This window comes from Salvelinus namaycush, chromosome 13, assembly GCF_016432855.1.
Source record: "Salvelinus namaycush isolate Seneca chromosome 13, SaNama_1.0, whole genome shotgun sequence".
Lineage (NCBI taxonomy): Eukaryota > Metazoa > Chordata > Actinopteri > Salmoniformes > Salmonidae > Salvelinus > Salvelinus namaycush.
In genome coordinates, this window is record NC_052319.1 from 8976410 (window position 1) to 9250846 (window position 274437).

Below are 274437 nucleotides of genomic sequence, written 5' to 3' on the forward strand. Positions count from 1 at the left end.
AGAAGTGCAGCTATAGTGAGGGGAAATTTACCGATTGGTCAGGGCCAGCGTGAGGGATAAAGTTAATCCTGTGTCGAGTGTAGTTATTACGTTAAGTTTGAGCATCTCAGCAATACAATGTTTTCTATACTGCTGTCAACATTCTACAAGGAAAGAGACTTAATCAATTACATAATCATTAACAAGATCACCCCGGATACCATACTTCGATGAGTGATATCTCAGTTCTAGAATGTTGTCATTGATGAGAATTAATCAAAAAATCCATTGACATTCAAAATCGACTTTGTTTAGACATCCAGCCTGTATTGTAGTTTTATAACCAGAGACAAATCTTCAAAGGCACAATATGTATTTATTCAGAGTGGTACATGCATTCACACAGACTTAAAGGATCCTTCCCACTATAAGATTGATATGTCAAGTGATAAAATCCCAAGTTATCAATTAAATGTTCATGGAAAAAGTGAACTTGTCCTCATGTAAAAATGACAGTTTATTAAATATTGTACAGCTGTAATGTCATCAATCAAATCAAACTTCATTTATATAGCACATATCTTACAATGAATGCATTTCAAGGTGTTCAGTGTCGTTGGTTGTGTCTGTAAGTAGGGCACAGATAACGAAGAGGAGGACATTAAGGCATTCAAAATGGCTACAGGGATGAATGTGCAGGAGGCAGGGCTTTGGGTCACAGGGTCTTGGATCCTGGGAGCCTCACCGGATGGTCTGGTGGGCACCACAGCAGTGGTGCAGGTCAAGTGTCATTATGGTGCAAGGGACCTGACCATTCAAGAGGCAATGAAGTCGAAGATTTCTATATCAAGGAGGGAGTGTCTTACAGCCTCCGTAAAGACCATCCTTACTGGCACCAGGTCCAAGGTCAACTCCACATCACTGGAAGGGACACCTGCTTCTTCGTTGTGTGGACCACCAAAGCCATCTTCACCATCTCCATCCAATGTGACGACCTCTGGCAGAGAATACAACCAAGGGAGGGTCTGAAAGGACATTACTGATACTGTCATCGGGTCTTAGAATGTGCCAATGTTTGAGAAGGATTCCCTTAATTATAATTATTTTTACCCCTTTTTCTCCCCAATTTCGTGGTATCCAATTGGTAGTTACAGTCTTGTCTCATCGCTGCAACTCCCGTACAGACTCGGGAGAGGCGAAGGTCAAGAGCTGTGCGTCATCCGAAACACAACCCAACCAAGCCGCACTGCTTCTTGACACAATGCCCGCTTAACCCTGAAGCCAGCCACACCAGTGTTTCGGAGAAAACACCGTACACCTGGCGTCCGTATCAGCGTGCATGCACCCGGCCTGCCACAGGAGTAGCATGAGCGTGATGGGACAAGGATATACCTGCCGGCCAAACCCTCCCCTAACCCAGACGACGCTGGGCCAATTGTGCGCCGCCCCAAGGATCCCCCTGGTCGCAGCCGAATGCGACAGAGCCTGGACTCGAGCCAGGATCTCTAGTGGCACAGCTAGCACTGCAAATTCTGGGCACCTTGAATAGCGCGTAGTAAGAACGCATGACTGCTTCTTTTTGCGAGACTGTCCTTGAAAGAGATCATGTCTCAATTTGTTTTGGATTTTCTCAATGGCAATATCAATCTGACTATTTTTGTAACCCCTCTCATTGAATTTCCTTTGCATCTCAGTACGCAATCCATGAATTTGCATCCCCTTCTTGTCTTAGCTAGCCACTGACTACACTTTAGCTAGCAGAGTAGTAGATCAAAACATAATTTTGTTACAGAAACATCTCAGGCATGTTTCTGTCAAAATCTGATTGTTTTTTGCAAATTCTTTTGATTCGACAGAATTGGCTGTAGGGCAAACTGTTTTTCAAGGGAAGCGGGTGACAGCTCTCAGCCCTCAACAAACTGTTATGATCAGTAGGTTTCCTATAAAGATCAGTGTATAGAACATTATCCTCACACAAAATCAAAAGATCAAGGAAACTGATTTGACGTGTGTCAAATTACATAGATGCTCAGAACTCAGATGCTCAGAACAAGAGTTAAGAAAAGCATGGAACGTTTTGCATCGCCTCTCAATAAAACAAAAATATCATCAATGTACCGTTTCCAAATAATAATGTCAGGCAAAAAAACTTTTTTGAGAGGATTAAGAATTAAAGTTTCTCCATGTTACCCACATACAATTATCATAGTTCAGTAGTACTACACAATTCACATTGCATTTTATCATGGGAACAGTGAGAATTTATATCTGCGATGTCTAAATGATGTCTTACCACCAGAGTGCGAGAGAGAGTACATCACTTCCAGAAGATCTCCTTGCTACAGGTGGCGTTGATTATGCACTGCTTCTCGTGGGGTGAGCCTGATGTTCCGCATGTCACGCATCATGTCTAAAACATGGGGAAAAGGGGACATAAAGGCAAAAGGCAGGTTGAGGACAGGCAGAGGTTCATAACCAGGTCAGAGTCTGACAGGTACAGGACGGCAGACAGGCTCAGGGTCAGGGCAGGCAGAAGTTCATAAACCAGGTCAGAATCAGGCAGGTACAGAACGGCAGGAAGCTCCTGGAAACAGGAGACAAAGGGCTGTGAGACAGAGGTTTGACCCTTGACACATGAAAAGTGGGATGTATACGGAGGGTGCGGGGCAACAGAAGACGGACAGCAGAGGAGCTAAGAATCTTAGAGATGGGGAAAGTTTACGGGACTCCACCCTCTGCCTGAGACAATAGCGGGGAGCAGGGGTCCGGTGGTGGTCTACCTGTCGCCGATACCTGGAGGTGGTCTTGAGAAGAGCGGACCGGGCTCTCTTCCAGGAATGGTGACAGAGTCGGACGAATATCTGGGCCGAGGATATGCTGACCTCTTCCTCTTGCTCAGAGAAGAGTAGGGGCTGATATCCCATGGAACACTCGAAAGGCGAGAGACCAGTGGCCGAGCAGGGAAGGGTATTGCAGGCGTATTCCACCCATACGAGTTGCTGGCTCCAGGTGGTGGGGTTGGCAGAGACGAGGCAACGAAGAGCCGTCTCCAGGTCCTGATTGGCTCGCTCTGCTGGCCGTTGGACTGGGGGGGGGGGGGGGGGGGGGGGACGACCCAATGAGGTTGCAGAACTTCCAGGACTGGGACAAGAACTGAGGACCGGAATCGGAGACCATGTCCACCGGAAGTCTATGGATCCGGAAGACGTGCTGCACCATGAACTGGACCGTCTCCTTGGCTGAGAGTAACTTGGGAAGGGGAATGAAATGGGCGGCTTTGGAAAACCTATCTACCACCATAAGGGTAGTGGTATTGCCATCTGATGGAGGGAGACCAGTGACAAATTCTAGAGATATATGAGACCGTGAGGAACAGGGAGTGGTTGAAGGAGGCCAGCCTGTATGGATTTTCATAGCAGGGCGTCTATCAAAGGGGTTATTTCTGGGGTGTCGCAATAAATTAAGGCAGAGGATATTACTGAAGACATAGATGGAGTGTAGGGATGTATTTTTGGGTGGACTGTGATTGAAGTGAGATGGGTTTTCTAATTTGACGTGTTTCATTTTGTATTTTGTATGTCGTCGTTTTCCCCCTTTCCCGCAATGTTTTGTTTGTTTATTATTCAATACCCCGTCCAGCTGGTGGCGTTAATGCACCATTAACATTGGATGCCAACCGCCGTTAAACCCCATTGAAGAAGATTCCTTCAATTATTCCACTTTTCACCTAAGTGTGAACCGGAACAATTCACGCTACTAAAACAAACAACGGGAACATGAGACTGTCTTACATTGCGCCAACTAAACTGTCTCTTAGTGGTAGAGCGTACTCTCCTCCTGGACGTTGTGTGCTGAAGTTTGTATGGTTCTCATACATTTCCTAATCGCAAATAATGAGATATTCCTCAAATTGCTTGGGCTGGTTATAACAATAAGTAAGATGGCTAATGCGACCAAAACAACGAAGGGTAACAAGCCGTTCATGGTTAGAAGGGATACAGCTTTTGTCAAATTAACGTCAAACGTTCGTAGCAGGTTAGGAGAATTTCCACAGCATGTTAGTTTATTAACGTAGCAGGTTAGGCAAATTAGGTTAAGGTTAGGAAAAGGGCTAGGGTTAGCTAAAATGCAAAACATTTAAACTTTTTACATTAATTTGACAAAGATGGATACCTTCTAGCATGACCTAACAAGCTGGGTTCGGGTTCGCGACCATGCCCAATTAATGAAAAGATACTCACGGTGCATGCTCAGGCTGCCCTTGCTCGAATTAGTTTGTGTGCGAGACTAGGGGATGGCTAGCACTATTCCCCTAATAGTCCGCGGCGCAGGTTCTCTTGACATTTGTGTAACATTCTTTAGGGGGCTTGGTGTTTCTGGCCAGGTTAGCCAACTCGTCGAGACAAGCTATTCCTGCCTCCCCACGGTGGAGTTGCATGGGTAGCTCTCTTGTTTAGTATACGTAGCGTTAAGTCGTTTGGTTATTCTAAACAGACCATGCTGTGGTCAGAGGCTAGCTAGCCTAGCTTAGACTAATGAGCCTCCTGGCTAACGACGGCTGACACGCATAACTTCCGATGAATGAAGCTTACTAACGTGCCCCCAGGGCTATGACAACCCCAATTCCTATTTTAAATTGAGGGAGTAGAGAGAGCGGGGCTTGCATGCTTCTGCGATGAGGAAGTAGCCCCCCGTGTAGCTGCGCCACTCCACAAAAAATATTGCTGGGACGCCAGTACCCCCACTTTTTGTTACAAACGGGGTACTTAGTCCGCCATTGCCAGAGCCCTCTGTGCCCATAAGGGGGCCAGGCTTCATGCAGGCTATACAGTCTCATGGAAGCACAACGTGTGTTGGAAGCCTATCCATGTTTAATGCCCCTCTAGTACCCTGCAACAATTGGCTCTTTGCGTTGTGGAACGCTGCCTCGCACACCTGTATCCATTTCCAGGGAACCTCCTTTTTTTAGCAGGACATGTAAGGGTTGTAACAGGGTAGACAGATTTTCCAAGAACCAAAGTTCGGTGACGTGTGGGACTTGGGGCAACGGCTGTCACTTTCTCATCAGTGGGGTGCAGCCCTTCTCTGTCAATCAGATGTCCTAAGTACTCCACTTTGTCTCTCATGAACTTGCACTTGGCCCGTTTCACCCTAATACCATCTTTTTCAAGATGACTCAGGACTTCATCCAGTCTGTTTAGGTGTTCCACTCTCGAACATGCCATTACAATGATCTCGTCTAGAAAGCATGTCACATGGTCAAAGCATGTCGCTGGGGCTCTCATCAAACACAGCTTTGTTGCTGTAACATGGCCTCCACATCAGCATCAATAGCATCTCCTAAAGTTCGGACTGCAACATTTTTTGATTTTATTCAACCAGTTATGGCTGGTCGATCGCCCTTCACTATTACGAGGGGTAGCTTGGCTCTCTGCTCTTCGATTTCGCATCAACAGTCACTTGCCCTAGTAAGGGTATATTCGCACCATAGAAGGTAGAGAGCTGCATATTGCTTTTCTCAAGGGGTAGATGAGAGTGATTCACTGTACACCTTTTCAGACACCAGTGTCACTGCAGGTCTTGTATCTAACTTCATTTCTACTCTCTTGCCCTCTAAATGTACATTTACCTCAATGCCATTATTTCCATTTGAAGCTGTGTATACTGTATAAACTCCTATTTTTCTTCTACATACTGGGTCAGAGCTTCTGTTTTTCTATTCCTAAACATGCATGCGATATGTCTGACAAATGTCTGACATTTGAATTTGCGTACCTGGGCTGAGTGTTAGCGTCCACCACATCTTTAACAGGGCTCGTGCTGCTTATAATCTTTGTATTTCTGTTGCACTTTGTTTTCCCACTCCCTTAGTACGAATGTTTTTTCCGGTCCCCTTTCTTTTTCTCAGAAAGCACTTTGTTTACTGTTCCTGCCTCCTTCACTTTCCCTGCAAATTCAAGAGTATTCCTGGATGCCAGCTCCATTGAAAAGCAGTATAACACGCGCCCTTAAACCCACAAAAACGGTCACACAGGGTTTCATTCAAATTTTGGCCCTGGTCACAGTAAGTAGAAAGTTGCTTCAGAGCTACAATGTAGTCACTGACTCACCGTCTTGCTGGTTCCTCTTTTGGAAACAGAATCTTTCTGAAACTATGAGTGGTTAAGGCTTGTAATGGTCAGATAGCATTTTACTAAGCTGCCGTAGCTGAGCTCGCTAGGCTTATCTGGCATGGAGAGATTCTTCAGGAGTCTATAGGTGTCAGGTCCTATGACTGATAGGAATAAACTGACCTCATCTTTAACATTGTTTGCCAACATCCACTGTTCCAGGCAAGACTCTTCTTGTCTATCTTTACATTCAGATATGTTGCCTATTAATGCCATGTTTGCTAGCTTAGCCAGTCTCTCATTATTGTTCATTAGCTAAATTCTGAGAGCCTCAAAATACACTTTTCTATTAACCTGGCTAGCTACGGGTTGGTATCTCGTCTACGGGAAACCTAATTGTTTTTGGCATCCCATCCTCGTCGCTACTGTAATATATTTGGTAATATTAAATAGAAGAGAGTGAGATTGAAAGTAAGCTGGATGCTGCCATGCTGGTCAGTTTAATGTCAACATCCTTCTTCAATTAGTTTTAACGGCAGTTGGCATCCAATAAATGTTGCATTACCGCCACCTATTATAACTTATATATCCTAACCTCACTTTGTCGGGCAAAGACTCCACATCGAAACTCAAAAGAACAAACAACTACTCTTCTGTTTTACCACTCACGCCACCAAACGCATCACAAACACCGGGAATCTTCCCCTTCAGTTGGTCAACTTTCACATTTACTGCTACCCCAGATATCACTCCTTTCAATTGTGCCCTTTTCTTGAGTCCAAAAAATTCACATATCTTGTCCCCATTCATTTAACGTGGAGCACCTGCTCCCTCTGACCAGCAGAAACACAAACAGTTATCACCAGATCACTTCTGGTTACCTTCACCGATTCCACAGCACCCAACTCTGTTTTCACCCACCCTGAAACCACAAATGAATCAGCAAACAGGCAAGGGTCCACTTTTTCCAAAAATGTCACTCCTACCGTCAGAGACTCATCTTTATCCTGACCCTCAGTGCAAGCCTCGGGCTCTGAGAACTTCACCACACCTACCCCCTCCAATACTTCCCCCTGACTCACTTCCATTTCTGCTCCTGTCTTCAATCTGGAGTACAGCTCCCTCTAATTACACTTTTTACCATTCTTCTTTAACAAACCATCTCCCTTTTTTCCACCGTTTTTAACCGATTCAAGCTCACCCTCTTCCTCCCCCTCTTTCTTCAACATCCTCTGCCTCTCTGTTTACCTCCATTCCTCCTCCGTATTCCAAGTATATGTCTCCTTATGATAATATTGCACTTCTCCTAACATACATCTTATTCTTGCCCTCTGAAAGGATGCCATTTTCCTTATCTCTAGCAGGTCCAGTCCAGACACACCAATGCCTCCCACAGAGATCAAATGTCAAGAGCAAATTCCGTGCACTGCATACAAGGAATATCTGGTCACAAATGACACTACACAGTGGTACCACAAGGTGGTGTCAATTAACCAGATAATCTGCCAATCTACTACACTTTCCTTCAGCATCTTGAGAGAGAAAACCTCCGTGGTCTTTATGGTTGAATCTGTGTTTGAAATTCACTGCTCAACTGAGGGACCATACAGATAATTGTATGTATGGGGTAAAGAGATTAGGTAGTCATTAAAAAATAATTTTAAACACTATTATTGGACGCAGAGTGAGTCCATGCAACTTATTATGTGACTTGTTAAGCTAATTTTTACTCCTGAACTTATTAGGCTTGCCATAACGAAGGGGTTGAATACTTATTGACTGAAGACAGTTGAGCGTTCATTGTTTTATACATTTTTAAAAGAAATTGAAAAACGTAATTCCACTTTGACATTATGGGGTATTGTGTGTAGGCCAGTGACCAAAACATGTAATACATTTTAAATTCAGACTATAACAAAATGTGGAAAAAGTAAAGGGATGTAAATACTTTCTGAAGGCACTGTATTTCAACCGCATAAAATATTCATCCAACCCGGACTGAAACCTGAAAGCATGTTGGGTCACTTTCACAGCATTCTATTTCCTTACAATTTTTACATTTGCACAGAAAATAGTTCCCGTTTTTTTTTTGTTATTGCATTTTCTCCCTGGTCCCTAAACGTCTTTCCCACACGAAAAAACCCCAGAGATGACAGAAAAAACTTTACCTACATCAACTAGATTGAAGCCTTCATTCTATCGATTTATAGCATTATCCTGGTTAGCAGGGGTTTATTTAGTCTTCTAGGGCAACATATGATGATAGAAGAGAAGCTGCATGTATCTAATTAGACAAGTTGACTAACAAATAGAATACCAAAATGTAGAAAATTATAAGCAGAGACATCTAAATCGGGGGAAAAATCCTGCACCCCTTGTCAAAAAAAAATTGTTCCGTCATCACTAACTGTAGCCTTAAGCCATTTTCTATATTAGTTGGTTAGGTACGGGCCTCAGATTTTCATTTAATCACATATAGTCAGGCTGTTGTGGATAGGTCATTAGGGGTTATTAGCAATTGCGGGCAGGTGCGGGTGAACAAACTGTTGACCCGTGCACCACTAATGCACACACACCCTTTAAATCCCCTAGGCTCCTTGAGACCCCTCTTTCAAAATCACTGAGATCTCCTCTTTTAGTCATGGTAGCCAAAATAATGGGCAACTGGGCATTTTTAATAAATGACCCTAAGCATGATGGGATATTAATTAACTCAGGAACTACACCTGTGTTGAAGCAGCTGCTTTTGATATACTTTGTATCCCTCATTTACTCAAGTGTTTCCTTTATTTTCACAGTTGTAGATCTCACTAGACATATATTACTAATGTAAATGGCCCCTTAGTTCAAAGTCAACTCATGCGCAAACAGCAATAGGTGGTCTGCTTTTTCTGTGCTGCTTACTCAAAAATGGCTGATTGTGAATGTTTTCTCTGTCATTACTTACAGACAAATGATAATTTTGATCCACATGTAAAAGCATGAGAGGCCAGGCAAGCAACCAGGGGTGGACTGGGACCAAAAATCGGCCCTTGCATTTCTAATACACCAGCCCATTATTTTCTTTGAGGCCCCCATACCGGCCCATTTTGTTCCTCGATGCCCCCACACTGGCAATTTTTTTTCCTCGAGGCCCCCATTATTAGCCAGATAATTTGGTGCAAAAAAACAAATACAATTTAGATAGGCCCACTGGGCTAAAAATGTAACAGCACATCTGGCATTTGCCATTCCGCCCCTGCACACAACCCACACTCAGCTGCCAGTAATGTGACAGACAAACAGTTTTGCTTCACGTGTCTGCTGAACTCTGATATTTTTGTATGTTTTTGTATTTCCTTGGATATATCCTTTATTGGAGGTTAGGATGACTTGTCTGTTTAACTCCAAGTGCTGTCTGATCACTCAACCAACATAAATGGTGGAATAGGTGTGTAAAGATGTAACTTCAACAACTCAAAAAGGAGGGAAGTATTAGAATTATAGAATTATACAGCGAGGGCTGCAATGAGTAAGACATGCAGTACCCAGGTCACCAACTACAAACATTCAGACATGAAGAGAGGAAGGGAAAATTGAATAAATTGTGCAAACATGTTTCAAATATAAGGGACGACACTTACTTGTCACAATAACCTGCTCTGAGTCGATTGTGAAGTGTGAAGCAGAACGATTGAAGACACTCACAAGTCATAGTTTCTTTGTGTTCCTACCAGGGGTGTGAATTTAGATGTAAACAGAGATGTTGTTCCACTGTTAGCCTGGGAGAAGATCTCAGTGAGGCGTACCTCCAAGTCATACGACCACAAAATGACACAGCAAAAGCCTGACCACTGATCACATACACCTCAGCCAGCTGACAATAACAGCCCACTAATAAGGATAGGTCAGATGTTTTTACCGCTTCAATAGGGCCAGGTAAAATCTCTCCCCCCTCTGACTTAACCATGAATAGATCAATCTATGTGAGGGATTCCTTCTGTGACCGCACAGCACAAAAGTAATTGCTTGTAAACACAGTGTGAGGTTGGAGTCCTATATACCCCACACAATGAGACTGAGTAGCGTACTTGTTACTGGTGGTTGAAGATGTAACCAAGTGTTTGACCATAAATACCTTACATTGAAAACTTGAAGCTTTCTGAAAAAACAATGTTATGTTACTCATGCTACTAATTTTGATAAAACCAAGTATGTTATTGTACACAGTATGGCAAGAGAGATAGGGAGGCCATCATTTTAAGGAAAGTTGAAAGGAAGATATCACTGATAAACTGACTCTCTAATGTTTTGATTCGTTGTATACTGTAACTACTGAAGACAATAAGAGGACTGAACTGCCTTAATAGTTTAATCAGATCAGCATTTGCATAGAATCTAGGTCTAGGCCCTCAACCAAAATGTCTCCCATTGGAGCAATGACAGGCTGAGTTTCGACATCATGATTTTATTCATTACAAAGAATACTATTAGAGTTACACAATAAAACATCATGGAGAATTGGGCTGTTTTCAGAAAGTAGGTCGCTGATTAGAAACATTTGCACAGAGAAATATGCTGATTTATGGCAGGAATACTAAGAGGATAAACAATGTCAAGCGCAAACAAGAGCATAGTCCTTGATTCCTTTGACTACTTCAACTCCTCCTATAAAAACTCCACAGCAAATTTTCCACTCAGGTCTTTTTCATTGACAATATATCGGGATCTTATTAGGGACAATAAAACAGCAGCCATTTTTCCAAATACCTTTGTGGTAATACATTGTCACACAAAAACAGCAATACAAATCAAATCAAATCAAATGGTATTGGTCACATACATATGAGGGTGTAGCGAAATGCTTGTGTTTCTAGCTCCATCAATGCAGTAATATATAACAATTCACAACAATACACACAAACCTAAAAGTAAAAGAATGTAATTAAGGAATATATAAATGTTACGATGAGCAATGTCGGAGTGGCATAGACTAAATACAGTAGACTAGAATACAGTATATACATATTAGATGAGTACAGCAAAAATATGTAAACATTATTAAAGTGACTAGTGTTCCATTATTAAAGTAGCGAGTGATTTAAAGTCTATGTACATAGGGCAGCAGCCTCTAAGGTGCATGGTTACGTAACCGGGTGGAAGCCGCCTAGTGATGGCTATTGAACAGTCTGATGGCCTTGAGATAGAAATTGTTTTCCAGTTTCTTTGTCACAGCTTTGATGCACCTGTACTGACCTCGCCTTCTGGATGATAATGGGGTGAACAGGTGATGGCTCGGGTGGTTGTTGTCCTTGATTATCTTTTTGGCCTTCCTGTGACATCGGGTGCTTTAGGTGTCCTGGAGGGCAGGTGGTTTGTCCCCGGTGATGTGTTGGGCAGACAGCACCACCCTCTGGAGAGCCTTGTGATGGCAGGCGGTACAGTTGCCGTACCAGGTGGTGATACAGCCCAACAGGATGCTCTCAATTGTGCATCTGTAAAAGTTTGTGAGGGTTTTAGGTGCCAAGCCAAATGTATTCAGCCTCCTGAGGTTGAAGAGGTGCTGTTGCACCTTCTTCACCACACTGTCTGTGTGGGTGGGCCATTTCAGATTGTCAGTGATGTGTATGCTGAGGAACTTAGCTTTCCACCTGCTCCACTGCGGTCTTGTCGATGTGGATAGGGGCGTGCTCACTCTGATTTCCTGAAGTCCACGATCAGCTCCTTTGTTTTGTCGACATTGAGTGAGAGGTTATTTTCCTGGCACCACACTCCCAGGGCCCTCACCTCCTCCATGTAGGCTGTCTCGTCATTGTTGGTAATCAGGCCTACTACTGTTGTGTCGTCTGCAAACTTGATGATTGAGTTGGAGGCGTGCGTGGCCACACAGTCATGGGTGAACAGGGAGTACAGGAGGGTGCTGAGCACGCACCCTTGTGGGGCCCCAGTGTTGAGGATCAGCAAAGTGGAGGTGTTGTTTCCTACCTTCACCACCTGGGGGTGGCCTGTCAGGAGGTCCAGGACCCAGTTGCACAGGGCGGGGTTCAGACCCAGGGCCCCAAGATGAATGATGTGCTTGGAGGGTACTATGGTGTTGAATGTTGAACTATAGTCAATGAACAGCATTCTTACATAGGTATTCCTCTTGTCCAGATGGGATAGGGCAGTGCGATGGCGATTGCATCGTCTGTGGATCTATTGGTGTCAGTTAAGGTAGAGGTGATATAATCCTTAAATAGCCTCTTAAAGCACTTCATGATGACAGAAGTGAGTGCTATGGGGCGATAGTCATTTAGTTCAGTTATCTTTGCTTTCTTGGGTACAGGAACAATGGTGGATATCTTGAAGCAAATAGGGGCAGCAGACTGGGATAGGGAAAGATTGAATATGTCTGTAAACACTCCAGCCAGCTGGACTGCACAAGCTTTGAGGACGTGGCTAGGGATGCTGTCTGGGCCGGCAGCCTTGCGAGGGTTAACACGCTTAAACGTCTTACTCACGTCGGCCACGGAGAAGGAGAGCTCACAGTATTTGGTAGTGGGCCACGTCGGTGGCACTGATTTATCCCCAAAGTGGGTGAAGAAGGTGTTTAGCTTGTCTAGACACCGACGTCTTGACCAAACTATAGGATTATTCAGAACTTTTGGAGATTGTATGTCGGTGATATTACAATATGGCTTTTGTCAACTCCGTTGTTGCTGTCTTGCCAAAGAGATTGGCAAATTAAGAGTGAAGTGTTGTTGAATGCCGAAACAGTCCACCCAATCATGCAGAAATGTGCCACAAATTACTTTGTATTTCTATGCAGGCACGACAACATAAAAACCCATACATTCAAATGATGTAGGGTGATCCAAAAAGATTTTGTGGAAAATTTATGAACAAAGCATATGGACTTTTGGACCGTATACAATGAAGTTCACATCATACTTATAGCCAGTGTTGCAAAAGGTACAGAGTATTGGATGACAGCCACACTTTGTTTCTTATGGTTTGGCACAGTCTGGCTGTCACAAATGCACAGTACTTGACTTGGTGCCGGTACTCATTTTGGATGCCGGTACTGTTTGTATTTGAGTGCAGGAGCTCCAAAATACATTTGAGCTAATATTCTATAAGAGTGCCGGTACTCAACTCCGGTGAGCTACTGCCCAGGTCGAGGTAAAATAGATTTTTTTAAAGGTTACAAAAAGAGATACAGTACAAGGACCTATTGTCACAGAAAAAGCCTGAGTAAGTATATGTTTATGCATACTGAGTATGTATATACTGACCAGCCTCAACATTTTCTACAACTCAAAACTCAACTTCTTGAAGTATTTTCACATACAATAGTACATCATAATTTACAGTACGTATAATACATGTTTATTTTTTTCAATTCATCTAGACTATAATGGGACCCTGTCATCTTTGGGAAGAGTTTAGAAATACTCTGAGTGGCAGATCTGGCGTCCCACAGTCTTCTGTTTTATGATTGATTTCCTACTTGGAAAGAAGTGGAGGGCTCTCAACCAACGTGTCGAGGTACAACCCAAAGCATTTTTATTTCAATGATTTCCTATTTGGAAAAGGATTCAGCTCTGGGTGGCTTATCTCCACCTTAAGACTGAATCCCAGGAACCCGGAATCCCTGTTCCTTCCTGGGTTATCGGAGGAGGTTAAGGACCAACTCGCAGCCCGGGAGCTGCCTACGGATCTCGACTTGCTCATCACCTTGACCATCCGGATCGATGGGCGGCTATGGGAATGTAGGAGGGAGAGGAGGTCTGATTCCGGTCCTAATCTCTCACCAAAGGATCCCACCTTGCCTCAGAGGAACCCCTGAAGTCCCTGGCGTCTACGTCCCAAGAGAATCCGAGCTCACCCGAGTTCCCCCAATAGTCTCCGAGGTCTGCCGACTCACATTTTCCGGAGCTGATACAACTCGGCAGAGCTAGGCTGTCTCCAGCTGAACGCTTACGCAGACTTAACACTCAGAGTTGTCTGTATTGCAGAACTGCCGGTCATTATGTGTCTACCTGTCCATTAAAATACCAGGCTCATCAGTAGGTACACGTACTCAGGTGGGCCAAATCTCTCCGGCTTCTCATTGACTCTGGGGCTGACGCGAGTTTCATGGTTGCCACCCTGGTGTCTGAGCTGGGCATCCCCACTCAGCCCCTTTCCATTCCCATGGACGTTAGAGAACTGGATGGGCACTCTATAGACAGGATCACCCACAATACTACTCCTATCCACCTGTGTGTGTCCTGGAACCACAGTGAGTCTATACAGCTTATGCTCATCAAGTCTCCTCAGGTTCCCGTGGTATTGGGGTTCCCGTGGTATTTTCTTGGCTCCAGCGCCACAATCCCCTTATCAACTGGACCATCATGGGCTGGAGCCCGTTCTGCCACGCCCATTGCCTGAAGTTGGCGCGGCCTGCCCTGGGACGTCTTCCTGTGGGCTCGGAAGAAGCCTCGAACCTCTCCGCCATTCCCGCTGAGTATCCGGACCTCCGGGAGGTTTTCAGCAAGGCCCGGACCACTTCGCTTCCTCCGCATCGACCCTATGACTGCGGGATCGACCTTCGGGTCCGGAGACCAAGGCTATGGAGACGCATATCGAGGACTCCCTGGCTGCAGGGGGTATCCGTCCTTCTGCCTCCCCCGCCGGCGCAGGGTCCTTCTTTGTGGAGAAAAAGGACAAAACCCTGCATCGATTACCGGAAGCCTCAATGGTATCACGGTTAAGAACCGCTACCCTCTACCACTCATCGCCTCGGCTTTCGAGCCGCTCCATGGGGCCACTATCTTCTCTAAATTGGACCTGAGGAAGGCCTACCACCTGGTTCGGATACGGGAAGGTGGTGAGTGGAAGTCAGCCTTCAACACTGCTAGCGGACACTATGAATACCTGGTGATGCCATTCAGTCTGACCAATGCTCCTGCTGTGTTCCAGGCCTTGGTTGACATTCTCTACAACATGTTGAACCGGTTCATGTTCGTCTACCTCGACGACATCCTCGTCTTTTCCCGCTCGGCACAAGAACACGGTCTCCACTTCCGACAGGTCCTCCAGCATCTCCTGGAGAACCATCTTTTTGTCAAAGGCGAAAAATGCGAATTCCATCGCTCCACCATCTCCTCCCCAGCATCGCTGCTGGGAATGTGCAGATGGATCCCGGAAAGGTGAGAGCGGTGGTGAATTGGCCCCAAACCACGTCCAGAGTGCAGCTGCAACGCTTCTTAGGATTTGCCCATTTCTATCGCCGTTTTATCCGGGGTTACAGCACCTTGGCTTCCCCCCCAGTCAGCACTCACCTCTCCCAAGTTCCCGTTCACGTGGTCCCTAGCTGCTGACTGAGCGTTCCTGGACCTTAAGCACCGCTTCACCACAGCTCCCATATTGATCCATCCGGATCCATCCCGTCAGTCCGTTGTGGAGGTAGATGCGTCGGATGTCAGAATGGGGGCCATCCTGTTCCAGCGTTCTGTCCTGGACCTTAAGCTGCATCCTCGCGCCTTCTTCTCCCATTGTCTTAATGCCACGGAGAGGAATTATGATGTGGGGAATCGGGAACCACTCGCAGTGAAGATGTCATTGGAGGAGTGGAGACACTGGCTAGAGGGGTTGGAACTTCCATTCATAGTGTGGACGGACCACAAGAACCTGGAATATCTTCACACCGCCAAGCGTCTCAACTCCAGGCAAGTTCAATGGGCCCTGTTGTTCAACTTCACCATCTCCTACCGCCCGGGGTCTAAGAATGTTAAGCCGGATGCGCTTTCATGCCATTTTAGCCCCGCCTCTACACCCTCATACCCTGAGACCATCCATCCTACCTCGTGCCTGGCTGCCCGCTCCCCGGTCCTGGAATGTGATCTCCAGGCTTACCTGCCACCCTGGCTCCCATCGGACTTTGGCCATTGTGCAACAACACTTTTGGTGCCCCACCGTGGTCCCTGATGCATTCATCGCCACCTGGACTGTCAGTAGTCAGAACAAGAATGCTCTGCAAGCTCTGGCTGGCCTCATTCAACCTCTTCCTGTCCCTCACCATCCCTGGTCACATATATCCTTGGACTTCATCACTGGTCTCCCTTCGTCTGATGGCAACACCACTATCCTCAAGGTGGTGGCCAGGGTTTCCAAACCGCCCATTTCAATCCCCTCCCCAAACTACCTTCTGCCAAGGAGACGTCCCAACTGATGGTGCAGCACGTCTTCTGGATCCATGGACTTCTGATGGACATGGTCTCCGATCGTGGTCCTCAGTTCTCGTCCCGGTTCTGGAAGGCGTTCTGCACACTTATTGGGTCATCGGCCAGCCTGTCCTCTGGGTTTCATCCTCAACCCAACGGCCAGTCGGAGCGTGCCAATCAGGACCTGGAGACGATTCTTTGGTGCTTCGCGTCAGCCAACCCCACCACCTGGAGCCAGCAACTCATGTGGGTGAAGTACGCCAGAATCACCATTCCCTGCTTGGCCACTGGGCTCTCGCCCTTCGAGTGCTCCGTGAGTTATCAGCCTCCGCTCTTCCCAGAGGAAGAGGTCAACATACCCTCGGCCCAGATGTTCGTCCGCCGCTGTCAGCGTACCTGGAAGAGAGCTCGGTCCGCTCTTCTCAAGAGCACCTCCAGGTATCCTCGACAAGCAGACCGCTACCGGACCCCGGCTCCCCACTTTCGTCTTGGGCAGAGGGTGTGGCTGTCCACTCGGGATCTGCTCCTCTGGGTAGAGTCCCGCAAACTTTCCCGCTGTTTTATTGGCACTTTCCCCATTTCCATTATCCTTAGCCCCTCTGCTGTTCGTCTTCTGTTGCCCTGCACCCTCCGCATAAGTCCCACGTTTCATGTATCAATAATTAAACCTCTGTCTCACAGCCCTCTGTCTCCTCTTTCCTGCCCTGATCCTGAGCCTGGCTGCCGTTTTGTACCTTAAAGACTCTGCCCTGGATTACTGACCTCTGCCTGCCCTTGACCTGTCATTTGCCTGCCCCCTGTTTTTGTAATAAACTTTAGTTATGTCGAACTGTCTGATAGGGGTAGTCCACATCAGTAACACTTGCCCCTGCAATAAATTAAAAAAACATTACATACAGTACCAGTCAAAGGTTTGGACACTTATTCAAGGGTTTTTCTTAATTTTTTACTATTTTCTACATTGTAGAATAAAAGTGAAAAAATCACAACTTTGAAATAACACACATGGAATCATGTAGTAACCAAAAATGTTTTAAACAAAGAAACGAATAATAATCATATTTGAGATTCTTCAAAGTAGCCACCCTTTGCCTTGATGACAGCTTTGCACACTCTTGGCATTCTCTCAACCAGCTTCATGAGGTAATGTAATGCATTTAAATTAACAGGTGTGCCTTGTTAAAAGTTAATTTGTGGAATTTATTTCCTTCTTAATGCGTTTGAGCCAATCAATTGTATTGGGACAAGGTAGGGGTGGTATAAAGAAGATTTGGTAAAAGACCAGGTCCATATTATGGCAAGAACTGCTCAAATAAGAGAAACGACAGTCCATCATTACTTTAAGATATGAAGGTCAGTCAATTTGGAAAATTTTAAGTGCAGTTGCAACAATCATAAAGCGCTATGATGAAACTGGCTCTCATGAGTACTGCCACAAGAAAGCAAGACCCAGAGTTACCTCTGCTGCAGAGGACAAGGTCATTAGAGTTAACTGCACCTCAGATTGCAGCCTAAATAAATGCTTCACAGAGTTCAAGTAACAGACACAACCAAACATCAACGGTTCAGAGGAGACTGCATGAATCAGGCCTTCATGGTCGAATTGCTACAAAGAAACCACTACTAAATGACACCAATAAGAAGAAGAGACTTGCCAGTGGAAATCTGTCCTTTCGTGTGATGAGTCCAAATTTGAGATTTTTAGTTCCAACTGCCGTGTCTTTGTGAGATGCAGAGTAGGTGAACAGATGATCTCCGCATGTGTGGTTCCCACCGTGAAGCATGGCGGAGGAGGTGTGATGGTATTTAGAATTCAAGGCACACTTAACCAGTATGGCTACCACAGCATCCTGCAGCGATACACCATCCCATCTGGTTTGCGTTTAGTGGGATTATTATTTGTTTTTCAACAGGACAATGACCCAAAACACACCTCCAGGCTGTGTAAGGGCTATTTGACCAAGAAGGAGAGTGATGGTGCTGCATCAGATGACCTGGCCTCCACAATCACCTGACCTCAACCCAATTGAGATGGTTTAGGATGATTTGGAACGCAGAGTGAAGGAAAAGCAGCCAACAAGTGCTCAGCATATGTGGGAACTCCTTCAAGACTGTTGGAAAAGCATTTCTCGTGAAGCTGGTTGAGAGATTACCAAGAGTGTGCAAAGCTATCATCAAGACAATGTGGGGCTACTTTGAAATATATTTTGATTTGTTCATCACTTTTTTGGTTACTACATGATTCCATATGTGTTATTTCATAGTTGTAATGTCTTCACTATTATTCTACAATGTAGAAAATAGTACAAATAAAGAAAAACCCTTAATTAAATAAGTAGCTGTGTCCAAACTTTTGACTGGTACTGTGTATGTATATATATATATTTATCAGTGGAGGCTGCTGGGTGGAGGACGTCTCATAATTATGGCTGGAATTGAGTAAATGGAATGGCATCAAACTCATGGAAACCATGTGTTTGATGTATTTGCTAAACTTCCACGTATCCACTCCAGCCATTACCACGAGTCAGTCCTCCCCAATAAAGGTGCCACCAACCTCCTGTAGTATATATATATATATATATATATATATATATATATATATATATATATATATATATATATATATATATGAGTAGGTGTGTCCATACTTTTTACTGGTACTGAACATAGTTACTAACTAACCCCCCCCCCCCCCCCCCCCATCCCCCCTCCCTCCCGATATAAGCAGTTATTATAGAATGAATAACATTCTAACAACCACCAAACCATGGATAATGTCAGATCTATTGCAACAATGCATCGTAAATAATAGTTCGCCACAAGGGCTTTGTTTTGTTTGTTTTGAATGCATCTGTATAGGCTGTGAGGCTCGAGTCATGTGACTGTGACGTTTCCTCGGGCTACTGTATATTGACCAGTGACATAAACGCTGTTGGCAGTGCAGAAAAGACGAGAGAAGGTTGCTGGAGCTGTTCGGGAGATTTTATTGTTTTGCATTTGAACTAAAAGGGCTTTGCGGCTAAGATATCTGTTTCCAACTTCAGCTACAGTGATAGCTAAGTTTGGAAAGGAGAAAGGGGAGCTTTGGCGTGCGTTTGCCGAAAATTTAATGCACAGAGTGTCTCCCATCGATAGCCTTGCTTTACGAAGATAAATTAATATTGGGCAAACGTTAATTATTTCCGGCAAAGTATTACAATGGATAACGCTGGATCTAAGAAACCTTGCTGTGGTAGGTCAATTTTATGGTTTCAGTTATTTTACAAGGACTCATTTAAATGGCATATTTGATCAATAAATTATGGCTGCCGATCTATTGACCACACAGGTGGCCATATGATATCAATAACAACGAATCGTAAACATCATTTTCCTTGCAGAATCTGTCCAAGAGTTCTTCACATCACCAAAGTTCCTTATTTACCTGGGACATGGACTCTCGACATGGGTAAGTGAAACGAAGCCAAGATAAACCATTTAAAGTAAAATAAGGAGTAGGTAGGCCATCACCTTATTGCTCATGGTGGATGGCCATTTGACAAAATGTTTTAGCCTATTTATGTTTAAGAATAGGTACACAATTGAAGGAGCTATAGGCAATTTCCCATCCAGTGGGGCGCATCTTGCGCGCGCTTAGTCTGGCTTGACAAAAATTGTTGCTAAAAAAATGGTTGATCGGTGGACCCATGTATGGTTCGATATAGCGTGTAATAGTCTATGTATACAATAGTTGTTCTGTTACGGTATTTGTAAATCAGGTGCATGCGTTTGTTTAGGTAATGTTTATTTTGTGTAACAGTCCTTGGCAGTAGACCGTTATTAATTTATATAGTGTATGATCACTTTAGGCTCAGTAGCAAGGTCGGCATTATGGGCGAGTTTAGGGGGCCCTACCGTACCTCCTTGCCCATCATGATAAAATATTTAAATATTCATAATTTATTTGAGGAGATGCGCGCCGACACAAAGACGCATCTGAGCGAGCGAAACAGGGCTCATCTGCCTCAGTATGTCCAGCCCCAGCCTGGTCTGATAGACTAGACACAACATAGTACATGTAAATACATCCCATACGAAACGTAACATATCATACTAAATGGAGTGTCTTGGATTTACGTACAAAATAATACGAAATGCTCTGAGAACAGCTTGGTATCTGATGCTGTCTGACCAAAAAGAGTATGGCATGTCATACAGAGGGGAGCTGTTTCACTCGCTCAGATGCTTTCTCCGGTGACAGTTTCAGCCACTTGCGAATTGAACAGGGATGTAATGCTGCCTTAGCGCGGGGAGCAGGGCAGCCGGTGTTCCCTCACTTTTTATCAATTTGAAAATACACGGAGCTGGTGAAAATATTTCTGGAGAATTAATTCAGATACATTCTAAATAAATTACATTTACACTGAACAAAAATATAAACACAACAATTAAAATGATGTTACTGAGTTACAGTTCATATAATGAAATCAGTCAATTGAAATAAATTCATTAGGCCCTATTCTATGGATTTCATATGACTCGGGAGCCAGGCCCAGCCATTCAGAATGAGTTTTTTCCCCCACAAAAGGGCTTTATTACAGACAGAAATACTCCTCTGTTTCATCGGGTGTCCAGGTGGTTGATCTCAAACGATCCCGCAGGTGAAGAAGCCAGATGTGGAGGTCCTAAGCTGGCGTGGTTACACGTGGTTTGTGGTTGAGGCCGGTTGGACGTACTACTAAATTCTCTAAAATGGCGTTGGAGGCGGCATATGGTAGAGAAATTAACATTCATTTCTCTGGCAGTAGCTCTGGTGGACATTCCTGCAGTCAGCATACCAAATGTACGCTCCCTCAACTTGAGACATCTGTGGCATTGTGTTGTGTAACAAAACTGCACATTTTAGTGGCCTTTTAAGGTGAACCAGTGTAATGATCATGCTGTTTAATCAGTTTCTTGATGTGCCACACCTGTCTGGTGGATGGATTATCTTGGCAAATGAGAAATGTTCACTAACAGGGATGTAAAGAAATTTGTGCACAACATTTGAGAGAAAAAATAATAATAATTGCATATGGAAAATGATGGGATCTTTTATTTCAACTCATGAAACATGGGACCAACACTTTACATGTTTTGTTCAGTATAATTACCACAATAATTCCATGAAAACTTGACCACTTCGAGTTGTGACAAAAACAGCCACAGACAAAAAAACTACCAGGAGTTGCTAAACCGGCTGTCCTCAAAACAGTTTGGGCTCATGTATGACACACACAGGCAGTTAACCCACTGTTCCTAGGCCGTCATTGAAAATAAGAATTTGTTCTTAACTGACTTGCCTAGTTAAATAAAGGTAAAATAAAAAATAAAATAAAAACTTGAACTCGCCCTGATGTCTGTGTGCTTAGTTTACAGAAACGTACCACCTCTAATGCATATGCAGACAAACTGATCCACTGACGAAATCTAGGATCCAAATTCACCGCGTCTGCCTTGATGTTCATAAAACTCCACGGACCCACTCTTGCACAGTGGGACCCAAAACGATATGGGACCACTTGGTTATGGTGCTGTCCTTTTAGCACCATGATTTGATGCATGCTTAAATTGCTTAAAATAATTAGTAGTCCAACTCATCACTTATTATTATTATTATTACAAATTGAAGATTTTTACTTCTCACATTGGTGTGTGTTTAGTAAAGCTAGATCAAAGCTGAGTCAATGTCTCGCAAGATCACATGATGAATTAGTATTTTACATAACAGAACTAAATATAATAGCATATACTGTAACATAGTAGGCCTATATGTTACACCAAAAACACATCCTTCGTCATTTCTTATCCGAAGCTGAGTACATTTTTTCCCCCTCATTCGGCCAAAACTCAACAGCGTGCTTCACTAGGCATTAAATATATGCTTTGATAGAAACAAAATAATCGTACATTTGACATTTTAGTCATTTAGCAGACCCTCTTATCCAGAACGACTTAGAGTTAGTGCATTGATCTTAAGATAGCTAGGTGGAACAACCAAATATCTCAGTCAAAGTAAGTACATTTTTCCTCAATAAAGTAACTATCAACAAATTCAGTGCTAGTAGGGGGGAAAGAGTCAAGTGCACGTGATAGTTCACGAAAGGGGGTGGGGGGTGTGAGGTGGGGGTGCTGTGGGATTATTTAATGTACTCTTTGAAGAGGTAGGGTTTCAGATGGGTTCCGAAGCTACTGTCGCTTTAGGGGGAAGCTGGTTCCACCATTGGGGTGCCAGGACAGAGAATAGCTTTGACTGGGCTGAGCAGGAGCTTCCCTCCTGTAGGGGTGGGAGGGCCAAGAGACCTGAAGTGGCAGAACTGAGTACTCAGGTTGGGGTGTAGGGTTTGAGCATAGCAGTTGCTCTTGCTGCTCGGTAGACAAGTACCATGGTCTTGTAGTGGATGCGAGCTTCGACTGGAAGCCATTGAAGTGTGCGGAGGAGCGGGTGACATGGGAGAACTTGGGAAGGTTGAACACCAGGCGGGCTGCAGCGTTCTGATAAATTGCAGGTGTTTGATGGCACAAGCGGGGGGAGCCCAGCCAACAGCGAGTTGCACTAGTCCAGACGGGAGATGACACGTGTCTGGATTAGGATCTGTGCCTCTTTCTGTGTGAGGTAGGGTCGTACTCTACTGATGTTGTAGACAATGTGAGGATATGATGGAGCCGAGTGACTTGGTGTATAGGAGAAGAGGAGAGGGCCTAGAACCGAGCCCAGGGGGACACCAGTAGTGAGACCACGTGATGCAGACTAGGGTTGGGCGGTATCTAGATTTTCATATTGTCATACCGTCCTTCTCTCATACCGGGATATAGGGTATTACCGGCTTAGTACACAATGGGGCGCCAAAAAAAAGCCCATTGGGCGTCTATTGCCAGAATGCTAACAAAATTAGCACAAGTAAGAGCACATTTCCATGGAGGCTTCTAGCGAAATATTCTAACAAGCACAAACAAAAATAAACAAATTGCAGAGACAGGCAATCTAGCTCATAAAGTTATACATTTATACAGCCAAATGTCATTTTTGGTGAGTTTGGACATTTCCAAGCAAATGCGAATGATAGACATTGTGCAAATGAACAACGTTTTGACACATGCTTGTCTGAAGGAAGAACAGTACTGGCTCGGGAGCAGCATGTGTAGGCTACACGCTGTGTCTGTGTGGAGCTGGAGTCACTAGGGCAATGGCCTGCCTGCTCTGCTTGGAGAACAGGGAGGAGGTTGAGAACAGAGAGGAGAAAAAACCCAAGGAAATCAAGATAGTGGCAGCTGTACAAATAACTAATCCAAAGGGCTTTGACTTTTTAAACACGGCAGAAAGATAACACAACATGATGCCCTGTGAACTTATTAATTCAGACACTTACTTAGATTAACTAGGAAGTTAAATTTACGAATCGGGTTAACGAAGAATTCTACATTTTTCAAGGAGGAAAAAAGACAAAACACATAAGAAATATCTTGCTGCGTTTTGTAAATGCAGATGTTAAACGCTTTCTATTGTAATCTTGGCATCTGACTAATTTTGTGCTTCAGTTGCACTTCTCCACTTGGATGAGAATTAACGAACAAGCATTCTTTTCTCAGTGTAGCCAGCCAACTTTTCTCCAATAAAATGCCAGATTACCTTTAAGCAAAACATTAGGAGGTGTAGCTGGCTACATTCTTTCTATGATGAACATTAGAAATATGATGGCCATGCATCATTTTTTGCAAAAAAATACCTTTCTTATTCTTTGTAAACTAATTTACTACTACATCCAAATAGCGTTGCACTTCTGAAAATGAAGCTATTTTCTGCCGAATGTTTTGCACCAATGTATTTTCTGTGAAGGAAATCTATAGTTGCACGTCCTTGCACGTCACTCTATTGAAGGACAAATAACACTGTTGACTTTCCTTATAAAACGCAACCCCTGTCAATACACAGCTGGACTCACCTGCTGCCTTCTTTCTCCCGCTGTACAAACAAACACGTGACTGGCTCAACTGTTCAGGGGAACTACAGTAAGCTTCATAATGTAAAATAATGTGACAGGTGAAATGAAGAATGCGATCGGCAGGTATTGAAAAACCATCCCGTGGCTATTTACAAATACTCCACTATAGAGCATACTACCCAAGCCCAGTACAGAAACAGATCGTCTCCACGTCACCTGGTAGGACTGGCCTGCCAAGTAGGATGCAATCCAAGAGTGTGCAGAGCCTGGGACGCCCAGCTCTGAGAGAGTGGAGAGGAGGAACTAATGGTTCACAGTGTCGAAGGAAGCGGGTAAATCTAGGAGGATGAGAACAGAGGAGTGAGAGTCAGCTTTGGCAGTGTGGAGAGCCTCCGTGACACAGAGGAGAGCGGTCTCGGCTGAGTGACCCGTCTTGAAGCCTGACTGGTTGGGGTCAAGAAGATTGTTCTGAGAGAGAGATAGCGAGAGAGTTGATCAGAGACAGCACACTCAAGTGGTTTGGAAAGAAAAGAAAGAAGGGATACCAGTCTATAGTTTTTTAAGCGGTCAAGGCGTGGGATAGTTCTGTGTCAGTAGGACCAGTGGACACAATAGGCTGAGTGAGTGAGGACTGGATGTCGTCAACCTACTGTTCAAAATGGTTGACAAAGTTGTCCGCAGAGAGGAAGGAAGGAGGGTGAGGGGGTGGGGGATTAAGGAGGGAGGAGAAGGTGGAAAAGAGTTTCCTAGGGTTAGCGGTAGAAGCTTGAAATTTAGTGATAGAAAGTGACTTTAGCAGCGGATACAGAGGAAGGCCTACAAGAAAGGCTAACATTTTGTTAACACCATCTGCTTTAATTCGCTCACAAAACAGTAATTCAAGAAGATCTAAATGCATATTCCCATGAAACTGATTGAGATCAAATGATTGGCATGCAGTTTGGACATTTCACCGGTAAAACGTGAAGAATTATCCTTCGCAATTGACAGTGATGACTGATGATGGCCTATTTTAAAATTAGGAAGGCTATGCCTAACTTGGTGTTTGAGGGTATTAAAAATATAAACATTTTCTTGAGATAATATGTGTGGGCATAGGCAGACGTTGCAATTGGACGACGCATTTTATGCATAGGCCTATTCTACAATGATATTCAATAGGCTACATCTGTCGATACAAACTCTGATTGTGAAATTATGAAGTCATTTAAAAAAAAAAAGTGTTCTTGCCACATTTAAAAAGTAATATATTTTTACAGTTAAATTACATGTATTTACTATAAATACCCTTTTTTTTTTTTTTTTTTTTTTTAAATGTGCCCCCTACTGAAATCAAATGCCCATCCAACTGATTCGTTCTGGCGCCGGCCCTGCTTAGTAGTAGACAAGGATCATGTTTCTCCAAGCATCATTCATCGGCTATAGCCTAGTGTGCAGTGCATTTTAACAGCTGGCTGAAACAACAAAAGTTAACATGCATGTCTTTGTAGGGCGATCGTATGTGGAACTTCGCTGTAGCCGTATTTCTGGTGGAGCTGTATGGCAACAGCCTCCTGCTCACGGCTGTGTACGGACTGGTGGTGGCGGGGTCAGTGCTGCTCCTTGGAGCCATTATCGGTGACTGGGTTGACAAAAACCCAAGACTCAAAGGTATGCAGCCATAATTAGGCCTACTCTAAAGTCAGTGTTTCTGAACAGAACTGAATACACTGACCAGGAATGAACAATATACATAGTCAAAACATTACTTGATCATTCATTTTAATTGTTTGGGATTAGAATTTTTGGGGAATGGGTTCATTTAGATGGAAATTGGCATAATTCTCTATTCGAGACCATTCAAAGAACCCATTGTGTCTTGAGGGAAGTCTCCAATTAAGTGATTTACTCAGACATAAATAAACAGTTTGTGACCACCAATCCTTTGTCTCTAATGCTTATCCTCTCATTTATAGTGGCCCAGACTTCGCTGGTTGTCCAGAACTTTGCTGTCATACTATGTGGGATCCTCTTGATGGTGGTTTTCCAGTTCAAAGAACAGATTGCAGAGTTATACAATGGATGGATTCTGGTAAGATTGCATTTCCTAGACTTTTCATACTGTCATGATCATTAAGTGGTCATTTGCAGCGAAAGCATTTACCCATTTGACAAGTACAATGTCCAAACCTAAGTCTACTATGATGTGAAATCCAAGTGTGTCATTTCAACAACCCTTACATATCAGTTCAGCTTCTGGACAGTAGCCTAGCCTACACATTGAACAAGGCAACAGGGCAAATTAGTCATATTATTCAAATTTACGTTACGTGGATTAATGCGGAAGGCAAAAAAACATTGTCAACATCAGACTGGCTGTGTTTCTGTATAAGTTATATCTCTTGAAAACTTGATTGCTAACATGCAAAACATTTTGGGACTCTATCAACAATGGACTAATGAAACAAATACCAAAATAGTTTTCCTTTAATTGTCAACTGTATCTGTATGGAATTACAGTGCCTATATATATAGTCTACACACCCTTTAAAAATGTTCACCTTTTGTGAATGGGCAGAGCTTAAAGAGCCTTCTGGGAGACTTGTTTCTCAAGAGGAGATGCATGTATGTACAAATTGTTTTCTTCTATAGAAACTGACAGTCCTTTTATCCTTTTTTTTTTTTTTACATTCTGCCAACAGAGTAAATAGACCAGTAGCTTATATAAAATATTTGAGAGTTTAGGTAGGCTACAGTGTTGGTGTGCAGTAGGAGCGCTACATCATTGTACTATTTAATCTCAGAGCCTACACCAAGGCAGAACAAAGAAACCCACTAATCTATTGATAAATTGAAAAGATGTAACAACAATTTGTCTTTTGCATAGAAGTGTGGGCCGTAGCATTCATTCGCACACCGTTTTACGACCTGTCTGATTTATAACGGGAAACATCCGAATGTATGTCATGCGGCAAATTTGTAAATCTCAATTTAAAAAAATACGTACACAGACTTTTCAGAAGTGGCGCACGCAGAAATGTAGTGGGAAATTTACGCAACTGTTATAAATGAGGCCCCAGGAGATATGCTTGTTCAAAGTTTGGTGGGGGACAAAAAGTCTCCATTGCGGGAAATGCGGGAAATGTAATGGGCTCAGCGTATAGGTCCTAATGGGAAATGTAATGGGCTCAGCGTATAGGTCCTAATGGGAAATGTAATGGGCTCAGCGTATAGGTCCTAATGGGAAATGTAATGGGCTCAGCGTATAGGTCCTAATGGGAAATGTAATGGGCTCAGCGTATAGGTCCTAATGTGAAATGTGTTGCTCATGAGGAGATGCATATATGCACAGAATGTCATGACTGTAGCTCAAACGGGACAGGAGATATGCTTGTTCAAAGTTAGGAATATCCATTGATTACTATAGCGCCCCCCCCCCCCCCCCCCCCCCCCTCATGGGCCAATCGTTGTCACTTGTAAATGCCGGATCTCTATGGCAAGATGCATCATTCATCTAAGTTCAGTAAAAATCTGGCCTGTGGTGTCTGAACGTACAAACGGACGGAGACAGATCCATAGTCCACCCCCCCCCCCCCCCCCCCCCACAGGCAGGCTAGTGTCCTGCCCGAGTTGCTAAATCAAATCAAGGGAAAATCTTTTGATTATTAAGATTACGCAAGGATTTGCCGGGAAACGTGTTTGGCTTCTTGAAGAGGCTCTTTCTTTTGGTGAAATATGTAGACCCAAATGAGCGGATTTCGTTTACGTTCTACAGCAAGACTTTGTCCCACGGAAGAAAAACTGTGCCTTGTTTTTATGGTTGATAGAAGAAGACTGTTGCAATAGCGAACGTTACAATCTGCTGGCTGCTACACTATCAGGATCATGAACAAAGTGTCTCTCACGTGGTGTAGTCAGTGTATTGTGGGACAAATCGTGCATTTGTGAAGGGGCCTTTGGATTTTAGGGGGGGGGGGGGGGGGGGGGGGGGGGGGGGGGGCTGTGAGTTTTCTGAAGGTGGTGGTGAAACAGGAGATTGAGTGTCTTGTTCATGACTGTGTAGTCAGCAGGTTCTTCTAGGGCCCGTCATGTGAGGGAGAGAAATGCTGCCTGGCCAGTTGAGCCAGTCCATCTCTATTCCCCTGGTCAGAACAGCTGCAATTATAATGTACACAAAAAAAACAGCAGGCCTTCAATCTCACGCTGGATTATGGTTGTAAGCGGTTTCTAGATTAAATTATATGCTTTGCTCATTGTTGTTGTTATGTGTCGAGGCCAACATTTTCATTGTAGAAAGTACATTTGTACACGTTAAAAATGTAAAGCAAACAAAAATGTATAGTTTTCTTTGTTTTCAGACATGCTGCTATATCCTGGTCATCTCCATAGCCAACATTGCTAATTTGGCCAGTACTGCCATGTCCATTACCATCCAGAGAGACTGGGTGGTGGTTGTGGCTGGACAGGACAGCAGCAAGCTGGCAGGTCAGTCGCCATGGGAAACCAGCCCAAATCAATAGGGCTCATGTGAACGGACCTTTATCGCCTTGCAGTGGCGTGACCTTTGAACCCAATCACAGCTAAATCCCAAATGTTTCTTTTAGAACTGTCCGTTTCACCTGTAAAAAATTACAGTAAAAATGCAACACTTCCGCACAGATAATCTCAAAGGAATGTGGCCATACACGCCATAAAGACTAACAGTTCATGAATGACCAGAGCAGTGTGCTATATGTTGCTTGTCTGCACCAGTGAAGTCAATTAACCTGAAGTGTATTGCACTGTATAACCTTCAGGAAACCTATAAAAATCCCTGACATGAATTAGTGGAAAAACCATCAAATAAGACTTTGGCTGTGTCCTATCATGTCACAGTCACTTAAAGCAGCTTCTCTACTTAAATCTGTCAATCAAGTCCTTTCAGATAAGGCCATAAGGAAAGCAGATACAAATTAGAAGCCATGTTTGACTTCTTGAACTTCTTCTGTCAGCAAATATTGTAATTCAGGGGAACGTGTAACTTAAGACAGGGTTAGGGTTGGGCGGTATCCAGATACTGTTCCTGCACCATACCTTTAGGATTCCCCAAACCCCCAAGATGTAATGATTATTTTTCACAGTATTGAAAATCATACCGTTGGTATTTCAAAATGCCCTGGTATACGGTATACCACCCAAGCTTAGACAGGGTAAAGTAAAATATGAATGTACGTTTCCTGTGCCACAATGGACAGTAATGTAATTATGCTCTTCTTTAATAGACATGAACGCCACAGTGCGGATCATCGACCAGCTGACCAACATCCTAGCGCCCATGTTGGTGGGCCAGATCATGTCTTTCGGCTCAAACTTCATTGGCTGCGGCTTTATTGCGGGCTGGAACCTGTGCTCTATGTGCCTTGAGTACGGTCTGCTATGGAAGGTCTACCAGAAAACCCCGGCACTGGCCTTGAAGGCTGGCAAAAAAGAAGATGACCAGGAACTGAAACAACTTAACTTCCCGAAAGGTATGTTCTGACCCTCAATGAACATCACTGACAGACATGTCTTAATGTCAATGAACATAAGTGTTGTCAAATATACATATGTTGTTGAGGTGGTTAGTTGGGCTGGCCCTCCCTTAGAGAAATACTAAATTATGAGATCTATCTGTGTACGGTCTTGTGGTCCCAAACAGTCACTCATGTATGTCTGTTCTTCCTCCTGTGGTCTGTAGAGCTAGAAAACGGCAAGGGCACAGTAGAGGGCTCCCAGCTCATGAACGAGATGGCTGTCGTCAAGGCCGACTCTCCCAAGAAGACAAGCTGCTGCTACCAGATAACAGAGCCCCTGCGCACCATCCGCGACGGCTGGGTGGCCTACTACAACCAGTCCATCTTTTTCGCAGGCATGTCGCTGTCCTTCCTCTACATGACGGTGCTGGGATTTGACTGCATCACCACGGGCTACGCCTACACCCAGGGCCTCAACGGCTCTGTGCTCAGCCTGCTGATGGGTGCCTCAGCCGTGTCAGGCATCTGTGGCACGGTGGCCTTCACCTGGGTTCGCAAGAAGTGTGGCCTAATCCGCACAGGCTTCATCTCGGGTGTGGTGCAACTCTCCTGCCTAATTCTGTGCGTGGCGTCCGTCTTTGCACCGGGCAGCCCCTTCGACCTCAGCGTTTCGCCCTTCCAGGACATCTACAGCCACTTGACCGGAGACAGCGGCAACTTACCAGAGGCCGACCATCCGGCTAGCATGCCAAACATCGATGGTCTGCTGGTCAACGGTTCGACCGCACTGCCTGCTGAAGAACTGCCGCCTCTGCAGTCCTACCTGTCAGTCAGCCTGCTGTTTGCAGGGGTTATTGCTGCTAGAATTGGTGAGTAACTCAAAAGTCCACACTGGGAAAAGTGCTTGATGAGTGCTGCTATGTCATGTGTTAACAGTTAGCGTATGAACTTTGTTGTAAAAGGCAGGCACCAGCCACCACTTGGAGGGAAGTCGGCTCCAGATCCGGTGTTAATGTCTCCACAGAGCAATATTGTCAACCTTTGATTCCAATATCAGCTGATAATTACAGTCATAGCGGTGATTGCCTGTTCCTATATCATTTTTATGTGGTCGTAAAAATGCCATTCTAAATGACTGCTGTGCTGCTGTTTTCCCCTCTGCAGGTCTATGGTCCTTTGACTTAACCGTGACCCAGCTCATCCAAGAGAATGTGATCGAGTCGGAGAGGGGGGTGATTAATGGTGTCCAGAACTCCATGAACTACCTCCTGGACCTGTTGCACTTTATCATGGTGATTATGGCGCCCAACCCTGAGGCCTTCGGCCTTCTCGTCATCCTCTCCGTCTCCTTCGTGGCCATGGGCCACATCATGTACTTCAGGTTTGCCTTCAAGAGCCTCGGGCGGCGCCTCTTCCTCTGCTGCTCGCCAGAGCAGAAGGCCCAGGCCCTCCCGGACTCTCCCTCCTCGCTTCCCACCACCGTGTAGCCCATTAAAGAGACGCTGTCCCTGCTAATAGCTCTACCTGCAGCCTGCAGTGCACACTATTGTCTACTCCTCCTCCTGCCCGCTAGCTATCAACCTAAACATGCTTGCGTCTAGCTGCCACAGCGCTAATGTATCTACTTTTGCGCCTAACCCTAGCATGTGCTGTCCTTTGCCATTGTGATTTTGCGGAAGGGGGAAGAGTAGTGCAGCCACAGACACAGAGAAGCAGCCCCTCACAGACAAAAAGCTCAGCTTGAATGAGGCCTTATAGAGAGGTGTCAATATTTCAATCTAGCTGTCTTGTTATTCAAGGAGCTGCAGCTAGAGCTACAGTAAATAAGGGAGGAAAAATGCAGGTATTGCTTGCAGTTACTACGGTTACAGCTGCATACTACTTAAGTATGTTCTGTGGTTCTAGTGGTGTTTGCATCTCATTACAGCTCTGCATCAGCTGCGGGATTTTCATTTCCACATTTGTTTCTCAGTAGTTCACTGTTACTATAGCCATTCATGTTAGCATTTCAAACGTCTCAGTTACTTAAGCTTTAGTAATTGACAATGATTTAGATTACCGGTTTTACCAGTGAGAAACAGGTTCTTACTTATTTTGCTTAACGAGCCTGGGATAAAGTCTCTTTAATACATGGTTATAAGGGTTATGCAAATTATTTATTCAAGCAGTGCAGATACTGATAGATAGATAGACTGAACAAAAATATAAACGCAACATGTAAAGTGTTGGTCCCATGTTTCATGAGCTGAAAAAAAATATCTCAGACATTTTCCATATGCACAAAAATGCACAAATTTGTTTTTATCCCTGTTAGTGAGCATTTCTCTTTTGCCAAGACAATCCATCCACCTGACAGTTGTGGCATATCAAGTAGCTGATTTAACAGTATGATCATTACACAGGTGCACCTTGTGCTTGGGACAATACAATTCCACTCTAAAATGTGCAGTTTTGTCACAACACAATGCCACAGATGTCTCAAGTTTGGAGGGAGTGTGCAATTGCCATGCTGACTGCAGGAATGTCCACCAGAGCTGTTGTCAGATAATTTAATGTTAATTTCTCTACCATAAGCCGCCTTCAACGTTGTTTTAGAGATTATGGCAGTACGCCACAACCGCAGACCACGTGTAACCACGCCAGCCCAGGACCTCCACATCCGGCTTCTTCACTTGCGGGATCGTCAGAGGGGGGAGGTGGGATGAGTATGTCTGTCTGTAATAAAGCCCTTTTGTGGAAAAACTAATTCTGATTGGCTGGCTCCCCAGTAGGTTGGCCTGGCTCCCAAGTGGGTGGGCCTATGCGGGCCTATGCCCACTCATGGCTGTGCCCCTGCTCAGTTATGTGAAATAAATAGATCAGGGCCTAATCATTTTTTTAATTGACTGATATTCTTATATGAACCGTAACTCTTTGAAAAAGTCTTTGAAATTGTTGCATGTTGCATTTATATTTTTGTTCTGTATACACACACACAGAGTACCAGTCAAAAGTTTTGACACAGCTACTCATTTAAGGGTTTTTCTTGATTTTTACTATTTTCTACATTGTAGAATAATAGTGATGACATCAAAGCTATGAAATGTAGTAACCAAAAAAGTGTTAAACAAATCAAAATATATTTTAGATTTTAAATTCTTCAAAGTAGCCACCCTCACCTTGTAGACAGCTTCGCACACTCTTGGCATTCTCTCAACCAGCTTCACCTGGAATGCATTTCCAACAGACTTGAAGGAGTTCCCACATATGCTGAGCACTTCCTTCACTCATCCCAAACCATCTCAATTGGGTTGAGGTCAGGTGATTGTGGGGGCCAAGTCATCTGATGCGGCACTCCATCACTCTCCTTCTTGGTCAAATAGCCCTTACACAGCCTGGAGGTGTGTTCTGGGTCAATGATAGTCCCAGTAAGCGCAAACCAGATGGCATGGCGTATCGCTACAGAATGCTGTGGTAGCCATGCAGGTTAAGTGTGCCTTGAATTCTAAATAAATCACAGACACTGTCACCAGCTAAGCACCATCACACCTTCTCCTCCATGCTTCACGGTGGGAACCACACATACAGAGATCATCCATTCACCTACTCTGCGTCTCACAAAGACATGGCGGTTGGAACCAAAAATCTAAAATTTGGACTCATCAGACCAGAGGACAGATTTCCACTGGTCTAATGTCCATTGCTCGTGTTTCTTGGCCCAAGCAAGTCTTATTGGTGTCCTTTAGTAGTGGTTTCTTTGCAGGAATTCAACCATGAAGGCCCGATTCATGTAGTCTCCTCTGAACAGTTGATGTTGAGATGTGTCTGTTACTTGAACTCTGTGAAGCATTTATTTGGTCTCCAATCTGAGGTGCAGTTAACTCTAATGAACTTATCCTCTGCAGCAGAGGTAACTCTGGGTCTTCCTTTCCTGTGGCGGTCCTCATGAGAGACAGTTTCATCAAAGCGCTTGATGGTGTTTGCGACTGCTCTTGAAGAAACTTGAAAAGTTCTTGAAATTTTCCAGATTGACTGACCTTCATGGCTCAAAGTAATGATGGACAGTTATTTATTTTTGCTTATTTGAGCTGTTCTTGCCATAATATAGACTTGGTTCTTTACCAAAAAGGGCTATCTTCTGTATACCACCCCTACCTTGTCACAACACAGCTGATTGGCTATAATACATTAAGAAGGAAAGAAATTCCACTAATTAACTTTTAACAAGGCGCACCTGTTAATTGATGACCTGGCCTCCACAATCACCCGACCTCGACCCAATTTAGATGGTTTGGGATGAGTTGGACCGCAGAGTGTAACCAAAAGCAGACAACAATTGCTCAGCAGTTGTGGGAACTCCTTCAAGACAGTTGGAAAAGCATTCCTCATGAAGCTGGTTGAGAGAATGCCAAGTGTGCAAAGCTGTCATCAAGGCAAAGGGTGGCTACTTTGAAGAATCTCAAATATAAAATATATTTTGATTTGTTTGACACTTTTTTGGTTACTACATGATTCCATATGTGTTATTTCATAGTTTAGATGTCTTCACTATTATTCTACAATGTAGAGCATGGTAAAAATAAAGAAACCCTTGAATGTGTAGGTGTGTCAAAACCTTTGACTGGTACTGTATATATATACTATTCTCAATGTATCATCAGTATTGTCTCTCAGCCATGGTGGTGCTGATATGCTAGTTATAGCGAACAACTAGAAAACTATGCATTCACATTAACAACGCTCTCAATGACCAAAGTGGACATTCTTATACAGCTTAAAAGGAAGTGAGGGAAAACCTGTTTTCTCTATGTGAGCATTCCAATAATTGTTTTGATGTGAAGTGAAAATGAAACTCGTATAGGCTCATTAACGCTTTTGTAGACACCTCGTGTACAGATCTCTAACCCCCTTGCAATTGTTATACTGTAGTTGTTTGTCATCATTGATTTATGTCTTCAAAGGTGATTTTTAACCGTGATTGTTACACAGGCACTTTAACTGATTCTACTATGTCCATAACAACGAAAACACCTTCAGGCATTGCTACTGCATTTTGCACAAGGCTGAGCTGAAGGACTTTGCATTTACTGGCAGGCCCATGATAAAGAGCCATCATTATGCTAATCTTTGCCACAAATGCGCACACAGCACAATCCTAAACCCAGACACCAGGTGTGAGCATGGAAAACCATACCACCCTTTTTCCTGTGGGCGGCTTTCAAAATCCTGCCAAGTTTACCTCATATTTCCTTCTTCCCCCCTAAATCCAGCAGACCTCCCCACCAGTGTTCCTTTGCCACAGTAGAAAGTCATCATGTTCAGGTTGTCTTAGCTGGCCACTAACTGCAATTACACCAACCGTGCTGTAGCCAGGCAAAACTGTAGGTTTGTAGCTCTTGGAGCTCTCCAACACCACTGTGAAGGTTTGCAGAAGCTTCATTTTTTAAAACATGCTTTGACTCGATGTAATACGCACAGACTTCATGGTTATTACCTCTGTCCATGAAAACCATTGCTGACCTACGCCACGGAGGTGATTTGGTAATGAAAATATTATGGTTGGAGAGAATAGACACGGCACTTGAAGAGAACAGTGAGGCCTTTCTTTAGCCCTGGGCGGTTGTACTAAAGGCTCCTGTAGGCTGATGTGGAGTCAGACAGGTCTGCAGGTTTGTGGAACTGCAGATGGTGTTCTATAGAGAAATGCCAGGAACTGAGCTCAATATTAATGTTTGGCATGGATTACCCCCAAAATGTAAAGTAAGCACATTCTTCAGAACAGAGCATTTGTTCAGAACATTTATTGAGGAATATTTCATACTAGGCCATATCTTTTTCATACAAGTAACAATGGCCTTCAATCAATACATACACTGTACTGGATGTAAAATAATTTGTTTATGACATTATCAGATTATGTTGTCTTTAAATGTTGTAAGTCTTTTTTTACAACTTTAATTTTTTTTTATATACTAGTGTTAACAATTGTTGCTAATTGAGAAGTTTTCTGAACAATTTGCTTGTGAAATTGTTCTCTGCCTCGTGTGTAGAAATCAATGCTCTCATGCATAAACCAAGAAAATCATGAGTACAACATGCCAATGGACCATACTGTCCATAATCTCCCATCATTGTAAAAATACATTAAAACCATTGTTTGATATAATCTTTGTTTAAATGTAATATGCAAGAATCACTTCACACTCCATTATAGTGGAGGACGTTTATACAGCTTGTTTTGCATGAGCTCGGAATTAAAAAGAAAATGTTTATAAATTCTGTCTCGTGAGTGTTTTTTTTATGTAGTCACAGGAACCCAAGTCATTGTACTGTACAAGAAGACGGCAGCCATTTTGAGAGCCCCCCCAGTTGCTAGTCACCTGTTCTCTAGCCAGGCAACCACTGTTAAGGGTCACATTCCATAGAGGGGTTAGTCACAATTGTTTTGCCCCAGAAGACTGACTGAGCTGTATGATCTGGACCTGTGTGCTCAGGGGCAAAAGACAAAAAGTGACCTGGTTTCACACAACATGAGTGATAGACTGTGGCCAGTAGGTGTTGGCTGGCTTTCGTAGATTTGTGTCAGTGCTGCATTTCCCCAAATGCTCACAAGCTCTCCAAGAAGCCTGGTTCATTGTAGTGACACTCTCTCCCCAACAGATACAAAAGCTCCTCTTATTTTCTTTATATTTCCTGCTAACTGAACACTTGTCATTTTTGTGACCTGTTATACACTGAGTATACCAAACATTAAGAACACTTGCCTAATATTGACACGCTTTGCCTTATTGAACTGGAGGAACAGAAAAAATGTTACCTCTTTCGGTGCCTAGTCAAGGCTTTTAGCTCATTCTTCCTCTTGAAGAACTGACCTAGGAACTGCAGTGCTTTCGAGAAAGTATTCACACCCTCTTGACTTTTCCCACATTTTGTTGTGTTACAGCCTGAATTTAAAATGGATTAAATTGGGATTGTTGGTCACTGGCATACACACAACACCCCATAATGTCAAACTGGAATTATGTTTTTAGAATTATTTACTAATTAATGAAAAATGAACATCTGAAATGTCTTGAGTCGATAAGTATTCAACCCCTTCGTTGTGTCAAGCCGAAATAAGTTCACATAAGTTGCATGGACTCACTATGTGTGTAATAATATTGTTTAACATGATTTTTGAATGACAACCTCATCTCTGTACCCCGCACATATAATTATCTATAAGGTCCCATCTGTTGAGCAGTGAACTTCAAACACAGATTCAACCACAAAGACCAGAGGTTTTTCAAAACCTTGCAAAGAAGTGAACCTATTGGTAGATGGGTAATAAATAAATAATACATGAAATATCCCTTTCAGCATGGTGAAGTTATTAATTACACTTTGGATGGCGTATCAATACACCCAGTCACTACAAAAATACAGGCGTCCTTCCTAACTCAGTTGCCGGAGAGGAAGCAAACAATCAGGTATTTCACCATGAGGCCAATGGTGACTTTAAAACAGTTACATGGCTGTGATAGGAAACTGAGGACGGATCAACAACATTGTAGTTACTCCACACTACTAAACTAATTGACAGAGTGAAAAAGAAGCCTGTACAGAATTTAAAAAAATATTTCTAAACATGCATTTTGTTTGCAACAAGGCTCTATAGAAATACTGCAAATCATTTGGCAAAGCAATTACACTTTTTTGTGCTTCATACAAATGATGTTTGGGGCAAATCCAATAAAGCACATTGAGTACCACTCTACATATTTTCAAGGATAGTGGTGGCATCATGTTATTGGTATGTTTGTAATCGTTAAGGACTGGGGTGTTTTTCAAGATAAAAAATTAACTAAACGGAGCTAAGCAGTCAAAATTATTGAGAAAAACCTGGTTTAGTCTGTTTTCCACCAGACAAATGTACCTTTCAGCAGAACAATAACCTAAAACACAAGGCCAAATATACACTGTAGTTGCTTACCAAGATGACAGTGAATGTTCCTGAGTGGCCGAGTTACTGCAGGTTTGAAGCAAGACTTGAAAATGGTTGTCTAACGACGATCAACAACCAATTTGACAGAGCCTGAAGAATTTTGAAAATAATAAATGGGCAAATATTGTACAATCCAGGTGTGCAAAGCTCTCAGAGACTTACCCAGAAAGTCTCACATCTGTAATCGCTGCCAAAGGTTATTCTAACATGTATTGACTCAGGGTGTGAATACTTACAGTGCATTTGGAAAGTATTCAGACCTCTTGACTTTTTCCACATTTTATTACGTTACAGCCTTATTCTAAAATGTATTACAATTGTTGTTTTCCTAAATCAATCTACACAAAATACCACATAATGACAAAGCAAAAACTGTTTCTTAGATTTTTTTTGCAAATGCATAAAAAAACGGAAATATCACATTTACATACATATTTGGACCCTTTAATCAGTACTTTGTTGAAGCACCTTTAGCAGCGATTACAGCCTAGAGTCTTCTTGGGTAGGATGCTAAAAGCTTGGCACACCTGTATTTGGGGAATGTCTGCCATTCTTCTCTGCAGATCCTCTCAAGCTGTCAGGATGGATGGGGAGCCTCGCTGCGCAGCTATTTTCAGGTCTCTCCAGAGATGTATGATCGGGTTCTGGCTGGGCCACTCATGGACATTCAGAGACTTGTCCCGAAGCAACTCCTGCGTTGTCTTGGCTGTGTGCTTAGGGTCTTTGTCCTGTTAGGTGAACCTTCACCCCAGTAGTCAAGTGTGGAGTAGGTTTTCATCAAGGATCTCTCTGTACTTTGCTCCATTCATCTTTCCCTCGAACCTGACTAGTCTCCCAGTCCCTGCCGCTGAAAAACATCCCCACAAAATGATGCTGCCACCACCACACTTCACTGTAGAGATGGTGCCAGGTTTCCTCCAGACGTGATGCCTGGCATTTCTCATGGTCTGAGTCCTTTAGGTGCCTTAAGGCAAACTCCAGGAGGGCTGCCATGTGCCTTTTACTGAGGAGTGGCTTCCGTCTGGTCACTCTACCATAAAGGCCCGATTGGTAGAGTTCTGCGAGATGGTTGTCCTTCTGGAAGGTTCTCCCATCTCCAGAGGAACTCTGGAGCTCATTCAGAGTGACCATCGGGTTCTTGGTCACCTCCCTGACCAAGGCCCTTCTCCCCCGATTGCTCAGTGTGGCCGGGCAGCCAGCTCTAGGAAGAGTCTTGGTGGTTCCAAACTTCTTTCATTTAAGAATGATGGAGGCCATTGTGTTCTTGATGACCTTTTTTTTTATTGGTACCTTTCCATAGACGTGTGCTTCGACAAAATCCTGTCTCGGAGCTCTACAGACAATTCCTTCGACCTTATGGATTGGGTTTTGCTCTGACTTGCACTGTCAACTGTGGGACCTAATATAGACAGCTGTGTGCCTTACCAAATCATGTCCAATCCATTGAATTTAGGTGGACTCCAATCCAGTTGTATAAACATCAAGGATGATCAATAGAAACAAAATGCACCCGAGCACAATTGAGTCTCATAGCAAAGGGTCTGAATAATTATGTAAATAAGGTATGTTTATTTTTAATACATTTGCAATCATTTCTAAAAACCTGTTTTTGCTTGTCATTATGGGGTGTTGTGTGTAGTTTGATTATATATATATACAGTATATCACAAAAGTGAGTACACCCGTGAGTGAAAATGTCCAAATTGGGCCCAAAGTGTCAATATTTTGTGGCCACCATCATTTTCCAGCACTGCCTTAACCCTCTTGGGCATGGAGCTCACCAGAGCTTCACAGGTTGCCACTGGAGTCCTCTTCCACTCCTCCATGACAACATCACGGAGCTGGTGGATGTTAGAAACCTTGCACTCCTCCACCTTCCGTTTGAGGATGCCCCACAGATGCTCAATAGGGTTTAGGTCTGGAGTCATGCTTGGCCAGTCCATCACCTTTACCCTCAGCTTCTTTAGCAAGGCAGTGGTCGTCTTGGAGGTGTGTTTGGGGTCGTTATCATGTTGGAATACTGCCATGCGGCCCAGTCACCGAAGAGAGGGGATCATGCTCTGCTTCAGTATGTCACAGTACATGTTGACATTCATGGTTCCCTCAATGAACTGTAGCTCCCCAGTGCCGGCAGCACTCATGCAACCCCAGAACATGACACTCCCACCACCATGCTTGACTGTAGGCAAGACACTTGTCTTTGTACTCCTCACCTGGTTGCCGCCACACACGCTTGACACCATCTGAACCAAATAAGTTTATCTTGGTCTCATCAGACCACAGGACATGGTTCCAGTAATCCATGAACTTAGTCTGCTTGTCTTCAGCAAACTGTTTGTGGGCTTTCTTGTGCATCATCTTTAGAAGAGGCTTCCTTCTGGGACGACTGCCATGCAGACCAATTTGATGCAGTGTACGGCATATGGGCTGAGCACTGACAGGCTGACCCCCCACCCCTTCAACCTCTGCAGCAATTCTGGCAGCACTCATACATCTATTTCCCAAAGACAACCTCTGGATATGAAGCTGAGCACGTGCACTCAACTTCTTTGGTCGACCATGGCGAGGCCTGTTCTGAGTGGAACCTGTCCAGTTAAACTGCTGTATGGTCTTGGCCACCGTGCTGCAGCTCAGTTTCAGGGTCTTGCCAATCTTCTTATAGCCCAGGCCATCTTTATGTAGAGCAACAATTCTTTTTTTCAGATCCTCAGAGAGTTCTTTGCCATGAGGTGCCATGTTGAACTTCCAGTGACCAGTCAGTATGAGGGAGTGTGAGAGCGATGATACCAAATTTAACACACCTGCTCCCCATTCACACCTGAGACCTTGTAACACTAACGAATCACATGACACCGGGGAGGGAAAATGGCTAATTGGGCCCAATTTGGACATTTTCACTTAGGGGTGTACTCACTTTTGTTGCCAGCGGTTTAGACATTAATGGCTGTGTGTTGAGTTATTTTGAGGGGACAGCAAATTTACACTGTTATACAAGCTGTACACTCACTACTTTACATTGTAGCAAAGTGTCATTTCTTCAGTGTTGTCACATGAAAATATATACTCAAATATTTACAAAAATGTGAGGGGTGTACTCGTGATATACTGTGTATATATATAGATATACACACATTTTAGAATAAGGCTGTAATGTAACAAAATGTGGAAAAAGTCACAGGGTCTGAATACTTTCCGAATGCACTAATTAGATATTTCTGGATTTATTTTAATACATTTGCAAAAAAATTAAACGTTTTCACTGTCATTATGGGGTATTGTGTGTAGATGGGCGAGAAAATCAATTTAATCCATTTTGAATTCAGGCTGTAAATGTAGAATAAGTCAAGGGGTATGAATACTTTCTGAAGTCACCGTACATTTACAGTCATTTAGCAGGCACTTATCGGAGAAATTTGGGTTTAGTGCCTTGCTCTAGGGCACAGACTTTTCAGTCGGCTCGGGGATTGGAACTAGCAACCGTTCTGCTCTTAACTGCTAGGCTACCAGACCCCATGACATGTACATCCACCCATGAAGGGTACATCCATGAATGCACTGTACAGGCAAACTGGAAAATGTATATGGCAGCAACCTTGACACAAAGTATGAATACAATTGATTGCACTAGATGGGCTTTGATAAGTGAATCACTCTGCAAAACAAACTAATGTACGGAGCTAGACATAATACAAAGTGATATTTTTTTACTTTAAAATTGTTTTGTTTTAATCCAGCAAAACTGAAACATTCTTGGGGCAATGCCAGAAACAAGCATGATACGGCACATTTGAAAACAGAAATATATTTTATTACATGAAAATACACCCTTTGGAAAAGTGTGTGTGTTTGGGCTTGGTCACGCTTAACAGTCCAGGAGGCTGCTGAGCCAGCTGTGGTCAAATGTTTTAACTTTCCTCAGTTCCCTCTCCTGGGCTTTGGTGAGAGCTGGTGCCCCAAACTCCTCGGGTGGGCCGCATGCTGCCGATTCCCCCAGACGGGGGTCTGCTTCCCCTTCGGAGTCCTCTTCCTCTTTCTCTCTCTCCATTTCCTCTTCTTCATGTTCTTTTTCCTCTCTTCAGCAATTTACAAAAAAAAACACGTGTAAGTGGGGTGAGAGCCCTCAGCGCAGGGCTTGTGACCAAACATGACCAAGCAAGTATTCCAAAATATTAAAACAGTCAACATAAAATGTGATTTTCCTTAGTACTATCTAGCATATGGGGGGAATTTTCTGACCCAAAGCGTATATCAGCCGCTTTCTCACGGAAGTGAGATGTAGCATTTGTTACTGTACACCTACAGTGCCTTCGGGAAGTATTAAGACCCCTCGACTTCTCCACATTAAGACTAACGTAACATTCTAAAAATATATATTAAATCCTCAGCAATCTACACACAATACCCCATGATGACAAAGCAAAAAACAGGTTTTTAGAATTGTTCAAATTTATAAAAAATAAAACAGATACCTTATTTACATAAGTATTCAAAGCCTTTGCTACGAGACTCAATTTAGCTCAAGGTGCATCCTGTTTCCAGTGATCATCCTTGAGATGTTTCTAGTCCACCTGTGGTAAATTCAATTGGAGATAATTCGAAAAAGCACAAACCTGTCTATGTAAAGGTCCCACAGTTGACAGTGCATGTCAGAGCAAAAAACAAGACATGAGGTTGAAGGAATTGTCCGTAGAGCTCCGAGACAGGATTGTGTCGAGGCACAGATCTGGGGAAGGGTACCAAAACAGTTCTGTAGCACTGAAGGTCCCTAAGGACACAGTCGCCTCCATCATTCTTAAATAGAAGTTTGGACCCACCAAAACACTTCCTAGAGCTGGCTGCCCGGCCAAACTGAGCAATAAATAGGGGGGAGAAGGGCCTTGGTCAGGGAAGTGACAAAGAACCCGATGGTCACCCTGATAGAGCTCTAGAGTTACTCTGTGGAGATGGGAGAACCTACCAGAAGGACAACCATCTCTGCAGCACTCCACCAATCAGGCCTTTATGGTAGAGTGGCCAGACGGAAGCCACTCCTCAGTAAAACTCACATGACAGATCTCAGATCATGAGAAACAAGATTATCTGGTCTGATGAAACCAAGATTGAACTATTTTACCTGAATGCCAAGCATAATGTCTGGAAGAAACCTGGCACCATCCCTACGGTGAAGCATGGTGATGGCAGCATCATGCTGTGGGGATGTTTTAAAGCAGCATGGACTGGGAGACTAGTCAGGATCGAAGGAAAGATGAACGGAGCAAAGTACAGAGAGATCCTTGATGAAAACCTGCTCCAGAGCGCTCAGGACCTCAGACTGGGGCGAAGATTCACCTTGCAACAGGACAACAACCCTAAGCACACAGCCAAGAAAACGCAGGATTGGCTTCGGGACAAGTCTCTGAATGTCCTTGAGTGGTGCAGCCAGAGCCCGGACTTGAACCTGATCGAACATCTCTGGAGAGACCTGAAAATAGCTGTGCAGCAACGCTCCCCCTCTAACCTGACAGAGCTTGAGAGGATCTGCAGAAACTCCCCAAATACAGGTGTGCCAAGCTTGTAGCGTCATACCCAAGAAGAATCAAGGCTGTATTCGCTGCCAAAGGTTCTACAACAAAGTACTGAGTAAAGGGTCTGAAATCTCACACGTTTTTTTCCATTTTTAATAAAAATGTTTTGCTTTGTCATTATGGGGTATTGTGTGTAGATTGTAGATCAATTTTAGAACAAGGCTGTAACGTAACAAAATGTAGAAAAAGTCAAGGGGTCTGAATACTTTCCAAACGCACTGTATATAACCTTTTAGGTTTAAGATTATATTGACAGAACAAATTCTTACTTAAAAACAATGACCCGGGGGAGTCCACAAACAGAACTCTACCCACACACTCATACTTACATCCTGACACACACACACTGATAAAGTGTGTACTGTTGGGGCTACTCGAAGACTAGGGATGGAAAACACTGTGCTAGGGTGTAAGGTCATCGTCACCATACTACTTTGACCTCTCCATTGTTTTCAGGGGAATGTAGATTAACCTACTCATTGTGATTCTATGTCAACATATTCATTTTTTTCCCTTCTTTTTTTTACTGTATGCCACAAAACATGATCTTGTCTGGAACAATAAACAAACTACTAGTTACTGGACTCACCCGGCAGAGGAGCTGGAGATGAGCAGGGAGCGGACAAACATGGTGCAGAGGAACGAGGCTGAAGGCAGGACGTGGGCTGGGGTGTGCAGCAGCTGAGGGAGAGAGAGCGAGAGAGGAGTGAGTTATGCAGAGGTCCTGATGCGTATTGCTCACTGACTATGCCCTTCAGGGCAATGCTCAATAACCTGGTCTAAAAAGTTAAGCTGGGTTCTTGAGAGAATCAAGTAAGTGTTCCCTGTTTACCTTTACAATTATTAGCCAATAAAACATTTATTGACTAACTTTCTGATACACTCTGGGAATGTTTGCAGACCAATTCGTCTCACCTAGCATCTAAAGTGAGCTCAGTATATTCAGTAGTTCACTGCTTGGAAGTATACAAATACTTGGCACATGCATTTTTTAAGCATTCTAGCAAAGCTAAACATGAACTTTGAGGACCAACACTGCAGAATGTAGAAACACAAGGCTTATTTACAGGTCAGCAAATTAACAGCCAGTGAACATTGCATGCACACACACACACACACACCTCCTTGATGGCAATGGAACCCTGTGGGAGCTGAGTCCTTTCTGCCATGGGATTGGTCAGCGCTTCCTGCTTCTCCAGTTGCTGCCGTCTGTGTTTCCCTAACAACAGGTAGAACGGCGTCACGGCGTCACGGCAACACATGAGCTGAAAAACACCCCGAAAACAAAGAGTCAGAACTGACGCAGAGAATGCTATACATTGTCACAGAAAAAAAAGAAGACTAAAATGAATGACAATACGTTTTCGCAACCGTTTTGGAACAAAGTGGGATTGTACCTGTTTACTGGATGCCAACAGTCTGTCCTCTTCAGTCTTGGTGCTAAAAGTCAACAAATCCTACAAACGGATGTCAAACAGAACCTCTGTGGTTAGTTACCTGCCAGTGGAATAAGAAGTCAAACTCAAGCATGCTCCTACACCCCAGATGAACAGTTTCCTTACTTTCAATGTAATTTAGTAGTTTGGAGGAACTTCAAACATGTGGTGTGTCCAGTCCTTTCATTTACTAGCGGTGACAAAGGAAAGGAGACGAGGAGAGGACACCATGAGTCTGGAGACCGTGTGTATTATATGTATATATATATTCACCATGTGTTGGGTGAAGAAGTAGAGCTGGGATCTGTTGAGCCACTGGGTACGCTCCTCGCAGCTCTCCAGCATCTGGTCGCGCGGCGCGAAGACTGCATGCTGCACCTTGCCCGTGCACAAAGCCTTCTGGGAGTAGAGGGGCCGTGGCTCACTGGGCTTGAACACAAACACTGGTGGGAGCAGAGGGCATATTGAGGAGTGAAGCCCATTTAACCTATTTAGACTTGGTTGGGTCTACCGTACGACAAGGCTACAGCACATATTATACAATACCTAAGGGGACCCTGCCATGTGCAATTAGCTACGCTTTGGGCCCTTGGAGTGGGTGTGGCAAACGTAAGCTAAACCAAATGAGGCAAAATAGTTATGTTGGTACTGGCAGCTAGAACCAGAAACTAGGTAGCACTCACAGTCAGAGCTGCCAGATTGACTGCAGAAGGCAGCGATGTTCTCAGACAGCGGGTCAGTCTGGAGCAGGCTTACGTCCATGGGAGTACTCCACTCCACTGAGAGAAGGAAAGAGAGAAACAGATGTAGAAAGAGAAACGTTTACGGATTGAACAGATTTGTTTTATTTTTTAGTCATGGATGTGTTGCTTATAGGACAGATGCACACGAGCACACACGTCAGAGGGCCACTGTCTTACGTGAGCAGGTGAGGAGGTTCCAGCAGCAGAGTTGGTTCTTGGTGCTGGTCCCCAACAGGTACTTGGAACAGCTTAACCGTCCAAAACAAAGGTCCCTGTTGGATCAAAAGAGTCTGTTAACCTTCAAACCATGTCACCCGTCTCTTACCGTACTGTCAAAGTCCACCTGACCATACCACCACCCACCCTAAAAACATATTTCACAGGATTAGTGGCAAGAAGCTTTTCCACACCAGAGCTCCAACTACAAATGCAGTCACCTGAAATCATTTCAGCTCAGACCACATGTAAACACCAAACAGAAAAATCCATAGGTGGTTACACAACAGACTATGAGCAGCTGGAATAACAGTGCAGAGTCCCAGTGCTTGACTTCCACAGCCATCTGTACCAGCAATTGCCTACATCTCTCTGAGCACATACGAGGCAGAGATATCCCTATTCAGTGTTGTGAGAAAGTACTTGCCCCCTTTCTAATTCTCTACTTTTGCATTCTGAATGTTATCGGATAAATTTTGGCCCACTCTTCCATGCAGAACTTTTTTAACTCAGCGACATTTGTGGGTTTTCAAGCATAAACTGCTTGTTTCAAGTCCTGCCACATCTCAATTGGGATTAGGTCTTGACTGAATAGGCCATTCCAAAACTTCAAAATTGTGTTTTAGCCATTTTCAAATCATGTAGATGATTTGGATGGAAAACACACAAGTCTACATGATTTGAAAATCAGCTTCAGCTTCAGCTCACAGACGGAAGGCCTGACATTCTCCTGTAGAGTTCTCTGATACAGAGCAGAATTCAGGGTTCCTTCTAAGGCAAGTCGTCCAAGTCCCGAGGAAGCAAAGCATCCCCAAAACATCACACTACCACCACAATGCAGAGCTGCCACAAGCATTTTGCTACACCTACAATAACATCTGCTAAACATGTGTATGTGACCAACAACTTTATTTGGTGCTTGACTGTTGCTATGAGGTTCGTACTGTAGAATGCTGTGTTTGGTTTTCGCCAGGCATAATGGGACCCATGTCATCCAAAAAGTTATACTTTTGACTCATCTGTCCATAGAACATTCTTCCAAGAGTCTTGATGATCAGCCAGTTGCTTTTTGGCAAACTTGAGTAAACTTTTTTGGAAGAGATGGGTCCCATTATGTCTGGCGAAAACCAAACACAGCATTCTACAGTACGAACCTCATAGCAACGGTCAAGCATGGTGGTGGAAGTGTGATGTTTTGGGGATGCTTTGCTACCTCCGGACTTGGACGACTTGCCTTAATAGAAGAAACCATGAGTTCCGCTCTGTATCAGAGAATTCCACAGGAGAATGTCAGGCCATCCAACAGTGAGCTGAAGCACAGCTGGGTAATGCAGCAAGACAATGATCCAAAACACACAATCAAGTAATGGTTAAAAGGCAACAAATTTAAAGTTTTGGAATGGCCTAGTCAAAGTCCAGACCTAATCCCAATTGAGATCTAGTGGCAGGACTTGAAATTAACAGTTCAGGCTTGAAAAACCACAAATGTCACAGAGTTAAAGAAGTTCTGTAAGCAAGAGTGGGCCAAAATTCCTCCACAGCAATGTGAGAGACTGATCAACAACAGGAAGCATTTGGTTGCAGTCATTGCAGCAAAAGGTTGCACAACCACTTATTGAGTGTAAGGGGGAAATTACTTTCACACAGTGGAATTGGGTGTTGCATAACTTATTTTAATAAATAAACACACTGAACAAAAATATAAGCGAGGCCTCCCGGGTGGCGCAGTGGTCTAGGGCACTGCATCGCAGCGCTAGCTGCGCCACCAGAGTCTCTGGGTTCGCGCCCAGGCTCTGTCGCAGCCGGCCGCGACCGGGAGGTCCGTGGGGCGACGCACAATTGGCCTAGCGTCGTCCGGGTTAGGGAGGGTTTGGCCGGTAGGGATATCCTTGTCTCATCGTGCTCCAGCGACTCCTGTGGCGGGCCGGGCGCAGTGCGCGCTAACCAAGGGGGCCAGGTGCACGGTGTTTCCTCCGACGTGCGGCTGGCTTCCGGGTTGGAGGCGCGCTGTGTTAAGAAGCAGTGCGGCTTGGTTGAGTTGTGCTTCGGAGGACGCATGGCTTTCGACCTTCGTCTCTCCCGAGCCCGTACGGGAGTTGTAGCGATGAGACAAGATAATAATTACTAGCGATTGGATACCACGAAAATTGGGGAGAAAAGGGGGTAAAAAAATATATATATATATATTTATATATATATATATAAAACGCAACATGTAAAGTGTTGGTCCCATGTTTCATGAGCTGAAAAAGATCCCAGAATTTTTCCATATGCACAAAAAGCTTCTCAATGTTGGTTGCACAACTGTGTTTATATCCCTGTTAGTGAACATTTCTCCTTTGCCAAGATAATACATCCACCTGACAGGTGTGGCATAACAAGAAGCTGATTAAACAGCACGATCATTACACAGATGCACCTTGTGCTGGGGACAATAAAAGGCCACTAAAATGTGCAGTTGTCACAACACAATGCCACAGACGTCTCAAGTTGAGGGAGCGAGCAATTGGTATGCTGACTGCAGGAATGTCCATCAGAGCTGTTGCCAGAGAATGTTATATTCATTTCTCTACCCTAAGCCGCCTCCAATGTCATTTTAGAGAATTTGGCAATATGTCCAACCGGCCTCACAACCAGGTGTGCCCATGCCAGCCCAGGACCTCCACATATGGCTTCTTCACCTGCGGGATTGTCAAACTTATTCTGATTGGCTGGGCCTGGCTCCCAAGTTTGTGGGCCCATGCCCTCCCAGGCCCACCGGTGACTACGTTCCTGCCCAGTCGTGTGAAATCCATAGATTAGGGCCTAATGAATTTAATTGACCGATTTCCTTATATGAACCGTAACTCAGTAAAATCATTGCAATTGTTGCATGTTGCATTTATATTTTTGTTCAGTATAAAATAAGTATCAATTTTGATTTGTTATTTGTAAACTCAGGTTCCCTTTATCTAATATTAGGTTTTGGTTGAAGAGCTGATAATTCAGTATCAAAATTATGCAAAAAGAGAAAATCAGAAAGGGAGCAAATTACATCCTCATTTTAGGTAAAAGATGTAAAATAATTGAGAGTGATGTATAGTTGACTATCACTGTATGCTGAATACCAGCACCAAGACCAGTTTGTAGTCATTTGCAGGCTGCAGCTAAGAAGCTTTGGCATGCAATTGAATAAGACAACACCAAATACAAATTGTCTGCACTCACTGACCTAAGGAGGGGGGGGGGGGGCTGACTTGGCAAGATATTGTAGTAGAGGCCGACACTTAATGTTGCGCAGCAGGCTCTGTCTCCCAAGTTGACATGGCTGGCTAATATGACTTGTTTTTTTGTAAGTTCCCGATCTGTTGCCATGAAGTGCACTCGTTTTGTACAAATATTACAGACGTACAGTTCCTCCAGAAAGTATTCAGACCCCTCGACTTATTCCACATTGTTGTTACAGCCTGAATTCAAAATGGATTCAATCTTTTTTTCTTTCTTTCACCCATCTACACTCAATGGCCCATATTGACAAAGTGAAAATATGTTTAGAAATCTTTGCACATTTATTGAAAATGAAATACAGAAATCTCATTTACATAAGTATTCACACCCGAGTCAATACATGTTACAAACACCATTGGCAGCGATTACAGCTGTGTGTGTCTTTCTGGCTAAGTCTAAGAGCTTTACACACCTGGATTGTACAATATTTGCACATTCTTTTCAAAATTCTTCAAGCTCTGTCAAGTTGGTTGTTAAACATTGCTAGACAGCCATTTTCAGCTAAGTCTTGCCATAGATTTTCTAGCCAATTTAAGTCAAAACTGTAACTAGGCCACTCAGGGACATTCAATGTCATCTTGGTAAGCAATTCATGTATATTTACTCTTGTGTTCTAGGTTATTGTCCTGCTAAAAGGGGAATGTCTCCCAGCGTTTGTTGTAAAGCAGACCATTTTTTTACTAGAAAACTCAAGAGTCCTTGCTGATGAAAAGCATACCCATTACACGATGCAGCCACCATGCTTGAAAATATGAAGAGTGAAACTCAGTGATGTGTTTTGTTAGATTTGCCCCAAACATAACACTTTTTATTCAGCACATAAAGTTCATTGCTTTGCCAATTTTTTTGCAGTTTTACTTTAGTGCCTTGTTGCAAACAGGATGCATGTTCTGGAATATTAATATTCTAGACTTGCTTCCTTCTTTTCACTCTGTCAATTAGGTTAGTATTGTAGAGTAACTACAGCCGTGGCCAAAAGTTGAAAATGACACAAATATTAATTTTCACAAAGTCTGCTGCCTCAGTTTGTATGATGGCAATTTGCATATACTCCAGAATGTTATGAAGAGTGATCAGAATGTTATGAAGTGATCAGATGAATTGCAAAGTCCCTCTTTGCCATGCAAATTAACTGAATCCCCAAAAAACATTTCCACTGCATTTCAGCCCTGCCACAAAAGGACCAGCTGACATCATGTCAGTGATTCTCTCGTTAACACAGGTGTGAGTGTTGACGAGGACAAGTCTGGAGATCACTCTGTCATGCTGCATGAGTTCGAATAACAGACTGGAAGCTTCAAAAGGAGGGTGGTGCTCGGAATCATTGTTTTTCCTCTGTCAACCATGGTTACCTGCAAGGAAACATGTGCCGTCATCATTGCTTTGCACAAAAAGGGCTTCACAGGCAAGGATATTGCTGCCAGTAAGATTTCACCTAAATCAACCATTTATCAGATCATCAAGAACTTCAATGAGAGCAGTTCAATTATTGTGAAGAAGGCTTCAGGGCGCCCAAGAAAGTCCAGCAAGCGCCAGAACCGTCTCCTAAAGTTCATTCAGCTGCGGGATCGGGGCACCAGAAGTACAGAGTTTGCTCAGGAATGGCAACAGGCGGGTGTGAGTGCATCTGCACGCACAGTGAGGCAAAGACTTTTGGAGGGTGGCCTGGTGTCAAGAAGGGCAGCAAAGAAGCCAATTCTCTCCAGGAAAAACATCAGGGACAGACGGATATTCTGCATAAGGTACATGGATTGGACTGGTGAGGACAGGGGTAAAGTCATTTTCTCTGATGAATTCCCTTTCCGATTGTTTGGGGCATCCGGAAAAAAGCTTGTCCGGAGAAGACAAGGTGAGCGCTACCATCAGTCCTGTGTCATGCCAACAGTAAAGCATCCTGAGACCATTCATGTGTGGGGCTGCTTCTCAGCCAAGGGAGTGGGCTCACTCACAATTTTGCCTAAGAACACAGTCACGAATAAAGAATGGTACCAACACATCCTCCGAGAGCTACTTCTCCCAACCGTCCAGGAACAGTTTGGTGACGAACAATGCCTTTTCCAGCATGATAGAGCACCTTGCCATAAGGCAAAAGTGATAACTAAGTGGCTCGGGGAACAAAACATCGATATTTTGGGTCCATGGCCAGGAAACTCCGCAGACCTTAATCTCACTGAGAACTTGTGGTCAATCCTCAAGAGGCGGGTGGACAAACAAAAACCCACAAATTCTGACAAACTCCAAGCATTGATTATGCAAGAATGGGTTACCATCAGTCAGGATGTGGCCCAGAAGTTAATTGACAGCATGCCAGGGCGGATTGCAGAGGTCTCGAAAAATAATGGTCAACACTGCAAATATTGACCCTTTGCATCAACTTCATGTAATTGTCAATAAAAGCCTTTGACACTTATGAAATGCTTGTAATTATACTTCAATATTCCATAGTAACATCTGACAAATATCTAAAGACACTGAAGCAGCAACCTTTGTGGAAATTAATATTTGTGTCATTCTCAAAACTTTTGGCCACGACTGTACAATGTTGATCCATCCTCAGTTTTTTCCCCATCGCCGCTATTAAACTCTAACTAAAGTCATCATTGGCAACATGGTGAAATCCCTGAGCGGTTTCCTTTCTCTCTGGCAACTGAGTTAGGAAGGACGCCTGTATCTTTGTAGTGACTGGGTGTATTGATATACCATCCAAAGTGTAATTAATAACTTCATCATGTTCAAAAGGATATTCAATATCTGTTTTTCCCCCCTCTTTATTTTACCAATAGGTGCCCTTATTTGCGAGGCATTGGAAAACATCTCTGGTCTTTGTGGTTGAATCTGTGTTTGAAATTCACTGCTCGACAGAGGGACCTTAATTGTATGTGTGGTGTAGAGATGAGGTAGTCATTCAAAAATCTTGTTGCATACTATTATTGCACACAGTGAGTCCATGCAACTTATTTGAGTTAAGCAAATGTGTACTCCTGAACTTTAGGCTGCCATAAAGGAATTAAATGCTTTGACTCAAGACATTGAACTTTGTCATTTGATTAATTTGTAAAAACACAATTACACATTATGGGCTATTGTGTGTAGGCCAGTGACACAAAATCGCAATTGAATCAATTTTAAATTCAGCCTGTAGCACAAAATGTGGAAATGGTAAAGGGGTATGAATACTTTCTGAAGGAACTGTAAGTACCACAGAGGGTGTTACACAAGTAAACAACGGGAATGTGAACCTAAGTTCATATCACGAGTCATAACTGTTGGTTTAACACTAGGAGAGTCAAGAGTTTAATTGACTCAAAATGGACTAACTTTTTTAATAACGCAGCCATTTTTTAAAGTCATGTCCTCCTGTCCTAAGTCTATATAACACACAGTCGTTGTTAGAATTGTAATATCACGAACAGAATGTGTTATAAGCAGTTTTAAGAGGACATGTGATTTACAGCCAGTTATTTCACTGGTAGTCAGCCTGTCCAGCTGATGGCCCGTTGACACTAAACCGAAACTAAATTTCACAGAGTTAGCCTACAGACAAGATTAAATTGACAATAGTCTAATGGGAAAGAATATATTCAACTGTATATGAAGAATCTGATTAACAGCACAGCTTGGAATAGACATGAATTGCAGCAGCAAAAAGGGACATGATTTATAAGAGTCAAAAGCAGGTAAGACTATACTGTATCAGAAAGAGCAGGTTCTGCCATTTCTGAAATCACCTCTCCTTGCCAAACAACTCTTACATATGACCCCTTGAGCTCTATTTCAAAATCTAACTTTTTGGCAGAATTACCACCATTTCATGCGCTCCCGGTGTGCACTGGAACACTCCAAAGCATAGTAATATATTTGGACTCAGACACATTATGCCAATTTGTCCTTTTGAAATGCATACTGTTCCTTAAGACTTGCCCTTAACGAATGAATAATGAGTGAACTTTGTTATGGTGTTTATTTAATAGTTTTTAACACTTGAATTGTGGCGTGTGTGTTTTTTTGTATGTACATAAACTAATAAAAATGCTAGTGGTCCAACGAGGCCTAGGCTTTCCTAGGGTTAGGCCATCTTGTTTGTTGACAGACTGCTATATCTGCTAAACATTCGTTTTTTTGTCAGGAAAGTTGTTGAAACGTCTGCTCGTTTCAATGGTCGTGTGTGTTTGTGTATACTTGTATCAGTGTGTGAATGTTTGTAAGTGTGTGTTCTGACCTGATGGCGCCTGGGGGCTGGGACAGAGTGGTGAGTAGCTCCCAGGAAGCGGGGCTCCACACTGTCACCACCTCCTGGAAGCCCACGGCCAAAAGGGAGCCGTCAGCCGAGAAGGAGCAGCAACCGGGCTTCAGGAGATGATACCCACCCACAAAGTCACATGCCCAGAAGCCCTCTGCTGGTCGTCATACGCATACAGAGAAAGGAAAAGCCAGGGAGAACGTTAGAGCACCAGTTTGATTTGGCTCATCGGTACCTTGATTGGGCAAATCATGTGTCGGTGAATAATAGCTAGCAGGTCTCAAGGACCTATTATATAGGAAGACTTGCCAAATCCTGGCCATCAGGCTCAAACCAAAAATCAAAACCCATAGAAAGAACCACCTCGGGACTACTTACCCTTGGTGTCTGAGTGGTCTGCCAGCAGCCAGGCTTTGAAGTGGCCGTCGAGGCTAGTGGTCACCAGCATGGTGGTCTCTGGGGAGGGGCTGAAGTACATGGCTGTAATCCGGTCCTCGTGGGGAGCTGTCACTGTGGTGTTCAGCACAAAACTACAGAGGGGGACGAGGTAGGGTGGAGAGTGGGTGAAAGATGGAAACCACATACTTAAATATATCACAAATGTAGCAGCGTTACAGCCAAATGTGTGAACAGCAATAACTAAGGGGCCTGTTATTGACGAGCATGAAAACAATGCCACAACATGTTGATATGAAGACATGTACAACATGCAACCAGGCTTATAAATAAATAGTACCTCTGAGTTAGCTTGTCGTACGCCCACAGCTTCAAATTGATCTCCAGCTCAGCGCCTTTTTTTCTCCTCTCCTCCACGGTAGCAAGCCAGTCGCCGCGGGCGTCGAATGCCGCTTTGACCACCTCAAACTGGTCCAGACCCTCCTCGTGGATGTACTCCTGCTGTACTATGTCCAACTGAAGGTAGAAGAGAAATATAAAAAATAATTTTCATTAACTTGATTGGTCAATAAGAGTTCATTCATTATCAAATAGTTACATTTTTTGTTCATGAAAAATGAGCGAAGTCAGACCGTCAAGACTCAGGCCATAGAAATAAAATGACTTGAATATCCATTCTAGTCATTCCATTTCTACAAGTCATGTGACAAAGTTCAAGAACATTCCGAGGTAGCTGCCTTGCCCAATTTTACAAGGACAGTGTATGGTGGTTTTAAATTGACAGCTCCTGTAGATAAAAAGGCGTGCATACGTTGTAGAGTTGCTTGTCGCGGTGGAGAGAGTAGAACTGCAGGTGCCCTGGTTTCCCGTTAAGCACCAAAGCTTTACTGCGCGGGTCGATGATTAGGTTTGTCCACACACCATCGCCTTTAACCAGCCCCTGGATGATGGCCGACACTTTGACACAACTCTGAATGATTGTGATCTCTTGAGGGGGGCCGAGAAAAAAAGGGAGGAGAAAAAAAAAACATAAAGAAAGAGAATGGTTAGGTCTACAGATTGAATATTCCTAAAATCTTTCTAGCAGTTGACAAAAGGAACGTACATAGAATGAATACATATGGCCACTGTCCCTCGTAAATGTGAGACTTAGGACCCCTGACCAGATTTAAGCATCCTTCCTTGAAGAATCACTAATCTAACATGATTGGATAGGTGCAAGCATGGATTCGGCACACGGCAATCACCAATCCAGTCATGTCAGATCAGTGATTATTTCAAGGGAGGGAGGAGAGATGAACCGTGAAATTCTTGTAACGGGCTGTTATAGTCCTTACTGTTGTCAGAGTGCGAGGTGCAGAACAAGGAACCGTCAGGTGACACGGCGATGTGTGTGATGGCGGCGCCCAGGCGCGGTAAGAAGTCTCTCTGGTTCTCCTGTGTGTAATGCCATTGGACCAGCACGGACTCTATGCCCCCACTCAGAAGATTAGTGCCTACAGAAAAAGAAGCAAAGAGAGTCACGCCACTGGTAAAAATCCTTCCACCATGAAAACAGTTGGCATAGAGCAGTGGTCCCCAACTACATTCAGACGCGGGAAGATTTTTTTCTTTAGTGGATGGTCGAGGGCCCGGAACGTCATGAATAATGTGTACACTCCAAATTTGATCGCAATTATGACAAAAACAAATCATTTCAAACCTTGATTACATAGGGATACGAACACATATAATAATTTGCATAGCGCTTTTCATTAGTTCTCAAAATATAAACATACATTTAGAATCAAGGCAGGTAAAATAGCCCTAGTGGGCTAGGCACTAAATACATTTTAGATTGGGACTAGGACTATGAAAGAGTATATAGAAGTGGGTTAAGGCCATTAAAAACATTCAGAGTGATCAAGCGGCTCTGATGGTCAGGGAGAGCATTTCATAGGAGAGGCACAAGGGAGCAGAAGCCTCGGTCCCCCACAGTTCAGAGACGTGTCTTGGGGCCTTGAAGCAGTAGGGAGTGGCTAGAATGACTCCATTATGTGTCAGAATACTTGGGAACAGATTTCCTAAATTAAAATCACTTTCAGCTCATTTCCTGCTGATTTTACAGTCTTATGTCCATCAACGAAATATGTATATATGTATGCATGTATGTATGTATTCAAAACCCTTCCCCTTTCCATAATGTTGTTAGCCTTATTCTAAAATGTATGAAATTACATTTTTTCATCCATCTACACACACTACCCCATTAATGACAAAGCAAAAACAGGCTAAGAAATCTGCAAATTCAGACCCTTTGCTATGAGACACGAAATTGCGCTCAGGAGCATCCTGTTTCCATTGACCATCCTTGAGATGTTTCTACAACTTGAATACTAATGCAATTGTAATTGAATACACCACAGGTAGACTCCAAGTTGTAGAAACAGCTCAAGGATGATCAATGGAAACAGGAAGCACCAGAGCTCAATTTTGATTCTCATAGCAAAGGGTCTGAATACTTATTTACATAAGGTATGTTTTTATTATTAAAACATTTGCAAACATTTCTAAAAACCTGTTTTTGCTTTGTCATTATGGGGTATTGTGTGTAGCTTGAGGGGGGGAAATTATGTAATCCATTTTAGAATACAGCTATAATGTAACAAAATGTGGAAAAAGGGAATGGTCTGAATACTTTCCAAATGCACTGTGTGCGCACACACACAGTACCAGTCAAAAGTTTGGACACCTACTCATTCAAGGATTTCTTTATTTTTACTCTTTTCTACATTGTAGAATAGTGAAGACATCAAAACTATGAAATAACACATATGAAATCATGTAGTAACCAAAAGTGTTAAATCAAAATATTTTATATTTGAGATTCTTCAAATTAGCCACCATTTGCCTTGATGACAGCTTTGCACACTTGGCATTCTCTCAACCAGTTTCATGAGGTAGTCACCTGGAATGCATTTCAATTAACAGGTGTGCCTTGTTAAAATTACATTTGTGGAATTTCTTTACTTCTTAATGCGTTTGAGCCAATCAGTAGTGTTGTGACAAGGTAGGGGTGGCATACAGAAGATAGCCCTATTTGGTAAAGAACCAAGTCCATATAATGGCAAGAATAGCTCAAATAAGCAAAAAGAAACGACAGTCCATCATTACTTAAAGACATGAAGGTCAGTCAATCCAGAAAATGTCAAGAATGTTCAAGAGTGCAGTCGCAAAAACCATCAGTGCTATGATGAAACTGTCTCTCATGAGGACCACCACAGGAAAGGCGGAGACCCGGAGTTACCTCTGCTGCAGAGGATAAGTTCATTAGAGTTAACTGCGCCTCAGATTGGAGCCCAAATAAATGCTTCAGAGTTCAAGTAACAGTCACATCTCAACATCAACTGTTCAGAGGAGAACGTGAAATCAGGCCTTCATGGTCGAATTATAGTGATGCACCGATATGACATTTTTGGCCGATACCGATACCCAATATTTTCCGTGCTCCCCAAAAAACGATATCGACAACCGATATTTAACATTTTAGTACTGTTAAAACCTTTCTGGACTACCCATCCCGGATCCGGGATCATCCTCATCAAAAAAGCTGACTAGCATAGCCTAGCCTAGCGCCACAGGGATATCATATAATATAATTTCATGAAATCACAAGTCTAATACAGAAAATGAAAGATAAACATCTTGTGAATCCAGCCATCATTTCTGATTTTTTAAATGTTTTACAGCGAAAACACAATATATATTTATATTAGCTCACCACAATAACCAAACACACAACGCCATTTATTCACCGCCAACATAGCTTTCACAAAACCCACAAATAGAGATAAAATTAATCACTAACCTTTGAACAACTTCATCAGATGACAGTCTTATAACATCATGTTATACAATACATTTATGTTTTGTTCGAAAATGTGCATATTTAGAGCTACAAATCGTGGTTTAACATTGTGAATACGTAGCCATAATGCACCAAATTGTCCAGAGAAATTTTGGACAGTCACGTAATCTAACCAAAAAACTAATCATAAACTTTACTAAAAAATACATGTTGTACAGCAAATGAAAGATACACTGGTTCTTAATGCAACCGCTGTGTTAGATTTAAAAAAATAACTTTAGTACAAAGTACAGCATGCAATATTGTGAGACAGCGCCCACCAATTCTCCGCCTTGTTGGAGCCAACATAAACCACAAAAATACGAAATATCATAAATATTCTCTTACCTTTGATGATCTTCCACCAGAATGTAGTGCAAGGAGTCCTAGTTCCACAATAAATCGTTGTTTTGTTTTAGAATGTCCATTTCTTCAGTCGAATTAGCAACTTTGGCTAGCATTGTGGAGCACACATGTCCAAGAACTCTTGGCGCATGGAATGAAAAATTCCAAAATTCACACTAAACGTCGAATAAACTGGTCAAATTCGGTTGAAAATCCATCTTTATGACGTTATCATATGTATCCAATAAAGTCCGAGCCGGAGCATTTCGTCGTGTATACCTAACGCATTTCAAGCTAGACACGCTATTCAACATTCTACTGCCTGTTGACATCTAGTGGAAGGCGTATGAAGTGCATACAGATCCATAAATATAAGGCAATTGAATAGGCAGGCCCTGACACAGAGCCCCATTTTCAGAATTTTCACTTCCTGTTTGGAAGTTTGCTGCCAAATGAGTTCTGTTTTACTCACAGATATAATTCAAACAGTTTTAGAAACTTCAGAGTGTTTTCTATCCAATAGTAAAAAATAATATGCATATTGTATGATCTAGAACAGAGTACGAGGCCGTTCAATTTGGGCACGATTTTTTCCCCAAAGTGAAAACTGCGCCCCCTATTTCCAAGAGGTTTAACTTGGGTCAAACGTTTTGGGTAGCCTTCCACAAGCTTCCCACAATAAGTTGGGTGAATTTTGGCCCATTCCTCCTGACAGAGCTGTTGTAACGGAGTCAGGTTTGTAGGCCTCCTTGCTCGCACACGCTTTTACCGTTCTGCCCACAAATTTTCAATAGGATTGAGGTCAGCGATTTGTGATGGCCACTCCAATACCGTGACTTTGTTGTCCTTAAGTCATTTTGCCACACCTTTGGAAGTATGCTTGGGGTCGTTGTCAATTTGGAAGACCCATTTGCGACCAAGCTTTAACTTCCTGACGGATGTCTTGAGATGTTGCTTCAATATATCCACATAATTTTCCTCCCTCATGATGCCACCTATTTTGTGAAGTGCACCAGGCCCTCCTGCATCAAAGCACCCCCACAACATGATGCTGCCACCCCCGTGCTTCACGGTTGGGATGCTGTTCTTCGGCTTGCAAGCTTCCCCCCTTTTCCCGCCAAACATAATGGTCATTCTGGCCAAAGAGTTCTATTTTTGTTTCATCAGACCAGAGGACATTTCTCCAAAAAGTACAATCTTTGTCCCCATGTGCAGTTGCAAACCGTAGTCTGGCTTTTTATGGCGGTTTTGGAGCAATGGCTTCTTTCTTGCTGAGCAGCCTTTCAGGTTATGTCGATATAGGACTCGTTTTACTGTGGATATAGATACTTTTGTACCAGTTTCCTCCAGCATCTTCACAAGGTCCTTTGCTGTTGTTCTGGGATTGATATGCACTTTTTGCACCAAAGAACGTTCATCTCTAAGAGACAGAACGCGTCTCCTTCCTGAGCGGTATGACGGCTGCGTGGTCCCATGGTGTTTATACTTGCGTAACATTGTTTGTACAGATGAACGTGGTACCTTCAGGCGTTTGGAAATTGCTCCCAAGGATGAACCAGACTTGGAAGTTTACAATTTTTTTAATGAGGTCTTGGCAGATTTCTTTTGATTTTCCCATGATGTCAAGCATAGAGGCACTGAGTTGGAAGATAGGCCTTAAAATACATCCACAGGGACACCTCCAATTGACTAAAATTATGTCAATTAGCCTATCAGAAGCTTCTAAATGTAACGGATGTGAAATGGCTAGCTAGTTAGCGGGTACGCGCTAGTAGCGTTTCAATCAGTTACGTCACTTGCTCTGAAACCTATTAGTAGTGTTGCCCCTTGCTCTGCAGAGGCCGTGGCTTTTGTGGAGCGATGGGTAACGACGCTTCGTGGGTGTCAGTTGTTGATGTGTGCAGAGGGTCCCTGGTTCGCGCCCGTGTCGGGGCGAGGGGACGACGTAAAGTTATACTGTTACATAAAGCCATGACATAATTTTCTGGAATTTTCCAAACTGTTTAAAGGCAGTCAACTTAGTGTATGTAAATTTCTGACCCACTGGAATTGTGAAATAATCTTTCTAAACAATTGTTGGAAAAATGACTTGTGTCATGCACAAAGTAGATGTCCTAACCGACTTGCCAAAACTATAATTTGTTAACAAGAAATTTGTGGAGTGGTTGAAAAATTAGTTTTAATGACCCCAACCTAAGTGTTGTAAACTTCCGACTTCAACTGTATGTAATATTATATATATATATATATATATATATATATATATATATATAATTTTTTTGCTCATTAGACTTGAGGGGGCAAATAAAATCACCCGCCACCTATTGGGGAACCCTGGCATAGAGTGATCAGAGATGATATGTCTAAGTATAATTCAACAGTTATGGGGTCAGTGGTTATATTACCTTCTGGGGTGAAGCACAGTGTGTTGACAGCACCGTGGTGCCAGTGCAAGGTGGAGTATGTGTACTCCTTCTTCTGGTTGAAGTTTCTCCTATGAAAACAGGGAAAGAACATTGACTGTGTTTCCCCTTAGATTTGGTCTTTGGTGAGGCCATGGTCTCTAAGTTCTTCGAGCATCACTCACCACATGCGAATCTTGCCATCTGCGTGACCTGTGGCAACACAGTCCTCTTTAGGGTGGCACGAAACACAGGTGAAGGCATTCTTGGCCCCTTTCTTCGTCCCTGACTTCAGGGAAAACCTGTGGGGCACAGAAACAAACAATACAATTGAATGAGTACTATGACAAAGTCATGAGCACTGTTATTTGGGCAATGTCAAATATGGACAATGTCAAAAATACTGTAATGTAATGAATCCTTATGATGCTTATTAGTTCCCTTTTACAGATAAGGGGTAGCTCAAAACAATGGAGAGGGCTGGCTGAACTCCCACTCCTGACTACAGACAAGCAGAAAGGCCACTCATCCAACAGATAAGCTGCCGTTCAGCGTGGTTGGACTTGTGTTGCTCAACACTAGCCAGAGAGACAAAACCACACATTACCATTCATGCCTACTGTCATTGAAGGGGACAGCCTCCTGATGTGCGAGAATGGTGTTTACCTGTACGACTTCTGCTTTTTGAAGAAAAATACCTCGAGCTGTAAACCTTTGACAGCAGCTATGTATTCACCCTGTGAGAAAGAGTGGAGGAAGAAACAAGAGGTGCATTATATTCATTAGTGCACATTGTTGTAAATGGTGTTCGGGGGGTCCCTCCCCGTTTCAGCCTGTTTGTTTCCAAGGAGTACACCCAAGGTTTCAAGTAAAAACCTGGCCTCAATATCGAAGGCGATAATAAAACATGTAATGCCTTTTGCTAAAATCAACAATGTGCAAACTATGACAAGAGTGTGCATAAAGATTGTTGTAATGTCTCCTGCAAAAGCAATCATTATGGTTTAAGTGTTACCCTTGGCTAAGTCGTTTGCTGCCAGAGACTTGTTTGCTACTAGAGTACCTGGTACATGAAGTATAGGCCTACTACACGTACCTCTCTGCCAAAGGAGGCAGCCCCAGGGTGGGGGCTGACATCACAGAGCACGGCCGACAGCTCTCGCGCTTCCACTTCCTGGTCCCCACTGCGGGGCAGATTAACAGCCACCAGCTGGAACAGCTCTGAAGACACACCACATATGGGTCAGAGGTCACCCTCTTCAACATTCTGCACCATTTTGTTGAGCAATTACATAGAAATCACCTTTGACTTAAAAGAACACTGCCATCTTGTCTACTTCAGATTTTCTCATTGAGCGAGGTGAGTGTCAACATGACATTTGGCACTTTGGGGTGGACACCCAGCTGTCTCAATCAATGAGAGACGATATGAAACAGACAAGATAGCAGCGTACACATTGTTGGATTACTTAATGGATTTCAAATGTAATAACGGCTCATTTTCTAAATTCTAACAAACCCCTTGCAACTAGACATGGAAGTTTAGAAGACGTGTTGTCTTCCAAGTCGGGATTTGAGGAAGTATCGCCAAGGTTGGTCGAAAATTCTCTGTGCTGTGCTTTACATTACCTACTGTGTAACGGCTGTACGGAAGCGTTCACATAGCCTTTTCAAAGTGTAACTATACTTACCAGAGCTTTTGTAATTTGCCATGGGAACGACGACAAAAACAACTCCTCCATGTTTTTCCGAGACGTAAATGGAGTAGATTGGGTACCCGATAATGAAGGTCTGAAAAGTATCATAGTAAGTCATTTAAGCACATGAAGCAAACAGGAAGCAGTGATTAAAACTGACTTTGGTAAAGAATGCTGCTGTGGCAGTACCTTGATGAGGATGCCATCCGTGAAGTCCCACAATCGGACAGTGCCATCTGCTGAACACGAGTATACCTGCAAGAGGGTGCGACAATGTCACGTCTACACTCAAAACATCCAATGTGCAAACACTCCTCAGACACCCAACCATAGGAGCGACAACAAACCATGTTTCTTTAGACATAAACATGTTGCTGATCAGACAAAGTTCGCAGACACGTATATGTAGCAACTGTATTGACAAACCTGCAGATGGTTTGAAGGGTTGAGGACAACGCCTGTCACCAGGTCAGTGTGTCCCTGCAAATCATGGACGTATTCCTCTGTGCTGGTACTGTACACGTTCACGGACTCCCCCGCGGCACACAAAAGGAACCTGCCGAAAACGACCGGATTGAAATCAGTTTACAGACTACGGTTATTCCAGATTCAATGTAACGTTAGCTAGATTGGGGCGGCAGGTAGCCTAGTGGTTAGAGCGTTGGGCCAGTAACAGAAAGGTTGCTAGATCGAATCCCGAGGTAAAATCTGTCGTTATGCCCCTGAACAAGGCAGTTAACCCACTGTTCCTAGGCCGTCATTGTAAATAAGAACTTGTTCTTAACTGACTTCCCTTGTTAAATAAAGGTGGGGAAAAAAGATGCCTGAAAGTTTATCGTAATAAACAAACTAGCAAGCTAGTTAAATAGCATATACAGGTTTAGCTATTTTAGCTAACGTAAATATTCCGGTAAAGTAAGCTAACGTTACATGTTAATTCATAGTACAGTAGCCAGATAGCTAACGTTACCTTAGTTGAATCCGTGGCTTTCTAGAATTCTGTTTCTCTGACGTTTAGAATACTGCTATGTATACTGTTAGAATATTAGCTATGTTAGCTAGCTCACGTTAGTTGTACAGTAACAAGTTAGCTAGCCACAGTAGCTAACCATAACTACACTTTGCGTCCATACTTGTGACATATATTTAGTTCAGGTTTAGCTAATGTCTGCTGCAATCAATACATACGTACCTGGAATCATTTGTAATAACTGGATCCCTAAAGTTTATTTTGCTGCCACCACGGTGAACCATGCGGATTTCTGCGTGCTCCACCATCTTTCCGAATTTCAACTATGAACCTTCACATCTGAACCACACGTGGCTATCTTCTGTTCTTGTTTATTCAGAACTGGTGCCTAGTCGCCCTCAAGCGTTCTACTTAAATTACTGCATATGTATATGTATATACAGTAGCAGTCAAAAGTTTGGACATCCTTCGTTCAAGGTTTTTTCTTAATTTTTTACTATTTTCTACATTGTAGAATAATAGTGAAGACATCAAAACTATGAAATAACACATATGTAATCATGTAGTAACCAAAAAAGTGTTAAACAAATAAAAATATATTTGAGATTTGAGATTCTTCAAGGTAGCCACACTTTGCCTTGATGACAGCTTTGCACACTCTTGGCATTCTCTCAACCAGGTGTGTTGGGCCATTGTCCTGTTGAAAAACAAACTATAGTCACACTAAGCGCAAACCAGATGGCATATCCCTGCAGAATGTTGTGGTAGCCATGCTGGTTAAGTGTGCATTGAACTCTAAATAAATCACTAAATGTCACCAGCAAAGCACCCCCACACCATCACACCTCCTCCTCCATGCTTCATGGTGGGAACCACACATGCGGATATCATCCGTTCACTTACTATGCATCTGACAAAGACACAGTGGCTGGAACAAAAAATCTCAAATTTGGACTCATTAGACCAAAGGACAGATTTTCACCTGTCTAATGTCCATTACTCGTGTTTCTTAGAACTGACTGAAAGGGTGTGTTTACCCTAGAACTGACTGAAAGGGTGTGTTTACCCTAGAACTGACTGAAAAGGTGTGAGGTTAGTGGAGGAGTGACAGAGGGAGTGTTGTGCGTATTTTGTCGAGGGCAGAAACGCAGCCCACTTCCCCTGCTGGTCCTGACAGTAACTACAAAGGTACCTACCCAGTTCCTGATTTACCCGTTCCACCTGCCCATTTGATTGGGAACAGTTCCCGGAGGTGAGGCTGACCGTGACCCTCAGTCGTTCTATGAAGGCCTTCCAGACACGGGAGGTAAACTGAGGACCACGGTCAGACACGGTGTCCTCTGGGATCCCGTAGTGCCGGATGATGTGAGAGAAGAGAGCCTCCGCGGTCTGCAAGGCCATAGGGAGACCAGGCAGAGGAATCAAAGGATAGGCTTTGGAAAACCGGTCCACAACAACCAGGATGGTGGTGTGCCCCTCCAATGGGGGAAGGTCTGTGACAAAGTCCATGGAGAGATGGGACCAGGGAACCGGCAGCGGGTGGAGTTCGCCATAGGGGAGGTGTCTAGGTGTCTTGCTCTGTGCGCAGGAAGAGACATAAACCCGGATGTCCCAGGCCAAGGTGGGCCACCAGTACTTGGCGGAGAGACAGTCTATAATACGGGCCATATCCGGATGCCCCCCGACACAGGTGATGTGTGTACCCAGGCGAGGAGATAGTCCCACACAGAGGGCACATAGATACGCCCCCCGGGACAGTGGGCAGGTGAGGGCTGTGCATGGGGCATAAGGCTGTAACGTAACAAAATGTGGAAAAAGTCAAGAGGTCTGAATAATTCCCGAATGCACTATATCTTGAAAACTTGATTGCTGTGACGCAAAACATTTTGGAACTATGTCAAAGATTTTGGGATTCAGTTTTTCTTTAATTCTGCTTTGCACACAGGTCCCTTCACATATGTGGAATTCACTGGGATGGAAGCTCAGGGGATATCTCACCAGTGGCAATGTTATGAAAAGATCCAGAGTGAGTGTCTCAAAGGCCTGTCAGACCAGGGCTCTTGACATGCTTTCAACCCGATTATCATCCAGTGTCTGAAAGAAAATTACTGAGGAGTATGTCCAAACTTCTGTTGTAGTATTAGTATGCAATGTCATGTGAAGGATTTTTTAAATGTTATGTGTGTTGATGTGCTTTCTTGTGGTAAAAAAAAATATGCAATGTAGACAGTTAAGAGTTGGCAGGATGGACCCTGTAAGTCCCTTAATCTCTAAAATTAAGCCTTTATTATTTGATAAAATATTGAATTTGACCTTTACTACTATAGCCAATAGAAAAGCATTGAATAATACATTCATCAATGGCAAAAAAGACAGTCCAAATATAAATCATAAGGTATAAGGTGTTGAAGTGTCTGTCCTATATCTAGGAGATACTGTATATATATTTCACCCCTTCTTTTTGTTGGCACAAAACTACCTCCATACGTCCATTCATACAGTATGTATGGTTTCCTTCAGATGAATCCCGTGACACTTGTCGGGGTCGTTAGTTTGTAGGCCAAACCGTTTCGGACACTACAGATGTCTTCATGAGAAGACCGATTTTCAGGATGTCTCCTGGTCTGACAAAGAGCGCTGTAGCTCTGCCACTTTCCACCACAGATGCGGAAGGCCGACATAGGCGAATGAGGTGGATTGAGACGCAGCCCATGCAAAAACAGTTATCTAGCTTTAACTGATGGAATAATATATATTTTTTTTTTTACTTTTACCCCTTTTTCTCCCCAATTTCGTGGTGTCCAATTGGTAGTTACAGTCTTGTCTATATACTCTTAAAACTGCAATATGTAACTTTTTGTGCAACCTGACCAAATCCACATAGAAATGTGTGTAATAGATCTGCCATTCTCATTGAAAGCAAGTCTAAGAAGTGGTAGATATGTTCTATGTGCGCTATTTCTATGCCCCCCGTTGATAAGTTTTGATTTTCCATGTTTTCATTTTGGTTTTGGACACCAGCTCAAACAGCTCAATATATAATATTTTTGGTTAAGGAAAATATATTTCACAGCGGTTTAGATGGTACAATGACTCCCTCCACTCTACTTGCTTGTTTTGTCACATAAACTGAAATTAGGCAAACTATTACAATTTTAGCAACCTGGAAATTACAGAGTGATTTTCTGCATAGTACCTCTTTAAGGATGAGTATCTCTTTGAGGAGCTTGGTTGCAGAGTAATCTACCTACATTGATTCTGTCCCACATGTGATAAAGGCACTGCTTGCAGAAATGTGCATGGAGATTGTACGGTTTATATCCGAGGCCATCCTGGAGGTCATAATATATTCATATATTTCATATATTTTGTACGGATATCTCCAGTATCCGTTAAGTCTCTGAAAGGAGATCATCTAGCACAAGCATGAAGGTCTGCAAAAGGGGCAGCTGTCATACGCTGCGCTTCATGAGACTCACCTGGACTCCATCACCTTCCTGATTACCTCGCATATATCTGTCACTACCTTTGGTTCTTTCCCCAGGCATTATTGACTCTGTGTTTCATGTCTCTACGCTACACTTGTTTTCGGCTATGTGCTGATATTTATCAAATTCACTCCCTGTACTTGCTTCCTGTTTCTTAGTGTACACGTTACAGCAGCGGCAAGTCCATCTCAAGGTCTCTTATGCCCACATTAAGCTCCTCTCCTAATGGGTATGTTCATTAGTTCTGTAACCTAATGGGAACTATGTTTCACCTAATTATTCAGATGCCAATTTTGGGAAAATGTTTTATCTGTATTGGATTTTTCTCATAATGACCAATATTATTGAATGATGTATTAATGTGACTAGTGTCTATTGAAGATGTCATGCTGTATTTGTATTCTCAAAGGTTTCAGAAAGTGTTGCCAAGGACTCTGGGAGATAATTGTTCAGTAAATCATCTGAGTCACTCAGTGACTTTTTGGGGGATCACTGAGGACAATTTCCTCAGTAGTGTTGAGGATTCATTCAAAGTCACTGAATAATGTCCTTGGCATCCAAAGAGAAGGCCAGGTAGACACTCAACTCTATCCTGGGTTATTGTTGACGTGTCAAAGGTGAACGCCATAATCTCTGTGGCCATAATTTTTGCCAGTGGTGGTTTCTCCAGCACCAAGGTGGTTGAGGAGATGGTGTCTTGTCTTCTTGACCTTTCAGATGCTCACTAATGAACAGTGCATGGAGCAGAGTGTTGTTTTCAGAGAGGATGATGTTAAAGTGGATATTACATATTTAACATGTCATGACAGCCCTCAGTGACACTTTGATCTGCAGCGATAAGGAGGAAACTGATCCTGAGAAGAGGGAACTGCTTTGTGGTGGTGCTGACAATATGAAGATCTTAGCATCTCGTAAAAGTTTTGAGATGATAAAACAGAGTGCAACCTCAATATCAAAGGTGCCAAATCTAGCATTCGTCTGTCAACAAAGTATGGACACTACTCACTGAGGAATTTCAGACCAAGGCCATTGAAACAATCAAGGAGACTGTCAAAAGATTCAGGGGTTGTACATGTTCTGGCTCTGTCATCTAGTCCAACTCCTAGTATAGGAGAGATTGGCAACCTTATGGAAAGCGGGTCTGCTGTAATTGACCTTGAGGCCTCTGAGTTGGTAAGTGTCCACGTTGGAAACAAAACGTAATCCTACCCAGTCCATATGAACATCCTGCTCTCCAGCACAGAGTGAGCAGATATTTATTGAAAACCATCAGAAAGATCTGGTCTAGCACTAATGGTTGTAACGACCGCATGAAGAAACCACTTGATCATTTCATAACCCCCAGCGTGTCCTCATCCATGAATGAACAAAAAGGACAATGTGAGCTCAACCTCTCTCAGCTCTCAAAGTATTGACAAGACCAAGTTCTACTTGACACCACAAAAGAGCTAAAGCCAGGTTCTGCTTTTGTATAATAGAGGTGACGGAGGAATACTCATCTTCTGTTGAAGGGAGTGATTCTGAAGTGTCTCTGTAGGCCATTATTTTTCTGGATGACACATCTGACTTGAATGATTTCACCAGTTCTTGTTCCCCCTTAACATTACCATCTTAGTAGTTTGACAGTGAGCAATGTCCCTCTGAACTCCTTTGCTTGGTCTGCAGGACAGCACAGCCAACAGCTCAGTCTGTGAATCTACTCAGTCTTCCAATTATAAATATTAAAGAAACTGCCCGGCCTGTGGTTCCAGACAAAGGCTAGAATGGCAGTAAGTGAAGACCTGAGATCTGTCAACCACTCTACAAAAAGCTTACTGGGAGACTCTGAAGCTTCTAAATTACTGGACATATTTGTGACAGATGTGGTGACTACTGTCAGTCATGTGCCTGCAGGACCTGAACAATCTCAGAATTTCAAAAGTGAGCACCCTTTCTGCTGCTCATATTATATATCATAGATTTTGAGAAATGCTGAGGCGGTTTCTCACTCCCTGCCAACAGTCTGTAAAGATGATGAGACTCCTGTCACGTTCCTGACCTGTTTTCTGTTAGTTTTTGTATGTGTTAGTTGGTCAGGACGTGAGTTTGGGTGGGCAGTCTATGTTTTCTGTTTCTATGTTGGTTAATGGGTACCTAATATGGCTCTCAATTAGAGGCAGGTGTTTTTCATTTCCTCTGATTGAGAGTCATATTAAGGTAGGTGTTTTCACACTGTTTGTGGTGGGTGGATGTTTCCTGTGTCAGTGTTTGTTGCACCATACGGGACTGTTTCGTTCGTTCATCGTTTTATGTAGTCATTTTTCCTGTTGTGCGTTCTTCGTGTTTTATGTAAGTTCGTATGTTCAGGTTTGTCTACATTCGTTTTGTTATTTTGTTAGTTAATTCAAGTATAGTTCGTTTTTCTGTCTTCGTTGTTTTGTCGTGTCTTAAATAAATCATGTCATTTCACAACGCTGCGCCTTGGTTCAATCCATGCTCCTCCTCTTCGGATGAAGAGGAGGAGGACTACCGTTACAGAACCACCCACCGATCCAGAACCAAGCGGCGTGAATTCGAGCAGTGGCCTGCTACACAGGAATCCTGGACATAGGATGTTTTGGACGGTAAAGGTTGCTACACATGGGAGGAGATCCTGGCTGGAAGGGATCGCCTCCCATGGGAACAGCTGGAGGCACTGAGGAGAGCAGAGGCAACCGGAGAAGGGAACCAGCGTTATGAGGGGACGCGTCTAGCACGGAAGCCCGAAAAGCCCGTGAGTACTACCCAAAAATTTCTTGGGGGGGGGCTAAGAGGTAGTGGGCCAAGGGCAGGTAGGAGACCTGCGCCCACTTCCCAGGCTAACCGTGGAGAGCGGGAGTACGGGCAGACACCGTGTTACGCAGTAGAGCGCACGGTGTCTCCTGTACGTGTGCATAGCCCAGTGCGGGTTATTCCACCTCCCCGCACTGGTAGGGCTAGATTGGGCATTGAGCCAGGTGCCATGATGCCGGCTCAACGCGTCTGGTCTCCAGTGCGTCTCCTCGGGCCGGCATATATGGCACCAGCCTTACGCATGGTGTCCCCGGTTCGCCTACATAGCCCGGTGCGGGTTATTCCACCTCCCCGCACTGGTCGGGTGACGGGGAGTATTCAACCAGGTAAGGTTGGGCAGGCTCAGTGCTCAAGGGAGCCAGTACGCTTGCACGGTCCGGTATTTCCGGTGCTACCTCCCCGCCCCAGCCCAGTACCACCAGTGCCTACACCACGCACCAGGCTTCCAGTGCGTTTCCAGAGCCCTGTTCCTCCTCCACGCACTCTCCCTATGGTGCGTGTCTCCAGCCCAGTGCCTCCAGTTCCGGCACCACGCACTAAGCCACCTGTGCGTCTCCAGAGCCCTGTACACACTGTTCCTTCTCCCCATACTCGTCCTGATGTGCGTGCACTCAGCCCGGTGCCACCAGTGCCGGTACCACGCACCAGGCAAATAGTACGCTTTGAGAGTCCAGTGTGCCCTGTCCCTGCTCCCCGCACTAGGCTTGAAGTGCGTGTCTCCAGTCCGGTGCCTCCAGTTCCGGCACCACGCACCAGGCCTACAGTGCGTCTCAGCCGGCCAGAGTCTGCCGTCTGCCCAACGGCGCCTGAACTGTCCGTCTGCCAAGAGCCGCATGAACTGCCCGTCTGTATTGAGCCTTCAAAGCCGCCCGTCTGCCATGAGCCTGCAAAGCCGCCCGTCTGCCATGAGCCTACAGAGCCTTCCGCCAGACAGGAGCCGCTAGAGCCTTCCGCCAGACAGGAGCCGCTAGAGCCTTCCGCCAGACAGGAGCAGCCAAAGCCTTCCGCCAGACAGGATCAGTCTGAGCCATCCGTCTCCGCAGCGCCATCTGAGCCATCCGTCTCCGCAGCGCCATCTGAGCCATCCGTCTCCGCAGCGCCATCTGAGCCATCCGTCTCCGCAGCGCCATCTGAGCCATCCGTCTCCCCAGCGCCGTCTGAGCCGCCCGTCTGTCCCGAGCCGTCAGAGCCGTTAGTCAGTCAGGAGCCGCTAGAGCCATTCGTCAGTCAGGATCTGCCAGAGCCGCCAACCAGACAGGATCTGCCAGGGCCGCCAACCAGACAGGATCTGCCAGGGCCGCCAACCAGACAGGATCTGCCAGAGCCGCCAACCAGACAGGATCTGCCAGAGCCGCCAACCAGACAGGATCTGCCAGAGCCGCCAGTGAGCCATGAGCGTCCAGAGCCGCCAGTGAGCCATGAGCGTCCAGAGCCGCCAGCCAGCCATGAGCGTCCAGAGCCGCCAGCCAGCCATGAGCGTCCAGAGCCGTCAGCCAGCCATGAGCGTCCAGAGCCGTCAGCCAGCCATGAGCGTCCAGAGCCGTCAGCCAGCCATGAGCGTCCAGAGCCGTCAGCCAGCCATGAGCGTCCAGAGCCGTCAGCCAGCCCGGAGTTGCCAGTAATCCAGAACTGCCCCTCAGTCCAGAGCTGTCTCTCTGTCCGGAGCTGCCTTTCAGTCCGGAGTTGCCCCTCTATCCTGAGCTATCTCTCTCTCCTGAGCTACCTCTCTATCCTGAGCTACCTCTCTATCTCGACCTACCTCACTGTCCTGAGCTACCTTGTCTTGGTGTTGCCCCTTATATTAGGTGGGTGGAGAAAGAGGGTGGTCATTCTAAGGGGGAGATGTAAGCTGGGATTGACTATGGTGGGGTGGGGACCTCGCCCAGAGCCTGAGCCACCACCGTGGTCAGATGCCCACCCAGACCCTCCCCTAAACTTTGTGCTGGTGCGCCCGGAGTTCGCACCTTAAGGGGGGGGTTATGTCACGTTCCTGACCTGTTTTCTGTTAGTTTTTGTATGTGTTAGTTGGTCAGGACGTGAGTTTGGGTGGGCAGTCTATGTTTTCTGTTTCTATGTTGGTTAATGGGTACCTAATATGGCTCTCAATTAGAGGCAGGTGTTTTTCATTTCCTCTGATTGAGAGTCATATTAAGGTAGGTGTTTTCACACTGTTTGTGGTGGGTGGATGTTTCCTGTGTCAGTGTTTGTTGCACCATACGGGACTGTTTCGTTCGTTCATCGTTTTATGTAGTCATTTTTCCTGTTGTGCGTTCTTCGTGTTTTATGTAAGTTCGTATGTTCAGGTTTGTCTACATTCGTTTTGTTATTTTGTTAGTTAATTCAAGTATAGTTCGTTTTTCTGTCTTCGTTGTTTTGTCGTGTCTTAAATAAATCATGTCATTTCACAACGCTGCGCCTTGGTTCAATCCATGCTCCTCCTCTTCGGATGAAGAGGAGGAGGACTACCGTTACAACTCCCAAATAGGCTCCCAGTGAGTTTAGATTCTCAGGTGTCTTGTAGCAGTGACTCTCTGGAAACCAGACCTTCAAACCTGCCCCAAGGAGCTCATTAGTCAGATCCTCCCTCTGTATCCGCTGAGGAATCCATGGAGGAATGTCTAAAAGGCGATACAAAAGACCTAAGCTTTTGGATGACGTTGTTTCTTGGATTCACGTCCTTGCTGCATCCAGATCATATTCACCTTTTGATGGTTGCGCTGTCAATACACAGGCCTCTTTGTATGGTGAGATCAACAATAATGAAGGGAAAGTATCCACAGCCTTTGACAAACTCTTCACTGAGGCATTTCGAACTAAAGCTTCATGTGGTGGGTGGGATCCTTCAATCAGGGTTGATAGACATTCTAAATATGAGCCTTCATGGTAGAAGTGCAGGGATTTGTGCAGAGTCCAATAATAATGGTGATGCTATAGATGTCAATCTTTAAAAAGACCTGTAACGCCATCTTCATCCACCTCTTCACACCAGTTCTGCAGCCTCCAACATTGTCATAACCCTTGCTAAAGACCTTGCGCTTCACCCAGATGACTAAATTGTCTGTTGTAGTGTCTGGCCAGTTAGAGACCCCTGTCAGCTTCAAGCCTTCCTGTCAATGTTCACAACAGGGCCAATGTGAGAGGAAAGAAAATTTGGCCAGGCACTGTTAACCTTTTCAACTGTTCACCAAGGTCAAGGAATTTATTTTCCCAGCAACAACTGTTCCTCCTAGACAATGTGTCTGAGGCCCCCAAACATGCTGAATCTGTATGCAAAACTCCTACACAACTAAGTGGCAGTGAATATGAAGGCAGCCAGACCAGCATGGCAACTCATTCCAAACCCTTAGTAGGTCAGACTCTAATGGCAATCCAGAGGAGAGTGTCCAAGTCAGAGGTAGGTCTATTGACTTGTTCCATCGTGGGCTCCATGTTGGAGGATGTTGACATGGTGAGTACAGACAGTAAGCATGACCTGGGGACACATCACACGTCATCCACAAAGACCTCCCTGTCCATCCCCTCTGCCAAAGCCAGAGGTTCCCAGAAGGATTTTATGAATTCTCGGCCAGGCACTACAGTCCCCAGTGAGTGGCCTGTTGAAAGTTATTGTCCTATCATTAGCAGTTCTGCCAGCTCCATTATATCCTCATAGGTTTACTGTGACACAGAGAGCTTGTTCACCAATATAATGGTCAATCAGGTCATGGATACCTGGTCTGTAGCGTCTGATTCATCAGAGGAATTAGCAGAGTTGATGAACAGAATCAATGGGTCTTCCCCAACTGATGCTGGAACACCTGACTCTGGAAGTCAGGCTCACATGACCACTAGGCGTTGGTCTAGTGACAAATCATTGCCTAGGCCCTCTGTCTGGCAGTAGCAGACCCAATTGTGGAACTTTGGATATTGATGTTTTAGGAGAAGTGGAATCCAAGATTGATGACAAAGCTGTGGAGATGTCTAGTCTCTGTGCAACCATGGACTCTGCCACAAATATGACTTCAAGCAACCGAGACAATGCCAATGATACGTCTTCCCCAAATCTGCCATTTGACGCCACAAGCAATGACTACTCCTCTTTGATCCTTTTACTGATTGTTAGATTGTTGTCAAAGATTAGTCCGGTCACATTACTGGAATCCTTTGACATTGGTGAAACATCAAGAGTTCTAACAAATAGGATTCTGTCAGTTCTGTGGCACCCCAGGCCTTGAACCAACTCAAGCCTACCCCCAGAATCTCTGGAAAATCTACGTTTTTCAAGACTGTCTCCAAAGGCTTCTTCAAGAATTTGGGTCAGAAGATGCTCCAGATTGCAATGAAGTCAACGGATTCTGCATTATGACGCCCAGGTCAAGTCATTAATTAGGGAACTACTAACCAAATGCAATGAGGCTAGCTCTTCACCTCCCTCCATGACTCTGTTGTCCTGAGACAATGCACTTGGCATTTAGGTAGGTCATTCTAGGCCTCCAACGACTGGTGAAAAGGGAGCAAGATCCAACTTTCTCTGTGGACTCTACCCAAAGGTACATGAGTCATAAAAATATATAGATAGTATGATGGTAAACACTAGTGCTATGCTTTTTGTGTGCGATTTCTCCCACTGTACAAATGACTGAAAGCTGGGTAACAAACAAAGGTTTGGCCCAGCAACCTTTTGGTTACTGGCCCAATGCTCTAACCACTAGGCTACCTGCCGCCCCATGTGCCAAATACAACCGGTGTAGACCTTACCGTGAAATGCTTACTTACAAGCCCTTAATCAACAATGCAGTAAACACATTTTTCTTAAAATATTTACAAAATAAAAGGGCAACAATAATGAGGCTATATACAGGGGGTGGGGGTACAGGTTAGTTGAGGTAATATGTACATGTAGGTAGGGGTAAAGTGACTATGCATATAATAAAGAATGAGTAGCAGCAGGGTTGAAGGGAGGGGGGGGTTAATGTAAATATTCCGAGTAGCCATTTGATTAGCTGTTCAGCAGTCTTATGGCTTGGGAGTGGAAGCTGTTAAGAAGCCTTTTGTTTGGACCTAGACTTGGCGCTCTGGTACCGCTTGCCGTGCGGTAGCAGAGACTCAGAGAGAACAGTCTATGACTAGGGTGGCTGGAGTCTTTGGTAATTTTTAGGGCCTTCCTCAGACACTGCCTGATATAGAGGTCCTGGATGACAGGAAGCTTGGCCCCAGTGATGTACTGGGCCGTACGCACTACCCTCTGTAGTGCCTTGTGGTCGGAGGCCGAGCAGTTGCCATACCAGCCGGTGATGCAACCAGTCAGGATGCTCTCGATGGTGCAGTTGTAGAACCTTTTGAGGATCTGAGGACCCATGCCAAATCTTTTCAGTCTCCTGATGGGGAATAGGTGTGGTCGTACCCTCTTCACTACTGTCTTGGTGTGTTTGGACCATGATAGTTTGTTGGTGATGTGATGACCAAGGAACTTGAAGCTCTAACCCTGGTCCACTACAGCTCCATTGAGAATGGGGGTGTGCTCAGCCCTCCTTTTCCTGTAGTCCACGATCATCTCCTTTGTCTTGATCACGTTGAGGGAGCGGTTGTCCCGTCACCACACTGCCAGGTCTCTGACCTCCTCCCTATAGGCTGTCTCATCGTTGTCTGTGATCAGGCCTACCACCGTTTTCATCTGCAAACTTAATGATGGTGGTGGAGTTGTGCTTGGCCACACAGTCATGGGTGAACAGGGAGTACAGGAGGCCTCTTTATTTCTCACACAGCACTTTAAGGCAACTTCCGCATTCAACAACCCGGTCGCATTCCGCTTCGCTCCACAGGTAGTATCACATTTCATTTCATTTCATTACAGTACAACGGTTTGATTTGTTTGATCTTAGCTAGCTACATAGCCGTCTTTGTATCAAAGATAATTGTGTAGTTTAGAGCGATTTTCTAGGTTAGCTAGCCAGCTATTTTCGTCCTTTTAACGTAACGTAACGTAATCAACACTGCTAGCTAGCCAGCTAGCCACCGAATAGCAGCACTGTAGAAACTATTACATTCAACGGAACAACGGAACGACTTGATTAGTGTAGTGTTAGCTAGCTACATAGTTGTCTTTGCTGTCTTTGTATCTAAGATAACTGTGGAGTCTAGAGTAATTATCGGTTAGCTAGCCAGCTATTTTCGTCCGCCGCGCTGCCGTTCTCCTACCTAGTCAATACTGCTAGTCAACACTGCTAACACTGCTAACACTGCTAGCTAGCCAACTTCTACCGAATAGCAGCACTGTAGAAACTATTACATTACAACGGAACGATTTGATTAGTGTAGTGTTAGCTAGCTAGTATTAGCTAGCTACATAGTTGTCTTTGCTGTCCTTGTATCTAAGACAATTGTGTAGTTTAGACTAATTATCTGGCCAGTTACCGAGGTTACCTAGCCAGCTATCGAGGTTACCTAGCCAGCTACACTTTCAAACAAAGTCAACAACGCAGCCACTGCTAGCTAGCCTACTTCAGCAGTACTGTATCATTTTAATCATTTTAGTCAATAAGATTTTTGCAACGTAAGCTTAACTTTCTGAACATTCGAGACGTGTAGTCCACTTGTCATTCCAATCTCCTTTGCATTAGCGTAGCCTCTTCTGTAGCCTGTCAACTATGTGTCTGTCTATCCCTGTTCTCTCCTCTCTGCACAGACCATACAAACGCTTCACACCGCGTGGCCGCGGCCACCCTAACCTGGTGGTCCCAGCGCGCACGACCCACGTGGAGTTCCAGGTCTCCGGTAGCCTCTGGAACTGCCGATCTGCGGCCAACAAGGCAGAGTTCATCTCAGCCTATGCTTCCCTCCAGTCCCTCGACTTCTTGGCACTGACGGAAACATGGATCACCACAGATAACACTGCTACTCCTACTGCTCTCTCTTCGTCTGCCCACGTGTTCTCGCACACCCCGAGAGCTTCTGGTCAGCGGGGTGGTGGCACCGGGATCCTCATCTCTCCCAAGTGGTCATTCTCTCTTTCTCCCCTTACCCATCTGTCTATCGCCTCCTTTGAATTCCATGCTGTCACAGTTACCAGCCCTTTCAAGCTTAACATCCTTATCATTTATCGCCCTCCAGGTTCCCTCGGAGAGTTCATCAATGAGCTTGATGCCTTGATAAGCTCCTTTCCTGAGGACGGCTCACCTCTCACAGTTCTGGGTGACGTTAACCTCCCCACGTCTACCTTTGACTCATTCCTCTCTGCCTCCTTCTTTCCACTCCTCTCCTCTTTTGACCTCACCCTCTCACCTTCCCCCCCTACTCACAAGGCAGGCAATACGCTTGACCTCATCTTTACTAGATGCTGTTCTTCCACTAACCTCATTGCAACTCCCCTCCAAGTCTCCGACCACTACCTTGTATCCTTTTCCCTCTCGCTCTCATCCAACACTTCCCACACTGCCCCTACTCGGATGGTATCGCGCCGTCCCAACCTTCGCTCTCTCTCCCCCGCTACTCTCTCCTCTTCCATCCTATCATCTCTTCCCTCTGCTCAAACCTTCTCCAACCTATCTCCTGATTCTGCCTCCTCAACCCTCCTCTCCTCCCTTTCTGCATCCTTTGACTCTCTATGTCCCCTATCCTCCAGGCCGGCTCGGTCCTCCCCTCCCGCTCCGTGGCTCGACGACTCATTGCGAGCTCACAGAACAGGGCTCCGGGCAGCCGAGCGGAAATGGAGGAAAACTCGCCTCCCTGCGGACCTGGCATCCTTTCACTCCCTCCTCTCTACATTTTCCTCTTCTGTCTCTGCTGCTAAAGCCACTTTCTACCACTCTAAATTCCAAGCATCTGCCTCTAACCCTAGGAAGCTCTTTGCCACCTTCTCCTCCCTCCTGAATCCTCCTCCCCCTCCCCCCCCCTCCTCCCTCTCTGCAGATGACTTCGTCAACCATTTTGAAAAGAAGGTCGACGACATCCGATCCTCGTTTGCTAAGTCAAACGACACCGCTGGTTCTGCTCACACTGCCCTACCCTGTGCTCTGACCTCTTTCTCCCCTCTCTCTCCAGATGAAATCTCGCGTCTTGTGACGGCCGGCCGCCCAACAACCTGCCCGCTTGACCCTATCCCCTCCTCTCTTCTCCAGACCATTTCCGGAGACCTTCTCCCTTACCTCACCTCGCTCATCAACTCATCCTTGACCGCTGGCTACGTCCCTTCCGTCTTCAAGAGAGCGAGAGTTGCACCCCTTCTGAAAAAACCTACACTCGATCCCTCCGATGTCAACAACTACAGACCAGTATCCCTTCTTTCTTTTCTCTCAAACTCTTGAACGTGCCGTCCTTGGCCAGCTCTCCTGCTATCTCTCTCAGAATGACCTTCTTGATCCAAATCAGTCAGGTTTCAAGACTAGTCATTCAACTGAGACTGCTCTTCTCTGTATCACGGAGGCGCTCCGCACTGCTAAAGCTAACTCTCTCTCCTCTGCTCTCATCCTTCTAGACCTATCGGCTGCCTTCGATACTGTGAACCATCAGATCCTCCTCTCCACCCTCTCCGAGTTGGGCATCTCCGGCGCGGCCCACGCTTGGATTGCGTCCTACCTGACAGGTCGCTCCTACCAGGTGGCGTGGCGAGAATCTGTCTCCTCACCACGTGCTCTCACCACTGGTGTCCCCCAGGGCTCTGTTCTAGGCCCTCTCCTATTCTCGCTATACACCAAGTCACTTGGCTCTGTCATAACCTCACATGGTCTCTCCTATCATTGCTATGCAGACGACACACAATTAATCTTCTCCTTTCCCCCTTCTGATGACCAGGTGGCGAATCGCATCTCTGCATGTCTGGCAGACATATCAGTGTGGATGACGGATCACCACCTCAAGCTGAACCTCGGCAAGACGGAGCTGCTCTTCCTCCCGGGGAAGGACTGCCCGTTCCATGATCTCGCCATCACGGTTGACAACTCCATTGTGTCCTCCTCCCAGAGCGCTAAGAACCTTGGCGTGATCCTGGACAACACCCTGTCGTTCTCAACTAACATCAAGGCGGTGGCCCGTTCCTGTAGGTTCATGCTCTACAACATCCGTAGAGTACGACCCTGCCTCACACAGGAAGCGGCGCAGGTCCTAATCCAGGCACTTGTCATCTCCCGTCTGGATTACTGCAACTCGCTGTTGGCTGGGCTCCCTGCCTGTGCCATTAAACCCCTACAACTCATCCAGAACGCCGCAGCCCGTCTGGTGTTCAACCTTCCCAAGTTCTCTCACGTCACCCCGCTCCTCCGCTCTCTCCACTGGCTTCCAGTTGAAGCTCGCATCCGCTACAAGACCATGGTGCTTGCCTACGGAGCTGTGAGGGGAACGGCACCTCAGTACCTTCAGGCTCTGATCAGGCCCTACACCCAAACAAGGGCACTGCGTTCATCCACCTCTGGCCTGCTCGCCTCCCTACCAGAGGAAGTACAGTTCCCGCTCAGCCCAGTCAAAACTGTTCGCTGCTCTGGCACCCCAATGGTGGAACAAACTCCCTCACGACGCCAGGACAGCGGAGTCAATCACCACCTTCCGGAGACACCTGAAACCCCACCTCTTTAAGGAATACCTAGGATAGGATAAAGTAATCCTTCTGACCCCCCCCCCCCCCCCTTAAAAGATTTAGATGCACTATTGTAAAGTGGCTGTTCCACTGGATGTCATAAGGTGAATGCACCAATTTGTAAGTCGCTCTGGATAAGAGCGTCTGCTAAATGACTTAAATGTAAAATGTAAATGTTTAACAGTGAGCCAACAAGACTGTATTGTACATTCTTAAGATGTTTTGGTGCTGACAGAGTATTGTCCAATTTAAAATGTCAGGATGGGAACTGACACTATTTGACTAGCTGAGGGGGAGAGTGTAGTAGTGGTAGTATAGTTGCTACAAAAACCATTGTGGCATTATATTTATTTAAATACGCAAGTCCGTTAAGAACAAATTCTTATTTACAATGACGGCCTACCAAAAGGCCTCCTACGGGGGCTGGGATTAAAAATAAATATAGGACAAAACACATCACGACAAGACAACACTACATGAAGAGAGACCTAAGACAACATAGCAAGGCAGCAACACATGACCACACAGCATGGTAGCAACACAACATGGTAGCAGCACAAAACATGGTACAAATATTATTTGGCACAGACAACAGCACAAAGGGCAAGACGGTAGATACAACAATACAGCACATAAAGCAGCCACAACTGTCAGTAAGAGTGTCCATGATTGAGTCTTTGAATGAAGAGATTTAAAAAAATGTGCAGCTCATTCCAATCGCTAGCTGCAGCGAACTGAAAAGAGGAGCGACCCAGGGATGTGTGTGCTTTGGCGACCTTTAACAGAATGTGACTGGCAGAATGGGTATTGTATGTGGAGAATGAGGGCTGCAGTAGATATCTCAGATATGGGGGAGTGAAGCCTAAGAGCGTCTTATGAATAAGCATCAACCAGTGGGTCTTGCGATGGGTATACCGAGATGACCAGTTTATAGACTGCAGTGATGTGTCCTATAAGGAGCATTGGTGTCAAATCTGATGGCCGAATGGTAAAGAACACCTAGCCGCTTGAGAGCACCCTTACCTGCCGATCTATAAATTACATTGCCGTAATCTAGCATGGGTAGGATGGTCATCTGAATCAGGGTTATAACAGTGTGCTTATAGATATATGCACATTTCCCTGTGAGATGGCAGTGCAAGACCATTACAATATCTACATTTAAAGTAATTGCAGTACCTATTCTAAAAGAGAGGGGGCACCCTTTTGTCTCTAATCACATACATACCAGTTAGGGGCACCCTCGGAAAGAATTTAATGGCGAAGGAGTGAGGTATTTCGAGAAAAGGAACGGATGTGACGCATGCCTCAGATCTCTGTAACCGCAGAAGCAAAAGAGCTCATGGTGTCAGTGTGAGAGTACTCTTTCAAAAGGAAACCCCATTACATTGTCTCCCTTACTCTCTCCATTGACAGAAATGAGTTAGTTGATCGTAGGTTTTACAAGGTAGTAAAATATACACCCTTATGATGGTGAATAATGGTTCATGCAGTGTTCCAGCCCCCATAGTATGAGACTCTAACCCAGTGATGAGTTGGCACTGTGAGAACTTAACTCCAACACTAACTTTCACTATATCAGCTGATCAACTGATAGTAGCTAGACAGGAAGTGCACTTTATTGCACACTGAAGAGAGAGACAGAATGAGTGAGAAAGGTGTGTGGTGGGGGGAGAGAATACAGTAACACCTTTTTTGAAAGTAAAGTGCTTCTCCTTCTTGCCATCCTTCCCCTTTTCTCTTCTACAGCCATCGGTGATAAGAGGCGTTGCCCTAAAACGGTCTGCAATCCAATTTCCTAATTTGGGCACCTCATCTGCATGTAGCGTTTTCCAGTGGCGCTGCCTGGCCATCACAGCAAGAGGCAAAGCTATATAATACATCAGCAGGAATGTGATCCAGTGGGAATGATCCAGCCAATGTCACGTAATTGAGAGAATGTGTGATGTATAGGATGGTCATCAAGGTCATACTGTTCATTATTCAGTCAAGTTTTGTCACGTGCACAAGTACAGTGAAATGCCAGTCAACCTTTCCTTCTATGAGAGGGCTGACTGAACAATATAGAAGCCTCTTCTCTGTTTCTCACACAGCACTTTAACAGTGAGCCAACAAGACTGTACAATAAATTCCTAAGGTATTTTGGTGCTGACAGAGTATTGTCCAATTTAAAATGTCAATCTAAGTATACCACATTCCAAGTTTGAGTATGGGAACTGACACTGTATTTGTCCAGCTTGGGGAGAGAGAGCCTGCATCAATCTCTCTCCCAGCAGACAAAGGTTTGTTGTCACAACTCATTAATTTGATTAGAATGATTTGCTACTACTCCATGTCTGAATGATAATAGCTGAGCTTTTATGTTTTACTCCTGAGCTTAGGCTTACATTATTAAGGTATCATAACAGATAATGTACATTTGTTTCCATTCATCATCTATGTTTTATTGAAAGTCTTTCAAGATATCCATAGTCCCCGCGATATGCAACTGTTCAGGGAAGTCAGGAACCAATACACGCAGTCAGTCAGGAAAGCAAAGGCAAGCTTTTTCAAGCAGAAATTTGCATCCTGTAGCTCTAACTCCAAAAAGTTCTGGGATACTGTAAAGTCCATGGAGAACAAGAGCACCTCCTCCCAGCTGCCCACTGCACTGAGGCTAGGTAACACGGTCACCACCGATAAATCCGTGATAATCGAAGACTTCAACAAGCATTTCTCAACGGCTGGCCATGCCTTCCTCCTGGCTACTCCAACCTTGGCCAACAGCTCAATTCTCGGGCCGACTCTTTTCTCTGTATATATCAATGATGTTGCTCTTGCTGCGGGCGATTCCCTGATCCACCTCTACGCAGACGACACCATTCTGTATACTTCTGGCCCTTCCTTGGACACTGTGCTATCTAACCTCCAAACGAGCTTCAATGCCATACAACACTCCTTCCGTGACCTCCAACTGCTCTTAAACGCTAGTAAAACCAAATGCATGCTTTTCAACTGGTCGCTGCCTGCACCCGCACGCCCGACTAGCATCACCACCCTGGATGGTTCCGACCTGGAATATGTGGACATCTATAAGTACCTAGGTTTCTGGCTAGACTGCAAACTCTCCTTCCAGACTCATATCAAACATCTCCAATCCAAAATCAAATCTAGAGTCGGCTTTCTATTTCGCAACAAAGCCTCCTTCACTCACGCCCCCAAATTTACCCTAGTAAAACTGACTATCCTACCGATCCTCGACTTCGGCGATGTCAAAATAGCTTCCAATACTCTACTCAGCAAACTGGATGCAGTTTATCACAGTGTCATCCGTTTTGTTACTAAAGCACCTTATACCACCCACCACTGCGACCTGTATGCTCTAGTCGGCTGGCCCTCGCTACATGTTCGTCGTCAGACCCACTGGCTCCAGGTCATCTACAAGGCTATGCTAGGTAAAGCGCCGCCTTATCTCAGTTCACTGGTCACGATGGCAACACCCACCCGTAGCACGCGCTCCAGCAGGTGTATCTCACTGATCATCCCTAAAGCCAAAACCTCATTTGGCCGCCTTTCCTTCCAGTTCTCTGCTGCCTGCGACTGGAACGAATTGCAAAAATCTCTGAAGTTGGAGACTTTTATCTCCCTCAACAACTTTAAACATCTGCTATCTGAGCAGCTAACCGATCGCTGCAGCTGTACATAGTCCATCGGTATTTAGCCCACCCAATTTACCTACCTCATCCCCATACTGTTTTAATTTATTTACTTTTCTGCTCTTTTGCACACCAGTATCTCTATTTGCACATGATCATCCGATGATTTATCACCCCAGTGTTAATTCTGCTAAATTGTAATTATTCGCTCCTATGGCCTATTTATTGCCTACCTCCTCATGCCTTTTGCACACATTGTATATAGATTCTCTTTTTTCCCCCTACTATGTTATTGACTTGTTTATTGTTTACTCCATGTGTAACTCTGTGTTGTTGTCTGTTCACACTGCTATGCTTTATCTTGGCCAGGTCGCAGTTGCAAATGAGAACTTGTTCTCAACTAGCCTACCTGGTTAAATAAAGGTGAAAAAAATAAAAAAAAATAAGTTCAAATTAAAAGAGCAACTAAAGCTACGCTAGACCTAGCTACTGTAACAGTTTCTATACAAACTGAATGACCGCCACATGGGACGTCATTCTTGTTTTGAACAGTGTTTTATGAATTGTGTGATTAAAGTTTCACATACATTCTGGAAAATAAATCGGTATTCGGCACGCGCAATAACTTTCATCCATGCCCTTCAATAATTAAAATATTCCCCGCCGCTAGAGAACCGCAAGTCGTCAGAGGAAATGATGCGGGACAAAATTATGATAGAAACCAAGACCAGCCAATCAGCCATAAAGACACTTCCACCAATAGGATATTTTGGGGGCGTAAGATAAGGGATTTTATTCATTTTACAACGCCAGTACGTTACAGTACTAGTCATTGCCCACGCTGAATGTTAACGTGGTACAGTGACTTTGCCCATCTTTCAATTTCGGGTTTTAGGATTTTTCAGGCAGAAATTCTCCACAACTTGCTCGAAAGGATTGAAATGTTACAGTTTAGGTTTTCGGCAGTGCTGAAGGAGTTGTTTCAATCCAACCTAAAGCGCCCTTTGACAGGTATTACAAGAAATAAAACGTCGTTACCAATCCACTACTGCTCCAGCAACGCCTCTCTTGATGTCCAAGTTAGCTTCAAATTGAAGCTTCTCCATGCCGGTGTCCACCGCCCTTTGCTTTGCGCCGCACCTGGGACCCGGACCTACTGCACGAAGACCGAAGGTGCTGCTATACCTGTGACCGAAAGTGCTATACCGGTGACCGACCAGGAGAAGAAAGATGAGACTGCCACAGAAGCAGCGACGGAGAAGTAAGTTGAAGGCATTTGGGTGGGCTCCACATTATCCACAAATTGTAGAATTTGTCATAGTCTAAACTAGCCTATGCATATTTGCCTGTAGCCTGCTATTTTTTAGAACAAGGCGCGCCTATTAGTGGTTTTCTATTCCATTTGATTACAAAGCGTAGGCTAATTATACTATTAGCTAGCCAGTCACGTTCCTGGGATAAGCCACTCTAATCAAATAACGTTACATTATTGGTCGCATACAAATATTTTGCCGATGTTTTTGCGGGTGTAACTAAATGCTTGTAAAAAAAATTATATTTTATTAAAGGGTCCGCCATAGTAGTACGGTGTCCCTGGAGCAAATTAGGGTTAAGTGCATTGCTCAAGGGTATATCGACAGATTTATTTTCACCTTGTAGGTTCAACTATTCGAATCAGCGACCTTTTGGTTACTGGTCCAATGTTATAACCGCTAGGCTACCTGCCGCCATACTGTCCTTATAAACATGTAATACACTTTGGTGGTAAAATAACCGAACGTTCTCGAACGTGTATCCACTTTTTCTGTTCTTACAGTGTAGCGTGCTTAATTTGATAAGGTCTCTGTAAGCGCGCGCACGTTTGTTTCCCTCGTGGAAGTGTACATTTTAACCTTTATTTAAAAAGGTTAAGTATTAGGTGAAAAGTGTAGTGGAGAGAACAGCAGATTGACGCCAGTGTTGCGGTAGCCTACAACGCATTCTTTAGTAGTGAGTCATGCTGGAAAAGGCGTTGCATAGGGATCCATGGGGGAGGCATCTCCAAAGATGAGCTAAGTCTGTCGGCTAATACTCGAAAGCCACTTTCCGCTATGACTCCCATTCTACATGTCGAAGTATGTGTATTTCCACTCTTTTTGAAAGCTTCAGATTTCAAATGTACCTTTATCAGGAGTAGGCCTTGCCTATCATGTCACTTGTTTGCAATCAGGTGTCACGGAAAAACACAATTTAGCTGTTTTGGCAGTAAGATAAAAAAAAACTTTTTCTTTCTATGGGCTGTGTTTATGGAAAGGGAATGACAATTGACATTCCTAAGGTGCCATGTTCACAAAGTCAACGCCAATCTTGGACTGGAGCCATTTGATAACAGCTATGTAGCTATGTTGTAGTCTTGGGTCTCTCTTTATGTAGTGTTGTCTCTCTTGTTGTGATGCGTGTTTTGTCCTATATTTTTATTTCATGTGTTTTTATTTTTAATCCCAGCCCCCATCCCCGCAGGAGGCCTTTTGCCGTTTGGTAGGCCGTCATTGTAAATAAGAATTTGTTCTTAACTGTCTTGCCTAATTAAATGACTCACCAACAACTTGTGAAACAACAGTTGCTTATATGAAAGATTACTTGGCACCATAGTTTATCTATAGCCAAAGAGGAAGTGTAACGTACTTATCTCGAAGTAGACACTCCATTTGAAGTTTCGATTGGGGGGAGAGGGCACACGGTGTTCTTGACTGACCATTTGTATAGTGGTTATAAATAAGTTAATGCCTAATCTTAAGAAAAAATGTTTTTTCTTAATGCCTGTAAGCCAGTGTGTGTGATGAGTTTAATCAGTGGCCTCATTTCTTCTTGTGTGTTGAGAGGGCAGACACACAAGGTGTGTGTTTGATAAGCATGTTGGTGGTGGGCTGGGATGGGCTGCTGGTGGCGTAAGAACAGTATAAACGCTTGATCTATTGAGTGCCAGTGTCAGGTGACACACACACTAGCATAGCAGTGTTGTAAATATGGGCATTGCCTGGCCTAAATACAGACACACACACACACACACACACACACACACACACACACACACACACACACACACACACACACACACACACACACTCGCCTACTGTTGATGCTGCTGTAACACAGTGAGAGGATGTTCCCATTGAGGGGTCCGTTCCACCTCAGGCCGGGAACCCTACCCGTGGCCTAGGTCATGTTACCAGGCTCATCCCCAGGAAATCAATGCACACAGTCCTTGTTTAGTTAGACTATGGACTGCATAGAGGCCCAGGGGAGAGAGAGAGTGAGTGGTGTGTGTTGTTAAAAGTGGGATGTATGTTTTCATGGTATTACTACTAGCGGGGGGGGGGGGGCATGAGGGATATGATGTGAGAAAGGTATGACATTAGTGCTATGTGGATGTTTTATAGTGAACTTATATGAGCATGCTCCTCACTGCTCCAACTGTTCACAGCTGCAGTACATAGAGCAAGCTTCACATGTACAGTTGGGTCCTACGGAGGTGACCTCATGAGACAAGGATGTTGTTGAAATCTGGAAAGAAAAGGAGGAACTAAAGCAAATGCCGTGCTACGACTTATACAGTAAAGAGGGTGCAGTCAAGATGTTAGCCTCTACAGGATCGGTGTCCCCTTGCGGGACGGTTGAGCTAACGTAGGCTAATGTGATTAGCATGAGGTTGTAAGTAACAAGAACATTTCCCAGGACATAGACATATCTGATACGGGCAGAAAGCTTAAATTCTTCTTAATCTAACTGCACTGTCCAATGTACAGTAGCTATTACAGTGAAAGAATACCATGCTATTGTTTGAAAAAAAGGGTCCGATCCTTTAAGCAAGAGAGGAATGTGTTGGTCTAGCGATGTTTCTGCATTTAGGCCTGCTGCTTTGCAGCACTTGTCATGGCAGAGTTAGCAAAACAATGGCCACCCAATTGATACAAATAATCTATATATTCCTGTCAGGTAAGCCTACTTTGCAGTTAACATTTAATTGAGAAGATTTTGGGGTAAAGTGTTTGTCTGTCTACAAGACGGTTATCATTACAGTCGCTAACTGGCTACATCCGGAGTAATAGACAGATGTGTGCACCAAACAGATAGACAGGCAATACTTCAAGAAATTAATTGCCAGATATTGTGTCAAGTTTGGCTTTTTAAGCCAATAGTGGCTAACCTGAAGTGGAATAATGTCAGTGGCTTTGATTTAATATTTATTTTATTTAACTAGACAAGTCAGTTAAGAACAAATTCTTATTTACATTAACGGCCTAGGAACAGTGGGTTAACTGCCTTGTTCAGTGGCAGAACGACAGATTTTTACCTTGTCAACTCCGGGATTTGATCTAGCAACCTTTCGGTTACTGGCCCAACACTCTAACCACTAGGCTACCTGCCTAGTAGCCAGGAGCTTTATGTTTGACAGTTTGCGATGGAACACATGAAAAAAAATGCATTTACTTTCAAAATTGCTTGGTGAGCTACTCATAGGTGGGTTCTTGGGGCATGTTCAACCCCAGAGAGAAAACTTACATTTGCCATATACCACAGTTTAATTCAATACCAATGAGATTCCAATAGAGTAACAACAAAGTAACTAGACTAGCCTATATGACTAATGCCAAACAGTTACCTTAATTGACATGTGTAAAACAATTCAAGCACTGTAACGTGCTACTTGACTGTGTGCAACAAACAGTCACTTATTAATGCACAATTAAAGGGGACTTAAACCAAAAAAATCGGTGTTTTTTTTTAGACCTCAAAGTTGGTCTTCTGATGTGATTTAAGCATTGACATGATGCAGAACATCAGTTTTTGTTGTTTATATTGAGAGTAAATAATAAAATGGCAGGACAAATAAAACAAAGAACTGCTGATTTTATGGGGCCCCCTTAGAGTTGTTTATTAACCATTATGTTACCAGGTATATTGACAGAAAACGCATATCTTGTACCCTAAGGACCAGAGGAAGAGTTTCAGGGTAGAGGAGAAGAATGTGCTTATTTTTTAGCTTGTGACATATCACTTTTTTTTTTAAGTAGCTCTCATGCTAGAAAAGGTTGGAGACCCCTGAACTAGGGCCATAAAAATACTGTAACTGTTACAAATATAACATCGGTTCAGACCTCAGACTAACAATTTTTCAAGCTCTACCCCCAAAAGGATCTGTAATATGAGCTCTGTTGATGGGGTTGAGTAGCTGGTTTGTGGTGCATGATACTGAAGTTGCAGAGTTTTGTCTCTGTCACTCTGAAAGAGAAAATGGGAAAGGGAAAGTGGGATACCTAGTCAGTTGTACAAAGGAATGCCTTCAACTGAAGTGTGTCTTCCGCATTTAACCCAACCCCTCTGAATCAGGAGTGCAATGAGTCAGTGATGCAATGAGTCAGTGATGCTCACTAGTCCTTTTAAAGGGGGATTGCTTGCTCCACAGACAGACATCTCTCTCACAGCCTCAACATGTGCGTCACATGTGGCTTACAAGGACAGTACTTCATTTTCTATTGAAGGCAGAAAACCAAAGGCCTCAATGGTGGCATTTTACCCCAATGCCAACGCTTTATTAATTTTTATCATAGCCGCAGCAACTTCCTATAAATGTAGTTCATGGATTTGACTAAAATCCACTGCGTCACAGGCAATACATGTAAATGCAGATTCACAAACACCCTAGACTCGGCACATTGCATTTATGTAACAAAAATGGGTTACTAAGATGCGAAAGAAAGAGCAGATGAGAAGAGTTTGTGTGGTGCGTGTTGCAGGCGGATGGGGTGATTAGCTGTCAGCAACAGCAGCATCTGGGTAAAGATGGTGCGCAGATCTCATGTTAGGATTTAGCTCATAGAAGGCAAGACTAGACACTTGGCAGGTTAAACTATTTGTACAGTACAGTGGCTTGGCAAAGTATTCACCCCCTTGGCATTTTTCCTATTTTGTTGCCTTACAACCTGGAATTAAAATAGATTTTTTGGGGGTTTGTATCATTTGATTTAAACAACATGCCTACCACTTTAAAGATGCAAAATATTTCTCATTTTGAAAAAGACAAGAAATAAGACAAAAAAACGGAAAACTTGAGCGTGCATGACTATTCACCCCCCCAAAGTCCGTAAAGCCCAGCTCTGTGGAGTGTACGGCTTAAAGTGGTCCTATGGACAGATACTCCAATCTCCGCTGTGGAGCTTTGCAGCACCTTCAAGGTTTTATTTGGTCTCTTTGTTGCCTCTGATTTAATGTCCTCCTTGCCAGGTCCGTGAGTTTTGGTGGGCGGCCCTCTCTTGGCAGGTTTGTTGTGGTGCCATATTCTTTCCATTTAAAAAAATAATGGATTTAATGGTGCTTCGTGGGATGTTCAAAGTTTCGGATATTTTTTATAACCCAACCCGACTTCTCTACAACTTTGTCCCTGACCTGTTTGGAGAGCTCCTTGGTCTTCGTGGTGCCCCTTGTTTAGTGACTCTGGTGCCTTTCAGAACAGGTGTGTGGGTATATATACTGAGATCATGTGACAGATCATGTGACACTTAGATTACACACAGGTGGACTTTATTTAACTAATTATGTGACTTCTGAAGGTGATTGGTTGCACCAGATCTTATTTAGGGGCTTCATAGCAAAGGGGGTGAATACATATGCACGTACCACTTTTCCGTTTTGACATTTTTTTAGTTATTTTTTTTCACTTCACCAATTTGGACTATTTTGTGTATGTTCATTACATGAATCCAAATAAAAATCAATTTAAATTACAGGTTGTAATGCAACAAAATAGGAAAAATGCCAAGGAGGGTGAATATTATTGCAAGGCACTGTACATTCGGGAAGTATTCAGACCCCTTCCCCTTTTAGACATTTTGTTACGTTACAGCCTTATTTTAAAATGGATTAAATAAAAGCAACACTTGTTGGTTACAATTTGCTATGCTTATCTAATGGTTTCATTCTCCTATCAGTGTAATGGCTATTTTATATGAGCAGACAAACATCCAACATTTGTATTTCTCCCAGTACTGTTTGTAGCACCAGAAATATCAGTGTAATTTCTCCTTATCAGCCTGGCTAAGTATTTGTCCACTACAGAGCATTGATACAGGTTAAGAGCCTTGGAGCAGAATGGCAGTCTTACTGGGGCTATCTGCACTATGCACACTTATGTGGAAAACACATTTGTGTAGGCGTTCATAATTTGCCGTATACACTCTTGTACTATACAAACTTGTGCCGTACCCACAGACTTATGTCATATCTGTGCAGTATACACACTTGTGCAGTATACATACTTGTAGAGGATACACTTATGCCGGCATATACACGCTAGTTGGGTGAGTAGTTTAGGTCACTAACTTCCCGGGGGCTCAAATAAGTAAACCTGAATATTGGTGGAACATGCCTAAGTAAGTTTTAAATAGAACAAACCTCATCCAGGTAGGTTCCTCTATGTGCTCTCTCAAAGAGATCCACAAAAACTACTCGGAATGACTGGGCCTACAGGAGATTCTTCAGACTATTGAATCAAGTCGAGTAATCCTCTTCAGCAGTGAACATTTTTTTGTTCCAAAAATGTACTCTGGTGGAGATTGCTTGACTGAGCTGTACGGTTCTGTGTGGTGCCGTGTAAAGGGCTTTAGCGTAGTATCAGTTCTCCCAGGATGCTGTAGACTAGCCGGGTCGGGGGGGTGGTTTGACTGGTGGACTGCTGCTCTTTTGCCTAATGAGAGGAGTGTGTATGACAGCGGGCCTACACACACACTGCTCATTGTGTGAGAGGCCACTGAGTGTGAAGACTAGACTGGCCTTTGTTGGCATCCCCAGAGGCTCCCTCCTTTCTTTTCTTTCTCTTTTTTTCTCCCCCCCTCTTTTTTTCCACCAACAGACTCAGTGGATAGCTACGCAGTTAGAGGCCAGCTAGCCTGGTTGCCATCTAGCCTACAACTCATGTAGTGCTTAATATGTGTGTGTGTGTTTGTGTTTACGTTTGCTTCCCTTGGTTCTTTCCGCCATGATGTGACCCGTATTCCATTTATAGTAGGGGATTAGGCTAGGTAGGAAGCTAGATTTATGCTACAGGACCGGAAGCTATTACAGTACTAAAGATGAGGGGATAAAGCCGTTAGCCCTGCATGCCCTCTACTGGAAGTAATAAACCAGTTAAGTTGGCATAGTGTAAAATCACATACAACACATAAAAACACAGACAAAACATTTGCACAGACCCATTCTGTACATCCATTAAAACATGCAAGCATCCGAACACGTGCCTACTACACAGAATGCACACTTATTTCTTTCCCAACATAGAAACTATCTATTCTCAGCTACAGCCCAAATTGGGAAACATCTCAGAGAGCAATTTGTCATTATAAACTCACAACACAATAGTGGGGAAGTCAGAGGCTTAGACTGGAAATGAAACCAGTCATTATAGCATTAAGTGAGGTGTGGCAGGCTGGGTCAAGTGAGCAGAGTTATTTACAGTGGAGTGTGGCGGTGGTGAGCGCTGTCTTACCCAGCCGCTTCTGAGTCCTAGCTTTTGGAACCCGATCTCCGCAGGGGCCCGGGGACCCGCGTCAGTGAAAGAGGGAAGGAAGAGGTGAAAGCCCCAGAGAACAGGAGTGAGAATAGAGGATTGTGGCATTAATGGGGAAGCCATAATGGAGGGAAATGATGCGAGGAAGGAGTGTTGGCAGAGTGGCCATTGGTGCACGTTTTGTTCTGTATTGCTCATAGTGGATTTGCGCAAATGCAATGTAATAATGCCCAAAGTCTTCCATTGGAGAAATGACGTGTTCCATAATAACAACGTGTGTTTTAGGACACATGGTGGCTATTTAGGGTTTGTTGAAATTGTTTGCCCCAATTGGCCTTTGCCTGGGCCAGCTCAAAGGAAAAGTAATATTGGCCACAGAAGTATGGAAAGTATGATATGCAGTAATATAGGGCCAGGACGATACCAGTATCGCAATCTTTTTTTCCATGGGAAAAATTAAAACACAAAGCAGACCGACCACTTTGGTCCTTTTAAAAAACCTGCTGTATGTAAAATATTGTGTGCTATGGCTTGGAAAATAAATAATTGTGACTCTGGATGACAACAATGATGTTTGTTTGCAACATTAGGGCTGTTTTCCTAAAGAAGTTAAATCTGATTTGTTTTGTTTCCTTGACACGATACCAACGAGTATCGTGATACTGGTATCATCCCGGCCCTACAGTAAAGTTTACATGCACTTCCCTCATCTGTCTATGACCACGTCAGAAAGCTTGTCCACATCTCCCGTTTTAGATGTGGAGTGAGTTTTAATCCACTGCATTTCTACTGCAGGTGTTTGCTGTGTGGAAGAGGTTTTCTCAGACCGCTGTTTGTGTCTAGCCTTAAAGCAGAATGCCTGCGTCAGCAGTTCTAATTCTAGAATACAGTGTCTCTCTCTCATTCACTCTCATTCACTCTAAAAGAATAAACACTCGAGCCTGCGCCCAGGCAACCTCGTCCTCAGATGGGCAAACACACTGGAATAGTTTCTCAGGCCCGGTCGATTAGCAGGCCGTCCGTCCACTGTAGCATAATCTAGACGCTGACATTATTGACCTAACATCTGTTGCTAAACCATCACCCATCTGTTGGGTAAGAGATTGATCTCTGGTACAATTACCGAGAGTATGAGTTTTACGTAACATTGTCAACTTCTGAGTCAGACAAATAACAGCTAAAAAAGCTTTTAGGATATTAAAGCCAGATAGTTTGTCATTGTTTCCTTATACATATCTAATTTCATAAAGCTTCCCAAACACAATGGGCAATCTCCGATACTTGTTGTAATACGTGAGCTTGATGAGTCAGAGTGAGATGTAGACGTGTGGACGGTGGACGCGATGGCCTGTGGCCCATGATACTGTAGGAAGAACCAGGCAGGAACCAAACAGGACCCAGGGAGGAAGTGAAGCATGCCAGTCCGGTGTGAACACATCCTGCCCTCAGCCATGCTCCAGCGGGGAGAGAGGCACTTAGTGCAGTGCCTGTGTAAAATAACCTGGGCCCCTGTTCCAAGAAAGGACACGTCCTCCGCCCTAGCACTTTCTACACTCCCCTGCTTTTTCCCCCTCCCATATTTTGGAGCAAAGGTCCCCTCACGTATGCAGCAGTCACAGAGGCAGATGGTTGAATGTGTTTACTTCCAAGTGACCGCTTACTGGTCAAATTAAAAGCAAAACACCTTCCGTTTCCTGGTAACCGGGCCTCTGCGTTTGCACTTAGTCGTCGAGTCGTGGTTTTCGTCGTTTCGATATTTTGTTTGTTTTACTTCCTACTGTGTAAATTAATTGTCTGTTGCTGTGGGGGAAAAAACTTACATATTGCAAACAACATTGTAGTGTGTTTTAAGAAATTGCAATTGCTAAAATCTCTGCCCTGTCTGTTTTTCTCATGACATTCTTTCCTCATGTCTCACTGGCCTGTTCATCTCTTTTGGTGGTCATCCATTTTCTCTTTCGTTGCTTTGGTCTGTGGCTACAGTGACTAGCTCTCCGTGGGTTGCAAGTCACTGCTTCCACTCTCAGAGACAGTGGAAGCAGGGACTTGCGATTAGGTCGGTGGCTGGGTAAGCACTATCAAATTAGGGGGGGGGGGGGGGGGCAGGTAATGTAGGCTGTTTTCTGTCCCCCCCACTTTGATTCTGAAATTACCATTAACCACTAATGAACTTGTAATTTTTGCACATTAAGTGTTTGAGCTAGTAATGTATCAATATTGTTTACAAATTAGCTATGACATAGCCAATGAATATATAATATCACAATGTGGGATTTTACTCCCATCTGAAAATCAAATGGTTTTGACCGTTTGGTATTTTTTTAGCGAGCTTTTTTTCTCCTCCAGCTTCGGCCATGCAATGTGCCTCGCAAAAGTGATTAGTCATTATGAAATTATCAACGTTGCCCTCCATATCAAAGAATGGCCATATACACTGATTGTTACCATGACTAATGCTGATGGTGAACCTGAAGAATTAAAATACGTTATATTGTAAGCCCATTCAGTAGGTATAGCCAGATGAGTCTCTCCGGTAGCTTACTTTTATTCCCTGTAAAACAGAGTTTTCAACAGCGCATTGATGACGATGACCTATCAAATTACACAAGTTGTCACTCAACTAATCCAGCCTAAAATCACTTTTGCATGCTACATTTTGATCGGTTTGGAGCCCACCGACCGATGCAGTCATATCTTAAACATTTTGAATCAGGGACCTATGAATCGTTACATCCTTGGTAAATACCAATGTAGCCAAGATACACAAGCGATAGCCTTCAATGTCGGCATATTTCATATCATCCGACAAAATGAAATATTGCTCTACTCAGCTCAGCCATAGACCGATGTAGCATCCACAGAAACAACTGATGCCACTAAAATAGCAATATATGGACACATTTAATTGGTAGAATTTGCATATTGTGCGTTCGGAAACTATTCAGACCCCTTGTCTTTTTCCACATTTTGTTACGTTAGTCTTATTCTAAAATGTATTAAATTAATGTTTTTCGTCATCAATCTACACACACTACCCCATAATGACAAAGCAAAAACAGGTTTTTAGAAATGTTTTAAAATGTATTTAAAAATAAAAACATCCCTTATTTACATAAGTATTCAGACCCTTTGCTATGAGACTCAAAATTGAGCTCAGGTGCATCCTGTTTCCATTGATCATCCTTGAGATGTTTCTACAACTTGATTGAAGTCCACCTGTGGTAAATTGAACATGTCTATATAAGGTTCCACAGTTGACAGTGCATGTCAGAGCAAAATCCAAGCCATGAGGTCGAAGGAATTGTCCGTAGAGCTCCGGGACAGGATTGTGTCGAGGCACAGATCTGGAGAAGGGTACTAAAACATTTCTGCATTATTGAAGTTCCCCAAGAACACAGTGGCCTCCATCATTCTTAAATGCAAGAGGTTTGGTACCACCAAGACTCTTCCTAGAGCTGGCCGCCCGGCCAAACTGAGCAATCTGGGGAGAAGGGCCTTGATCAGAGAGGTGACAAAGAATCCGATGGTCACTCTGACAGAGCTCCAGAGTTCGGCTGTGGAGATGGGAGAACCTTCTAGAAGAGAACCTTCTAGAAGGACAACCATCTCTGCAGCACTCCACCAATCAGGCCTTTATGGTAGAGTGGCCAGACGGAAGCCACTCCTCAGTAAAAGGCACATGACAGTTCGCTTGCAATTGTCAGACTGGGGCGTGTGCAAAGAATGTGCAAAGCTGTCATCAAGACAAAGGGTGGCTACTTTGAAGTATCTAAAATATTTTTATTTGTTTAATACTTTTTTTCGGTTAGTACACGATTCCAAATGTGTTATTTCATAGTTTTGGTGTCTTCACTATTATTCTACAATGTAGAAAATAGTTTTCAAAAAACTTCAAATGAGTGGGTGTGTCCAAACTTTTGACTGGTACTATATAACACCAGTCTTTTCTTATTTTTGTATTTTTTTTAAAGGGAATTTCTAAGTGACCCCAAACTTTTCAACGGTTGTGTGTGTGTGTGTGTGTGTGTGATACTTTAAAAAAATCAATACTTTGTGTCAAATATCGATATATCGTCAAAAAAAAATATCACTATATGTAGCTGTATCAATTTTTTTGTCCTCCATCACTACTTCAAACCCTCCAAAGCGATGAGTTACATTATTCCAACTAAGAACATTTTTCAGGTGCAATAATGACCATTTGTCAGGATGCGAACGCCAAATGGTGTAGACACACCCTAATATGCACAGTTTATCCCACGCAATACCAACACAACATATTTGTGCAAAACGCATGCGCAAAATATGAAATTGGCTGAAGAAAGCTAGGCAAAACAGCGAGGCCTATGCTGACCCTGTCCATTAACAGTAACTGGACTCAGGAACGGCTGCAGCATTATCAATTCAAATGCATTTGAATGGCTGGAAATGAAAGTGTGAATACCCTGGAGAATTTCCACAGGTTTTTTAAAATTTAGCATAAAAACCACCATAATCATTGAGGAAAAAACATTATATCATTTTTTTTTTTTTTTAATTATTTGGCTGTTCATAACAGCATTTATTTTTATTTTTTAGATGCTACATAGATTATCACACTTTCACTCCCTACCCTGACTGCACGTCACTGAGGGGAAGTGGTCCCAACTAGAGAATGTAATAACACTACTCTATTGAAAGTGTTTTAAAGCAGCAATCCTTAATTGAAACATTAACAAAGTGTTCTCCCCACCAGTTTCAGTAAAAAGCTGAGGGATGAGGCTGGAGAAATGCAACCACTCTCAAATTTTGCTACTGCAATATGTTAACGCCACCTTTTCACATGTGAGAATAACATTATTTCAACCACAGTTTTCTTACATGCGAAACTGCAATTTTGATTTTCAAGTGATTGTTTTACACATGTGAACTTGCAATTCCACGTGATAAGTATGGTTTCGCCTGTGAAATTTAAGCTCAACATTTGACATGTATATTTTTTAATGGTAAACTTGATTAAACTTGTTATTTGATTTTTCTATAGGCTATTTCTATTGTTTGTTCTTTCTCATTCTTAGTCCTCTGGCTACCTTACGTTTCTAGGCTATTCAAATAAGTTTTTGAGATGGAAATCCGTTACATTCATTGTTTGCTCAGGAGAAAGTCATGCATAAAACAATGAAGCGTAGCCTTCAGGCACATTCATAGCTTATCGAATGGAGAGCAAAGGGAATATAGGCAAAGTTTATTTTTAAACAGCTAGACACAAGATGGTTCAGGAGTGTCCGTATATAAATTATATAAAAAAAAAAAGGTTAGCCCATAGCCTAATACCCATGCATTCGAGAGAGAGCGAGATAAACAATATTTTCATTAGCATTTATTACTGGGCGTATCCTTGGCATTGGGCAAAGTCAATACTGTGTCTGTCTGGCGCAGCCCTGTTGGTCTTGCTCCAAGCAGAACATTCCCCTACGTGCTGATCTAGGATCAACCTACGACTGGATGGCATTACCCCAACAGGATTCAGTACTTTGGACCTGGAGTCAGTGACCTGCCACTTAAGATGACTTTTACTCTTTTAGATTTATTTGACAGGGATAATGCACATCGATCATGATTTCTGTAAATGTGCCAGATTTAGTTACTCAATTTGTACCTGTAGTCGATGGCGGTGAACCTCCTAGTGAACCCTGTGAAATGATTGTCTGAATCCTATCCTGAATGATCATAAATGAATTCTCCACATACTGTATTTTAATCCTCTAATGGAATTCTTCAACTAAAACACGACCATAGTCACCTTGACGTCAGCCAGCTCTTGGATATTTCTGGCATCTGTGTCTTTGTGACTCAGCAATCTGATGGTTTGAATGTCTGTGGCTGATCTATTGGCAATGCTGTGTTAGGGTTCTTAACTGCTGAGGTGCAAGAAACCGTTGGATTGTCGTCTTCTTAGGAAGACGCAACCATCTGGGGCAAAGACTTCAGATAAACGTTAAGTCTTGATTGATACGCGTTTCGGTTGTCAACAAACACCAATTGAATTAGAAATCAAACAAACCTTGAAACACTATTATAGATTTGGTGTAAACCTGGGGCAAATTGAGACAACTGTATGTTCAGTCAACGTGAATTACTATCTTGATATTGTGACTCGGCAAGTTTTTTGTTGTTGTTGCTGGTGGACAGTTACCATATCTTCTGAGCAAGGGCAATCAGTGCCTTCCTTCTAGCAGTTGTGTGCCAGCTCCTCCATTGTAAGGGTTCTGGATTCTGCAGTAGATTATATAATAATGTATGTCTGCCTGGTAGTTTGTAGCCGGTGGGTCTGGACTGAGTTGGCTCTGTGGTGTGGTTAGTGGCGTGTGAACGAGACCAGGATGTTGTCTTTATTAATCCCATCGGGGGGGCGGGACTGGCGGGGGCATTCCAGGAATGTGGCTGCCGCACTCTGACGCTGCTGGAGTGTGTAGCATAGGGAGCAATAGTTTATGGCGTCTTTTTGTTGGCACTAGCTCCGCCATGGTTGGTTGGACAAAGCCAATTGGATACCACGAAATGAATGGAGTTTTTGTAGGGTTTTGAGATAAACGCCAAAAATAAGGTAAACAGAGGCTTAGGAGATCTCATACGCTTTGTTCTATGAGATAATCTTTCTTCGTCAGCTAACGTCACTTTTTTGGTGAATTTGTAAGTATTTATGTAATTTTAAAAAAGCACAAAGAATTCATAAAGGTCATGTTAACTGACTGATATTATCAACAAACATTTTTTTTACCCCTTTTTTCTCTTATTTTTCTGTGTTAACCTCAGACCTTATTTTTGGCGTTTATCCCAAAACCCTATTCTTTCCCAATTTAATTTCTCCCATAGGAATGGCTGAACGAACCAGAGGTTACTAATTTCTGCTATTTTTTTTCTACAAGCTGGCGAGCTCCATTGGCAACTGGCAATCCCAGATCACAGTGGGGATGGTAGGCTGTGTGTGCTGAACAGCATGCTGTGTGTAAACTCTGAGTGAGGGAGAGAACTGGACAGTGTGTGTGTAGCCTATACTCTGTGGGGATGTGTGTGACTCGATCTGCTTTGTGTTTTGTACTCAGTGGGAGCCAATGCTGAGAAAGTAGTCTGGATACTGCGTGTGTCAGTCTGACCTACAGAGGCGTGTGTGTCCTTAGTCACCCCACTGCAGACAGCAGGAAATGTAATTAAAACCAGCAGGCCCAGTGCAGTTGTCCTCCCTCTTTCTTCGCTATTCTCTAACACTGTTCTCTTTTTGTCTCGCTTTTCTCTCGCTCTGTTCTTTTTTTGTCTCCTGCTCTTTTCTCTTTTTTTGTCTCTCTCTCCCTCTTCTCACTCTTTACTCAATACTCATTTGTTGGTCTAATGATGATGATGCATGGATGCATGGAACTTTATGACTCCACTCAATACTTGCTCAATGTGTTATTTCCACTAATAGCATGCATAGAGAGAATATTTGTTTAACTGTATTTACCTACTGTATGTTTTGGTAGCCACAATTGACCCATAACATAGGCTTTCCTGAGGATTCTCAGAAGGTTTCTGCTTTTTTGTAACTCTTCCAGGGCATGGATGTTTCTCTCCAGTGGTGGGGTATCCATAACTAGTGGTACCTCTAGGGAGAATATGATGATGACACCAATGGTTATTCCCAGGAGCATGACAAAGAGTTGGGTTCCTGTTTTGTGTGTTAATGTCTCATTTGTTTTTGCCTGTTTTCTTTCCCCCTCTTTCTCTCCATCGTCCTGCTTGCTTTACATTTGTGTCTGTAAGTATATTACTATTTTTGTCTCTCACGGGTAGATATTGTTTTTCTCGCTTCCTCGTTCTCCTCTACCTTTACATCCTGCCCCCCCCCCCCTGTTTACCTCTTGTCTGACATTTGTGTGATGTATTTCCCAGTTCCTCACTGCACTGCATACCTATGGATCAGACATCCAGAAGGGATGTCAGAGATTTGATCCAAAGAGTCCCCCCATCATCATCTCCTTGCAACACTAGCCATGCCCTGAAAACCAGATGTGACTTATTCTCAGACATCCAGAAACTACAGGAAATACTCATTACTGCCATGTAAAAAAACATTACCTCAACTGTGACCAGCAGTAATGACTTTGAAGTACAGACGCCCTTGGCGAGACTGTATTTAAACGGTGGTAGCTCGGCTGGCAAGTGACTGTGTTGTGACGGGCGCCGTGAAAGTGGCAGTCTCGTCTGTCGCTCCTGGTAACTGTGCCACTGCCATACACAGTCAGTCACTGAGCTACAAGTGGCAATCCCACTCTGCTTTGCCAGTGCAAGCAACCGTAAGCCCTCTCTAATGTGATAACAGGGATAGAATATCAACAGGGTTAGGTAACCACTTTTTTTAACCATGCCACCACAGAAGCGCACAGGGACTCATATATATATGGACGCTCCCACACATTCAGGCCTTCCAACACGAGCTTCAGAAATCCCTCCCCAAATGTGATAATACCACATCAACAGCCGCTAGATAAACCCTGGCGAGAATGGCTCTGGACACACAAACTGGTTGACCACCTTCTGCTATTTTTTTATTTATTTTTTACTTTCTTCCATTTCCTTTGGTTCATGTAACTCAAATTCAAGTGGAACTGTTATGTCTGGTTTAGCCAAAACCTCCAACAAGTCGTCTGAGGGTCGTCCTTTTCCATGACTGGAGTCTTTTAGCAGAATCTTCTTTTAATAGCGCACAAATGATTTGAAATGACACTGTCAAATTGAGAATCTGAGATCAATAAAAACGAACCTGTCTTCAATCCATCAGTAGCCTAGACCTAGGTGTTAAATAGGAGGAGGAAATGATAGTCCTGAAAACAAACTTTCCAGTTTCACTGACTCACACAATGATGCTCAGCTCACTCACCGGCGATGGTCTATGTGCGCTCGTGCCAAAAGCCTATCTCGCTTTTGTTTTACTCTGTAAAACAATGCTTTTTGCTCAATAGGCCTATTTGGATGTTGATAAAATGGGGCAGGGGAATTAGAGGCAACTCAAATAAACTTTTATTAGACTTTTTTCATTGCGACAGTAAAAAAAAAAAATCTTGTCACGAGAGGTACTGGATCCTGGCAAATAGGTTCCGGAACGAAACAGTTCAAAACAGAGGTGCCGGACCCTAGTGTTTGTGTTGACACTGCATGCTCTTCAATGCAGGATGGGTGTCATGTTTGGCTGATAAATTTACTCAAATGGGAATAAAATAGAAATTTCTACATTCAAATGGATCAGAGCATGCTGACTTGAATGGGGAATATCAGTTTTAAATTATACTGTCAAATCTTCCATAGGAAACCTATTGGAGTCATAGAAATATAGATATTAGAAAAGACATTTCCATGTAAGTTGACATTCGGTGGTTGGTCCGGCGGCCATCTTTGTGGTAGTAATTCGGTACATCAATTTACATTTCAATGATGTACCAGCTCAATTGCAGTGGTCTGAAGGGGATATGTCCTTTCTATGAATTATAGTTCTATTATGGAAGTGACAACTACCCTGTATTTCTAAAGGTGTTATTAAAGGTACTGCTCTCTGACATCTTGTGTTCCTGTGTGTTCCTCCCCTACAGGAGAAGGAAGGCAGGCATCCTGCCCAGTCTGGAGGACCTGCTCTTCTACACCATCGCAGAGGGCCAGGAGAAGATCCCCGTCCATAAATTTCTCACAGTGAGCCATACACACACCATCCTAACCCATTTTCATTATTAGACACCATTGTTCTCAGATTATTTGATGCTGTAACCATCATCTTCATCAATACTATCATTGTTATCAGCATTATTATATTTACAACATCATATTCAGAGCGACAATCACTATCGTAATTACATTTGACTAACATTAACTACATAAGGTTACACTGATCATGCTACATACTTCAGCACCACCACACAGTTTTCCATTGTCGCCATCCACATGATCATATTATTGCCATATTCGTTATCACGACGAGTTTATTTCATAAGAGTTGGATCACTGCTGCTGCCCTGTCTCCTGTCCAGAGATAATTGAAGTGAGTCCTCAGACAGAGTGATGGGGAGGTGGTTGAAGGGTGTGAAATCTATTTCCCCCGGGCCCTATCACGACATTTAGCCATTTGTCCTCTGTGTCACACATCACAGATTGAGGCGCTGCCAAAAGGTTGTTGAGACACACACACACACACACACACACACACACACACACACACACACACACACACACACACACACACACACACACACACACACACACACACACACACACACACACACACACACACACACACACACACACACCGTCCTTTATTACTCCAGCTTATCTGATCTTATTGGTCTATTTATCACCAGAGTGTCCTCTTCACTGCTTCCTTTACACCCTTCCCTGGGTAGGAGGAGTGTGTAACAGAACCTTGCACACATTGTTGTTTTTTGTGGTAGGGCATTCTCTAACGTTCTCCTGTGTCTCCTACACAATCCTTTTTTTAGGGAACTAGGAACTGTGCCCATCTTCTTAACCAGGGATATTGGGTTAAGAACTGTGCCCAGCTTGGATTGAGTCATAGCCCCATAGTATATCAATGAGTTGTTTGACCCAATTTAGGCATACTGTAGATGATTGGGATAACAGCTACAGCAGGCTCTCCCCGCTGGTGGGTGTGACGTTACCTGCTGTAACGTCCTCAAACAAGTGTATGAACATCTAGTTCTAAAACTCAAAATGTTTCTGTTGTGTGCCAAGGGAAAAACGGTCAGGAAAATAGGGCTGTTGTGAATATAGGTGATTCTGTTGGAACTTGCAGTCTGACTATCTTTGTTATGATGCCAAGAATCATATTAGCCTATATTTACAGCCATTGATTTTTTTTCACAATTTCATGAAACAAATCTTATGGAGAGAACTTTTTTTCCTGACAGTTTTTCCCAACGCGGCAGCATATGTAATGGCATAGGAGAAGATCTGAGGGCCAGTATATGATTAAATACACTCACGCACCCAAACCCACACACCGATTCTGACACAATATTAGGAACACTAGGTGAATACAAACATGTACACACAGTCAAATAATACCCCCTGGGTTTTACGGGAGAAACACAGCTTCGTGACTCTGCTACTTCACAGCTTCTCTTCCCTGAAGCACATGTGGATTTTGAACCAGGCTAGGTCTGTGAGAGGTTTTGCTGAGAAAGCGACTTCCCATAATCATGTGGTAACCTCGTGTTTGAGCATTCTAACTGTAACAATGAAGTTGGAAAAAAAAGAACATATTTGCCTATATTCTATTTATCGAATATCGGTGGAATTATCGTCCGTAAAAGGCCAATATCGGCTGATTAATATTGGTCTTTAGGTCCCAGATCTGGTTGTGCTCTTGCCAACTTCATTGCTATTTGGCATGACAATCAGTGGCGAGTTGCCATGATGGCACAAACAGTCTCGGGCTATATACAGTATATACTGTTTTATTTTATTTTTTAGGAACTTTGCCCGTCTTCTGTAACTGTTCTCCCAGGCCGCTGGAATAGCTTCCTTTCCTTGATTCCTTTCCTTCACGATCACAGAGAGCTAATCAGGTCTGATCAGTGCTAATAAAGGAGGAGAGACCAGGAATGGCCGCTTTTCATACGCCTTTCAACACCAAGGACGTTTTTTTATTTTTCACTTTGGGCCCACCAAGGTTAACCCAGAGTTTCTGTGACTGCTCAGTGCGGGCCCACCATGGCTAAACCAGAGTTGTGTGACCCCCCCCCCCCCACTCCTTCTGCAGGCACTAAAGGCCACAGGACTACGCACAGGAGATCCCCGGCTGAAGGAATGCATGGACACCCTTAAAGTAACCCTGAAGAACACCTCGGACGGAGTCATGCTGGACAGACACCTCTTCAAGAAGTAAGTGTTGTTGCCCGATACGAATCAGAGACGCTCAGTAGTGTTAACGATATATGGATCGATAGAGTGGGGTGTGAATATGCTGTTGGCTATGCATTACTCATTTCACAATATTGTACCCACGCGAACAAGGCTGGCTTGGATATTTTCTTTTCACATGGTCTCGTTCAGCACTGTTCATGCAACTATGGTGGATGCTTAACCCGACCAGCTCAGTTTGGCTCGTCTCAGTAGTGTGAAAAGCCCTAATGAGGGATGATTGACTCATGACAGGGAGTCGTTGTGTCTGTGCAGACAGAGCTCCAGTTCCTGCGTGTTTTCTTCATCATAACAGCTCTAGCTCATGAATCATTCAGCCCGTCTCTTCTCTGGGTTAAGATGGAATCCATTATTCACGTCTCGCCCGCCTGTGCCAAGCTAGAGGAAACCCAGTGATCTACTTCCTGCCACAGTGTCACACGGCCCAGATCGAACCTAATTGTTGACATCCTGTCCTGAACCTTATCACCTCAATGGAAACTAACTAATCCCGGTGATGTCACTTTGTTTCTATGAGCCACGTGTTTTAAAATGCATTTCTTACAATGAGCCATGAGCTATTATGAATGCTTATAGCATGTCTTTAATGTGTATTACCACTTCTGAGTAATGCTATATGAATGCAGTTGTTGTCTTTTGGCCACAAAAGGCTGTGAAGATGAGCCCTGAGCTGTTATGAAGCCCTGAGCTGTCTTATCATCCACTATGCCGAAGTGAAGGTGACGTGATAATAGGCCATCTCAAGTGCATTCATAATGCATTATAACGGGGTGGCTTACAGAGAGCGTTACCCCAAATCCTTCCAGAACAGGTTCTATCAGACAGAGACCCCACCAGAGCCAATAGGATGTCGTGTCATTCAGGCAGAAAGCGTCAGGCTCACCTATAGAGCCATGACACAGGACATCATGTGCTCTCTGCAGCATGTGTTATGTTATAGATTTGATGTCTTCACTATTATTCTACAATGTAAAACCCCTGAATGAGTAGGTGTGTCCAAACTTTTGACTGGTACGGTACAGTGATCAATATGTTTGGAACATCAAATTGCAATAAACTCACGGTATCGAATGGCAATCCATGTAGACTCGTGAGAATCGCATTATCGACACATAAGTATCGTGATAATATCGGATCGTGAGGTCCCTGGCAATTTCCAGCCCTAGCGTGTACCCCCACCCACACACACCTGCCCCCCATCTTACTCAAAGACAAACAAGCTTGGTTAACCCCACAAGCTTGTTTACAGCCACGCACACACTGGGCCTGACAGTTGTCATTAGCGGCCAACGCGGTGTGTCTTATTTCTAAGTTTCTGTGGCGAAGGGAAATGACTTGAGCAGTGCATGAGTACACTCATTCGTTCTCCCTTCCTCATCTTACCTAACAACATCACGCTCTGGATACCGTTAAGCTACACCGCCCTAACTGGCCAATTAGCAGAGGGTTTCCCAAACCTTTTCACTCAGTCTACCCTTCCTACATTGGGGAACATCCCGCGCACCATGTCTTACTATTGGCACAAGCACTGTTCATGACACAAACTGTTCACACCCCTCTTGTTGGTGGAGAGAATTTAGCAGGGAAATGTATTTCCTGCAATTCTACACATTTTGTTATGGGGGGGGGGCAGAGAAAATGTTGCTGTTTTTAAACAACATTTCTCTTGCATTTCTATACGTTTTGCCATGTCTAACGTGTATTCATGTGATATGTTTTAGCGGCTCAAACGTTACAACAAAATCTATGGGCTGCATAACCTAGCTAAAAAAACCATGTAGCTGACATGGGCTAGTTGATCTGGACATTTCTAACAAGTTATAAATATCTCTAAGGTTTGCAATGACTGATATGACAGGAGGAAAACTGACGATGCGCTACCCAATTTCAAAATTGCACCTTGTGCATTCTACTATTACAACTTTCAAGAGTAAGTTGAAAGCTGGACTGAGTTTTTTTTTAAAAGAGGGGGGTTTGGGAACCTCTGACCTAGCACTTTCATTCTCTCTGTTGTCACCCGCTGAACACATTGTGGGTGTGGGTGGTAGTAGGCTGGCCAGGTTAACATTGACAGGGCACTGTGTAAAACGATAGGCTCTGTCCACTCGTCCTTTCTGCTGTTGATGGACGGTAGACTAGACAGGGGGTCCAGACCTCCTGGAGTAGCAGAGCCAAACCACAGAAAGTCTATGTACTTCAGTGTTCGGTCGTAGGCTCAAATGACTCAGTTGATTGGCGTGCGGTGCTTGCAACATCAGGGTTGTATTCATTAGGGCACACTGTAGCAAAACGTTTTGTAACAGAAAACATTTCTTTATTGGAGAAGTTCAGGTAGTCCCTCCCGGTTCCTAACGTTTGTTGCCTAATGAATACGACCCAGGGTTGCATTCGGAACATTTCAGATGGTAATGTCTTGCTCACATGATTGCTCGGCCGGTTGCCGTGTCAGGTGTCCGCTGCCTGCTTTTCTGCCCAGTGTCACCCATCACCACAAATGAAACGTCAAATATCTATGTGTGTGGCGATGGTCAGCTATTTTTAAGATACCGGGGCAAGGTGGAAACGAGTGATGGCACTACTATACAGTCGCACTGAAACTGGTCCGTCTGTCCGGAGCCAAACTGGTCTCCATATCTACACGCCGTGCCCAGTTATGCCCATGCCAGTCTTCCTGTTTTCATCTGCATCTAGAGGAAGTGCTGCCTTGTACAATAGTTGTCCTTGTGGTTACAAGAAAAGTTTGTGTGTGCGCATACAGTTCTTTCTGGGTGGTTCCCTAAAGACAACCCTTCCGTTATTCACCACCCCCCCCCCTGGAATAGTTTGTCCCTGGAACATTTCTGTAACTGCAGCCTGCTCGCTGAGTCTCCAAGGCCTAGCCTATAGCTCCCTGAGGGACGTGTATGTAAATGATTGCAGCAGAGGGATGGGGATGGAACTATATGGGATGTCTGTCTCCTGGACACACCTGGGTGTTATATCCTTCAATGTGTTAAATGCTAATATTGGCTAGCAACGATCTCCTGAGGCCTGGCGGCATGTTAAAAACAGTATCCTACAAGAAACCATGCATTCAAACCTTTTTAGATACAGTATGGTTATCGATTTGTTCTTCAAGGATGGAAGAGGATCTTTAGGAATAAGGCACTGCATCTCAGTGCTAGACGCTTTACTACAGACACCCTGGTTCGAATCCAGACTGTATCACAAGCGGCCGTGATTGGGAGTCCCATAGGGCGGCGCACGTTGTCCGGGTTTGGACCGTGTAGGCCGTCATTGTAAACAAGAATTTGTACTCAACTGAGTTAGATAAGGGTTAAATGAAATACAAATAAAATGATAAACTGCCCTAGTTGCCACCTCACTTTTCTTTTTAGTAGGCCATATATTGTGGTCATTGAGATAAGCATCTTTTATGAATGTTTATGTAGCACTCACAAAGCTACAGTAAGGGAGTTTTGTTTATCTTAAGTTAACCAGGCACTGGTATTTAAACATTCCTCCTATACTGAGTCTCCTCCTTACACATCTGAACAGCCAGTACATCTCTGTTGCTATACAGGGCTTTAGTAAGTAATGCATGTTCTTTCACACTTCATCTGACCTGACCTCGGCCCAAATTCCTGACTTGTACCAGACTGTGGCCCTTTTCCTTCCCATATATCCCTGATGTCTAACAATAACATGTTCTGACAGAATGTAAACATTCTACATTCCTCTCTCTCCCTCAGTGACATGAATAAGGATATTTTATATTTTCAAGTTTAGAAGTCAGAACTCATCACTATAAAAAAAAGTTTGTCAGTTTAGTGTCTATTTTGTTGCTCACCATGGCTATGTTAGCTCCATGCGAACTACCTGAGCAAAGAGGGACTCATGTCATCTAATGTCCAAATAACCTCTACCACCCTCCTGCCTCCAGATGTGTCCAGAGCAACATAGTCTTGCTCACCCAGGCCTTCCGCAAGAAGTTTGTCATCCCCGACTTCCAGTCCTTCTCTTCTCACATCGACGAGCTCTACGAGAGTGCCAAAAATCTGACCGAAGGCCAGGTTGGTAATCAGCCCATCCCGGGGGAGGTGGGTGGACGCCATCCTTCTCGTTGTTCCTGTAGTCTGCCTCTTTCACCTTTTATCTTTTGTCTTCCACCTCCTCTGTGGTATCGTCAATGGCAGACCTTGTGTGTAGCTGGAGTTTTCTTATGTATCCTTTTCTTCTGTGTGCGCTTACCTGTACACGCTTAGAAAAAAGGGTTCTTCGGCTGTCCCCATAGGAGAACCCTTTTTGGCTCCATGCCGAACCCTTTTGTGGAAAGGGTTTTACATGAACTCAAAAGTGTTCTACCTGGAACCAAAAAGGGTTCTCCTATGGGAACAGCCGAAGAACCGTTTTTAGGTTCTAGATGGCACCTTTTTTTTCTCCTAAGACTATGTATTTTTGTCAAGGGAGCTGGCAGTCTTACACGAACAGGTGTTGGAACTATTTTTCTCTCCGCCGCAGGTTGCAGACTACATTCCCCAGCTTGCCAAATTTAGCCCAGACCTGTGGGCCGTGTCTCTGTGTACAGTGGATGGACAAAGGTTAGACTCGCGCCTCACCACACCATTATGTACTCATTAAGCTTTTGTCATGTGATTGAGGCAGGGTTATTATTATTATCTTTAAGACCAACAGTTGGTAAGTTGGTCAACAGTTGGCAACACTGAAAATGCACACGCTTCCGCTATTTAACATCTGCAAATTTACCCAGTGATGTGATATCTCAAGGCCATCTGAACTGGGATAAGGGCCAGCTAAACTTCCAGTAGAAGCCAAACATTACGATTTGGGGTGCGAAGTTTAGTTCTGGCGCACTCATTGATAATGGATATGGTAAAATAACAACCAATCTTAGGGGGTGTTAGTGTCGTTTACCGACATATAAACACACAATCTCTCCTCTTTATGATGTTTGCTGTAGGATAGAAAGTCATAAAGATAACATTGGAATGAGGTGTTTTGTTGAAACATGTTGAAACACCATGATGCACTAAATAGGGAGGGGCAGTTATCTGGATGCCCCTTAGCATCTCTCCTTTTCTTTCTCTGTCGCTCTTACTGTCTTTCTCAGTCTTATCTATTCCCTCTCTCTCTTTCAACCTACCTCTTCCTCTCTGTTTCTCTATTTCTGTTCTTCATCTTTCTTTCCTTCTATCCTGTCTCTTTTTCCCCCCTCTGTATTCCATCCGCCACAGTCTTTCTCCCTCTACCTCTTTTTCACTTTCTTCCACCCCCTTCTGAGCTTCTCACTTTTCTGTGTCTCCTCTCCCCATCTCCTTTAATGACGGCCCATGAGTGACGATGTCTGGTCATAGTGACCTTCTTTAACAATACGTTAACTCGCTCACTCCTCCCCCACTTGATTATATGGTTTGAAATACAGTGTTGAGAGCCATCATGCGCTCCAGATATTGCACACTGCTTTAGTGTTCAGCCTCAGTAAGAAAACCTCCCCAGTTGAATAGTTCCTGCATGCACACAGCGGTTCTTGGCAGAGTTGAGGCCAATATCTGCATTGAAATTATATTTTTATGAACAATTTCTAACTGTCCTCAAGCCGTTCTTGTGATATCAGTGTTATTATTACCTTAAACGGATGTGAGAGAAGCTCTGTTATCATGTGACGTGATGACACGTAAAGTCAATTAAGGTGCATCTGGTTTGTGATGTGTAGGAAGCCTTAAAGAACAGGGAAGCAGGACTGGATTAACCTGTTCTTAAGCCTGCATTTGTTTCTCCTCAGACACACGGTAGGCGACACCAAGGTCCCCTTCTGCCTGCAGTCGTGTGTGAAGCCGCTGAAGTACGCCATCGCGGTGCACGACCACGGCACCGAGTACGTGCACCGCTTCATCGGGAAGGAGCCCAGCGGCCTGCGCTTCAACAAGCTCTTCCTGGACGAGGACGGTGAGCTGGGAGGGACACACACAGCTTTGTTTCTCAGCGCTGATCCTGCTGGGGCACAGAATTAGACTAGAATGACCAGAATGGGGAAAGCCCCTCAGGTCACGCCAGGGACCAGTTTGAATCCAAATCACAATAATGTTGAATCCAGATCATACCGTTAAATTCTGTATCCCTGTCATCAAATGTTATTTCAAATCATTACAGGTCAGGTAAATAGGCAGGTACAGCATCACTGTGTTGCAGTGTCCAGACATCTAAAATAAATAAATACAAATATTTTTCTGAGCAGTATGACGTAGCTAGGTCATAGATCAAAGTACGCCATAGCCACTTTGCCTTTGAATGCCCCCGTCCCCTGTCCTCTCGCCATCCCCTTTGTTTGATTATTTTACCTCTTAAGTGCTTTTGATGAAGAGCCCACAAGTGATGTCTCTTTCCCCAGTCCCCTCTGTCTACACATCGATGCCTCGAGCGTCATCATCCATCCAACACGGTTACAAATGCCACTGCTTTCTTACTGCTCTCCAGCTGATGACGCATCCACCGCGGAATACAAGGCGGGCTGATTGGTTGTAAATGTTGACATCACCAATAAAAAGAGTGGGTAGAGGCCCTTACTTGCACCACACCAACCCCAACCGCCTTAGTCTATTTTCAATCCAACTTGGCCTTTCGACAACTGTTGCTATGGCGACGTGATGAAACTTGAATGATTCAGAGGCCATTCCCTCCCTCTGCTCACTAGGGGTGGGCTGACGTATGATGAGGAGTCGGGGGTCTCACACAGTGTCCTCCTGCTTGCTTTTCCACCTACGATTCTACATCTAGCTCCCTCAGAATACCAATAGAAAGATCAATGGTGACCCAGTAATAGAAGAAAGAGAACCTGTCAAGAGTCCCAAAGGTGTGTGTGTGTGTGTGTGTGTGTCCTAGCTGGCCATATGGAAACCTCAATGTTTTCCTACACACACATTATGTAGTCAAAGTTAAGGTGACCTTCATTCCCTCAACACATTTGACTACCAAATGGAGGATACATTTCACTGTCCTCCTCACCCCAAGAAATGGGATATGCCTGTGCTGGTAAATCAGAGCAAACATTAAAAAACTATACATTTGTATTGGATATGTTCAGGTGTTACCTCCTTCATTTCAATACGTTTTCTCCCATTTAGTTCCTACTGACATTTTGACAACTGTGTTAAATTTGCGCTCGTCATAAGAAAGATACAGTATGTAATGACGTACTCTACAGTGCCTTCAGAAAGTATTAACACCCCTTGACTTTTTCCACATTTTGTGTTATAGCCTGAATTTTTTTTACAAATAATTTCAAAATGAAAAGCTGAAATGAGTCAGTAAGTATTCAACCCCTTTGTTATGGACAAAAAATAAAACAAATGTGTAAATACCAGAATAAAAATGTCCTTAACAAGTCACATAATAAGTTGCATGGACTCACTCTGTGTTCAATAATAGTGTTTAAAATGATTTTTTTACTACTTCATCTCTGTACCCCACACATACAATTATGTGTAAGGTCCCTCAGTGAAGCAGTGAATTTCAAACACGGATTCAACCACAAAGACTAGTGAGGTTTTCCAATGCTTCACAAAGAAGGGCACCTATTACATACATTGAATATCCCTTTGAGCATGGTGAGGTTATTAATTACACTTTGGATGCTGTATCAATACACCCAATCACTACAAAGATACAGACGTCCTTCCTAACTCAGTTGCCAGAGAGGAAGGAAACCGCTTAGGGATTTCACCATGAGGCCAATGGTGACTTTAAAACGGTTACATAGTTTAATGGCTGTGATAGGATAAAAGTGAAGATGGATCAACCACATTGTAGTTACTCCACAATACTAACCTAATTGACAGATATTCGTAAAAAATACATCCTGTTTGCAACAAGGCGCTATAGTAAAACTGTTTTAAAAAAAGTAGCAAAGCAATTAACCTTTTGTCCTGAATACAAAATGCTATGTTTGGGGCAATTCCAATACAACATTTTACTGAGTACCTCTCCATATTTTCAAGCATAGTGGTGGCTGCATCATGTTATGGGTGTGCTTGTAATCATTAAGGACTGGGGAGGTTTTCAGTAGCAAAATCTTAAAGGAAAACCTGGTTCAGTCTGCTTTCCACCAGTCACTGAGATTAATTCACCTTTCAGCAGGACAATAACCTGAAACACAAGGTCAAATATACACTGGAGTTGCTTTCCAAGTAGACATTGAATGTTCCTGAGTGTCTGAGTTAGTTTTTACTTAAATCTAATTGAACATCTATTGCAAGACCTACAAATGGTTGTCTAGCAATGATCAACAATTAATTTGACAGAGCTTGAAGAATTTTGAAAAGATGAATGTGCAAATATTGCACAATCCAGGTGTGGAAAGCTCTTAGAGACTTACCCAGAAAGATTAACTTCTGTAATCGCTGCCAAAGGTTCTTCTACAAAGTATTGACTCGGGAGATTTCTTAATTTCATTCTCAATACATTTGCTGGGTGGTAAAAATTATAAATTGTATCCATTTTTAAATCAAGCAGTAACAACAAAATGTGGATTAAGTCAAGGGGTATGAATACTTTCTGAAGGCACTGTAACTGTCTCAGGGTTGTGTTCAGTCACTGAAACCCCATAATCCTTAGCGCTGGTGCACATCTGAGTAGCAATCTGGGCCCATATCCTCAAAGCTTTTCAGAGTAAGAGTGCTGATCTATGATCAGTTTAGCCTTTTAGATCATAATAAATGTGCTTTATATGGACAGATCCTAGATCAGGACTCCTACTTTCAGACACTTTGTGGATACGGGCCCTGGTCTTTATCATCCCCTGTCTGCGTGGGCCATGTGCCACTGTTCTCAGAATCCCCTGGTGGAGGTGCCAGGATAGCTATGTCAATTTGGTGGCCGTTATGTAAGGAGGTTAAGACTCACTGCAGCGAGAGAAGTAGCCTTGACATTTGGACATTGAGCAGGACCCAGATCATGTTGTTTGTTTAATGTTCATTTCACTTTGCCCCTAACCCTGACAAATCTCATTAGTATCTAAGTAGTCAGAGAGAAAGTGTTGGTCTGTCATGTTTGAATAACAAACCTGATTGATTCAAGTGCAGGCTTGCATCTGTTCCCAGCGCTATATGCCAAATTACATTTGCATATCCATTTCATTACAATACATTTAAAAAAGGTTTGCAAAATTATGAATAGATTGTCTAGTGTCGACAGTGGTCTGTGTTTGATATTGTTCTATGAATTTGTATGTCATTTTACAATGAAAGGCACGTCACTCCAACATTCTTCGTAGCAAGCATTTATAACCGATACCTTAGTACATTTTTGAAAAGGCTCTGCAAGGAATCCTTCCCACTCTAGGTCTTTGAGATTTGTAATCAATATTTTAAGTTATTGTATATCTTTTTTTCTCTTTTTCTTCCAGATAAGCCCCACAACCCCATGGTGAACGCCGGCGCTATTGTTTGCACCTCACTGATAAAGGTAAGAATCCACTTGTGTTTCTGTGTATTTTGACTGTCTGTCTCATTCATAGTTCATACCAATGACCTCCGGCCCAGATAAGGTACATTTGCCTTGTTCACTCTGTCCCAGCGTCGATATTTCATTAGTGACGAGCGCCGCGATCTAACACAGGGGTCTTCAACCTTTTCTTGCCCAGGGGCCCCGGTCATGGCACACCGGCTACCCAGGGACCCCATCATATGTTAGCAATTAGGTGAATGATAATGGCAGGGAGAAGTAATAAACATTATAAATTAATAGATTTGGTAGATTGTTTTTCTATTTTTTTTACTGTAGGTATGTACAAAATTAGCTTAGTCTGTTTTTGCTTGCGATATTGATAAAAACAGAGTCCGGGTCAGTGTGGTAGACAGATAACGTTTGGAATGCCTCAAGGGGGTTAACCTAGTTGGTTATCATCATCATCGTGTGTTTGTCTGAGAGAACACCTCTTGACTTAACAGAGAGGCATGAAGTCGACTGCTAGGTGATTGCCATTGCGATTAAGACCTGTCGTAATCCTCCCTGAGAGGGATTTAGGGCAGCCACACTGGGACATGATTTTGCCGCCCCAGTTGATAATAACCTGGATGGACAAACAGAAAGACACACACACACACACACAGACGCAGAAAGGCAGACACACACAAACAGACGAAGCTATGTCAGAGAGATCATGGAGCACTTTAGCTGAGCCCGCCAAGCAGGGTTTCCGTTAGTAAAATGTGGCACTGGACATTTGCCTGGCAGCATTTACATTTATAAGACCCATATGAATTGGGTGCGTAACTTGGTTAGGCCGTCCACACACGGTGCTCGGAAGTACAGAAATCCCATTTAGATTAGGGTAATTCATCTTAACAGAACATGCAACATGAGGATGCAACGACGTGCATCCTTCTTACCGAACTCCGATGCGCACTTTGAAGATGTTAGATGTTACTCGCCAACAAGACGAGTAACGAACAGTCAAATCACTAGTCTATGTCAATCTACTATCCCCCATAGTAGAAAAGATGACCTATTCTATTGGTCAGCTTGGCGAGAAAGAAATAGCCTATTCCAAACCGACTCTGGGACAGTTGTGGGACTATAGATTCCAAAGTAATACAAGCAGTAGGCTACATAAAACAACGTTAAAAAGCAATGAGGCTGATACAACAGATCAGAACATTTAGCTTAAAATGTTGATAAACTATTATATCTTCACATTATAAGCGCAGCAATGCAGACAAGGCAGTAGGCTAGGCGCGGATGTTCATTCCACAATGCAATCAGTGGGAAACCACAGAGATGAAAATATCCATTAGAAATTGTGAAAGAGGGGAGATCTAAAGATGCAAAGACTAGCATGGGTTGCTAATTTGACTAGGATTGTGCCTTTGGCTACTGGACAATGAAATAAAGTTGATTTGAAAACCAATAGAACATGAGAGAAATAGGCTACTGCTTTCAATGGCATATGGGAGACTTCCAAATGCCACGGATATGGTCGGATTCATAATATGTAGTAAAACGTTCAGGTTTCAAACAATGAAGTACATGTTTTCAAAATGCATACTGCCTCCAGCTCATTGCAAAGTCATGTGACGCGTGAATGAAACCTGCCTTCTGTTACCTATGCACAGGCGAATAAGAAGCGTGCTTCAATTACTAGTTGAGAAATAATAATAGTCTAAAGGTGATTGCCTTGACTAATAATAGTCAACTCTAAAGTTACGCAATGATTGGGTTTATTAAAGCACCTTTCACTCCAGCAGCAAGGAAAGAGCTGTTTGAGGACCTAGAGCAGCAACTATCGTGCTGTCTGACAGATTTTTCACTCAAAGGCGCTGCATCTGTATGATATGCGCGTGTGATAAATAAGATGCATAACAAATTTACTCACGCACTAATTTAATTCCACTAAATAAGCATGACTTGTCAAATATATTTCAAAAGCCGCTAAGCTTATTCCATCTACTTGTTTGTTTCCATGATGAAAAGAGAGTGAACCAATCTTTCCTCTTTAAACAGGCATTGATCCTGAGCTGATCAATCGGAGAAGCTAGTGCTAGCTTTTGGTGTCCCTCTAAGAGGTTTGCTACACTATTACAAAAAAGATACTAGGAACCTTAAATAATACTTCAGCTGTCCCCATAGGATAACCCTTTTTGGTTCTAGGTAGAGTCCTTTTGGGTTCCATGTAAAACCCTTTCCACAGAGGGTTCTACATGAAACACAAAATATAGGGTTCTCCTATGGGGACAGCCGAAGAACTCTTTTGTAACCCTTTTTTTCCTAGGAGTGTAGTCATTAGCTTAACCCCAGGCTTCTGTGCCTCTCCACACCTGTCTAGACCTAATAAACTGTCTCTCATCTTCTCACTGTTGTCGTCTCTCGGCTCCTGAGGACAGGAGGGTGTCACCCCATCTGTCTGCTCTTTGGAGAGGATGGACCAATAGGAACAGAGTAAACGCAAACATCACAGAAGTGATTGTCTGTTCTCGTTGCTTGTTGAGACTCGTTGAACATTCATCTAAGGCTTGTTTTGTTGTGGAATTGACCTTTGTTCTAGGTGCTCCTCTGAGGACTAGGCTACTTTTTCTGGGACTATAGGACACGTATGTTGTTTGGTCTGATCTGTTTGTGTGCTCTCCCCATCTCCTATGGTCATTGGCGTGACATTGACTATAGGAGTTGGCAAGAAAGCACAAACAGATCTGGGAACAGGCGTGTTGTTGACCCGCCACTCACTGTCAGAAAGAGTCCGGGTAGCCATTTGATTAGCTGTTCATGAGTCTTATTGCTTGGGAGTAGAAGCTGTTAAGAAGCCTTTTGGACCTAGACTTGGCACTCCGGTGTCGTTTGCTGTGCGGTAGCAGAGAGAACAGTCTATGACTAGGGTGGCTTGAGTCTTTGGCAATTTTTAGGGCCTTCCTCTAACACCGCCTGGTATAGAGGCCCCGGATGGCAGGAAGCTTGGCCCCAGTGATGTACTGGGCCGTACGCACTACCCTCTGTAGTGTCTTGCAGTCGGAGGCTGAGCAGTTGCCGTACCAGGCGGTGATGCAACCAGTCAGGATGCTCTCGATGGTGCAGCTGTATAACTTTTTGAGGATCTGAGGACCCATGGCAAATCTTTTCAGTCTCCTGAGTGGGAATAGGCGTTGTCGTGCCCTCTTCACGACTGTCTTGGTGTGTTTGGACCATGATCGCTTGCTTGTGATGCGGACACCAAGGAACTTGAAGCTCTCAACCTGCTCCACCACAGCCCCGTCGATGAGAATGGGGGGCGTGGTCGGTCCTCCTTTTACAATAGTCCACAATCAGCTCCTTTGTCTTGATCATGTTGAGGGAGAGGTTGTTATCCTGGCACCACACTGTCAGGTCTCTGATCTCCTCCCTATAGGCTGTCTCATTGTTGTCGGTGATCAGGCCTACCACTGTTGTCATCTGCAAACTTAATGATGGTGTTGGAGTTGTGCTTGGCCTTGCAATCATGGGTGAACAGGGAATACAGGAGGGGACTGACCACGCACCCCTGAGGGGCCCCCGTGTTTTGGATCAGCGTGGCGGATGTGTTACCCCTACCACCTGGGGGTGGCCCGTCAGGAAGTCCAGGATCCAGTTGCAGAGGGAGGTGTTTAGTCCCATGGTCCTTAGCTTAGTGATGAGCTTTGAGGGAACTATGGTGTTGAACGCTGAGGTATAGTTAATGAATACCATTCTCACGTAGGTGTTCCTTTTGTCCATGTGGGAAAGGGCAGTGTGGAGTGCAATAGAGATTGCATAATCTGTGGATCTGTTGGGGTGGTATGCAAATTGTAGATGGTCTAGGGTTTCTGGGATAATGGTGTTGATGTGAGCCATGACCAGCCTTTCAAAGCACTTCATAGCTACACACGTGAGTGCTACGGGTTGGTAGTCATTTAGGCAGGTTACCTTAGCATTCTTGGGCACAGGGACTGTGGTGGACTGCTTGAAACAACATGTTGGTATTAAAGACTCAGTCAGTGACAGGTTGAAAATGTCAGTGATGACACTTGTCAGCGCGTGCTTGGAGTACACGGCCTGGTAATCGGTCTGCGGCCTTGTGAATGATGACCTGTTTAAAGGTCTTATTTACATTGGCTGCTGAGAGCATGATCACACAGTCGTCCGGAACAGCTGATGCTCTCATGCATGCTTCAGTGTTGCTTGCCTCGAAGCGAGCTTCAAAGTCATTTAGCTCGTCTGGTACGCTTGTGTCACTGGGAAGCTCGCAGCTGTGCTTCCCTTTTGTAGTTCGGCATATTTTGCAAGCCCTGCCACATCCGACGAGCGTCGGAGCTGGTGTAGTACGATTCGATCTTAGTCCTGTATTGATGCTTTGCCTGTTTGATGGTTCGTCGGAAGGCATAGCGGGATTTCTTATAAGCTTCCGGGTTAGAGTCCCGTTCCTTGAAAGCGGCAGCTCTACCCTTTACCTCAGTGCAAATGTTGCCTGTAATTCATGGCTTCTGGTTGGGGTATGTATGTACGGCCACTGTGGGGACGACGTCATCGATGCACTTATTTATGAAGCCAGTGACTGATGAGGTGTACTCCTCAATGCCATCGGATGAATCCCGGGAACATATTTCAGTCTGGGCTAGCAAAACAGTCCTGTAGCTTAGCATCTGCGTCATCTGACCACTTCCATATTGAGCGAGTCACTGTTACTTCCTGCTTTCGGAATCAGGAGGATAGAGATATGGTCAGATTTGCCAAATGGAGGGCGAGGGAAAGCTTTGTACGTGTCTCTGTGTGTGGAGTAAAGGTGGTCTAGAGTTGTTTTTGTGTGTTTTTTTCCCTCTGGTTGCACATGTAACATGCTGGTAGAAAATAGGTAAACCAGATTTAAGTTTCCCTGCATTAAAGTCCCCTGCCATTAGGAGCGCCGCCTCTGGATGAGCATTTTCTTGTTTGCTTATGGCCTTATACAGCTTGTTGAGTGCGGTCTTAGTGCCAGCATCGGTTTGTGGTGACAAATATAGATAAACTCTCTTGGTAAATAGTGTGGTCTACAGCTTCTCATGAGATACTCTACCTCAGGCAAGAAAAACCTTGAGACTTCCTTAATATTAGATTTCTAGCTGTTATTTACAAATAGACACAGACAGCCGCCCCTTGTCTTACCGGAGGCAGCTATTCTATCTTGCCGATGCACCGAATACCCAGCCAGCTGTATGTTATCCATGTCATCGTTCAGCCATGACTCGTTGAAACATAAGATATGACAGTTTTTAACCTTTCTAGGACACACGTTCCGCTAGCGGAACCCCTCGACAACATTCCGCTGTAAAGGCAGCGCGGGAAATTCAAAAATATTTCTGGGAAATGTGTAACTTTCACACATTAACAAGTCCAATACAGCAAATGAAAGATAAACATCTTGTTAATCTACCCATCGTGTCCGATTTAAAAAAATATATATATATATTTACAGCGAAAACACAACATATGATTATGTTAGATCACCGCCAAGTCCAAAAAACACACAGACATTTTCCCAGCCAAAGATAGGAGTCACAAAAAGCAGAAATAGAGATAAAATTAATCACTAACCTTTGATCTTCATCAGATGACACTCATAGGACATAATGTTACACAATGTTTTGTTCGATAATGTGCATATTTATATCCAAAAATCTCAGTTTACATTGGCGCCATGTTCAGAAATGCCTCCAAAATATCCGGAGAAATTGCAGAGAGCCACATCAAATAACAGAAATACTCATCATAAACTTTGATTAAAGATACATGTTTTACATAGAATTAAAGATACACTTGTTCTTAATGCAACCGCTGTGTCAGATTTTTTTAAAACTTTACGGAAAAAGCAAACCATGCAATAATCTGAGACGGCGCTCAGATAGAAACAACATTTCTCCGCCATGTTGGAGTCAACAGAAATACAAAATTACATTATAAATATTCCCTTACCTTTGATGATCTTCATCAGAATGCACTCCCAGGAATCCTAGTTCCACAATAAATTGTTGTTTTGTTCAATAATGTCCATTATTTATGTCCCAGTAGCTACTTTTGTTAGCACGTTTAGTACACATATCCAAACGCTCGAGCAGGTCCAGGCGAACTTCGGACGAAAACTTCAAAAAGTTAAATTACAGGTCGAATAAACTTGTCAAACTAAGTATAGAATCAATCTTTAGGATGTTGTTATCATAAATATTTAATAACGTTCCAACCGGAGAATTCCTTTGTGTCTATAGAAGTAATGGAACGCAAGTCGATATCATGTGGAATGCGCATGACCAGGACCTGGCTCTCTGCCAGACCACTGACTCAAACAGCTCCCATCCGGCTCAACATCACAGTAGAAGCTTCATTCAACGTTCTACAGACTGTTGACATCTAGTGGAAGCCGTAGGAAGTGCAAACAGATCCATATCCCACTGGGATTTCAATCGGCGATGAGTTGAAAATCGACCAGCCTCAGAATTCCCACTTCCTGTTTGGATTTCTTCTCAGGTTTTTGCCTGCCATATGAGTTCTGTTATACTCACAGATATCATTCAAACCGTTTTAGAAACTTCAGAGTGTTTTCTATCCAATAGTAATAATAATATGCATATATTAGCATCTGGGCAGTTCACTCTGGGCACGCTATTCATCCAAAGTGAAAATGCTGCCCCCTATCCCTAAAAAGTTAATGTCCTGTTGGTAGGATGGTCTTGATCGGAGCTCATCCATTTTATTATCCAATGATTGCACGTTGGCTAATAGGACTGATAGTAGAGGCAGATTACCCACTCGCCTTCAGAACCTTACAAGGCAGCCTGACCTACGTCCCCGATATCTCTGTCTCTTCTTCATGCGAATGACGGGGATTTGGGCCTTGTCGGGTGCCTGAAGTAAATCCTTTGCGTCTGATTCGTTAAAGAATTTTTTTTCGTCCAGTACGAGCAGAGTAATCGCTGTCTTGATACCCAGAAGCTCTTTTCAGTCATAAGAGACGGTGGCAGAAACATTATGTACACAATAGCCCAATTGGTCAAGCCTCCGGTGCCATTTCGTGAAACAACTCATCCATTATACTGACCCCCCCCTTTCGTTGAAATATTATGCACCAAATGATAAACAGATGGAGATGTCCATTACTTTTCCAAGTGCTAGTGTATGTCCTACCAGACTTCGTGGTGTGTGACTGATGGACTCGAATCGGCTGGAAATCGAGACCCGCATGTTGGCCTACCAAACAGCTAAGTGTATACAGAGTATGCGCACACACCCACGGAGAGGCTACGCCTTCACATACCTCTACATGGAAACAGGAGCACACACACCACATACTGTACACACCCACACACACTGAAAGGTATATGGTTTTTATCGGGTGAAGTTGATTTGAAAGGTGTTGTGTTACCCTGTCTTGGGTGTCCATTTTATTCCCATGCGAGTTTTTCCACAACATTACACAGGCACTGCGAGTAGAACAGCTACTCCTGAGCAAGCTGCATTCTCCTCCATTCATTGACAGGGTCATATAATGTGGGTGGGTTCTTTCTGTTCATACATTTTGCCTGTGAAACGTCGAAAAATCCAGTGGTTTTGTCTTTACTTGTCGTCTATGTGTCAGTTAGTAGAGAAATATGTCTGTGTCCCTCTCAATGCTCTGTCTCTCAGTATGTACCCGCATGTGCATCATATAGCATAGTGTAGAGCTGATTACACCACTCACAGGAAATATGTTGGGCTTACACACCCCACTGTGTGTCCATGACAACGGCACCGGGGCCACACCCCGACTATGTAACCATGGTTTTGATGGCTTCTTGTGTCTTTTTTTTGTGTATGTTGTTGCATATTTTGCAGACTTAGGAACGGTGGGATATTATGACCACCGCTGCCATGTCGTTGGTAAATGACGTTGGTAATTTTTCTTCCTTTTCTCCCTCCCCCACCATTCCCTCTCATTGAACCAGCCCGGTTAGAAAAGATGCATCGATAGCCCCATTTAGCATCTCTTTCAACATACCACTGTAATTTATTGTTTTACTTGGTTATGTTTACTGATACATATGTTAGAATGCTGTCTGGAAGTGAAGTATTTTTCTCTGAATATATGAAGCAGGCTGAGGTCAATAGACATGCATGCCTTTTTGTTTTGGCCATGTCTAGCAAAGCCAGTAATGGTAAAGAAATAAGAGCATACTAGATCAAGTGACAAGGAAGATCGTTTTTTTTTTCCTCCCTTGTGCCTTCCTTTGCTCCCTCTCTACCTCCTGCTCTTCTGTTTAGTCTCCCAGGCTATCAACACTCCATGCTAATAAGCCCTCCTGATCCCCAGAGCTGTTCACAGGACACGTGTTAGCCTATAATACACACGTACACATACACACACACAGACACACTGCACGGCACTAAAATAAGTGTTAAATAGGGCTGTGACGGACATGGGATTTTGGATGAAAATATTTGGACAGCCAAATGACTGCAGTCTCTGTAATAACCGTTCAAATAGGAAGTGTGATTTGTTGATTCAACTGACATTACAAAAAATCCATTGCATGAGCCACATTTAAAGCTGCAATATGTAACCTTTTGGGCGACCCTACCAAATTCATAAAGAAGTGGTAGATCTGTGCTACTGTGAGTTATTTCTATGCTTCCCATTTTTAAGTTTTGTTTTTGCCTCTCTTACTATACACTATATTTGCTTGTTTTGTCACAAACTGAAATTAGGAGAACTATCAGAATTTTAGCAATCAGGAAATGGCAGAGCGGCTTTTGCATAGTGCATCTTTAACATAAATTCAATGAACATTCTACATTACCATGGAAATTATTGCGTCACAATACGAGGCAGCTATTACGAGTGTACCCATGAGTTTACCAGGCAAATAGGTTATCAATAAAACATCACAATATGGTGCCGAGTGTACAACTTGGCTGCTAGGGTGAAAGGAGACCGCAGGCTTCGCTAAAACCATTGACAGGTAGCTTACGTGCCACTTTCAAAGGATTGTTAAATAAATTTGATAACTATTTTGGTTTTAATATCATCACTTGTTGAAGAGCATTGTCAGAACTACCCATTTCCGATTATTCCATGCAGAACAATTGCGCACATTTATCTCTATCATCAGAGTTATGCAAGTATGACCTATTGCCAGGGTTAGATGTTCCAAGCACATTTATTCATCGTTTGCTACAACACCTTTCTTGCTTCAGCAAGGGGCAAAAAAGTTTAATGTTGTTAAGAGTCCATGTTATGGCAGAAACGGAGTCAACCGCACGAATGGCGCCCCAACAAATATTTAAAGAATGTGTGTATGTATATATTCTGATAACTATAACTGCTATAGTCAATTTTTTAATGGGAATGATGGTTATTCTTCATCCATAACCATTGGTTATATGGTAACCATAACCGTCGGTTACACGGTTATATGTAATTGTGCCAGCCCTAGTGTTACATTTATATACAAAATGTGATTATGACAGATCATCTTCTTTAATTTGATTCCAACCAAAGCCCACACATTAACTGTCTATTGACTCTATAAATTCATTATACTTCTCTCTTTAACTATTTAACACCCGTCAGATTCTCTTCACCCATGTTGAATTGTGTATGTTTGTCTAGGTTTCACCGAAGCTCAGTTAACTTTGCATTTATAATGCATCAAACTGATCATTAGTTTTTGTGTATGACAGTATTGTTATTATTTAAGCCAAGGCTTATGTATTTACTTTCATTCTGCCGTAAATAGTTTCTCTTTGTCCAACAAACTTGACTTAATACCTTTTCTATTACTTTTCAGCAGGGCGCGAGCAATGCTGAGAAGTTTGACTATGTAAGTAAACTCAAGTTTAATACTACATTTTGTGCATTGTGGCAGCTGTTTGGAGTTGTATGGGGTATTTTGTGGTTGTTTTAGGTAATGTATGTTAGAAAAAAAGTTTAACTGATTTCGTTGTTTCGTTTCCAGGTCATGAACTTCCTGAATAAGATGGCAGGAAATGAGTATGTAGGCTTCAGCAACGCCACGTAAGTAGAGAGTGGCACCCTATTCCCTACAGTGCATTCAGACCCCTTGACTTTTTCCACATTTTGTTACGTTACAGCCTTATTCTAAAATGTATTAAAACGTTTTTTTTTCCCTCATCAATCTACACACAATACCCCATAATGACAAAGCAAAAACGGATTGTTTGAAGTGTTTGCACATTTATTACAAATAAAATGTATTACTGAAATATCACATTTACATAAGTATTCAGACCCTTTACTCAGTACTTTGTTGAAGCACTTTTGGCAGCGATTACAGCCTTGAGTCTTCTTGGGTATGAAGCTGCAAGCTTGGCACACCTGTATTTGGGGAGTTTCTCCCATTCTTCTCTACAGATCCTCTCAAGGTCTGTCAGGTTGGATGGGGAGTGTCGCTGCACAGCTAGTTTCAGGTCTCAAGAGAAGTTTGATCGTGTTCAAGTCCGGGCTCTGGCTGGGCCACTCAAGGGCATTCAGAGACTTGTCACGAAGCCACTCCTGTGTTTTGTTGGCTATGTGCTTAGGGTCGTTGTCCTGTTGGTAGGTGAACCTTAGCCCCAGTATGAGGTCCTAAGCACTCTGGAGCAGGTTCTCATCAAGGATCTCTCTGGACTTTGCTCCTTTCATCTTTCCCTCAATCCTAACTAGTCTCCCAGTCCCTGCCTCTGAAAAACATTCCCACAGCATGATGCTGCCACCACCATGCTTTACCGTAGAGATGGTGCCAGGTTTCCTTCAGACGTGACGCTTTGCATTCAGGTCAAAAATGTCAATCTTGTGTTTCGTCTTACCAGAGAATCTTGTTTCTCATGGCCTGCGAGTCCTTTAAGTGCCTTTGGGCAAACTCCAAGCGACCTGTCACGCGCCTTTTACTGAGAAGTGGTTTCCGTCTGGCCACTCTACCATTAAAGGCCTAATTGGTGGAGTGCTGCAGAGATGGTTGTCCTTCTGGAAGGTTCTCCCGTCTCCACAGATGAACTCTGGAGCGCTGTCAGACTGACCCTTGGGTTCTTGGTCACCTATCTGACCAAGGCCCTTCTCCGCCGATTGCTCAGTTTGGCCGGGCAGCCAGCTCTAGGAAGAGTTGTGGTGGTTCCAAATCATGTCCAATTCATTGAGTTTACCACAGGTGGACTCCTATCAAGTTGTAGAAACATTTCAAGGATGATCAATGGAAACAGGATGCAGCTGAACAAAATTGGGTCTGAATACTTATGTAAATAAGGTGTTTCTGATTAAAATTTGTAATACATTTCTGATTTTTTTTAACCTGTTTTCACTATGTCACTATGGGGTATTGTGTGTAGATTGACGGGTAAAAACATTTATTTAATCCACTTTAAAATAAGGCTGTAAGGTAACAAAATGTGGAAAAAGTCAATGGGTCTGAATACTTTCCGAATGCACTGTATACAGTGCACTTTGTGGGCCCTGGTCAAAAGTAATGCAGTAAATAGGTGATAGGATGCCATTTCAGATGCAGCCCCTTTGTGTGGCCTCCTTCTCCTTTCCGGACCCTCCTCCATTATTCATCATTGTTTAGACTGCAGGCATGCAGTCTAAAGTCTGGATGTTTACAGAAGTTAATCACAGTAGGCTCATGATCTCATTTGGAAGAGGGTTTTTAATTATGATGCAATGAAGGAATGTGGTGAAAGAAAACACACCAACTCACATGGGTGTAGTCTGTTAACTCGTTGTGTTCTTTGTTACCCAGATTCCAGTCGGAGCGTGAGTCAGGAGACAGGAATTTCGCTATCGGCTATTACCTGAAAGAAAAGAAGGTCAGAACCGTGATGCTATCTCTCCCTCTCATCTTTACACTTCCTCTTATCCTCCCTGTTCTCTTACTTGGCACTGTTTGCTGTTCCCATTGTGCAACTCACTAAGTCGGAGAGCTGCCTTTACGTTTAAATTTGAGTCATTTAGCAGACACTCTTATCCAGAGCGACTTACAGTTAGTGCATTCATCTTAAGATACTGTAGGTAGGGGGGAAAGCCACATATCTCAATCATAGAAAGTACATTTTAGCTAGCAGCAAAGTCAGTGCTAGTAGGGGGAAAGTATTTACAGTTGAAGTCGGAAGTTTACATACACTTAGGCTGGAGTCATTAACTCGTTTTTCAACCACTCCACAAATTTCTTGTTAACAAACTATAGTTTTGGCAAGTCGTTTAGGACATCTACTTTGTGCATGACACAAGTAGTTTTTCCAACAATTGTTTACAGACAGATTATTTCACTTATAATTCACTGTATCACAATTCCAGTGGGTTAGAAGTTTACATTCACTAAGTTGACTGTGCCTTTAAACAGCTTAGAAAATTCCATAAAATGATGTCAGGGCTTTAGAAGCTTCTGATAGGCTAATTGACATCATTTGAGTCAATTGTAGGTGTCCCTGTGGATGTATTTCAAGGCCTACCTTCCAACTCAGTGCTTCTTTGCTTGACATCATGGGAAAATCTAAAGAAATCAGTCATGACCTCAGAAAGAAATTGTAGGCCTCCACAAGTCTGGTTTGTCCTTGGGAGCAATTTCCAAATGCCTGAAGGTACCACGTTCATCTGTACAAACAATAGTATGCAAGTATAAACACCATGGGACCACGCAGCCGTCATACCGCTCAGGAAGGAGACGCGTTCTGTCTCCGAGAGATGAACGTACTTTGGTGCAAAAAGTGCAAATCAATCCCAGAACAACCGCAAAGGTCCATGTGAAGATGCTGGAGGAAACAGGTACAAAAGTATCTATATCCACAGTAAAAACGAGTCCTATATCGACATAACCTGAAAGGCCGCTCAGCAAGGAAGAGGCCACTGCTTCAAAACCGCCATAAAAAAGCCAGACTACGGTTTGCAACTGCACATGGGGACAAAGATTGTACTTTGGAGAAATGTCCTCTGGTCGGATGAAACAAAAATAGAACTGTTTGGCCATAATGACCATCTTTATGTTTGAAAGAACATAAAGCAAGCCGAAGAACACCATCCCAACCGTGAAGCACGGAGGTGGCAGCATCATGTTGTGGGGGTGCTTTGCTGCAGGAGGGACTGGTGCACTTCACAAAATAGATGGCATCATGAGGAGGACAATTATGTGGATATATTGAAACAACATCTCAAGACATCAGTCAGGAAGTTAAAGCTTGGTCGCAAATGGGTCTTTTAAATGGACAATGACCCCAAGCATGCTTCCAAAAATTGTGGCAAAATGGCTTAAGGACAACAAAGTCAAGGAATTGGGAGTGGCCATCACAAAGCCCTGACTTCAATCCTATGGAAAATTTGTGGGCAGAACTGAAAAAGTGTGTGCGAGCAAGGAGGCCTACAAACCTGACTCTGTTACACCAGCTCTGTCAAGAGGAAAAGGCCAAAATTCACCCAACTTATTGTGGGAAGCTTGTGGAAGGCTACACGACACGTTTGACCCAAGTTAAACAATTTAAAGGCAATGCTACCAAATACTAATTGAGTGTATGTAAACTTCTGACCCACTGGGAATGTGATGAAATAAATAAAAGCTAAAATAAATCATTCTCTCTACTATTATTCTGACATTTCACATTCTTAAAATAAAGTGGCGATCCTTCTGACCTTAAGACAGGGAATTTTTACTAGAATTAAATGTCAGGAATTGTGAAAAACTGAGTTTTAAATTTATTTGGCTAAGGTGTATGTAAACTTCTGACTTCAACTGTATTTATTTTGATTTAGGAGCTACTCTATCATTCCTTAAGGAGTAACTGAACTTTAGCCATCTCGCTCTCTCTCTCTGTTTCTGTCCAATGTATAATCTAAGATTGCTGAAATACAGAACAGCACGTCAGTCATGTCAAAATATATTGCATGGATGTAATCTGTCTGTTCATTCCTCATTTTCTATTCCCCCCCTCTCCTCTCTCTCTCTGCAGTGCTTTCCTGAGGGGACAGACATGACGTCCATTCTGGATTTCTACTTCCAGGTACGTACAGACAGACGGCCCACAACAACTACACACTGCCAGTGGAGGGAGAAATGGGGAGGACAGGCTTATTGTAATGGCTGGATTGTGAATCCCCCTCTATCCCTCCCTCTCTCTCTTTCTGGGTCTGGTGACTGACTTTGTTCATGTGCTTCTCTGGCTGAGAAGGGAAATGTGTGCATGCGCACCCATGTGTGTAATGGGATAGCTGTGTTGACGTCACATCCCTTTGGGTGTTGACAGCCTTCCTCTCTGGTGTTGCGCTGGCAGCCCACTGACGTATAGGCTCCGGTCATGCTGGTCCTTTGGTAATGTTTGCCTTGGCCCACTGAGAACTCACATAACCTGGAGCCTTTCCTAAAACCATAGAAGGACAAGAGAGAGGAGTAGTTGTACTGGGTACATTATACTCTATGCATTTACATGTACTTTGATCATAGTGTATTGTTTTCATTCTCTATGCATACACTCTATTTTGATTATACTGTAGTACGTTTTCATCCAGAGTGGGGGCAATATTGTGACAGGAGAAGAATTGAGTACGCAATGCCCTAGACTCACATTTGACTGTCATATATATTTATTCTGTGTGCATGTTCTATATTAATGTATTTCTTTCACTATAACTGTTTGGCTTGATCTTACATTTGTGTTGTAACTGTCTGTGTCCCTCCAGCTATGCTCCATCGAGGTGACCTGCGAGAGCGCCAGCGTCATGGCGGCCACCCTGGCCAACGGCGGCTTCTGTCCAATCACGGGCGAGCGCGTGCTGAGCCCGGAGGCAGTGCGTGACACGCTGAGCCTCATGCACTCCTGCGGCATGTACGACTTCTCTGGCCAGTTCGCCTTCCACGTGAGTATACTGTCCCTCGCCGCCATAGCTCATATAGCACCACAACACAACACTGCTGTATATAAATGTTCCACAGTCTCCCGTTCTTTATCTGCTCTGACAAAACAAATTGCTTTCACCTGGCCTGTTTTTTTCCAGAAAAGTGCAGATGAAAGAGAGGAGACAAGAAAAGGAAGCCATTTTACACTATTGAGATGCACCTTGAGTGTCAGGCCACAACATTGACATTTGTGGTCCAGTTAAAGCACAGCTTATTCTGCCCAATACTGCCACTCTCTGACAAAATCTGCCTTTTCCTCCTGCCCAATACGACCCTTTTAGTCCCATCCATCCTGTCTCTGCCCCACAATGTCCCCGATTGCCCTCCACTGGGCTCCAGTCGCTGTCCTTGCCAGAACAAACCAGGTCAATGGTCTACCTATAGCCCCCATGGAGGATTATCCAATCAGATGTTGCGCGATTATCCAATCAAGTATTCCCACGCATAATAGGGAGACACGTGATGGTATACAAATGTAAACAAGGTTTGAAATGGTTATGTATTAGTAAAATATTATATCTGTTTGCGCTTCTTGTGGTCAATTTGCAGTCTACAAATTATTCCCCAGACCATCCTCTCAAGAAAAAATTGGCCCAGCGGCTGACTCTAGTTGATCCCTGCTGTAGGTCCTATGCTTTCCTTCATTACTTTCACTCTGTGTGTCTGTCTGTCACTCACTCTTAGTGTGTATAATGCTCTGGGCCTGTATTCACCTTGAGTCTGAGTATGACTGTTAATATTGGATCACTTTTGTCTTAGATCATAATGAATAAGGGGAGCTTATCCTAGATAATGCACTTCTTACATTTTGGGCCCTGATGTCCACAGAGTTGTGGGTAACCTCTCCCTGTATCTTTGTGTCTCTAGGTGGGCTTGCCAGCCAAGTCGGGCGTGGCGGGGGGCATCCTTCTGGTGGTGCCCAATGTCATGGGCATCATGTGCTGGTCTCCTCCGCTGGACAAGCTGGGCAACAGTGTCAGAGGCATTCAGTTCTGCACGGTACGGGGACACACTGACAAACACACATTGACACCTCCGAATAGACATACTCAGCCACCCCCACACACACACACACACACATTACTACTACCACCCTCACACATGATCATATTTCTGCATCTTATTATATATCGCCCTTTCTCCTCTCCCGCTCTCTGAGCCGCCACTGCATATTAATCCTTCTACCATCAGAAATGAGCTAGCCTAGGCAACTAGTCCTCCTGGAGCATCTGACAAGACCTCACAGAAACATCTTATTTAGTGCATTTCCGGGCCCAAATAGCTTCTTGTCATCTCTCTCCTCTCCCCCCTAGTCATTTTTCTCTTCCCCGCCATGCATTATTAATTCATAAGTCACTGTCTGACTCCTCTATTTGGCTGCATCACGGGGGAAGTGAATGCATACAGTTTGATTCGGGACCTAAGCTATTCTTCATGCTACAATTCAATTCTAACTTTATTGTTCCTGAAGGGAAACTCATTGTGCAGACGAGTACATAGAGACAGACGCATAAAACAATTTCCCAAGTTGGGATCAATAAAGTATTACTCTACTCTCTACTGTCTACTCTACTCAAACAGGTATAAAAAAAAATTGGATGGATGCTAGTTTCTGTTTGCCCCAACTAAGCTGGTTATGGCATTTCACACAATGGTATGCTGTATGACTTGTTGCATAACAAGATTTATGAATGGTACATACTGTATGAAGATGTATGTTTACTTGTGATATCCCATAGTGAACTAGTACGTGCTTTCTCATTGATGCCCAGTCATTGGCGGTGGGGTTACGTACAGATACAGCTCTGAGCCGAAAGAGAGAGGCCCCACGCTAGTCTGCTCCTTAATAACAAAGTGATGATTGATTAGATCGCATGGCTGGAAAACAATGCCAGGGATCACTGTCAACATGTAGTTGAAGAACGCCAATGTTCTTTAACACTAGAACTGCCAACGGCCACTGATGTTTTGATTTTGTAAAAAAAAAGCAACCTCCTGCTCCTTACCTGATTTATTTTATTTTTAATGTTTGTATTTTGCATTGATCATTTGTTCATTTAAAAAAAAACACAAACAGAAAATGATTTAGAGCCTTTGCTCAGCCAGGCGCTAATGAGTCTCTCTCTGTCCTCACTGAATGAATGACAAATGGATGAATGGGCGATAATTGTGCACTCTACTTCACAATTGAATTCAAAATTAGGCCTAGTTGAACGACAAGGAGGGAGAAGAGGTTGATTTAATTTAGAAAAACAATAGTGCAGTGATGAGTTTATGCCTATTTATCAGCGTTGGGGCTCATGTTTAAAACCAAACCATTTGAATGCGCGCCTTGCGGGTTGATATCATTCTCTTTCATGTTTTACTTTGTAAAAAGAAGCTGTTACTCTTTTATTTACTATTACTCTATTGCTAATCAAATTTATTGTAAGGGAAATGAAAACATGCTGTTGCAGTAGGCCTTTAGAATAATGCAAAACATGTCCTTGACTCTATCCAAGTTGATGAGTGAGGGGAAGCAAACGATGCCAGTCAGCCTGCACAGCCGGCTCATCAACTATACCGAAACTAATTTCACACGTAATAAGAGTCGGCCTAAAGATAAGATTAAATTGACAATAGTCTGAGTGACAATATTATCAGTTGTCAAATTGTACATGAAGAGATGGGCGCAGCTTGGAAATGACAGATGCAGGGAAAGGAGCATCACTTTATCAAATCCTCATTCAGAGTCACATGCAGGTCAAACGTTTTGATTTCGATATAGGATCAGAAAGTCATATTCTGCCGTTTATGACAATTACCGTTGTCAAACAAATAAATATTTGCAAATATCACTTTTTTACAAGAATGTCTGGGTTGTCCATACTTTCAGCACATGGCCAGTTGTGAGGCAGCATTGCTCTGGCTACTAAGCAAAGACTAGTAACATAATACTTTAAAATATGCTATTGTTTTATACATTTTCTTATTATCACAATGTTTCTTTAAACCTGCAAAAACTCAATTATAATAATTTCGTTCTGATGGATTTCTCTTGAAATAGTGTTTTTTCATTTGTATTTAGACTAGAGTAACATAAGCTAATTCAATTCTTATTTAAAGTAAACGTTTTTTAGTATTCTAATACTACGTAAGACCTTCATAAACACAACCAAATTATTCTTCTTCTGATAGCATATATGAAATGTGTTTATTAGACTGTTAGAATGCTGATGCGTCATTGGCTGGAATGAGGGTCCAGGTGTTCTCTAGCTGATACTTGTAGGCTGATGTTAACTCTACCTACTCATGTGACCTGGCATTGCCACTAGACCAATGGTTAGCGTCACCGCCTTCAGCACATGACATGTACGGACATGTCCGCATGGGATCGAATCCCAGCCCTACCGCTATTCTGATACACTCTAGAGCACATATGTCAGAGTCAAGGCCCGCGGGCCACATCCGGCCCGCGAGAAGGTTTTTTACGGCCCCTGGGATGATCTTGATTTATTATTAGAACCGGCCCGCAGACCGCAGCAAGCCGGCAGCCCGCAGATCTTTTACACGCACCAATACTACATTTCCCACAATGCAACGGTGACGCACCGAGCAGTAGGCTGCTTCATTTCAATATTTATTGGCACAGCAGTCGTCAGCATCACAGTAAAATTAACTTTCAGATACCCATCAAAAATGGCAAAACGGAAGGTGGACACTGAGAACCGGGGGTTTCAAACAAGGTGGGAGTCGGAGTATATGTTCACGGAGGTAGCTGGAAAACCTGTGTGTCTTCTGTGTGGAGAAAGTGTGGCGGTACTGAAAGAGTATAATCTGAGACGACATTATGAAACGAAACACGCGGACAAAAACAAGAATATGGACATGGAACAAAGGCTACAAAAGGCTAGATTTTTGCACTTTATTTTATTGTATTTCAATCCAATTATATTTTAAAAATATTTCAGTTGAGTGGATGATAGAAAATTGCTATTATTGTTTTTTTCTTTGAAGTAAATTTAGCCCACTTTTGCTAAAATAGAAAATATAGGCTACTGATGGTGCCTTGAATACCGGTTTCTTTCATTTAATGTTCATGTTATGGGGATTTTTATATAAAGGAAATTTGTCTTTTGTGTCTGTTGAAAATTAAAGATTACTGACAGAGCCATAAGAAAATATTGCTTTATTTATCTGATCATATTGGAATATATTTGTTAGGTTTTCAGTAGGTTCAATTAGGTTCACTAGACTATATGCGTCATTTAAAAATTTTTCAATGAACATTCGAACAGTCCGGCCCTCGGCTTGTAGCTAAATTTTTTATTTGGCCCTCCGTCCATTTGACTTTGACACCCCTGCTCTAGAGTTTAGATTTTTAGTCCGAGCTCTCTCTTTCTGTTTCTTTCATCCTCTGTCTCACTCGCTCTCTCTGTCTGTCTTTTTCTCTCTGTGTCTCCCTCCCTCCCTCCATCTGAACATGACCCTCTCTCATTCTATGCGTTTCAGGACCTGGTGTCTCTCTTTAACTTCCACAACTACGACAACCTGAGGCACTTTGCCAAGAAGCACGATCCTCGCAGGGAGGGAGGCGACCAGAGGGTGAGTACACATAGAAACAACCATCCCGTCCACACACACGCCTTTACAGACGCACCCAGACGCACCCCTCTTCCATTGTTACCACACCTTCCCAGAATGACAGAATGTGCCTGATTTTAATCGTGCTACATTGGCTGTAGCCGAGTATCTTAAGGGTTGCTAATGAGAGTTCCTAAAGAGAAATTGTTGCCCTAGTTATTTCGATAGCTACAGTACACTCTAATTTATTGACATTTGGATTATGTTTGTGGATGTTTGATCATTTTAGATATATTTTGGGGAATTTACTTGTTTATCTGGTTTGCCCTTTTGGAGGGGATTGTCATTTAATTTGGTTTAATCTCAAGGTCAGTCAACTTTGGCATGCTTGGTTAAAAAATATTAATGATAGGTTAGGATTGATTTTGAATGATCCTTTCCTTTTGGTCTAATAGTGTTTTAATCAGTATGTTGAGAAGCAGGTGGCATCTCTGTCAGAGAAAACCAGACACACACACGCCAAACAGTCATAGACACAATAAAGAAAGGCCGACACATTCTCCATTACATAGTTACAAAACTTAACACATTACCAACCACGCATAGACAGTCACACACACACATCCCTAGAGCAGCCGCACTCGTGGCATGTGCAGGCAGACCCGACTAATCTGTTATCCCATGTTGCTTGAAACAGCAGTTTACCTTCGGACCAATGGATTACGAGAGCCTTCAGCAAGAGCTAGCTCTCAAAGACTCTCTGTGGAAAAAGGTGGTGCCCACTGATTGCCACGAGGACAGCTCCACCACTGTAGTCTATAGGATGGAGAGTGTCGGGGAGCGCAACTAGGACCCACTCTCTTTTCCCTTCCTCCCACCTTCTCCTGTCCCCTTTCTACACCCATATATGACTTCATATATTTATATAAATTATCAAGAGGATTATTTATTTCTAGAATTTTTTTTTTTTTTTTTTTTTTACATAATGTAATGTCACATTATGTACTGGTGATGAATGATAATTGATCCTACCTGGGTTACTGTACCTTTTCTTTTTTTTCTGTGTCTCTGTGGCTGCAATCCAAACGCTTAACAGACACACCCTCAGCCCTCAAATGAAGTGGACACTTCTGATGATATATCATGATGTCTGACAAGTTGACACTTGCAGGGCGAGTTAGGAAGGAATGATTTATAAATGGACCGCCCTTGCCCGGAAATTCGTCACTCGTTCATCCCGCAACGATTGTGTTTTCATTCACCGGTAGCTTGTGCGTGCTTTATATGCGCTCCAGTCAATTATGAGTGCATGTCTACTTATATTAACTACATAATTATTAATATATGCCTACTGTATCATAGCTAGAAAATGAATTAGCTAACTAACCTGTCTAGCTGGAACTTCTGAAGAAGGGGAATGTTTTATTTCTACAATTTCCAAAAGCTAACCAAACAAAAACATCATTACTTTTACGAGACGTGTTTGTGTAGCACAATTTGTAACTTCTTTACCTTCGTTTTTACTTACACTTGTATGTTGACTCCATATTGACGTTGAGGTTTTAAGTTTTGGCTGACTTTTCTTAGCGGATGTACAATCATTGCGAATTGAATTATGGGGTGTTTCAGGCCCCGACGCGAACATAATTGTACACTCGCAAACTCTATGAAAAACGAGGGCTGAGGGGCTTACGTTGCAAACTTCCCTTGCTTGGCTAATCATTTGGACCAACGACAAATATGGCTGTGGGGATTCCCCCAAAGGAATAAGGCGAGGGTAAGTGGAAGAGGGTGTGTCTTTTATGAGTTTGAAATGCATCCCTTGTGTTTTTGGGGTCCCTGCAGAGCTGAGGGAAGCCCTTCCAGCTGCCTGTCTAGAATGTCAGACTTTAGGGGCCTGAAGGGATTGCCTGGCTCAGATTGAGGCTTTGCAAGTAGACTTGATCCATCATTTCATGTGTGCTTCAATATCTACTGACAGGTTTGAAGTCCTGTATCTGTCGAACATGCCAGTGTGGGTATTAGGCCCATTGTAATGTGTTTGTTAACCAAAGCGAGGGAGGTTTTCTCAAACCAAAAGCCAAGGGAAGATGTGGAGTGTTGTGCTTTGACACATATAAATATAATGTATCTCATTGTATTTATATGCGTTGACAGGCTCTTGAGGTTACTACAAGCTTAACTCTGTTGATCTATGTGTGTGGGTGAAGTGGGATTTTTGAAGTAGAGGACACCTTTTGGTAACAGGATATCCTTGCCGGTCCCTCCCGTTTTTTTTAAATTTTCTTTTGGTCTTCATTTTTTGAAAACAAGGAACAGTAGCCTTCCTTTGCTTATAGTAGCTAGCTGGCTTTAACCTGGCTAAAAACATAGCAAGCTAGCTAGTCTTTTTAGCTCCCCACATCTCCATGTGAAATAATCAGATTTATCATTTAGAAATATGCCCTGGCAAATGTTCTTCTACTTGCTGGTGTAACCTAAAACATGATCCCAGTTTGATATACTGCTTGTGTATTCATTCCCATATCAGTTAAAAATAGAACAGAAAAAATCACATGGCTAGCAAGTTGGCTACAGCAGGTTCTACCATTTCACAGTAGCCTGGAATCACTAGTTACTATTTCTAAACAAAATAATGTTTTGAGTGGATTCAGTTGCTGAGATCATATTTGGTTATCAATGCAAAATAGTCTACTTTGATGAATTGCCTATATATATATCAGATCAAGGAACCAAGCAATAATACTGCCCCCACGGCTGCAGAAGTAATGATACTGCATGTCTCAATTTTCAGGTAGTAAAACAGTCCGCCCCTTTTGTGATGAAAAAACGACATTGCAACACTCCGATATTTTCGTCTGCATAGAGCTTGTAGTATGCTTTTAGAAGAGCAAACTGAGATTATAACGATAAGGCACTTATCAGGCGTGACACGGAGACGATATCAGTCGGACCATTCAAACTTGCATACCAGTGCTTTACCTTTCACATACCCGCAACGCATCTCACATGAGCCGATTTCTCAACTGCTGTTGAGTGGACCGAAGCTTTTCATCAAGGTCGTGAAAGGTGATTCATTCCACCCCCTTTTGTGTGCACCTTTTTGTATTTGAGTGGTGTGTGTACCGTGTCGATCTAAGCTGTGACGCATGCTGAGGGGACATTGACCCTGGCTCAGACAGACAAGACACTGCACAAACCTTTAGTTTTCATGACATAACCTAGTGGAATCCTGCTGGATCTATTCCATAGGCAGTTGCAGTATGTATATGTCAGATGGCATATCATGGTTATATAGGTCATACGTATATGTATTGTACAAGTCAGTATACCATTGAAAGTGTGATCACACATTATTACCAATTATATTTAATCTGTATTATTACTGTGAATTACGCTTAGCTACCCTTAAAGAGGAAGAGGAAACCAGTCCTCTTATCTATACTGTAGCTTAAGAATGCATCATGTTTATTTCCATATGCACTGTACAGTATCTACAGTTTTCCCAAAGACTGTATTTGCCTGACGTGTGTTTTGGGATGATTGTTATCTTGCAGTAAGCTTGATGAAGCTCAACAGCAGCGCAGAACGGCAAGGGAATCAACTTATTTCACAAACGTTGGCCACATTTGCACATGTACGTCAACCAAGGCCATGGGTGTCCTGCTGCTGGGGCTGTTTTTCTTTCAATGTTTTTATCCAATCATGCTTGAAACTGAGCTGTTGAATTGGTATACACTGTATGTTACGCATGGCTTCGTCATGAATGTGCTCTTCTCGTGGGTCCATATAAGTCTATGGGTCCCATACTGGTCAAGGTTGGGGTCAATTTGAATTGAAGTCAATTCAGGAAGTGCTTTAAATGTAAAATTCATAAATGGAAAGAATTTTGAAAGATACATGGCTTCTCCCTTTCAGTTTGTTGACAAGTTATTGAACGTAGATGCCCTGTTTTTCAATTATTGAATTAGAATTTATTAATTTAATTGGAATTACTGACTTGACCCCACCCTATCCCATATACTTTTAGTTAGTTTTTAGCTTCTTTTAGTATCAGACTTACTTCAAATATATTTTTGTTGTTTTGTCATGTCTGTATGCTTGGACTTCATTTAAAATTGTGATTTGGAACTAGGACTACTATTTCACTAAGGATGTTTTTTTTTTAAGTGTAGGCCTTTGAGATGTCAGTCAGTGTGTGGTGCAAAGCATTACAAGTCTCTGTCACTGTGGAGTGAAGCTAGCTGTAGCTAGCCTAGCAGCTAACGTTAACTTGCTTGCTAATGCTAATTTACCAAATAATCAGTTCTGTTAAATCAATCCTATTTATTTGTACTGAAATTGTATCTTTTTTTCTGCTACTCGTATTTTCTGAAACACGTTTGAGTGGGTTTTCTAGTGTCTTGCCCATGTTGACATAATATGGAGAATGCAGGGGCTGAAAGCTTGCAAGACTTAGGAGTTAGGTTGACGTTAGAGGCTACAGGAAGAAGTTATGGGGCTTACTGAACCTTTCTACTCTACTGCAAAATGTGTCTAATAACCCCAATCAAATTTTACACAAGGGTTTTTTTGAATGCCATACCAGTATTTTCATTACAATTTATGATTTTTATGATTTCACAGCAACATGTTTAATGTTTCCCACAATGTCATTATTTTACTATTTCTTTCAAATGGCATATTTTTGTATGATTTAATAAATGTGTTTGAATCCCACATTGATATTTTAAAGTTCATTTTAGTCCTCCTTGCATGTTTATTTTTCTGTTTCATTCCATATCTGTGCCTTGGAGAAAACAGCTGTAGCCCTCCAAGTCTAATACACTATACACACCAGCAGCCTGCACTGTTAACTTATTGAGAATGTGTATCAGTGCATTTAACATGAACTTCTCGTGAGCTCCTCAGATCTTAACCGGATCTACCTGGAATGTTGATTTATTACTCTAACTCAAACTGGTTTTGGTGTCTTGGGCATAAAAGGGTGTTGCTTTCTCCTCATAGTAAAGACACTGACTCTTGGTTTGGATGAAAACACTAGGTATTTGTCTTGTAGAACTTTGTAGTTCTACAAGAGGCCAGTATTGCAAATACAAGCAAAGAGCTTCAGTAGTTGTAATGCTAGAAGTGTGTTGCAATGACAGGTGAAGTACTTGTTGAAATCATGTTGCCTTGCTGCCATGTTATAAACCAATAAAGTACTATAACCAACAAATACCTGTTTGTCAAATTACCACAACTGAAACTAAGTGGTTTAGCCCTTTTGTTTTATTAGTTAACAGATTTTGTGATAGCACTTTGTTATATTGTTTCCACTGGTATTCAACTGGTATTCGCTTACTAGGAAATTGTGGTATCAATGGGTAGTTTTTGATACTTACTTTCAACACAATTGGTAATTTTGTATCTGGTTTGTACTAAACGGTGCCTAGAGGTTTTAATGAATCTTAAACAATCTGTAACAATCAGTCATTTAATGTTAACTAGTTGGTTATTCTTATGTAATTACCATTTTACCATATAATTCCCAAGTAAATACTGTACCTGATCATGTCTGTGTGATAAATACTTTGAAAGTGCAGTTTCTGTGGCTAGCTTTGACTCTTCTGGTGACAGTTCAACCTGAGCAGGTAAACGAAAGGTGAGGGGGTGGTTGATTTGGGGAGGGGTCTTGTGTGGTATGCAGTGCAGTGCACCCTTTCAGAGTTGATGGAACCAATCAGAAGAGACCCCAGAATGCATTGTGCTTGATCTGTGTGAGCTTGGTCTGTATGCTCGCGCTCCGGTCATTGTTCTGAACCAGTTTTTACTTGGTGAGTTAAGTCAAGTGTGCTCTCTTTGCTGGCAACTGTGTTCCTTGCTGTACTATGTCTGTCTATAGTATGGTTATTGTATTGTATTTCTGTTGTAGCCATTCTTTTTCAGCCTGTCAAGGAACATCCATCACACTTATAACAAACGTGACTGAAAAGTCACTGTTTCGGCTTCAGGGTGATAAGGGGGGTAATAACTACCAAAGTAGTTAAGTTATTTAGTAATAAGTCCAAATTTGCTTCTTTTGAGCCAGTTCTGTTTTAATAGGTTGAATTGTATACACTTTTGTATACAGTCTAGACATTTTTTTATGGGAATGTGCTGGACTACCCTTGACATGCTGTGCTCGCTGGTTGTGTGTTGCAGTGTGTTCTCACCTACAGTGACCTGTGTCTGTGCAGGGCTGGGCTGATATAGGCTAGATTGGATTCAAACACACATTATAATACCTGTGTGGGGGAGATGTAGTCACTGCCATAGAAATATAAGTAAATTGTGTAATTCTATGGCAGTGGCAATTTTGGTCAAATGCCAATGGTGTTACATATCCCCCATTGGCACAATGCTCAGACTGGGCGTGTCTAAGTGACTTGTCCGTGTCTAGCCTCTTAATAGTCAAAAGAATCTCGGTCCAAAACGCCTCCCTGGCCCCATATGAACAGCGTGGTTCAGAGATTCTCTGCCACACATTGGGTGTGTATACATTTGGGTTTATATCAAAACTAGCCTACATAGCCCATGTTTGTTGATGACTGTGGGTTGGAAAAGGATGCCATCTTTTTGTGGTAAATAATGCAAGTGACTTCAATGGCTAGTTTCTTTGAACAGGGGGGGGGGTTATTAGATTCACAGGAATACATCACATAAGATGAAGAAGCAATACTTCAAGCCACAGCTCCATACTACTTGTCAGACAGAGAACTGATACTGTATACTGGTTGTTGGGGTGGGATTGGTGTGGGGCGTCCGTGGGTGGCTTTTAACCATTGTATTGGTTTCCTCATGTCTTTCTCAATAGTAGGAAGAAGTTGAGTCCAAATTGGATGTTGGTTAATATATATATTGAATATTATATGAATCCTATACATTTAAAAGGGCCAAATTGGTTGCAATCAATTAGCTTAGTTTCTCAGAGATCAAATTCCATTTTAAGAAAATAATGTTGCAGAAATGCACATTTTATCTGCTTCTAACTACAAAAAATGATTTCAGAACCATCTGAGATGATATGGAATGACTCTGCTTTGCGCTCTGCTGTCTAACTAGTTATTTTCTGCTACTGAGTTGTGACACTGATCTGCTAAATACCTTTGCTCTACTCTATTCTACTCTGTTCAGTTCTGCCAGCTATGCTACTTACAGCTATGCTGAGTTTTGCACTGCTTTATTCTGTTCTGATTGGTGTTCTACTGTGATGTGGAGCTCCTATATGTTCTGTTTTGGCCAGTTGTCTCTGAATTCTGCAGCATCATCAAAATGATTCTGAGATGTTACAGAAATACTGCACAACTGTTCCTCCCCAAGCAAAAAAAAACATCTAAATTGGTAATAACTCCATATTGTCATTAACTGAGTAATGCATTAATTGATTGGTTTACTGGTTTGTTGTGAATCAAGGGTTTTATGCTTTTGATACCCCAGCACTGTGTTTTTTATTTTATTCAGTCTTTTAATTCACTCCAGTACAGTTGAGTATCTAAAGCATCTAATTCCGATCCAAACAGTAGTTCACATGATTAGACTTTGACGCTTTGAAGCTCTACCCACAATACCACCGCCACCCAAATGGGAAAAGCATGAGACCATTTACTGAAGGCAATGTCACTATGCCTTCAGTAATGTTTCAGCACCCTCTAGTGGTTGATTATCAGATTAGATTAGAGAAAGCTACCACAGACCCATAACCTGCAATGCAGCAGAAAAGCCACACATAGTCTGCTAAAGCTTCAAATTAGTAAATGGACCACAAGAGAATAAGCTCGAATTGTATTCTATTTCTATGCTAGTGCCATAGTGTTACTCCCAATATGTGAATCTCTACCTTTTTTATTTCTCCACTCAACTCTTTAGAAAACACTGCCAGAATCCAACCATAGTATCTGGTCTGTAGTCAATACTGGTAGCTCCTCAAACATGACTCAAGGCTCCTTAAGAAGTATCTAATTGACTGGGTGGCAGAATAGAGAACCTTGGCTAATAAATCTGTCAATATCCCCTGTTGCCTACAGCTCGAGCCAGGACTCACGGTTTGCCTGGGGCTAGAGAACTCGCTCTTAACTCCTAAATCACTCCTAATACACTCACTACTCACAAACATACCTATTGGTCTTACTAACTGCTCACAGTGGTCTCACTGCACACAAATAGTTAGTAGAATTTAAAAATATATATATATATTTTGGGACAATATTAAATATTGACAGCTTTATTAGCCAAGGTTCTCTATTCTGCCACCCAGTTAATAAGATAAGGAGCCGTGAGTCATGTTTTGACAACACTAAAGTTAACAGGTCATATGATCTGTTTTCAATGTCTTAAGGCTTATGATATAGGATGTAGCCTATTTTCATGCTGCCGTTTCTCAAAAGAATGAATAGATGCTATTCAGTCAGTCACAATGAGAGGTGCTTTGGCATAAGGGGGTAAAAAGTACTTCTGGCAAGTCTTACATTGCATTACATTCTACATAATTAATAATACTGCCATTGCCATGTTTTTTTTTTGTAAGGAGTTGATTGGGATCCAGAAGTCCTGATTGATGTTTGGCAGATTCCGCTTCTCTTTTAGCTGGTGAAGGGCTGTGGTAGGGCACATATCCCCCACCCCATGCGTGTGTGTGTGTGTGTTTGCCTGTTTCCACAAACTGCCTTCCTCCTTCTCTCCAGGTCAAGTCTGTCATCAATCTCCTGTTTGCCGCCTACACCGGAGACGTCTCGGCACTAAGGAGGTACAGTACGCAGCTCTCTTACACACAGATGACACACACACTGACAAACACGGATTGAGAAGGACTGTTTAAAAAAAAAAAAAAATCATGTTAAATTCAGAATACTTGAGTAATTATACCTTTGTTCATAATGATCTGTCTTCTTTTGTATCTCTGAATTACTTCTGTCTTCTTTCTCTGCCCGTTATCTTCGATCTCTGTGACACTGCTGACCTTTCTGTCGGTAGGTTTGCCCTCTCCTCCATGGACATGGAGCAGAGGGACTATGACTCCAGGACGGCTCTACATGTTGCAGCAGCAGAAGGTGCGTCTCACAGCCTCCCTTTCCTGTCACACACGGGGACAAATTGTGTGTGTGTGTGTGTGTGTGTGTGTGTGTGTGTGTGTGTGTGTGTGTGTGTGTGTGTGTGTGTGTGTGTGTGTGTGTGTGTGTGTGTGTGTGTGTGTGTGTGTGTGTGTGTGTGTGTGTGTGTGTGTGTATGTCAGGGTCCTCTGGGAAGGATTGGCAGACTCAGCCCCCTCTGTTTCGTAGGGGTTCATTTGCTGTCCCTCGGCAGCTGCACTGCGTAGTGTGTGACGTCTTTGCTGCAGTGTGTGTGAGAGAGTGCGTGTGTGTGTGTTTTTTGTTTCTTACGTAACTCCGCCATCTGCTCTACTTTCAGGACATGCAGAGGTGGTGCGCTTCCTCTTAGAGGCGTGCAAGGTGAACCCTGTTCCCAAGGATAGGTAAGCCCACAGAAACTTGTCTGTCTGCCTTTCTTGTGTGTGTGTTTAGGTGTGTTTTTTTTGTGGGTGGACGAGAGACAGTATCATATACTTGAGTGATAGTAAGCGTCTGCAATGTACAGTCTACAATACAAGTGTACTCCCACTCCAAAATAACACTTTTGTTTGTACCCTGTCATTTTCACAACAACTAGTGTTAGCTCCCAGAACTATGCCTTTGTAGGCCAGTCTAACCCCAGTCAGTCACGCTCGTTATCTTCCCTATAGGTGGGACAACACTCCAATGGAGGAGGCCTTGCACTTTGGCCATCACGACGTGGTCACCATCCTCCAGGACTATCAAAACAAGTACAACCCACAAGAGGTCCCCAAGAAGAAGGTCAAGGAGACGACGGAGAACAACCTAGACGGGCTGCTGTAGTGTAGCCTCGCCAGCCAGCAGGTGGCACCACGCTGCTTTTATATCATCTCTACTATACTAGACTGCTGTTTTTGTGGTGGGATGCGCTTTTTGGAGTGACTTTTGTCGACTTTGTATGACGTCGTATTTCTGAACTGTGTGTTTGATTGAACGTGTGTTTTTTTAATATATTTTTTTATACTCCCTTGTTTTACCGTAAGCTTTTTTTGCTTTACCTTCGTCGTGCGCTTTGCTCCTTTTGCGACCGTGTTGCTTACTTTTGCTGTATCTTTCGTCTCTCTTCCATCACCAAGTATGTGTGGTGTGTTAGGGTCCCAAATCGAAGTGCACAATCTGATTGAATCTTTGTGACAATGGTGTACAATATAAAGTGATATTATTATACATATTCTCCTACATGTAAATTGTATATTTATCTACTGTTGAAAGTTAATTAATTTCATGATATCAAGGACCAATACTTACTGTAATTTAATGTAATAGATCATCATGCAGTTTGGTCTTCTTCCTGGACGGCCACAATGTCCAGTAATCTTTGGCCAAATCAGGCACTCTCTATGGAGTGATATGATGTTGAATCTGAAATGACATTTATGTTGGCACTAATGTCACTCTGTACCATTCCAGCTACAGTGCTTCTTTTAATGCCTGGTTGGACAGTTAAAATAAACGGTAGGACACGATGGGCCACCACTAGGGTAGAGGCACTATATGGTCCTGTAGCCTTCTTAGTCACATGTAAAGGATGCCAGATGTTACCAGACATCCTATGCTTCCACTAGTCCGGGTCAAACTTGTCTTGACTTTTATCAACCCTACTGCATAGGAACTATATGCCCTTCAGCTTTCATTTCAATATCATTTTTCTGTACTTGACTTTGTTTGGGATGAACTCAAGACCCTCTTTTATTTGTATATATTTTTTGTTGTCTGTTCTTTTTCTGTATTTTCTCATTTATAACAGTGGAATTGTACTTCCCTATAGCTAAATACTGTATGTAATGCGCACAACACAGGCGGTTGTCTGTTTATAGAGAGGAGGTAGGTAAATCAGGAACTGCCGACAGAACAGGGGAGTACCTGTGTCCCCATGATAAAACACTAGTCTGCCATCACTTGTCTGATGTCATACAGAATATTTTCTATCAAACCAATACAACAGGACTAAAGCCTACAAGTAAACCATCTACCCACTCTTCATCGGAAGCACTTTTCTGAAAGGAGGAAACCAATTGGACATGTTTGTGTAAAAGAGTGGGCTAACGTGTTAAATACATAAACATATGGCAGTTGACATGAATATTGTCAAAAAAAATCCTCTTAGATGTCATATTTTATGAAGAAGCGTGTGCCTGTGGCCAGGAATCAATTTTCCCACAGTAGTAGTTAAAATCAGCTGGTGTGTAAAGGACCCTATCACACAATATAAACAAGGCTTAATTCAGGATTAGAATTATAGCATAGTCATATTCCATTTAATTTCCAAAGAGTCTAAGATGAATGGAAAGTCCTGAATTACTTATTGTATTTGTATGTTATGCTTTGCTACTTGAATATGCACAGTAGCATTGTATCCTGTATTATTGACAGGTGCAAAAACAGTTGGTTGATTTAGTGTGTCAGTTTTGTGCATAGCCACTCATGAGGTCCAATATGAATGTCAAATCCATCCAGTTGAATGACGCACAGTATGACATGAGCGATACCAAAAACGTAACCACTTGCAATCAATTTACAACCCGTGTTTATCTTTTAAATTGTTAACGTGAATGTTAAGACCGCATGAAGCAATACTGTACAATAGATCAAATTATAAATGAACAACAGTGGTAGTATTTTTCCCCATAAGACCTATGTAGCATAAAGAACAGCTTCATTGACACAATGGAGAATAACCTTACGCAACGTTCTATTCCAGATAGATAATGAATACACAGATGGAGTATCAAGTGGATTGGAAAACCCTGTCCTCTATGTACATTACATCTCTACCACTACTTGTTGGTCTCTGTAAGGCAACGTGACCGGTTTTCAGCAACTCCCCAGATCTGTCTGAGACGGTGACATTGTGTATAGGAAAATGTTCAAATGAAAGCCAAAGAATGAGAACGATAACAGAACATGTTGCCACAGAAATTCAACCTCATTCACCACTCCCAGTAGTCTGGGAAACACAAGACTTGAACCCTCCAACCAATCACCATAACACTGTCGTATCCGTGACATACAGGAGAAGGTCTCAAAATCAGACATTGGTTTTGCTATTGTTATACTATGCCTGTTGTAATGGATTGGTGATTCAGTGAAAGGTAACCTTGCCTGTGACCTGATAACTTGTCAGCTGCCTAGGCTTTAGCTCAGAGGGCGAACACAATATTGAGGCTTGCAGGAGACCGGAGTTTGAACCCCTGTAGATCATATGGACAGATGGTTCAAGTCAGGTGTCACCAGTAGTTGCAGACCAGTCTAAAGTTCCAACTAAAGACAGTTCTGAATGTATTGCTAAACACGAATGTCCTTTTCTGTTCATATTTTAGGGCATACTTGATGTGCAAATGTGCGATTGCTCCTGGCAGTGGAATATATACACACATATGATATATTTATTTTAATAAACAAGGTTAAATAAATCAAAGCTATTCAGGCATGTGTGAGCCCTCTTCTTTGTCCTTAAATTAAACAGTGAAGTCCAAACATTTACCATTCATTTCTATTGGGCACAAAATAATCAAACAACCAAAACAAACAGCAAACGCATACAAGTGTGAAGAGTCACAAGCTTGGAATCATTGCGTGCTAGGATTATGGGACCAAATTCTAAACTTGACTACTTAAATTCACGTAAGGGAATTTGTCACATTAACTTTTGGTCCCCTAAAATGAAGGGACTATGTGCAAAAAGAGCTGTAATTTCTAAACGGTTCCCTCGATATGTATGAAAATACCCTCAAATTAAAGCTGACAGACTGAACTTTAATCTCATGGTATCATTTCAAACCCATGGTGCTGGAGTACAGAGCCAAAACAACAAAAATGTGTCAAATGTCCCAATACTTTTGAAGCTCACTGTATAACAGCTTAACCATTTCACCTTAAGTTATTACACACTACATATGCATTCACAAAATATTATCCTGTCACACAGAATGACATTCCTTAATACAAACAGCTGGAGTTGAAGCCCCAAAATCTCATGCATGTACATTAAAATGACACTACATATGTATACAGTTTTAGTTGTATTTACAAAGGAAACCCAACAAATCTCAACTTAATCAACATCCTTTTTCTGGGATGTCTTCAGATCAGTTCGGTGCAGGGGGGTAACACGTTTTCCAAGGGGCGCTGCCTGAAGAGGGCAGGTTAGTTTGGGAAAGCTTTGCACATCTGTAGGGAGAGGGACATGAGAAATACCAGAATCAAGGACAGTAATGGGCTGCATCTCAATAGTGGAATGCTGCACTTTTGTGATTGCATTGAGTGTGTACTGTCACATTGTAAAAATGCATGGATTATCCCTACCCTTGCATGAAAGGTTTGGAAATACATGCTATAGCTATGATGCTAGTCCAGCTGTTTTAGGATGATTAGACATGTGTTCTGTCTGGCTCTAGCCTACCACACTCAGTGTGCGGCTCTGCTGTCTGGTTGAAACCTACCATAGCCGGCTGGTGTTGCCCTTATTGAAACCTACCACAACAATTGCATACTCTTTCTCATTGTCTCCTTCTCAAAACCCATTGGAGGAGAAGGTCAGGGAGTTGGGACCTCTGGCTTTCTCATCCAATGGGTTTTGAGGAGAGAGTATGCAATTGAGATCTTCCCAGCGTCTCTAATATGTGTGCGGCTGGTGCTGTCTGGCTGAAACCTACCACAGTATCAATCTCAGCAGGGTTAATAATCGTGGTCAGCTTCAGGACTCATGGGCATCATGGTGTCCTGTAGTCTGGAGTGGCTGAGGAGAAACCCAACCAGCAGAAAATATCAACTTTAGACGTGAATAACTCAAATCAATAAAACTCAAATCTAGAGGTAATTTGGCATTTACTGTACCTTGGTGTTATCATTATTTATTTACACCTTCATTTGACCTTTCATTGTACTTTGGGCTAGGTGGGTATGTGTGTGTGATCTAAAACCAATGAAAGCCTATATGAAAACACTAGAAGGTGTTTCATAACAACAATCACACTTACAATTCAGACATAGAGATAAGCTCCCTCTTAACGTAGCCAGCATCAGACTCACTCTCCAACTCCATTGGCTCAGCGGCTGGGAAGGTCGAAGGTTATACACGTTTAGGGATCATAAATCAGAACCAAGACATTACCAGTGGCCAGTATTTCAAATGGGAAAAATTGTGGCACAACAAAATATGAAAAAGTATGCCTCAGTATGCAGTGAATATTGTGTATAAATAGCTTTGACTGGAATTGGAAGTCCACAACACCATTTTGACCTTTTTAACTACTCAATCTTTCCTCAAAATATATACGTTTGGGCTGCGGTCGAGTGTTAGTTACCTTCTGTGGGGCGGCTGTAGTAGCGTGCTAAGGCGCTGTCTTTGGGGATCCTGGGGTAGAGGTAGACCAGAGGGTTCTCAGGGATGTTCTTGGCAGCCATCACCTTGTAGTTGTGGAGGATGTCAGGGAAGGAGACGGCGGCCAGCTCCTTCTTAGTGTAGGGCTCCACCGTGTGGAAATGGACATCTGCATGTTCATAGTTATACATAAATGAACACACAGAATGTGATAAGCCAATGTGTTCGCAGTCAGATTACCTGGTCAAATAATACAAACGGAAACCCATCTACAAGGAGAGATAGACGGACACACATTCATAACGTGTAAAAGAAAGAGCAAACACATGTTTTGTCTGTCTGTGCATGGGTATGTATGTATAGGCCATCATTGTAAATAAGATTTCGTTCTTAACTGACTTGCCTACTTAAATATAGGTTAAATAAATGTTACAGAATAGCTACAAACACACACCGTCATTGGAGTGCTCCACCCAGGTAAAGGTGACGGCTCCCTCCCGGCTGCTCTCGCTGAAACGCAGCAGGAAAGTCCCAGGCTCCTTGTCCTTCAGCAGGGCCTTCTCTCTCTCCTTACTGACAAAGCCCATGATACACCTACATCCCAGAGATTCAATGGATTATTGCACAATAAAGTCACTTTTCACAAAACGCAATGTAGACCTAGGCTTCAGAAAGGCATACTGAAGAAATGCGAGTTTGAGCGGTGTGTTGCTGAGGTACTCTAGACGTATTCAGACGATGTGAAAATCAAAGCTCTTACCCGTCATTCCACAAACACAGGAGGTGTCTCTTGATCAGGTCCAGGATTCCATCGATCCACAGCCAGAAGGGAAAGCTCCTCTCATTCACATTCTGCTCAGGCAAAGACGCACTTACTACACAGCTCATAGTAAAACACACAGGGGTTGGCAAAAACGCCAAACTTAAGGTGTGATGCTCACCTTGCAGAATTTGGTCCAGGGGATGAGCCGATTAGGATTTCCTACAGCCTCTCGACCTGTCACAGGAGCGTCCTAGTATTATTGGTTCACTTTAATGGAATGACCTTAGCTTACACTTATGAGCATTACATGGACACATGTCATAACACTTGACATTTTTTGTCATTTAGCAGACGCTCTTATCCAGAGCGACTTACAGTTAGCGCATTCATCTTAAGTTAGCTCGGTGGGTCACAGGGGCCGGAGCTTGGACTGGGCTGAGCAGGAGGGCCAAGAGACCAGAGGTGGCAGAACGGAGTGCTCGTGTTGGGGTGAAGGGTTTGAGAATAGCCTGAAAGTAAGGAGGGCAGTTCCTTTTGCTGCGCCATAGGCAAGCACCATGGTCTTGTAGTGGATACCAGTGTCGACTGGAAGGCATCGGAGTGTGCGAAGGAGCGGGGTGACATTGGAGAACTTGGGAAGGTTGAAAACCAGGCGGGCTGCAGCGTTCTGGATAAGTTGCAGGGGTTTGATGGCAGGAGATGACAATTGCCTGGATTAGGTTGCGATTGAGGTGGTGGGCCAACATCCAAGCTGAGATCTGTCAGGCACGCAGAGATGCGTGTCGCCACCTGGGTGTCAGAAGGGGGGGAGAAAAGTAGTGGAGTGTCATCCGCATAGCAATGATATGACGGAGCTGAGTGACTTGGTGTATAGGAGAAGAGGAGAGGGCCTAGAACCGACCCCTGGGGGACACCAGTAGTGAGAGTACGTGGTGCAGACACAGATCCTCTCCATGTCACCTGGTAGGAGCTGCCTGACAGGTAGGATGCAATCCAATAGTGTGCAGAGCCTGAGACGCCCAGCCCTGAAAGGGTGGAGAGGAGGATCGGATGGTTCATGGGACAGCGGATAGATCTAGGAGGATGAGAACGAGTCAGCTTTGCCAGTGCGGAGAGCCTCCGTGACAAAGAGAAGAGCTGTCTCGGTTGAGTGACCCGTCTTGAAACCTGACTGGTTAGGGTAAAGAAGATTGATCTGAGAGAGTTGATCAGAGACAGCACACTAAAGTGTTTGGGAAAGAAAAGAAAGAAGGGATACAGGTCTATAGTTTTTTTTACGTCGGGGGGGGGGGGGGGGTCGAGTGTTGGTTTCTTGAGGGGAACGAATCGTGTCATTTTGAAGTCAGAGGGGACGCAGCCAGTGGTCAGAGATGAGTTGAGGAGGGAAGTGAGGAATGTTGATGTTACTTTTTTATATGGTGAATAGATCTTAAGCAACAATTGCATTGTTAGCCATTATCTAAGATGACATAGCTAAATCAATTGGCCACCTAAACTCACTTGCCAGACATAAGTGTCAATAAAAACTATTGGCACACTCACCTACAATTGAAGTCAGAAGTTTACATACACCTCAGCCAAATACATTTAAAACTCAGTTTTTCACAATTCCTGACAGTCAATCCTAGTAAAAATTCCCTGTCTTAGGTCAGTTAGGATCACCACTTTATTTTAAGAATGTGAAAGGTCAGAATAATAGCAGAGATAACGATTTATTTCAGCTTTTATTTCTTTAGTCACATTCCCAGTGGGGCAGAAGTTTACATACACTAAATTAGTATTTGGTAGTATTGCCTTTAAATTGTTTAACTTGGGTCAAACATTTCGGGTAGCCTTCCACAAGCTTCCCACAATAAGTTGGGTGAATTTTGGCCCATTCCTCCTGACAGAGCTGGTGTAACTGAGTCAGGTTTGTAAGCCTCGTTGCTCACACACGCTTTTTCAGTTCCGCCCACAAATTTTCTATGGGATTGAGGTCAGGGCTTTGTGATGGCCACGCCAATACCTTGACTTTGTTGTCCTTAAGCCATTTTGCCACAACTTTGGAAGTATGCTTGGGGTCATTCTACATTTGGAAGACCCATTTGCGACCAAGCTTTAACTTCCTGACTGATGTCTTGAGATGTTGCTTCAATATATCCACATAATTTTCCTCTCTCATGATGCCATCTATTTTGTGAAGTGCACCAGGCCCTCCTGCAGCAAAGCACCCTCACAACATGATCCTGCCACCCCCGTGCTTCACGGTTGGGATGGTGTTCTTAGGTTTGCAAGCCTCCCCCTTTTTCCTCCTGACATAACGATAGTCATTATGGCCAAACAGTTCTATTTTTGTTTCATCAGACCAGAGGACATTTCTCCAAAAAGTATGATCTTTGTCCCCATGTGCAGTTGCAAACCGTAGTCTGGCTTTTTAATGGAGGTTTTGGAGCAGTGGCTTCTTCCTTGCTGAGCGGCCCTTCAGGTTATGTCGATATAGGATTCGGATATAGATACTTTTGTACCGGTTTCCTCCAGCATCTTCACAAGGTCCTTGGCTGTTGTTCTGGGATTGATTCGCACTTTTCGCACCAAAGTACGTTCATCTCTAGGAGACAGAACGTGTCTCCTTCCTGAGCGGTATGACGGCTGCGTGGTCCCATGGTGTTTATACTTGCGTACTATTGTTTGTACAGATGAACGTGGTACCTTCAGGCGTTTGGAAATTGCTCCCAAGGATGAACCAGACTTGTGGAGGCCTACAATTTCTTTCTGAGGTCTTAGCTGATTTCTTTTGATTTTCCCATGATGTCATGCAAAGAGGCACTGAGTTGGAAGGTAGGCCTTGAAATACATCCACAGGTACACCTACAATTGACTCAAATGATGTCAATTAGCCTATCAGAAGCTTCTAAAGCCCTGACATCATTTTCTGGAATTTTCCAAGCTGTTTAAAGGCACAATCAACTTAGTGTATGTAAACTTCTGACCCACTGGAATTGTGATACAGTGAATTATAAGTGAAATAATCTGTCTGTAAACAATTGTTGCAAAAATTACTTGTGTCATGCACTAAGTAGATGTCCTACCCGACTTGCCAAAACTATAGTTTGTTAACAAGAAATTTGTGGAGTGGTTGAAAAACGAGTTTTAATGACTCCAACCTAAGTGTATGTAAACTTCCGACTTCAACTGTATGCCTAACCAACTAGCGCTCCTTTATATCACAGACGGCTTTGCGGTGGCTGTGTCGTGGCACAAAACCACTCCTAGTCACAATACGAACTCCCTCTCCCAGACTCACCCAGGAGCTTGTCTCCCAGCATGCCCAGCTGCTCGTCGTTGAGGCCTCGCTTGGTTATGGAGGAGAACTGCCAACTCAGCACCTTCGACAACTGGCTCCAGGTGGCCTGGGGAGGGCTCAGGAAGAACGACAGATTCTGAAGGAGGAAAGAGAGGGACAGAGATGATCAGCTGAGCTGGGTTGGAACAAACGCCTGCACATCCAGCAGCTCTTCAGAAATTGGCAGCCCATGGATCACATGACGGAAGAAAGCAGGAAAGGAAATATTTTGTGAGGTGAGGGGTTGGGTACCTTGGACTCACTGGTCAGCATGTTGTACCACATGACAGAGGCCCAGGCGCTGGGCAGCTGGCTAATGTTGGAGATGACCACAATGGGCAGGGACGTCGTCTGGGCACACACACACACACACACACACACACACACACACACACACACACACACACACACACACACACACACACACACACACACACACACACACACACACACACACACACACACACACACACACACACAAGGGAAAAGGGACATCAGTAGACAGTAAGGTACCTTGGTATGTACTACTTAGAAACATTGCTACCATGACTGTATACCATGCTCCACAAACTAGACTGTTGTTCTCACCTCCAGGTTGACCTGGAGTCCTGGCTGAGTGAGTTGTGTCTCAAAGCTGATGGAGTGGAGCTCCTCTGTCACTATGAGAGGACCCTGAGTGGACACACACACACAGGTTTTCTTTTGACAACGATGATAAGCTATTTAAGACTGTAGCTTAGCTTAGATACAGCATTACCACACGTATAATGATTCAAATGAAAATAATTGTTACATTTCCTTACGTCGTTTGTTCTGTTGCCTGTAACCTTTTGCTCCTTTAGTTGCTGGGGAAGAAAATAATTGGAGTTGAGATGCCACCTGCAGCACACAAATATCGGTATGACATTTACAGTATACTGTACACTGAGTGTACAAAACATTATGAACACCTGTTCTTTCCATTACATCGACTGACCTGGTGAATACAGGTGAAAGCGATGATCCCTTATTGATGTCACTTGTTAAATCCACTTCAAATCAGTGTAGATGAATTAGGAGGAGACAGGTTAAAGAAGTATTTTTAAGCCTTGAGACAATTGAGCCATGGATTGTGTGTATGTGCCATTCAGAGGGTAAATGGAAGGTGAATGGGCAAGACAAAAGTGTTAAGTGCCTTTGAACGGGATATGGTAGTAGGTGCCAGGCGCACCGGTTTGTGTCAAGAACTGCAACGCTGCTGAATTTTTCACGCTCAACATTTTCTCGTGTGTATCTAGAATGGTCCAACGCCCAAAGGACATCCAGCCAACTTGACACAACTGTGGGAAGCATTGGAGTCAACATGGGCCATCATCCCTGTGGAATGCTTTCGACACCCTGTAGAGTCCATACCCAGACGAATTGAGTCTGTTCTGAGGGCAAAAGGGCGGGGGGAGGCATCTCAATATTAAAAAGGTGTTCTTAATGTTTTGTACACTCAGTGTATATCGCTGTGACCAGTGGTAGGTACAGTATTAGGGGACTCCAAACCGAGTCGCCTGACCCCAAGGCAAGAAACGCTTACCACAACTCACTCTCTTAGGAGAGTTCGTAACAGACTAACAATTTGGCCAGACAATTTTTTTCAGTCAAAGCGTCTGGATTATGGAGCACCCTGCCAACCAGTGTGACCGAGTGCAGTACCTTTGAAAGCTTCAAGGCAAACCTGAAAATGTGGCTAAAGGCAAACCAGTCATGTGAACATTAAGACATTCTGACTCTTAAGATGCCAGCTACTGTAGGACCAAGGGACATTTAAACTGTTATGTAATATTACAATTATATTGTTTATTGTTGCATATTTAGATTGTTATATATACACACTGTATATATTAGTGTGTTATATTGAAGCATTGTAATTACATATTGATGTTGATTGTTTTCTGCCCAGGGACTACAGATGAAAACGAGCCATCTAGCTAAATCTGGTGCAATGGCATGTTGTACATGGTCCCTGACAAATAATACAATTATTAAATACAGGATATGACACAACTACGTTGTATCAATTCATACCAGGTGTCTGAATTCTGCTGCCAAGCTTCCATTGGACTCCTCCATGTTCATAACCTTAGAATTAGTTCCAAAGATGTTGAATTTCCGGAACCTGGACAATGACATCAATTTAGAGGAAATGTAATCACTTCGAGGCTTTTTCAGGTATAGGTTGTAAAATGAAGAGCAAATGGATTCCTACCCTCTCACTGTATTCCTCTCAGTCACGTCCCTAAAGAAAGACAACCCACATCAATGACTCAAGCTTTGACTCTTGTCATTGATAAAATATAATTAATTAATTCTGAACGTGCGGTGTCATCTTAATACAGGGCCTTCGAGGTAAAAGGTTACAGAATCAAGTATACTCTCAGGGCAGGTCACTTCTATAACACACACACATTCACTTACTTGTCAAACAGAGCTTTGACTTTGAACTGGTAGTTGAACTCCTGAAGCTTCACCAGCAGTCTGGGGATAACATTGTTAAAATAAGGTTGTTCAGGTTTGCAGGCTTTTGCTCCAGCCCTGCTATTGAATTGGATTGAATTTATTTTGACATATACAACTAAATGCACAATGTGGACCCAGAGGATATCACTTGAAAGTAGAAATGCTTGTTCCCAAAGTGGCCCTCGATGGTAAAAACAATAACACATATAATGATTAAAAGACAAGACAAAATAACCATAAATACATTCATTTATATTGACATCCTAAAAATTGCCACTATTCCACTGCACTTCTCCCGAAAATTAAACAAATAATAAATCAACCATATTCATTTCACATTAAAACAATCTATTAATTGCACATCGTATTGATCCTTCAAATAAATACGCTTGACCAGCAGTAGGGGGCCCAAGGGGCAGTGGAGTGGTTTCCCTTACGTAGACAACCTTGTCCAAAAGAACAAACCTTTGCCTGCTTTTTAAAAGCTATTTTTACTTTTTCTTTGCTTGATCTCCAGGGGAAGGCTGTTCCATAGACAAATGCCTGGTATAGAAAAACATGCTCCTCACAGTACTGTTTACTCTGGGGATTTTACAAGACATAACACTAGCTCTGGTATTGTGACTGTGTTGGTTATATACCATATCAATGTGGTTTTTCCATGTAACCTGGGGCATGATCATTTAAGATGTCAAACACATGATTAAGTTTAAGTTGGTCCACTCTGGAGTCCAAAGGCAACATGCCCACCTTGTGGGAACTCCTGTACCACTATGTGGGTCCTAAAGGGGACATTCAGCATACCTGAAAACATATAACCCAGCTGATTCTACAAACTAATCAATACAGTATTGCACATTGAGTTTGGAGTGTGTGTGTCACTGGTGCCCCCACCTGATTTTGACAGTGAACTGCACCCCAGTCTTCAGCACCAGAGGTCTTTGGGGGTGAGTGGGCATACAGGGCTGTCTCTCCACCACGATAGAACTGAAAGACAGACACCACAGAAACATACTCTCAATCATCTGATAGTCACACTCCTATGGCACTCCACTAAAGCCTAGTCTAGACATTAACTCTGGGAGCTAACTCATGTCTTCTGGGATGTATTAGGAACCAAACAGAAGCAAACGGAACCAAACAGGGAGGAACCTACCTGAATTTGTCCAGCAGAAACTCTAGTTTTTACAGCAAAACGTTTTCCGTTTGTAACGGTTTGGACTAATGATCACACCCCAAATCTCAGGCATGGTTACCTTTCATGCGAGCGTAGTTCACTGAACCAACTCTGCTACATAATAATGATAGATAATAATGCCACTTAGCAGACGCTTTTGTCCAAAGAAACTTACTAAACATGTGTATTAGGGTTTCATATTTTCCCGAAAATCGACACATTTATATTTCTGAGAAAATTGCAACCATCCCGGTAATATTCCCGTTCAAACCGGAAAAGCTATTTAAAATCATATAATACCAGTGATTTTTTTAATTTATAAATTTGGAGAGGAATTTCATGGTTTCTTGTTTTGTATTAGTCACAATTGAATCAACTCAAAGTTCTGTCAAAAAGTCACCACACAACACAATTTGTTAATTTAACCTAGTTTAAATCTAGGCCTAAAATGTAGGTGTATTGTAGTTGTGCCGCAGAGCATTATGGGGATTGTATGTGTTGAGACTGAGCATGTTCTAGATAAATGGTTGAATTGACTCCGGTCTCCCGTCTTAAAATTACTGAATTGTTATAAAGACGTGGTTATGAAACCCACAATACATAAAAGATTGGCGACGTGTAAATCTGAACCTATGGGAACTATTCTGTCTGGAAGAAGTCGTTTTTTTACTTATTTAAAAATGTTATTTCCCATGCTGCACAGTGTATTGCTAACAGGGGCAAGTGCATAGTCGAGATAGCATTGTCATGGGATGTCAGAAAAGGATTTGAGACTGACGTTGGAGTGGGAAAACAACATGATAAAAGGGAGGAATATACAGTGAGTAAAGGAAAGGACATTTATTAAACTGTGAAGACAAACTTTAGAATAAATGAGCATGATAGCAGATAACCATAGACTTCCAGTCATTGCGTTAACGCTAACTAGCACTAGCTCGCGAAACTACCTCCAACTTCCTTCATACTGGACATAGAGACATAAAAATGGTATCCACAAGTTAATCTGACTCTGGGGAAGTAGATAAAGGGCCTTATTGCCACAATCCCGAGGTATGCCTTTAAAAATAATGGTGGAATCAGGATATATGGGAGACTTCAAAGTCACAGTTAACCCTGTGTTGTCTGCTGAGCAGTATCCGCTACCACACATTGACAACATTTTTGCGGGTTTAGCTGGAAGTCAAAAGTTCAGCATAAGTAGACTTCGCAGAGGTCGATTTCAAGATGCACGTGGGTGAAAAGTCAAAAGGAACTGCTGATCGTCGTGACACATAAGGGGGTCTTCAGGTACTGTCATCTACCGTTTGGAATCTCAAGTGTGCCAGCACTGTTCCAGAGGGAGATGGACCAGATCTTGAGTGGATTGCCAGGAGTACAATACTACCTGGAAGACATCCTCGTTACTGGGAAAGACGAAGAGGACTACCTCCAGAACTTGGATGCGACCTTGCAGAGATTGAAGGACTACAGCCTGTGAGTTCGTACGGTCAAATGTGCATTCAAATCATCAGTTGAAGGCGTTGGAAAGGTCATCGACGCCACAGGCCTTCACAAGGATCCATCCAAGGTCAAGGATATTTTGGACACCCCAGTTCCTAAGAACATGAGCCAATGTTTTTTCCTGGGGTTACTGAATTTCTACGGACGCTTTATCCCAATCTAAGCAATGAAGCTGAAACTGCTGCATCAGTTGTTTTGTCAGGACAAAACATGGAAATGGACAGAACAATGTGAGGAACATTTATGAAAACCAAGGAAACACTATTGAAATCTGAAGCACTGACACACTTCGACCCGTCATTGCCCATCCAACCAGCTTGTGATGCTAAACCCATATGGTGAGGGAGCAGTTGTGTCCCATATCATGCCTTCAGGTGAAGAGAAGCCGGTCGCTTTCGTATTGAGAACATTGAACAATGCAAAAAGTAACTACGCACAGATAGAACGAGAAACCCTCATGAGTGCGTCAGTTTCACCAGTATCTGTACAGGAGGAAGTTCACCCTTCTTACAGATCATTGTTCGCTGACGAGCATAATTGGAGGAGGATACCAGTGTTGGAGGATACCAGTGTTGGAGGATACCAATGTTGCAACAGCTACACTCGGGTCATTGTGGAATGGCTCGCATGAAGGAAATTGCACAAAGCTACTTCTGGTGGCCTGGATTGGATGGAAGCATTGAGGAGAAAGCAAAAACATGCTCCTCGTGTCAGAAGGTTCGCAACGTACCTCAACTTCGCCTGCATCGCTACTCAAGAAGAGAGAGTTACGCACAAGCTTCGACCTACTCAAACCTCCGAACTCAAAGGAGGCAGTGCGACGTCAACAGTACAGTCATCTCAAACGTTATGAACTGAGAGCAAAGGGCAGAGCTTTTAATCCTGGAGACTGTCTTAGCTAAGAACTACCTCGACGGACAAAAGTGGGTTCCTGCTACAGTCATTGCTCCGACTGGTCCTGTGTCCTACACTGTCTAGACTGCAGAGGACGTCATCTGGAAAAGGCACACATATCAGTTACTGTTGAGTAAAGCCACACCGACAGAACCACCAGTCGTGAGTGGTCCAGAACTGTTACTGGGTGACACCCTGACCCAGCAGTCGTCACCTAGGGGCTCACAGTCACCTTCTCAGGACTGTTGTTCATAATGGGGACAATTTAAGTTGGAAAGGAGGAGATGTGGTGTATTGGGGTTGTGTCACGGAGCATCATGGGGGTTGCATGTGTTGAGACCGAACACGTTCTAGATACATTTTTGAACACATTCATGTCACCAGTCTCATCATTATTGAATTGTTATAAAGACGTGGTTATGAAGCCCAGGAGACATAGCAAAAAAATGATGAGGTTATTAGCCGACAGCCTAGTGAAAATGTCATTGGTTTTACATGTCAGCCAGCTGGTTGGCCCTTTCCCATCCCCTTGCACCTGGCTATCAAGGAGATTTCGTAAGGTCATGGTATTGTGGTGACTTTAATCACAGGGAACAACATATCCGATTCTCCGCTAAACAGACATGCAAATAGGCCTAGTAGTGGCGATTCAGCAACAAGGATAGCACACATGTACTCATTTTGTTATTGTAACATCATGGATCAATGTTGCAAATGTCTATTTCCTCGAGCACATTCGTGGACACAATGTACCAGACATTTTGATAACAGTGAGTAGCTGCAGTTTATATTTTGAGACTCTGCCAGTGCCACAAAGATAGCTTGTAGATTTGTGAATGTGAGATGGAGATAGCCTTCAGTAACTGTGTCGAGAGGTTGCGTGTATAGCCTACTATTGATAGTCAGCAATGCAATTTATAGAAGGGATGTTTTCTATTGGGGACTTTACATTGAGTAGGCAAAATATGGTCGGCTGCTAGCGATGTGAAGACTGGTCTAATGTAGACTACGAATGAAGCCAGATATTGATTTGTCCGGTTCATTCATGCAGCTATTCGCAAAGCATATTTTGCATTAGTGCTGCATAAAATGTGTTTAGCATTGGTTCACGGGACCCGTCAATATTTTTCTTGGGAATCGGGAAGGAGCTTGGTCGGTAAGTCCCGGTCTACTGGTTAAACCCTAATGTGTATGTGATCGCTACAAGAACATAGATATAGGTGACAGAGCGGGGTCTCACTTGACAATGAGGGTCTTGAACAGGACGAGAGCGCGTTCCTCCAGAGTGCTTTTGCACTGAGTGATGGGGTCGTTCTCGTACGTGTACTTCTGTTCCAGCTCCTGAAGCTTCTTCAGCTGCTGTCGTACCTGCTGTAAGCCCTCTGCCACCGCAGTGAACCTGCACACACCCCCCCCACCCCCCACACACACAGGGTTATGGTTGAAAGTATCTGAACAGTGTCTAAGGTTATGTGTAGTGGCAGGGGCAGGAGCTAAGGTGGACAGGAGGCTGGGCTGACCAGGTTTGTAGCTGGTCTAGACAGGCATTAGGTGGACCACCGATACACGCAATCTGCTGTCTGTGCTTCCACTCAGGTATCTCCTCCGTCACCAGGGTGTACTGGATCTGCCCGGCCAAGTTCAGGATGTCATCTATCTGATGCACCACCACCTGCAGGTCAGGAGAAAACAAACACCACAAGCTAATCATACACCACAAGCTAACCATACAGCGTACACACACACACGGATGCATACACACGCACCTCTCTGGTTTTGTTGAGGTTGATGAACATCGCTCTGATGACCATCTCCTCTTCACGGATCTCTTTCTGTACCACCGGTGTCATCCCATTCACCTCTTGTTCCACTAACAAATACATAGAGTCACAACTGATATAGCGTTAAGCATTCCCAATATGATATTAAAAAGAAAGATCTGGAATTTTACAGCACAGCTATTTCAGTCCGGAAAGTAGTTTTTAGTACAGTAGGAGTAAGTTGTTATTTCAGTACCTTCACATTGGCTAAAGCATAGACCAGGGATCATCAACTAGATGATGACCGCAAGAAGCCCAAACAGATATAATATTAGACTAAAACAATCATTTCAAACCTTGCTTACATTTGTATACGATCACGTGTTTCTCTACTATGCATAGGAAAACTTGGGAAAAGATTTCCAAAATCACTTGGAGAGGATATCCTGGTGTTTTTAGTCTTTCATGTCCAATATGTTTTTAATTCATTATATATATATATATATATATATATATATATATATATATATATATATATATAGATATACATATATATATATACAGATATACATATACATATATATATATATATAAGTGCCTTCGAAAGTATTCAGACCCCTTGACATTTTCCTTTTTTTATTTTACAACCTTATTCTAAAATGGATTAAATAAATAAATAATTCCTCAGATTTGTACACACAATAGCCCATAATGACAAAGCGAAAAGTTTTGAGATTTTAGCCAAAGTATTAAAAATAATAAACAGAAATATCTTATTTACATAAGTATTCAGACCCTTTGCTATGAGACTCGAAAACTGAGCTCAGGTGCATCCTGTTTCCATTTATCATCCTTGAGATGTTTCTACAACTTGACTGAAGTCCACCTGTGGTAAATTGAACATGTCTATATAAGGTCCCACAGTTGACAGTGCATGTCAGAGCAAAATCCAAGCCATGAGGTCGAAGGAATTGTCCATAGAGCTCCGAGACAGGATTGTGTCGAGGCACCAATTTGGGGAAGGGTACCAGAAAATGTCTGCATTTGAAGGTCCCCAAGAACACTATTGGCCTCCATTATTCTTAAATGGAAGAAGTTTAGAAACAACAAAGACTCTTCCTAGAGTTGGCTGCCCGGCCAAACTGAGCAATCGGGGGAGAAGGACCTTGGTTAGGGAGATGACCAAGAACCCGATGGTCACTCTGACAGAGCGCCAGATTTCCTCTGTGGAGATGGGAGAAACTTCCAGAAGGACAACCATCTCTAAAGCACTCCACCAATCAGGTCTTTATGGTAGAGTGGCCAGACGGAAGCCACTCCACAGTAAAAGGCACGACAGCCCGCTTGGAGTCCCAAAAGGCACTTAAATTTGGCACTTAAAGACTCTCAGACCATGAGAAACAAGTTTCTCTGGTCTGATGAAACCAAGATTGAACTCTTTGGCCTGAATGCCAAGCGTCACATCTGGAGGAAACCTGGCACCATCCCTACGGTGAAGCATGGTGTTGGCAGCATCATGCTGTGGGGATGATGCTGACAATGATCCTAAGCACACAGCCAAGACAACGCAGGAGTGGCTTCAGGGAAAGTCTCTGAATGTCCTTGAGTGGCCCAGCCAGAACCCAATCGAACATCTCTGGAGAGTTCTGAAAATAGCTGTGCAGCGACGCTCCCCATTAAACCTGACAGAGATTGAGAGGATCTGCAGAAAAGAATGTACCCAAGAAGACTTGAGGCTGTAATCGCTGCTAAAGGTGCTTCAACAAAGTACTGAGTAAAGGGTCTGAATACTTACGTAAATGTAATATTTCAATTTTTTATTTGTAATAAATTTTAAAAAATGTCTAAAAACCTCTTTTTGCTTTGTCATTATGGGGTATTGTGTATAGATTGCTGAGGGGGAAAAAAACGATTTAATCAATTTGAGAATAAGGCTGTGACGTAACAAAAAAATCCAAAAGCACTCTATATATTTTTGGGAGGCTCAATATAACTTGGGGGACCAAATAAAACCACCCGTGGGTCGCCAGTTGGGGAACCTTGACATATAGCATTAACAGATCTAGGACCAGTCTAGTCTCGTGTACCAGACCCAGGCTGTTGAAATAGACTAGGACCAGGCTCAGAGGCTATAACTCCTACAGTACCTCGGCTCAGCAGGGTCTTCTTCTTAAAGTCATGTTCATCCTGTATGTCCTCCAGTGACTTCATTTCCTGCTCTGCATCCTGAAGAGGGCAGAAGTCACACTATTGGTTTTTCATGGACATCGATGATGTTTGTGAAAAACATTTTCTGTCCTACTCTTCCAGACTGTTCAACTGGCTATTTTCATATAGACAATGCCGTAGTAGACTGCATGACAAAAAAAACACAACCAATATCACCTGGTAATGGCCAAATGAGCGCACCTGTACTTGGTTCCTCAGGTTTTTGACTTTGTTGTCCAACTCTTTCTGTTTCTCCAACATCACGTTGTTTTGTGCGGACCCAACGGTTTCCTGTCAAAAACAGTTACAGACAATATGTTCTTCTTTCACACTCTGAAATGCTACTTCTGTTGCAGCAATGATTGAAGATAAAATACATCATATCAGAGGCTGTTTAACACTTTTTTAATATACAGTATATACTGTATATATATATATATATACACTGCTCAAAAAAATAAAGGGAACACTTAAACAACACAATGTAACTCCAAGTCAATCACACTTCTATGAAATCAAACTGTCCACTTAGGAAGCAACACTGATTGACAATACATTTCACATGCTGTTGTGCAAATGGAATAGACAAAAGGTGGAAATTATAGGCAATTAGCAAGACACCCCCAAAAAAGGAATGGTTCTGCAGGTGGTGACCACAGACAACTTCTCAGTTCCTATGCTTCCTGGCTGATGTTTTGGTCACTTTTGAATGCTGGCGGTGCTCTCACTCTAGTGGTAGCATGTGACTTAGTCTACAACCCACACAAGTGGCTCAGGTAGTGCAGTTCATCCAGGATGGCACATCAATGCGAGCTGTGGCAAAAAGGTTTGCTGTGTCTGTCAGCGTAGTGTCCAGAGCATGGAGGCGCTACCAGGAGACAGGCCAGTACATCAGGAGACGTGGAGGAGGCCGTAGGGGGGCAACAACCCAGCAGCAGGACCGCTACCTCCGCCTTTGTGCAAGGAGGTGCACTGCCAGAGCCCTGCAAAATGACCTCCAGCAGGCCACAAATGTGCATGTGTCAGCATATGGTCTCACAAGGGGTCTGAGGATCTCATCTCGGTACCTAATGGCAGTCAGGCTACCTCTGGCGAGCACATAGAGGGCTGTGTGGCCCCACAAAAAAATGCCACCCCACACCATGACTGACCCACCGCCAAACCGGTCATGCTGGAGGATGTTGCAGGCAGCAGAACGTTCTCCACGGCGTCTCCAGACTCTGTCACGTCTGTCACATGTGCTCATGTGCTCAGTGTGAACCTGCTTTCATCTGTGAAGAGCACAGGGCGCCAGTGGCGAATTTGCCAATCTTGGTGTTCTCTGGCAAATGCCAAACGTCCTGCACGGTGCTGGGCTGTAAGCACAACCCCCACCTGTGGACGTCGGGCCCTCATACCACCCTCATGGAGTCTGTTTCTGACCGTTTGAGCAGACACATGCACATTTGTGGCCTGCTGGAGGTCATTTTGCAGGGCTCTGGCAGTGCACCTCCTGGCACAAAGGCGTAGGTAGCGGTCCTGCAGCTGGGTTGTTGCCCTCCTACGGCCTCCTCCACGTCTCCTGATGTACTGGCCTGTCTCCTGGTAGCGCCTCCATGCTCTGGACACTACGCTGACAGACACAGCAAACATTTTTGCCACAGCTCGCATTGATGTGCCATCCTGGATGAACTGCACTACCTGAGCCACTTGTGTGGGTTGTAGACTCCGTCTCATGCTACCACTAGAGTGAGAGCACCGCCAGCATTCAAAAGTGACCAAAACATCAGCCAGGAAGCATAGGAACTGAGAAGTTGTCTGTGGTCACCACCTGCAGAACCATTCCTTTTTTGGGGGTGTCTTGCTAATTGCCTATAATTTCCACCTTTTGTCTATTCCATTTGCACAACAGCATGTGAAATTTATTGTCAATCAGTGTTGCTTCCTAATTGGACAGTTTGATTTCACAGAAGTGTGATTGACTTGGAGTTACATTGTGTTGTTTAAGTGTTCCCTTTATTTTTTTGAGCAGTGTATATATATATGCTGCTAAGAAATTTGCTGAAAAATCAGTTCATGGCTAAATTGTCCATGCAATAACAACTTTTCTCGGAAACACAAAAGAATGCGTCATAATCACAATTCAGTACACACACTGCGACAGACTATGCTCCCACATTTCCATAAGGCAGTATGAAAATGGCAAGATCAGTGTCTCACCTCTTTTTTTAAGACGGAGGCCAGGATTTTCTTCTCCTCTTTCAGACATTTACATATAGTCATGGCCATATGCAAAGGGTCCTCCTGAAAGTGGTCCTAGGAAGACAGTTAATCAACTTTAAAAGTCGAATGGGTGTTCCTCAAGGTTCCAGGACCACTGTTCTTTTTCACATACTTGCTAACTGCTACCTCTTGGAAATGTAATTTATTAAGAGGAAATGTCCTGCAAACCAGATAAAACATTATAGGTGCAATATGCAGAAATTGTGCCACTGTTTCCTGGTTGCTAAAATTCTAATTTCAGTTTGTGGCAAAACAAGTAAGTATAGATAATCATTGTGAAATATCATTTCAATAACCAAAAATATTGTATTTTCAGCTGTTTGAAGCTGGGATACAAATCCGAAAAAGCTAAAACTAAACGTATAAATGAGAAGCATAGAAAGAGCGCACATAGAACGGCTCTACCACTTCTTAAGACTTGCTTTCAATGAGAATGACATATCTATACCTCACATTTCTATGTGAATTTGGTTGGGTCGCCCAAAAACGTACATATAGCGGCTTTAAGCTTGCTAAAACAAAGGCTTATGTAACAAAGGACTGGATAGCCAGTATCCTGTTTGAAAACTCAAACAATTCAATGGTTATTGATTAGCTTAAAGAACCTCAAGATACTTTTGTGTATGTGGACACCCCTTCAAATTAGTGGATTCGGCTATTTCAGCCACACCCGTTGCTGACAGGTGTATAAAATCGAGTACACAGCCATGCAATCTCCATAGGTAACATTGGCAGTAGAATGGATTTACTGAAGAGCTCAGTGACTTTCAACGTGGCACCGTCATAGGATGCCACCTTTCCAACAAGTCAGTTTGTTAAATGTCTGCCCTGGTCAACTGTAAGTGCTGCTATTGTGAAGTGGAAACGTATCGGAGCAACAACGGCTCAGCCGCAAAGTGGTAGGCCACACAAGCTCACAGAACGGGACTGCCGAGTGTTGAAGTGAGTAGCGCATAGAATCATATGTCCTCGGTTGCAACACTCACTACCAAATTCCAAACTGCCTCTGGAAGCACAAGAACTGTTCGTCGGGCACTTCATGAAATGGCCGAGCAGCCGCACACTAGCCTAAGATCACCATGCGCAATGCCAATCGTCGGCTGGAGTGGTGTAAAGCTCGCCGCCATTGGACTCTGGAGCAGTGGAAACACGTTCTCTGGAGTGATGAATCACGCTTCACCATCTGGCAGTCCGACGGACAAATCTGGGTTTGGTAGATGCAAGGAGAACGCTACCTGCCCTAATGCATAGTGCCAACTGTAAAGTTTGGTGGAGGAATTATGGTTTGGGGCTGTTTATTATAGTTCGGGCTAATCCCTTTAGTTCCAGTGAAGGGAAATCTTAACACTACAGCATACAATGACATTCTAGATAATTTTGTGCTTCCAACATTGTGGCAACAGTTTGGGGAAGGCCCTTTCCTATTTCAGCATGATAATGCCCCCGTGCACAAAGCGAGGTCCATACAGAAATGGTTTGTTGAGATCGGTGTGGAAGAACTTGACAGGCCTGCAGAGCCCTGACCTCAACTACATTGAACACCGTTGAGATGAATTGGAACGCCGACTACAAGCCAGGCCTAATTGCCCAACATCAATGCCCGACCTCACTAATGCTCGTGGCTGAATGGAAGCAAGTCCCCGAAGCAATGTTCCAACATCTAGTGGAAAGCCTTCCCGGAAGAGTGGAGGAGGTTATTGCAGCAAAGGGGTGGACCAATTCCATATTAATGTCTATGATTTTTTAATGAGTTGTTCGACGAGCAGGTGTCCACAAGCTTTTGGTCATGTACACACTTTTAAGTGTGCCTTTAGAGGCCATGCAATTCAGTACTCATCTATAAAACAAAAGCAATTTAGATCAAAAGAGTTCATATTAACAAAGAAAATTGAAGGACTAACAGTACAGTTAGATAGCAATAAAAACGGTACCATAGAGGCACAGAATAAGTTAGAGGAAAAACAAAAAGAAATGGAGGAACTTATTCAAGAAAGATCCAGTATAATATATTATAAAAATAAAGCGAACTGGATGAAAAATGGGGAAAAATGCACCAAATTCTTTTTCAATCTTCAATATAGAAATGCTACCAAAAAAAATGTATTAAAACTTGTTACAAATGATGGAGTCACGCATGATTCACCAAATGATATTTTGAAAGAGGAAGTAAAGTACTTTAAGAATATGTTTTTGTTTCAGGCTCCTCCATCTCCACTAACTGAAACTAATTGTATGGATTTTCTTCCTAATAATAATGTAAAATTAACATCTGTACAGAAAGACTCATGTGAAGGCCAAATTAAAAAGGAGGAACTGCTTGATGCAATTGGGACCTTTAAGGATGGGAAAACTCCAGGGCTGGATGGCATACCAGTGGAAGTATACAAAACTTTTTTTGATATACTCAAAGGACCATTATCAGCTTGTTTTAACCACTCCTATATAAATGGTAAATTATCAGACACGCAACAAGAAGGTCTGATATCATTATTACTGAAACAGGACCCAAGTGGTATATATAAAGATCCAGTCCATGTGTAACAGGACCCAAGTGTAAGAGGTCCAATTGGAGACCTCTTACACTTCAGTGTTGTGATGCAAAAATCCTAGCAAAATGCTTGGCGCATAGAATTAAAAAAGTATTGTCAGATATTATTCATCCTAATCAGACAGGTGTTTTACATGGACAATACATTGGAGATAATATAAGACAAGTACTGGAAACAATAGAATACTATCAAATATCGGGGACACCAGGCCTGATTTTCATAGCTTATATTGAAAAGGCTTTTGATAAACTACGACTGGAGTTTATATATAAATGTCTAGAATATTTCAATTTTGGGGAATCTCTTATAAAATGGGTTAAAGTTATGTATAGTAACCCTAGGTGTAAAATAGTAAATAATGGCTACATCTCAGAAAGTTTTAAACTATCTAGAGGAGTAAAACAAGGTTGTCCACTATCGGCATATCTATTTATTATTGCCATCGAAATGTTAGCTGTTAAGATTAGATCAAACAATAATATTAAGGGATTAGAAATCCGTGGCTTAAAAACTAAGGTGTCATTGTACGCTGTTGATTCATGTTTTCTTTTAAAACCACAATTAGAGTCTCTCCACGGCCTCTTAGAGGATCTAGATACTTTTGCTATCCTCTCTGGATTAAAACGAAATTATGATAAATGTACCATATTACGTATTGAATCACTAAAAAAAATGCACATTTTACATTATCGTGTAGTTTACCAATTAAATGGTCTGACGGAGATGTGGACATACTCGGTATACAAATCCCAAAAGAAAGAAATGATCTCACTCCAATACATTTTTATAGAAAGTTAGCAAAAATAGATAAGATCTTGCTACCATGGAAAGGAAAATACCTGTCTATTTGTGGAAAAATCACCCTGATTAACTCTTTAGTCATATCACAGTTTACCTATTTGCTTATGGTTTTGCCTACACCTAGTGACCTGCTTTTTAAATTATATGAACAAAAAATATTCAATTTTATTTGGAACGGCGAGCCAGATAAAATTAAAAGGGCCTATTTATATAACGAATATGAATTCGGAGGGCAGAAATTATTAAATATTAAAGCATTAGACCTCTCACTAAAGACATCAGTCATACAAAAGTTATACTTAAATCCAAACTGGTTCTCTAGTAAATTGGTACGAATGTCTCATCCTATGTTCAAGAAGGGCCTTTTTCCCTTTATTCAGATTACACCTGCTCACTTTCGGTAGTTTGAAAAGGAAATAATCTCCAAAATATCTTTAGTTTTTAAACAAGCCTTAGAAAGTTGGTTGCAATTTCAGTTTATTCCACCTGAAAGGACGGAACAAATAGTACAACAAATATTGTGGTTAAATTCAAATATACTAATTGATAAAAAAAAACATTTATCGAAGAAATGTTTAAAAAAGGTATAATTTTTGTGAATAATATCATAAATAGGACTGGTGGAGTTGTCACACATGCAGCTAACACAGACATATGGAAATGTCTGCTCTACCCAAAATTACAACCAATTAATTACCACAAAAATGGAAGAGGCAAGTAGAAGGGGAAAAAAGTAAGGAACTTGTATGTCGGCCCTGTATTAAAGAACATAAATGGTTCAAGAAAAGTGTGATAAATAAAAACATATACCAATTTAATTTAAGGACCAAAAAACTGACAGCTGTGCCATATAAATTGCAAAATAGTTGGGAAGAGATTTTCGATGTACACATTCCATGGCACATGGTTTATGAATTGATACGCAAAACAACGCCGGATTCAAAACTTCGAATTTTTCAATTTAAATTACTATACAAAATTCTTGCAACTAATAGAATGTTATATATATGGGGGATACAATCTTCCCAGCTCTGCAGATTCTGCTGTGAGGAGGCAGAGTCATTAGATCATTTATTTTGGTATTGTCCATATGTAGCTCGTTTTTGGTCACAGGTCCAGGAAGAGCTGAAGAATTGCAACATTTGCCTAGAACTAACGCTACAGATAGCAATACTGGGTGATTTCAAAAGCCATAGTCAATCAATCAATAATATAATAATTATTTTAGCAAAAATGTTTATTTTTAATCTACAATCTGTAGAAGCTATGAGAATAGGAAGGTTCAATTATTTTGTGAAGCATCACAGCACAGTTGAAAAATATATGGAAAATAGAAATCCGAAATGGATGATGTTGAGAGATAGATGGGAGGGGTTGAATGAAGCTGAAGGGTGGGACTAATAACAAGATAAACAATGTAAAACATACGGGATCTGTAAAATGTATATAGGTTCGGAACTTTTATGAAATAGCACAGTTACAAATAGAAATCAAACTGGATGGACATCAGAAATAGAGGAAGGACTAAGAACAAACAAGAGAGAACTATTGTAAAGTAGACTGTGTCTGTAAAATGTGTATAAGATGTATAAATTGAAGGTAAAAGCAGAAGTGTTTATTAGTTTACTCTAATTGGGGGATCGGTGGTAGGGATTGCGGGGAATAATAATAAAGGTATATTCTTTAAAAAAAAATCATAATAAATGTTAAAATTTAAAAAAAACTTTTGGTCATGTAGTGTAATTTGTGTCATTACATCAGCTTGAAACATTGTTGATACCCTCGATCCTGATTGGCCCTGATCTGACAATAAAACAGCATCTCCAGAGCAGCAGTCTTAGAATCGAAGCACCAGTTTAATGGATTAATACTCAATAGCCAATGCCTGAGTGTTTATACCTTGTAAATTCAGGTCAATCCTTACAAATTAATAGCACATTCCACCCTGGCCTTACCTGCAGTTTGCGTTTAATCTTGCGTACATTGTGTTGCAACAGGAAGTTGTTCTCCAGGGCGAAGCGGCTGTACTGGTCGTCCACCTGGCCCAATAGGTCATGGAAACGGACCGTCGCCAGGGAAACGCTGGTTGCCACCGTGTCCCTGCAGGGCGTCAACCAAAAGGGGCGGGATTTTGAAATCTATTGTTATCATTTAAAATGATAGCAACCAGACCACGGAGACACAGTATCTTAGAAGGTGAAGAGTTTGACAAACTGTACATCAACAACAACGAAAGTGTCAACCTTGATACATCTCTTACTTTTACTTTCAGTTTTCTTATTACAGTAGTTGGCGCAGGCTTTCATCTACCCATGCATTTCCTGCAATTCTATGTCACGTATACTCCCTCTCTGACCTCTAGGTCATCAGGCTGTTGATTATTCCGCACACCTGTTACCATCGTCTTGCGCACCAGCGCCTCATGACACTCACCTGGACTCCATCACCTCCTTGATTATCTTCCCTATAGCTGTCACTCCCCTTGGTTCTTTCCTCAGGTGTTATTGACTCTGTTTCATGTCGGTGTGTTGTTTGTGTTTTTTTTTTGTTTACTTATTAAAACACTCACTCCCTGTACTTGCTTCCCGTATCTCAGCGCACTCGTTAAATTCTACATATATTGCCATAGGCAAGCTAATTTACCAATCTAAAAAATGTTTTGCTGACATGGCTAATTGAATGACTGTCAGTGACAGAAATAACAAGAGAATCTGCTTTTACACAAACAAATTTTGAAATTGCACCTTGTGCATTTTATACTTTTCTAACTCTCAACAGTAAGTTTACATCTTTTTTTGGGGGGGGGGGATTGATCCACGGGCCGCCAGTTGCCCATCCCTTACCTAGATCAACAAACAGCAGCACATTAAATTATGAGAACAGTACACAGCCTTTGAACACATCTACACATACTGACTGTGTAAATGACAGACCTAGTCAGCCACTGCTGCTCACTCACCAGTCATGGCTCTCTATCCAGGCACTGAGGTACTGGCGGATCTCCATAGGGAAAGTATCATCATACAGCTGGTCCACCTGCTCCAGGTACTTGGAGTCTAATTTCTGCAGCTGGAACCACTGGGCCATCTAGGAACCAGGTACAGAGACATGACAATCATTGTTTCCCCCTGTACCATTCCATAGGCACATACAGTCAACTATAAGCTTCTTTAGTTTTTGAAGGGTTGAGGAAGAGAGTCAGCTGCTCTATAGTACTGCTGGGTAACACCAATGTTGCCTTATGTGATAATGGCTGAACTGTTTTCCATGATCTTTTTACGGCGTTCTGTGTAACTCCGTGAAGGGATATAGTTTAAACAAGCTTTAAAAGTAGCTAGACTGGAATTCAATTGAAGTGCATTTCACTTTCCTACAGTGTCACAACTTAATAAGCCGTGGTGTAAGGTACTTAAGTAAAAAATACTTTAAAGTACAACTTAAGAAGTTTTTGGGGGTATCTGTACTTTACCTTACTATTTATATTTTTGACAACTTTTTCTTTTTACTCCAAATAAATAAATAAAAAATAAAAATGTGGGCCGTCTGGTTTGCTTAACATAAGGCAGGTATTCCCACAATGCCGTTGGGCGTACGCCAAATAAACATGTGACTCACATTTAAAAAATAATAATATACACTGCTCAAAAAAATAAAGGGAACACTAAAATAACACATCCTAGATCTGAATGAATGAAATATTCTTATTAAATACTTTTTTCTTTACATAGTTGAATGTGCTGACAACAAAATCACACAAAAATTATCAATGGAAATCAAATTTATCAACCCATGGAGGTCTGGATTTGGAGTTACACTCAAAATTAAAGTGGAAAACCACACTACAGGCTGATCCAACTTTGATGTAATGTCCTTAAAACAAGTCAAAATGAGGCTCAGTAGTGTGTGTGGCCTCCACGTGCCTGTATGACCTCCCTACAATGCCTGGGCATGCTCCTGATGAGGTGGCGGATGGTCTCCTGAGGGATCTCCTCCCAGACCTGGACTAAAGCATCCGCCAACTCCTGGACAGTCTGTGGTGCAACGTGGCGTTGGTGGATGGAGCGAGACATGATGTCCCAGATGTGCTCAATTGGATTCAGTTCTGGGGAACGGGCGGGCCAGTCCATAGCATCAATGCCTTCCTCTTGCAGGAACTGCTGACACACTCCAGCCACATGAGGTCTAGCATTGTCTTGCATTAGGAGGAACCCAGGGCCAACCGCACCAGCATATGGTCTCACAAGGGGTCTGAGGATCTCATCTCGGTACCTAATGGCAGTCAGGCTACCTCTGGCGAGCACATGGAGGGCTGTGCGGCCCCCCAAAGAAATGCCACCCCACACCATGACTGACCCACCGCCAAACCGGTCATGCTGGAGGATGTTGCAGGCAGCAGAACGTTCTCCACGGCGTCTCCAGACTCTGTCACGTCTGTCACATGTGCTCAGTGTGAACTTGCTTTCATCTGTGAAGAGCACAGGGCGCCAGTGGCGAATTTGCCAATCTTGGTGTTCTCTGGCAAATGCCAAATGTCCTGCACGGTGTTGGGCTGTAAGCACAACCCCCACCTGTGGACGTCGGGCCCTCATACCACCCTCATGGAGTCTGTTTCTGACCGTTTGAGCAGACACATGCACATTTGTGGCCTGCTGGAGGTCATTTTGCAGGGCTCTGGCAGTGCTCCTCCTTGCACAAAGGCGGAGGTAGCGGTCCTGCTGCTGGGTTGTTGCCCTCCTAAGGCCTCCTCCACGTCTCCTGATGTACTGGCCTGTCTCCTGGTAGCGCCTCCATGCTCTGGACACTACGCTGACAGACACAGCAAACCTTCTTGCCACAGCTCGCATTGATGTGCCATCCTGGATGAGCTGCACTACCTGAGCCACTTGTGTGGGTTGTAGACTCCGTCTCATGCTACCACTAGAGTGAAAGCACCGCCAGTATTCAAAACTGACCAAAACATCAGCCAGGAAGCATAGGAACTGAGAAGTGGTCTGTGGTCACCACCTGCAGAACCACTCCTTTATTGGGGGTGTCTTGTTAATTGCCTATAATTTCCACCTGTTGTCTATTCCATTTGCACAACAGCATGTGAAATTTATTGTCAATCAGTGTTGCTTCCTAAGTGGACAGTTTGATTTCACAGAAGTGTGATTGACTTGGAGTTACATTGTGTTGTTTAAGTGTTCCCTTTATTTTTTTGAGCAGTCTATATATATATATTTTTTTAATTCTTCACATTTTCAAACAGTACATTTATATTTTCCAACGGGGCTATACATTTGGGTGAGGTTTTTTCTCTCGCCTAAGTAGCCTCGTTTCACTGCCAAAAATAAAATTCAACCATCTAGTGTTCAGCGAAATAACAACACAATGTCAAATACAGGTAGCCTAGTGAAATAATTAACATCCAATCACATTAACCGTTACTCTCTCGCCGGAAACCTTCACTCTTGCGCAGACATTTTGAAACGAAACATGACAATTTGAAAAATAAGCCACAGGAGTTTTTTGAGCGAGAATAAAGATGACATTCGAGTAGTAAGACATATATAAACGCAACAGATACCATTAATAAGAAGGGGCTAGAAGGGGCGTCTTATATGTTGAGCTACCGAGTGGATAGGACAGGCATGCCCCATACTATTGTGGAGGACTTAATTCTTCCTGCTGCCGCGGATATGGCTGGGACAATGCTGGGGGAAAAGGCCCAAAAAACTATACAGACAATGACTTCATCAAACAACACTGTTTCACGACGCATTAGTGACATGGCAGGATATGTTTTGAAACAATTACTGCTTCACATACAAGCCAGTGAACTATATATGTTATAGCTGGATGAGTCAACAGACGTGGCGGGCCTGGCACAGCTCCTGGTATATGTCTGTTACGTTTATGGGGGGGTCAATTAAGGAAGACATCCTCTTCTGCAAACCACTGGAAACCAGGACAACATGAGAGGATATTTTTAAAGTACTGGACAGCTTTGTGACATCAAATGGACGTTGGTGGTCAAGATGTGTTGGTATCTGTACTGATGGCGCAAAAGCCATGACAGGGAGACATGGTGGAGTGGTAACGCGCGTGCAAGCAGTTGCTCCTGACGCCACTTGGCGCAGCATCCACCGAGGGGCTCTTGCTGCCAAGGAAATGCCTGACAGCTTGAAAGACATTTTGGACACTATAGTGAAAATGGTTAACTTTGTTAAAGCAAGGCCCCTGAACTCGAGTGTATTTTCTACATTATTTAATGATATGGGCAGCAACCATGTAACGCTTTTACAACATACAGAAGTGCCCTGGTTATCAAGGGGCAAAGTATTGACACGTTTTTTTGAATTGAGAGACGAGATTTAAGTTTTCTTTACTGACCATAATTTTCACTTGTCTGACCGCTTGCATGATGACGAGTTTCTCACACAACTGGCCGATCTGGGTGATGTTTTTTCTCGCCTGAATGATCTGTATCTAGGATTACAGGGACTCTCCGCAACTATATTCAATGTGCGGGACAAAATTGAGGCTATGATTAAGAAGTTGGATCTCTTTTCTGTCTGCATTAACAAGGACAACACACAGGTCTTTCCAACATTGTATGATTTTTTGTGTGCAAATGAACTCAAGCTTACGGGCAATGTCAAATGTGATATAGTGAAGCACCTGAGTGAACTGTGTGCGCAATTACGAAGGTACTTTCCCAAAACGGACGACACACAACAACTGGATTCGTTATCCCTTTCATGCCCTGCCGCCAGTCCACTCAACAATATCTGAACAAGAGAGACAAAATTGCAACAAGCGGTTCTGTGAAATTGTAATTTAAATCAGAGCCACTGCCAGATTACTGGATAGGGCTGTGCTCAGAGTTTCTTGCCTTGGCAAATTACTCGGTTAAGACACTGACGCCCTTTGCAACCACGTACCTACAGTTGAAGTCGGAGGTTTACATACACCTCAGCCAAATACATTTAAACTCAGTTTTCACAATTCCTGACATTTAATCCTAGTAAAAATTCCCTGTCTTAGGTCAGTTAGGATCGCCACTTTATTTTAAGAATGTGAAATGTCAGAATAATAGTAGAGAGAATGATTTATTTCAGCTTTTATTTATTTCATCACATTCCCAGTGGGGCAGAAGTTTACATACACTCAATTAGTATTTGGTAGCATTGCCTTTAAATTGTTTAACTTGGGTCAAACATTTCCGGTAGGCTTCCACAAGCTTCCCACAATAAGTTGGGTGACTTTTGGCCCATTCCTCCTGACAGAGCTTGTGTAACTGAGTCAGGTTTGTAGGCCTACTTGCTCGCTCACACTTTTTCAGTTCTGCTCACAAATTTTCAATGGGATTGAAGTCAGGGCTTTGTGATGGCCACTCCAATACCTTGACTTTGTTGTCATTAAGCCATTTTGCCACAACTTTGGAAGTATGCATGGAGTCATTGTCCATTTGGAAGACCCATTTGCGACCAAGCTTTAACTTCCTGACTCATGTCTTGAGATGTTGCTTCAATATATCCACATAATTTCCCTCCCTCATGAAACCATCTATTTTGTGAAGTCCACCAGGCCCTCCTGCAGCAAAGCACCCTCACAACATGATGCTGCCACCCCCGTGCTTCACGGTTGGGATGGTGTTCTTCGGTTTGCAAGCCTCCCTCTTTTTAATCCAAACATAATGATGGTCATTATGGTCAAACAGTTCTATTTTTGTTTCATCAGACCAGAGGACATTTCTCCAAAAAGTACCATCTTTGTCCCCATGTGCAGTCGCAAACCGTAGTCTGGCTTTTTAATGGCGGTTTTGGAGCAGTGGCTTCTTCCTTGCTGAGCGGCCTTTCAGGTTATGTCGATATAGGACTCGTTTTACTGTGGATATAGATACTTTTGTACCGGTTTCCTCCAGCATCTTCACAAGGTCCTTTGCTGTTGTTCTGGGATTGATTTGCACTTTTCGCACCAAAGTACGTTCATCTCTAGGAGACAGAACGCGTCTCCTTCCTGAGCGGTATGATGACTGCGTGGTCTCATGGTGTTTATACTTGCGTACTATTGTTTGTACAGATGAACGTGGTACATTCAGGCGTTTGGAAATTGCTCCCAAGGATGAACCAAACTTGTGGAGGTCTACAATTTTTTTCTGAGGTCTTGGCTGATTTCTTTTGATTTTCCCATGATGTCACACAAAGAGGCACTGAGTTTGAAGGTAGGCCTTCAAATACATCCACAGGTACACCTACAATTGACTCAAATTATGTAATTTAGCCTATCCGATGCTTTTAAAGCCATGACAATATTTTCTGGAATTTTCCAAGCTGTTTAAAGGCACAGTCAACTTAGTGTATGTAAACTGCTGACCCACTTGAATTGTGATACAGTAAATTCTAAGTGAAGAAATCTGTCTGTAAACAATTGACGGAAAAATGACTTGTGTCATGCACAAAGTAGATGTCCTAACCGACTTGCCAAAACTATAGTTTGTTAACAAGAAATTTGTGGAGTGGTTGAAAAACGAGTTTTAATGACTCCAACCAAAGTGTATGTAGACTTCCGACTTCAACTGTATGTGAGAGTGGATTCTCGGCCTCACTAGCATGAAAACTAAATACAGGCACAGACTGTGTGGAAAATGATTTAAGACTGACTCTCCAATACAACCCAACATTGTAGAGTTATGTGCATCCTTTCAAGCACACACTTCTCATTAACCTGTGGTAAGTTATTCACAATTTTCGATGAACAAATAAGGTTTTATATGCAAGATGGTTATATAAAGAGCAAAATTATTAATTATTATTATATTATTATTTGTGCCCTGGTCCCATAAGAGCTCTTTGTCACTTCCTACGAGCTGGGTCGTGACAAAAACTCACACTCATTCTTATGTTTAATAAATGTACCGTGTAGTGTGTGCGTGGTAGGCTTACAATGATGGCAAAAAAACAAATTTGAGAGTGCGCTGACCCTGGTGCTAGAGGGGGTACGCAGCTGGAGGTTGGATGTTTGAAGGGGTACGGGACTATAAAAAGTTTGGTAAGAACTGATATAAGGAATGTGAAATGATTTATACTATTACTTTTGATACTTAAGTATATCTAAAAACCAAATTCTTTTAGACTTTTACTCAAGTAGTATTTTACTGTGTGACTTTTACTTGAGTCATTTTCTATTAAGGTATCTTTACTTTTACTCAAGTATGACAATTGGATACTTTTTCCATCACTGGTTACAAGTGATGTCCAGGGACAATACTGCTGCCTTTCCTGCACTGATGAACAGTTGTTTTCTTTCATCAATAGATTAGATTACGCATTGAACCATTGAGTATCCTGTGTCTCTTATCAAGATATATTTCTAATTCGAGTTTCCTGTTCCAAATGAAGAATATACAACCATTATCACATGCTGATTGATTGAAGCAAATTATATTCAGTCAACAGCTATGGTTGTGGTGATGTGATTTTTCTAAACCTGCATCTTTGAAGCGTTGCAAGATCAACTGAAGTGTCTTTCTACGATTATGATAACGGTTCAAGCAAATACGTTCTGAAAACAGCATTGTAAGACAAAAATAAAATAAAAACATGATACAAATATGGTCATCTACTGTACCACACTTGTAGTTATTGCACATGCATTGACTCAGTATGCAATTATTAGGTGGCCTAATCACTTTTGTCAAATTAATCCGCACAAGTGACGCTATGCAAAAATATATGTGCCAGTAGCTGCCAGTGAAACCTAATACAATTTTCAAATTAAAATTATTCAAAAAAATCATTAGAAGAAAATGGCAGAAATTATATTTTTCCTTACAAAACCAAATTCTATGAACAGACAATCTATTTTGTGACAATCATTTGAAATATGTACAATATTTTACCGTTTCAATAATATATGACACAAAATTCGCTGCATGCACAATTGCTTTTTTGGGCGTATTTTCCCTGCTATGTATTGATTACAGTAACTACCAGGTACAGTAAGCTGTACCTACCTTGATTAACGTTGAAAACGGCACAAAAAGGTGAAGTCAAGATATATGGGAAAAGGTTCCTCGACTAACATCCCCAGCCCTGTGCTTCAGAAAGCATGTGAACATTTAGGTAGGCTTTTTAATTCTGTATAGCCTATCGCAGCCAAGCTTTTGCATAGGTTCAGTAGAGAACCAATCAAAGTCCAGTGCGCGTTTTGGCGCTGTTCTTTCTATCGGGCAACCTCCCTCATCAGCATGAAATCAGAAACTAAAACGCAACTCATTCACACCGTAAATAGAAACCTAACATATTCTTGAGAAAAAGCATTGAAAGTAATGTCACATCTTTTTGGGGTAGTTCATCCTGTACTGCAATGGAATGTTCAACATTTTAAAAAGCTAATTCATAACTCAAAAAGCTGTCTTGCTGACTATACTGCATGTATTACAACTGCTTGGCAAAGTTCAACAGTCGTGGTCGTATCTTCATTTATCTTTGCAAGTGCTCTGCAGGTTCTGTCGGCGGGAGTGGCAGAACATGATGGAACGGCAGTGTAGAAACCACGTGGTTTCCGAGAAAGCGAAAGTAGATGGTGCAGTTCCACTGATAGGAAACAGCCTGAACTTAACCTGCTCAAATTCCAAGTCAGTATTTTTTTTCAGGAACGTACAGTGCATTCGGAAAGTATTCAGACCACTTGACATTTTCCTCATTTTGTAACAGCCTTATTCTAAAATCGATTAAATTGTTTTTTCCCCACTCATCAATCTATACACAATACCCCGTAATGACAAAGCAAAAACAGGTTTGTAGAAATGTTAGCAAATTTATTAAAAACAAAAAACTGAAATATAACATTTACATAAGTATTCAGACCCTTTACTCAGTACTTTGTTGAAGCACCTTTGGCAGCGATTACAGCCTCAAGTATTCTTGGGTATGATGCAACAAGCTTGGCACACCTGTATTTGGGGAGTTTCTCCCATTCTTCTCTGCAGATCCTCTCAAGCTCTGTCAGGTTGGATGGGGAGCGTCACTGCACAGCTATTTTCAGGTCTCTCCAGAGATGTTTGATCGGGTTCAAGTCCGGGCTCTGGGTGGGCCACTCAAGGACATTCAGAGACTTGTCCCGAAGCTATTCCTGCATTGTCTTGGCAGTGTGCTTAGTGTCGTTGTCCTGTGGTAAATTGTACAATCATCCTAGTCTGAGGTCCTCCAGGCGGGCTGTCATGTGCCTTTCACTTAGGAGTGGCTTCCGTCTGGCCACTCTACCATAAAGGCCTGATTGGTGGAGTGCTGCAGAGGTTGTCCTGGTAGGTTCTCCCATCTCCAAAGGAACTCTGGCGCTCTGTCAGTGACCATCGAGTTCTTGGTCACCGCCCTGACCAAGGTCTTTCTCTGATTCAGAGGGTTTGGTTTAAATGCGGAAGACACATTTCAGTTGAAGGCATTCAGTTGACTGACTAGGTATCCCCCTTTCTCTTTCCCTTCTCCCCCGATTGCTCAGTTTTGCTGAGTGGCCAGCTCTAAGGAGAGTCTTGGTGGTTCCAAACTTCTTCCATTTAAGAATGATGGAGGCCACTGTGTTATTGGGGACCTTCAATGCTGCAGAAATTTTTTGGTAACCTTCCCCAGATCTGTGCCTCGACACAACCCTGCCTCTGAGCTCTACAGACAATTCCTTCGACCTAATGGCTTGGTTTATGCTCTAACATGCACTATCAACTGTGGGACCTTATATAGACATATCCAGTCAATTGAATTTACCACATGTGAATTCCAATCAAGTTGTAGAAACATCTCAAGGCTGATCAATAGAAACAGGATGCACTTGAGTTCATGTTCAAGTCTCATAGCAAAGGGTCTGAATACTTATGTAAATAAGGTGTTTGTTTTCTATTTTTAATACATTTCCAAAAATTGTCATTATGGGGTACTGTGTGTAGATTGATGAGGATTTTTTTTTAATTTATTTAATACATTTTAGAATAAGACTAACATAAAATGTGGAAAAATTCAAGGGGTCTGAATACTTTTCGAATGCACTTTGTCTCTTAATAGGCCAACCACATAAATCATGATTTAGTCTGCCTATTTTTATATTGAGTTGTTTCTTATATTGATCACTTTCTGAAATATATACAATAAAACTTTATCCCTCAAGTCAAGGGGAAAAAAGCTTGGCCCCTTGCCCCTACACACATACACAGAAGCTCGATCACGTATGCAAAACCATCAAAATCAAGTCAAATTGTATTGGTCACATAAACATATTTAGCAGATGTTACTGGGGTGTAGCGAAATGCTTGTGTTCCTAGCTCCAACAGTGCAGTAATATCAAACAATTCACAACAATACACACACATCGAAAAGTAAAAGAATGGAGTTAAGAAATATTTAAATATTAGGACGAAGCCTACAAGATCAAACATAGGCCTACAAGAGAGATAATTAAGAAACATGAATGCCAAGATTATGGTACAATGCAGACAGTCAATCAATTACAATATCAGAATGTCCTTTGTCCCATTAAGCTACAGTCATTATAAAACTGTACATTTGGATCTTGGATGCTGATTGGTTGATAGCCTCGAGTTATTCACAATAAATAAAAAATTCCTTGTCCCCAGGCAATTCCATTTGAATGAACAACGCACTATGGCATCTGTGACAGCACGTACAGTGTCATTGAGGCCATCTCCATTTTGAAGTATTACATTTTCTTATTTTGTGTTTGAAAAAAAGCAAAGCTAATATTGGTGATTTACTGCCACTTGCAGTGCTGGAGTCCTGAACCAAATTGTGTCATTGACTTATTGTGACCACTAGAATGTGGTGATACACAGTATTTTAAAGTAATTTAAAAACCATAGTTAACCCAATTTGAAGACAATGCTCTGATCATTGGCTGATCGCTCCCAACCCATAAGAATCTCCATTCAGTTGACTACTTTAAAATGGTGAAAGCCCTCAATGGCAATGTCCATGCTAAATTGGGTCATATCCACGATGAGTCCTCTAACTCTGAACCTTGCTGCCTGCCCCCTTGACCTATGCAGAATTGAGTTCTGTTATTTCACAACAGTAGTGGGTTGTGAAATAGATAATTGTTGGAATGTGGTTTTAACCAAACAGCATCCAGGAATAGACTCACCCGTTGTATTAATGTGTCCAGACAAGACTGACAGCTTCTCTGAGCCAGGCGAATTCATCATTATTATGGAGATATATCCAAAGAAATAGAAAAAAAGGTAAAACAACTTAAAATGCACACCTAATTTCAGCTACTTGATGTGATTGTGTGTTAACTTTAGTTGTCCAGCCTGCATATCAACCTTTTTTTGTTGTTGCTTAAAAATGGACCACCAGTCCGCTTGGCTAGCAACTTCAGAATCTCTGAACTACTGGCTTTTTCCCAAACTATTCACTTTAGCACGCTAGCTGCTCCTGTAGACTTTGTCAATGGGCAAACGCTAGTTAGCATTAGCAATGGCTCCATTAACGACCTTCAACGTCTTTGAAATTGCACGCAGACATACAAAAAGGTACCCATGAATTCATCTGACTCTGGCTAAGTAGAAAAAAAGGGTTTGATTGTCAATGTCAAACAATTTCTTTTATGTACTGTATGTTGGCAACCGTTTAATAGGCACTCGAACCTAGGCACTCCAAGTGCCGCATCCAGGCGTTTGAGAACAACCTTCGTCGTGTGTAATTCATGATAATCCCCCGGGTTTTCATACTTTACTGTTTAAATGACATATGAAGGGTAGTTAGATTTTTTTTACGGTGAATAACCACCTGTGCCACAAACCATTGGAAGAAGCCGTAAACCCAAAGTAGGCCTACAACACATCATGCTACACTGTCTTGCGAAGTAAAGCCTGTAAATTAGTGTTTACACTTGACAGAAACCACTGTAGATCCGCTGATCAGTGAAATAAGGAAGCAACCTCTTCCTTCAAGGCAAAACAGTATGGACAGCCCAAGGTACTTTCCCATTTTACTACAATAGAAGGGAGGTACAGTAGCCACATGATGCCAACAATGTAGCAGATCAAATGCCAAGAGAAAATGAGAATCAGGAATTGCCATATGAATCGTTCAGGAAATATTGCAACATATGAGGAAACGTTGCGCTTTTGAATAGCATGACAAAAAACAAAATACTTACTTGGGAATTTGGTTGCCTGTTAAATTTTAGACAGCAAAATTAGTAATCTAACCTTGGGTTACAATCTGATTAGGAGTCATTAGTCAATTAATAAAAACAAATTACTATTCCACATAGGTCAGAAATCTTTATTCAAGGAGAGAAAATCTGATGAAAAATATTGCTTTGTCCAGTACAATATTTTATCCATCCTCTGATTGTTGATCATGGCTATCTATAGGTATACTATTACTCAGTAGTAAAGACAATAGGGGAAATCATATGTAGTTAAACCCTTTTTCTACTCGAGAGGCCTTGGGCTCTTAGTGCAAAAATATCAAATTGGTAGCTAAACTAATGAAAAAGAATAGGATAATAAAACATTCTTTGTACAAACCTTGGTTCTTGATAGAGACGTTTTAGACTAACAGAGCCAAACAGAAATCAACAGCATAATACAAGACATTTCATAATACACACAATTAAATACATCTATTTATGAGAAGTGATATACCACTGCATGTAATATCTACTTTACAACATTATACGTTTGTATTCATGACAGTGGGCTCAAAGACAATACTAGCAGTTGGATAGAAGAGCAATATATTGTGATCAGATGCAAGAGAAAATGCCAGATCCAGTGGCCCTCAGTGGAACACAAGTCGTAGAGGAGTGAGTTACTTGGCATACTCTGCAGGTCATCTGGTGTTACTCGGAGTACGGAGAACTCATCTGTATAGCAATAGGGAAGTAAAAGCCAGACAAATGCTTAACTGATGACAATGCAACTAAAAGATAAAGATTATTTTGACTTTCAGCAGGTTCAGTCCAATGTTATTTGGAGACTGGCTTAGAGGCGCAATTGCGTCTCTGCAATGACGGATGAGTTGGCTACAGTAGATAGGCCTACAGTATGGGACTAGGCTAGCTAGCCGCGGTGTCTTTGGGGGGGCGGGGCAATGGGGCAGCAGTGGAGAGAAAGCGATAGGGACATAAGCCACGGGAGTGATTTAGACTAGAGAAAAAATGATATTTAAAATAATATATCTAACAGTGGCGGTCAGCCCCATTTAAGATGAGGGAGGACGATCATTTGTTTTATGAGCATGGCCTTATTTCTATTACAGCATATTAGATTTACTTAACTACGCAAGTCAGTTAAGAACAAATTCTTATTTACAATGACGGCCTACACCGGCCAAACCAATCACAGCCGGTTGTGATACAGCCTGGATTCGAACCAGGGTGTCTGTAGTGACGCCTCTAGCAATGAGAGGCAGTGCCTTAGACCACTGTGCCACTCGGGATGACGGTTAGTCATCCAGGTCAATGTAACATCGATAGGTTTAAGCTACTACGTGATAATCAATTTCCCTATATCCATCATGGAGGTTGCTACAACCGAGCCTATGAATAAAAAATGTTTACAACATAGGTGCACAGGTTGAGAGAAATTGTTGAGTAATCTAGGTGACACCGACACATTCTATACTGCCTTGCACACTTACCGGCATCTAGCTGATCTAGGGTATAATCATTAATCCAACAGTTGCAACCAATCATTTCTATTGGACAAATTCAGGTATGTTTATCGCAGTTTCATTACATTTGCGTCTGTTTAACAGAATCGGCAGAATGAATACACCCCTGATCACATGCGAACAGTTCACTTTCATAGCAGCCACATACAGCCAGCACACTTTGCCCATTGTATAATTCCTTCTTGCATCTATGTGCTTTCCTCCTCTCATCTTTCCCTTTGCTTGTGGACTTCAGTGCACAACACATAAGCTGTCTGACCAGGCGTAAAAAAAAATCCTTATCATAACTGCTAACCTCGACACACTTCCTACTGTACATGGCTGTCGCCATATTAGCAAACGTCATAGGAAACATATCTACTAGAACTAACACGTTAGTAAATCCACTAAACTCATGCAGTACAGTGTACAGTCAGTAAGCAGTTACACTGGTGGGCCCCAATGGCAATAAATTAATAAAACCAAAAGCCTAGACTTGGAAGAGTTTCAGTGTTGGATAGCCATATCTAGTTAACATACATCCCTCTGTTTCAACCGGGTGTGAGTAGGCTAAACTAGCTAGCTGCATCCGCAAGCTAACTGAAAAAAATACTAAAGAAATAAAGCTAGCTCTCTAGGCCTCACTTTATTTAAGAAATACATTTCAAAACTGTTCAACTATAGTCTTTGAGTCAACTACTCACCACATTTTATGCACTGTAGTGCTAACTAGCTGTAGCTCATGCTTTCAGTACTAGATTTATTCGCTGATCCTTTGATTGGGTGGACATCATGTCAGTTCATGCTACAAGAGCTCTGATAGGTTGGAGGACATCCTCCGGAAGTTGACAATTGCTGTGTAAGTCTATGGAAGCGGATGAGAACCATGAGCCTCCTAGGTTTTGTATTGAAGTCAATGTACCTAGAGAAGGACGGAAACTAGCTGTCCTCCGGCTACACCATGGTGCTACCCTACAGCGTGCTGTTGAGGCTACTGTAGATCTTTATTGCAAAACGTTGTTTCAATAAATTTGGTGACGTGAATATATTTAGTATAGTTTTATCTAAAAAGGATAACTAATGTTTCACTATTCACATTTTTCAGAAATTCAGAGAATAGTCCTCCCCTGACTAACATATACTACATTACCAAAAGTATGTAGACACCTGCTCTTCAAACATTTCATTCCAAAATATTGGGCATTAATATGGAGTTGGTCCCGCCTTTGCTGCTATAACAGCATCAACTCTTCTTGCAAGGCTTCACACTAGATGTTGGAACATTGCTGCTTCCATTTAGCCACAAGAGCATTGGTGAAGTAGGGCACTGATGTTGGACAATTAGGCCTGGCTCGCAGTCGGCATTACAATTCATCCGAAAGCTGTTCGATGTGGTTGAGGTCAGGGCTCTGTGCAGGCCAGTCAAGTTCTTCCACACTGATCTTGACAAACCATTTCTGTATGGACCTCGCTTTGTGCATGGGGGCATTGTCATACTGAAATAGGAAAGGGCCTTCCCCAAATTGTTGCTACAAAAGGTGAAACACAGAATCGTCTAGAATGTCATTGTATGCTGTAGCGTTAAGATTTCCCTTCACTGGAACTAAGAGGCCTAGCCCGAACCATGAAACAGCCCCGGACTATTATTCCTCCACAAAACTTTAGTTTGCACTATGCATTGGGGCAGGCAGCATTCTCCTGGCATCCGCCAAACTCAGATTCGTCCGTCAGACTGCCAGCTGGTGAAGCGTAATTCATCAATTCAGAGAACGCATTTCCATTGCTCCAGAGTCCAATGGCGGCAAGCTTTACACCACTCCAGCCGACGATTGGCATTGCGCATGGTGATCTTAGGCTTGTGTGCGGCTGCTCGGCCATGGAAACCTATTTCATGAAGCTCCCTGTGAACAGTTCCTGTGCTGACGTTGCTTCCAGAGGCAGTTTGGAACTCTGTGAGTGTTGCAACCGAGTCAGTCAATTTTTACAAGCTATGCGTTTCAGCACTCGGCGGACCCGTTCTGTGAGCTTGTGTGGCCTACCACTTTGCGGTTGTTGCTTCTAGACGTTTCCACTTCACAATAACAGCACTTACAGTGGCAGCTCTAGCAAGGAATAAATTTGACGAACTGACTTGTTGGAAAGGTGGCATCCTATGACGGTGCCACGTTAAGTCACTGAGCTCGTCGGTAAGGCCATTCTACTACCAATGTTTGTCTATGGAGATTGCATGGCTGTGTGCTCAATTTTAAACACCTGTCAGCAACAGGTGTGGCTAAAATAGCCAAATTCACTAATTTGAAGGGGTGTTCCACACACTATATATACACAAAAGTATCTTTATATATCTAATATATAATGGGTGCATTTCAAATACACATCTTTGGCGCAGGTCTGCATGCAGTGTCTGGTCTGCACAAATTAGAAGATCATAACAAACTGTTGTGTACGCACTGCAAAGTGGAGATGGGGATCCATGTAGATGATATATATGGAAAGACTGCAAGAAGACAAAAAGAGAATATAGGCATTTTAGTAAACAACCATTGATAATTGCATGTTGTGTACCAACCAGCCCCCTGTCCTCTCCCCCAGTCACCACACGTAAACATCCCCACAAAACAATGAGAATGTTGCACCCCCATAACATACTTACTCTCATTCACAGACAAGTTGCTGGAACCTAGGTGGTCACAATTCCTATATCTAAAGTACAAGTCAAACCCCTCTATCATAAACGTGTCTTGGTAACCTTCTTGCCTTTGCTCTGCTGACTGTTGTAATGTCGTCTGAAGGACTCGTCTTTGGGGATGTCGGGGTAGAGGAACTTGAGCGGGTTCTCAGGGACCTCTCCGTCTGCGATGACCTTGTAGTCCCGGATGATGTTGGCGAACGGGAGAGCGCTGAGGCGTGATTTGGTGTATGGCTCCACCGAGATTAATTTAGCCTCTCCTGTTGACACAGACAACCAAAGAGCCAATCAGAGTTGGATGTTTACAGAATACATTTTAAGACACTGGAAGTTTAGGTGCTAATTGTTTAGGGATTTCAATGTTGACCGCATGGTTCAGATAAATGGATTCATATTTTATGAAACCACACAAATCATTTGTTTTAGGAAATGGTGTGGGGTGGTGTGACCCTTTGTGTCTAATGAGGTCCTTTCTGGACAATATTTATCTCCATGAAGGGGACCCCTTTTTGGCTCAAGAGCAGATGCAAAAGTTCCATATAGCCTCTTCAAAGTCAATCTCTCACGTCGCCACAGTAATTGACAACCGAGCGGGCCTCACCACTGTCGGACTGCTTCACCCAGGTGAAAGTGATCCCACCCAGGTGGCTCTCACTGAAGCGCAGCAGGAATGTCCCAGGCTCCTTGTCCTTCAAACAGGCCCTCTCTGTCTCCTTACTGACAAAGCCCATGATGCAGCTGAAGGAAGCACAAGCAAACCACACCATCAGTTACATTATGCAGTAAAACCCACTAATGTAATGAAGTACACTGTTCTAAAGCCCTGAGTAAATAGATTAAATCCATTCAAATGGAACTGAACCTAATGATTAATTTCCTGATTCCCGCAAAACTAGAACAGTGTAGGCCTACAGTGTCGGCCTGCTATACAGTTCTATGACCACTACCGTTTGTAAAACAGGTAGTTGCATTGGCTTGATTGATTCCTGACAAAAGCTCAAGACATTTTGCCTATTAAAAGATCTGAATATCAGCTACCCAAGTTACATCAGGAGTTATCTGGAGTCAATTTGCAATGATAATTGATGTATTTACACAGTGGGAAATGCAGTGTTGGCTATGAATCAGCTCATCAAAAAAAGACTTAATACCAACGTGAAATCATTGATTATCATGACAATTTAGCAGTCGTGAGTAGTCTAGTTTAATATTGTACATTTTATTTGGACCCCGTCCTGTTTTTAGGATATGGTGTTTGTTAAAATGTTAAGTCATATTTTCATCAAAGCACATAAAAAATAAAAATAAATTGATATGGGGTGCATTTAGGCTATTTAATGATGTAAAAAGTGTCTGTCACAGGACATCGTCATGAATTTGTTCTCCAGTCTAGGCTACAGAAAAACCACAAAAGCTACTACATAGCGTTCGTTGGTGGAGCGCTGCATCTCTCCAACAGCGCCCTGGTTAGGCGAGCTGGGCATTGACAAGCTAAATATTTGAGAGTCCCTGCCTTTGGCAAAGTAAGCGCTGCTTATCATTGGGTGGAATCAGCACTCACCTAAATAGCCCATATGACAATGGGTGAGAAAAGTTCATTGTTTTGGGGCAGAATTGTGTGAGGTGTTATGCGTTGTTGGAAGTGCGTCTTCTTGGCGAGTTTAGCTAGCAAAATGCCACCCTCGTCAATCTGCTGCTCTAGGTGGCCACCTAATCTTACTTAATGAGCGCGCCAGCCCTGGCCTAAGGGGAAGGGGATAGAGGTTGTTTCTGGACAGGCCACAAGTCTCACTTGTCGTTCCAGATGGGGAGCAGGTGCTTCTTGATGAGCTCCAGGATGAAATCCAGCCACATCCAAAAACTGAAAGGCTTCCCAGGAATATTCTCCTGGAAAAAGCAGACGGAATGGGGAAAGAGATGAGAATTACCCTCAACTTTTTACTGAAAGATGCCATAAACTTCTATAAATTTAATTTGACCACTTGAAGTAGGCTAAGAGGAAGTGAGACGATTATTTTGGAGAAGGACTCCACTAGGAGCTGAAATGAAAAAGTCTGTCAAGATCGAGAATGACAGTACAGCATGTATATGAAAGCTTCTACATAAAGGAAGTATTTGTTCGTAAGACATGACATCATCCACCTTGTGTGTTTAAGACTTGCAGTAGTAGGACTATAGGAATTAGTAGGACTGCTTGACCTACCTTGCAGAATTTGGACCAGGATACCTGACATTCATTGTGGGAGGCTTGCTGACCTACAGTGAAGATTAGTCATATAATTCTGATTATCAACTAACCAGTACACATTCATACACTATGAATATTCAGCTATTATTGTACAAAAATAACAATCCTTAGATAATATAGAACGATTCCATACTTGGAAGTCAGATTCTAAACAAATCTCTGATAATTCACATTGCTGTTCTGTAAAACTTGAAAATACTTGCGACGGTGCGCCGTTCCTCATGAACTGGGCAAATGAATGGTGTATGTATGCCAAGAGTTTCATGCTCTAATGAAATGTGTACAACTAGGCTGCTGTACCCATGAGTTTCTCTCCCAGCATGCACAGCTGCTCCCTGTTGAGGCCCCGCCCAGTGAAAGTTGAGAACTGCCAACTCAGCACTTCAGAGAGCTGGCCCCAACTGGCCCGCGGAGGACTGGCAAAGAAGTCTAGGTTCTAGAGAGAGAATTCAAAAACAACCCCCATATCCACTTGGTGAAATAGCAGCAAGATTTGTGACCTGTTGCCACAAGAAAAGGGCAACCAGTGAAGAACAAAAACCGTTGTAAATACAACCCATATTTATTTTCCCTTTTCTACTTTACCCATAGTTACAACACTGTGTGTGTGTATATGTATGTATATATACACTGCTCAAAAAAATAAAAGGGAACACTTAAACAACACAATGTAACTCCAAGTCAATCACACTTCTGTGAAATCAAACTGTACACTTAGGAAGCAACACTGATTGACAATAAATTTCACATGCTGTTGTGCAAATGGAATAGACAAAAGGTGGAAATTATAGGCAATTAGCAAGACACCCCCAAAAAAGGAGTGATTCTGCAGGTGGTGACCACAGACCACTTCTCAGTTCCTATGCTTCCTGGCTGATGTTTTGGTCACTTTTGAATGCTGGCGGTGCTCTCACTCTAGTGGTAGCATGAGACGGAGTCTACAACCCACACAAGTGGCTCAGGTAGTGCAGTTCATCCAGGATGGCACATCAATGCGAGCTGTGGCAAAAAGGTTTGCTGTGTCTGTCAGCGTAGTGTCCAGAGCATGGAGGCGCTACCAGGAGACAGGCCAGTACATCAGGAGACGTGGAGGAGGCCGTAGGAGGGCAACAACCCAGCAGCAGGACCGCTACCTCCACCTTTGTGCAAGGAGGTGCACTGCCAGAGCCCTGCAAAATGACCTCCAGCAGGCCACAAATGTGCATGTGTCTGCTCAAACGGTCAGAAACAGACTCCATGAGGGTGGTATGAGGGCCCGACGTCCACAGGTGGGGGTTGTGCTTACAGCCCAGCACCGTGCAGGATGTTTGGCATTTGCCAGAGAACACCAAGATTGGCAAATTCGCCACTGGCGCCCTGTGCTCTTCACAGATGAAAGCAGGTTCACACTGAGCACATGAGCACATGTGACAGACGTGACAGAGTCTGGAGACGCCGTGGAGAACGTTCTGCTGCCTGCAACATCCTCCAGCATGACCGGTTTGGCGATGGGTCAGTCATGGTGTGGGGTGGCATTTCTTTGTGGGGCCGCACAGCCATCCATGTGCTCGCCAGAGGTAGCCTGACTGCCATTAGGTACCGAGATGAGATCCTCAGACCCCTTGTGAGACCATATGCTGACACATGCACATTTGTGGCCTGCTGGAGGTCATTTTGCAGGGCTCTGGCAGTGCACCTCCTTGCACAAAGGCGGAGGTAGCGGTCCTGCTGCTGGGTTGTTGCCCTCCTACGGCCTCCTCCACGTCTCCTGATGTACTGGCCTGTCTCCTGGTAGCGCCTCCATGCTCTGGACACTACGCTGACAGACACAGCAAACCTTTTTGCCACAGCTCACATTGATGTGCCATCCTGGATGAACTGCACTACCTGAGCCACTTGTGTGGGTTGTAGACTCAGTCTCATGCTACCACTAGAGTGAGAGCACCGCCAGCATTCAAAAGTGACCAAAACATCAGCCAGGAAGCATAGGAACTGAGAAGTGGTCTGTGGTCACCACCTGCAGAATCACTCCTTTTTTGGGGGTGTCTTGCTAATTGCCTATAATTTCCACCTTTTGTCTATTCCATTTGCACAACAGCATGTGAAATTTATTGTCAATCAGTGTTGCTTCCTAAGTGTACAGTTTGATTTCACAGAAGTGTGATTGACTTGGAGTTACATTGTGTTGTTTAAGTGTTCCCTTTATTTTTTTGAGCAGTGTATATACACACACATACATATACACACACACAGAGTGGGAAATGCAGTGTTCGCTATGAATCCACTCATCAAAAAAGGACTCAATACCAAACTTGAAACCATTGATTATCATGACAATAGCAGTCGTGAGTAGTCTAGTTTAGAGAGCGGCATAAAAAAATAACACCTAAAACAAAGGTAGTGTGTGTCCTCAGCTCACCCTGGGTTCGTCAGTCAGCATGTTGTACCACATGATGGAGGCCCAGCCTCCAGGCAGCTGGCTAACATTGGAGATGATCACCAGAGGAAAAGAGCAGGTCTGCAGACACACACACACACACACACACACACACACACACACACACACGATCCCTCCCAATGTGTTCTCCAATCTCATAAAACAGTTTTTTTTAAATGCTGCGTTGTCCTTGCAAGGGTAAAGTGCTAGAGTACTGAAAACAGGGGTGCCAATAATTAGTAAACTCAGCAACAACAAAAAAAAGAAACGGCCCTTTTTCAGGACCCTGTCTTTCAAAGATAATTCGTAAAAATCCAAATAACTTTAAGACACTAACAGCTTACAGACGGTAGGCAATTAAGGTCACAGTCTGCGTGAACTTGCCTTAGGCATGCTGCAAGGAGGCATGAGGACTGCAGATGTGGCCAGGGCAATAAATTGCAATGTCTGTACTGTGAAACGCCTAAGACAGCGCTACAGGGAGACAGGACAGACAGCAGCTGATCGTCCTCGCAGTGGCAGACCACGTGTAACACCTGCACAGAATCGGTACATCTGAACATCACACCTGTGGGACAGGATGGCAACAACAACTGCCTGAGTTACACCAGGAACGCACAATCCCTCCATCAGTGTTCAGACTGTCCGCAATAGGCTGAGAGAGGCTGGACTGAGGGCTTGTAGGCCTGTTGTAAGGCAGGTCCTCACCAGACATCACCGGCAACAACGGGCACAAACCCACCGTCGCTGGACCAGACAGGAGTGGCAAAAAGTGCTCTTCACTGACGAGTCACGTTTTTGTCTCACCGGGGGTGATGGTCGGATTCGCGTTTATCGTCGAAGGAATGAGCGTTACATCGAGGCCTGTACCCTGGAGCGGGATCGATTTGGAGGTGGGTCTGTCATGGTCTGGGGCGGTGTGTCACGGCATCATCGGACTGAGCTTGTTGTCATTGCAGGCAATCTCAACGCTGTGCGTTACAGGGAAGACATCCTCCTCCCTCATGTGGTACCCTTCCTGCAGGCTCATCCCTCCAGCATGACAATGGCACCAGCCATACTGCTCGTTCTGTGCGCGATTTCCTGCAAGACAGGAATGTCAGTGTTCTGCCATGGCCAGCGAAGAGCCCGAATCTCAATCCCATTGAGCAAGTCTGGGACTTGTTGGATGAGAGGGTGAGGGCTAGGGCCATTTCCCCCAGAAATGTTCGGGAACTTGCAGGTGCCTTGGTGGAAGAGTGGGGTAACATCTCACAGCAAGAACGGGCAAATCTGGTGCAGTCCATGAGGAGGAGATGCACTGCAGTACTTCATGCAGCTGGTGGCCACACCAGATACTGACTGTTACTTTTGATCCCCCCTTTGTTAAGGGACACATTATTCCATTTCTGTTAGTCACATGTCTGTGGAACTTGTTCAGTTTATGTCTCAGTTGTTGAATCTTATGTTCATACAAATATTTACACGTTAAGTATGCTAAAAATAAGCGCAGTTGACAGTAAGAGAACGTTTCTTTTTTTGCAGAGTTTATTAATTGTTAAACAAAGTCTTTCTCTGAGCAATTGTATTAGTATAAAATATAAATGTTTCCATTTTCTTGAGCCTGCAAGGAGGCCAATAATTATGGACCTGACTGCACACAGAAAGTATATGCTTGCTGTTACAGAACTGAATAGACATCCTACCCTTACACTCGCTGGGTCTAGGGGCCCTAGGCTTGCCTAATTGTTCTGTAACCGGACTGTGTGTGCATTAATATGAGAAGTAAGCATATGCGACCAGGTATTGAATGCATGTACCCAGGAGACAGCAAAACTACAGAGTTCAGGGCCAGCTCCGTCTTGACCTCTTAGTCGGGCCAGCCAAGCAGTTTATCATTTGTTCAGATGTTCAGATGGTGACGAAAATGAACATACAAAAGGGAAAACTAGAGACAGGCACACCCAAACAGACTCAAAACCAAACGAAAGGCCTCATGTCCGCCAAAGAAACAAGCAGCCTCACGGCTCTGACTGACAAACACCTTGATTGCCTGCACTAAAGGCTTGGCTCAGAATTTAGACCCGTTTGGTGCTGCCCCCTGGGGATGGAGTGTGGAAGTATCTAGTCATGCTCCTAAGACCTAAACTACATATTCCTTAACATTAAACAAGGACTAATAATAACTGACAATGTATGCCAGGAAGACTATGTGGGGGTTCTAAGTGGTGTGTGAGGGACTATATGTGGATTATTGTAAGAATGTGTGTGTCGTATACAGGATGTGTGAAGGAGTGTGTAGACTGACTGACCTCCAGGTCGATGTTAATGCCCTGTATGTTGAACTGGGCCTCGAAGCTGAGGGAGTGGAGCTCCTCCGTCACAGAGAGAGGACCCTGGAACCAGCAGAATACACACACTTTACTAAACCTTTTCCTCAGAACACATTAAATACAATAGCCAAGGGCTACAAAACCTTTTTTGTTCAGTGAGTGACCCACAAAAAAGTTTCATACATTTCAATGACAAACTAACAGGATAAGCAATTTGTCCTATTTAACAAAGAACAGCATTCCATAACAAGGCTGGGAAAACAATCTCCAATGAAGTAATATTATTTTCTCTTCAGTATATGAGTAATAGGGCTAAGTTTGATAGTGGTATTCATTAAGTCAATTTCTGGATAAAATAAGGATCCTGTATCCTAAGGTTTAGAGCATGTGAGGGAAGGCTTGACCTGAGTTTTGTTGAGTCATGTGAATGAAAAGGTCAAATATACAAAAATGAGTTTATTTTTATCTATGTTCTTTTTTTTTACTCAGAAAGAGTTAAGGTTTTTCATCTCCGATAAAATGACGGTGCCATCTCGAAACGTACACAAACGCACCATTGTCCTGAAAAGGAGGGGGGAAAAATGTAACTTCAAATTGAGGGAAAACTTTAAATCCATGGTAATGTCGCCCTCTACTGTTTTAAGAAAGCAACTACCTTTTCTTAATGGAAGCGTTTGAGTTGTGTTTTTTTTTTTAAGATATCACCTCAGGCAGTAATTGACCTCTAAATAAATCAGGAATTATTAAACTCTTAATTCTCCTCAGTGTCCAATAACTTTAAATGACCTCTGGTTGACCAGAATTGATATTTTTTGTAGTCACTTAAAGACTTAGTTTCTCCCCAAAGCATTTCTAAAACGGCTAACATGGAAAACAAAAAGGTTTGCACTAGTAACCACAGTCAAAAAGTCAAATTTGGCTATATCGCAAAAATTCATAAAAACAAATATTTGCTAAATTTAAGGCATAAGGTTAGCAGTGTGGATAATGTTAGGTGTAGGTTTCAAATCAGATTTTAAGAAGAAATAGGCAGCGTTTATGGCAACTAGTGTCAACCGCAAAAAAATCTGAAGGTCAAGTTTCAAAGGTCAAGCTTTCCTAAAGTTCACTGCGCTAGAGTGTAACCTTTTGATAGGCTTGAGTCACTGACCCTTAACCATCATTTAGGGAGAAACAAAAAGTATTGTTCAACTGTCATATTTCCCCTCACCTCGTTCACCTTGGTACCGTTAACATATTTCTTCTCTTTCAGCTGCTGAAGATAAATAGACAGAAATGAATAATAAAATGAACTATTCATACAATTTCATGTACAGCTAGGCCAGGGCGATCATAATTAATAATTTTTGCAATATAACAGGGTCATTGCAAACGTACAGTATGGCTGCTGCAGCCAGCCCCATTGGACCAAATTAGTTAGCGTCCACTAAACCTGTGGATTAACAGATTGAGTTTTAAATTATTATGAATATGTTAGTGGTGACAGTGAAGGTGAGAGGTTACCAAGTGTCTGAACTCTACAGATAGACAGCCATTAGATGATTCCTCCACGTCCATTACTTTGGTGGTGGAAGTCAGGATGAAGAACTGACGATGTCTGAATGGAGAGGGATGTGGTAAAGCCATAGTTAATAGTCTGAACTAAGCACCCACAAACAAATTGAGCTGAGATACATGGCAAACGCATGCAGAGGTAGAAACAACTCAATTTCAAGGTGAATTCCAGGCAACTGATCATTCTGATCACTTAAACCGGGTCATCTGATTTGTAATCAAAAATGGCTTCTCGTATCTCTCTTTTTGGTCACTGTTCTACCTCATCCCTACACACGTCACTTGATATTGGCCTAAATAACAATAGAAGGAAATTCCCACTGAACAGCCCACACAAGTATACTCACACTCTGCCAGGGGGGAGGTCCCTACACACAGGGGAAAATAATATAGAACATAGCAAAATTACTCAGTAATGTAGTGCCAGCTTGCTAATGAATGTCTATGAAACATTGTTTATAGAACACAGTATATCCGTGACATGTTCACACACAGTATGTGTAACAGAACTTGCAAAGAGCAACCACTGGTTCTCTCACCCTTCAAAGTGAATGTGCCACATATTTCTGTGTTACATTGCCACCAGTGTACAAACATTGGCTAAAAGATGGAGATTAAAATGCTTCTGCGGATGTCTTACTCACTTGTCAAATATCGTCTTCACTTTGAGTTGATAATCCACCTCTGGGAGTTTGACCAGCAATCTGGATATAAAACGTGATCAAAACAGAAATACTGACTAAAAACACATTTAATATGCACCCACACACACAATGAATTGATAATCACAATTGAGTTGTGTTGCATACACATACTGTACCTGACTTTGGTGGTGAACTGCACCCCGGTCTTGATGATGAGAGGTTTTTGGGGGTGGGTTGGCATCCATGGCTGCTTCTCCACCACAAATGAGCTGTGGACATTGCACAAAGGATGACACAAAGATGGCACACAAGAGAACTACAATAGCGTGGGAGCAGTTGTGTACACCACCTAGATTTGGGTGGAGGCAATATACACTGCTCAAAAAAATAAAGGGAACACTTAAACAACACAATGTAACTCCAAGTCAATCACACTTCTGTGAAATCAAACTGTCCACTTAGGAAGCAACACTGACAATACATTTCACATGCTGTTGTGCAAATGGAATAGACAAAAGGTGGAAATTATAGGCAATTAGCAAGACACCCCCAATAAAGGAGTGGTTCTGCAGGTGGTGACCACAGACCACTTCTCAGTTCCTATGCTTCCTGGCTGATGTTTTGGTCACTTTTGAATGCTGGCGGTGCTTTCACTCTAGTGGGTAGCATGAGACGGAGTCTACAACCCACACAAGTGGCTCAGGTAGTGCAGCTCATCCAGGATGGCACATCAATGCGAGCTGTGGCAAGAAGGTTTGCTGTGTCTGTCAGCGTAGTGTCCAGAGCATGGAGGCGCTACCAGGAGACAGGCCAGTACATCAGGAGACGTGGAGGAGGCCGTAGGAGGGCAACAACCCAGCCAGCAGGACCGCTACCTCCGCCTTTGTGCAAGGAGGATTAGGAGGAGCACTGCCAGAGCCCTGCAAAATGACCTCCAGCAGGCCACAAATGTGCATGTGTCTGCTCAAACGGTCAGAAACAGACTCCATGAGGGTGGTATGAGGGCCCGACGTCCAAAAGGTGGGGGTTGTGCTTACAGCCCAACACCGTGCAGGACGTTTGGCATTTGCCAGAGAACACCAAGATTGGCAAATTCGCCACTGGCGCCCTGTGCTCTTCACAGATGAAAGCAGGTTCACACGCACATGTGACAGACGTGACAGAGTCTGGAGACGCCGTGGAGAACGTTCTGCTGCCTGCAACATCCTCCAGCATGACAAGTTTGGCGGTGGGTCAGTCATGGTGTGGGGTGGCATTTCTTTGGGGGGCCGCACAGCCCTCCATGTGCTCGCCAGAGGTAGCCTGACTGCCATTAGGTACCGAGATGAGATCCTCAGACCCCTTGTGAGACCATATGCTGGTGCGATTGGCCCTGGGTTCTTTCTAATGCAAGACAATGCTAGACTTCATGTGGCTGGAGTGTGTCAGCAGTTCCTGCAAGAGGAAGGCATTGATGCTATGGACTGGCCCGCCCGTTCCCCAGACCTGAATCCAATTGAGCACATCTGGGACAACATGTCTCGCTCCATCCACCAACGCCACGTTGCACCACAGACTGTCCAGGAGTTGGCGGATGCTTTAGTCCAGGTCTGGGAGGAGATCCCTCAGGAGACCATCCGCCACCTCATCAGGAGCATGCCCAGGCGTTGTAGGGAGGTCATACAGGCACGTGGATGCCACACACACTACTGAGCCTCATTTTGACTTGTTTTAAGGACATTACATCAAAGTTGGATCAGCCTGTAGTGTGGTTTTCCACTTTAATTTTGAGTGTGACTCCAAATCCAGACCTCCATGGGTTGATAAATTTGATTTCCATTGATAATTTGTGTGATTTTGTAGTCAGCACATTCAACTATGTAAAGAAAAAAGTATTTAATAAGAATGTTTCATTCATTCAGATCTAGGATGTGTTATTTTAGTGTTCCCTTTATTTTTTTGAGCAGTGTAAGTCAAGTCCATTTCCCTGTCAACAAGACCATTAATGCTTCCCTATGCGTCCAGTTTTTTGGATAATTATTTTGTGATGGATATTTTATAAATTTTTTGTATTTACAAGTGTAGTTGCATCTTAAAGTTTGCAGGCCTTACATTTACGTTCAGCCTTTCTAAATTCACTTTAAGGCACAAGTGTGGTCATTTAACCAAAGCGAGACTGGCAGACAGTTTATGCTTTGTTTTAACTGGTGCCGCTGACTCTAAAGTAGTCTGACATATGCATTTAGTTAGATTAGGTAGGTATTTGACCAGAGGTGTGTGGTTTTGTTGAGGTTAGTACCTTTTGATGAGGTGGTCGATGAGGTATTTGACCTGCTCCTCCAGCTGCGGTCTCTGCAAGGAGATGGGGTCGCTCGCATAGGTCACCTTCAGGATAAGATCTCCCAGTTTGTCCAGCTGACGTTTCGTCTGGAACAGACTCTGGGCTGTTAGAGTAAACCTGTGAGAGAGAGGGGTCCCAAGTTACTGTATTTTACGATAGAGTTATGAGTTAAGAACAGTGTCTCGGGGGCCTGATTGGTGTCACGCTTTTTCTCCATCCCTAGCAAACACAGCTGATTAATCAAATTGCATTCTAAACTGAAGATCATGATTAGGTGAATTTTGGAGTCAGGTGTGTTAGCTGGGGCAAAACTGTGACACCCAATCAGGCCCCTGAGGACTGGAATTGTCCAACCCTTAAGTGATAGCAAAGCTGATCTGAAAATGACTGATACTGGGGATTTAAACTAGGGCGTGTGTGTGTGTTCAGTGTCTTTTTTATTAGGGCTTTTACTAGTGTGTGTGTACACTATATATGTGCATGCATGCATTCCTGCACATGTGTGTTTTACCAGTTCTGGAGCTGGTCCAGTCCAGTGAGCAGTGGGCCACCTATACAGTTGATCTGCTGCCTGCGTTTCCACTCCATCAGCTCTGGGTTCAGCTGGGAGGCTATCAGAGCGTCAATCTCTTTTATCACGTCACTCATTTTAGACAGGTTCTCCTGTGGCGGAACAATAAAATCTCAATGCTGGTCCGGTCTGCTGTGTGGCTCAGTTGGCAAGCGCATGGTGCGAGCAACGCCAGGGTTGTGGGTTCGATTCCCACTGGGGCCAATCCATATGATTGTGTATGCACCAATTGATGTAAGTAGTATAAGCCCGAAGCAAATTCAATTAACATTCTTTGATATCGTAACTCACTGAACCGTTTTGCAGTGTTAAATCAAACTTGCAGTATTGTGCTTGATGCCTCGGTGCTCTCCACATGTCACAGGCCCCAAAAAAGGAAAGTCTTTAACAATCGTATCTATATACTGTAGATAACTATTCATAGAGTTGTATAGACTTAAACTGCATCAGGCAGCAATTGCATAAGTACCTAACACAGTTATAAATGACAAATGGTGGCACCAATTCAAATAAAACGCACATTCACTCCCAGATAAGGGATCGCAGATAAGGGCTTTGACTGTTTACACGCTTCACAGGAAGCTTATAGTAACAACCAGAGAGTAAAAAAGGTGCAGCTGACAAACATAGCGGATTGCTGGTTTATCTAAATGTATGTGTGTTACAGTGTCCCCACACCTTCCTCTTAAAGTCCAGGTTGTTGAGAATCTCCTGCAGTCGGGTCACTTCCTGTTTCATCCCCTCGGTGTTCCTGTCCGCCGGATCTGAGGGACACAAACACATCTAATATGACAGCGTGGGGGGGAAACTGTGGTAACACTTTAAAGGGGCAATCTGGGATTTGTATGTACATTTTTAGACTTTCAAATGAATGCAGTATAGCCATTGATTATTGAAGAATATAACAAAAAGGTGGGGTGATCCCTATGTTGTTTTTCAAATCCCAAATTGCACATTTTAAGCCTATATGCTCACGATAAGTATTACAACGCATTATAACCACATAATGCATTATACCTGCAGGGCTTAAGTAAAGTCTTACCCTTAGTTATTCAATAATTCCACCACATCAGGCCACCAGAGGGCAAGGCACAGCTATTGCCATATTACTTACAGCTATCCGATATTATATGCTCGCTATCAAATCATCTCAGATCTTAGGGGATTCCATAGGGGATAGGAGCTGGAAGTTGATTTCAGATTGGCCATATAGCTGACCTCGAGACTGGATAGTTTTGAAGCGGCAGTCAAAGTCATCTTGCATGTCCTCTAGACATTTCACTGCCTGGTCCAGCATCTGCACATTACTCCTGATCACTGCCACCCTGTTGTCCATGTTCTTCTGTCTCTCAAAGGCCACGGAATTCTGCAAAGACTTCTCCAACGGGCCCTGTCAAGAAGATATTGAGGTTAACCACACACACATGTAGGACCTTATATTTGAGCCAGTTTCCTACAGCAGGAAAATAATCCTGCAGCAACAGGATGTGAATTATTATGTGGATTATAATTAATGGGGTCAATACATTTTTCGTAAAGGATAATGACAAACTTTTGAAGCCTTTTAAACCTCAAATACACTAGAAGTTTAACATTTCCTGCATTGCGGGAAAGTTCTCCAGCAACAGGGTGATCAAATTAAGATGCTACATCTGTATGCACACAGGCCTTTCTGTTGCACTTTAGTCTAAACTCTTCCTGCCTCTTTTCCCAGGTATTTTGAGGAAAGAAAGATAAGAGGGGAAAATCATGGAGGTTTCCTGGTGACATAGAGTGACAGACCTGTTCCTGTATGTTGGCTGACGCGATGATACGACGCTCCTCTCTGAGGCTAGTGGAGATGACCCTGGCCATGAGCAGAGGGTAGACTTTGTATTTTATCTGAAACACACACACACACAATATTTGAATCTCTTAGCGAAACTGCTAATGTGTTGGGTTGACAGTCGCTGGACCTGGGTTTGAGTTCTGGTGCGGGCTAACACCCTGAATTCGCTGCAATATTATGCTACTGCTCTCTACACCGCTTGACATATGCAGGCCCCTGCCTGCATGCGAGCTAAACCCAGTCCCACTGAAACCGTGTTGATTCAACAAGTTTGTGCCCAGTAGAAGTGCAATGTAATTTGTCAACGTATTTAACTTACTGTTGTTTTGAGGGTAACATTAAAACCACAGGATTATATCATGGTAACCCATTTTCAACATAGACAAACCTTATAAAATATGTTGAATTTGTACCTTTAAAACAACGTCAGATCTTTAACGTTATATCCACTATCAGAAGAAAAATATATATACACTGCTCAAAAAAATAAAGGAAACACTTAAACAACACAATGTAACTCCAAGTCAATCACACTTCTGTGAAATCAAACTGTCCACTTAGGAAGCAACACTGATTGACAATACATTTCACATGCTGTTGTGCAAATGGAATAGACAAAAGGTGGAAATTATAGGCAATTAGCAAGACACCCCCAAAAAAGGAGTGATTCTGCAGGTGGTGACCACAGACCACTTCTCAGTTCCTATGCTTCCTGGCTGATGTTTTGGTCACTTTTGAATGCTGGTGGTGCTTTCACTCTAGTGGTAGCATGAGACGGAGTCTACAACCCACACAAGTGGCTCAGGTAGTGCAGCTCATCCAGGATGGCACATCAATGCGAGCTGTGGCAAGAAGGGGTTTGCTGTGTCTGTCAGCGTAGTGTCCAGAGCATGGAGGCGCTACCAGGAGACAGGCCAGTACATCAGGAGACGTGGAGGAGGCCGTAGGAGGGCAACAACCCAGCAGCAGGACCGCTACCTCCGCCTTTGTGCAAGGAGGAGCACTGCCAGAGCCCTGCAAAATGACCTCCAGCAGGCCACAAATGTGCATTGCTAATTGCCTATAATTTCCACCTTTTGTCTATTCCATTTGCACAACAGCATGTGAAATGTATTGTCAATCAGTGTTGCTTCCTAAGTGGACAGTTTGATTTCACAGAAGTGTGATTGACTTGGAGTTACATTGTGTTGTTTAAGTATTCCCTTTATTTTTTTGAGCAATATATATATAGAGGCTGGGCAGCACCTCCTACTGGAGAATTGATCCATCTACAGCTACCCTTTGGTCTCCCATCCAGGATTTTAATCAAACCCAGCCTTGCTTAGCTATTTTTGTCACTGACTAATACCAATGCACTATAGAGAGAATGATTGTGGAGCAATCTCCAGATAAAAACTAAGTAGATTTACTGTTGCTATCGAAGTCATGCCAAAGGGTAGGTTTAACAGAGCAAATGAAATGTGACCATACTTTATCACTCAAATATCAATGATTCTATTTAGGACTAAATGTCATCAACAGCTATTGTTTAAAAAAAAAAAATGTTTTTACAACACATAGGCCTAGTGTTTCAAGCTCTGATCGATTTAAAATTGTAGGATATTGAATTGTATAACATTACTTTTATAGTTTCAGTAACCTCAATATGGCCATGGATGTGTTACTCATTTTAAGGTTGAACGTTAGATGACTTAATATTATTGTATTGTGTTTGGTTGACATTTGAATGAGATATCTTCTGCTTGGCTAGTGCCATCTGTACCATTGACTAGCTTTAATTTCAGTTTGTTTTCAAATTAATTTGAAAATTAGTTTGATTCACATCACCATCTCAACCAAAAATCGAACTTAAAGAATAGGGCTAAACCAGTTGCTCAGATGGACAGCAGTAGATACATCTCCTTAAAATGTTGATATTTGGTTGCGTTGTAAACCAAACACAATTCAATAATATTAAGTCATCTAACATTCAACCTTAAAATGAGTAGCACATCCATGGCCATATTGAGGTTACTGAAACAATAAAAGTAATGTTATGTAGTCATATAAAAGCGTGCATGTTCACGATAGCATGCATAGAGTGTCGCAGGTCTGTGGAGATCTTCACAATTGCTGTAATATGCGTAGAATCTGGAACGGCATTGATCACTTGCACCATGTACTTTTAACGTAATCTCAACTGCAATCCAGGTCATTTGGTTCTGCTATTAGATTAAGCACAGTGGACAACACAATCTGTTGTATAAATAAACAACATATCTGACATCGTATTCCCATTTGAACTTTGATGTGCTTTTTTTTATTTTTTTAATGGGCAAAAGCCCAGTTTTAGACATTTGGGTGACAACTAAGCCAAAAAATCTGACATTGTTTTTCCATTGGAATTTGCTTGTCCTTTTAAAAAGATGGTTGAAAGCATGGTGATAGCACATTGGAAATTCAACTAACTTTTGGCTGTCTTTTTGAGTGGGTGAATATAGGTTGTAATCTCATTGATCAATGACTCAACCAAATATTATTCATGTTGAAATGACGTGGTGTGCCCAGTGGGTCTCTGTTTGATCTGGAAATACGGTCCGGAGGCTCTGTACGGAGGGTGTGACGCAATTGTGGAGCATGAAGAGCCTTTTAGATTTGCCCTACTTTCTCCTTAGAATGTATAGTGTATTGACCAATAAGGAAGTATTTAACTTCAAAGGGGTTTTTCCCAGACACTGTACATCCTTGAGTAACCTGAACCCACTGTACTGTCATTGCTCTCCACCGTGTCGTAGAATTACAACATGTTAATCACATTCCTCTTATATAAGAATGTAATCCTATAATAGTACTCACTTTTTTTAAACAATTTGTAGAGGCAACAGAACAGAGTTCTTAGAACTCTCATGTGTCGGTGTGAAGAGAGAGAAGCCTCAGATTTAACGTTGACAGTAGATTTACGATGGCTTGGTGATAAGACAACATTCCATGATTAGTGTGTGTGCCTGTCTGTCGGTGCCAGGGAGACCCAACGTCCAGTTTTTTTAAAGGAAAGGACCTAGTAGTGTCTGTTGCATTAGTATTCCTGTATAAGCAAGCAGTAAATGAACTAGAGACAGATATTTGGTGCCATGTAAATCTTGATGTGTGTTGCATGAGAGCACAATGTACCTTTGTATACATTCTCTTATCTGTGAAATGTCATGAACATTCAAGAGGATGGACTTTGCTATAAAATGCTGTGGCTTAGACCTGCTGGTTGGGCTCTCAACGAATCACCTACGGGTGGGTCGTTGACAAGCCCCTTTACTGCAGTAATTAAATAATAATGTTTGATTGTTTTGAGGAAGTCTAAAATGGTCTTTGATTAGAATAATTCCAAGTATCAGGTCTGCCATCAGCAAAAACCAAAGTCTACTATGACAGTGCGAACAAGGAGACATTTACTGTAAAAAGACCAGGCCTACATGGGCCGTGTTCATTAGGCACAAAATGTAAGAAAGAGGGAAACAGGGAGGTATTAGCTGAACTTATTCAATATGAAATGCTTGTTTTGCTACAGTGTATCCTAACGAACAAAACCATGAATGGACTTGCCCTCTGTACCCCTTAATTTGTTCCTTTCGTTAGCTTTAGCGGTCTCTGTGATCTGAACCCAGTTCTGTACAAAACGTGTCTCAAACACCTTGCCATATTTTATCTGGTTTTGCAAAATGCCGCAGATTCTCTCAAGGCATCTGTGACAAAACGGAAAGTTTTGATGTGAACATGTGAAACCTGATTTCTCTTTCAGTCTTTGTCTGTGACCAATGACAGGAGGGTGATTCAGTCTTGAAAACCCACGCAATACCCTTTAAATCATCACAATGACAACTACAGCACAAACAACGTCAGCTCAACAGTGTAATTCAGCCTACTGTATTCAGAGAAAGACAGTAAAACCCCCATCTATCATCCCTCTGACTTTGTTAGCTGATCAAGAGAAATCCCCTTAGAAAAATAGGTGCTGAGTGTTTGGCTCTACGAGTGTATGAAAGGCTATCTACAACCTAAAAAGGGTTATTTGGCTGTCCCCGTAGGAGAACCCTTTGAAGAATCCTTTTGGTTTTCAGAGAGGGTTCTAACTAGAAGCAAAAAGGGTTTTACCTGGAACTTGGCTGGGGAGGCAGGTAGCCTAGTGGTTTAGAGCATTGGGCCAGTAGCCAAGATTTTGCTGGTTTGAATCCCCGAGCGGTCTAGGTGAAATATCTGGCACTTAACACTAAATTGCTCCCGTAAGTCGCTCTGGATAAGAGCATCTGCTAAATGACTCAAATCAACAAAAAATGTATTGTCAATGATTCTCTTATGGGGACTGCTGAACCATTTTGTAACCTTTTTTATTTAAGAGTGTAGCTTTAGATGAGACATAAGTGCTGCAATCTTGATTTCCAGTACTAATAGATTTGCATAGTGGGTTGAATGTATTCTTCATTCAGTGGGTCAATGCCATCACAACAAAATGCAATTCAGGTATGAAACATTGGGGAAGGGTTTTTTTGATTCATAAAATGCATTTCCATAGAATTCCCTAAATTGACTGAGTTCAAAAGAACAGACCCCAAACAGTGCTTGTATACCGTCAAGGAACACTCAGCACAAATTGTCTGGAAAGAGATATTTTCCGCCTGTCCTCTGTGCGTCATAGACATTACACCTAAACAACAACAAAATGCACATCGCCAAGCACCACCCTCAAGTCAAACCTCTCGATGTTCGTGCTTCTACTACCTCTGAGAAGCATAACACGATCTGCACACACATGAAATGGAAGTGTGGAAACCACAAGGTTCTGCTGAGGTATGTCTTTCCTACATCAGTTAGTGTAAACACAGAAATATGGCCCCATGCCCATCAACCTCAAACAGCCATTTTCTATTCCTGTTAGTGTTTTAAGGTACAATTCAGAGAATCTAAGAAATATACTACTTAGATTACTACTTAAATATAGTCAATGTCCTGAGAGCTCAGCAAGACTCCGAACATGTTTCTTTGATTCGCCTCAATAGGGTAAGAGGTCAAATTATGACTGGGACAACACTTATCAGTGAAAGAATACTCAGTATGAAGAAGACCAATACACGTGTAAGCCAATCCCTAAAGCTACAAAAAAAAGACATCTATTGTCTTTCACTTCCCTATCCATACTGAACACACACACACTAACAGACTACTCCAGTCATATTCAACTAGTGGACCACCTTCTGGATCCGGAACCAGAATTTTGCTTTTTTGGAACTCAGTCAGGCTTTTAATACTTATACATACACAAAAGTATGTAGACACCCCTTCAAATTAGTGGATTCAGCTATTTCAGCCACACCCATTGCTGACAGGTGTATAAACTCAAGCACACAGCCATGTCAATCTCCATAGACAAACATTGGCAGTAGAATGGTCTTACTGAAGAGCTCAAATTACTTTCAACGTGGAACCGTCGTAGCATGCCACCTTTCCAACAGGTCAGTTTGTCAAATTTCTGCCCTGCTAGAGCTGCCCCGGTCAACTGTAAGTGCTGTTATTGTGAAGTGGCAACGTCTAGGAGCAACAAGGGCTCAGCCGCAAAATTTTAGGCCACAAGCTCACAGAATGGGACCACAGAGTGCTGAAGCGTGTAAAAATCTTTCCAGAAGGGAAATCTGACGTTCTAGACGATTCTGAGCCTTCCACTTTGTGGCAACAGATTGGAGAAGGTCCTTTCTTGTTTCAGCATGACAATGCCCCCGTGCACAAAGCGAGGTCCGTACCGAACTGGTTGTCGAGATCGGTGTGCAATAACTTGACTGGCTTGCACAGAGCACTGACCTTAAAAACCCCTTTGGGATGAATTGGAACGCAGTCAGCGAGCCAGGCCTAATCGCCCAACATCAGTGCCCGACCTCATTAATGCTCGTGGCTGAATGGAAGCAAGTCCCCACAGCAAATGTTCCAACATCTACTGGAAAGCCTTCCCAGAAGAGTGGAGGCTGTTATAGCGGCAAAGGGGGGGGGACCAACTCCATATTAATGCCCATGATTTTGCAATGAGGTGTTCGACGAACAGGTGTCCACATACTTTCGGTAATGTGGTGTACTTCCCCAGAGTCAGATGGACTAATGGATACCATTTGTATGTCTCTACATCCAGTATGAAGTAAGTTAGAGGTAGTTTTGTGAGCCAGTGCTTACTAGCGTTGGCACAGCTGTTCCCATAGACTTCCAGCCATTACGCTAGACAGCAACTTCCTTCAAACTGCACGCAGAAACATAAAATGGTATCCATGAGTTCATCGGACTCTGGGGAAGTAGATAAAGGGCTTCATTGCCAAAATCCTGAAGTATCCCTTTAACTTACAGCTGCTGAGAGTTGTAATAGTAGAATGCACAAGGATCAATTTCGAAATTTGGTAGGGCATGGGCAGTTTTCCTCTTGTTATGTCATTCACTGACAGACCTTAGATATTTTTTACCTATCAGAAATGTCCACTTTATCAACTACTGGCCATGTTAGCTAGATGGGTTAGTTAGGCTAACCAGCCATCTAAATATTGTAGTTATCATGGGCAGATTACGTGCCCAGGGGCTTCGACCCCGAGAGGATCCCCATTGACTCAGGTATCATAACAGACATAAGACATGGCAAAATGTGTAAAATTGCAGGGAATGAGCTTTAAAACGGCAAAATGTTCTCTCCGCCAACAAGAGGGGTAGGAACGGTTTGAACAGTTCGGATCGCATAGGTTGAGTTTGTTACTAAGCTGATAAACAACAATATCCATCCAGACCTTTGCCATCTAGGGGATGTGTGACCAGACATTTTCAAATAGTAGTTGATTAACCGTGGACTACACAGTGCCACTCCCCATTAGCAGGAAGTTATGGATTGGTTGTACTAGGTCTGGTGGTCACGAAATTGTCAGCCGGTGAATGTCAAGCAAATAACTGTCGGTCTCACGGTAATTGACCGTTAATTAACAAACACATTTAGCATCTCCTGGCTTCCACACATGGCCTGGCCTACAAGCCACTGATACTGACCTTTGGAACATCTAAATTTGAAAAAGTCTAATAAATCCATTTCTTTTAGACCGGTCTAAAGAAGCATGATAAGAAAATGTAGTCTATTTCAGAAGAACAGAATAGCATACTCTGAGTTGTCCTTATGTTAGGTCCTGATCTGACTATGCCAAATGGCTGTTGGCTACACTAGTTCATTTAGCAGACACGATTTGCTTAGAATTCCGTGGCATTATTTTATAGTAGGAAGAATACAATTGAACAAAGCTGAATAAAATAGGATGTTTTCGCCAAACGATTTGAGGGAGTGTGCACATGTGACTATTCTGTGTTGAGCGGTTAAGAAATAGGTATTCTTATATGCTTAATTTAGAGTTATTAATGTAACTTTAATTGTCCTACAAATGTTGGGCTATATGTTTAGATTTTTAATACATTGTAAGTCTGCATGATGATTTGAAAAAAGGTGCTAGAAAGACATGAGCTCTGCTTTGTTTTTTTTGCACAGGTTGTACACACTACATCAGTCTCTCATTCACAATTTGACAAGCACTTGATAATGCCTAGAATTTCACAGCGGCATCTCCTTTGTGTGGCCGTAATGCACCCTAAAAAAACAAAAAAAAACATGCCTTTTGTGGCCAGTGGCTGTTGTGCCCTTCTCCTCAAGTGCTGCGCACTCCATCACGTGATCAGGTCTTTCTCGCAGGCTACAAGTGAAGACAGACACATCGGGGAGGCAACTGCTCACGTCCTTATCCAATTCCAAGATGCATATTGAAGATATTGGAAAAAGAGTCCACATTTACTTTTCGTCAGCCAACAAGACGAGTAGGCCTAACAAACAGCAAAAGCACTATCCTATGTCAATCTACTGTCCCCCATAGTACAAAGGTTGACCTATTCTATTCTCTGCAAGAAATAAAGGGCATTATCACTTTTATACAATGGGTTATCAACATGTTAAAATAATGATCAACATATTTTGATATTTTTTTAAAAATTTGATTAATTTATTCATACTATTTCATCCTTCCACAAGATCCTTCCATCCAGTATACTTCTGGCCCCTCTTTGGACACTGTGTTAACTAACCTCCAGACGAGCTTCAATGCCATACAACTCTCCTTCCGTGGCCTCCAACTGCTCTTAAACGCAAGTTAAACTAAATGCATGCTATTCAACCGATCATTGCCCGCACCTGCTCGCCCGTCCAGCATCACTACTCTGGACGGCTCGGACTTAGAATACATGGACAACTACAAATACCTAGGTGTCTGGTTAGACTGTAAACTCTCCTTCCTGACTCACATTAAGCATCTCCAATCCAAAATTAAATCTAGAATCGGCTTCCTATATCGCAACAAAGCATCCTTCACTCATGCTGCCAAACATACCCTCGTAAAACTGACCATCCTACCGATACCTCGACTTCATGGATGTCATCTATAAAATAGCCTCCAACACTCTACTCAACAAACTGGATGCAGTCTATCACAGTGCCATCCATTTTGTCACCAAAGCCCCATACACTACCCACCATTGCGACCTGTACGCTCTCGTTGGTTGGCCCTCGCTTCATTTACATTTACATTTTTAGTCATTTAGCAGACGCTCTTATCCAGAGCGACTTACAGTAGAGTGCATACATTTTATTACATTTACATACTGAGACAAGGATATCCCTACCGGCCAAACCCTCCCTAACCCGGACGACGCTATGCCAATTGTGCGTCGCCCCACGGACCTCCCGGTTGCGGCCGGCTGCGACAGAGCCTGGGCGCGAACCCAGAGACTCTGGTGGCGCAGCTAGCACTGCAATGCAGTGCCCTCGACCACTGCGCCACCCGGGAGGCTTCATACTCGTCGCCAAACCCACTGGCTACCGGTTACCTACAAGTCTCTGCTAGGTAAAGCCCCGCCTTATCTCAGCTCACTGGTCACCATAGCAGCACCACTCGTAGCACGCGCTCCAGCAGGTATATCTCACTGGTCACCCCCAAAGCTAATTCCTCCTTTGGTCGTCTTTCCTTCCAGTTCTCTGCTGCCAATGATTGGAACGAACTGCAAACATCTCTGAAGCTGGAAACACTTATCTCCCTGACTAGCTTTAAGCACCAGCTGTCAGAGCAGCTCGCAGATTACTGCACATAGGCTATCTATAAATTAGCCCCAGCAACTACCTCTTCCCCTACTGCATTTATTTATTTATTTTACTCCTTTGCACCCCATTATTTCTACTTTGCACATTCTTCCACTGCAAATCTACCATTCCAGTGTTTTACTTGCTATATTGTATTTACCTCGCCACCATGGCCTTTTTTTGCCTTTACCTGCCTTATCTCACCTCATTTGCTCACCTTGTATATAGACTTATTTTTCTACTGTATTATTGACTGTATGTTTTGTTTATTCCATGTGTAACTCTGTGTTGTCGTATGTGTCAAATTGCTATGCTTTATCTTGGCCAGGTCGCAGTTGCAAATGAGAACTTGTTCTCAACTAGCCTACCTGGTTAAATAAAGGTGAAATATATATATATTTTTTTTTAAATAGTCACGACACAAATCTAGATTTGCTAGATGCGACCCAGTCGTTCTATATGTTCCATTGCCATACTGGCTGGCAACGTTCTTGTCCCTTGCTTACTAGCTAGCCAACTACGGCTAACTTACAGTCATGTCAAACAGTTCAGACAGAATAACCGTAGCTGCATTTGTTTAAGCTGTTTTCTAGTGACATTTATTTGGATACATCCATAACAATGAGCTAATGAGACAATTTCGCCTGGCATGGAAAATGTGCTCGCTCATTAGGACACTGTTGTTCAGAGGAGCTAGCCAACAACAGCTAACACAATAACTTCAAACTGAAGCTGGAATGACTGCAAACTAGCTGCACCTTTTTTTAATTGACATTTCTTTGTGTGTGTATATATATATATATCCATAAAAATTATGCCAGCGGATTCATGATTTCGACTGGCTGAGAAACGCTGCCTGCCTCTTTCTCGTCCCGACCCCTACACGTTCATTACATTACTATGGGACAGTTGGAGATCGAATTTGAATATTGAAAAATAAAAAATCTAAATGTCGGAAAGACAGACAGTAAGATTTATACAAATCTCTCGCTATTAAACTAAATGTTAGTCTAAAAGAAATGTGAGATAATGTCGAGATGCTTTTTATAGCGGAGATCAATTTTAAACTTCCCTTACTGGGCTGATGAGACAGTGGATTGTGCAGTCAGATGGAAAAGAGTAAATAGGCATTTTAACCTCATAGATTTAGCCGGTGGTAACTTGTGGAATAGACACCAGTTAGAATGCACTTTTAACCAATCAGCATTCAGGATTAGACCCACCCGTTGTATAAAATGTTGATAAACTATTAGGCTATTTCTTCACATTATAAGCACATGGTAGGATGCTATAAGCGTGAATATTCCATTAGCGGAAAACACCATTATGATATGCAATTATGCACGTAATGCTTTTATTATAAATGTGCATTTTTATGGTGAAAATTATCTTCCCCAAACTTGAAACTCACATGCTGCTTATGTATGCCAGTTATCTGCTTTACAAGGGGTGTAGAGCCTAACTGTGCTTAATTTTAATAAGTTATTTGGCCACTTTAGTTGTGATACAAACCTTATTGAAACATATAGAACTATGAGCAAGGCTACATTGTTTCTTATGCTAGGCATCATTCACAAGTGATAGGCTAATATTGTCACCCATCAGACTATTCTTGATTTAATCTTGTCTTTACATATACTAAATCATAAATTTGTGAATTTTGTTTTGACTTAGAATGGACCATTATCATGCACCTGTATCAAAAAACAGGGGCAGCAGAAAACAATAAGTCATCTATGCACTTAAATAGTGAATGGAAGACGCTTTTCCCCGTGGTTTATTTTCATGCCAGCCAGGTAAGCTATACTCCTGTAAATATAAGCAATGTGCTTAATATTAGGAAAGTTGAAAAATAAATATAGTAGGCCTAGCCTATAGAAAGCGGATCCTCTTTTTAGTCGAGGCAATCAGTTCTCACGCAATTGCATAGCCTATTGAAAGGTTGCGCAACATGAGCGCTCATGTGTGTTTGATTCGATATTCCATTGCATTTGCATTGATGTCAGAGTGATTAGAGGGACAACAGAGCGCTGAGTACCTAGAGCGCTGAGTACCAGGGAGTTAGCAAGTTTGGTAGGCTACTAATGACCATCAGCAGCGTCAGAGGTTGGAGAAGCCTAATTACCGTGACTGAAGGGTCACGTGGAATTTGACTGCCTCGTAAACGCCGGGGTGTGGCGGTAATACGGTCACCGCAACAGCCCTAGGTTGTACTAAATCACCTCAATGCTTGAATGCATCAATTTCAAGGAGAGACTTATCAATGTTGGATATGCATGGTGTATGGTAGGCTGGCAAACTGATTTAGCGCAGCATTCAGTCGGGTTTTAACTAGGTTAGGTGTATGCAGGGCTCTAAAGTATGACCATTTTGGTCGCATATGCGCCTAAGTAATTTGCTGTGCCACCTGGAATTTTATTTTGAGAGTACTAGTGGGACTACAAAAATATATCACCCAGGATAATTCTTGCTACAATTAGGCTTCGCTGTACCGCTGCCACTGAGTGCCATACACCACGGTCCCGGACACAGCAATCAATTGCACTTACAGGCCTACGGCTAGCCAATCAATTAGCTCAAATTACAGTGTCTGCAGCTTCCTCGAGCACACAGCAAACTTTATACTGTGAGATTTCTCAACTTTTAAAACTATGACTAGAGAGACCGTCAACGAATAGAGCAAATAGCTGCTGTTTTTATGAGTGAGTTCATATTTTTATTTTTATTCAGCACCGTCAACACTTTTTGAAGCCATAAAATGTGCTTCCTGTACTTGCACTTCAACCAGAACTGCAATGAATGAGTAGTTGAGTGTAGGCTTGTATTGTTATTATTAGCGGAGGGATGGTGAGAGGCGGACCCTCTGCTGCTCTCTCCCCCCATCCGCTGAACCTGACCATCAGATGCAGGCACTATCAGTCCAGTAAAACATTTTTTAATAATAATTATTTACATGTATGCTCACTCAAGTAATACAATGGAGCCATTACCGGTGTGATCATATACCTCAAGTTTTGAAAGAATTAAAAAACTAACTTGCCAACAACATTGGCAGGGCATTTCAAGCATAGCCAATATGCAGTGATAATGTATTGGGCTTATTGCCTACTGCACAAACCTCATCGCTACTGAACTGTTTTTAAGTGTAAACTAATCGGAACAGTGGATTTCAGCATGCAGGCATTTGTATCAACATTTTAGCTTTTTATAATAAACAATGTATTTGAAGGGTTATTCGTTTCTAGGGCACAGCATGTGCTTCAAACGTAGCTAGAATTCATATAGGCCCAATAAAGGCCTAAATCAATGTACAAATCCGCTTTTCTGATGCTCCTGAATGTTATGTTGTGCGCCTAATTTTAAGTTGGAAGCACCAGTGCTACCAATTATTTTTTGGGTTGTTTTTGCCCTGGGTGTATGGTATTGTAAGGGAGGTTGTTGTGGCACCTGCAACTGCTTGTTGATGTTCTTCAGGTTGTGTCTTTGTAGGAAGTTCTGTTCCTGAGAATACTGCCTGTCCAACTGAGACAGGAGATTGCTGAGGAGAACTGTCGCCATGGACTCATGGTTTGCGGCCATATCCCTGAAAAGGGGGGGGGGGGGGGGGGGGGGGGGGGGGGGGGGGGGGGGGGTATAAAAAGGTGATGTTTTGCACCAGATTTAGCTGACAGATAATCTACAGCTGCAGTCTCCCCGGGTGAACATATAAAACATTATGTACAAACAGACATTTTAAAAACAGAGATCAGGGACATAGCTGTGGGACCTGATAATATTTGTAAAGTACCCATCAAAAAATAAATATTGCACACAGCCCAGTTAATGCACCTATTGAGATTAAGACACAGTATTCCAGTGTTGTAGTGTAATATTTTGACACTCCAAACCAAATGCATACATGTGTGCAAACACACATTCACAGACACCCATACAGACACACTCACCAGTCCTGGCTTTCAATCCAGTCAGAAAGCACCTGCCGAATACCCATAGGGAAGCTGTCATCATAAAGGTAGTCCACCTGCTCCAGGTATTTGAACTCGAGCTGTTGAATTTGTTTCCATTGACTCATTCTGTGGTACGATGCCAACACAAAAGCATATTAAAAACGCAAAAATAAATTAAACTTCTGAGAGGGTCATTGAAGGAGCAGTGCTTTTAGAATTAAACTTATTTTTGTCCAGATAAGTAATAGTTTATGATTGTGCTATTTTTGAACAGTCTACACATTATAAAACTGTGCTGCATATTGTGTTTCATTTACGTATCAAATCAAAACTTCATTTGCCACATGGGCCGAATTCAACAAGTGTAGACTTTACCGTGAAATGCTTACTTACAAGCCAGTTCAAGGAGAATAAAATATTTACCAAGTAGGCCAAAATAAAAAGTAACACAATAAGAATAACAATAACGAGGCTATATACAGGGGGCACCGGTGCCGAGTCAGTGTGCAGGGGTACAGGCTAGTTGAGGTAATCTGTACATGTAGATGGACGCGAAGTTACTATGCATAGGTAACAAACAAACAAACAAACAAACAGCGAGTATCAGCAGTGTTACCATCACTTCCGACTTCTTGTAATTCACATTTTACAGCAGCATTAGCTTTTCTTACCTTTATTTCTGTAGCAGACCAGGATTTAAAAAAATGTATACTATAGTCATTGACTATCAAAACATAATTGTTTGTGAGACGTCACTGTTTGTGAAAGCTTACATGTGACTTTCGACTCGGTGCTCCACCACATAAATATCCACCGTACACAAGTCATGAGATTGTTTTTCAGTTGTTTCCTCTTGAAGCCTTCGTGAATTCCGACCAGAGACTTCTTTTACGATGATCGTCACGAAATAGGCCTGCCTTACAGGTTTTGTCATCTTCCTCCCACACAACCTGGTCTCAGAGCATTTCTTATTATTCTGTACATAAACCCGTTTCTTATGATGTGTTCGATTTCATATGATTGCGAAAAGACAGGTGTACGGATGGTTGTATAACAAAAATGTCTAGCAACCCAAAGGTTGAAAGTTCAAATCTTATCACGGTCAACTTTAGCATTTTAGCTAATTAGCGACTTTTCAACTACTTACTACTTTTTAGTTACTTTGCAACTACTTAGCATGTTAGCTAACCCTAACCTTAACTCTTTTAGAAAACCCTTTACCTAACCTTAACCCCTTAACCTAACTCCTAAATTTAACATTAATCTTAACCCGTAGCCTAGCTAACGTTAGCGAGCTAACTAACAGAATGGAGTGTTTCTGGAAGTGGGCGTGTGTGGATCATCAGCAATGCTTGTAACTATTAGCTTTACACAAATCATTATTCTTCAAGTTAAAAATAAAGGTGTCATTGTATGCTGATGATTAATGTTTTCTTTTAAATCCACAATTTGGATCCCTCTACAGCCTCATAGAGGATCTAGATAACTTTTATAACCTCTGGATTACAACCAAATTATGATAAATGTACTATATTAGTATTGGATCACTAAAAAACACAACTTTTACATTACCGTGTAGTTTACCAATAAAATGGTCTGATGGCGATGTGGACATACTCAGTAAACATATCCCAAAATGAATAAATTCTCACTCCAATACATTTTAATAGAAAGTTAGCAAAAATAGATAAGATCTTGCTACCATGGATAGGAAAATACCTGTCTATTTGTGGAAAAATCACCCTGATTAACTCTTTAATCATATCCCAGTTTATCTGTTTTCTTATGATCTTGCCTACACCTAACGAAGTTACTTAAAATTGAATATTTTATCCTCATATAATTTATTTGGAACGGCAAGCCAGACAAAATTAAACGTGCCTATTTATATAATGAATATGAATTCGGAGGGCAGAAATTCTTACATATTAAAGCATTAGACCTATCACTAAAGTCTTCAGTCATAAAAGCAGTTGTATTTGATTCCGAACTGGCTCTCTAGCAAATTAGTAAGAATGTCTCACCCTATGTTCAAGAAAGGCCTTTTTCCCTTTATTCAGATTACAACCTCTCACTTTAAGTTATTTGAAAAGGAAATCATCTACCAAATATCGATATTTTAAAACAAGCCATAGAAAGTTGGTTGCAATTTCAATTTAATCCACAAAAAAAAAACATAACAAACAATACAACAAATATTGTGGTTAAACTCAAATATACTAATAGATTATTTTTTTGAAATTTGAAAAAGGAAGAATGTTTGTAAATGTTATCATAAATTGGACTGGTGGAGTTGTCACACATGTAGCTTACAAAAATATATGGAAATGTCTGCTCTATGGAAACGTCTGCTCTACCCAAAATTACAACCAACTAATTGCAGCATTACCGCAGAAATGGAAGAGGGAAAAAGTAGGGAACATGTCTGTCGGCCCTGTCTTAACGACCATAATTGGTTAAAGAAAATTGTGATACATAAAAAAGTATACCAGTTTCATTTAAGGACCAAAAATTGACTGCTGTTCCATATAGAGGATGCATGTCAATGATGAGAGTCAACACAATAAGCAAAATATTCCCAAATATGCAACTTGTCACGCCTGCTCTCCCTCCCTAGTGCTCCAGGGCGCCAGGCTGCCCTTCATTACTGTGGAAGGACCACCAGAGGGCAGGCTGGGCTCACGGATAGTAGCCCAACAAGGCATGGGAGACAAGGTAACCAGAGGCAATTAAGCACAGCTGACGGTACTAATGAGATATTCTCCTTCCCCTATAAGAGAGAGTATGGAACCCGCAGAGGAGGGGGAAAAACTATCTCTGGAAGATGGCCACCGAGACTGAGGAGCTATCCATGAAGAACCACTAAGATGATGACAATCCTGTGACTTTTGTTGTAGTTTAAAGATAATCGTATTATGTTCCTGTTTGATCTGGAGAAGAAGATGTATGTTTTTTCCTTGGGAGATTTTCAATGATTATGTTGGAGTGTTTGTGTTGACCAAATGCCCTCAATAGAGAACTTGTTCAATCAAGAAAACCTACTCCTGACTCGTTTATTCCACCTTTCCGCTTTAGAGTGACGCCCAATTACTTGGTCTGCTCACATTACGCACACCTGTCACCATCATTACGCGCAGCAGCGCTCATTGGACTCACCTGGACTCCTTCCCTTTGTTGATTGCCCCGTCTATAACTGTCTGCTCCCATTTGTTCCTTGTGTCTGCATTAATGTTATGTGTTCATGTCCAGACGCTGTCCTGTCCTGTTCCATGTCCGTTGCCATTAAATGTTCCCTCCCTGTACCTGCTTCTCGTCTCTACCAGCGTTGATCCTTACACAACTATCATAACAAGCCTACTGTACCAAAAACAGTCAAATGTAACTATAATCATTTTTAAAGGTGGAGATGTTTAAATTGTCCCTTGACAATGATTTTATGTTTTAAAGTTAATTTCCTGCAATTCTATACATTTTACCATGGGGTGGAGAGAATAATTTGCACGGGGTGGAGATCATTTGTTGCAGTTTTAAAGCAAACTTCCAGAAATTCTAGGTCTCAAGGGACCCTACTTTGAGCCAATGACACGTCTTTTGGACATCAACATTCTAACAGTCCAATAAATCAATTCCATATATGCTATTGGACAAATAATCCCTTGATTGTGTTTATGAAGGTCTTAGGTAACAGAATACGATTATTATTATTCTTAAAACGAGTTTTTATTATGTACTGTATATGTAAACTCCCTCCCACACAAAAATACAGAATTTCAAGTGTTGAATACATTTTATTTGTGGAGTGCCATTGTACAACTATGAAACAAAAAGTATGTGCGTTGAAACACAGTAACAGCTTCTTACAATGACAAAACAAATATAAATACCATAATTCAGCAAGACATGGTCCCGTGAATCGAACCCTCCATGGCGTTGCACACAACATGCTCTACCGACATACTTAACACAGTTTACTGATATTTACAATTTGTAAAGCAAAGTAAATTATTAGTGTATCCTTCATTGTGACAGATACCTCTGAAGAGACACATCCAAGAACATCACTGAAAACTAAAGTAATCTAATGAACTACACTACTGCTACTACTAGTACATCATGAAAAACACTAAAAATTATAAATTACTGCAATGACATTTATTTCAATTTTGAAATATACAGTGCCTAGTGAAAGTCTATGGCATCAACACTTGGGGCGGCAGGTAGCCTAGTGTTTAGAGCGTTGGGCCAGTAACCAAAAGTGTTGCTAGATTGAATCCCCGAGTTGACATGGTAAAAATCTGTCATTCTACCCCTGAACAAGGCTGTTCCACTGTTCCTAGACCGTCATTGTAAATAAAAATGTGTTCTTAACTGACTTGCCTAGTTAAATAAAAACTAATTCACAGTGGAACAATGATTAATTTTCAAGCAACAACAACGAAGAAAGCAAAGTCATGCTAATCTTACGCAAAACAGCATCTGCTGTCTCAACACTTGTGCAGTATTTGCAATTAATTTTGAGCAAAGTCCCACCCAAGGATCTCCCCCAAGTTTGGTTGGGTAAAGCGAGTCCATGATGAGTTCTTGCCGTCTGGTTGTCCAACTATACCACACCACAATGGGATCTCTTTGAAATTGTGACGGCAGCTCATGGTGACATTCTCTCCATCCAGTGTGAATTGAGGTCTGTTGGTGGGCACACCAGCAAGCACATGTATAATTATTCATGATCTATTTCATGTTATTACACATTTTCTTGTTCCACTATGAAACAAATATGTTTTGTAATTACACGTGCTGAAAGTCGTCTGTGAATTACCATGTTAATAATGCCAAACATGTAACTACACAGGGCCACGTAGTCCCAGGGTTGATATGATGTTGATATGTGGATCTTAATAAACTGCAACCTGGTAACAACACTTGCAACAAGGCACACATTGCCATTAACCACTAGTCTATTTACGCACCAGTGTGTCAATCTACTGTAAGTAACATAATTAAAAAATCCCCATCAAAATCTTAAATTTAAGATAGAAATACCTATTTTTTGCTGAGCTACGTCTTAATCCTCCCTATACGCCTATGGCGGCCTTCCGCATCTGCGGTGGAAGGTGGCTGAGCTACTGCGGTACTTGTCAGACCATGAGACATCCCAAAAATCGGTATTCTCACAAAAACATCTGTAGCGTCCGAACAAACTAATGTGACTGTGGAAAGGGGAGATTCGCAAGAACACAATGGTGTTCTCTGTTTTGCTCTATGACCCCACAAGTGTCAGGACTTGTCTGGTAACCGGTATCCGTTTAAAACATTTATGGGTGTACGGAGGTAGTTGTGCCTACCCAAAATAAAAGGGTTAAATACAGTGCATTCGAAAAGTATTCCGCCCTGGACTTTTTCCACATCTTGTTACGTTACTGCCTTATTCCAAAATGGATAAAATCATTTCCCCCCTCATTAATCTACATACAATACCCCATAATGACAAAGTGAAAACAGGTTTGTATACATTTTTGCTATTTTTTAAATTTATTTTTACATATTTACATAAGTATTTACATAAGTATTCAGACCCTTTGCTATGAGACTCAAAATTGAGCTCAGGTGCATCCTGTTTCTATTGATCATCCTTGAGATGTTTCTACAACTTGATTGGAGTCCACCTGTGGTAAATTCAATTGATTGGATATGTTTTAGAAAGGCACACACCTGTCTATATAAGGTCCCACAGTTGACAGTGCATGTCAGAGCAAAACCCAAGCCATGAGGTTGAATGAATTCTCCAAGACATGATTGTGTCGAAGCACAGATCTGGGGAAGGGTAGCAAAACATTTCTGCAGCATTGAAGGAACCCAAGAACAGTGGCCTCCATCATTCTTAAATGGAAGACGTTTGGAACCACCATGACACTTTCTAGAGCTGGCTGCTCAGCCAAACTGAGCAATGGGGGAGGTAACCAAGAACCCGATGGTTACTCTGACAGAGCTCCAGAGTACCTCAGTGGAGATGTGAGAACCTTCGAGAAGGACAACCATCTTTGTAGCACTCCACCAATCAGGCCTTTATGGTAGAGTGGCCAGACGGAAGCCACTCCTCAGTAAAAGGCACATGACAGCCCGCTTGGAGTTTGCATAAAGGCATCTAAAGGACTATCAGATTCTCGGGTCTGATTAAACCAAGATTGAACTCTTTGGCCTGAATGCCAAGCGTCACTTCTGGAGGAAACCTGGCACCATTCCTACGGGGAAACATGGTGATGGCAGCATCATGCTGTGGGGATTTCTTTCAGTGGAAGGGACTTGGAGACCAGTCAGGATCGAAGGGAAAGATGAACAGAGCAAAGTACAGAGAGATCCTTGATGAAAATCTGCTCCAGAGCACGCAGGACCTTAGACTGGGACAATGGTTCACATTCCAACAGGACAGCAACCCTAACACAGCCAAGACAACGCAGGAGTGGCTTCGGGACAAGTCTCTGATTGTCCTTGAGTGGCCCAGCCAGAGCCCGGACTTGAACCATATCGAACATCTCTGGAGAGACCTGAAAATAGCTGTGCAGCGACGCTTCCCAACCTGACATAGCTTAAGATAATCTTCAGAGAAGAATGGGAGAAACTCTTCAAATACAGGTGTGCCAAGCTTGTAGCGTCATATCCAAGAAGACTCGAGGCTATAATCGCTGCCAAAGGTGCTTCAACAAAGTACTGAGTAAAGGGTCTGAATACTTATGTAAATGTAATATTGTAAAATATAGGGGATTGGAAATTATGCAGACAATTTCATTGACGGAAGCCACAATTTACCTGCAATATTAAAGCTTATCTACCCCCTAAAAAACATATTAATAATAAATACTGGTAAATCAATTACATTTTGAATTGTAATCTACTGTATTTATTGAGTTTCTGATCTGCTATTCAATCCAACCATTAAGGTAGTTTATTCAACTGATATCTAATTTTCTGCTCACAAACCTTTTCACCACTAACTACCTATTGTCCCTCTGTAACTTAATAGTATCACATTTTGATGTGTCTGTTTCGAGAGTCCCAACAACACTTTGTTTTCTCTGGGGATTTTATCGGATTGGTTCCCAATTGTTCATTGAAAACACAAGACTGGACACATTTCAGACTCATTCTGAGAAAATGACATTAACATTTAGGAAAAGAACTAAGCAAACGTTGTAGGGTGCACCCATTGTGTAATGACAGCTGTCTTTCCACTAGATGGCCCTTATACCAAGTAAAAACATTTATTGTGAAGTTGAGAATTTGAGCTTGGACACTTGATGCAATCATCCCTTTCCTCCCATACATACATTCATATCAATTTTCAACTACATAGTGAAAGATTAAATTACATTTTTTGAATGTAGCTTATTCTGAATCTACCCTCGCCCAACAGGAGATAGAAACAGATGCGATTTGATAGTAGCCTTTGTATTGTACACAGTTTGTGAGAAAAGAGAGGGAAAATTATTCAGTAAAATAATCTAGAATTTGATCAATTATCAGATCCATCTGTGTATTAGATGTCAATTCCTGAAGTAGAAAGTAGTTGTTTAACATTGCATAGACAAAGCATTATGGGAGACCAAACAATTGTTCTGTTGTGGGAAAAGTAACAACATGGCAAAGCACAATATGTTCTACCCAATTCAGGAAGTGGTTTGCCCAGCAGACTGTTTTACATGATATCATCCGTAAAGGTTTCACAGTGAAATCCTTCAACAGTGTCTTCTCTAGTATTCTCACTTAGAATATTAGATGAGTAGACTTCAGTAGAACTCTGCTGTCCCTTACATAGTGGACCTCAGTAAATGCCTGGATATGATGTGCATTGTATTTGTCATTAAACAAGAGAGAAAGAGAGAAAATTAAATTCATTACTTAGTGTCAAGACATATATTGCTCATCAATTTGATGTATTTGCCTCCCAAGTCCTCTCATAAACATATTTGGATGAAAGTCCCCTTTTTCTTACAAATTAGCCTTTGGGCACTTGGTCACAACATTACAAGCCATCTTTTGTTTCTTCTGGCAGCAGCTACCCTAGGATCCATGCACTGATACACATGGGAATACTCTGTCACTGGAGTGCAGAGCGCCTGTCATGGCTGCAGGGCATAACAGGAGCTCTATCTTGGAGTTGGTACAATTCCTCTCTTGATTTATGGCGAAAAGAGGCCAGTAAAACAAGGGGAGAGGTCCAAGTATTCATCACAAGGAAACAGGAGAAAGCATGGAGTTTGTGGCCAAACAGAGTGGCAGGAGGGATGAGCGTAGGAGAGAGCATGAAGGAGCTGTGTGATGTGGCAGCTTTCATTCATCCATGGGCGAGTTTACTCTTTAGTGTAATGCTATTTCGACCCTCTCCCCCCTATTCCCTCTATTGAGGGTTTGAGCTCCTCTCATTTCATTCTGGAGTTTACAAAGTAGTATACAAATCTCTAGTAACATGACCCAATAAGGTTTCTGATATATACTTTCAGTTGAAGACATTCAAAGAAATAGAAAATGGTGATAAAGACATTACAAAATCGTATCCGATGTAAAACATTCAACTATGACAGCGCCTGGACTCTTGAGAGTGGGACTCTAACATGAAAAAAAATAATTCATCAAAAAGGCATGCATAATATCAGCTACACTAGCACTCAAACATTTAATCAGAGAGATTACGTTTTCTAATATTACATATCTTAAATGGAATAGGTTAGAAAAAGTATGGAAATACTAAATCAGTATCTAAATAAATAACCAAATGGTATGGATGCGCTGAGCACCATCTGGTGGCTTTTCTCTTTATGGCCTAACACATCATTCACATCTGATACAATGGAGAATACAGACAACTTGTGCTGTAGCAGTCAGTCCCTCCAAGTAATCTACATGAGACAACTGATGTGAATAGGAGAGCACTCAATGCACAGACAGGATTATCTTTACAACAGAGGAGTAGGCGTCATAGAATACCAGTTTATCCTGCCAGCTTTTCATTTAGTTGTCTCTGTGTAGTTGATGCTTCTGTTCAGAAAGCGAGAAGTATCTGGATGCATACACAAACAAACAAAAAAACAGGACAGGGCACACACGATGATGCAATAGACCGTTTGTTTAACAACTGGTATTGCACATGTTCCTTGTGTGTTTGTGTGACTAGGAGCAGGTAGAGGTAAACTCGAACAGGCAGAGTCATTTTATCACTGAAGTCAAAAACAACCAGGCCTGACCCTGATCTGTCTTTGTTAACCAATCACAGGCATTAGAGAGTGACAAGGGGTCGCTGGGGCAGAGATTTATGGTCACTGTGTCATATGTCCAACCCTAGAGTGACCCGAGAGGGAGGCTCACAGCCTTATTTACTAGGTAATACATTTAACTGAAATTAGAATGTATAGTGACAGCAGATTGCTTCAGCTAAAACCAGATAATTGTCCTTAAAGAATAAAACTCAAAAACAGCATTGAACCTTTTAAAACACTGTGTTTCTCTGAAATCCCAGTTTAAAAGAAATGCCAAGTCAACTACACTAGAAATGAGGCACCTGATTAAATACCTTTTAAATAAAAATGTTGTTGGTTCCACTTCTAAGTGAAAGATCTAGTTGTGTATTTGACTTTTTTTTTTTCACATGTATGGAGAACATTTTCGCAAGGCTTAATACAAAATTCAAAAGAGATCATCAAAAAAGCAGTTGTTTCAAAACTCCAAGCACATTTTCAAATAACTAAGTACCACACACAAAACATTGCTTTCCTAAAATTGCATTGGCTATAACAGTACTGTAATAGCGTAATATATGCCATTTACGTAGCAGGCGTTTTAATCCTAAATGACAACAGTGAGTCCACACATATCTGTATGTGACCCCATTGGGAATAAAACCCACCACCCTGGTGCTGCTAGTGCCATGCTCTTAGTAACTGAGCCACCCATGACCCCTACAATATATAATTACAATGCAATACTGTAAAATACAATACACGATTACAATACGGGTGGACAGTGTATGATCGTCATCCCCATGAGCGTGCCACACTCCACCAGGCTTGGATTCACCATCCCAAAAAGTTTTTCACCAGCTGCATGACATATGAGGACATTTACTGCGACGTCATTGAGAACCTATGGCCAAATGCTCAAGGCTTGACGCAAACTAGTGCCTGCTAAACATTATGTTTCATTTGCTTACAGTTTTACCTATGTTGTAAATATACCTGAACAATACATATATTTTTTGCATCAATGATTGTGAAAGATCACACCTTTGATCACACGGGATAGAAATTATGGAAATTTGATTTAAACAAATGTATGGGTCAGTTTTGATGGGTAGTGCAAGTGTATTGCCTAATGTGAAAACAGTGTAATGTACTTTAATTTACAGTACCGTAGTCTATTACATTCAAAGGGCCATTTTTAAACATGTATCTTGAATTTTTTTAAATTATTAAATTAACTGTTTGTTAAACAACTCAATTGAGAAGATATCATTATGTTATGGCGATTACATCAATGTTCTCATGATATTTCACAGTAAACTTATTTTGGATCAATGGTTGTGTGGTGAAAGATGAAAGCACAATAAAAGGTTTTGAATATAAGACTTGCTGTGTTACAAGCGTTACCAGTTTGGAGTTTTGTACTAACAGTTTTGAACATTCACCACATACTAATAACAATTGGAGAAAAAACAAACTGTAAAACCACTCCAGTTCTTGTTCTACCAACAATTGTATTTTAATGATGGTAGTTATGTCAACCGCAATGGTCCTACTGTTAAGAACTAGTAGGCATACACAACTTTACTGTGATTAATCTGAGCTAAACCACCACTTGAATTATTATACATTTTCCTGTGGTGTTATATATCACTAATTCAAAACCAGAGGTCTGACAGTATTTCTTTTTTTTACAAATTAGAGGGCAATATAATCTGTAAATGATTGATGCGCTTAAAAAATGGACTGTTTTTACTAGCCCAAGCTTTAAATCTTATCAGGGTATGGATGGATGAACTAGGGTAACAGTGTTGAAGAGCATCTACTCGGTAGATACTTAACACTTACAACTCTTTTATGTACTTTATTTGCGGATCACTTCAAGTACTTATGAGGGCTAGGGTTAGGCACCTGTGAGAGCGTGTTAGATGCTCTAATGACTTGACGCACAATGAGTAAACAAAGAATCTCTGAAAGGGTCAGCCAGGGTCAACTTTCCCTTACCATCACAGAGCCATTTGTCACCAGACAGGTCCAAAACAAATGCTTGAACGGTGTGTATTTTCTGAGTGTCTAATTTCTGTAGTGCCTCGAATGTGTGTCTACTGAGTATTCCTAATACTAAAATAATTTCAGTCCAACAAAGACACGTAACACTCCCCAATCGTCTGGTAGCAACATAAACCTCGGAGATGCCCTTTTTCTGCCCAATGAACAGCTAATGGTGTAAAGCCTCTCAGTAGGAGGGTTGCTACACGGACCTAAGTATGGCCCTGCTCCAGATGTGCCGTCCTGCATTGTCCAGAGCCATAAAGCACCCTGACGTCGCCATTATGCCTCTGGCCTTTGTGTCTTTGGCCTGTTGAGCTAAGCACTGGCCATTGACTACTGACCAGGCACACTTCACCCCCCCCCCCCCCCCCCCCCCCCCCCCCAGAAGAGGCCACCTGCCTCTGAGAGGGTTCTGCATATGCACACTGACCAAATCAGGGGAATGCACTAATGAGGGGGACTTCAGAGGCGTTAAATATTTATCCAGTGTCTCTGTCTATAAGGCTTAACGCTGTCAATACTTAGATTGTTGGGTTTACTGGTAGTTCGTTTATGGGAAGTGAAACTCACCACTGCCTTTCCACTGTACACCACAATCTTATAGTGTTCCCTTGGTAAGTTATGACCTTTTTACAAACTACTGATGTTAGTCTGATAAGACAGATCCTTCATTTCCAAATGGGCTCTACCTTTTTGAGAACTTTGGAGTGTAAGTTTCTATCTGACATTTTTGAGTTAGTTAACTTATAGTTTATCTTTAGATGGTTCATGTCTGTAAAGCTAGATTTTTCAAATAGTAAGTTTTAAGTGAAAAGAAATTAAAAACTAGAACGTTTTATCAGCATAAACCCATCTGCGAACTTGGCACTATAAGGTTCTATCTGAAATCCAATCACAAGTATCTGCAATCCAATCACAAGCCTGAAGAAAAGCCAGATAGACCAATCAGAAGACGTCTTTGCCATCTCCCTCTAAGTATGGTCTAGGCTCTAAATATGGTCTAGGCTAGTTTAGCTAGCAATAATGGCATGCAAGCAAAAAACAATACTTAAAGTAAATTATGTTACCACATTATTGTTTAGTGACGACAGTCATTTGTCTGATGGGGGGGGGGGGGTTCTGAGCTGACATGGAATTGTTTTAAGAGGATCATATTATGGATCTTTTAGCTTTTAGATTTCGAATTTTAGCTATAAGAAAATATATGTGAAAACATTATTTGATTAATGTAACGGTGTTCCTCCTCCTCTTCATACGAAGAGGAGGAGTAGTGATTTGACCAACGTGCAGCGGGTTGTGAATACATAATGAACTTTATTTAACAAGACGAAACTAAACACACGAAGAACACTTGATAATTTTACAAAACAACAAAACGAAGTAGACAGACCTGAACGAGAGAACTTACATAAAACATGAAGAACGCACGAACAGGAACAGACTATTACAAACGAACGCTACAGTCCCGTGTGGTGCACAGACACAGACACGGACGACAATCACCCACAAACAAACAGTGAGAACAACCTACCTTAATATGACTCTCAATCAGAGGAAACGTCAAACACCTGCCTCTAATTGAGAGCCATACCAGGCAACCCCAAAACCAACATAGAAACAGAAAACATAGACTGCCCACCCAAAACTCACGCCCTGACCAATAAACACATACCAAAAAACAGAAAACAGGTCAGGAACGTGACAATTAAATATTGAATTTGGCCTTTACTGCTATAGCCCAGAGAAACGCATTGAATAACAGCACATTCATAAATGGCAAAAAAAGACAGTAAAATAATGTATTTTCTTGTACACATACACTACATGACCAGAAGTATGTGAACACCTGCTCGTCTACATCTCATTCCAAAATTATGGCCATTAGTTGGTGCCCTCTTGGCTGCTATAACAACCTCCACTCTTCTGGGAAGGCTTTCCACTAGATGTTGGAACATTGCTGCAGAGATTTACTTCCATTCAGCCACAAGAGCATTAGTGAGGTCGGGCACTGATGTTGGGCGATTAGGCCGGGCTCGCAGTCAGCCTTCCAATTCATCCCAAAGGCGTTTGATGGGGTTGAGGTCAGGGCTCTGTGCAGGTCACTCAAATTCTTCCACACCGAAACAGAGACCACCATCGTGTTCGTGAGTGTCTCCCCTTTCCATAGAGTGGTCAACCCGTTCGGACGCTACAGACGTTTTCATGAGAAGACTCCTTTTCAGGATGTCTCATGGTCTGACAAATACCGCTCTAGCTCTGCCACCTTTCACCGCAGGTGAGGAAGTGTGACATCGGCAGATGCTGTGGATTGAGACGCATCCAATGCAAATAAACAGATATCTTTAGCTTAATGTATTTGATGATGTGTTCTGACTCTATCTTGATAAACTAATGTTTTTAAGTAGTGTTTAAACTGGTTTACAAATGTATTAGGATTTTGATATCTGCACTTTAGATACCTTTAAGGTCAAGAGGAGCAGTGTTATGATCGTTTGACACAATCCGGCGTCAGCTCGGCAGTGTGCATGCAGCAGACACAGAAACAAGAGCACTCACTTCGTCTTTCTTGTTCTTCTAGTTCTCACGCAAACTGAGATCAGGGAAGTGCGACTGGTGTGGGCAGATGAGTCTGTGAGATAGTGACTTAATCTGTGAGGTCTATGGATTTCACAGCAGCCCCCTCGGCTCTCAGCGTCTGGCTCATCTATCTATCAGAGGACACACCTCATTCGGCAGACAGACAGACAGACAGGGGAAGTAAAGACAGAGTTGTTGTGTGATGATGAAGCAGACAGACAACAACAGCAAGCTGGACAGGTTCAGTTAGAGTTCACACTTTCTGCCAATGGCACACCACTGTCGTCAACGTAACAGGTGTTGACTGTTTGGTAGGAGTTATGTAAAGAGAATACCGTAAAAGAGAAAAGCTGCATGTCTGCACCCATCTTGAGGCATAACTCACTGTGGGTTCGTCTGCTTATTTGAGAACAAAAGGGTTGTAATGTGTTTATGCTCCAACACAACTGCATGTTGAAATAAAACACCTGTTTGCTCCTCTGGCCTTTGTATCTTTGGCCTGTTGAATATCAAACTTTGTGTTTGGATAGAATTATTTATTACCACACTCATCCAATGTTAAACAACTAGAATAGTATTTTGCAGCAGTAGAAATGCGTAGAGGGAAATAGTTGTCGAAGACACAACATTAGGCTATTAAACTGTATACAAAATGTATTCATTTTATGATGTGAATTATTGTAGTCAACTTTCTCAGTTACAAAGGGAATATGCCAGCACAATGCCTTTGGAGAAAATAGCCTGAGAAAAAACATGATTTACGAAACAACCTTTATTTTGCCTACTATGAAAATTTGCCTGTCGGCACTAAAAGTACTAAATCTAATGAATCATGTCTAAGAGAATAGCTTGGAAATGAGAGATGGTTGTCTTGAGGGAGAGGCAAAAGTGGTGAGTCTGTAGTTGAGTAACTATTTTTTGTAGTTCTGTCAGGGAACATAGACACTGTTAGATGAGTAAGACTAATGTACAGACTGAGCTAAAGGTCACAGAAGAGGACAATAGCAACAGTGTTGTTTGAAATACACTATATATACACACAAAAGTATGTGAACACCACTTGAAATTAGTGGATTTGGCTATTTCAGTCACACCCGTTGCTGACAGGTAAATACAATCGAGCACACGGCCATGCAATCTCCATAGACAAACATTGGCAGTAAAATGGCCTTACTGAAGAACTCAGTGACTTTCAACGTGGCACCGTCATAGGATGGCACCTTTCCAACAAGTCAGTTCATCAAATGTCTTCCCTGATGGACCTATCCCAGTCAACTATAAACGCTGTTATTGTGAAGTGGAAATGTCTAGGAGCAACAACGTCTCAGCCACGAAGTGGTAGGCCAAACAAGCTCAAAGAATGGGACTGTTGAGTGCTGAAGTGCGTAAAAATCCTCTGTCCTCGGTTGCAACACTCACTACCGAGTTCCAAACTGCCTCTGGAAGCAACGTCAGCACAATAACTATACGTCGGGAGATTTATGAAATGGGTTTCCATGGCTGAGCAGCTTCATACAAGCCTAAGATCACCATGCACAATGCCAAGCATCGGCTGGAGTGGTGTAAAGCTCACCACCATTGGACTCTGGAGCAGTGGAAACGCGTTCTCTGGAGTGATGAATTACGCTTCACCAGCTGGCAGTCCGACGGATGAATCTGGGTTTGGCGGATGCCAGGGTAACGCTACCTGTACGAAAGGATAGTGCCAACTGTAAAGTTTGGTGGAGGGGGAATAATGGTCTGGGGCTGTTTTTCATGGTTCTCATGTTGCTTAGTTCCAGTGAAGGGAAATCGTAACGCAACAGTATACAATGACATTCTAGATGATTCTGTGCTTCCAACTTTGTAGCAACAGTTTGGGGAAGGCCCTTTCCAGTTTCAGCATGACAATGCCCCCATGCACAAAAGCAAGGTCCATACAGAAATGGTTTGTTGAGATCGCTATCGAAGAACTTGAGTGGCCTGCACAGAGCCCTGAACTCAACCCCATCGAACACCTTTTTTTAAATAAATTGGAACGCCGACTGCGAGCCAGACCTAAGCCCCCAACATCAGTGCCCAACCTCACTAATGCTCTTGTGGCTGAATGGAAGCAAGTCCCTGCAGCAATGTTACAACATCTAGTGGAAAGCCTTCCCAGGTAGAGTGGAGGCAAGTCCATATTAATGCCCATGATGTTGGAATGAGATGTTCGATGAGCAGGTGTCCACATACTTTTAGTCATGTAGTGTACATTAAAGATCCCCCAGGGATCATAATGTCACTCATTTCGTAATGTCCAAGGACTATGACTCCTGATATGCACTGAGAAGCTCCACTTAGACAGAGCAACAACTGCATGTTCTGATGTACAGTATCTATAACCTAATCTCGTCAGATACATATGACACCAGATGGAAACATCCCAAACGGAGCAAACTACCCCTGATAATTCAATTAGTCTACAGACAAACGTGCCTCAGTCCCAAATATAAGCAGCTAGCTGGTGGACAGACACCACCCTGCAGATTGATCCCTACTAGCCCCTGGGCCTCCATGATGGATCAGACATTGATTTGATTTGAAGGAAGAGTGAAAGCCGACGTCTGTGACCTCGGTTGGAGAGGTGAACGATGATTGAATGATGAGGTTTCACTGAGGAACTGTAAGTTGGCGGGCAGCCTGTTCTGAACAATCCCCTTTTGTACAAATAAGTGTGAAATATAAATGAACCACTTTTTCATGAAGAAACAAAAAAAATGGCTGTAACTACATATGTACAATTTCTGTGCAATTCATTGCCAAACAGGACCCCTTTGGGGCATTGTGCTTAAAACAGGCACACAAATGTTTTGACAGTATGTTTTGATACAGATATTTCTACTGTGGGAATGACACAGATGTATACTGTATGAAGTAGCTACAGTGGCAAGAAAAAGTATGTGAACCCTTTGGAAATACCTGGATTTCTGCATAAATTGGTCATAACATTTGATCTGATCTTCATCTAGATCACAACAATAGACAAACACAGTCTGCTTAACTAATAACATAAACAATTATACGTTTTCATGTCTTTATTGAACACACCGTGTAAACATTCACAGTGCAGGGTGGGAAAAGTATGTGAACCATTGGATTTAATAACTGGTTGACCCTCTTTTGGCAGTAATAACATCAACCAAACGTTTTCTGTAGTTGCAGATCAGACCGACACAACAGTCAGGAGGGATTTTGGACCATTCCTCTTTACAAAACTGTTTCAGTTCAGCAATATTCTTGGGATGTCTGGTATGAACTGCTCTCTTGAGGTCATGCCACAGCATCTCAATCGAGTTGAGGTCAGGAGTATGACTGGGCCACTCCAGAAGGTGTATTTTCTTCTGTTGAAGCCATTCTGTTGTTGATTTACTTCTGTGTTTTGAGTCGTTGTCCTGCTGCATCACCCAACTTCTGTTGAGCTTCAATTGGCAGACAGATAGCCTAACATTCTCCTGCAAAATGTCTTGATAAACTTGGAAATTCATTTTTCCGTCGATGATAGCAAGCTGTCCAGGCCCTGAGGCAGCAAAGCAGCCCCAAACCATGATGCTCCCTCCACCATACTTTACAGTTGGGATGAGGTTTTGATGTTGGTGTGCTGTGCCTTTTATTCTCCACACGTAGTGTTGTGTGTTCCTTCCAAACAACTCAACTGTAATTTCATCTGTCCACAGAATATTTTGCCAGTAGCGCTGTGGAACATCCAGGTGCACTTTGGCAAACTTCAGACTTGCAGCAATGTTTTTTTTGGACAGCTGTGGCTTCTTCCGTGGTGTCCTCCCATGGACACCATTCTTGTTTAGTGTTTTACGTATCGTAGACTCGTCAACAGAGATATTAGTATGTTTCAGAGATTTCTGTAAGTCTTTAGCTGACACTAGGATTCTTCTTAACCTCATTGAGCATTCTGCACTGTGGTCTTGCAGTCATCTTTGCAGGATGGCCACTCCTAGGGAGAGTAGCAACAGTGCAGAACTTTCTCAATTTACAGACTATTTGTCCTACCGTAGACTGATGAACATCAAGGCTATTAGAGATACTTTTGTAACCCTTTCCATCTTTATGCAAGTCAACAATTCTTCATCTTAGGTCTTCTGAGAACTCTTCTGTTCGAGGCATGGTTCACATGCTAATTGGTTCACAATGCTTCTTGTGAATAGCAAACTCAAATTTTGTGAGTGTTTTATAGGGCAAGGCAGCTCTAACCAACATCAACTACAGGTTAGCTGACTCCAATTAGCTTAGGGATTCACATACGTTTTCCAACCAACACTGAATGTTTAAATTATGTGTTCAATATAGACAAGAAAAATACAATAATTTGTGTGTTATTAGTTTAAGCATACTATGTTTGTCTATTGTTGTGACTTAGATGAAGATCAGATCAAATTTGATGACCAATTTATGCAGAAATCCAGGTAATTCCAAAGGGTTCACCTACTTTTTCTTGCAACTGTATGTAAAAAAAAAGAGCAAATACTCAAGGCTTTTCTTGAGGACCAAAGTAAACACATGACCACTGACAAATATAACTGAAGTACGCACCTCTTACAGCAAGGTAGATGAACTCAGAGCATCTGCAGCTGAGAATTTTGAAAAGCTTGTGGTCTGAAAATTTCTCTGGCACTGCCTTAGCTCAAAGCAAACATTCAAGTGTTTTCCTTCAGAAAATACATTTCACACAAATATTGCCAATATCACGGAGTGAGCTTTGTCTTCTGCAAATTGCACCTCCAAACAATTACCCCACCAAAGAAAAAGCTCTGATCATTAAAGGGCTATGTTTGCTTTCCATAAAAAGAGACAAGGTAGACACTGATCAATGAGTGGTAAACCCAAATATATTATTTACACGAGGGCCCAGATTCACAAAACACTTCTTACACAAAAATTAAGAAGCTGCTGAAGAAGGAAAAAATATGTTCATGAGATAATTCTTAAGTGCAATTCCTCAACAAAATCTTAAGATTTCACGATTTATTTTGAACTTCTCAAATATCTTCTTACAAACTTCTTAAATATCTTCATATTTTATTGCTAGGCAACCGATTTATCTAGCTATGGCAGTCATGTTAGCATATTTCATACTGCGATTACTGTTCTAAAACATGTTCTTGGGTTTAAAATAATCAATACTGAAACTTTCAGATGAAGTTTGTGAGTAAATTAAACGTGTTCAATTGCTTTCATGAGCTTTTTCTCTCACTGCCCTGATTTCACGACAAGGGTTTAGCTATCTTGGAATTAAGAACAAATCCAATAACTTTATTTCCAAGAATCAAATTTCTTCTGAACTTTTTCTTAAGGAGAAACATAAGAAATAGAGAAAGAACATTTCCAATAACCTTTTTGAGGAATATAAACTTTGCTTAACTTTCTTCTTAGGTCTATAGTTAAGGGGAAAAAATGGCAGTTAAGAAGACATTTCTTCTTAAGAAGGTTTTGTGAATCTGGGCCCTGATCTTTATTTACTCAAAAACAATCCTCAAAGGATTCAGGGAAGCAAGCAAGGAAAATAAACACTCCATATCAGCAAAGGGATCTTAAGTCTTTAACTGTCTTTGGAAAGAAAATAATTCAATTGTGCCTCAAACTATAGGAAAATAAACTTAAAGCCAGCAGAATACATAGCCCTCGGGCCCAGAGTGAGATCTTTTAGGATATGTCCACAGAGACAATGCGGTGAGAAAACTATACCACTGGGGGAGTGAGTGTTGGTTACTTTGTTTTAAAACCCACCAACTTTAATATTCTCATGGGAAACTCCCTTAATCAGATCTCCCCCCCCCCCCCCCCGGAATACAGCAATCAAGTGTTATATCATTCCCCTGTGCGTTTCTGATCGTTTGATTTCTACAGAGGACACCTAAATCAATGGTCACATCCGTCGTCAACCTTCCCATCACGAAATCTTCTAAAATAACGAACATTACCAATAATAAATCTGAGTAACTGCTTTTGTTCCTACTCAAACACAAACTCCAACTGGCAACCTATTTAAACTGGCACCCTGGAAGCACAAGACAGCTGAACACATTGTAATTAGGAGTATGGCTTCACTTGGAGGCCCATAATTATAACTTACTTCCCGGAAAAGAGAGCAAAAACGAATTAACTTAACAGGTGCCTGTTTTACTTCCTATGACCCTTTCCTGGAGACACCAGAAAAATAAATTTAAAACAACTTTACTGAACAAAAATATAAACTCAACATGCAACAATTTCAAAGATTGTACTGTTTACAGTTCATATAAGGAAATCAGTCAATTGAAATTAATTCATTAGGTGCTAATGTATGGATTTCACATGACTGGGAATACAGATACCTTAAAAAAAGGCCTCACAATGGGCCTCAGGATCTCGTCAGACTATTTCTGTGCATTCAAATTGCCATTGATAAAATGTGTTCATTGTCAGTAGCTTATGCCTGCCCATACCATAACCCCACTGCCACCATGGGGCACTCTGTTCACAACGTTGACATCAGAAAACCTCCCGCCCACACGATGCCATACACGTGGTCTGCGGTTGTGAGGCCGGTTAGACGTACTGCCGAATTCCCTAAAACGACGTTGGAGGCGGTTTATGGTAGAGAAATTAATATTACATTTTCTGGCAACAGCTCTGGTGGACGTTCCTGCAGTCAGCATGCCATTTGCACACTCCCTCAAAACTTAAGACATCTGTAGCATAGTGTTGTGTGACAAAACTGCACCTTTTAGTGGCCTTTTATTGTTCCACAGCACAAGGTGCACCTGTGTAATGATCATGCTGTTTAATCAGATTTTTGATATGCCACACCTGTCAGGTGGATGGATTATCTTGGCAAAAGAGAAATGCTCTCTACTAGGGATGTAAACAAATTTGTGCACACAATTCGAGAGAAATAAGGTGTTTGTGCGTATAGAACATTTCAGGGATCTTTTATTTCAGCTCATGAAACACTTAACATGTTGTGTTGATATATTTGTTCAGTGTATTTGTAAGAAGGCCCCTCGGTGTCGTCTTTCAGACTTCAAGGCACCAGAGAGTAGTAAAAAGTGTCCCTCTGGCTGGACTGATATCCATCCATTGGTACTTTGTTCTTAGCTAGTGTTTGGGACTTGTCCCTCTGTACAGATCCATGATTTAGTACAGTATATTCCAATTATCTACTCATTGAAAGGATCATATACAGAGTTAAATAGTTAATGTCATCAGTCCTAAGGTGTTGAGTGGTGCTATAAATCAGGCCTGAAAGCAAATGCCAGAGGCGACAGATTTTATGCAACTTTAAGTGTCTTGGCCCGAGAGGATGTTAAAAATGCTCCACCTACGTAACATTTACAAAGCTAATGAGGATCTGATGTAATTCCTTAGTGTCAAAGACGTTGGGGGAGGTTGGGTACTAAGATGATAAATGAAATTGTTTTAAGATGGTCATACTATGGATCATTTAGTTATTTGATTTAGCATTTTAGGACCCATTTAGGTATATACAAAAAAAATGAAAAAATGATTTGATAAGATATTGATTTTGGCCTTTACTACTAAAGCCCATAGAAACACATTGAATAACATATTCATAAATGGCAAAAAGGGCATTCCAAAAATATATCATAAGAAACAAGGTATTGAAGTGTATTTTCTAAATCTAGGAGATATTTTTTTTAAATCTGGAAATATATATATATACACACTACCGGTGTAACGATGTGCGCTTTAAGAAATAAACTAACCATAATCCAAAACAAGAAACTCGAACAGCACACAGACATGAAATAGAAACAATGACACCTGGGGAAGGAACCAAAGGGAGTGACATATTTTTATTTTATTTTTTAAATGTATTTTAATTTTTTTATTCATAATACAAAAATCAACTTACATTGCTACATCAAACATGTCTAGCAAACCAAACACAGGTATTAACAATACTCAAACATACAAAAAATATCAATAAAAATAAAATAATACAAAAAAGAAACAATTTAAGTGCAATTATATTCACTCTGAAAAGATCTTATTATAATGATTCATGAAGATGTTATTATTGTTGTTATTCACTAGGGTTAATGTTTTAATAAGATAATTAAATTCAATCAGAAAAATTGGTAATTTTGGTATAGAATTTTGGACTCTTTGTTTGTGTATAAAGTATTTGGCAACAAGAATAAAAAAATTACAATAATTTCAGTGGTTTTGTTATCATTGCAATAGTAACATATATATTTTATGTAAAAAATATAGGCAGTGTTCATAATGGTAAATAAGTACTTTGCAAGGTTTTCCCAAAATTCTGACACAAATTTACATTCAAAGAACAAGTGAGACAGATTCTCACCTTCTTTTTCACAGAAAACGCAGGTATCATCAATAGCCCAAAAATTTGGAAATCATAGAATTACATGGATATATCTTATGTAAAATTTTGAAGTGCACTTCCTTAACTTTGTTTGGTATACAGTATTTGTAAGGCCTTAACCATGCATTTTTCCAGACAATGTCAGGAATAAGCATGTTCCAGAAAAACTTTCCTCTCGGTGTAAGTTGGTTTTGTGAATGAAGAATTTGTCTTATATATTTATTACAACAAGATCTCTCAAATAAGCCCACGCCTTCCAATCTGAGTTCTGGATAAACTTTGTGATCATTCCCAAAATTAAGATGACTTTTCATAAGTGTAGTTAGACCACTGGGAACGGCTTTGATCACAGAAATAAACTCTCTGAAAGGTATTGGAAACTCTTTCAATGTTATAAATTGTTCATATGTGAGAATATTACCCTTGTTGTCGAAAATATAAAGAACAAAGTCAATATTCCTCTCATGCCAGCTGGGGTAGAACAATGACTTATTCCTTACAGTTATGTCTGAATTATTCCACAAAAGAGCTTTATGAGGGGAAAAATTGTGCAGGAAACATATTTTCCAGGCCATTAAAGCTTGTTGGTGAAACCTAGCCAATTTAGCAGGTAATCTTTCAGGAATATATTTACATTTCAGTAAAAATTGAAGACCTCCCAATTTATTAAACACATTATTTGGAATGAAATACCATATTGAATCAGTATCGATCAAACATTTTTTCAACCAGTTTATCTTGAAAGTGTTATTTATGCTCTTTTGATAGAAAGGACAGTTTTTTTTAGTTTGTGAGACTTATTTTTCCAGATGAAGTCAAGAAAGGTCTTATTGATCTCTTTACAAGTAGCTGGATTTACACATAACGATAATGAGGGGTACACAAAACGAGACAGTCCCTCTGCCTTGGACAGAAGTACTCTCCCAAGTATAGAAAGATCTTTGTAGCCAATTATTAAATATATTTTTAGTTCTCTTAATTTTAGGTGAGAAATTCAAATGTTGTCTGACTAAGTGGTTTTTTGACAGATGTATTCCTAAATATTTAACACAGTCCTTTACAGGAATATTTTCAATTTCTTTATCATCAGAGTCAAATAAACATAAGATTTCACATTTAGAAACATTCAGTATTAATCCTGATGCAATAGAAAATGCAGTTATAGCATTAAGGGCATGTGCGACCTGGTCTTTGTCTCTTAATATTTAATCCCATCGGTCACAATAGTGACCATAAAAAACATATTCAGTTATACGGCTCTAAAAATGTTACTGAATGATGTATCAATGCATTTCCAGGAAATATTGAAATAATAAAGGGTCTCAATGAAAGATGTGCAGTGTCACATGTTTAGTGTAAATTGTCACATGACCAGAGCTGTTTACTTCCTGGTTGCACCATGAGAGGAGGATGGCTGCATCAAAGCTCCCAAACAAAAGGTTTGTAAAGTATGTTAACATAAAGTTAGGACAAAGATTTTTGGTACACATCATCTTTAAGGTGTCTAGTATTGATATATGCATTTGCAATTACTCAACTTTGTTCAGTGTGGTCATAGAATGTGTAAACATGTTGACGGCAACAATAGTGACCGGCGGGATAACACAGTGCATCTAGGTATACACATACTTATACACATACATAGTTCTTGTTTTACCTAACTTTCTTCTCTGTTCTTTCTTTTAGTTTCACTTTGAGTCGAGCTCTGGATATGTTGGATCTAGGTGACTGCCCAGACAAGGCATGCAACATTGCAGTTATCCCTCAAAATGAGAAAGATGCTGTCCTGAGTGATTGTGATAGCGATGGGTCAGATATGGACAGGCCATTTGCCAGCCAGGCTGTTGAATGCATATGCTGAACATATGCAAACAGATCATGACAGGAACAACGTTATCAGTGATGATGACCTACCCCTCACCCCCCTCATCCACAACCTCCCCCACACCCCTCCATTGTTGATAATGAAGAGCCAAGGGCCTCTACCCGCCAGAGGGTCCAGTCAGAAGAGCCAAGGGCCTCTACAAGCCATAGGGGTCAGCCAGAAGAGCCAAGGGAAAAGCTGCATGTGGTCAAAAATAAAGATTGAGTGTTCAAACGATCGAAAAGGCCTGCCACTGATGTGATTCCAAAACACAGAGTATACAGCCCAAATATGCTAAAGTTTGGCACAAAAACACTGAGCCACGGAAGGAGATTGAAGATCAGGCAAGATATGACAAAACTTCTCACTGGCCAATCAACACGATGCACCGGTTCCAGAGAAGTCGTCATTGTGACAAACGTACTACCTATGCATGTGAGAAATGCAAAGCACCACTGCACATTGAGTGCTTCCAGATATACCATGGACAGTAGAAAAGGAGATAAGACCGAATGAAAAAGGGCTGAAAAAGACAATAAAAGAAAAATTGAAAAGTCGATAAAGGGTGATGAGAAGCAATACAACGGACTCTAGGAAGAAAAAAAAGTTGACGAAAAAGACAATCAAAATGACTGAAATGTTTTTGTAAAAGAAGGTCAATTGATTCAAGACTGTATGACAGTAGGTCTGACTGATCACAGTTCAAAATAGTGATGCACAAACTAATCTTGCACTTGGTTCTGAAGCCTACCTCTATGATATACACTGCTCAAAAAAATAAAGGGAACACTAAAATAACACATCCTAGATCTGAATGAATGAACTATTCTTATTAAATACTTTTTTCTTTACATACTTGATTGTGCTGACAACAAAATCACACAAAAATTATCAATGGAAATCAAATTTATCAACCCATGGGGGTCTGGATTTGGAGTCACACTCAAAATTAAAGTGGAAAACCACACTACAGGCTGATCCAACTTTGATGTAATGTCCTTAAAACAAGTCAAAATGAGGCTCAGTAGTGTGTGTGGCCTCCATGTGCCTGTATGACCTCCCTACAACGCCTGGGTATGCTCCTGATGAGGTGGCGGATGGTCTCCTGAGGGATCTCCTCCCAGACCTGGACTAAAGCATCCGCCAACTCCTGGACAGTCTGTGGTGCAACGTGGCGTTGGTGGATGGAGCGAGACATGATGTCCCAGATGTGCTCAATTGGATTCAGGTCTGGGGAACGGGCGGGCCAGTCCATAGCATCAATGCCTTCCTCTTGCAGGAACTGCTGACACACTCCAGCCACATGAGGTCTAGCATTGTCTTGCATTAGGAGGAACCCAGGGCCAACCGCACCAGCATATGGTCTCACAAGGGGTCTGAGGATCTCATCTCGGTACCTAATGGCAGTCAGGCTACCTCTGGCGAGCCCATGGAGGGCTGTGCGGCCCCCCAAAGAAATGCCACCCCACACCATGACTGACCCACCGCCAAACCGGTCATGCTGGAGGATGTTGCAGGCAGCAGAACGTTCTCCACGGCGTCTCCAGACTGTCACGTCTGTCACATGTGCTCAGTGTGAACCTGCTTTCATCTGTGAAGAGCACAGGGCGCCAGTGGCGAATTTGCCAATCTTGGTGTTCTCTGGCAAATGCCAAACGTCCTGCACGGTGTTGGGCTGTAAGCACAACCCCCACCTGTGGACGTCGGGCCCTCATACCACCCTCATGGAGTCTGTTTCTGACCGTTTGAGCAGACACATGCACATTTGTGGCCTGCTGGAGGTCATTTTGCAGGGCTCTGGCAGTGCTCCTCCTGCTCCTTCTTGCACAAAGGCGGAGGTAGCGGTCCTGCTGCTGGGTTGTTGCCCTCCTACGGCCTCCTCCACGTCTCCTGATGTACTGGCCTGTCTCCTGGTAGCGCCTCCATGCTCTGGACACTACGCTGACAGACACAGCAAACCTTCTTGCCACAGCTCGCATTGATGTGCCATCCTGGATGAGCTGCACTACCTGAGCCACTTGTGTGGGTTGTAGACTCCGTCTCATGCTACCACTAGAGCGAAAGCACCGCCAGCATTCAAAAGTGACCAAAACATCAGCCAGGAAGCATAGGAACTGAGAAGTGGTCTGTGGTCACCACCTGCAAAACCACTCCTTTATTGGGGGTGTCTTGCTAATTGCCTATAATTTCCACCTGTTGTCTATTCCATTTGCACAACAGCATGTGAAATGTATTGTCAATCAGTGTTGCTTCCTAAGTGGACAGTTTGATTTCACAGAAGTGTGATTGACTTGGAGTTATATTGTGTTGTTTAAGTGTTCCCTTTATTTTTTTGAGCAGTGTATATATATATAATTGTATTTTGTTCAGTGTAGGCCTCTACTTGAATGGATATTCTACAGGCTACCTCTCTCCTAAATGTTACCTTTATGTTCAGTGTGAATGAATCACATGACTGCTATACAGTTGTTAGTGAATGTTGCACTAAAATGTCACAATGACAATGTTACAATGAATATTGCACTAAAGTACAAGTTCAAATGTTACAATAAAGTTACAATATTATTGTTTCAATACATGTTGTACTAAAGTAACAATGTTACAATGTATGTTACAATAAAGTAACAATGTTGAAATACGTTGATGGTTGTTTTTTTAAAACTTTGCTCTCAGTTTTCATATCGGTGTCGTATAATGGTTTTTGATGTGTAAAATAGTCACACTAGAATGTGACGGGACATTCTAGTGGCAATGCTGAAGACTGCTAGTTTTAAATGTGTTAATAACTGGGTTGGGATATATAAGAACTTTGATAACTGCATAGGAGAAATATGTTAATTCAGTATACGTAACATTATCCCACCAGTCACAATTGTGACCGACCATAAAACACACTTTTTCACCTACTTTTCCATTAAAATTTCAAAAAATAATGATTGATTACTTCAAATGGTTACTAATGACACTTGATTTGGATATTTTCATGTCTGGGAAAAATTCGGGATTAAATGGGTTAAGAAAAGAGTAGTATCATCAGCCAGTTGGGAAATTTTGATTTCTTTGTTAAAAATGGTTAAGCCATACAAATTTGCATCATTCAGAATATCTAGAGATAGAAGTTCCACAACCAAAATTAATAAAAATGGCGAAATTGGGCATCCCTGTCGTACACTTCTGTTGATACTAAATCTTTTGGAAGTATTAAGGTTTAGTAGCACAGAACTATTTATATTTATATTTTACTACTTTAATAAAATTATCACCAAATCCAAAAAGTTTAAGAGACCTAAAGAGAAATTCATGTTCAATTGTGTCAAAGGCTTTACAGAAGTCCAGAAATAGGACAACCGCATCTGAGTCAATTGCATCTGAATACTCTATCAGGTCCAAGACTAAACGAATGTTAGAGCTTATGTGACGGCCCTTCATAAATCCTGTTTGAGTCTCATTTATAATGGTATCTATTCCTTTCTTTAATTTTTTGGCATAAACCAGAGCAATCAATTTGTAATCAACATTTAATAAAGTAATTGGTCTCCAATTGTCAATTAGAGAAGGGTCTTTATCAGGCTTCGGAATCAATGAAATAAGGCCCTGTTTCATAGTGGAGACCATTTCCCCATTTTTAATGCAATCTTGAAACATATTGAAAATCGTGTCCTCTAGCAACTCCCAAAACTGTCTATAGAATTCAACTGACAGGCCATCAGGGCCAGGTGATTTCCCTTTTTTCATTGAATTCAGAGCCTCTCTAATTTCTCCAATTGACACAGGTGAATCGCAAACTGAGTGGAAATCATCCTCAATTACAGGGACATAATTCTGAATGTGGCAAATGTAGCTTTCATAACCATCTTCCTGAAATTGAGAGCTGTAAAGGTTTTCATAAAAGGAATTGACAAATGATGATATTGTAATGGGATCTTTGCATAAAACATCGTTAATTTTGAGTGTAGTTATAGATTTTCTTTTGTAGTTTCTCTTTTCAAGTGCAAAAAAGTAACTAGTGTTTCTTTCCCCCTCTTCAATCCATTTTGCTCTTGACCTTACAAAAGCGCCCTTTGCCAGATCCGTGTAAGTCTGTTCTAATTCTAGTTGTAAAGACCTGAACACAGACTCCTCTTCTTCAGATAGATTATCTTTCTTTAGAAAACTGTCAAGCTTGCTCATCATCTCCTTTTCTCTATGGTTCTTTAATTGCATCAGCTCTTTGGCGCGTTTAATGGCTACCACTCTGACTTTATATTTGAAAAATTCCCATCTACTCCCATGACCCAAGTCTTTTCTTGCAAAAATACCTTTAGCTAATGATTTGATGTTTTCAATGAGAGCAGTATCTTTAAGAAGTGTATTGTTTAATTTCCAATATCCTCGAGTACCTTTAGATTTTTTAGTAGCTTGTAAATTCAGGGAAATCAAGTGATGATCAGAAAAGGGAGCCAACTGATGATCTACATCTATAACAAATTGTAACAAAAAAGGGGAAATTAGGAATAAATCTATTCTAGATTTACGTGACATAGTTTTGTTGGACCAGGTATAACCCTTAGCATCCGGATTGAAATAACGCCAGGCATCCTCAACACAGAGATCCTTGCATAATGTAATGATAATGTTACTATTTTGAGGGTTTTGACTCGTTCTAGGAGGAAAACGATCAGCAGATGCATCAGGTGTTTCATTAAAATCCCCTGAAATAATTAGAAAAGCCTCTGAGTATTTGTTGCTTAAATCCTGTACCTTCCTGGTAAATTGGGTAAAAAGGGTCTTATAAGGAGCATGTGAGTTATGTCCGTATACATTACAGATTATGAAAATAGCATTGTCAAGTTTAACAGTTACTATGACCCATCTGCCGTTTTGTGAAGATGTGGATTCTAGAATGTCACCTTTAAACTTGTGAATAAGTGTCAAAACACCAGCAGAATGATTTGATCCATGACTGAAATAGGCCATATCTCCCCATTGTGCTTTCCAAAATTTCAAATCACTTTCACCTGAATGAGTTTCCTGAAGAAGAACAAAATCTGCGTTACTGCGTTTACAGTATAAAAATAAAGCTTTCCTTTTTGTAGGATTTCTCAAACCCCTAGCATTCAGACTAACGATATTGAGTGAATTGAAAACGAACTCCTGCATTAAAAAAGAAAGAACACAAATTAGATAACAAGTATTAATGTGAACAATAAAACAAACAGTGAACCTTGAGAGGATTACTCCGACGGAAAACTACGCTCAGCTGAGGTAGCGGTGGTTAACAGAATTACAAATCTATTTACTTCCTTTTCTCTGGCAAGTGTTCATCAGTTGTAGTTCGAACGGTACATTTATTATTGGCAGTACATTAACTGTACTCATGGTAGTATTCACAGTTCCAATTTGGTTAATGTCAACAGAGTTACCCAGAGTGACATATATAGGGCAGGTAATCAAGGAGGTGATGTAGTCCATGTGAGTGTCATAATGTGTCACGCCCTTTTTATGTCTCTATTTTGGTTTGGTCAGGGTGTGATTTGGGTGGGCATTCTATGTTCATTTTTCTATGTTTTGTATTTCTTTGTTTTGGCCGGGTATGGTTCTCAATCAGGGACAGCTGTCTATTGTTGTCTCTGATTGGGAACCATACTTAGGTAGCCTTTTCCCACCTGTGTTTTGTGGGTAGTTATTTTCTGTTTAGTGTTTTCTGCACCTGACAGGACTGTTTCGGTTTCGTTTTGCACTTTGGTATTTTGTTCTAGTGTTCAGTTGAAATAAAAGTCATGAACACTTACCACGCTGCGCTTTGGTCCGATTCTTCCTCTTCATGCAACGATGACCGTTACATAATGCGCGTAACGATGGTGACAGGTGTGCACCATAACGAGCAGCCTGGTGACCTAGAGGCCGGAGAGGGAGCACACGTGACAACCTGTCTAAGGTTTTAGAACACCTACTCACTTCATGAGGTAGTCACCTGGAATGCATTTCAATTAACAGGTGTTCCTTCTTAAAAGTTAATTTGTGGAATTTCTTTCCTTCAGTTGTGTTTTGACAAAGTAGGTGGGTATACAGAAGATAGCCCTATTTGGTAAAAGACCAAGTCCATATTATGGCAAGAACAGCTCAAATAAGGAAAGCGAAACAACAGTCCATCATTACTTTAAAACACGAAGGTCAGTCAATACGGAACATTTCAAAAACTTTAAAAGTTTCTTCAAGTGCAGTCGTAAAAACTGGGTCTCATGAGGACCGTCACGGGAAAGGAAGAGGCAGAGTTACCTCTGCTGCATAGGACAAGTTCATTAGAGTTACCAGCCTCAGAAATTGCAGCCCAAATAAATGCTTCACCGAGTTCAAGTAATAGACAGATCTCAACATCAACTGTTCAGAGGAGACTGCTTGAATCAGACCTTCATGGTTGAATTGCTGCAAAGAAACCACTACTAAAGGACACCAATAAGAAGAAGAGACTTGCTTGGGCCAAGAAACACAAGCAATGGACATTAGATCGGTGGAAATTTGTCCTTTGGTCCGGAGTCCAAATTTTAGATTTTTGTTTCCAACCGCCGTGTCTTTGTGAGACGCGGTGTGGGTGAATGGATGATATCCGCATGTGTATTTCCCACCGTAAAGCATGGAGGAGGAGGTGTTATGGTGTGGAGGTGCTTTGCTGGTGACACTGTCAGTGATTTATTTAGAATTCAAGGCACACTTAACCAGCATGGCTACCACAGAATTCTGCAGCGATACGCCATCCAATCTGGTTTGCGCTTAGTGGGACTATTGTCCCAAATGACCCAGATGCAGACAGTTTCGAAATAACAAAAGTTTATTACAAAAACAGGGGGGCAGGCAAACGACATGTCAAGGGCAGGCAGAGGTCAGTAATCCAGAGCAGAGCCCGAAAGGTACAGAACGGCAGGCTCAGGGTTAGGGCAGGCAGAGGTCAGTAATCCAGGGTGGTGTGACAAGGTACAGAATGGCAGGCAGGCTCAGGGCAGGCAGAATGGTCAAAACTGGAACTAGAGAAAGACAGTAGCACGGGGAAACAAAACGAACTGGCAACAGACAAACAGAGAACACAGGTACAAATACACTGGGGATAATGAGGAAGATGGGTAACACCTGGAGGTTTGTGGAGACAAGCACAAAGACAGGTGAAACAGATCAGGGTGTGACAACTATCATTTGTTTTTCAACAGGACAATGACGCAACACACCTCCAGGCTGTGTAAGGGCTATTTTACCAAGAAGGAGAGTGATGAAGTGCTGCATCAGATGACCTGGCCTCCACAATCCCCCGACCTCAACGAAACTGTTATGGTTTGGGATGAGTCGCACCGCAGAGTGAAGGAAAAGCAGCCAACAAGTGCTCAGCATATGTGGGAACTCCTTCAAGACTGTTGGAAAAGCATTCCAGGTGAAGCTGGTTGAGAGAATGCCAAAAGCTGTCATCAAGGCAAAGGGTGGCTACTTTGAATAGTATAAAATATAAAATATATTTTGATTTGTTTAACACTTTTTTGTTTACTACATGATTCCATATGTGTTATTTCATAGTTTTGATGTCTTCACTATTATTCTACAATGTCGAAAATAGTACAAATAAAGAGTAGGTTTTCTAAAACTTTTGACCGGTAGTGTATATATATTTTACACATTTAAACCCTTTTTTTGGGTAGGCACAAAACTACCTTCATACTTCCATTCATATTTTTAAACCAGTACCGTTTACCTTCCCCTCTCTCCACTGATATTCTCTGCCTCTAACCCTATTACAGGGGCTGAGTCACTGGCTTACTGGTGCTCTTCCATGCCGTCCCTAGGAGGGGTGCGTCACTTGAGTGGGTTGAGTCAATGACGTGATCTTCCTGTCTGGGTTGGCGCACCCCCTTGGGTTGTGCCGTGGCGGAGATCTTTGTGGGCTATACTCGGCCTTGTCTCAGGATGGTAAGTTGGTGGTTGAAGATATCCCTCTAGTGGTGTGGGGGCTGTGCTTTGGCAAAGTGGGTGGGGTTATATCCTGCCTGTTTGGCCCTGTCCGGGGGTATCATCGGATGGGGCCACAGTGTCTCTTGACTCCTCCTGTCTCAGCCTCCAGTATTTATGCTGCAGTAGTTTATGTGTCGGGGGGCTAGGGTCAGTCTGTTATATCTGGAGTACTTCTCCTGTCTTATCCGGTGTCCTGTGTGAATTTAAGTATGCTCTCTCTAATTCTCTCTTTCTCTCTTTCTTTCTTTCTTTCTTTCTTTCTCTCTCCCGGAGGACCTGAGCCCTAGGACCATGCCTCAGGACTACCTGGCATGATGACTCCTTGCTGTCCCCAGTCCACCTGGCCGTGCTGCTGCTCCAGTTTCAACTGTTCTGCCTGTGGCTATGGAACCCTGACCTGTTCACCGGACGTGCTACCTGTCCCAGACCTGCTGTTTTCAACTCTCTAGAGACAGCAGGAGCGGTAGAGATACTCTCCACTCACAAACTTCTACAGATGCACAATCGAGAGCATCCTGTCGGGCTGTATCACCGCCTGGTACGGCAACTGCTCCGCCCACAACCGTAAGGCTCTCCAGAGGGTAGTGAGGTCTGCACAACGCATCACCGGGGGCAAACTACCTGCCCTCCAGGACACCTACACCACCGATGTCACAGGAAGGCCATAAAGATCATCAAGGACTACAACCACCCGAGCCACTGCCTGTTCACCCCGCTATCATCCAGAAGGCGAGGTCAGTACAGGTGCATCAAAGCAGGGACCGAGAGACTGAAAAACAGCTTCTATCTCAAGGCCATCAGACTGTTAAACAGCCACCACTAACATTTAGTGGCCGCTGCCAACATACTGACTCAACTACAGCCACTTTAATAATGGGAATTGATGGAAATGTATGTAAAAATGTATCACTAGCCACTTTAAACAATGCCACTTAATATAATGTTTACATACCCTACATTACTCATCTCATATGTATATGTATATACTGTACTCTATATCATCTACTGCATCTTGCCATCTTTATGTAATACATGTATCACTAGCCACTTTAAACTATGCCACTTTATGTTTATATACCCTACATTACTCATCTCATATGTATATACTGTACTCTATACCATCTACTGCATCTTGCCTATGCCGTTCTGTACCATCACTCATTCATATATCTTTATGTACATATTCTTTATCCCTTTACACTTGTGTGTATAAGGTAGTAGTTGTGGAATTGTTAGGTTAGATTACTCGTTGGTTATTACTGCATTGTCGGAACTAGAAGCACAAGCATTTCGCTACACTCGCATTAACATCTGCTAACCATGTGTATGTGACAAATAAAATTTGATTTGATTTGATTTAATGATCGGCTATGAAAAGCCAACTGGCATTTACTCCTGAGGTGCTGACTTGTTGCACCCTCGACAACTACTGTGATTATTATTATTTGACCATGCTGGTCATTTATGAACATTTGAACATCTTGGCCATGTTCTGTTATAATCTCCACCCGGCACAGCCAGAAGAGGACTGGCCACCCCTCATAGCCTGGTTCCTATCTAGGTCTCTTCCTAGGTTTTGGCCTTTCTAGGAAGTTTTTCCTAGCCACCGTGCTTCTACACCTGCATTGCTTGCTGTTTGGGGTTTTAGGCTGGGTTTCTGTACAGCACTTTGAGATATCAGCTGATGCAAGAAGGGCTATATAAATACATTTGATTTGATTTGGATGAGTCCTGTGATGCTTGTGGGGTCGCAGAGCCCATTCATTTGTAGCCCAAATAGTTCGGACACTACCAAACAGAAGTTGGCCCATCGATGGTACCGACTTCAGACGAGTCTCCTGACACTTTAGTCTCCTGACACGTTAGAGTCTTCCCTTTCCATAGAGTGGTCATAATAGTTTTGTAGGTCAAACCGTTTGGAAGCTACAGACAGATGCTTGCTCTGCCACCTTTCACCACAGATGCGGAAGTGCGACACTGCGGTGAATTGAGACGTATCCAGTGCAAAAAAAACCTGATGGATTTTGATGTTTTTTTTTTGTTATATCATTTAAATTGACGCATAAACTCTAGGGGGATAATGTAAAACTATGTGGTAATAGTCTGATGTTTTTCATCCATGTTCACTGGATGTTTATAAGCTATTTTTGTCCTCTATATATTACTGAAACATATGTCTTCCCTTTTCAATAAGTAAAGTATCATTTGGCGTTTTCTGTAATAGTTATAATTAATAATAAAGATATACGTTTATTCAATAGTGATGATTGTTCACATGTTGATATCTCACTGATTGCAAATGCAGTGGATTTGAATTCAATCTGGATTAACAGCAGGTTTATCACTTGTTCTACTCAGGTTGTCTATAAACCTTATTTACTGTCATCTGGACCATAGTTCCTCTTATCCAGGTAGATCAAGGTAGTGCTGACCTGCCCATACGTTGGATGGGGTCATCCTTCTCCTTTAAAAGCCACCAAAGCCAAATGGATGCTCTCAGACCAGTGAAAGCTTGAAAGGCAGCCTGTGGTGATCCCTTTCAGTGCCTTCTGTCATGAATAGATGCCGCAAAGAGCTCTCCTCCTGCCCATGGAAAGAGGAGCATTGAAGGAGGAGCATTCAGACTGAAGGGGAGCTATTGAATGATATGCTAAATCACATGTCTTTCATTGAACATTGACACACAAAACAGTTCTCATATAGAGCACAAAAAATAACTACATTTAGAATGATTGCATCAACCACTGAAACTTCTGATTACATTGAAAAGTGTAGGCCTACATGCAAAACGGTTAGAGCATCAGGTCTGTTTAAATAGTATAAACTGTACATACAGTATCACAGAGATCTCAAAAAAGAAGACTTGGCGCCTTCTCTGGATTATTGTTAAGGCTATTGCACACAGCAAACCACAATTTAGCCGTTAGGAGCAAAGGAAAGGGAACCCGTGTTGCATTTATCATGGACACACAGAAAAAAACACCCTTCCCTTATACAACATAACATTGTGTTTCTCAACCACTCTTGTGGCTTGTGCTTGGGCTCGGAGCCAAATGGATATGCATTTCCCCAACAGCCCCAAGGGAAGTTTCACCCATTTACATTTTTATTGGCTTGTGCCTTTTTTCAAATTTCTACTACTGAGTGAACCCGTGTCAGGGCACACGTCAGCAGGGTAGAGATGTTCTAAAACCACCCACTTCCTGTTTCACCCGCCTTTAGAGAGAACGTTGTGTTTGCTGACTTTATACAGGTCTCTTTATGTTTCTGTATGAGAAGAGCTAATGACCGCTTATAAGCATGTAGTAAAGGATGGACACAGTCATCACTTCACTTGTACTTTCACTGCCTGTTCTGATGTAGGCAACTGCTAGCACAGAAAAATACAATGATAAAATACTTTTCAACAATGAGTTACTCCGAGTGTGTTAGGTTTATTACCAATGAGCTGTAAACATCGCCTAAGAGTCTGTCTGGCTGTTCCAAAGCCAGCAGCAACAAGGAACTGGCTTGTAAGCATTATATAGACAGGCCTCACCCTAAACAGGTGGTGAAACCAAAACCTATTTTTGTTTACACACGTTTGGGTGGCATTACTCTATGTAGAGATCTTACACAAAAAGGGTGTTGTTCATAAAACAGCAGAATACAGTGAATACAGTGTTCTTAAAACATGCGCAGACTATCTGGCAAGCGTCTTCACAGACATTTTCAATCTCTCCTTGTACCAGTCTGTAATCCCAACATGTTTCAAGCTGACCACTGTTGTTCCTGTACATAAGAACTCCAAGGAAACCTGCCTAAATGACTATCGCCCTGTAGCCCTTACATTTGTAATTATGAAGTGCTTTGAAAGGCTGGTCATGACACACATCAACACCATCATCCCAGACACCCTGGATCCACTCCAATTCGCATACTGCCCCAACAGATCCACAGATGACGCAATCTCAATTGGATGCTAAGCTACAGGACTGTTTCGCTAGCACAGACTGGAATATGTTCTGGGATTCATTCGATGGCATTGAGGAGTTTATCACATCAGTCACAGGCTTCATTAATAAGTGCATTGACGAGGTCATCCTCACAGTAACCGTACGCACATATTCCAACCAGAAGCCATGGATTACAGGCAACATCTGTACTGAGCTAAAGGCTAGAGCTGCCGCTTTGAACGAGCGGGACTCTATTCCAGACACTTATAAGAAATCCCGCTACGCCCTGCGATAAACCATCAAACAGGCAAAGAGTCAATACAGGGCTAAGATCGAATCCTACTACACTGGCTCTGATGCTCGTTGGATGTGGCAAGGCTTACAAGCAATCATGGATTACAAAGGGAAACCCAGCCGCGAGCTGCCCAGTGACTCAAGCCTACCAGATGAGCTAAATTTCTTCTATGCTTGCTTTGATGCAAGCTACACTGAATCATGCATTAGAGCACCAGCTATGCCGGACGACTGTGTGATCACGCTCTCCATAGCCGGTGTGAGTAAGACCTTTCAACAGGTTATCATTCACAAGGCCGACGGATTGCCAGGACGAGTACTCAGAGCATCCACTGACCAGCTAGCAAGTGTCTTCACTGACATTTTTTACTTCTCCCTGACACAGTCTGTAATACCTACATGTTTCAAGCAGACTACCATAGTCCCTGTTCCCAAGGACGCCAAGGTAACCTGTTTTAATGACTGTCGCCTCGTAGCACTCACATCTGTAACCATGAAATGCTTTGAAAGGCTGGTCATGGCTCACATCAACACCATCCTCTCAGATACCCTGGACCCACTCCAATTCGAATACCGCCCCAATAGATCCACAGATGACGCAATCACTATTACACTCCACACTGCATTCTGTAACTGGACCCTGGACTTCCTGACAGGACAGCCCCAGGTGCTGAGGGTTTGCAACAACACCTCCGACAAGCTGACCCTCAACACGGGGGCCCCCCTGTTTAGTCCCCTCCTGTACTCCCTGTTCATACACAACTGCATGGCCACGCATGACACCATCATCAAGTTTGCTGACGACACGATGGTGATAGGCCTGATCACCAACGGCGATGAGACAGCCTACAGGGAGGTCAGAGACTTGGCCGTGTGGTGCCATGACAACAACCTCTTCCTCAACGTCAGTCAGACCAAGGAACTGATCATGGACTACAGGAGAAAGAGGGGAGAGCACGGCCCCATCCACATCAACAGGGCTGTAGTGGAGCAGGTCGAGAGCTTCAAGTTCCTTGGCGTCCACATCACTAAGGACTTAACATGGTCCACACACAACCGCACAGTCATGAGAAGGGAACGACAGTGCCTCTTCCCCCTATGGAGGCTGGAAAGATTTGACATGGGCCCTTGGATCCTGAAAAAGTTCTACAGCTGCACCATGGAGAGCATCTTGACTGGCTGCATCACCGCTTGGTATGGCAAATGAACCACTCCTCGATTGCAAAGCGCTACAGAGGGTGACACGGACAACCCAGTACATCACTGGGGCCGAGTTCCCTGCCATCCAGGACCTCTATATCAGGCGGTGTCAGAGGAACAGTGGTGGAAAAAGTACCCAATTGTCATACTTGAGTAAAAGTAAAGATACTTTCATAGAAAATTACTCAAGTAAAAGGGAAAGTCACCAAGTAAAATACTACTTAAGTAAAAAATATTTGGTTTTAAATATACTTAAGTATCAAAAGGTAAAAGTATAAATTGTTTCAAATTCCTCCAGACAGCACGATTTCCTTTTTTTTATTAAAGGATAGCCAGGGGCATACTGTAACATAATAAAAAATGAAGCATTTGTGTTTAATGAGTCCGCTAGACCAGAGGCTGAGGGATGACAGGGATGTTCTCTTGATAAGTGCGTGAATTGGTAAGTGATAAGTGCGTGAATTTTCCTGTCCTGCTAAGCATTCAAAATGTAACGAGTAGGCCTACTTTTTGGTGTCAGGGAAAATGTATGGAGTAAAAGTACATTCTTTTCTTTAGGAATGTATTGGAGGAACAGTAAAAGTTGTCTAAAATATAAATAGTAAAGTAAAGTACAGATACCCAAAAAAAGGACTTAAGTAGTACTTTATAGTACTTTTACTTAAGTATTTTACACCACTGCAGAGGAAAGCCCGAAAAATCTCCAGACTCCAGCCACCCAAGCAATAGACTGTTCACTCTGCTGTCATCCAGCAAACGGTACTGGGGCATCAACTCTCAGACCAACAGGCTCAGAGACAGCTTCTACCCCCAAGCCATAAGACTTCTAAATAGTTAATTAATGGTTACCCGAACTATCTGCATTGACCCTTTCTTGCACTGATTCTATGCACACTCACAATACTATATACAGTGGGGAGAACAAGTATTTGATACACTGACGATTTTGCAGGTTTTCCTACTTACAAAGCATGTAGGGGTCTGTAATTTTTATCATAGGTACACTTCATACATTGTATGATTTTTAAGTAATTAATTTGCATTTTATTGCATGACATAAGTATTTGATACATCAGAAAAGCAGAACTTAATATTTGGTACAGAAACCTTTGTTTGCAATTACAGAGATCATACGTTTCCTGTAGTTCTTTACCAGGTTTGCACACACTGCAGCAGGGATTTTGGCCCACTCCTCCATACAGACCATCTCCAGATCCTTCAGGTTTCGTGGCTGTCGCTGGGCAATACGGACTTTCAGCTCCCTCCAAAGATTTACGGAGCCACTCCTTAGTTGCCCTGGCTGTGTGTTTCGGGTCGTTGTCGTGCTGGAAAAGGAAAGGAGGTTGTTGGCCAAGATCTCGCGATACATGGCCCCATCCATCCTCCCCTCAATACGGTGCAGTCATCCTGTCCCCTTTGCAGAAAAGCATCCCCAAAGATTGATGTTTCCACCTCCATGCTTCACGGTTGGGATGGTGTTCTTGGGGTTGTACTCATCCTTCTTCTTCCTCCAAACACGGCGAGTGGAGTTTAGACCAAAAAGCTCTATTTTTGTCTTATCATACCACATGACCTTCTCCCATTCCTCCTCTGGATCATCCAGATGTTCATTGGCAAACTTCAGACGGGCCTGGACATGCGCTGGCTTGAGCAGGGGGACCTTGCGTGCGCTGCAGGATTTTAATCCATGATGGCATAGTGTGTTACTAATGGTTTTCTTTGAAACTGTGGTCCCAGCTCTCTTCAAGTCATTGACCAGGTCCTGCCGTGTAGTTCTGGGCTGATCCCTCACCTTCCTCATGATCATTGATGCCCCACGAGGTGAAATCTTGCATGGAGCCCCAGACCAAGGGTGATTGACCGTCATCTTGAACTTCTTCCATTTTCTAATAATTGCGCCAACAGTTGTTGCCTTCTCACCAAGCTGCTTGCCTATTGTCCTGTAGCCCATCCCAGCCCTGTGCAGGTCTACAATTTTATCCCTGATGTCCTTACACAGCTCTCTGGTCTTGGCCATTGTGGAGAGGTTGGAGTCTGTTGGATTGAGTGTGTGGACAGGTGTCTTTTATACAGGTAACGAGTTCAAACAGGTGCAGTTAATACAGGTAATGAGTGGAGAACAGGAGGGCATCTTAAAGAAAAACTAACAGGTCTGTGAGAGCCGGAATTCTTACTGGTTGGTAGGTGCACAAATACTTATGTCATGCAATAAAATGCAAATTAATTACTTAAAAATCATACAATATGATTTTCAGTTTTTTTTTTAAAGATTCCGTCTCTCACAGTTGAAGTGTACCTATGATAAAAATTACAGACCAAAACCGGGTTTTGTGTGACAGTGTCAGTGTAGTGTGTATATATTGTGTATACAGTGGGGAGAACAAGTATTTGATACACTGACGATTTTGCAGGTTTTCCTACTTACAAAGCATGTAGGGGTCTGTAATTTTTATCATAGGTACACTAGGTACACTAGGGTGGGCATTCTAGTTTCTTTATTTCTATGTTTTCTATTTCTTTGTGTTTGGCCGGGTGTGGTTCTCAATCAGAGGCAGATGTCTATAGTTGTCTCTGATTGAGAACCATACTTAGGTAGCCCTTTTTTGCACCTGTCTTTGTGGGAAGTTGACTTTGTTTAGGGCACATAGCCTTTGAGCTTCACGGTTCGTTTTTGTAGTGTTTATTCTTTTTGTTCGGCGTCATTTTTATTCAATAAAGAAAATGTATGCTCACCACGCTGCACCTTGGTCCTCTCCTTTCAACAGCCGTGACAGAATTTCCCACCAACAAAGGACCAAGCAGCGTGGCCAGGAGAGGCAGCCGGGACACGGGACGGTGGCAGGCGTCGTACTGGTCAGGCACTGTGTTATGCGGTGGAGCGCACGGTGTCTCCAGTACACGTTCTTAGCTCGGTGCACTATATCCCAGCTCCTCGCATCGGCCGGGCTAGAGTGGGCATCGAGCCAGGACAGAGTGTGTCAGCCCTGCTCTCCAGACCTCCAGGACGTCTCTACGGCCCAGTGGGGAAGCCTCCAGTGATGATCCATGGCACGAAGCCTCCAGTGATGATCCATGGTAAGAAGCCTCCAGTGATGATCCATGGCACGAAGCCTCCAGTGATGATCCATGGCACGAAGCCTCCAGTGATGATCCATGGCACGAAGCCTCCAGTGATGATCCATGGCAAGAAGCCTCCAGTGATGATCCATGGCAAGAAGCCTCCATTGATGATCCATGGCAAGAAGCCTCCAGTGATGATCCATGGCAAGAAGCCTCCAGTGATGATCCATGGCACGAAGCCTCCAGTGATGATCCATGGCAGAAGCCTCCAGTGATGATCCATGGCACGAAGCCTCCTGTGTGTCTCTCCACTCCAGTGACGCCCTTCAGTCCGGAGCCTCCAGCGACGATCCCCAGGCCGGAGCCTCCAGCGACGATCCCCAGGCCGGAGCCTCCAGCGACGATCCCCAGTCCGGAGCTGCCAGAGTCTCCCTCCTGTCCGGACTTGCCAGAGTCTCCCTCCTGTCCGGACTTGCCAGAGTCTCCCTCCTGTCCGGACTTGCCAGAGTCTCCCTCCTGTCCGGACTTGCCAGAGTCTCCCTCCTGTCCGGACTTGCCAGAGTCTCCCTCCTGTCCGGAGCTGCCAGAGTCGCCCTCCTGTCCGGAGCTGCCAGAGTCGCCCTCCTGTCCGGAGCTGCCAGAGTCGCCCTCCTGTCCGGAGCTGCCAGAGTCGCCCTCCTGTCCGGAGCTGCCAGAGTCGCCCTCCTGTCCGGAGCTGCCAGAGTCGCCCTCCTGTCCGGGGTCGGCGGCGAGGTTCCCCAGTCCGGGGTCGGCGGCGAGGTTCCCCAGTCCGGGGTCGGCGGCGAGGTTCCCCAGTCCGGGGTCGGCGGCGAGGTTCCCCAGTCCGGGGTCGGCTGCGAGGTTCCCCAGTCCGGGGTCGGCGGCAAGGTTCCCCAGTCCGGGTTCGGCGGCGAGGGTCCGGTGCGGGACGTGGACCCCGCTCCACCTTGGCCCACTTATGTGGCGCCTCTGGAGCGGGGTCCACGTCCCGCACCAGAGCCGCCACCGCGGATAGATGCCCACCCAGACCCTCCCCTATAGGTTTAGGTTTTGCGGCCGGAGTCCGCACCTTTGGGGGGGGGGGGGGTACTGTCACGCCCTGACCTTAGATATCCTTTTTATGTCTCTATTTTGGTTGGTCAGGGCGTGAGTTGGGGTGGGCATTCTATGTTTTTGTTCTATGTTGTCTATTTCTATGTGTTTGGCCGGGTGTGGTTCTCAATCAGAGGCAGCTGTCTATCGTTGTCTCTGATTGAGAACCATACTTAGGTAGCCTTTTCCCACCTGTGTTTTGTGGGTAGTTGTTTTCTGTTTTGTGTGAGTACCTGACAGAACTGTTGCGTTTTGTTCCACTTTTGTTTTTGTTCCAGTGTTCAGGTTTTAATAAACATCATGAACACGTACCACGCTGCGCTTTGGTCTACTCCTTCTTCCTCAGACGAACATCGTTACATTGCTGCAAAAGGTGGCTCTACAAAGTATTGACTTTGGGGGGTGAATAGTTATGCACGCTCAAGTTTTCGTATTTTTTTGTCTTATTTCTTGTTTGTTTCACAATAAAACATAATTTGCATCTTCAAAGTGAAGATGTTGTTTAAATCAAATTATACAAACCCCCCAAAAATCTATTTTAATTCCAGTTTGTAAGGCAGCAAAATAGGAAAAATGCCAAGGGGGGTGAATACTTTCGCAAGCCACTGTATTATAATCTATCCTAATACCTAGTCATTTTGCCCTGCCTTCATGTAATACCTACGTCAAATACCTCATACCTCTGCACATTGATCTGGTACTGGTACTCCCTGTATAGCTCCATTCTTGTGTATTTTATTCCTCTTGTGTTACTATTTTATTATTACTATTATTTTTGAACTGCTTTGTTGGGAAGGGCTCGTAAGCAAGCAAGTCTCCACCTGTTGTATTCGGACGCCTGTGACAAATAACATTTGATTAGATTTTTACTGTTTATTTTTTGGGTGGCGGAGAATCTGCTCAATTGACAAGACTGAACTTCACATGTGGAGTCTGCGGTGTAGCAGTGAACACTCCCCAGTTTTAACTACACATATGCTTCTCCCCACCGGAGCCCTGGCTTCAATCCCCAGCTCTTTCCTTCCTACTTTTTCTTCCACCTACCTATCTCCACTTGTTGTGGTACAACTGTCTGAATAAAGTACAGTTTAATATGTTTGTTTAAGAAGATAAAAAAACATAACTTGACAAATTAGTTTTTTTCCCTCTGACAGACAGGTGATTCAGATACTGCAACGGTCCTGATAACCAGGATATCATGACCAATGATGCCCCTGGATGAACTTTCCTAAAGCCAATCCAAGCCCACCCCACACCCAAGTAGGAAGTTTCTGAAGGTGCCTTCCTAAGATAAGGACACCCTTTGTCGCTATAGTGGGTCTATTGTTCACATTTTTAGGGCTTTCTTTAAATCATAAGTATTTAAACATGCATTCCGGAAGCTTTCTGAAAGACTTTTTCTACACAAGAAGAATCTTTTGGCCCATTCACAGCACAGGGTTAAGGGAGAGTTTAGCCTGGGGCTAAGCATGTGTTCACACTTGCACATTCTAAAGTGGGCAAGCATCACCCTTAGCCCAGGGTTAGCTGGACCTGTTCCGGTGCAGGGTTAGCACTGACATTTCGGGGTTAGCCCCAGAAACACGGTGCCAAAATAGCCAGTGTGAAACAAGGTCAAGAACAATGCCTTGAATGCTCACTGTCCCAATCACAAAGCTGCACTGTCAATTAACATTTGCTCGTGATGTCTGTAATGTGCTCTATGCGTTAGTTTGATAAGCAAATTCATACTATTTCATCCTTCCATCTGAGAACAAAAAATGTAATACTGTCATCCTTGCAAAAACATTGGCTGCTGTGCAGGCTGGCAAATGCTCAATTTTCATCTGTTTTCATAGCTTTTGTGTTGACATTTTATTGGATATATCCATGATAATAATATTGCTTCATGATTTCGCCTTGTTCAGAAAAGTTGTCTCGTTCACATAATTCTCTGGTGTAGGGCGAAATTGAATTTCAAAAGTGAAACCAGGCGGCAATTTTTACACAAACCATCAGGGTTGGAAATCAAATGCTAGGCTCGAAGCAAAAGGTAATGTGTTAACACATGTCTCATTACTTATAACATTGGTCACGTGTCAGAGATATAATCAAATCAAATCAAATGTTATTGGTCACATACACATGGTTAGCAGATGTTAACGCGAGTGTAGCGAAATGCTTGTTGGTCGCATGTTGTGTTTGTCCACGTTTTCCAAGGGCTTTGGAATAAAAGTGTGAATCCTTAGCCCATGGCTAAAGCTTAGCTCAGGGTTAACAAATGGTTGTGTGAACACAAGCTAAACTATTCCAGGGCTAGTCTAGCATGGGGCTAGGATAGCCTGGGGCTAAGAACAATGCAGTGTGAAAAGGCCTTGGGTAGCCAGGCAAAAAAACTTAGTCCATGGTTAACAAATGCTTGTGTGAACACAGGCTAAGCTATCCCAGGGCCAGTCTAGCCTTGGGCTAAGAATATGCAGTGTGAAAAGGCTTAAAGATTTTTAAGAGTGCCAATTTCATGAGGAATTGAATGAATTCTGATGAACTCCAGCTACTTAGAGCTATGTAAAGCAACACCTGTTTGTTTTTATGACTAATTGTCTACATCACCACTGTTTATGGGTGACATGCAGTGATAAGTCCCAGAACTGAACCTCTCTCCATAGGTGTCATGTTCTATTGATGCAACCCCATAATGCACCTCATCTCTCTTCACAGGAGACAAACTTTGCACAAAAGCACAGGCGGCAGGCAAAAACAAGCATGAGGGATCGCTCAACCTGACTACCTCCTACAAGCTGGCAAAAAAGCTTCCCCTCCCCCAAGACTCCACAGACGAAGATCAGTATTACCCCTTTAAAATCATTTCAGATAATGGTGTTGTGCATTCTAATATGAATACTGAGAATACCTTTATGTTCAGACATATTGGAAAAAACAATGCAACTGAGATTTATGCACAAAACAATTCAAAATTCTTACTATTGTAGGCTTAATCACATGACAACAGGAAGATTGATGGGCTCGCCTTCCTTTGATTCTTTGTTTGGGTATGGCAATGCAAATATCAGGATTTGGACTGTGAAATTTAAAATTAAAATCGACAAAACTCTTTAACAGATATTTTATGTTGCTAAATCAACCTGTTGACAAAGGGAACATAATAAACCGAGAGAAAATGAAATGCTCTGTTAACCAGACTGCATTCCAAATATTTTTTTTGTAGCAATCAAATGGGTATGTAGGCCTACTATGCATTCAAGACAAATATCCATTTCCAACCATCTTGTGTAATGAATAAAATGTAGATTTTTTTATTGAAGACCCACCCATTTAAATATGCTGAAACAAGTTGGCATTCCTTACAGATAAAAAAATAAAATAAATGAAAACTTTATTTAACTAGGCAAGTCAGTTAAAAACAAATTCTTATTTACAATAACGGCCTACACCGGCCAAACCCGGCCAATGCTGGGCCAATTGTGCGCCGCCCTATGGGACTCCCAATCACGGACGGTTGTAATACAGCCTGGATTCAAACCAGGGTGTCTGTAGTGGCGCCTCTAGCACTGAGATACATTGCCTTAGACCGCTGCACCATTCAGGAGCCCAACAGATGGGAGATAAAAATCATATGTGCTACCTTAAACCCTTTATTTTGGGTTTAAGGGGGTAACCCAAAAGTAAGATTCAACAACAAAGAGTGCATCTCATTTTCTATGTGGTATTAAAAAAAGTGAAGGTGATATTTGAGCGCTTCAATCATGATTAACATGTTCTCTTTGCTCACTTGCTGTGGGCCATGGATGAGTTCTGACTGGAAAACAACCATTGTTGACTCAACCTCTACAAGGCATGGCTCATTCTTCTCTTTATCTCCCCTGCATTCTTACTTCATTTTAATACCCATTCACGACTGAAGAGTCCTCTTACGGCTGTTTACCCTTCTGATTTGTATTCTAAATAGCTCATAGATCTTTTGTATTCTGATTGTTAAATGCTATCTGCAAGCTCCCGTTGCTTACACTGGGGTCTGCAGACTTTTTCCTATAACCTTTTGGAACATAAATGTGTTATACATTGTTCGAAAAGAATAGTGCATGGCAATAAAACAACTAATAAGAGTGAAAACATCACAAATTGATCTCGTTTAAATGGCCTTCACGAAAATGGTTTCAATGTCTCTTACGTGCACTCGAAACAATGTGAGCAACACTAATGTATTTCACAGTCATTTCTCTCTCTCGTTCCATGCATAGATTAGTGAATTATCAACTAAAACAGGATAGTGAGCACAAAATGCAATGAATAGTTGGGTAAACATTTGTACTGAAGTCACAAAAGGTGTTTATAACAGTCTTATCTACCCTCTATTAGCCCTAGAAACTGTTTTGGAACTCATCATTGGCCCCCAAGAGTATTCTAAATCAATAAATGTTATTTTCTGAAGGTATACTTTTGTAATAAAAATCTTTATTCATCATTGTGTGTGGAGTCAATATATATATATATATATATATATTTTTTTTTTACTTAACATGTAGTAAGTCACTGCCTCTACATTTAATCCATCAGCACACACTTCAACCACAGGGACAGAAAACAACTGTTTGCCCGTGGCTGGCTTTGATAAGAGGACCCAATCCAATCCTTTACAGTGGGCATTCTCTCGCTCTCAGGCCCCTCTCCTCAGGAGTCCAGGATCTGCAGGAAACAGAGCCCCAAAATGTGTTAGTTAAAAGAGTCGAGTTCCTAACAATACTGCCACTTCATCCCCTCTTATTCACATCAACTGCTAGTCTGTACTCTGCACTATGTATCTGATGGGATTGGTGTGGTACATAAAAACATTTGCATTGCAACACAAATATACGTTGAACTGATCAAGTTAGTGGATTCATTCAATCAGTCAGTAATATCAGATTTCAAAGAGGATAACTGCATGCTACAGGCTGCAGCTATTTGGTTACCGAGTAACCCTCTTTTTTTTAACCTAAAGATCATAGTGACCTTCCCCGTCATCACCCAACACTAGCCGGGGATTACTTCAACTGAAATAAGAGATGGTGAGAGTAGTTTGGTTAGAAAAGGGCGAGAAAAATGAGTGCCACGACCTGTCTAAGCACGAGCACATAGAGAGAGATATTTCAAATCCTTTGGGTCACTCAACACTTGGAAAGTGTAGACATAACAGTAGACCTACTTAGAAAGTGACAACCTGTGGAAAAAACTGTTATCAAACATATTGAATGCCAGAAAATGCCTATCAGCACTACCAAATCCATGTTATCCATGATGTTGTGGGCCGCTATGAGACCAGGCTGGATGAAAGAAAGGTGAAACCTAATCAGTTGCACAACTCAATGCATTCAACTGAAATGTCTTCCGCATTTAATCCAACCCCTCTGAATCAGAGGTGCGGATTGGCTACCTTAATCAACATCCATGTCATCGGTCGCCCGGGAACCAGTTGTTGTTGGGGGTTAATTCCCTTGCTCAATGGCAGGACTGCATATTTGTCCACCTTGCCGGCTTGCGGATTCAAACCCGCAACCTTTAGGTTACTGGCCCAATAAACTTAACTGCTGGGCTACCTGTCGCGGAGGAGTATAGTTGATTTAGTGAGAAAAGTACATAAGTGCATCAGTGGCGACCCGTCATTCTGCCCCACCTGTTTTGAGCCGCACTTGTTTAGCTACAAAACCAAATGTAAAAAAATATTTGCCAGTAGATTGTCGACTTGATTCATGATGATGACTGCTAGCTTGCTTGCTAAGATTTTGAAAGTATGGTGTTGACATCAGTCCAATCAAAGCTACTGTAGATATAACGGGATTTGACACAATTTTATCTGTGGCCAATGACCTTGAGCCTTCTTGGATGGGCACTTCTAATGTGGCACCAAAGGGGCTTGAATTTAGATTTCTGCCTGTTTTGCATGTTATTTTGGCATCAAAACAATGTAAAAAAATGTTTTATCATTGAGTTAATAAAGCTGCATACAAACATGGTCTCTTTTGGCTTTCTTCAGTAAGGCAGCTCCAAAATGCAAGTGTTTCAGCCTAGCTCAGTGCTTTCTGTGGTGGTGGGGCAGCCAGCGGAAAATACGGAGCATAGGAGTTGGTAATGTTCTCTAGTTACGCTGTGATTGGCTCAGTGTTCTGTCACTCATGGGGACACTATGTCACAGCAAAATCTACGGGGAGAGCTCGAAAATTCAAGCCCCATTTTGAGCAGTCATCCAACTCGGAATTCCAAGTCAGGAACTCGGGCCTCTTTCTAGAGCTCCGACCTGAATATCACTAACGCCATGATTCAACCTTGTTTTTTTTTCTTCGGAGTTCCCAGTTGTCTTGAAAGCACCATAAGTCCAGAGAATGCCAGACTTTGATGACAACATTTGATGATAAAATTTGCCCATGAAGGACCGCCGTGCCACTGTTCAAGTGAGCATAGCACAAGAAGATGAGTCCAAAAATGTATTGTATGCTGCTGCAGAAATGATGTAATATGCCGGGGAGATATGTATACTGTAGCTAAGAAAGTAATACTAAGTGTATGTTGCCTAGTAAGGTGTTAGTAGCCCATGTGCCTCACCCAAATAATTTGGTCCCTTTTCCCCTCATAATTTAGCATACTGTTCTGATTTGGTGGTGCACATGTAGCCTATAGGCTGTTTTAGAGAAATGTCATCATCAAATATTGTAAGTGCTTTCATTGTCTGCTTAAAGCCGCCTTTTATTTATGCTATGGTTCTGACTTGGTGTACAGGGAGAATACTGTAAGAACGGCCCATGTTCTTAATTCTGTAGCTGTACATTTCAAAAGTGCTGAACAAATAGTTATTTATATTGATTATGTCCGTCCTAGCTCGGTCATTAATGCCTCAATCGAAATTAACGATTGCCTCTTATCCGCTCGTCGTCCCCTTATACGTCCCCTGTACATCTCAATTGTCAATAGAAACCACATTTGTTTAAGCGAGTCAGCCATATCAGCTATGTTTTTTAAAAATGGCATTAAATGAGGTTGAATGAACTGTTTGCTGTTAGCACGGTGTAGCAGTGGTAAGGTGTTGGGACAGCTTTATGTAGACCCTAACAGTTTGTGGGCACCGCTTGTCACCGTTATAGTCTAATTAATGTATTGTTTAGTGTTGTGTTGTGTAGTGGCTTTGTTGGCATGCATCTAAAAACATGTTTGGGAGTTTGCCCCACCAAGATGTACATGCTAAAATCGCCACTGAAGTGCACGGAGATTTTAATACCAATTAATGCCTAATTCAACACTCCATGTGTAAAATCTGTCCAATGTTTAAATATTGCAAAAGGGCTACTGCGTAGATTTCTCAAAGCCTCGTCTACGCATTCAAGTGACGTCGGCCACTTTTGTGAGAACCCTAAAAACGACATTGTGTCACACGCGACCAAGGCTCCTCCTTTGGGAGGAGCGCAAGGAGGGTAGGCTATTTAGGTGCATTCGAATCCTCAGGTTACTAAAGTTATTCAGACCCGCGGAGATAACCCACATCACTGCGTTGCCACGATGTCTACTTTTTACGAGGTCGAAGTGAGTTTACCATTTCAGTCATTATTTAAAAGTATTGTAATTGTATCTATAGCTTTAATATAGACATAGGTTCTATAACACATTGTTCTATATAATAAACGAGGCTATGTTTATCAATTTACTATTCTGTATAATTCGCCGCAATTTTGGTATGCATTTTATTTTCTCTAAGTAATTTATCAATGTTTCTCAAATAACACAAATATAGCCTTATAATAGGCCTAAACTATTCCGTCATAACTAACTTAGTTTTAAGTATGTTCACAAATAGCCAATTATTTTTAATAGACTTATTGTAAACGATTATAATCTTACACTTTGTTTTTCTTTTTTGCAGCACATATTTTTTGACAACACCAGCTATGAAGATTCAGGGGATTTTGACTTGGATTTGGGTTTCGAGGAGCCGTGCAACAGAGTCGGTGGTGATGATTTTCAAAGGATCTTCTTACCGACAGTTTATGGAATAATCTTTCTGCTTGGAATCGTCGGAAATGGACTGGTAGTAACAGTGATGGGCTACCAGAAAAAGGTCAAAACGATGACTGATAAATACAGGCTCCATCTTTCTGTGGCTGACCTCCTACTCGTCTTCACGCTACCTTTCTGGGCGGTGGATGCGGCCAGCAGTTGGTACTTTGGTGGCTTCCTCTGTACCACTGTGCATGTGATCTACACCATCAACCTGTATAGCAGTGTTCTGATTCTGGCTTTCATCAGCGTGGACAGGTACCTGGCAGTGGTGCATGCCACCAACAGCCAAACCACCAGGAAGAGGAAGCTCCTTGCAGACAGATGGATCTATGTGGCGGTATGGCTACCTGCTGCTGTTCTCACTGTGCCTGACATAGTGTTTGCCACAGCTCTGGATAGAGGCTCCAGAACCATCTGCCAGCGCATCTACCCCCAGAAGACTAGCTTCTACTGGATGGCTGCATTCCGTTTCCAGCACATTCTGGTGGGCTTTGTCCTGCCTGGTTTGGTCATCCTCACCTGCTACTGCATCATCATTGCCAAGCTGTCCCAGGGTGCCAAGGGTCAAGTGTTGAAGAGGAAGGCTCTCAAGACCACCGTAATCCTCATCATGTGCTTCTTCAGCTGCTGGCTGCCGTACTGTGTGGGGATCTTTCTGGACACCCTAATGTTGCTCAATGTGATCTCCCATAGCTGTGCCCTGGAGCAGAGTCTGCAGACCTGGCTCTTAATCACAGAGGCTCTGGCATACTTTCATTGCTGTCTCAACCCCATCCTTTATGCTTTCCTGGGCGTTAAGTTCAAGAAATCTGCCCGGAATGCACTGACTGTCAGCAGTAGGTCAAGTCATAAAGTACTGACTAAAAAAAGAGGACCCATTTCATCTGTATCCACTGAATCTGAGTCTTCAAGTGTCTTGTGCAGTTAAAAGTCACCATCCTTTGACTTTTAAATCTCAGGTTGAAACTAAGCTTTCTTTTTCAGGGACAAACTACATTTTGTACAGTTTTGACACCTTTCTAAAAAAAATAAAAAAAAAATAAAAATAAAAAAGACGCTCTTTCTATTTGTAGTTGCCACTTACATTTTTTTTGTTCTTCTTGTCAAGAAAATAATTGTATGTACAAAGAAGATTTAATCTACAGGCAGAGCCTGATGTCCATTGACTGGTCAACTGTATATATCAATCCTGCTACAGACGCAATTCCTTGCGGACTATCATAGAAGATACATTGTTCTAACATACCATACTACTTCATGTATGCTTAGGGATACTATTTGTTCGTTTAAAATATCTGTAGATAGTTGTTTGCCTTTTTTCTGTTTGCACTTAACTTGTGTGATTAGAAGTTATTATTTATTGCTGTCGCTCACACTGAACGTTTTGTATCATTATTTCCTATTTTGTTATAAGTGTTTGTATCATTTCAATGTCAATGCTATTTTGTTCAAGTGTTCTAAAATAAAATGTTGATAAATTACATGTAATGGCCATGGTGTTCATTGCTTCTCAACCTTTTCTCTCTAAATGAGTGACTAATGTCCCCCGGGGGCCTTGTCTGACTGAGGAGGACGACTGACCAGAGAGTCTTGTAATTGCAAGAACATCTGTGCACTTTTATATCCTAAGCAGCCGCGGCACTACAAAAGCTCTGAGGTCGGGTCAGAAGGATGAGCACCCATATGGCTGGTTCTGGAGTAAGAAAATAATGTATGTTTAGTTTAGGTAGACAAACTGCACCCCTCCCCCAATAATGTAGTGGCTATGTAATGATCCAGTGTGTTTCAACTTAATTATAACATTTTAAAGCAATCTATCTGCATGAGTACACAAATAGAGATGCTGACTGACCAATGTCATCGTTCCAATCCAATATTGGTGATAATAATACAATAGGGAACACATGATTTCCATTTCATGGACTTTTTTAAAAGATGTACAGCAGGGGCGGTCAACTGTTATTTAAGAAGGTCCGGTCACACATTCCCTAGGTGGCAAAAGGTCCGGATGGATATTGTCATTTATCGGCTTAGTAACAAACACCCATCTCACAATGCATGTATCCCGAAAATGTTAACACCCCTCTTGTAGGCGGAGGTAGCATTTTGCAGTTTTAGAGCTCATTTCCTGAAATTCTACACATTTGTCTTGGGGCAGAGAAAATGTGCCATTTTATAAGCTAATTTCCTGCAATTCCACACATTTTGCAATTTCTTATGTGTGTTCATATGATACCTGAGTGACTCCACAAAAATCAATGGGTGCCCCCATGGGGTCAAGGCCTCAGGGCATTTAATCTGGTCTGATAACTACAAGATTTAGATAGCTAGCTAGGTAAATTAGTCTAACCAGCTAACATGGGCTAGTTTATCAACAGGACATTTCTGACAGGTTATAAATATCTCTCTAAGGTCTTTCAGTGAATGACATGACAAGTGGAAAACTACTCATGCACTACCAAATTTTGACATTGCACCTTGTGGCTTCTACTATTACAAATCAAATACTGTATAACAATTTTTTTTTTTTGTGGCCCGGGGCCCGTATTGAGCCCGTTCTGGGTCCAGATCCGGTCCGTGGTCCACTTGTTGAGTATGGCTCATGTACAGTATGTAGGCCTATGGATAGTGAAACAGAAAAAATAAGCAGACAGACTCATTAATTGATAGTAAGCCATTGGTAAATGTGAACAGTGAATGTATCCATTTGAAATGATGAAAGGCTGATGATCAAGTTGGAGACTGGAGGAAGCCAACAACAATGGATGCTGTAGTAAATTAAGATGTTGAATGGGATTCACTGCATTGTTGTGGTTACAGTCATTGCACCAGGGTCCAACTAGGAGGCATTACCATGACTTTACCTTTAAAAAAGGTGTAAATCACCCCATAAGTTTATGGTTATTTTTTAGTCTAGGTTCTCACAGTCTACTCACAATAAAACAGGATGAAATAAGAAGTGCTTTTCCTGCCGGAAATGTATTGGAATGGTCCACCTATTAGCATAAGAGCTAATTGTTCCACTCAGCTGAGGGAGAACTGGGCCATTCACACTCCATTGAGTTCAGCTGGGCTCACCACTTCTGCTTCTTAACTGCCACTTGGAAACCTCTATATGAGATTATATAGAACTGATCAAAGACTAATGTTTATACTCCATCTGAAGGTCAATGTTTTTGATATGGCATCAGAGATGTATTATATTGAAATGATGCGGAAATTATTTGTTTAGTACGACAAAAGCACAATTCAGTTGAACGCAATCATCATAATCATCATTATCCTCTAATTTAGACTGAATCATTTAGATCCATCTTGTTTATCACACATACCAATGGTTTCAAACTCAAAAGGCATGTGTTTTCAGGAAGAAAATGGTCAACACATTGAGTCAAAAATGTTCTGTGATGATTCACTGGTTTGGATAGGATGTTTTTTCATTTCGAGAGGTTAAAGGCTAAAGCTGTTGACATGCACAGGAAATTGTTTCTAACCTGGGTTCATTAGCAATGTGCATTCAACTGTTTAGAGGTTCTGATCGACGGAGATATAAAGATCACATCTATTACAATATTTGACTCAGCTAACTGAGCTAAGATTACATTTATGGGAGATGAAAGCATAGGGTAATAGAGATGTCCTTTATATTAACCTGATGGAAGTGTTATTAGTTGGGGGTTAAAGTAAAACAAACAGACAAGGTTCCTCTGGGACAGTAACCTATTATTAACGGTTACATTGTTTTGGTTGGGAAGTGACCAGCAGGAAGACTGTTTCCTGCATCAGGAGCTTCTGTGGCCAACAGCCTGTGAAAATACTTACGCCCCCCCCCCGGACTGTATTCAACCCTCCCAATGGACCACTAGATGCCTTTAAGAGCAGGGTGCCAAAGTCATTTAGTCGCAAAGGCCATTCATGTAAAATAAAATGTCCACGTGGCAACACACTGGAGATTTAGTTTGACCAATACAAGGGAACAAATGGAATAGTCCCAAAAGTGCAAACTCCTCCAAAAATCTAAACGCACTTCAAAAGCGTACACGGTTTTGAAAACATTTTGACATTACCTGTAAATTCAGGTATTTTCTATGTATTATTATTTCCTCAACTTCATGTTTGCTTGTTTTAATTCATCGCTGAAACCCCTAAAAGTAATTATGAAGTAGTTAGACCCTCAATGAAGTCCTTGATATTATATAGCTTTATACAGTTGAAGTCGGAAGTTTACATACACCTTAGCCAAATACATTTAAACTCAGTTTTCACAATTCCTGACATTCAATCCTAGTAAAAATTCCCTGTCTTAAATACGTTAGGATCACCACTTTATTTTAAGAATGTGAAATGTCAGATCAATAGCAGAGAGAATGATTTATTCGCTTTTATTTCTTTCATCACATTCCCAGTGGGTCAGAAGTTTACATACACTCAATTGGTATTTGGTACATATGCCTTTAAATTGTTTAACTTGGGTCAAACATTTCGGGTAGCCTTCCACACACTTCCCACAATAAGTTGGGTGAATTTTGGCCCATTCCTCCTGACAGAGCTGGTGTAACTGGGTCAGGTTTGTAGGCCTCCTTGCTCACACACGCTTTTTCAGTTCTGCCCACACATTTTCTATAGGAATGAGGTCAGGGCTTTGTGATGGCCACTCCAATACCTTGACTTCGTTGTCCTTAAGCCATTTTGCCACAACTTTGGAAGTATGCTTGGGGTCATTGTCCATTTGGAAGACCCATTTGCGACCAAGCTTTAACTTCCTGACTTAACGTCTTCAGATGTTGCTTCCCATATTTGCACATAATTGTCCTCCTCATGATGCCATCCGTTTTGTGAAGTGCACCAGTCCCTCCTGCAGCAAAGCACCCCCACAACATGATGCTGCTTTTCCAACAGACTTGAAGGAGTTCCCACATATGCTGAGCACTTGTTGGCTGCTTTTCCTTCACTCTGCGGTCCAACTCATCCCAAAACATCTCAATTGGGTTGAGGTCGGGTGATTGTGGAGGCCAGGTCATCTGATGCAGCACTCCATCACTCTCCTTCTTGGTCAAATAGCCCTTACACAGCCTTGAGGTGTGTTGGGCCATTGTCCTGTTAAAGAACAAATGACTGTCCCACTAAGCGCAAACCAAATGGGATGGTGTATTGCTGCAGAATGCTGTGGTAGCCATGCTGGTTAAGTGGGCCTTGAATTAAAAAATAAATAAAAATCACAGACAGCAAAACACCCCCACACCTCCTCCTCCATGCCTTACGGTGGGAACCACACATGTGGAGATCATCCGTTCACCTACTCTGCGTCTCACAAAGACACAGCGGTTGGAGCCAAAAATCTAAAATTTGGACTCATCAGACCAAAGGACAGATTTCCACCGGTCTAATGTCCATTGCTGGTGTTTCTTGGCCCAAGCAAGTGTCTTCTTCTTATTGGTGTCCTTTAGTAGTGGTTTCTTTGCAGCAATTCGACCATGGAGGCCTGATTCACGCAGTCTCTGTTACTTGAACTCTGTGAAGCATTTATTTGGGCTGCAATTTCTGAGGCTTGTAACTCTAATGAACTTATCCTCTGCAGCAGAGGTAACTCTGGGTCTTCCTTTCCTGTGGCGGACCTCATGAGAGCCAGTTTCATCAGAGCGCTTGATGGTTTTTCCGACTGCACTTTAGGAAACATTCAAATTTCTTGCCATTTTCCGGATTGACTGATCTTCATGTCTTAAAGTAATGATGGACTGTCATTTCTCTTTGCTTATTTGAGCTGTTCTTGCCATAATATGGACGTGGTGTTTTACCAAATAGGGTTATCTTCTCTATACCACCCTTACCTTGTCACAACACAACTGATTGGCTCAAATGCATGAAGAAGGAAATAAATTCCACACATTTACTTTTAACAAGGCACACCTGTTAATTGAAAAGCATTCCAGGTGACTACCTCATGAAGCTGGTTGAGAGAATGCCAATAGTCGTCATAGTTGTCATCAAGGCAAATGGTGGCTACTTTGAATAATCAACTTTTTTAAACACTTTTTTTTTTACTACATGATTCCATATATGTTATTTCATAGTTTGGATGTCTTCACTATTATTCTGCAATGTAGAAAATAATAATAATAAAGAAAAACCCTTGAATGAGTAGGCGTGTCAAAACTTTTGACTGGTACTGTATATTTTTTACCTTTATTTAACCACGCAAGTTAGTTAAGAACAAATTCTTATTTAAAATGACAGCCTAGGAACTGCCTTATTCAGGGGCAGAACGACAGATTTTTACCTTGTCAGCTCTAGGATTCAATCTAGCAACCTTTCGGTTACTGGCCCAACCACTAGGCTACCTGCCGCCCCAAATATATTATATATACAGTATATAATTATAAACTGGGTGGTTTGATCCCTAAATGCTGATTGGCTGACAGCCGTGGTATATCAGACCGCATACCACGGGTATGGCAAAACATTTATTTTTACTGCTCTAATTACGTTGGTAACAAGTTTATAATAGCAATAAGGCACCTCAGGGGTTTGTAGTATATTGCCAATATACCATGGCTAAGGGCTGTATCCAGGCACTCCACTTTGCGTCGTGCGTAAGAACAGCCCCTAGCCATGGTATGTTGACCATATACCACTCCCCCTCATGCCTTATTGCTTAAATATTACATTTACATTATTGGAGTGTAAGCAAAACGTCCATATCTTGCATGATCTTACACTCACAGAGACACATACAAAGCTCTCCCTCCATTTGGCAAATCTGACCATAATTCTATTCTCCTGATTCCTGCTTACAAGCTAAACTAAAGCAGGAAGTACCAGTGACTCGCTCAATACGGAAGTGGTCAGATGACGCAGATGCTAAGCTACAGGACTATTTTGCTAGCACAGAATGGAATATGTTCCGGGGTTCATCCGATGGCATTGAGGAGTATACCACATCAGTCACCGGCTTCATCAATAAGTGCATTGAGGAAGTCATCCACACAGTGACTGTACGTACATATCCCAACCAGAAGCCATGAATTACAGGCAACATCCGCACTGAGCTAAAGGCTAGAGCTGCCGCTTTCAAGGAGCTGGACACACGTATAAGAAATCACGCTATGCCCAGAGCGTCAATACAGGACTAAGATTTAATCCTACTACACCGGCTCTGACACTCGTTGGATGTGGCAGGGCTTGCAAACTATTACAGATTACAAAGGGAAGCCCAGCTGCGAGCTGCCCAGTCACACAAGCCTACCAGATGAGCTTCGAGGCAAGCAACACTGAAGCATGCATGAGAGCACCAGCAGTTTCAGACGACTGTGTGATCCCGCTCTCCATAGCCGATGTAAGTAAGAACTTTAAACAGGTCAACGTTCATAAGGGCACAGGACCAGACGGATTACCAGGGCGTGTACTCAGAGCATGCGCTGACCAACTGGCAAGTGTCTACACTGACATTTTCAACTTCTCCCTGACCGAGTCTGTAATACCTACATGTTTCAGGCAGACCACCATAGTCCCTGTGTCCAAGAACGCCAAGGTAACCTGCCTAAATGACTACCGACCCGTAGCACACCTCATCTGTAGCCATGAAGTGCTTTAAAAGGCTGGTCATGGCTCACATCAACACCATCATCCCATTAACACTAGACCCACTCCAATTTGCATACCGCTCCAATCGATCCACTGATGACGCAATCTCTATTGCACTCCACACTGTTCTTTCCCACCTGGATAAAAGGAACACCTACGTGAGAACACTTCCCTCTGCAACTGGATCCTGGACTTCCTGACCGGCCACCCGCAGGTGGTAAGGGTAGTCAACAACACATCTACCACGCTGATCCTCAACACAGGAGCCCCTCCTATAATCCCTGTTCACCCACAACCGCATGACCAAGCACGACCCCAACACCATTAATAAGTTTGCCGACGAGACAATGTTGGTAGGCCTGATCACCGACAACAATGAGACAGCCTATAGGGAGGTCAGAGACTGGCAGTGTGGTGCCAGGAAAAACAACCTCTCCCTCAATGTGAACAAGACAAATGAGCTGTTCGTGGACTACAGGAAAAGGAGGAACGAGCACGCCCTCATTCACATTGACAGGGCTGTAGTGGAGCGGGTCGAGAACTTCAAGTTACTTGGTGTCCACATTACCAACAAACTATCATGGTCCAAACACACCAAGACAGTTGTGAAGAGGGCAGGACAACACTTATTCCCCCTCAAGAGACTGAAAAGATTTGGCATGGGTCCTCAGATCCTCAAAAAGTTCTACAGCTGCACCATTGAGAGCATCCTGACTGGTTGCATCACCACCTGGTATTGCAACTGGTCGGCATCCGACCTCAAAGCACTACAGGAGGGTAGTGCGTATGGCCCAGTACATCACTGGGGCCAAGCTTCCTGCCATCCAGAACCTCTATACCAGGCAGTGTCAGAGGAAGGCCCTAAAAATTGTTAAAAGACTCCAGCCACCCAAGTTACAGACGGTTCTCTCTGCTACTGCATGGCAAGCGGTACCAGAGCACCAAGTCTAGGTCCAAAAGGCTCCTTAACAGCTTCTACCCCCAAGCCATAAGAATGCTGAACAGTTAATCAAATGGCTACCCGGACTATTTACATTGACCCCTTTTTTTATGCTGCTGTAAGAGGGTTATATTGGTGATTCCCCCTTGCCACTTTATTGTTAAGCCAATGGGTTTTTGGTTTTAGTTTTGTCTTGCCTTCACCTACTCAACATGGCATCTTATTGGCTGGTTTGCGTAGCTTGCTTACGAGGGAGGATGTTTCATTAGAATCGTCCCAGTGAACAAGCACCAAACCAGCGTGCGTGAGTGCAGAGTTGGATGGTGAGCCGTGCATTGCATGACGTGCAATTTTGTGCTGTTCCTACCAGGTACATTGTTAAAGAATAAATCTCCATGACTGGTGCTACACGTTGGAGTTCGTGTCGAGAATTGATTGTACACAACGCAAGAAGAGTACTGTTACAGTGGTGCAGTGACCCGGATTCGAACCGGGGTTGCTGCGGATGCCCACTTTAACAACATCACGGGCCCTTCCCATAAGCCTACCCATAACCTCAACAGCTTGGTCCATCACAGATACGCCCCTCTTACGCATGTAAACCATGACCATATCCTCCCACTCATGCACTGTGCACTTTTCAGAGCCATCCCCCCGAAAGTACACTGGTTCCCTGATATCAGACTTCAATACCAGGTTCAGGCCTGACACATCCAAACCCCTAGAGCTGCATGCATTCCCCATAACATTGTCCCCAACATGTCCAACAATTGCCTTTGACTCCAAACAGGAGGCAATGTTCTCCCCAATGGAATGACCAATCTGCTGTACTATGTCTGCTATGAAATCCATGGAGACCTCCCCACTCCCTGTATTTGGCAAAACTCTGTCATACACATCCTTGGGCGTTTCCATGGGTACACTATCATCAAAACTCCCAAAACCCTCCAGTTTAGGCATAGGTGTAGAAGCAACTGGAATTTTGCCTGAACCCCTACCAACAGATGGTGACAGATTAAATGACAGGAAACCCCTACCTCTCCCAACACCTTCCATTTTAACAATGGGAAATCAACACACTAATAAAAATGTAACTAGCAAAAAAAATGCAACTTTCTGCAGAGGTCTGTGAAGTTTCTGGGGCATATCATTAGTGCGGATGGTGTAGCTACAGACCCTGAGAAGGTGAGGGCCATTACAGGAGTAACAGAAGCTGATCTAATGGAAGATGGCACTGACATTCCATCTCAGAAGAAATTGAGGTCATTCCTTGGGATGGTGGTGTATTATCAACAGTTCATTGAAGGTTGCTCGACCATTGCAAAGCCTCTCTTTGGATTGACTACTGGACACAAGGCTCCACGCTGGAAAAAGAAGCGACGCTCACCTGTCAGGAAGTTGACGGCTGCCGACTGGACAACAGAATGCAGACAGGCCTTATTCCAGCTAAAGCAAGCCTTACTGGACCAGGTTTTGTTGGCCCACCCCAACTTCGAAAAACCCTTTCTACTCTCGGTGGATGCGTCCAGCAATGGCTTAGGTGCTGTGCTGTCCCAGGTGCAGGAACAGGGAGCTACAGCGAGACCTATAGCCTTCGCGAGCAAGTCCCTCAGTTATGCGCAGTCGAGGTATCCTGCACACAGGCTCGAGTTCTTTGCCATGAAATGGGCTATCTGTGACAAGTTCCACCACTGGCTACGGGGACAGCAGTTCACGGTATGGACAGATAATAATCCCTTGACATACATTCTGACCAAAGCAAAGCTTGATGCTTGTGAACAGAGATGGGTCGCCAAGCTGGCACCGTACGAGTTTGACATCAAGTACATCCCTGGAAAAATAAATGTTGTTGCAGATGCTTTGAGCAGAGAGCCCTTCGTACGACCCAGTGCACTCCATCGCCTGACAAGGGTCCCGTACGAGACCTTACTAGCTGAAGCCGACGCTGTGCGCACAGACAGAGTGCAAGATGTGTTTCGCTGGTCCAGCCACCCCTTTGACAAAGCCTCTGACTCCAACGAAGTGGTCATTAGCTGTCAGGCTACTGTTGACCCATCTGGTGCTTTATCAAGACATGAAGTTGCAGCTGTTCTTCATTCACACAGGTGCTGGGGGGATGAAGTGGGCTCACATGCACTGCTGTTGCCACAGCTTCCACAGGCTGTTATGCCATCAGAGCAGACCGATGTCGATGTTCTGCCACACGACCGACTGATGAGTAAGCAGCGTGATGACAACGTGATCAGCAGAGTGATCTTCTTTGTGGAGAGGGGGAGAAGACCATCCCGGAGAGAGCGTTCCCATGAGACTGTTGAGGTTTTGTGTCTTCTCAGAAGTTGGGACAAGTTGACCATGAAGATGGGTGTACTGTATCGTGTTTCAAGGAATGTGGTTACAAAGAGGAAAACGTATCTGTATGTGGTTCCAGCCTCCATGAAAGCAATGGTGTTGAAGGGTGTCCATGATGAAGCTGGTCACCAGGGCCAACAGAGAACAGTCTACCTGACAAGACAGAGGTTCTTCTGGCATGGCCTGGAGAGGGAGGTAAAAGCATATGTGAAGTGCTGCAGGAGATGCGTCGTGAGCAAGACTCCTGAACCGGAAGCGAGAGCTCCTCTTGAGAGCATAATAACAACTGAGCCTCTTGAACTAGTGTGCATAGACTTCTGGTCTGCAGAAGATTCTTCAAACAAGTCCTTGGATGTGCTCGTTGTTACTGACCACTTTACCAAATTGGCTCATGCCTTCTTGTGTCCGAACCAGTCTGCTAAGTCAGTAGCTCATCAGTTGTGGAACAACTATTTCTGTGTCTACGGGATGCCTCGCCGTATACATTCAGACCAGGGAGCCAACTTCGAGAGCGCTTTAATAGCCGAACTGTTGAGTGTTGCAGGTGTTCAGAAGTCTCACACCACGCCGTACCATCCGATGGGGAACGGGTCCTGCGAAAGGATGAATAGGACGTTGGGAAACATGATCCGGGCCCTGCCAAAGAGAGCAAAGCACAGATGGCCTCAGGCGCTGAAGTCCCTCACGTTTGCGTACAATTGTACAATCCACGAGACCACAGGCTTTGCCCCTTTCCTGCTAATGTTTGGGAGGACGCCAAGACTGCCTGTTGACATAGTCTTTGGCTCTGTCATAGAGAACCCAGAAGTTGTCGACTATGACCAGTTTGTTCAGTCTTTGAGGAGAGATCTGAAAGAAGCCATGAATACAGCACAGGCATCTGCAGCGAAGCAGTTGAAGAGGCATGCTGACCTTTATGACAGAAGAGTCAGAGGAGCACCAGTGGAGATTGGTGATCGAGTGTTGCTGGCTAACAAGGGGGAGCGGGGAAAGCGGAAGCTCGCTGACCGTTGGGAGGATACTGTCTACCTTGTCACTGGGTTGAATGCTGACAGCCACACTTTTAAGATTCAGAACAGCTCCACTGGACGGGAGAAGACGGTACATCGCAACCTGATAATGCCAGTCAACTTCCTTCCTCTTCCCCATGCTGCCGTTGATGAGGGAACAGACATGTCTGGATTAACAGAGTCTGAGGGCATGAATGACAGCCTTATGGTCTCAGCTGCCATGGACACTGCAGTGGATGATGATGCTGAGTACAGAACGAGAGTGTGGGTGTCAGAATTGCCTTCTGAAGGAACAGGTGACACAAGCCTGGAGGGTGATGTGCGATCCTTGGATGCTCAGGATATTCCACCTTTGGATTCTGTGGAAGATATACTGCAGCTGGAAGTTCTGCCTCGGTCAGAGAGTCTTCAAGAATCTGACCGAGACCGTAACAGTGTAGTGAGTGAGCTAATTGACCAGTCTACTTACGATATCCGTACTGACCTACCAAACTCAGACCATTCCTTACCTGATCAGTTACAGACGGACTGTGTTGACAGTCCCACTATTGCAACAGTACACAACACTGTTACCCCTTATGCAGTTGAAGGTAGTCGGGGTCGTATTAGGTCAAGGGCAGGAAGACTATTTAAACCAGTGTCAAGACTGATTGAGATTATGAATCAGCAGACAGTTAGCTCTTGAAGGTTTAATATGTGAATAGAGGGTCAATGGTATTGGCATCTTTTATTTGTTTTGCTTTTACATCATTGTGACCATGATTAGAGGTTGCAAGATGGTAATGTGACGGATATGATCAACTCTCTTATGGTAGTTTATTTTATTACTTGGATGTTTTAAAGTCACTGAGTGTACTTAACATGTAACAGGCATGTTTACCTATGAGGGCTAAGGGGATTGATCAACCGCTTTTCACTCTAATTCTCAAGGAGAATAGTCTAATGACTGGAATATTTAGTGACTGATTTAAAGCAGGGTCTGCATCCTTGATATACACAGCTTTACCTTTTAGTTTCTCTATTAGGTAGTATAAAAATATATCAATTTTTTTTTCCTCTGAGTTATTCTGTACATATGTTGAGTGTCTCTGTATCTGGTATGTTTGCACAGTGCCGTTTTGTATTTTTTATTATTTTTCTTTGCAAGTGGAATTCAGTAGGGGGGAGTGTAACAGGGTTTTATTGGTGATTCCCCTTGCCACTTTATTGTTAAGCCAATGGGTTTTTGGTTTTAGTTTTGTCTTGCCTTCACCTACTCAACATGGCATCTTATTGGCTGGTTTGCGTAGCTTGCTTACGAGGGAGGATGTTTCATTAGAATCGTCCCAGTGAACAAGCACCAAACCAGCGTGCGTGAGTGCAGAGTTGGATGGTGAGCCGTGCATTGCATGACGTGCAATTTTGTGCTGTTCCTACCAGGTACATTGTTAAAGAATAAATCTCCATGACTGGTGCTACACGTTGGAGTTCGTGTCGAGAATTGATTGTACACAACGCAAGAAGAGTACTGTTACACTGCTGCTACTCAATGTTTATTATCTATGCATAGTCACTTTACCCCTACCTACATGTACATAGTACCTCAGTTACCTCGACTAACCCATACCCCCACATTGACTCAGTACCCCCTGTATATAGCCTCCTTATTGTTATTTTATAGTGTTACATTTTTAACTTGGATTTAT

The 274437-nt window shown here is 42.7% G+C and overlaps 6 protein-coding genes and 1 long non-coding RNA gene across 14 annotated transcripts; 4 read left to right on the top strand and 3 right to left on the bottom strand.

The window, feature by feature from the left end:
* Positions 1-19208: 19208 nt before the first annotated feature.
* LOC120057842 (solute carrier family 40 member 1-like) lies at positions 19209-31974 on the top strand. Its single transcript, XM_039006306.1, has 8 exons — positions 19209-19490; positions 19639-19706; positions 25710-25869; positions 26175-26290; positions 28557-28683; positions 29460-29705; positions 29915-30559; positions 30855-31974. The coding sequence occupies exons 1-8, from the start codon at positions 19457-19459 to the stop codon at positions 31175-31177; spliced, it is 1719 nt and encodes a 572-aa protein (XP_038862234.1). The 5' UTR covers positions 19209-19456; the 3' UTR covers positions 31178-31974.
* A 9465-nt stretch (positions 31975-41439) lies between these two features.
* On the bottom strand, positions 41440-63131 carry LOC120058210 (WD repeat-containing protein 75-like). Of its 2 annotated transcripts, none has more exons than XM_039006700.1 (20): positions 63038-63131; positions 62272-62401; positions 62035-62100; positions 61840-61939; positions 61245-61369; positions 60815-60885; positions 60334-60450; positions 60152-60240; positions 54853-55011; positions 54327-54502; positions 53856-54031; positions 53498-53649; positions 53099-53273; positions 45574-45668; positions 45337-45432; positions 44927-45096; positions 44615-44674; positions 44339-44482; positions 43807-43898; positions 41440-41726 (listed from the first exon to the last, which is right to left on the bottom strand). In XM_039006700.1, the coding sequence occupies exons 1-20, from the start codon at positions 63121-63123 to the stop codon at positions 41516-41518; spliced, it is 2490 nt and encodes an 829-aa protein (XP_038862628.1). In that variant the 5' UTR covers positions 63124-63131; the 3' UTR covers positions 41440-41515. The 2 variants fall into 2 exon arrangements, with proteins under 2 accessions (XP_038862628.1, XP_038862627.1); XM_039006699.1 differs by having other exon boundaries at positions 53099-53276.
* A 19976-nt stretch (positions 63132-83107) lies between these two features.
* Positions 83108-144255, top strand: LOC120058214 (glutaminase kidney isoform, mitochondrial-like). Of its 4 annotated transcripts, none has more exons than XM_039006702.1 (18): positions 83108-83557; positions 100441-100537; positions 102621-102742; positions 106704-106833; positions 107282-107361; positions 108564-108727; positions 112182-112240; positions 122053-122085; positions 122221-122279; positions 123997-124063; positions 126194-126244; positions 126921-127097; positions 128005-128136; positions 131629-131721; positions 140403-140464; positions 140692-140768; positions 141127-141190; positions 141458-144255. In XM_039006702.1, exons 1-18 carry the CDS (start codon positions 83142-83144, stop codon positions 141609-141611), a joined length of 2037 nt encoding a protein of 678 aa, XP_038862630.1. In that variant the 5' UTR covers positions 83108-83141; the 3' UTR covers positions 141612-144255. The 4 variants fall into 4 exon arrangements, with proteins under 4 accessions (XP_038862630.1, XP_038862631.1, XP_038862632.1 ...); XM_039006703.1 differs by having other exon boundaries at positions 122056-122085; XM_039006704.1 differs by lacking the exons at positions 140403-140464; positions 140692-140768; positions 141127-141190; positions 141458-144255 and adding an exon at positions 132398-136437.
* Positions 144206-175980, bottom strand: LOC120058211 (signal transducer and activator of transcription 1-alpha/beta-like). Its single transcript, XM_039006701.1, has 24 exons — positions 175872-175980; positions 168834-168961; positions 167830-167974; positions 162462-162557; positions 160464-160553; positions 160202-160280; positions 158061-158164; positions 157815-157966; positions 157535-157693; positions 153618-153710; positions 152682-152741; positions 152473-152502; positions 152292-152382; positions 151040-151081; positions 150825-150908; positions 150489-150587; positions 150198-150333; positions 147093-147148; positions 146912-147003; positions 146606-146745; positions 146135-146320; positions 145808-145883; positions 145484-145566; positions 144206-144998 (listed from the first exon to the last, which is right to left on the bottom strand). Exons 2-23 carry the CDS (start codon positions 168959-168961, stop codon positions 145506-145508), a joined length of 2199 nt encoding a protein of 732 aa, XP_038862629.1. The 5' UTR covers positions 175872-175980; the 3' UTR covers positions 144206-144998; positions 145484-145505.
* Positions 175981-178966: 2986 nt separating this feature from the next.
* On the top strand, positions 178967-214263 carry LOC120058216. Its single transcript, XR_005477989.1, has 3 exons — positions 178967-179102; positions 197996-198144; positions 213991-214263. It is a non-coding gene; the product is annotated as an uncharacterized LOC120058216 (long non-coding RNA).
* Positions 180138-212530, bottom strand: LOC120058215 (signal transducer and activator of transcription 4-like). Of its 4 annotated transcripts, none has more exons than XM_039006708.1 (22): positions 211987-212530; positions 211211-211339; positions 210714-210849; positions 198064-198162; positions 197500-197671; positions 196960-197045; positions 196222-196373; positions 195669-195827; positions 193567-193659; positions 193391-193450; positions 193094-193114; positions 192696-192789; positions 192403-192444; positions 191172-191255; positions 188863-188961; positions 186765-186900; positions 186420-186472; positions 186009-186103; positions 184818-184954; positions 184285-184476; positions 183979-184024; positions 180138-180739 (listed from the first exon to the last, which is right to left on the bottom strand). In XM_039006708.1, exons 1-22 carry the CDS (start codon positions 212145-212147, stop codon positions 180736-180738), a joined length of 2250 nt encoding a protein of 749 aa, XP_038862636.1. In that variant the 5' UTR covers positions 212148-212530; the 3' UTR covers positions 180138-180735. The 4 variants fall into 4 exon arrangements, with proteins under 4 accessions (XP_038862636.1, XP_038862635.1, XP_038862638.1 ...); XM_039006707.1 differs by having other exon boundaries at positions 192403-192447; XM_039006710.1 differs by having other exon boundaries at positions 192403-192447; positions 211885-211990.
* A 46078-nt stretch (positions 214264-260341) lies between the features above and the next one.
* Positions 260342-262350, top strand: LOC120057843 (C-X-C chemokine receptor type 4-like). Its single transcript, XM_039006307.1, has 2 exons — positions 260342-260398; positions 260736-262350. The coding sequence occupies exons 1-2, from the start codon at positions 260375-260377 to the stop codon at positions 261798-261800; spliced, it is 1089 nt and encodes a 362-aa protein (XP_038862235.1). The 5' UTR covers positions 260342-260374; the 3' UTR covers positions 261801-262350.
* Positions 262351-274437: the final 12087 nt, after the last annotated feature.

What these genes read in the sequence shown, in the direction of transcription:
- LOC120057843 (XM_039006307.1), top strand. Translation starts at nt 260,375, where the DNA reads ATGTCTACTTTTTACGAGGTCGAA. An exon ending in CTACTTTTTACGAGGTCGAA is followed by an intron (nt 260,399 to 260,735) that starts GTGAGTTTACCA and finishes TCTTTTTTGCAG; the next exon opens with CACATATTTTTTGACAACAC.
- LOC120058215 (XM_039006707.1), bottom strand. Translation starts at nt 212,147, where the DNA reads ATGACAAAACCTGTAAGGCAGGCCTATTTCGTGACGATCATCGTAAAA. An exon ending in GACCTCCCCCCTGGCAGAGT is followed by an intron (nt 192,790 to 193,093) that starts GTGAGTATACTT and finishes CTCTCCATTCAG; the next exon opens with ACATCGTCAGTTCTTCATCC. An exon ending in CTCCCCATCTGGAACGACAA is followed by an intron (nt 184,955 to 186,008) that starts GTGAGACTTGTG and finishes TGCTTCCTTCAG; the next exon opens with CTGCATCATGGGCTTTGTCA.
- LOC120058211 (XM_039006701.1), bottom strand. Translation starts at nt 168,961, where the DNA reads ATGGCCCAGTGGTTCCAGCTGCAGAAATTAGACTCCAAGTACCTGGAG. An exon ending in TGGATAGAGAGCCATGACTG is followed by an intron (nt 167,975 to 168,833) that starts GTGAGTGAGCAG and finishes GACGCCCTGCAG; the next exon opens with GGACACGGTGGCAACCAGCG. An exon ending in GGTGGAGCACTCCAATGACG is followed by an intron (nt 146,321 to 146,605) that starts GTGTGTGTTTGT and finishes ATGAACATGCAG; the next exon opens with ATGTCCATTTCCACACGGTG.
- LOC120058210 (XM_039006699.1), bottom strand. Translation starts at nt 63,123, where the DNA reads ATGGTGGAGCACGCAGAAATCCGCATGGTTCACCGTGGTGGCAGCAAA. An exon ending in CAGCCCCCAGGCGCCATCAG is followed by an intron (nt 45,669 to 53,098) that starts GTCAGAACACAC and finishes TTGATCCAACAG; the next exon opens with GGACCTTTGTTTTGGACGGT. An exon ending in ACTTCTTCACCCAACACATG is followed by an intron (nt 44,675 to 44,926) that starts GTGAATATATAT and finishes ATCCGTTTGTAG; the next exon opens with GATTTGTTGACTTTTAGCAC.
- LOC120057842 (XM_039006306.1), top strand. Translation starts at nt 19,457, where the DNA reads ATGGATAACGCTGGATCTAAGAAACCTTGCTGTG. An exon ending in GGACAGCAGCAAGCTGGCAG is followed by an intron (nt 28,684 to 29,459) that starts GTCAGTCGCCAT and finishes CTTCTTTAATAG; the next exon opens with ACATGAACGCCACAGTGCGG. An exon ending in ACAACTTAACTTCCCGAAAG is followed by an intron (nt 29,706 to 29,914) that starts GTATGTTCTGAC and finishes TGTGGTCTGTAG; the next exon opens with AGCTAGAAAACGGCAAGGGC.
- LOC120058214 (XM_039006702.1), top strand. Translation starts at nt 83,142, where the DNA reads ATGTTAACGTGGTACAGTGACTTTGCCCATCTTTCAATTTCGGGTTTT. An exon ending in TTTGCACCTCACTGATAAAG is followed by an intron (nt 112,241 to 122,052) that starts GTAAGAATCCAC and finishes ATTACTTTTCAG; the next exon opens with CAGGGCGCGAGCAATGCTGA. An exon ending in CTGGCCAGTTCGCCTTCCAC is followed by an intron (nt 127,098 to 128,004) that starts GTGAGTATACTG and finishes TTGTGTCTCTAG; the next exon opens with GTGGGCTTGCCAGCCAAGTC.